This window comes from Ovis canadensis, chromosome 5, assembly GCF_042477335.2.
Source record: "Ovis canadensis isolate MfBH-ARS-UI-01 breed Bighorn chromosome 5, ARS-UI_OviCan_v2, whole genome shotgun sequence".
Lineage (NCBI taxonomy): Eukaryota > Metazoa > Chordata > Mammalia > Artiodactyla > Bovidae > Ovis > Ovis canadensis.
This window is the reverse complement of record NC_091249.1, coordinates 20,411,126-20,694,505: the sequence shown is the minus strand read 5'-3', so window position 1 is coordinate 20,694,505 and position 283,380 is coordinate 20,411,126. Positions and strand designations below refer to the sequence as shown.

Here is a 283,380-nt window from a genome sequence, read left to right as displayed (position 1 = left end):
GATCATATAAGTGGAATCATACAGGATTTGTACACATACCTTTTTAAAGATTTATTAGGGGGTGCATTTTAGAAGTCTTTATTGAATTTTACAGTATTGCTCCCATTCGAAGTTCTGGTTTCCTGTCTGCAAGGCATGTGGGACCTTAGGTCTCTGACCAGGGATTGAAGCCAAACCCCCTGCATTGGAAGGCAAAGTCTGTCCTAATCATTGGACTGCCAGGGAAGTCCTCATGCAGTGACTTTAAAAACTGTTTTTAATTTAAAATTTACTGAGATAATTATAGACTCATATGTGACTCTGCGTGTGTGCATGCTAAGCTGCTTCAGTCATGTCCGACTCTTTGCAACCTATGGACTGTAGCCCTCCAGGCTCCTCTGTTCGTGGAATTCTCCACGCAAAAATACTGGAGTGGGTTGCCATGCCCTCCTCCAGAGGATCTTCCAGACCCAGGGATCGAACCTTATGATTCCTGCATTGGCAGGCAGGTTCTTTACCCCTAGCACCACCGGAAAGCCCATATGTGACTCTAGGAAATAGCAAAGAGAAATCTTTGACCCAGTTTCCCCAAAGGTAGCATCTCGCAAAATTCTAGTATACTGTCATTACCAGGATACTGGTACTCTTAGAATCCCTTGATCGCATTCAGATTGCTCCAATTCTATTTGTGTGGGATCCCTCTTGTTGAACTTTTATCACCAGAGTCACACCCTTTCTCCCCACCCCAACAACCACTAATATGACCACCATCTCTAAAATCTTGTCATTTCGACAATATTATAAAAAGGATCATTTATGTATTCTTTTAGGACTGATTTTTTTTTTTTACTCAATCCCCTTCATTTCAGTTGCTGCATATTATCAATAGTGTCTTTCTCTTTATCTCTGGTTCATACTCTGACATATGGACAGACCACAGTTTGCTTAACCCTTTACCCGCGGAAGGACATCTAGGCTGTTTTCAGTTTGCGCTGTGCACAGTCAGACACGACTGAGCGACCCCATGGACTGTAGCCCACCAGGCTCCTCTGCCCGTGGCATTCTCTAGGCGAGAATCCTGGAGTGGGTCGCCATGCCCTCCTCCAGGGGATCTTCCCAACCCAGGGATCGAACCCAGGTCTCCTGCACTGCAGGCAGAATCGTTACCGTCTGAGCTCCCAGCTGATATGAACATTTGTATACAGGTTTTTGCATGAGTGTAAGTCTTCGTTTCTCTGAAGAAATGCCTAAGAGTATAATTGCCAGTGGGTATGCTGACAGCGTGTTGTTTTTTAAGTCATCAAACTGTTCTCAGAAACCACAGTGGCTGTACCAGTCTACGTTCCCACCAGCAATGTACGGTAGACCCAACTTGTCCACACCCTGGCCACCTTTTCACATTGTCACTACTTTTTATTTTACTCATTCGGATAACTTACCGCGTTTCAATTTGCGCTTCTCTAAGGGCTTCCCTGGGAGCTCGGTGGTGAAGAATCCACCTGCCAGTGCAGGGGACATGGGTTCGATCCCTGATCCAGGGAGATCCCACGTGCCACGGAGCAACTAAGCCTGTGCGTCAGAGAGGGGAACAGGCAGGAAGGCTAGGGGTACCCAGGAGGAGGAGTTAGGCTGCACGTGTCAGGCATGTCTTTTCTCTCTCTTCAGGGGCAGGAAGAAGCAAACTACAAGTGTCAGACTTTTTTTCCTTCTCTACACAAAATTAAAAGGAGGTTTCTTTTACAATTCTGTGTTGCCAGGATGATGCCTGGTTCCACCTGAACTTAACTTTTCTCAAACCTTGAGCTAACCAATGCATTTTTCTTACAGAAATGTTTTCCTTAAGTTGCATTAATGAACTATGTATCTACCTTAGACTCTGCCTTTCTTCAAGCTGGTTCTGCCTAAGACTCAGAACTGATAATGGTTCAACAAACCAGCATGTTTTACTCATGGAAATGTTCCCTTAAGCTATGTTAATGAAACTGTGTACTTGCTTGGAAACCTGCCTTTCTTCAAGATTTATGTCAATTGTTTTATGGCCCAGGATGATTCACCTTGTGCAATGTTATCTCAAAATTTATGTTGTGGGTGAGGGGTCTGGTGCAACTTAGTTTCGAGACATTTCCTTTCTTTAATTAGCAGCTTGCGAACAGCTATATAACTTCTTGCTATAAACTAGCAAGGGGGCACTCTTTCTGCCGTCTTCTGATGTCTGTGTCAGAAGCTCTCTCTCTCTCTTTTCTACTTTAATAAAATTTTATTACACAAAAGCTGTGAACAGCCTCACCGCTGGACCTGGATCAAATTCCTCTCCCCGGAAGGCCAAGGACCCCAGCGTCGTTCACGGCTCACAGCAGCAACCTTTCACCACAGCTACTGAGCCTGTGCCCTAGAGCCCGTGAGCCGCAGCTACTAAAGCTCCCAGAGCCTGTGCTCCGCAACAGGAGAGGCCACCACCATGAAAAGCCCGCACACCACAACTAGAGAGGAGCTGCTGCTCACCACAACTAGAGAGGAGCCCGCTCAGCAGTGGAGACTCAGCACAGCTAAAAATAAACTGCAAGTCGCCCAGTCGTGTCCGACTCTTGGAGACTCCATGGACTGTCCGTGGAATTCTCCAGGCCAGAATACTGAAGTGGGCAGCCTTTCCCTTCTCCAGGGGATCTTCCCAACCCAGGGACTGAACCCAGGTCTCCCGCATTGCAGGCGGATTCTCTACCAGCTGAGCCACAAGGAAGTCCCCCCAAATAAAGTCATATAATTATTTACAAAATCATTTGAGCATATATGTGATGTCTTGCTACCTACTGAAAAAAGGGGAGGGGGATGTCAAAAGGAAGCCTGGGTCCAGAGCGTGATGTGACTGCCTTGGCAATAGGGAGGTGGTGCACCTAGGGGTTGGCACCACCTGGGGATTCCATCCCAGATCCTCCGCTCTGCCCCTTGGCAAAACCTGCCAGAGGAGCGTCCAGTGCCAGGCCCAGCCCAAGCTCCAAAGTGGAGGGCTCTTTGAGGCGGGGTTGGACGGGGTAGGGTCAGACCCTCCCATAGGCAGCTCAGGCTCACGTTCCTCCCGGCACTGACATGGCCCCACCAAGGCAGAGGCGTGCAAGTGTCTTTCTGTGGCCACTCCACTCACCGGGCATTTCGTACCCATTTCCAGATCACGGGCAGGCCCAATGTCAATTTCAGGGCATCAGGGTGGACCCCAGATCTCACACATCCCGGATTTCCCACATCCTTCTCTGCTACCCCTGGGCTCTGGGTCACTCTCATTCTCCCAGCTTTCGCGTGTTGTGACTCTAAGACCTCCCTTCCCCAGACCATCAGTCCCTCCCTCGGGACTCCAAGTTCCACAGCCCCTTCCCCTGACGGCAATCTCTTTTCTCGTTGGCACCTGCAGTCAACCATCATGACGTGCTTACTTCCTGCCTGGCAGAAGCCCAGTCCTCACTCTGCCTTACATGTGTCCCTAGCTAGGACATTTCAGTAGCTTTGCCATGGTGTCCCCAGCCCCGAGGCAGGACTGGTGTCCACTTGGCAGCAACGGAGTTGCAACAGTGTAGGTGTAAGGGCCAAAGTCTTTGGCAGGGTGGGCGTGGGAGACTCACCGTTGGGACAGAAGAAAGCGCTGTAGGTGTATGATCGGGGGGCTCCTTCAGGCTGAAACAGAGAAATAGGGAGAACTGAGCACCAGTGGAGGCAGTCACTGCATGGGCCGCTGTCCCACGGCTGCAGACTCGGAGCTGCAGAGTCTGGACCCCGCAGAATGATGCCACGAGGGCACGGAGATGGACCCAGTCTCCTACCTCCTGTGTGCAGACGGGGAAACTGAGGCTCGCTTCCCTTTCCCCCGGCTCTAGTCAAACTCATCAACCACACCTAGAGTGATCAGGCTTCTCACATACCCGCCCCGACCTCCTGACCACTCTTTCCACCCAGATCCCAGCCCGGCTTCTCCCCTCTGGGTAAAGAACACAATGACTCAAAGGCTGCCAGGATCCGAGGCCCCGTCTGGCCTGTAAGAGCGCTGAGAACGGGGCTCCCAGGCCTGCCAAGGACGGGGGTCTCTGTCCCACCGTCCAGTGGCTCCTCTGTCTCCTGTCCCTCACGCTCCTGCCCCCACCCCTTCTACGACATCACCCAGTAGGCAGGTGGCTCGTTCTCTTCAAAGGGAGCACTCAAGAACCTCCCTCGTGGTCCAGTGGTTGAGAATCCGCCTGCCAATGCAGGAGACACAGGTTCCAGCTCTGATCTGGGAAGATTACGCAGGCCGCGGAGCAGCTAAACCCGTGCACCACAGCTCCCGAGCCGGTGCTCTGGAGCCCATGCACCGCGACAAGAGAAGCTGCCGAAGGAGAAGCCCGGCCACTGCAGCTAGAGAAAGCCCGTGCGCAGCAACACAGGCCCAGCACAGCCAAAAATGAACAATGTTTTTAAAAAGGGGGAGCACTCGAAACTTAATGGGATACACGTTGCGGGGCTTCACCTGACCCGTGGGATTCCAGCTTTTCCAGGTCTCCTTTCGCAGTGTCAGCAGACTGGTGAGCTGGGGCCACTTGAGGTCAGACCTTAAAGGGTTAATCTTTGACCACTGCAGCCAGACAGCCTCCTGGGGTCCCAATTTCTCCCACTGTGACGGTTCACTTTATTTGTCAACTCCAGACATCTGATCACACGTTACTTCTGGGCATGCCTGTGAGGGCATCTCTTAAAAGAGCCAGCATTTGAATGGATGGACTGTGATGCAAATGGCCCTCCCAGAGTGGGTAACCCCCAAACACTCCACTGAGGGCCCAAATACAACAAAAGGCGGAAGAGGGATGAATCCTCTCTCTGCCAGACAGTCTTTGAGCTGGAGCATCGATCTTCTCTGCCCTTGACGCTCCTGGTTCTGTGGATTTCTCAGCCTCCATGATCGATTTCTCAGCCTCCATGATCGATTTCTCAGCCTCCATGACCTTGTAAGCTTCGCAGGCGGTGCTAGTGGTAAAGAAACTGCCTGCCAGTGCACAAGATGTAAGAGACACGGGTTCGATCCCTGGGTCGGGAAGATCCCCTGGAGAAGGTCATGGCAACCCACTCCAGTATTCTTGCCTGGAGAATCCCATGGACAGAGAAGCCTGGTGGGCTACAGTCCATGGGGTCGCAAAGAGTCGGACACGACTGAAGCAACTTAGCATACGTGATCGTGTAAGCCAACTGCTTATAATAAATCTCTTTCTAGAGAGAGATTTATGTTCTACTGGTTCTGTTTCTCCAGAGAACCCTAATACACCCACTGCTGGCTGGGTGACCCAGGGCCACTCACTTAAATTCCCTGGGCCTCTATTTGTTATCATTGGAAGGACTGATGCTGAAGCTGAAACTCCAATACTTTGGCCATCTGATGCAAAGAACTGACTCACTGGAAAAGACCCTGATGCTAGGAAAGATTGAAGGTGGGAGGAGAAGGGGACGACAGAGGATGAGATGGTTGGATGGCATCACCGGCTCTATGAACATGAGTTTGAGCAGGCTCCAGGAGTTGGGGATGGACAGGGAGGCCTGGCGTGCTGCAGTCCATGGGGTCACAAAGAGTCGGACCTGACTGAGTGACTGAACTGAACTGAACTGAAGATGGAGGTGATGAAGGCATTGACCTTGATGTGAGGGTTAGGTGTACTTCAGACAGGGCTGACGTCTTCTCGGTGCTACTGAACAGCCAGTTCTTGTTAAATCTTCTCATTGCCCTCCCTCCACCCCCTGCCCCCAGCCCTCTGCAGATGCTGCGAAGATGGGCATCATCCACCCAGGGATGACGAGTCCAGGAGGCACCTGTCTGGATCACGTCCACTTCCCGCTATCAACCCGCCTCACGCACACAAGCCACAACCAGATGTCCCCCCTGAGCAACTAGTTGACAGATCTTCAGCAAAATGGCCCATGGCTGGCACCAAGAGGCCAAGCACACCCTTGTGGATGACACCAACTGGATTGTCATCTCATACCCAGCACATCTGACATGGAGTCTGCAGGCTATCTGCTCAGCCACAGGCTCCACGGTGAGCCCCCAAGGTTCTGCTTGGGCATCAGCAACCCCCTTACCAGGCTATCAGCTCAGTCTCTTTTTGGCAAAGAGGTTGTCACTGGACAGGGCCTGGCCATTGTAAACCCATGACAGCTATACAGTCATAAAAATGATTCAGAACTCAGATGTCTACCGATGGGTGAACAGATACAGTGGAACGTTACACGCCATGAAAAGGGATGAGGCACTGAACTGATACCTGCTACAATACAGGAGTTCTATGTGGGGAAAGAGAGTCGCCAGTAGGGCTAATACGAATATGAAAACCAGTAGATTGTAGATACGGCTTCCCTGGTGGCTCAGCAGTAAAGAATCTGCCTGCGATGCGGGAGACGTGCAAAGACCCCCTGAAGGAGGAAGTGGCAACCCACGCCAGGATTCTTGCCTGGGAAATCCCATGGAACAGAGGAGCCTGGCGGGCTACAGTCTGTGGGTTTGCAAGAGTCAGATACGACTGAGCGACTAAACTACCACACCATGTAAGCAGACCTCAAAAACACCCTGCTAAGTGAAAGAAGCCAGAGAGGAAAGCCCACAGAGTGTATGATTCCATTTACACTCAATGTTCACAACAAGCAGATCTAGAGACAGCCTCTGAACCCTTCCTTTGGCGCTGAGCGTGGCCCCTGACCATCCAGGGTCTCCCGGACACACCCCCACCCCAGCATAGCCTTTGAAATAGCCAGTGGGGCTGCTCCTGGCCACTTGGCCCTATCTCCTCTCCCAGCTTAACTCAGAGGGGACTCTGGTGCCAGCCTCTTGCCTTCACGCTGCCCTGGCTTTTAGCTGATCCTGGCTTCCAATCTCCTTTGCCTCTGTGCTTGAGCCAGCTCCCAGTCAGGTTCCAAAACCAGGTCCCTGAGAAATGTCACTTTTCTTATCTCGGGCAGGACTTTTCTGCAACCTTATAGCACATAACAGTGCTTCATTCTGGCCTGTTCTAGGGATTTATCTATTCTGCATATTTCATATACATGGGATGGTACGCTACGCAATCTTCGGTGTCTGGCTTCTTTCACTCAGCATAATGTTTTCAAGGTTCGTCTACACTGGAGCACAAATCGGTGCTTCATTGCTTTTCATGACCGAGTAATGTTCCATGATATTGCGAAACTGTATCCTCTTGCACCATGTTTACTGATTCATCAGCTGATGGACATTTCCTAAAACGGAAAAAGCATCCCTGGCTTATGTCCAGGATCCCCCAGTTGACCATTATAAATGCCTGGATGACAGCAGCTCCCATCTCTGTAGCACTCAGGCCAGGAACTCAAGAGATGCCTTCCACACATACTCTCATTTAACTGCCCAGCAGTTGCCATTTGAACTCAAGGCTGTCACTCCAGAGCCCAACTCTGGCCTAGAGGGCAGACCCCCTTTCACTCCTGTGATGCCTGTGAGGCTCTCCTCACGGCTCTGAATTATGTCGGCCTTCTTTTCGATTCTGTGAACTCCACTGAGACATGGTGGGGTGATCGAAGGCTCTCCAGCAAAAGTTTGAAAGGTCATAATCCCCTGAGCCAGCTGGGTTGCCGGGCGGGATGGCAGCGGCCCCTCTTCCGCTTGACCCAGCACTCATGACGGTACAGCCATCGCCTCCTCCCTACCACGTGCCTCTCAGGAATGGCCTTTCTGTTGTATTCGGCCTCCAACCCGGTAGGTGGCATGTGACGTCTGGTCAGGGTCCATCGTGTAATAGAGCGAGTGAACCGTGCACCCAGAGTTCCCTGGCGGGACAAGATGGGAGAATCCATGCACCCAGCACTCCCTGTCGCATCAGTCTATCTCTCTAATTCATGCTTCAGTCTTTGCATTGACATTTCAGGGCTTCTGAGGGCTACATCACACCTCCCGTCTCCCAGAGCTGAGTGTATATCGCTGGACCAGCGGATGCTGCAGACATTGGATACAGCTGAGCAGTGCGAGTGGGAGGAACAGGAGACTCCTCCTCTGTGCATCTTAGAAATTCTTCTTGCAGAGGAAAGAGACAAGAGCTCCAGGCCTCCAGGTCAAAAGGAGGGCAGACTGTGGCTCAGGAGTGTGCACAGGGCTTTGCAGCGGGTCACTGGGGATTTCTGCATTTCCTGTCGAGGCCATCCCATTCCTGTTGGCTCGTGGAGGTCGTATGCCTCATCCGATGACACACGGGTCCCTGAGGACTCCATCACGTCATGTCAACAAAGCTGCAGCAATGACCTGTCCGCCTCCGGGAGTTCCGCCCAGCTCGCACGTGACTCCTGGTGCTGATGGAAACCATTTGCGCTCAGCTCCACCAGGACCGCAGTGGAGGGAGGGCAGCTGTTTGCAGCTGGGCCACTGGGGAGGGACAACACTCCGGGCTTCAGCCCTTCAGTGGGGCTGCCGCGTGCTCTCTGAGCAGCAATAAACAGGAGTCTGACCAGAGCTCTGGGCTCTAATGCATCCGAGCAGCCCCAGAAAAGATGGGGCATCATTGTTCCCACAAGCCCAGCATTGTGAGATGAGATGCCACGTGCGTTCTCCAACCTCCCCCACGCTGTCGGGTGAGTATGAGCACCCAATCCTTCAGAGCAGACTGGGAATCACAAGACACTCGATGAGCCCCAAGGACAAGTGGCAGATCCCAGATTCACAGCTGAGAGGGGAGGCGAGGTGGGGGGTGGTGGTGGTCTGGGTGACCCGGCTGGAGGCTCTGCGTCCTTCCCGCGCAGGCATTCCAAGGACAGCCCTCCAAATGCCGGCTCACAGTCTCTGCAACTGTCTATGATGAACAGGCAGCCAGGGGAGAAAGGCACGCCACCCTCCACTGCGATCGACCCCGGGGGTCAGGAGGACACTTCCCTGCAGCCTTTGAGAGCCCCACATCACTGCACCAAAGCCTGTTCGGCCGCTTGAAGAGGGGATGACTGCCACGGTCCTTCAGCCCCAGGCCCCAGAGCAGGACTGGTGGGGGCTGAGTGCAAATGGTTTCCCCTGGCTCGGGGAAGGCCCACACACCCCAGCCCCTACCTCACTGGGGAGCCAATCAGGCCCTGGCCAAGTGCCTCGAGCAAGGACATGGGCTTACCTCGACCATCACACTGCGCCGGATGTGGTCCCTTCCGATGGGGACCCTTCTGTCAACGTAATTCTCCTCTGGGGGTCTGACGGACTTCCCATCCCGGCAGCAGCTCGTTTCTCTGTAAGCCAGAGCTTTGGCTGCGGAGATTTGAGTACTCGGTGCTGGTTCTCAAAACAGGACCCCATCCGGCGCTCTTCTGCCCCCGACTCTTGTCCCAGGCTTCCCAGGGATGCATGCACGCATACATGTGCATGATGCATGCTGCATGTATGTGAGGGCACAGATGTGCATGAGTGCGCACGTGTGCAAGTGTGAGGGCATGCTACATTGGGGGGGCACTTTAAGAGCCTGGCTTCCCCCAGAGGGGGCCCCCTACCCCCTGATCACTCTGGACTGGTCCAGACTCCCACAGTAGCTCTCTTGTCCCTCAACCTCATGTTCTGCCCTGCTGACCCTTCCCCCATGCCTGGATTCAGCGCCTGGACCCCTTGGTGTTCTGGAGAGGAGAGATGCCCCAATAAGCACGTGGACCTCACCTGTGATGTTGCTGAGACCCAGGTCGCCAAAGGACAGAACTACCCACGTGGGCTCCGTCTCCCCGGAGGCCACACACGTCTTCTTGGTCAGATGGCGTTTGCCAGGATGTCCGACAAACTGGATGCCCCTGGGAACTGAGATCTTCACATAGACCTGGAGAGGGGGGCAAGCGTCCATGGTACCCAAAATCTGCACACCCTCCCAGCACGCCTCGCTGCCCACTACACTCCATCCACCCTGGAAGCCTTCTCCCCAAACCACGCTCTCCATGAGAAACCCCCTTTGCATTTCTTATCAGAACCAACTACTCGGGCTTCCCTGGTGGTCCAGTGGTTAAGAATCCGCCTTGCAATGCAGGGGACACCAGCTCAATTCCTGGTCTGGGAAGATCCCACGTGAGGCGGAGCAATTAATCCCGCGTGCTGCAATTACTGGGCCCACCTGCAGCAACTGCTGAAGCCCTTGTGCTCTAGGGCCTGTAGTCTACGCTGAGAGGCCAGCATCCTGCAGCTAGAGAGCAGCCCCTGCTCTTCCCAACTAGAGAAAGTCCACAAGCAACAATGAAGACCCAGCACAACCAAACATAAGTAAATGTTAAGAAAAAAAAGAACCGACTCCTCAACGTTGTCCTGCTGGGAGCCCCCTGCTTCCCTCAATCCCCCACACCCTCACTGGTCCAGCTCCCCTTGGAGACCAAGGTCAATTCAAGGGCTGCTTATCCAGCTCCAATCCTCCCCAGCCAAGGGATAAGAGAGGCCACTCCACACACAGGCCTCACAAAGCACTTCCTCTGACCCTCTCTCCAACCATGGAGGTCCACTGCATCCTAACAGAGCTTGGTGTACACGCGTGCGTGCGTATGTGTGTGTGCCATGCATGCGTGCACCTCTGTGTGCACATCTACACGTGTAGCAGGCATGGCACTGCCAGACGCATGAGTGCACGCGTGTGAAGACAAGCGTCTCTGCATACGTGTGCAAGCATACCTATCTACACGCGTGTGCGCACACCACGTATCTATCTACGTGCATGTTGTGTGTCCAAGTGTTTATACCCCTCAACCTACAACATGCTCTTTGCTCCACATCGACTTGTCCAACCAGTAGACGCACAGCACCTAGCGGGTTCAGGCGCCCTCCCAGGAATTCAAGAGACAGATCTGAGCAAGACACACGAGTGACGCCTGAGCCTCAGTGCACCTAAGTCACACACACAGTCAAATGTGTACAAGGAAGCTTTACAGCGGCAAGTGTGACAGAGTGTTTGAATATGGCCTACGGGCAGGCCCAGCCAGACCCGAATGAGAACGGTTGGTCCATTTGGGGGTTCCTCCCTCCATCCCCCTCAAGACACCATTCTTCCAGAAAGTTCTTCCAGGGAGGAAAGAAGAAATCCAAGCATCAAGTATTGATGCAATCCATTTTCTGGGTTCTGGGAGGAACTAACTGTCCAGGCTGAAGGGTGGGATCGGCCTGTTTTCCTGGAACCTCCAGACCAGCACGAGGGAAGTGTGCGTGTTAGCTGCTCAGGCGTGTCTGACTCTTTGTGACCCCATGGACTGTAACCCACCAGGGTCCTGTCCATGGGGCTCTCCTGTTCCTAAAATTGAACACATGGACACACCTGTTGCCCAGCAAGGATGCCTTTTTCCAGCCAACAGGCCAGCCACCAGGGCGTGATCAGAGCTGGACTGGGTACCTGGGGGCCTGCCTGCAGTCCAGGAGAGAGCTTCCCTCGGGGGCCAGCCTGTGATTAGGAACCAGCCTACACTTACTCCAGCTTTTTGAGACTGGAATCCTATTCCTCCTAACCAGGTGTGGTCAGTCACTCAGTCGTGTCCACCTCTCCATCTCTGAGACCCCATGGACTGCAGCCCACCCAGATCCTCTGTCCACGGGATTCTCCAGGCAAGAATAGTGGAGTGGGTTGCCATGTCCTTCTTCCCAACCGAGGGATGGAACTGCACCTCCTGCACCTCATCTCCTGCATTAGCAGGCAGATTCTTTACCCCTGAGCAGTGGGAAGCCCCCTCCCAGTGATAAACCACATTAAAAGGGTGAATGAAGGCTTCCCTGGTGGTCCAGTGGTTAAGAATCTGCCTTGCAATGCAAAGGACACCAGGTCCATCCCTGGTCCAGGAAGACCCCACATGCTGCTGGGCATTTAGCCTCTGTACCACAGCTACTGAGCCCACACACCTAGAGCCTATGCTTTGCAACGGGAGTGGCCGCCACAGGGAGAAGCCTGCACATTGCAGTTAGAAAGTAGCTCCCACTGGCCATAACGAAAGTCTGCCCACAACAATGAAGGTGCAGCCCAGCCGAAAAAAAAGATGAATGATAAAGGTCTGGGTGTTGGGGCCCTGCTCCCAGCTTATCGCCCTGAGCCCTTCACCTGTCTTCCTCGACCCCCTCTGGGCCACCCACGGCCACCGCCCTGGTTGTTGCTGCAGCGGTTCTCACTCAGACTAATGCACAAACCTCCTTCTTCTTTCCCGCGTTCCCAACCAGAGCCTAAAATCCAGCCGGACTGTGTCACAGGCAGCTCTTGGGACAGGCCAACCTGCCTTCTGTCCCTGTCACTTGCGTATACTGTTCCCTCTTCCAGGAATGCCCTTCCAGGCCCAGTGCCCAGCTTAAACATCGCCCAGAGGCTTCTCTACATTCAGAGAAACCAACCCTTTTCAGGGTTTTCTTGGTTCCCTGTAGGCATATAATTTTTTTTTTTTTTAATCTCACAGCATAGGCTTGTGAGATCCTAGTTCCTGGACCAGGGATCAAACCTGTGCCCCCTTCAGTTGGAAGCATAGAGTCCTAACCATTGGACCACTGGGGAATTCCCGACGCCTAGTTCTAACACAGATCTGCCCCTCAGTCCCTGGGGGACCTTGAACATAATGCTTCTCTGAGCTTCCCGTATGGCATTGATACCAGCAGAGACAAAGTAAGTGATTAAATAGTTAATCCCACTAGGGGACTGTAAGCAGAAAAAATACAGGAGACCCCGTAAGTTAACAATTACTCAAGAAAGTAGGGTTGCTTAACCACAAAACCAAGCAGACTTGCTTAGCAACGAAACCAGGCAACAGAAGCACAAGGCATGCCCCCAGGCAATAAAACAATGGCGGCATGAAACCCACATCCTGCCCAGTGAGCTCACTAAGTCAGGACACGCTCTCTGCACACATAAAAAACAACAATTTGTGGACCCAGCTTGACCATGTACGGACAAGAAAACTCCCCTGGCCAACCTGAAGGGGGCGCTGATGATGGAAGCGTGCCATTTACTTCAAGGATGACAGACTTCGCCCCCTCCCGACTTTTCCTTTGATTATAAAACTGTAGGCCAGTAAGTCCTTGGGGCATGGCACTCTCTTGTCTGCCTGCCTGTAAGCCTCACAAGCGTCCTATTCCAATAAATCACTTCATCTCTATCACTTTGCCGCTCACTGAGTTCTTTCTGCACTGAGACATAATGGACCACGCTACTGGAGCTCCTCAGAGGCCCCCAAACCATTTCATCAAATGGACATCAAACCATTTCAGCACCGCCACAGCTCCTCCTCTCCCAGCCCTTCTGTGCACTGGATAATAGCACAAGGAAAACCATGCACCCAGCGCCGGACACAGAGATGTGCGCCCAAGAAAACCGAGTCAGCAGTGTCAGAAGTCCAGGTTGAGCTCAGGCAGACCTCACGTCCTGGGCACTCGGGTCTTCAGATTCCTGCACATAGCCCGGCAAACCTCGGGGACCTGGGTGACTGCTTTTGAGTGAATGAAGTTGAATCATTAACATCTTTTTACACCTGGGAATTCCTTTCTGGTAGCCTCTGGATGTTCCATTTCTATTCTAGAGCTGTGCTGACCATTTTTTTCCTACTTGGGATTTTCTTTCCATTAAAGACCCAAGAGAGGAGAAACTTCTATGTGAGGGTACATGATCTGTGGTTATTCCATAGAGTCAAATAAGCATCAGAAAGCCCAATGCAAATACCAGCCTCAAAACTGGGCCCAGGCCACAGCATGGGAGGGGTCCTTAACTGGCCTGGAGGCCATTATAAGGCATTCCATGCAGTATGTTCTTGGGTTGATTTAACTATTCAGTGGAGGTATAGCATTTACAAAGGAAAAAAGGAGTAAAGGATTTCATGTAAGTTCAAGGTCACCCTTTGAGCCAAGAGTCAGAGGCTCAGAACAATGCTGTCCCCACTCTGGACCAGGCTCAGAAACGGCTCTGACACAGCATCTATGCTCAGACTCACAAAGGAGCCTGAAACCTGCTCCCTGCCCCTGGGGTGAGGGGCGGGCAAGTAGATCTCTCACACCCAGATAAGGAAACAAAGCAGCCTAGTGAATGGAACACCGAGCTGCAGTCCAGAGGGTCTTCTGGAGAGTGAGGCGAGGACGTGCTGAAACTGTAGCTGAGGGATGGGCGTTCCGCCAGCCTCCCACTCAGGACTTCCATCCCCAGCAGCCTTGACACTTTTCAGGTGGCAAATTCCAATCACCCCAGAAAGCCCTGTTTTTCAGGAAAAGTGGGCAGTGGTTGGATAAAATCTCTTGCTTTCTGGTGACCTTGGCCTGGGGCTGCAACTCACATCTCTGCCCTTGGTGGGAAATGTGCCAGCAGCCTTGGGAGGCCCCATTCACATGGGCAGGGCCAGGATGAGGTCAGCTGCCTCCCTGGGCTGGCTAGGGCGAGCCTGAGACCTGCAGCCCCACCTCCATGCTGACCTGCAGACAGCAGGCTTCCACCTGGACCCCGGGCCCTGCCCCCAACTCACTCGGCCAGCTGTAGCCTCGGCTCCCAATCCCCATCCCTGAGGGCTGCCCCTAACCCTGGGAGCCCACCTCCCTTCTCTTCCTCTCACTCACCAGCCGATGTCCAGGCTGAGATGGTACACAAAGGATTACAGAGGTGGAGGAGGGCGGCCCTGCCCTCTTGCAGCCACACTGAGGCTCAGCCCCCAAACGCTCCTTCCCCATCCCGCCCCCACCTGATCCTGGTCCTCACGGCTCCCTCCACATTGTCTGCCATCCCTCCTCCTCATCAGGGTCTGAAATCACCAAGCTCACCTCCTTGGGGTAGTGGTTATGGGTTGGATTGTGTCCCTCCAGTAAGATATGTTGAAGTCCTGGCACTTCCCTGGTGGTCCAGTGGCTAAGACTCTGCTCCCAATGCGGGGGCCTGGGTTCGATCCCTGGTCAGGGAACTAGATTTTCACATGCCGCAACTGCACCGAGGGCTCACGCGCTGCACCAAGGGCTCACACGCTGCACCGAGAACTCACACGCTACACCGAGGGCTCACACGCTGCACCGAGAGACGCTGCACCGAGAGCTCACACGCCGCACCGAGGGCTCACACTCTGCTCTGAGAGACGCTGCACCGAGAGCTCACACGCTGCACCGAGGGCTCCACGCGCTGCACTGAGGGCTCACACGCTGTACTGAGAGCTCACACGCTGCACCAAGAGACGCTGCACGCCAAAACCGAAGAATCCACACGTGTGTGTGCGCTCAGTCATGTCTGACTCTTTGCAGACCCATGGACTACGGCCCTCCAGGCTCCCCTGTCCATGGGATTCTGCAGGCAAGAATTCTGGAGTGGGTTGACATTTCCTCCTCCAGGGGATCTTCCCAACCCAGGGAGAGAACCCAAGTCTCTGATGTCTCCTGCATTGGCAGGCAGATTCTTTATCACTGAGCCACCAGGGAAGCCCAAAGAAGCCACGTGCCACAACAGAAAGACCCCACCTGTTGCAACTAAGACCTGGCACAGCCAAATAAATAAATTTAAAAGTTTTTTTAAAAGTATGTTGAAGTACTAACCTTGGTACCTGTAAACGTGACCTCATTAGGAACTACGGTCTCAGCAGATGTCATCAAGTTCCAAGGAGGTCATTGCATCAAGCCTGCAATGCGGGAGACCGAGGTTCGATCCCTGGATTGGGAAGATCCGCTGGAGAAGGGAATGGCAACCCACTCCAGTATTGTTGTTTGAAGAATTCCATGGACAGAGGAGCCTGGCAGGCTACAGTCCAGGGGGGTCTGAAGTGAGTTGGATACAACTGGGCGACTAACACTTTTACTTTTTCTAATCCAACAAGACAGGGGCTCTTCTAAGAGGAAATTCAGACACAGAGTCTGTGCAGAGAAGGAGGATGATGTAAAGAAGATACACAGCGAGAAGAAGGCCATGGGAAGACTGAGGCAGAGACTGGAACAAGGCCGCCACAAGCTAAGAGAACGCCAAGGATCGTGGGCAGCTCCCAGAAGCCAGGAGAGAGGTCAAGGACAGGCCATCTCTCAGAGCCTCCTTCTGGAGGAAGCCAGCCCTGTCCATACTTTGACCTTGGACTCCAGCCTCCAGAACTGTGAGAGAATACATTTCCATTGTTTTAGGCCGCCCAGTTTCTGCTACTTTGTTACAACAGCCACAAGAAATTGATACAGTAGCCTTTCCACCTCCTCTGAGAAGGAGTCACCTCCCCCGCCACTGTACGCACCCTGCAGACCCTGGGACCCCAAGAGTTGGAATAGTACTGACAAGGTCCGTGGGACATCCACAATCACCATTCTTAGCAGCTATATGGACTGACCCATTTACCCCTTTATCCACCTGTAAGACTCCTGTCTGCTTGACGTTTGTAGAAACTGACACACCAACAGGTGGAATAACATGGACAAGTTCAATCAGTTTCTTTCAGTAGAAATTGAGATTGAGAGTGCCTGCTCTGGGGGCCACCAGGATTCCTCACTTCTGTGCTGGGGTCGGCACGTGTGTGCATGCTAAGTCGCTTCAATCAAGTCCGACTCTTTGTGACCCCATGGACTGCAGCCTACAGGCTCCTCTGTCCGTGGGGATTCTCCAGGCAAGAATACTGGAGCGGGTTGCCATGCCCTCCTCCAGGGATCTCCCCAACCCAGGGGTTGAACCCATGTCTGTTACGTCTCCTGCATTGGCAGCTGGGTTCGTTACCACCGGCCCCACCTGGGAAGCCCACAACCCAACCTAAATCCAATCCATCACCTGTTTCTGTAAGGCCAGGCAGCTAATGGTTTTTACTTTTTTTTTTTTTTTTTAATGATTGGGATGAAGAAGGGAAACTTAAAAAAAAAAATGGTGGTCCAGCGTTTAAGAATCCACCAGAGTTTCCAGGTGGCGCTAGTGGGAAAGAATCCTCCTGCCAATGCCCGAGATGCCAGAGACATTCGTTCAATCCCTGGAGGGGGAAGATTCCCCTGGAGGAGGAAACGGTAACCCACTCCAGTATTCTTGCCTGGGAAGTTCCATGAGCAGAGGAGCCTGGTGGGCTGCAGTGCACGGGGTCACAGAGTCAGCCACAGTGAGCACACACACACACATGCATGTTGCGATGCAGGGGACGCGGGTTCGACCCCTGGTCAGGGACCTAAGATCCCACATGCTGAGGAGCAGCCAAGCCCACAGCTAGAGAGTCCATCCGCTGCAATGAAAGATCCCGCAAAATGCAAGGAAGACCCTGCATGTGGAAACTAAGACCCAACGCAGCCAAATAAACAAACTAAAAGGAATCACATTCTTTGATGCATGAAAGTTAAATGAAACTCAAATTTCAAGTGTCCAGAAATAAAGATTTATGGGGAAATGGCCAGGCCCACTCATGGGCATGTTATCTGTGACTGCCTTCAAGCACAATGGCCAAGTTGAGCAACTGCAACAGGGACCCTCTGGCTGGCAAAGACTGAAATATTTACTATCTAGCCCTTTACAGAGAAGGTTTGCTGACCCCTGACTCCATGTCATTACATATGACACTCATCCCCCCCAAAGCCCTGAGGGTCCCGGAGTCAAGGACAGTGGCTCCATCTCATCTGTCAACCTCCAACCTCACCATACACTCCCACCCACAGCCTGCCCAGGCTTAGACGGCGGGTGAAGCAGGACCTGATCCATCCAGCCCCTGCTTCGCTAATATCACAGATGCTAACCCCAGAGCCCTCCTAGATGATTCCACCTCGCCCTGCCTACCCAACATCACAGGTACTGTGCCCCTCAAGCCCATCCCCCTCCAAAGGACCACAACTCTCCCTGCCTCCCGACATCAAGGATGCCGCCCCCTCCCCGCCTCCCCGCCTCCCCGCCTCCCCGCCAGCTGGCAACAGGAGAGGCTGTATATGGAGGGCGGTTCTGGTACCTCAGCACAGGTGTCCAGGTAGTTGTAAATGCTGAGTGGGGTCTTGGCCTGTTCCCCACGGACCACGTAGGGGGGCAGCATGAAGTCTACGAAGAAAGGCTTGAAGGTCTTCAGCAGAGTGGGCTCAGCAATGCCCAGGCCCCTCCTGGGGGACAGACCCACCGCCTCGCCCACCCAGCTGGTGATGGAGTCAGGGACCTGCATGCTGAGTGTCTCCTCGCCAGATGGATCACTGCAGAAAGAAGGGCAAGCAGGAGCTGTTATCTGGGGCTGTGCTGCAGCAGCCCAGTGGGAACTGAGGAATCCAGCGACATGGCCTTGGGTTTTAGGGAGATGCCTGGCTGTTCCTCTCTCCTCTACCTGCACTCTCCATCCCCTTCCCAGAAGCTTGGCCCAGGTGGCCTCACTGGGTAACGGGACACTGTCCTGCAGGATCTGGGCATCTATCCTTGCCTCTGTGAGGGTCACAGGTACCACCATGGCAACAATTCAAGCTCAGCATCTTCCATTTAGAAGAACTTTCATCAGCTCCAGATGGTCTTGGCCAATTGTTCTGTGCATGCCAAGTACCAGCCAGCCAGCCAGCCACCCACCCCGAGGAACATCCACACTTCCTGGCCTGGCTTCCTTGTCCCATACGTGCCTGTGGAGCCCTGCTCCCTGTTTGTGTGATTTTTCAAGCCTGCCGAGACCATTACAAAAGCTGCACCTGGGACTAAGGAGAGTGAATCAGTGATCAAAATCTCCCCCGAAAGGAAAGCACTGGATGTGATGGCTTCACTGGTAAATTCTCTTCAACGTTTAAAGAATTCTCGTGCACTGCTGGTGGGAATGCCAAATGGTGCAGCCACTTCAGAAAACCATATGGTGATTTCTCAAAATATTAAATACAGAATTACCATAAGAGCCAGCAACTCCACTTCTGGGTATATACCCCAAAGAACTGAAAACAGGGTCTCGAAGAAATATGTGCACACCAATATTCAAAGAAGGATTATTCATAATAACCAAAAGATGGAAGCAACCTAAGTGTCAACCAAATGCTGAATGGATACACAAAACGTGGTCCATCCAGCAACTTCCTTGATGGTCCAGCGGTCAAGATTCTGAGCTTCCACTGTGGAGAGCCCAGGTTCCATACCCAGTTGGGGAACTAAGATCCCACAAGGCGCACAGTGAGACCATAAAAAAAAATTTTTTAACGGGGTCCATCCATATAGTGGAACATTATTCAGCCTTAAGAAGAAAGGAAATTTTGATACATGCCACGATGTGGATGCACTTTGAGAACACCATGCTAAGCGAAATGCTGCTGCTGCTGCTGCTGCTGCTAAGTCGCTTCAGTCGTGTCCGACTCTGTGTGACCCCATAGACGGCAGCCCACCAGGCTCCCCCATAAGGACAAATGTATGATTCCACATATATGAGGTCCCTAGAGCAGTAAGAGTCACAGAGACAAAAAGAAGAGTGGACGCCAGGGCCTGGAAGGAGGGAGGGATGGGAATTAGTATTTAATGGGCACATGGTTTCAGGTTTGCGAGATGAGAAGTGTTTTGGGGACGGGCGGTGGTAATAGCAGCACAATGATTTAGATGCTCTTAACGCCACCGAGCTGCACACCTAAAAACGATTAAGACAGTACATTTTATGTGAATGTTACATTACAAATTTTTAAAATTAGGGGGGAAAAAAAAGAGCTAACCAATCCTTGCCTGGGCCCAGCAAGAACCTCCTCCTTAGTCTCAGATCCACACTCTCCGACTCACCCGTGCTCAAGCCAACAGAGGGAGAGAGAACACCTCCAATGCCAAATGCCTCCCAGCAACGCTCTGGGGCTCTCCACACCTATCACAGCACACTCAGCCTTCACACTCCCTGCGTCCTCCTCTCAGCCCCTTCTGCCTCTCCGATGCCCCAACTCTTGCCCACATGGGTCCCACCTCCTGGGCTCCTTTACTCCTTTCTTGTTTATCCTGTGGGATTCAGCTTGGGCTCCACCTGCCCTGCAAGTCTCTCCAGCTTCCCTGAAGGGTCCCTCCCCTTCCTCCCAAGCCCCGGCCCCAGCCCTCCATGAGAACACTGGCCCTACTGAAGCATGAAGGCTTTAAGGGCATAAAACATAAATTCTATGAGTGAGGAGACTCTACCTGCCTTGTTCAAGGTGCCATTCTTGGCACCAAAACACTACTCTGCTAAAACATCACCCTGCACACAGAAAGCAGTGACATGTCTACTTTCTGTACATCTCTGATGGTGGACAGACAGCACATCTTAAATACGGACTCCCATTACAAAATGCAACGCTCAGCAACCTGGGCTTCCCTGGTGGTCCAATGGGCAAGAATCTGCCTGCCAATTTCAGGGAACAGAGGTTCAAGCCCTACTTCAGGAGCATCCCTAGTTCGGGCCATGGGGCAGCTAAGCTCATGTACAACTACGGAGCCCGAGCACCTGGGCCCTGCACTGCGCAACAAGAGAAGCTGTCGCAATGAGAAGCTGGCACTGCAACGAGAGAGTAACCCTCTCGCGGCAGCAAAGGCCCAGCCAAAAATAAAAATAAATAATAAAAACTTAAAAAATAAAAATCAGCATCTGTTCTGACCAGCAGGGAAGACTGCCCATAACGGGGACACAATCAGAGAGGGCAGCCTGAGAAACCCCCGCGTGTGTGCTTGGTTCTGGGCTGAACATGTGCCATGGCGTTGCCTGCTGAGAAGGGGACCCCAGCTCAGCAGTAGGTCCTCCCACTGGCCCACCCACTGGCCCCCGGGGTCTGAACTTTCCTGCCTAACTGGTTTCCCAGGGTAGGTCACCACTACCTTCTGACACTAAGCACTGAAAGAAAATGCTTAATGCCGTTGGCGCTCTGACACTAAACACTGAGAGAAAAAAGCCAATTGCAACTGGCAAGAATTTGGCACAGCGCTGCTGCTTCAAGGCTAATGAAAAGAGAAAACAATGCACAAAGGAAATGTGCTGAGAAAAGCAGCCTGTTTGGCGGACAGGAGCCCAAGGCCCCTGAGGAGTGAGGAGGGGGGTGGGTGGGTGGAACTGAGTTCGTGTTTCAGGGAACTGTAATCATTTTAATGAGCTCGTTATATAAACACAGTGGATAGAGTTACCCCAAGAGGGAGCTGTAAGAGGCACGAAGCCCTCGCATTTCATATTTCACGGGCAGATGTCCGAGGCTGCACTGGGATTTCGGGCTGACTTCATAGCTTTGCGTTTTATGTGTTAGAAAAGGATGCCCAATGGCTTACTCAGATGTTGGTGTCCAATCTCCAGGCAAACCCACTGGGAACAATCTTTCATGAGTGCCTTTGAGTCAGCCCACAAAGGCAGTGAAGGAAAGAAATCTTACTGTACCTGATGTTGAGACAGTGCCAAACCCATGTTTCAGGGAAGAAGGTCCTTTTCCTCTTCTCTGCTCTACGAAAATTTTTTTAAAAAGAAATGATTAAAGTTCCATAACTTTAATTCTGTTACTTGGTAAGTTAACATTCTACTTGATTAGGCTATAATATGCTCATTCTCTCACCCAACATGTGAATATGTTACACGGTTTATTTAACTCTCTTACCTGGAAAGGTTAGCATTCTACTTTACAAGGACTTGACATGTTAATTCTTTCACCTGGCAGAATTTTAATCAACATTCTACTTGATTACAGCTAGAAAAGTGGGGCATGGAAGGCTTGGCAGAGAGTGGTGCCTCGCTTAGAAGGCACCTGAACTCAGAAGGTAAGAAGGGCCAAGGGACCACCCCGAGTTCTCACCTTTGTAAATTTCCTTCCCTGGGTTTACCATGTTTTTCGGCATCACTACATGGAATTCTTCCCTCTCCCTCACTTCCTCTGTGCTTTCATCGTTTTAGTTTCTTTTTTTTTTTTTATTAAAGGATAGTTGATTTACAATGCTGTGTACATTTAGACTCTGACGTACACCAAGTGATTCAGTTATATAGATATGTGCGTGGGGGTGTGTGTATTCTTTTCACATGCTTCCATTCTTGGTTTATCCTCAGAAGCCTCCGAGCCCACATTCCTCAGGGACTGTCCTACTCTTTAAAAAATAATATTAACAAGCCCGACTTGACATTTGGCAATCTTCTCAAGATTAAAAATGCTCATATCCCTTTCAACCTCTCTGAAGGGTGAACACTGAAATTAACCACAGACACATGTGCAAAGACAGTGTGCTTAACCGCAGCACTGTGAGAATTAACTAACAGCCAGAATCTTCACCAACGGGGCATTGGGTTTACCAAACGATAGTACATTCACACAATAGAATGTTACACGTCAGTGTAAAGGGGTGACGTAAGCGTACATGTACTGATACCGAATGGTCTCTAAGGTTTATTGTTGACTTAAAAAAGGAAGGTAGAGAACAGTACTATAGTATTCTCCCATTGTGTGTGTGTGTTTTTAAGTCCTGTGTATACACATTGGAAAAGACCCTGGTGCTAGGAAAGACTGAAAGCAAAAGAAGAAGAGGGCAGCAGAGGATGAGATGGTTAGACAGCATCACTTGACTCAAAGGACATGAACTTGAGCAAACTCCAGGAGACAGTGGAGGACAGGGAAGCCTGGTGTGCTGCAGTCCATGGGTTGCAGAGAGTCAGACACGACTGAGCAACGGAACAACAAATGTACACAGAAAATTTCTAGAAGGATAGTTAAGGAATTAGTAAGCATTTTTGCCTCTTAGAAGGGAAAGGAGGATACACCCTTTCATACTCTTTGAAAAAGGAATACACCCTTTGTATATATGAAAGGATACACCCTTTCATACTCTTTGAAAAAAGTTTAACCACATGCGTATGATTAAGAAAAATATCTCGTCTTCAGAATAAGCATGCACTGCGTGTGTTAGTCACTCAGTCATGTCCGACTCTTTGCGACCCCATGGACTGTACCCGGCCAGGCTCCTCTGTCCATGGGATTCTCCAGGCAAGAATACTGGAGTGGGTTGCCATTCCCTTCTCCAGGAAGGATGCATTATCCAGTTACAAAAAGGCACAGACACTTGCTTTTTAAGGCCTTTATTATGCCTTTCTGCACTGGAATTTACAATTGCCTTTGCGGTTTGGGGTTTAGAGACTGCTTGCAGACCCGCTACAGGCCAAGTTCTCAGGAGGCATGCACATGGGAGGCTCCAGGTCCCCAGAGAAGTGTCTGGCTGAGGGATGCCCAGGGGCCAATATTCCACCTCCCTCATTCAGCCACATCCTGGAAATGCCTTCGTGTGCCTCCAGCATACCATACGGGGAACCTGATCTGTCCATGCCATGATGCGGAGTTTGAAAACTAGGACTCTCCTGGGGTTATCACACTCCTGCTAAATGTTTGACTCAGGCAGGAAGAAGCTGGAGGGTTCAGGTACCCAGGAACCACCGCAGAGGAGGCTAGGGGATTGGGAAGGCTCAATCCTTCCCAAGCATTTGGGACTGGGGCAGAAAAGGTTTGAAAGAAGACTATCACGGATAGCCAACCCAGGGCAGGGCAGATCCTTTCGGTCACTTGTGGCTCAGAGCAAGGACTGAGGAGTCTGGGTGCCACCCTCAAGGTCTCCAAAGAGACCCAGTTACTGAGGCACTGATGACCACCAGACCCCATCCCTGGCCCACTTGGTTCTGTGCCTCTCATTGGATAAGCTGGCAAGAGAGGGTACATCCAAGGCCTGACTCCCCTCTCCCAGCTTATGCACCCTTACATCCAGAGGGAGAGAGAAGCAGCAAGGTCTTCAGAACACTCTCTCCCTTCCCTAGTTGGCTGGCTGTGACCTGGAGTTGAGGAGCTAGTGGGAGAGCCAGAGAGAACAAAGAAGGTGGGAAGGAAGACAGTGAGAGACGGAGGAACGTAAAGAGGGGTACAACAGGAGAGACAGGAGAAGACGAGACATCACCTCCCAGGAAACAATGCTTTCCATTCGAGACAAAGGCACAAATCCCAGGGGGAGATGGGAGCTCTTTTCTCTCAGTAAGTGATAAGTTAGCAAACAGACAAGGAAACGAACATGAGCAAGGACATGGAGGATTTGGGTACCACCATCAAAAGTACACATTAGAGACTCCTATGCCCAATGACAGGGGCTTGGATATTCTTTTCAAGTAGATGTGAGCATCTACAAAACTAACCATATAGACAGTCTCTAAAATAAAAGCCAGGCAATGGATATCATAGAGGTCATGTTTGTGGACCACAAGGGATATCACACAGACCATGTTTGTGGGCCACAAGGGATATCACACAGACCATGTTCACTGGCCACACTGCCCATCTGACCCACATTTATAAAACACATAAAGGTGGTAATTTTAAAAATTACTTGAAAACTGAAAACATATCTAGGCAAGTCACAGCTCAAAAAGGTAACTGTTCCGCAAGTTACAACCTATTTGGAACCCAGCAGTAATGGAAACACTTCCTAGCACAAGTTAGATGTAGCCAAGGCAATACTCTGAGGAAAATTCATAACCTTCAAAAGGCTTAAGTGCTTGAGTTAAAATTTAAAAAAAAGGCTGAAAAGTAATCACTTTGGTGTCTAACTCCACAAGATAAAGAGTCAGAGGGGAAAGGGAAAGAGAGAGGAAGTAAAGGAAAGAGGAAATGGTGGGAGGGAGAGACGGCTATAGAGAGAATTTTCTAAACAGAGTCTCCGAATGAGAGGCTCAAACTCCAGCTACCCATCCTGCCCCAGTTCTTCTGTCCCCAGGCAGATCTACTCCCCCGCGACACCTTCTCTCTTCTGCACCCCCAAACCTCCAACCTCAAGCACGTGGGTGGGGGCGAGAACTGGGGCGGGGAGACTCAAAGTGCCTAGTGCTGCCACCTGCTGGGCCAGTAGGGACTCTGGCCCCCTGGGGACACTGGACAATGTCTGAAGACGGTTTGGGTTGCCACACCCAGAAGAAGGGGGGTGTTATTGGCATCTGGTTGGTGGAGATCGAGGATGCTGCTAAGGTACGCAGGCTGGCCCCACCACAGAAAATGACCCAGCCTCAAATGCCACCATGAGTTTACACAACCCTGCTCAAGGCAATGGCAGTTACCTGGGGGGCTGTCTGGAGGACACGGCTGCCATCAGGCTCCCTGTGTGGGGCTGGAAGGCGGGGACAGCCTCGTCAGTGTACAAGCCGCCATCCTGCCGGTGGTTTAGGCTCACCAGGTCTGTCATCACCACCAGGCCCGTTTCCTAGGCAACAGACAACGCCCAGCCACAGTGGGGAAGTGGATACCTGGCTCCAGAAGCCACCGGCCCCACACCGCTGCTGCGTAGCCCTGGGGGAGTCAGTCCTCTGTCTAGGCTTGGCGACACGGACCAAGAGGGACGTGAGACCAAGTGACCACCCAGGGCACAACAGAGTTGGGGGCAGAATGTCTGTGGGCTAGGCTCAAAAGGCCACATCTCTTAGTTCCGTTATGAACTGTCTAAAACCGTGGGCAGATCCGTGGTTGCCAAGGGCTGGGGGAGGGTGGATAGGGTGTGACTGCTGATGGGGACAGGATCTCCTTTTGCGGTGTTCTGGAGCTAGACAGAGGTGCTGGCTTGCACAACACTGTGAATGTACTAAATGCCGCTGAATTGTTCACTTTAAAATGGGTTAATTGTGGCTTCCCTGGCAGTCCAGTGGTTAAGACTCTGTGCTTCCAGCTCAGTGGGGCACAGGTTCAAGCCCTGGTTAGGGAACTAAGATCCCACATGATGCCCAGCACAGCCAAAAAAATTAAGAAAGAATACATTTTTTAAAATGGGTCAAATGTCTGCTGTGTGAATTTCACCTCAATTAAAAAAAAAATCAATTGGTACAGTGCCTAATCCAGACCCAGAGCCAATGACTGTGAGTTTCAATTATTACTGCTGTAATATACATATATATTTAATGGGCTTCCTGTGTAGCTCAGCAGTAAAGAATCCACCAGCAATGCAGGAGATGCCATTTGATCTCTGGGTTGGGAAGACCCTCTGGAGGAGGGTATGGCAACCCACTCCAGTATTCTTTCCTGGAGAATCCCATAGACAGAGGAGCCTGGTGACCTACAGTCTACAGGGTTGCAAAGAGTCACACAGGGCTGCAGCGACTGAGCACACAGGCGCACACGCATTTGCTAGAGCAACACGCTAAGCGTGGCACCAGGGTGGTGGATCTGCAGGTGTTTACTAATTTATTCAACTTTCTGTAGCTTTGGAAATTTTCTATAGTGAAAATGGGAGGGAAGCGATGCCTTTTTTCCTTTTTGGCTGCACCATGCAGTTTGCAGGTTCTTAATTCAGTGGCGCCCATTCCGGTCCTCTTGCCTGGAAGATCCCATGGACGGGGGAGCCTGGTGGGCTGCAGTCCATGGGGTAGCTCAGAGTCGGACACGACTGAGCGACTTCACTTTTTCATCCATTGGAGAGGGAAATGGCAACCCACTCCAGTATTCTGGCCTGGAGAATCCCAGGGATGGGGGAGCCTGGTGGGCTGCTGTCTATGGGGTCGCACAGAGTTGGACACAACTGAAGCGACTTAGCAGCAGCAGTAGTTCCCCAACCAGGAATTAAACCTGGGCCCTCGCCAGTGAAAGTTTGGAGTACTAACCACTGGACCACCCTGGAATTCCCAAGGATGCCTTTTAAATGATTTAAAAATGGGGATGAAAAGTGCCCTCATGCATTCAAGTGGAGACCGCCAGAATGCTCATGTGGGCTGAAATGACGCTTGGGTCTACTGCACCCGCAGCAGCTTCCTGGTCCCTGGAGCCAGGAAGGAAGGGGCTGGATGAGAGCTATAAACGCCAGCAAGGGTAGGGCTGCCACCTGGCAACACAGCACCTGCACACGCCCTGAAGGTGTGCACACACGCTGTCTGCTTCTGTCGTGTCTGACTCTGCAGCCCTGTGGACTGTGCCTGCCAGGCTCCTCTGCCCATGGATCTTCCAGGGAAGAAAACGAGTTGGTTGCCATTTCCTCCTCCTGGAGACCTTCCCGATCCAGGGATCACACTCATATCTCTATGTGTCCTGGACTGGCAGGCGGGTTCTTTACCACTAGCGCCACCTCAGAAGACCCTGTGAAGGTTTTCCTTCCACCAAAGCACTTTCAAGGTCATCTCTCCAGAAGGATGTTCTAGTTTGCTCCAGAACAGAGTTGAGGTTATCAATGAATACTCATTCTGCTCTCATCTGTTTTGCAAATTGGGAAGGTTTGCATCCAAGCTTCCACTGGGGAGAATCAAAAAGATTCTGTAGCACTCAGAGTTTGGAAACGTCCACCCTGACCCAGCTCTGTACCCTGAGACCCTTTGTTTCAGAGGAAGAAGAGCTCAGAAGGGGATGATGGGGTTCAAGACCACCTCTCCTTACAGCGAAGGCAAACCCGGAATCCTTGGTGATGCCCCAGGGCCACAGGAAGACAGAGGAGCGCCGGCGTCGTCGGGCCGTGAGCCCAGTCCACCAGAAGGGTCCATCCTCCCTGGACACCCCAAAGATATCAGAAACATCATAATCTTCTAATTCCCGGAAAACCTACAGGCAGAAGGCAACAGGGACTGGTCAAATGAGGGTTTCTTTTCAACCCCAACTGGTCTGGCATGCTCCCATCTCAATCTTCTCTCACATGGATCACTGGGAACCAATCTTAGAGGAGACAAGAGTTGGGGCATTAACCCATTTTAAAGATGGGCAAACTGGGGCTGAAGAGGTGGGACCCAGACAATGTCACATCTGATTTGACTCCAAGATCTTTCAACTATACCCAAGCAACAACAGGGGTGGGGTTTGCTGAGAATGAACCCAGCGGAGAGAGAGAAGCTGGGTTTATATGGATTGTGTTCAGTTAATGAAAAGGAAGAGACCTCCTGCAAGTGCCAGAATGCAGCGTCCGAGGGCCCCAGTTCACCTGGGCGGGAGTCAGCCGAAACCCAGACCTGAGCAGGTAAACGCTCTTGTCAACTGCAGCAACACACACACAGCTGCCCCTCGCAGCCTTGAGCCGCAGGTCGACGACTTCCCCGGGTTGGGTCTCATTTGCTGAATATGTCAGTGAAACCTGGACCCGAACACAGCAGAAGAATCAGGAGCTTGGCCAAACTCTCCAGACCTACCCACCCTTTCCACCCTCCCAAGAGAGTCAGGAGCCTGGCTTTGCCACCCAGGTGAGGACAAGGGCAGAGGGTTGGGTGACAAGAACTAGGCTGGTACAACTGGTACATTCTGTGCAGAAGATGGGAGTGGGGAGGGGTGGGGAGACGGGAGGCAGCAGAGGACATGTTGCAGCCAGTTTTGGAGGGTGCATGGTGAGGGCAAAGGAGGCTGAACCAAGTTTGGGGGACATAAGTGGTGTTCCTTAAGTTTGGAGCCCAGCAGGGAAAGAGAACACTGCCCACTTTTCCTGTGTGTATGAATGCAATTCCATCTGGGTGACTTCTGGAGGACCTCCCAGTCAAGATGCAACCAAGATTTCCTTTATTCCCAAAGGCAGGACAGTCCTTACAAGTCCTGCCTGTCACATTGCCTGGAGTCTGACCGGTGACTGTCCACAGTCCACCCCAGCCTCAACATCCTGGAGCCTCCAGCCCGGATGACGCTTACCTATCCTCCCCTCCCTCCCCCAGTTTGGTTCCCAGTCCCCTACCTGGTTTTCAAAGAAGGTCTCAACAGTAAACTGGAGGCTGTCAGCCACCCCTTCTCCATTCTCTCTGACATAGAAGACTAGCAAGCGGCCCAGGGGGACCATGCTGGGGGTCACGGCGAGCTGGAGAGAGGTCATGCACACGCTGACCTCTGCTGCTGGGGCCGGAGGAGGCTCTAAGATAAGTGAGGAGAGACGTGAAAATGCAGCAGCTCACAGTAGGACCAGCGATGCCGCAGTTGCCCAGCTTTACCATGGGGGTTACCATGGGGTGTAGCATGAGGAGGTGCCAGCCCAGGCCAGGCCCAGGGCAAGTACTCCATGGATACTCACGTTCCCTGTTATTTCACCCAGAAAGGATGACAAACCCAAGAGGATGTGGGTGCACAATGTCAAATGCACTCATCAGGCCAGCGGCTCTCAACCAGGGCAATGCTGACTGCCAGGGGACATTTGGTAATTTTGGTCGTCGCAGCTTGGGGGTGTTACTGGCATCTAGTGGGTAGGAGCCAAGAATGCTATTCAACACCCTAAAATGCACAGAGCAGCTCCACAGAGAGTAAGCTGGCCGCAAACATAGTAGTTCTGAGGGTAAGAAAGTGGCTTAGAATCAGAGAGACTGTCTACCTGTCTCCCTATCTATCATCTGTCTATCCATCCAACCATCCATGGCTTTATCTATCCATCCATCTATCAATTTATCTATTGATGCTTCTATTTATCTATCCATGAAACTGTTCATCCATCCATGACTGTCTATCCACCTGTCAATTTATCTATTGAAGATTCTACACATGAATCTATTTATCCACTTATCCGTCCATGGGGTCACAGAGAGTGGGACACAGCAGAGCAACCTTCACTTTTACTTTCACTTTTTCATCCATCCGTGACTCTATTATCCACCTGTTTATCTATTGATGGTTCTATCTATGAATCTATCATCATCTATCTCTGTGATTCTTACCCAGGAGTCACTTTCCCCGCTAGATACATTGGCAATAGCAGGAGGCATTTTAGGCTGGCATTCTGTGTGTAGGTGGATTGCCACTGGTATCTAATGGGTGGAGACCACTGGATGTTGCTCAGCACCCTAGAGTGCACAGCACGGCCCCCATCACAAAGAATACCCTGAAAGTGTCCACGGTCCTTAGTCTGGGGATCCTGCTTTGGGCAGAGAGGCTGTGAAGAGGAGAGGGATGGGAAGACCCAGGGGAGAAGATGGGTCTTGTGAGGAGCATGTGGCATCAAGAAAAGTGGGGAGGAGGACTCCTTAATGGGGAATCAGTCTGGAAAAAAAGCAGAAGGGGGTTGGCAGAAGGCAGCATAGCATAGTGTGGACCTGCTCAGGGGCCCAGCCCATGGCAGCCTCAAGAGGAGGCTGGTCACTGCCCACCCTCCTGGTCCCGGTCCAGTCTTGCCTGGGGAATGTGCCCTTCACCCTGAAGCAGGCTCCCCTCCTGAGTGCATTCTGCTTACCAAGCCTTGCTGGGATGCCCATCCCAGTCTCAACGGTTCAGAAGGAAGAACAGGAACCTCCAGCCTGAGGATGAGCTCACCTGTCTCAGAAAGGTGCATTAAGCGAATGGGTTTCTCCAGGGCTGCCCGCTTGCTTCTCTGCTGGGTGACGTGGGCAGGCTGCTGGCCCGAGAGCACGATGTTGCCCCTCGCAGCCACCTCGTAGTACAAGGTGAAATTGCAGGGACACGTGGACTTCACAGGGAAATAGGCATCCTCCCCAACCTGTGGGAGACATGCAAGCATGGGGAGCTCTGCCTGGCACCCACAGAACAGCACCGATGCCACAGCTCACCCTAGGGAGAAGGCCACTCTAGGGCCACAAGGAGGCCAGGAGAGCTGCGGAGGAGCACTGGCCTCAGAGCAGAATGCTCAGTGTCTGTCCCTGGCTACGACTACATCATCACAGCAACCCCAGCTGATGCTCTGAAAATGGAGCTGTGGTGTGGGTGAAATGTCATAAAGGCATGGAAGCTCTCAGTGAGTGCCGTGTAGCAAGTAACTGAACCTAGCCTCCAAAGAGGACTGGCCTTTGGCCACGGCTCCTGGGGGTGATCTCGAAGGCCTTGAAACGTTCTGCCTGATTAGTCTTTGTTTATCTAGGGTCTGGGACCACACCAGATACTAACAATGTAATTTATGGTGGGGACCTTGGGCCACACTATATAAGTTTGGAAGGATTAATCCTTCCTATGGAAGGATTAAGACTGGGGCCAGCCAGGCAGGTAGTCAGCCATGTCTATGTGACTGACCCCCAACCAAAACCCTGGACACTGAGGCTCAGGTGAGCATCCCTGGTTGGCAGTACACCACACATGTGGTCACACATCATTACTGGCAAAGTAACACTATCCTTGACTCTGTGGGGAGAGGACAACTGGAAGTTCACATTCAGAACTCATCTGCCCCTGCCTTTATGATCCTTGCCTTGCCTGATTTTAATCTGTATCATTCACTGTATTAAACTGTAACTGTGAGTATGACAGCTTTCAGAGATTCTGTGAATCCCTCTAGAGACTAAAGAAACTGAAGGTGATTTGAGGACCCTCAAATTCAGCAATTGGTGTCAGGTGGGCGGATGGTCTTGGGGACTATTCCCTAACTTCACAGGTGCAAGTGCTGGTGGTGGGCTGAAACTTCTCACTGGATAGACACTAATGAGCCAGGTTCTATCATAATCCCCAAGTTTCCAGAGTGGGGAAACTGAAGCTTGGTCTACTCTCAACATTAGTGAGTTGTAGGAAGAGGATTCAAACCCCAAAGGGCAGAAGCCAGAGCCCCATGCTTAACCTCCAAGCTGCTCTCATTCCTTGTGTTACAGCCAAAGTCTCCCAGGTCCTGTGACCTCCCCAAGGGCTTAGAACATGACCATATCCCACACTGAGGCAACAAGCTGCATAAGAAGTCTTCCTCTGGGTCTTTACCCCAGAGGTTCCCTCCTATGCTCTATGATTTACAATTCATGACTCTCCCCAAACATCTGGGCCACCCTGAATGCTCAGAGGAGGGGTGGTGAGTGGTGAGTATCATTCTTGTTGTGGGTCCTTGCGTAAGTCATTTCACCTCTCTGATCCTCAGTTTCCCCATCTGTAACATAAGGTTAAATCTCCTGGAGAGAAGGTCCTGAGGATCCAATGAGATGATAAATGTAATAATGAATATATTATTCTCAACACTGAACCTGTTCACTGTGAGTGGCTAATAAATGTCATTCTACCTCCCACTGAAGAAGAGAACTTACTTGTTTAAGGAGCTGGCCCAAAGGTGCTCCCACAGCCAAATTTGGGGAATTGGAATAGCAGAAAGAAAAGTGAACCTTTAGAGAATGTCAGGGTCTTGAAAGACAAGGCAAGATCGAGAAACCATCAGACTGGAGGAGAGAAGCGCAATGCAAAATCCTGCATGGGATCCTGGACCAAAAAAAAAAAAAAGGAAACCCTGGAAAAACTAGGGAAATCAAAATAAAGTCCAGAGTTTAGTTAACAGTCATCTCCAGTGCTCATTTCTTAGTTTTCACAATTGTACCATGGTTTGTACATGAGATGATAACATTAGACGGAAGTGTGAGTGGCCTTTTTTGCCAAATGCAAAGGCCGATTTTAAAATTCATACGGAAACACAAAGGATCCAGCATTAACCAAAACAATCTTGGAAAAAGAACAAAGTTGAAAAACTCACACTTGCCAATTTCAAAAATCATCTTCAAGACACTGTGGTCCTGGCATAATGACAGACATACAGATCAGCAGGATAGAACTGAGAGTCCAGAAATAATCATCTGTGGCAAACTGATTCTCAACAAGGGTGCCAAGGTCATTTGATGAGGAAAGAGTAGTCTTTCCTACAGATGATTCTGGAACAACTAGATCTCCAAATGCAAAAAATGAAGTTGAACCCTACCCTCACACCATATAAAAAAATTAACTCAAATGGTTCAAAGACTTAAATGTAAGAGCTAAAACTATAAAACTCTTAGAAGAAAGCAGAGAGGTAAACTCTCATGACCTTGGATTTGGTAATGAATGATGTCTTTGAGATAGGCACCAAAAGCAAAGCAACAAAATAACAAATAAATTGAATTTCACCAGAAGTTAAAAATCTTTGTTGCATCAAAGGACACTATCGAGATAGTGAAAAGACAATACACAGAACGGGAGAAAATGCTCTCATGTCATACATCTGTTAAGGGTGGAGTGTCCAAAATATATAAATTACTTTCACAGAAACAAAAAGCAAACAACACTTAAAAAATTTAAAACACTAAGGGAAGCTAGAGGGAGGATACAGAGGGACTCTCTGCACTGTATGAGCAACTCTTCTGTAACTCTAAAATTATTTCAAAATTTAAAAAGAAAAAAAAGGAAGTATGATGGTAACCGATTATAACATAGTGGACACTTTTTTAGAAGTATATAGGACAATAGGCACTCTAAAAACAATCACACAACTAAAATACTGGTGGAGAAAGTTCCTTACAGAGGAACGCCACCTAGTAAGTGCAAAAGGGATGCAAGAATCGTAATGCATAAATGAGAATCTTCATCATGAAGCCCCAAAGTGATAACTGATTACAGCAAGAATCATCAAAGATGCTAAAGGCGAGACTTCCTTGGCAGTCCAATGGTTAAGACTGTGTGTGTCCACTGCAGGAGGCATGGATTTGATCCCTGGAAGGGGAACTAAGATCCTGCATGCCATAAGGCACACCCCACTCCAAAAAAGATGAAAAAAGCATTGGGCGAAAGGTTGCTGAGGGTCAGAACACTGTGGCAGGGGCCTCAGCATCACCCAGATTATTTATTAGCCTCGCCTGCAGAAGGAACGAGCTGGGAGGAGCTAGACTGGGACCAAGGATAAGATCAGCTTCAGCAAGGGTGGGGCTGCCCAAAACTCTGCCTTCTGACAGAACATGACAAAAGCAGCATGGGCATAGTAATATTACCAAAACAAGCCTTCAGCCTGAATCTCACTCGGAATGTGGGGTAATCTACAAGACCACAGGCTTGGATTCTTTACAAAAGTCACAGCGACGAAAAGGCTCCAGCTCAGGAGTGCTTACAGACACAGAAGAGCAAAAGCAGCATAGAAATGGATCCTGAATGAAATGCATGCGCGCGCGCACACACACACACAAGCACACTCACACACGGGTGCACACGACTATGCAGACAAGCATGGGTGTGAATCCGCACTAGAGACACACTGTATCTTGAGGACCCCTTTGAAAACCTGACGACTGCCGGTGAATTAAGCAACATGATTGAGTTAGTACAATTTTCTTAGAAAAGAATGACTGAAAATCAGGTTGAAGAATGTCTTTAAGACTCAAGAATTTAAGAGGGAAGTATCAAGATATCTGTAACTTACTTGCAAATGCTGCAGCCAAAAAAAGTGGAGAGAAATGGACGAATGGGTGAGTGAATGGATGGGTGGATGGATGGGTAAGTAGGAGATGGGTGGGTGGGTGGATGGGCGGGTGGATGGGTGGATGGGTGGGTGGATGGATGGGTAAGTAGAAGATGGGTGGGTGGATGGATGGGCGGGTGGATGGGTGGATGGGTGGGTGGATGGATGGCTGGGTGGGTGGATGGATGGATGGATGGATGGATGGATGGATGGATGGATGGGCGGGTGGATGGGTGGGTAGATGGATGGGTGGGTGGATGGTTGGGTGGATGGATGGATGGGTGGGTGGATGGTTGGGTGGATGGATGGATGGGTGGATGGATGGATGGGTGGATGGATGGGTGGGTGGATGGATGGGTGGATGGATGGATGGGTGGATGGATGGATGGATGGATGGGTGGGTGGATGGATGGATGGGTGGATGGATGGATGGGTGGATGGATGGATGGGTGGATGGATGGATGGGTGGATGGATGGATGGGTGAAAAGATGAGAGGATGGGTGGATGGGTGGACGGATGGATAGATGGGTGAGTAGATGGATGGATGGATAGGTGGGTGAGTGGATGGGTGGGTAGATGGATGGAGCAAAATATCAATTCATAAATCTAGGTGGAAGGCACATGGTTATTATACTGTTTTTTCTATTTCTCTCTAAATTTGTAAATATCTTGCTTATAATGACACCCAAACAAAAATCTGCTTTGGTTTGAGATGTTGGGAAAAACACAAGGAAAGAGCACAAGCTTTGTTCTTCTTCTCATGAACTAACCCTATGGCATCAGAGTCACCCTGAAAAACTGGGGTGACAGCCCCCATTTGCAGAGCAGCTCCTCACTGCACATCCCTTGGTGCTGGAGGAAAGGAAGAGGACCCCGACACAGAGCCTGGACTGGACTGAGCACAGCCACTCTTGCCTCAAATTCACACTCAGGGCCCCTCAATGACAGTCTGGGACAGGGAGAGTGGGTGCCTGCTGATCTGACTCAGGCAAGACAGAGGTGTCCCTCCCAGGGGGAATTCTGCAGCCCTGCCAAGTCCTTGCCTCCTGGGAACATGGGTCCTGGCAGCTGGGACACAGGACTCCTTCCCGTCCACACGGGAAGGCAGCCAACGCCAGCCTCCCCACGCTGCACCGCTGGTTGAACAGCATTAAAACCAGAACAGCATGTTCAGCCAAGTTGGGCACGATCTCAGTGGAATTTCTCATTCTCATAACCCCCACAGAGGGCCACTCGGCCCTGGCGCACAGACTGCATCCCAGGGACCCCTTGAAGACTTAGGTTTCAGCAGCACCCCTAGGGTAGGGAGTGTCAGAAGTTTACGGGGCTGGTAGGGTCCGGGAGCCCCATCATCAAGTGGCTTCCACAAGAGACAGTACTGGCGAGCCTGTCACCACCCACGGCAGCGGGGCTTAGCCCTCTGTGCTCTCAGTTAGGAGCAATAACAGTGTGCTTTATAAAACACGCGTGCAGGCTTGTGTGCATGCTAAGTCGTTTAAGTCATGTCCAACTCTTTGTGACCCCATGGACTGTAGCCCACCAGGCTCCTCAGTCCATGGGATTCTCCAGGCAAGAATACTGGAGTGGGTTGCCATTTCCTCCTCCAGGGGGATCTTCCCGCCCCAGAGACCTAAGCCAGGTCTCCAGCACTGCAGGCAGATTCTCTACTGTCTGAGCCACCAGGGAAACCCTATCACTTATATATGGACTCTAAAACCTAAAACAAATTAACGAACATGACAAAACAGAAACACACTCAATAAATAGAGAAAAAACCAGCGGTTATCAGTGTGGAGAGAGAAGGGAGGAGAAGCGCGCGCAGGGACCCTGCAGGCACGTGTGTGCTGCTTGCCTCCTGGGCCCCTCCTGCCTGGGGAAGGGCGCACCTGAAAGCCTTACCTGCAGGGGATGGGAGGGCGGCTGCAGCTGCAGGTAGCACTGGCTGGGGGAGTACCAGCTGCTGAGCGAGAGGTAGCTGGGCAGGTACTGGGCCCCCACGGGCTTTCCACTGAGTGCTGTCACCTTGGTCTGAAGAAGACAGGGTACTCGGTCAAGGCTTGGAGGCTTGGTGTAGGAAGAGGGGTCCTGGGGATGCTTCGACCTGCCCTGCTCTGCAGCAAGACCTCTCATGCTCCCATTTCCCTCTGGAGAAGCTCCCCTCCCCAATTCTCAGAGAACGGGGTCCTGTGTGGCGAGCTCGTTCTCTCCCATCTCCATAGGAAGCAAGCGTCAAAGACGGGCCACAGGGTGCTGGGGGCTGGCTCAGTCAGGGGTGGGTGGCCCACATGGCCGCTGAGAGGCAGTTCCATCACGGGCATATGAAGGACCCCCGTCCTGGGCTTGCCGGCAGCCCCAGGGGGCTTCTCAGAGGGTATAGCCTGCTTCGGAAGTGAGCATAGGGAAGATGGCGGTCAGGAGCGGGGGCAGCCAAGCTGGACTGCGTCCCTGGGGCTCTGGATGCAGCTCCGCCTGGAGCCCTCAGACCCCTCTCTGAACACCCCAGGGACTGGCAGTATACTACCTTTGCTCCTTTGGGAGTTTAAACCTGCTGCCTTCACTCGCCGCTAGAAGAATGCAGTTAACACAAGGAAGATGCCAGAAGCAGGGTATGGGGCAGGGGGTTGTCTAAGACCTCTGTGTGACACAGAATAAAGAAGCTGGCCTGCCTTCATCCCAGTTACTGGGAGATAGCCTCTAATCCCCTGGGATTCCCCGGTGAGTCTTTGTTACTCACCGAGGGTCCTGATAATGTGTGCTAAGGAGCAATTCAAGACGGGGACAGCCAAGCCAGAAAGCCCGATCATGGGGTTAGAGGGTAGGGGCTTTGAACCACGTGATGCGGTGTCAAGTTGACTTCAGGAGAGGGGAGATGGCCAGAGACTGAGCTCAGTGATGGGGCCAATGATAAATCAGTCAAGCCTGTGTAGTGAAATCCCAGTGAAAGCTGTGGGCCCTGAAGGTGAGTGGGCATCAGATTGGCAGAGCTTGCTGAATGTGTTGTCGGGAGGGCGAGGTGTCCCAGATCCACAGGGACAGCACACAAAGCGATCCATTTGGGACCCTCCAGCTCTCGTCCTATACGCGTGTGTATCTCTCTTTGGTTGGTCCTAATTTATAGAGAAAGTTGCTCAGAGAATAGATCTGGTGTGCCCAGTCCCTCAGTAGTGTCTGACTCTTTGTGGCCCCATGGACTGTAGCCTGCCAGACTCCTCTGTCCATGGAATTCTCCAGGCAAGAGTACTGGAGTGGGTTGCCATTTCCTCCTCCAGGGGACCTTCCCCCAGATGCAGGGACTGAACCTGTATCTCTTGTGTCTCCTGCACTGGAAGCCAGGTTCTTCACCACTAGCACGATCACAGATCTTATAGGTTCTCATCACAAGAAAAAAAAAGTGTAACTATGTATGGCAATTGGACACACTGTGGTGTCATTTCATGTACAGACAGATATTGAATCATTACACTGAATGCCTGCAATGACTATGTCACATGTCAATTGTATATAGAGAGAGACAGATATATGTCAACTAAAAGTAAAGTTTAAAATTCATCCTTCTTTTTAAGAAAGTAATTAATTAAAGACCTTTTCTTAGGCAGTATTTGGTCACAGAAATAGACTGTCTTTCTATTAAAGTGACATTTTTGGGAAATGCTGATTTTTGGTTATGTATCTACGAAAGACAAAATTATTCCGCTAATTCTAGTATTTGGAGTCACTTGGGGAGTTTTGCTGCCACCTAATTCTTAAAAAACTAATGGAAATTAAAGGGGTGTCTTTCAGTCATTCAAAAATCTGTACTTGTTAGGTCCTGGGGTAGTTGGAACCCCAAATTTGTAGCCAGTTGGTTAAAACTGTTGGTGGCTTGGAGACCTCTGGCTGTTAAAAATCTTTAAGGACGTGCTGCCCACAGGGGACACAGTGATCCCAAGTGTCCTTGGCTCCCCCCTACACACTGATTCTCAGTTGCCCCTGTCTCCACCACGCCAGTGTCCGTGGGGCCACCATGCCCACCGTCAGCCATAGAGACGAGGGCTGGGACGTCCTCTCTGTTACTCCTGCTCCTCCCGCCCCTGACAAGGGGGCACCAGGTCCTGCCACTTCTGCCTCCACAGCCTTGTCATTGCCTCCTACCTGCCCACCTGTGACCTCACCCAGACACCCCCCCCAACTATGGACACTGGAGTGGGGTGTGCGTGTGTGCGTGTTCGGTCACGTCCAATTCTGCAGGCCCAAGGACTGTAGCAAGCCACACACCTCTGTCCACAGGATTTCCCAGACAAGCATACTGGAATGAGTTGCCATTTCCTCCTCCAGGGGATCGTCCTGACCCAGGGATTGAAGCCTTGTGTCTCCTGCATTGGCAGGCAGATTCTTTACCACTGTGCCGTTTGGGAAGGCCTCCGGAGTGGGGAGAGGTTATAAAATCAGACCATTCAGCCCATCTGACTCTGACACTGCCTTCTGGGTGGACCCTAAGCAACATCCCTTGACATAAGGGGAAGCCCCACCGGCTCCCTCCTCCACATCTTCCTGCGATGGCTCGGCCAGCTGGGCACTGCAGAACCTAATTATACTACGGTTGCAGTTCTCTGGGCCTCTGCATCTGTTGTTCCACCTTCCAGGAAGCAGCCTGGCTGAACACCCCCCTGGTCAGGAGTCCACCTGGAAAGATCCTTTGTGGGGAGCCAGACACCCTGACCCCTTCTCAGCATCCTGCCTCACTCTGGGGTGTTTGGTTTATCTGACCCCCTGGCCGGCTCTCCCATCAGACTGTGAACTCACTCACGGCAGGGGCAGGACCCAGGACGACTGACCCAGTGCCTGAGCGTGGCCTGGAGGAGGGACCGAACCCATGTCTGCTGGCTGAATGACAAGGCTCTAGGTGACTCACTCACCTCCAGCCACACATGCTGGGCTGACATAGGGATGGAGGGGATTTCAAACTCCACCAGCCCACCCTGGGACACAGACTCCACGGTGTAGATGTTGTCCTTCGGCGTCAGTTCTGCCCTGATCTGGACGGTCACTCCCTCCGCCGGGCTGCCATCCGGGTACGACAGCTCCACCTGGAATGGGTCACCAAGGAATCAGTATGGTTAGGCTGGTGACACCCCCCCCCCCACACTGATCTACAGACTCAGCCCAATCCCCCAGCAGAATCCCAGCCAGCTTCCTTGCAGCAATTGACGATTCGATGCTAAAATTCACAGGAAACTGTAAGGGGGCCCCAAATAGCCAAAGCAATCCTGTTAAAGAATCAAGAACTCATACATCCAATTTCAAAACTTGCTACAAAGGTGCAATAGTGGAGACGCCGCACTTGACGGAACTCGTATGAGGACAGGTGTGAAAACTGATGAATCAGAATCGACGGTCCAGAAGTAAGTCCAGCCATCTACAGCCAATTGATTGTCAAAAAAGATGAAAATGTGGTGAAGGGGAATCCCCTGGCAGGTTCAGTGGTCAGGGCTCCTCCCTCTCACTGCAGGGGGCACGTGTTCAATCCCTGGTCAGGGAACTAAAATCCCGCATGGCACATGGCATCGCAAAAGAAAAGGATTACAGTCAATTGATTTTTGACAAGGGTGCCAAGACCATTCGATGGGAAAATAACAATTCCTTCAACAAATGGTTCTGGGACAACTGGGTCTCCAGATGCGAAACAATGAAGCTGAACCCCCACCTTACACCATATGCCAAAATTAACTCGAAATGAATCAGAGACCCAAATGTAATGGTTAGAGCTACAAAATACTTAGAAGATAACACAGGGGAAAGCTTTTTTGACCTTGGACTTGGCAGAGAAGTCACAAGGCAATCACCTTTTACCAGGCACCAGCCTGGTAAAGGCACCAGCCATTTACGTGGTGCCACAGCCAGGAAGGAACAGGGCAAGCAGTCCCATGTGACTCTTAGACCTCACTCATTCCGGCAGGTAGAAAAGGCAGTCAGAGAGAGGGGTTCAGAAGACATGGATGTCGTGAAGAAATATGATCAGTGGTTCCGGAAAGATCCTGGAGCACCTCTCAGCTGTGCAGGGATCTGGTGATGGGGTGACCAGTTCTGTTCTTCTTCTTCTTTTCTTTTTTTTAATGTGGACCATTTTCAGTCTTTATGGAATTTGTTACAGTATTGTTTCTGTTTTCTGTTTTGGTTTTGGCCACAAGGCATGTGGGACCTTAGCTCCCCAGCCAGGGACTGAACCCTCACCCCCTGCATTTGAAGGCAGAGTTCTAACCACTGGACTGCCAGGGTATTCCCAGCTCCATTCTTGAATGCAGATATGAAATGAGTGCTGAGTTGCCTCCGTCGTGTCCGACTCTTTGCGACCCTATGGACTGTAGCCTGCCAGGCTCCTCTGTCCATGAGGATTCTCCAGGTGAGAATATTGGAGGGGGTTGCCATGCCCTCCTTCAGGGGATCTTCCCGACGCAGGGATTGAATCCACGTCTCTTGGGTCTCCTGCGTTGGCAGGTGGGTTCTTTACCACTAGCGCCACCTGGGAAGCCCCTCATGCAGAGAGTGGATAATTTCCTGGGTGTAGGTGAAACACTCCCCTTTCACTGAATGGACAGCCCCAAGTCCATTCATACATATTCCGTATGGTGCCTTAGCTGGGACCCTCAAATCCAGGGGCACGCAAGCCATGCCTCTGCGTGTGGGACAGAGAGCTGAGGGTGGGGGCTGAGATCTCCTCATGGAGGAGGGAAGCGAGGTCCCAGAGCAGAGCAGGAGGAGCAGGAACAACATGAAGACAGGCCTCCAGGATCCTGTGGGTGACCCACGGGATGCAAAAGGGAAGAGGGGTGTGGATACCGGGCAGAGGCAAGGGTCACCCTGGGGTGACACAAGGCTCCACTGGTCTTGCCCTCCCTTCCGCCCAAGTTCCAATTGAAACCAGACACCCCAGTTCAGCATCTCGAATCTCTAGTCATCTCAAATTTTACTGTGTAGAAAAGCGGTGTAGTGGGTGGAAGGGAGGCAGGGGCTTGTTCTAAATGCCACTCCCTACAAGGGAGCTGAATCAGACTGTCTCAGAGATGGGGGTCTGCCTTTTATGGACTTAGTAGTTAAGTCATCTAGACATAAAGTCAACCCAATTAAGGAAGGCGATACCATCGTGGAACAGATTAAATAAGTGGATACATAGCATCGGGTTTAGCTCTCTAGGTTTGGAAATGTCTAACTATGCACAGCAAAGCAGCTCCTTAATCCCAAGAGGGCAAAAGTTCTTGGTTTTCAACCACATCACAGCTGCAGGGCCCATGGAATGCACTGCAGGGGTTACACAGTGGTCCTCGGGCAGGAGTTAGGGTGGGAGGCGGCACAGAGCCTGTGACCTTGACAGGCCCTGCTGGGCACCATGCCTGGGGCTTACCTTCCCCACATAGGACAGCCCCGGCTTAAACTGTTTCCTCGTGTCCTTGGAGTACCGGATGTCCACCAGCTGCCTCTGGACTGGAGTGGAGTCATCAAAGGCCACCTGATGGCTCCCATCCGCAGTAGTCACCATGGCCCAGATGCTGATGGTGCCCCGGAAGTGCTCGGGGACGTCGGCCGGAATCATGTCCTTCACACAGATGCTGAAGACCTGGGACCCATGGATCTGGAGGTAGGAGACACACAGGTCATGCTCAGCCGGAACTGAGCGGCTTTGAGAGATGACTCACAAACACACAGCTCAAGTAGGTGCCCCTCTGGCCGCCTGGACGACCCATCCATTCTATGCCATGCATCCCTGCATGGAGGCTGAGTCCCCAGCTGGATATGCATCGTCTTCTAGGAGGAGAGAGGTCGGCTCTTCGGGCAGAAGCTGAAACAACCCCTTGGGCCAGACTGCAAGGTGGGGACTTGAACCTGGTCAGCCACACGCTAGAGCGCTGGTTCCCCTCCCTTGCCCAGGGTGCAGAACCCCCACCCCCAATCAACTCCTATCTCAGGACTGCTCCCAGGGGCAAATAATCCATGTCCGTAAACAGCTGTGGAGCGAACTACTCAGTAAGGAGAACGTTAAGACAAGAGCTACTGGGGCAGCTTCTAGGAAGAATGGCTAGGATCACAAGGGCACGAGCACCAGGCACAGAGGAGGTGAGAGGCCACAGTGTCCACTCCACAGAAGAGAAGCCACAGGGACACAGAGAGAGGATGCATCCCGGGGGCAAAGGCACGAGGAAGTTGGTTTGGGTGGAGGCAGAGAGGAGGTGGGGATGATAGGACTCAGAGCCCCAGAATCTCCAGGACTGCTTGTATATGTTGCGTAGTGGCACGCACACCGTGGAGTTTTAAGTTGAAGAAGAAAAATAAAAACCAGATTATGAAATTTTACATGCAAGGGGATGTGAAATTATGTAGCCACTTTAGAAAAAAAAAAATCTGGGAGTGCCTCAAACAACTCAACGTAGTCACCACTCAGAGACTGAACATCCAGGTGGAGACTAATTGGAAAAGACCCTGATCCTGCGAAAGATTGAGGGCAGAAGGAGAAGGGAGCAACAGAGGATGAGATGGTTGGAAAGCATCACCAACTCAATGGACATGAGTTTGAACAAACTCTGGCAGACAGTGAAGGACAGAGAAAACCTGGAGTGCTACAGTCTATTGGGTTGCAAAGAGTTGGACATGACTTAGCAACTGAACAAGTATAGAAAAAAATAACTCTGACTCAAGAGCTGCAGGCACCAGTGTAGAAAGCCAACCCATTGTCAGCTCTCCATACCCACAAGTTCCACACCCACAGATTCAGCCAACTTCAAAGCGTTTCTGTGTGAGGCTGGTTGAATCCTGGGATGCAGAACCCGCAGACATGGGAGAGCCAGCTGTATCTACAAGTCAGACTTGTAAGAAGTCAGACCTCTATCTCTATAGCAACCCAACAATAACCCCTATAACAATCAGCCCCAAATGGCCAGGACTTAATAATTGACTATTTCCCTGATTTTTACCCCCACTTCCATCTTAGAAACAATTGCTGCTGTTCAGTCACTAAGTTGTGTCTGACTCTTTGCAACCCCATGGACTGCAGCACACCAGGCTTCCCTGTCCTTCACCATCTCCCAGAGTTTGCTCAAACTCATGTCCATTGAATCAGTGAGCCATCCAACCATCTTGTCCTCTGTCGTCTCCTTCTCCTCCTGCCTTCAATCTTTCCCAGCACCATGATCTTTTCTAATGAGTTGGCTCTTCACATCAAGTGGCCAAAGTACTGGAGCCTCAGCTTCAGCATCAGCCTTTCCAGTGAATATTCAGGGTTGATTTCCTTTAGGATTGCCTGGTTTGATCTCTCTGCAGTCCAAGAAACAATTGGAAAAAGTCAAAAATGCACCCCTCATGAATTACATTGGATGCCTGCTTCTAGTTACCCACCCATGACTTCCACATGCCAATAGCCTCCCATCATGGCACACCAGAAGCCTTTTCCCTTTTTCACTATGAATCTTTCCACTTCTCCACCTGCCTTTTGCGTCTCTGCCAAACACAAGTGATGGTGGCTGACTCCCTTGCTACAAGCTGTGAATAAAGATCCTTTGTTTGTTCTTATTCAGGTGATCATATTTAATTCAAACCATAGAACTCAGGAATTCCAAACCCAAGAGATACATCACAGAAAAATAAACATGTGTTCCTAGCATTATCCATCAAAAGTCAAGAAGCAGCAATAATTTGTGGGCCTGCCCTGGTGGTCCAGTGGTTAAGACTCAGTGCGTCCACTCCAGGGGCATAAATAGTACCTTCTGTATGAATATCTGAATTGCATGTTATGTGAATTATGTCTCAATAAAACTTTTCCTTTCCCTTTACCTACATTAACATCCTAAGAAGAAAGACATCAAAATAGCAATGCTGGCTATGTCCGCCTATCAGAGGACAAGTCAACGTTATTATTTCTTTTTGATATGTTCTTGCCTCTATGTTCAGCCTGTAAGAATTTTATCATCAGGAAAATTCCCACCATACAAACTGTTCTGGAAAGTAAAATAAAATGGGTGATCACAGAGCCTAAGCCAAGAGCAGGCGCTGTGGGAAGGGACCTACTGGGTGACAGCTCGAGGTTCCTGCTCCTCACCTTGGTGGTCCTAAGGATGGGGCGCCCCACCTCCTGGCTGTAGTACCCCACACCATTCACAGTCATGTTGATGGTTAAAGTCCCCGAGACAGGTTTCCCAAAGGTATACCTGGAACAAAACGACAAAGAGTAGTTAAGTTTCACAAGCAGGTGCCCAGAGGATAGTGGGGAGGGGTCAGTCTCAAAGGCCCAGAGATCCTCTACACCAAGCCTCATGTTGGACAGAAAAAGAGACCAAGGGTCAGAGAGGAACTCTGGACTCAAAGAAGCTGGGTATGTGAGACAACTGTCGAGGTGGGGCACACAGTGGAGTAAGGCAGAACAGAGGATCGAGCAATCGTAAGCAACAGGAAGGCCTGGCTAGGCTTAAGTGCCCAAGGAGTTCAACTTTGAACCAGGGATCTGATTTCTTTGAGCTTCTGTTTCCTCACGGAGAATGAGTAAGCCATCTTCTCAAGAATGTAGGTGAAAGACTTAAATGTATGTATGCCACGCCTGATGCAGTGGAGACAACTGCTTACTGGGACACAGAAGCAAGACAGGAGCAAAACTGGAAAGAAAAAAAAAAAACGCCCAGGATTTTTACAGTATTTTCTGGACTATAAAATGCGCGTGTATCCAGCGCGCCCTTGGATTTTTTTTCGGGGAAGAAGCGCAAAGGAGACGTCTCAGCCACACAACCTCTGGCAGGTGGCAGAGCTGGGGCGGGAACACGGGCCTCGTAGAGCCCCCCTAGGGGACAGAAAGGAATAGCGCCTCTTGACACCCTCTGGTTGACCCTCACGTCGAGCTCTGTCAACAGCCTGGTCATTAGAGTCGCAAAGAGTCGGACACAACTGAGCGACTGAACAACAAGCGCTCAAAAATATCCCTCTGGGGTCAACCCACCCGCCACGGATGCCGTATGCGGGGGGGAAAGCGGCATTGCTGAAGGGGTGTGCCCTGCGGAGGGGCGTGTCCTAGGGGCGGGGCGTGTCCTGGGGCGTGTCCTGGGCGGGGCTGCCCTGCGAGGGTGCTCTTCTACGGGAGGGGCAAGTACCGGGGGAAGAGCAAGTCCAAGGAGGAAAGGATGTGCCCGGAGGAGGTGTGAATCCTAGGGGAGGAGCATGCCTGGGAGGCGGGGCGGGGGTGTCCTGGGTGGGGCGGGCCCACGGTATGAAGGCTCGAATATAGTGGCCGCCTCCTCCTCACCTGGCTTGCACAGTGCCGGCTTCACATGTGTCCAGGTCCCGGATATACGCGGGTGGGTCAATAAGAAGCTCAAACTTCGGCAGCACTGAAGGGAGAGAGCAGAGAGGAAGGAGGCAGGGTGGCTTCCATCAGCAGAGTGGCTCCAGAAGGGTGCTGGAGGTGAAGACAGCAAACTGAACTGCCGGGCCTCACTGCGGACATCAAGGGAATCCACACTACGCCTTGCTGAGCACCGGCAGCTCTCTGGGGATTTTGTGGGCCACATTTATTTTCCATCTGACCAACACACTGTTTTTCTCAGGGGACCATATCTCATCAGTTTTAGGCCATCTGCATTGAGTGTAGCCAATTCCGGCCCATCCCAGGGGTGCAGCAGTATTGAGTGTAGCCAATTCCGGCCCATCCCAGGGGTGCAGCAGTAGCCAGGCTTCTGGACCAGTTATGGGCATCCTAAGGGTGCTTGTGGCTGGAGACAGTCCCTCTCTGCTGCCCTGGGCACACCCGCCCATCTCATCACCTTGCTCAGCCCACAGAGACATGGACACCAGGGAGCAGAACAGAGGGAACATGAAGACTCTGGTCCTTAGAGCTTGTTACCTGAGCCTGTAAAGCCCTTTTCTTGTGCTCACTGAGTCTGCACCAGGCTTCCGTTGCTTGCAACTTATAACCCTCTCCTGTATGGCTTTTCCTTTCAAGACCTTCTTCATGAAAGGAAGAGAAACCCTTGACCCCCCCTAAGGGAGAATTTAAGCAAGAATTTAATTTAAGAATTTAAGAAGCCACAGTAGGTGACTCTGGCCCAGGTGCACTCCCCGGCTCTTGTTCCTTAATGACTCTCTCAGCCTCAGTTACACCATCTGTAAAATGGAGATACCTCATAGGTTCAGGATGAGGATGAAAGAAGAAAAGGAAACAACAGGCTTAAAAAGGAAGGCCATTCTGACACATTTTGCAACATGGATGAACCCTGAGGCATTATGCTCCATAAGAAGTCATTCACAAAAGGACCAATATTATGATTCTACTTATATGAGGTCACATATTTTACCATGATTTATTTTGAAAGGACATGACAGGGTCCTTCTCTGGTGGTCCAGTGGTTAAGGCTGGAGGTGAGGTTTCAATCCCTGGTTGGTGATCAAAGATCCCACATGCCATGTGGTGTGGCCAAAAAAAAAAAAAAAAAGGATATGAGAGGGGCTTCCCTGGTGGCTCAGTGGTAAAGAATCCGCCTGCCAATGCAGGAGACACAGGTTCGATCTCTGATGCGGGAAGATCCCACATGCCGCAGAGCAACTAAGCTCACGTGCTACAACTACTGAGCCTGTGCTCTAGAGCCTGGGAGCCACAGCTACTGAGCCCACGTACTGCAGCTACTGAGCCCGCATGCCCTGGAGCCCGTGTTCGGCAACAAGCGAAGCCACAATGAGAAGCCCAGGCACCGCAGCTGGAGAGGAGCCCCTGCTCATCCCAACCAGAGAAGAGCCCGCGTGCAGCAAGGAAGACCCAGCACAGCCACAGATAAATAACACATAAAAAGACACGACAAAGGCCCGGCCTTCCCCTTCATGCCTGCCCCGACCGAGCCCCCAGTAAATGACGCTCCTGCCGTCTTCTCTTCCTTATTATCTGTGTCGTCACTGGGACTGTGGATCCCCCGGGTCTGAAATCTTAAGAGCCTAAGATTCTCCAACTTACCATACTTCTGAACTTCAAAGGACCTGTTGTACACGTGGCCTTGCATTTCGACAAAAACGAACCATTCTCCGAGTACCGGCTGGTCAGACAAGGGGAAGGTCATGTTGGTGATGCCTGTGTGAAGACAGACTCCCCCTCATCCTGGGGCAATTGCATGGGCAGAAAGCCCAGCATCCCGTGGTGAGGTGCCCTGGGAACCTGGCCTCTCCCGCTCCCCGCACGGCCCCTCAGGGAAGCTCAAGGCCACCCCGAGGCTGGCAAGGGTTTGTGCAGAGCCAGCACCTCCTCCATAGACTACGTTGGGGAAGCAGGGAGAGGCCGCACTTAGGGTTCCTGGGGGAGCCCTGAGACCAAAGCCAAGTGCAGGCCATGAGCCAAATGAACCAGGGAAACAGGCCACCCAGCTGCTCCACTCTGCTCCACCTGAGTCATTCCTTCGGGGACAGAGAGTCGCACAAGCCCTGTTCCTACTCGGCAGCCTTCCCCAGGCATCTCGGAATCAAGAAGAGGGACATGGAGAGGGGTCAAGGCCAGGCCAGGGGATCTGGAGGCGTGTGTGACGCTGCACCAACCACCAGGACGCACCATGTCGGCTGGAGGCCCGTACTCTGCGTTTGACTCACAGAGGGCTCAGGGCTCTGCCGTGTTTATGCATCTCCCGGGTGGAGGTGTACAACTGTTCACAGTCTCCCCAAATCCCTGCTACACTTCCGTTAGGGCCAAAGCACAAAAGGAGATGTCAGTTACACGGCCCTCGTGGTCACAGGCATGCGTGCCTGCTGAGTCGCTCAGTCGTGTCTGACTCTTTTACAGCCCCATGGACTATAGCCTGCCATGCTCCTCTGACCATGGGATTTCCCCAGCAAGGATACTGGAGAGGGTTGCCATTTCTCCAGGAGATCACTGTCATAGAGAAAGAAAAAAAAAAAAAAAAAGCCAGTTCCTCAGCCAAAGCAAAGCCTTCTGACTCCTGGCTGGAAAAGAAGCGTCTTGTGTGGGTGGAGGGTGATGACGAGGAAAGTCTGCAGCGGGAAGAAGGGAGGGGCGCCAACAAGCAAGGCCCCAATATTCCAGAATATTCCAGAAAGGTCCCAATTTGCGGGAGGAGCCTCGGTTGGGATCCCAGAGACAGAAAGGTGGGCAGAGGGTCCCATGCTCCAGGAAAGGCGTGGCAGGTGTCGAGCAGAGCACATCCTATTTTCCTGGAAGCTTTATCACATCTGCCACCCAAAGGTGCAGCCCCCAAACCACAGAAGGAATGAGAAGAGAGATGTACCGCAGCACAAGGGCTCCAAGTGTCTCCATTCCATCATCCGCGAGCCTCGGGGGTCCTGCAAGATGACACACGCAATAAGCTCAGGACAGGCCACGTGTGCCCGGCACGCACGAGGACCTTCCAAGCCCCTCTCTAGGACAGGACACGCGTCAAGGCAGGCCCCAAGATCAGCTCTTTATGACGAGCAAACGGAAGCTCGGGGCATAGAAGGGACATGTCTGAAGACAGGAGGCCAGAAGAGGTCATCCTGACTCCCCATCTAGGGAGGTGCTTGAAAATCGACAGAGATGGGCAGACGCGCACTCAGCTTATCCCAGGGTTGAGTCAGGGACAGGGCTGGACCCGGTCTCAGCCTGTGGGGCACCGGGGCAGGCAGGGATCAACCCGGAGGGGGAGTAGTGCACAAAGACAGACCAGGTCTTGCAGAGAGTAGGCTGTTCCCAAGCCAGAGCTGCAGAGGGGCAGGACACTCACCAGGATGTAAGCTTCCAGCTGCAAATGAGACAGACAGAGGCCATAAGCAAACCCTCCTTGAAGACCGAAGCCCCCTATACATGCTGAGTGTTCATCCCTTGGGACAGGCTCAGGTGCCGTAATGGGTTGAATGATGCCCCCTACTCCTCCCCAAATTCAAATGTGATGTCCTCAGCCTCAATTCTCAGAACGTGTCTATATTTGGAGATGGGTCTTTATGGTGGAGATTTCAAAGTCCCTAGCATAGGTCCTGGGCTCTCCTGGTGGCTCAGTGGTAAAGAATCCGCATGGCAATGCAGGAGACGTAGGTTCAACCCCTGGATGGGGAAGGAAATAGCAACCCACTCCAGGATTCTTGCCTGGAAAACCCCACGGAAGAGCCTGTCGGGCTACAGTCCATGGGGTCACAAAGGGGAAGACACAACTCAGTGACTAAACAGCGACAAAGCATAGGTCCCAATCCAACAGGACTTGTGTCATAAGAAAGGAAGACTTGGAAACAGATGGGAATGAAGGGAGGGCAAAACAAAGACGAAGAGAGAAGAGGTCCAGTCACAAGCCTAGGAGGGAGGCCTGGAAGAGATTCTTCACTCACGGTCCTTGCTGTTGTTGTTCAGACGCTCAGTCGTGTCTCTCTGCGGCCCCATGAACTGCAGCACGCCAGGCTGCCCTGTCCTTCACTATCTCCCAGAATTTGCTCAAATTCATGTCCATTGAGTCAATGATGCTACTATCTAACTATCTCATCCTCTGCTGCCCTCTTCTCTTGCCTTCAGTCTTTCCCAGCATCAGGGTCTTTTCCAATGAGTTGGCTCTTCCTGTCCGGAGACCAAAGTATTAGAGCTTTAGCTTCAGCATCAGTCCTTCCAATGAATATTCAGGGTTGATTTCCTTTAGGATTGACTGGTTTGATCTCCATGCAGTCCAAGGAACTCTCAAGAGTCTTCTCCAGCACCACACTTGGAAAGCGTCAGTTCTGCGCTCAGCCTTCTTTATGTCCAGTTCTTACATCACATGGTTCTTGGAAGGAATCGATTCTACTCACACCCTGATCTTAGACTTCTAGCCTCCAGAACTGGGAAAGAATGCATTTCTGCCCTGTAAGTCGCCCAGCAAGCTCACGCAGTTGCCAATGGCAATGAGGGTGGCTGAGCCCCATTTAGTGGTCTCTGTTCTTTGCTCCCGATCACAGCCCTGCCCTCCCTCGCAGACTCCTCCTCCACACCCCAACAAGGACAACTCCTCCAAGCAGCCCTCGCAGGTGGCAATTGGGTTGTTTCTAGGGATGCGATGTTCCTTTAAGGCCTGGGATGCACGCTTTTATCTCTGAACCTCCAGCACCAGCCTGGAGCCTGGATTCCAGCTGGTGCCCATCATTGCCAAACTGAACACGCCACACTGGCTCCAGGGAAGGACAACTGCTTGCACACCTGTGCCCCCTGAACCCAATGACACGTTCTGCTGGGTCCCATGCGTGGCTGACCCTGTACACGTGGATACAGCCCCATCAGCTCGGGGGTGTCCATATCAGAGGCACCGGGAACCTTTGCGCTTTGAATTCAATGTCCTGTGATTTATCCTTCTTGGACTTCACCCAGTTCAGGCCCTCAACCAACCTCCAGAGAAAAACAGGCAGCTGCCCGTATGGAGGACCACTGGCGACCGTGGGGAACTCTGAAGGAAGCACTTCCACTAATGCCCTTGCCCCTCTCTGTCACACAGACCTCCCTCCTGGCTCCCCTAGCGGATGTGGAACCCTGGGAAGAAACCAAGAATGCAGGTAGAAATTGGAAGAGGCAGGAGGAAGGCAAGTTGTAGATGATGGCCCTGGCCAGGCTGGACCCCGGTGGGTGAGTCTGGGCACATGGTTTTAGAAGCTGATCTCACCTTTTCGCTGGTGGGCCTCAGGTCTGGGGTGACGGTGAAGATGCTGATGAGCACTGGAAGAAAGGAGAGAGGGGTGTGGCAGCTCCCATCCACAGCCGGCCCTCCCCCGCAGCCCGCGCTGGCCGCCCACCTCGGTGCTTGGGTCTGTACACCGGCTTGTCAGTCTGAATGAAGACGGAGGCTCCCCGGCTGTCCACGGTCACCGAAGTTTGGTTGTGGAAGAGGGAGCCCTCCTCCACCCGCCAGTCACGGCCCCACACCTTCAGGAGGGCCTGGCCTCGGAGGCCCGTGGGTACCTGCAGGCAGAGCATGGAGCTTTGGGCAGGGAGTGTCGCCCTGGAAGGGATCCAGGTATTGAGAAAGCAGCGTGGAGGTCTAAGTCAGGGCAGCACACCCGGGGGTGACTGTTCCCCCCAGGGAACACGTGACAGTTTCTGGAGACATTTTTAGGTGTCATAGTTGCAGGGAGCGGGTGCTACTGGCGTCTGGTGGGTGAAGGTCAGGGATGCTGTTCAAGACCCTGAGACGCAGAGGACAGCCCCACAGCAAGGAATGATTTGGCCCCAAATGTCAGTGCTACCAAGACTGAGAAATGCTGGTCCACCTTGACATGACAGGCCTTCTCTCCTGGCACTGTAAGCTTGCAAAAACATTCTTAGCCCTGTAGAATTAGCCTTGGAGTTACCGTAAGGGCTGTGTAGAACATCTTACCCAAATTCGGTCCTCGCTGGTGAGTCGGGAAGAGGTGGCGATGGAGACCCCAGCCCCTTCGTATACACGTATGCTGACTCTTTGCGACCCCACGGACTGTGACCTGCCAGGCCCCTGGAAATGGGTTGCCATTTCCTTCTCCAGGGGATCTTCCCGACCTAGGGATCGAACCCATGTCACCCGCATTGGCGGGCAGATTCTTTACCACTGAGCCACCTGGGAAGCTTCATATGTATAAATACGTGGTACATCACATAGTTTTATATGTCATATATATAAATAATGTATGTGTCTCTGCTTTGTCTCACCACACACACATTATCCAATCCCATTTATATGAAATGTCCAGGGCAGGCTAATCCAGAGGCAGAAAGCAGGTCAGTGGGTACCAGAGGCTGCAGGGAGCTGGGAAGTGGTGACAGCTAATGGGGATGGGGTTTCCTTTTAGGGTGACAAAATAGTTCCCTACCCTGGAACTAGATGGGGGTGGGGATCGCACAACACTGTGATGTGCTAAATGCCACTGAACTGTCCACTTTACGACGGTTAAAGTAGGGGGGATTCCCTGATGGTCCAGTGGTTAGAACTTGGCGCTGTCACTGCCAAGGGCCCGGGTTCAATCTCTGGTCCAGAAACTAAGATCCCACAGGTCTCACAGCATGGCAAAAAAAAAAAAAAAAAAAAATTTTAATAATAAATTAAACAGTTAAAGTGGTTAAAAAAATTCTTTTTTGCCACCTTAGACAGATAAAACAATAATAACAAAGCTCCGCTGCAGTCTTAAGGATTTGCCCAGGAGTTCACATTTTTCTTGGGCAAAATTTCCAACGTTCTAGGGATGGAAGCCTCCCTATATAATGCCTTTTTTTTTTTTTTCCAAGTAATGAGCGGAACAGCCATGCATGTGAGTCGTAACCTATAGAAGCCCCTTTTGTGGTTAAAGCGAATGAAAGTCACGGCTCCCTGGGTGTGGCCAAGCACCGTGTATGTGATGCTATGAATCCCTGGGCGCCCGCCAGGTGGGCAGCCAGCGGCCAGCAGTCCACACTGTGAGCCACACGAACCACCAGTCCCTAAGACCATCCAAACGCGGGGTGTTCCTCTTGTGGTTGTCAGCAGGCCCATGTGGTCCCTCAAAGCGTGAAAAGACCCTTGTCACCATCACTAGGAACCCCTCTAAGTGGACTGCTGAATTATCGGACCATCCTCACGCCAGTGTGCCCACCTGGTGGATGAGGGCGAGGTGTGGCAGGGCCTTCTGCGTTCCTCCAGCGCCTTTCTCAGGCTGCCCCTCTTGTCTGCTGTGAACATCATCTGAGACACCTGCCCACCTGCCACCCTCAGGAGGGTGCACCTCAGGACTGTTGGGTCCCTCCTAACTGCAGTTGATCTTCAGGATCAACCTGAGGATAATCCTTTTGCTCTGACCCCAAAACCCTTACCTGCTGCTGTTTCTGGAAACCTCTCAGCATTGGCCAAAGACCTTCATGCAATGAGGGAAAATTCTCAGGCCACCCAGGGGAGTGGGCATGGACAGGTAGGAGGGAGCTGGTGGGGGGTGTCGGGGGGCTGTGTGCCGACAGGTGCAGGGACCAAGAAGCTGCCCCTGAGAACAGAAAGGATCAAATGTGACCCTTGGGGACATGCAGTGAACCTGCCCCAGGTCTCGAAAGCCACAGAGCCACCATTTTCAATTAAAATCTCAACTTTAAGAGGCAGGCTTCCCTGGTGGCTCAGACAATAATCTGCCTGCAATGCAGGAGACCCAGGTTCAATCTCTGGGTCGGGAAGATCCCCTGGAGAAGGGAATGGCAACCTACTCCAGTATTCTTGCCTGGAGAATTCCATGGACAGAGGAGGCTGGTGGGCTACAGTCCATGGGGTTGCAGAGTCAGACGTGACTGAGCGACTAACACTTTCCCTACCTGCCAACCACCAGAGGTCTTTCTAGAATGTTCTAAACTGAGTTGATCCCCTTCCCCACCCCTGACCTCCATCATTCACCTTCACTCCTTCAGCATCAGTGACAGCCAAGGACTTGGGGCTGAGATCCAAGGAGGGGAGATGGCCAGGCAAAGCTGGTGCTGTGCCTCCAGCTGAGGGTGAAGGTGGGGGGCCTGGGGTCTGGCTAAAGCACGAGGCTCCCTGAGACTGCCTACCCGCAGCCTGAGGAGGGCTGTGTGGAGGAGCCAGTTCTACCGCAGGCCTGTCCACCACCCAGATTAACGCCCAGCACCCCGCCCCTCCAGGCCAGGGAGGCCGCTGGGGCTCTGGGTGTGGGTCCCAGACTCCCGGACTCCGTGGGCATGCAAAACTCATCCTGGGAGAGAAGCCACCAGACTCACTGGACCCTGTGAGTTTCCAGCACATCATAGTACTGATGGGTGATCAGACTATAAAGACATGATACACAACAGACCCCATGGATGGTGGTGACAGGCACCAGGTTCCTCTCTGAAATGGAAACCACCCGATGCAGAGGAATTTGGGTCATGGCCGATTCCACAGACGGGGGATCTAACTCCCACTGTTTACTGGGGCTCTTAGCTGGCTCCACTCCAGGCCACTGGCTGCCTTACTTTGCCTCCTTCCTGTCCCAGGACCTTTGCACTGGCTATTCGCTCCACCTGGCATGCCCGCCCCCGCATGTAGCTTCCTGCCAGTTTCAGCTCAGAGGGGCCCTCCTGCCATACAAAGTGTGATTCTAGATTCTGCTCCGACTCCTCGGCATCCTCTTTCCCTGACATATTTTAAAATAAAACAGGACACTTGCTAGTCTCTGAAGTGATGATCACATTTATGTAATTGGGGGCTTCCTGTCTGACCCACCCCTTTACCCACCACCAATGAGGCTGGAGGCTGAGAGCAAGGAATGTGTCCAACTTCATGCTTGGGATTTAATGGGTCTTGGTTACACAGATGCATGGGTTAAGTCTGAAAAACTGGAATACAACATCACGAGGTTTTAGGCATGTTTGCCTGAAAGTCCCATTAAAGACCTCTTATTGCCATCCTCACTGCATAGGTGAGAAGACGAGGCACAGACTGGGCAGGTTACCCAGTGGTAACCCTGGGTCCCACAGCACTGGTTTCTAAAATGTGTCCCTGGAAGCACTCAGGTCCCCAAGGCAGGCAGGGCAGGGGGGTGGGCGGGGTAGCGGGTGGAAGGGGCAGGTCAAACACCCACAAGAGCAGCTTCTCTCATGTCTGCTGCCCAGACGGTGTTTCCACAGAGCAGACTTTCTCAACCTCAGAACTACTGATGTTTAGGACTGAGTCATCCTCTGCAGGGGTGGGGATGGGAGCGTCCTGTCTCTCTAAGGTGTTGAGCAGCATCTCTGGCCTCCACCCAGGATCTAGCCTGTGAAGAGTGCCTTCTTAAGTGCCGTTGGGCAGTCAGGGACAGCACATAATCTTAACCCTGTCGGGACAGCCTTGTTTTCTTTCTTTTTTTCTAATGAGTAGTATGCTTTACTAAGGGGCCTCCCAGGTGGCGCTAGTGGCAAAGAACCTGCCTGCAAATGCAGCAATTGTGACAGGCTCGGGTTCAGTCCCCGGGTTGGGAAGATCCGCTGGAGGAGGGCATGGCAACCCACTCCAGTATTCTTGCCTGGAGACTCCATGGGCGGAGGAGCCTGGTAGGATACGGTCCATAGCGTCACAAAGAGTTGGACACGACTGAAACAACTTAGCAAGCACACATGCTTTATTAAAAGTACTTCTCTAAATAAAATATACAAGGCTTCCTTTTTTTCCTAAGTAGTCCATCTATCAGTGGATATGACAGCTCCACTTGCTGATTCAAAAGAAGCAGATCTGCTCACAGGAAGCCAGCAAGGGTGGCTCTAGCCTATTTATCCTGAGCTTTCCAAATGCTGACATCTGGCTAGTTCACTCTCAGTGGAGGGGCCGTCCTGTGCATTTTAGGTTGACCAGCATCCCTGGTCTCTACTCATTAGAAGCCAGTAGCAACCCCCATTCCTGCTCCCCAAGTTGTGAAAACCAAAATTGTCTTGGGACATTGCAAGCATCAGCCTCCTCCACCTGGAGGGAACTCTAGAGAAAGAATTCTATTCTGACATTAACAATAGGGTAGGAAGACCACTGCCCCATGGCAACCAGACGCTAATGACGCATCCCATACCTTAGAAGAGGAATCACCTAGGACTTCGTTATAATAACTGGGGAAGGGCACAGAGGAGGGGACATTATAATTGAGAACAAGTCTCTGTTTAGCCCATCCTTTCAGGGACTCCTTGGAGCATCTGGTAAGCGTTAAGGATGAGCTAACCCAGAAAATGCCGACAATTTCAAGGCTTACAATCGCCTTGAAATCCAAGGACTCGAGTTAAAAAGTCCATGTCAGAGAATGACCTACATGCAGTTTGATATGTCAAATAATTTTAAAATAATAATATTCAGTGTCAACAAGGCTGCAGGAAATCTGATCTCTAATGTATAGCCGGTGATGCCGCGCACACGCACTGCTGAGTCTTCTAAGACAAAACAGGACCCAGCAAGAGCCTTGGATCCTGATCTGATAGTTCTTCTTTCGGGGTGTTCAGCCTAAGGCAGGCATCCAGAAAGTTAATATAGCTTCATGCACAAATATGCTCTCAACTTTTGGATTACATTATCAAAATCCTGAAAACAAGAAAAAAAATCTAAGCATGTACAACTGTGTGTGTGAGGGCGGGGGGTGTTAGTAAATTAGTATATAAAAGAGACACAGTGGGATGCTATTTACAATAGGAGGCAAATTATAATTATAGGGATGTGGAAACATGGAAGTATGTTTATGCAACATGTTGAGAGAAAATAGCAGGGAAGACAACAGACCCTTTAATTGCAACTATGAAAGAAAATGTCCTTATGTGAACAAAGATTTATGGGAAACATAAAAATGTAAAAAGTAGGAGGCATGAGATTATGGGTGGGTTTTCTCCTTTTCTAATCTTTCTTTCCCTTTGTTATTTATTTTTAACATCACCATTAATGATTTTTCTCACAACGCAAGCAACTTCTCTTGTTCCATTCCAACTCAATTCTTTATTCCCAAGGTAGGGCTTCTGATTTTAAAAATTCACAGGCTTACCTTGAGTCTGATGGTTCCTTTATCTAAAATATGAAAATAAAATGAAAACAGTTACATCAGGAGCTGTGTTTTTCTGCCTCCTTGAGACGCAGCCTTACAAACAAGGGTTTTCTCAACCCAGAGGGACTTTCTGTGGACAAACACACACCCTGGGTCATGCTGGTCTGGCCTGGGCTGGGTTGGGACTGGCAGAAATGAGAGGTTTCCTCCAAGCTGGCGAGTACTGAAGACCAGAGGAGATGGACAAAGCCGAGCTATTCAGGGGAAGGTTGGCCAGCCTGCACACTTAATTCACTTCACCCCGGCCCTTGCCCAAGGTAAGCTGTGAAGGGAGCAAAGAGAAAACTCCATGGGAGAGGACCAAAGAGAGGGTGGAGAGACAGGAGTCTGAGGTCCCCAGTGGACCTTACTCCAATGCATCTAACTAGTCTCCCATCAACCTCTCTCTTCTACCCAAATGACTCATTTGTTGTCTGACACTTGTCTGGGCTCTTTGGCCTCTAGGACTAGCCGGAATCTACTGGTTTTGCCTTCCAGTGTCCATTCTCTGCTTTCTTGGAGGAGCCAACTGCCCAGCTCCTAGTGGGGGACTGCTCATCTCTCCTGAGGCTCTATGCAAATCTATACAATATTTCCTCTTAGTTATAGCAATTTGTTTAGGGTTGAGCATATGGCCTAAAATGGGCCAATCAGCATGGTCCACCTCGTCACAGGGATTGGGTCTGAGTTGAGCACATGACCCAAAATGGGCCAATCAGCATAGACCTTCCCTCTGGTCACAGGGATTGGTTCAGGATTGAGCACATGACCCAACGTGGGCCAATTAGAGGGAATCCCAGAAGTTTCCCAGAGATTCTGGAACTGCTAGTCCCCCGGAGCTTTGGGGAGTAACAGGTACATCCAGAAGTAGAGCCAGGAGGCTGGCCCACTGATGCCAAAGGACTTTTCCAGTTACGAAGAGCCCATAAACTCTCTGTGCTGACAAAGTGTTAGTCACTCAGTTGTGTCCGACTCTTTGCAATCCCATAGACGGTAGCCCACCAGGCTCCTTGGTGGCGACCACAGTAAAGAATCTGTCTGCAATGCAGGAGACCCAGGTTGGATCCCTGGGTCAGGAAGATCCCCTGGAAAAGGGAATGGCAACCCACTCCAGTATTCTTGCCTGGAGACTTCCATAGACAGAAGAGCCTGGTGGGCTACAGTCCATGGGGTTGCAAAAAGCCAGATACGACTGAGCGACTGAAGCCAGCCGGATTTGGGTTTCAGGATTGGCCCCTGGAGTTAGGACAGCCTGCACTCCTTCCCCGCTCCCCTGGGAAGCAGGGGCTGCCTTATTGGCCTTGGAGACCTGACATCCTCTCTCGGTATCTCCTGTGGCCGCACCTCATTCTGTATGATGAGTTACCTGCTCAGCTAGACTTTAGGCCCTGTGGCTGGAACCTGCTCTCCACACCTCTGTCCAGGAGGCCAGCACCACTGTTATGTGCAGTTTACGGAGGAAAGTAGAGCAGCAACTGACCAAGGGGCCTAAACTCAACTCAGTGGCAGGCTGGCTGTGAGCCAGGTCTGAATCCAACATCTCAGGGGTGCTAGAAGCTCACAAAAAAGTCTGAAAAGGTCACAGGTTCCCTCTGGGCCCCCTCTCCACCTCCAGCCAAAGCTGACTTGAAAGGGTGCCCAACTCTGCCCCAATGGGCACCCACTGAACCTGAGCTGCTGAGGAACAAGCACCTTGATTTTCCAGACTGGACAGGGGACTGCCCCTCCTGGGCCTGACTCTCTCCATCTGTAAAGTGGGAAGAAGACAACCTGCTCTCCTTCCCCTGACGGTGTTCTGGGGCAGAGTGGGAAGAAGCCGACGCTGCCTGATCCCTTAAGGCCACTCTGCAGAGGGAGAAGAAGGCCCCATCAGGCACCCCAGGGACCTACCCTGGATGGCTCCCTGGCTCTGCGCCACTGCCTTGCCCAGGGCTACCAGCTGAGCCTGGACCATGACTTCCCTGGGGGAGTTAAAGATGGTCACACTGATGGCTTCCTCCACTCCGGAGCGGAAGACGGAGGGTGCGGCGATCAAATAGCCCCTGCAGAAGAGGAGAACATCAGTGAAGGCCGAAGGCTTCTGACCCATTCCTAGCCTCAGGGTCACCTGGCTGAATTAGGGTGCAACCTGGGTGGACTCCCGCCTAAGCCTGACCACACCCTGATGGCACTGTCACTTTATGGGTCTATGTCCCCTACCAACCTGTGAACTCCTTAAGGCTTGTTCACCTCTGAAGTCTCCTCTAGTAGGTAAGAATCCAGTTTCTCCGGATCTACCTAGCACCATACTCCCTCTTTGATCTCGACATCTTAGCCTCTGGACTTTTTTTCTCAGCTTCTTCTGCCACAGGACCTTTGTGCATGCCGCACCCACAAGCTAAAATATTCTCCCCCGGAGGCTCAGTAACAGGATCCCACAGGGTCAAAACCACCCCGTGAGAAGTGGTAACATCTCTCATTTACAGAGTCAGAAATTAAGCCCCAGAGAAGCCAAATCACGTGCTTAAGTCAGTGAGAGATTAGGATACAAAACCAGGCAGCTCTAGAACGTAGTGGAAAGAAGCAAGGAGCCACTTGCGACACAAAATTAGTGTTGAACTAGTATAAGAATAAGACCCTGAACACAAACTAAATGGCCTGGAACAGGAAAAGCACCGTGAACAGTGAAATCAAAACAGTTCTCTCTTTCTGAAAAGTCCTCAGTTTGACCGAGGACTTTTCTGGAAGAAAGGCATCCTTATCCTGATTTCCAGACGGGAAAGCTACTGTTACAGAAGGAGAAGGAACACCCACCAGATCGCACAGCCAGGCGGGCTCTCTTGGGGCACCTGACGTTTGCAGCATTTGCTGGAAAATCACAAAGGCTCATCCAAAACCACATGACCCGCTCCTGATGCAACGGCAAACGCTGAGAGCCTGGCAGCACAATCCCAACGGTGCAGAACTATAGACAGGAGGGACTCACCCGGTGATCCAGTGATTAACAATCTGCCTTCCAATTCAGGGAACATGGATTCGATCCCTGGCTGGGGAACTAAGACCCCACATGTCCTAGGGCAACTAATTAGAGACACCTGCCATTTGCCACAACTGGAAAACCCTGCGTGTTGCAATGAAGCTCCTGCCTGCTGCAAAGCAGCTATGCTCCAATATAAGCTAAAAAAACAAAAATAAAAAACCCTACAGGTACCAGAAGGAAACAAGAAAAAGGGGAAAACAGTGGGCCAAACATTGAGATCAGGAGATATTTTCTATTTCTCAAAATATTTTTTGGGAAAAAACCTCAGGTCCACACACAGAAAGAGGCATTTAGACTCTTACCACACACCACACGGGCTTCCCTGGTAGCTCAGACAGTAAGGAATCTGCCTGCAATGCAAGATACCTGGGTTCCATCCCTGGGTGGGGAAGATCCCCTGGAGGAGGGCATGGCAACTTGCTCCAGTATTCTTGTCTGAAGAATTCCATGAACAGAGGAGCCTGGCAGGCTACAGGCCATAGAGTCGCAAAGAGTCAGACACGACTGAGCAAACTCTTTCACATACCACATGCTAAGAGGTCCGTGGAGACATGTACTATATACATGTATATACTATAGTACATGTACTGTAGGACTCTGGCACCGAAAAGTGTGTGCAAAGACCCTACTTTCGTGGGTTCACTGCCCAGCAGTGAATGGACCTAGTAATGACTCTGGGGTCCCATGATCTGTTTGACCTCAGCACCAAGAAGTACCTGCAATGGCTGGGCTCCTGTGCGCAGTGTTCGGCCTCAGCCGTGGACAGAGCATGCCCTGATCCTGTGGATAGAGCTGTGCCAGCTGGAGCATGCAGTGCCCCTGGGTTTCATGGATGTTTTGTCCAGATCCAGCACTGATGGCCATGTGTACTGACCCCACATCCCATATGTCCTATCTGACTCCAGCACCGCACAGAGCATGCAGTGATACTGGGATGGACAGGGGCTGTCTCGCGCTTCATATGTGACGGGCAGCACCTGGTTCCAGCACTGACCAGCGGGTGCAGTGACCGTGGTCTGGCCTCAGCAGTGCACAAGGGCACGCGATGGTCCTGAGTTATGATCCTGAGTACGGTACAGTTATGTACCGTCTGGAGCACACAGTCACCCCAGGGACGTGGTGTGGACTATCTAACTCCAGTGTGATAACTGTCACCTGTGTGTCCTGTCCCACTGCCATCTGGGAATACGGCCACCTTCAGGACAGAGTGTGTCCAGCTCCCAGACGACTCCCAGGCCCTCTCACACGGCACCTGCTGAGTGTGGAAGAGCACTTGAGCAATTTGCCTGTTCATTTTCCTTGGGACTTCTTTTTTTTGGGGGGAGGGGACTTCTTTTTTTAATGTTTATTATCTATTTATTTGGCTGCATTGGGTCTTAATTGTGGCACTCAGGATCTAGTTCCATGACCAGGGATCAAACCCAGGCCCCCTGCATTGGGAGCATGGACTCGTAGCCACTGGACCACCAGGGAAGTCCCTCCTTGCACACTTCTAAAGCCCTTATCCAGATCTGAGTTAGCATCTTCACCCAAAGGTGCAAAGAACCTGATGGAACTAGATTAACTTTCCCTGTGCCTCAGGAGTTGCAACTGATGAAGCGTTTGCCCGTCGATCCCTATCTCCCTGATATGCCCTGACAGCTGGGCTGATCCTGGCTTCTCATCCGTTGTTCTTGGAAGGTCCCATCCTGAAAAAGGTGGTATTTGGCAAAGCGTAGACAGTACGGATCTTACAACAGTATGCAAACCCACGGAGCTTTCTGGCACCAGGCATTGCTGCTGCTGCTGCCGCCAAGTTGCTTTAGCCATGTCCGACTCTGTGCGACCCCACAGACAGCAGCCCACCAGGCTCCCCCGTCCCTGGGCTTCTCCAGGCAAGAACACTGGAGTGGGTTGCCATTTCCTTCTCCAATGCATGAAAGCGAAAAGTGAAAGGGAAGTTGCTCAGTCATGTCCGACTCTTAGTGACCCCATGGACTGCAGCCCACCAGGCTCCTCCGTCCAAGGGGTTTTCCAGGCAAGAGTTCTGGAGTGGGGTGCCATTGCCTTCTCCAGCACCAGGCATTCCTCACACAAAAATCGCATGGATCAGAGAAGCAGATATCTGGGGCCATTCCTAAAATGGGACCCTTTGGGCTGATGGGTCACAGCTCTGGCTTATAGCCAGAGCTAATCCGGAACCCCAGGTTGGTTGCCGCATGTCTCCCATGAGGTTCCATTCCTCTCACAGCAGGTAAGGTCCGCCCGCCCCCCACCCCCTGCCAAAGGGAAACTTAAGTCAGAGGCGAGCATTCCTGAGAATGGTTTAAAGCTCTGCAACTCGGGGACTCTGAGCTTGGTCTTTAGAAGGCGGGGTCTCTCATGGAGGGCAGGGTCATGCTTTGCAGTGGAGGGCTGTCCTGTGCATGGTAACATCCCTGCCTTCAACCCAGTAGATTCCAACAGCGTATCTCCCTGTAGATGGTGGTGGTGGTGGTTTAGTCACTAAATTGCATCCGACTCTTGCAACCCCATGGACTGAGGCCCACCAGGCTCCCCTGTCCATGTGACTTCCCAGGCAAGAATACTGGAGTGGGTAGCCATTTCCTTCTCCAGGGGATCTTCCTCACCCAGGGACTGAACCTGGGTCTCCCAGGTGGTGCTAGTGGTAAAGAACCTGCTTGCCTAATGCAGGAGACATAAGAGATGCGGGTTCCATGTCTGGGCTGGGAAGATTCCCTGGAGGAGGGCATGGCCATTCACTCCAGCATTCTCGCCTGGAGAATCCCCATGGACGGAGGAGGCTGGTGGGCAGCAGTCCATGGGGTCGCCAAGAGTCGAATATGACTGAAGCGACTTAGCATGCAGGCACACTCCTGCGTTTCAGGCTGATTCTTTACCGACTCAGGCAGGTACTAGGGAAGCCCTCCCTCTTGATGTGACAACCCAAAATACCCCTGGACATTGCTGAATGACCCCAGGGAGACAAAAATCGCCCCTCAGCTGGAAATGGCTATCCTAACAGAGCAAGCTTTGCAAGCATCAGGTCAAAAGTTTGCTGGGTTCCAATTTCACGGGGCCCAAGGGAGGTAATCCCAAGGCTCGAATTGCAATTTGGTGTCTTACTTTTCAAAGCCTTGAATCAGAGGAGGAGCACTGGAGGTGCCCCCGCCCACCTCGGCTCACTGTTGACCTGTTTTCTGGGAACTCCTATACAAGGGCTGTTTGAACAAGGCTCATAAAGGCAGGGCTGGACTAAAGGCTGAGCCTGGGCAGCTGGAGGCAGGCTCCCTGAGCCCACAACCCCCCGCAGGGCTCACCCAAACTTGGCAGGTCTGGGACTATTCCCTGTGAAGCCAACTCATGGGCAATTCTCCTTAGCAGCTAGTGAATTCCCCTCCTCACTGTGTCGGCTCACCAGAAGCTCTGTAAGTCAACTTCAAGAAAAATGTGGAAGCAAAACAAACACGTCCTCCCCCAGCGCCACGCCCTCCCAAGGAAAACGAACAGCAGGTCTCTCCTTCCATTTCTCAGCCAAGATACGCACCTCTCACCTTCAAGCAACGGATAACTTGAAATTGCCACCCAAGAAGCCAGCTCTGGTCACACCAAGGGGGCGAGGTGAGATAGGGGTGGCCTCTCCGCCTTAGCTCTGGGGAGTCCCAGGACCTTCCCGGGGGCGCTTCTGAAGTCTCAGGCTGCCCCTTTGCCAGTCCTACTCGTGGGGCTAGCGGGGGTCAAGACTCAGGTCCCGCCCAGCTTGGAGGCTGTGTGGCCTCGGACAGGTCGCCGAACCTCTCTGAGCCAGACCCCGCGTCCCCCACCCCGTGAAGGCAGCCAGCCTTCTCTCGCCCCGGGGCTACTCACGGGGCCTGGGGCTGCTCAGCGCGCACGCCGTCCCGCGGCGACAGCAGCAGCAGCAAGAGCCGGAGCAGCGGCCCGAGCTGGGCGCTCCACATTTTCCGGCTCCGCGGGGGCGCCGCGCCGGGGGAGGGGGCCTGGCCGGGGCCAGGCCAGGGCCGGGGTCCGAGCGCGGCGGTGCCCGCTTCGCCGCCGGGGGCCCTTTGTTCGCAGCCCCCGCGCCGTGCGCCTGGCGCCATGCGCCCCCACTCAGCGCCCGGCCAGGCTGGGGCAGCCGGCGACCAGCCCCCTCCCCGGACCCGCCTCGTCCCCAGGCCCGCCCCTGCCCGGACCCGCCCCGCGCACCCCCTCCCGGTCTCCGGCCCCGCCCCCTCTCCGGACCCATCCGCCCACCCACCGACTCTCCCCCAGTCTCTCCTGGGACCCTCCCCGCCCTCTACCCGGATGCACCCCAAGACCTAGCCCATTCTGTCCCCCTCATCGGACCTGACCTGTCCTCCTCGTCGCACCCCCCGACTCAGCCCCGTTCTCTCTCCGGACGCGCCCCCTCCCTGGATCTCTCCCTTTCTACTGCCTCCCCGCATCCCCCTACCCCAGGGACCAGCCCCGCCGCACCCCACGCGGGGGCCGCCGTGTCTCCGGGCCCCTGCAACCCACACCCTGCAGGGCCCCCCACCTGCCCCTGCCTTGACCGGGCAACCTGTTCAGTGTGCACACAGGAGGGGCTGAGCTCTGGGGAAACTGAGGCAGGCCAAGGGACGAAACTTCCAGACCTGCGGCTGCCTCCAGACATCAGCCTGTTGGTCCTTTCCCCACCTCCTCCATCCACAGATGCCCTAGGCCAGGCCCCTCCCTCTCTGGGCTTCACTTTCCCCTCTGGCAAACAGCAGGGGCTAGCCGGGACCCCCTCCTTCTCTGAGAGCAGGGTGCCCCCCCTGCCCCTCCCTCACTGTTGTAGTTCCTCTGCCTGGGGCACTTCCCTTTCATACCACACCCAAGGTTGGCAAACTTTTCCAGGCGTCTCTCTAAGGGGGACTCCTGCAGCTGTCACGACCTTACTTCTAGTACTCTAGAACTGGCCACGTGCCCCTCCTGCCCCAAATCCTCCAGGCTCTCGGTTTATCGAGGCCAAGAAGTCCAAACCGGGGGTTGCCCTGGTGGCTCCCACCTCACCCGAGTTCCTGGATGCCCTGGGCCACCCTGTGCAGACCCCCACTGCTTGCAGACCCCCACTGCTTGCAGACCGCCACTGGTCTTTCCCTTTGTCTCCGCTTTTGCCTGCCTGACTCCTGTGGCTTCCAGAAGCTTCCCTTGCACCCTCCCTGCCCCCCAGGCATAGTGGGTCCTCCAGGCAGTCTCTCCCACCAGTCCATTCCACAAGCCTTGGTCACCCGGTGAGCACCAAGAGGGCAGGCAGTGCGGGCTTCAGGAGAGGTAGGACCTGCTGCCGCGGATGGTGGAAGGGGCTGTGCAGGGGCCAGAATGGACCGGAGGGCAAAAGGGGCAGCAGCAATGCTGAGAGACCAGGAGGAATTGCCCGCCTTCTGTCCCAGCCACGCTGGCACCAAGCAGGGCCATCTAGTGAAATCCTTTTAATTCACATCTGCCCACCCCTCCACACCTCCCCTTGCGTGCGTGCTAAGTCACTTCAGTCCTGTCCGACTCTTTGCGACCCTATGGACTGTAGCCTGCAAGGCTCTTCTGTCCCTGGGATTTCCCAGGCAAGGATACTGGAGCAGGGTAGTCATGCCCTCCTCCATGAGATCTTCCTGACCCAGAGATTGAACCAGAGTATCCTGAGACTCCTGCATTGCAGGCGGATTCTCTAGCACTGCGCCAGCCATCCGGGGAAGCCCACGCCTTCCCGTTCTCCTCCATAAACCAGGCTCCACTCCCCAGTCTCGAGGCCAGCCTCCTGCCCCTCCATGTGCTCCCTCCTCCACTGGGCTCTGGTCACACACGCCTCTGGGGTTCCATGGACCCTAAACTCACTGCCACCACCACCCTACCCAGCCTAGGTGCCAGCTGCCCCTTCTTCCTGGGGTCTTCTTCCTCCTGGCATCCCATAGCCGCCTGTCCTCCTTCCACCTTCAGGGGGACCTCTACTGTCCCTCCTTCCCAGACTGCCTGTCCCGTAAGGCCTCAGATTTCAGGTACTGCCTATGCAGGTCCCCCAAAGCAGAGCTGAGTTCACTGCTCTCGCCGTATCTGGCCCCCACTTGGCAAGAGAGGCTATACCCCACCTGGCTGCTTTCCCTGGCAGCCAAACCAGCTGCCCCCCACCCAACCTTAGCTAGCAGACTTCTCTTTCTTGGTTTTCTCTCTCTTATTTTGGCCACACCACCTGACTTTTAGGATCTTAGTTTCCTGATCAGGGAATATGCCCACAGCAGTGAACGTGCAGAGTCCCAACCACTGGACAGCCAGGGAATCCCCTCGCTTTATTATCCAGATAAGCTGATCATGCCCTCCTGAGGGAAGCAGGGGCACCCCGCCCTCTTGTTACTGCGAAGCCTGCCTCCCACAGCCTCTGGCGGTCCACTCAGCTCCCAAGCGCAACCCCCACGTGGTCCTGCATGACTGGCTGTGTCTTCCCTCCACCCCGCCCAGAGCTGTGAATATGCGTAACTAACAGACTGCTCTCCATCTCACCTGTTCAGTGGCTGTCTTGTACTATTTAGCGTGAGGCATCCTCTGTCGGCAGAGACATCACTTTGCCAACAAAGGTCCATATAAGTCAAAGCTGCGGTTTTTCCAGTAGTCATATACAGTTGTGAGAGTTGGGACATAGAGAAGACTGAGCACCAAAGAATTGATGCTTTCGAACTGTGGTGTTGGAGAAGACTCTTGAGAGCCCCTTGGACAGCAAGGACATCAAACCAGCCAATCTTAAAGGAAATCAACCCTGAATATTCATTTAAAGGGCTGATGCCGAAGCTGAAGCTCCACTACTTTGGCCACCTGGTGAGAAGAACCAACTTATTAGGAAAGACCCTGATGCTGGGAAAGATTGAAGGTGGGAGGAGAAGAGGGGGACAGAGGATGAGATGGCTGGATGGCATCACCGACTCAATGGACATGAGTTTGAGCAAGCTCTGGGAGGTGGTGAAGGACAGGGAAGCCTGGTGTGCTGCAGTCCGTGAGTTGGACACGACTTAGCGACTGAACAGCAATCCTCCCTTCACTAACGGGGTGAATAGGAAGCGGGCAGCACACCACTGTGCCCTCGACGTCCAGCCCTCAGCATCGCTCTGTGGCGCCCAGTACGGAAGCCATGACCTTATTATCCCAGGGAACCTGCTTTCCTGTCTGACTCCTCTGGGGCCTGAGCACCACTCGCTGCTGGATGCTGGGCCCCTGGGTGGGAGTGGGCATCAGTTCACACATGTGACCGCCTCCCTGCCCCCGTGAGCGGCACTGGGGCACTGCGAAGAGTCCCACACTGACACATTTCCAGCATTTGAGTGAGCCACTGGGTAACAGACCCATGCGTGCTGCAGTCCATGGGTTTGCAAAGAGTTGGACACAACAGAGAGACTGAACGACAGCCACTACTAGAAATTAATTTATACCAACTTTCTATTAAAAATCCATATTAAAAATAAAAGCGATGTGTGCAAAAGTTATCAGTTCTTCACTATTTCACTACATCATACTATTCTCTGTGCTCTTGGGAGCATCCTTGACCTTTGAATCTGTTGGTGAAAAGACTCTCTAATGATGACACGTCTCTTCTCACGTAGTGACTTCCTCCTGGCAGCTTGAAGCTGGCCATGGGGGGGGAGTACAGCCAATTCTGCCCTGAAAGCTTGTTTTGAAAACAAAAATTTGTTCCAACACAATGGATGCATAAGGGAAAGATCTGAACATAATTTGATGGAATGTGGTACTGCTAATGCAGGATTTGGTCTGCAAGAAACCTGGAGTGAATGCAGGAAACAGCACCACGCTGACCACAGCCACGTGGGAATCTACAAACCACACACACACACACACACACACACAGACACACAAACCCTCCACATCGACACTGCCTGAGCTGTTAGGAGCTACCCTGCCCAGCCCCGTTTTCATTTCAGAAAACCTCTTCCTAGTACTGCACAGTGGCCCACAGTCTGCAGCCTTCCCACATCACAGCCACGTGCAAACCTCAGATCTTTCCCAAGTTCAAGTGCCATATGCGCTGCAGTTAAAGTATGTCATTTCGTCGCCATTTAATGAGTGTACAACGGTGATATCAGTAAATGCCTATCTTTTTTCAATGCGTCGCTGATACGGTTTTTGACGGTGGCGTCCTGCCTCCTTTTTCCCATGAGCCCTGTGGTTGGTGTGAAGAACGTGGTCATTTTCAAGCATGTATCAGGGCAGAACTGGCTGCGTTTACCGCACTGGAAGAGATCGTTAAATAGGTCCCAGTGCACCAGCGATGAGTGGCGTGGCGATCTGGGTCTGGGTGTGGGTGGGAGGACAAGACAGACAGTCCAATTGTAAGAAGTAGCCAGCAGGTCCTGGGCCTACCAAGCACCCAGCAGTCAGGACATGGCATCTGAGGAGCTCACCACTGGCAGAAGATAGGGGCTCAGCACCTAATGGCCAGTCCCTCCAAGCCAGAGGGGGAACAAGGCAGGAGCAGCTGTGGTGAGCGACATTTGCTGCCCAGGAGGACGCAGCCAGGTCATCACCTGTGGTGCGGCCAGCGATGTTAATGAAGCTGAAACTGCATGTGACCCTTGACCCTGGCCGGAAGGACACGGATGCTTCAAGGTGACCTGGCCAAGAACTTTCACAGTTGTATTATTCAGGGGCGGTGAAAAGTGAGAAGCAGCATGTGTGTCCATCCAGGGGATGAAGGACGAACCGATAAAGGAAGGAGGGGTCATGGGTGATTCCCACATATCAGGGAAGATCAGGAATGGGGTCAGGGGAGAAGAGTTACCAGGGAGAGGGATGCAGGAAGGCTATTTCAGCAAGACCCAAGGATGTTCACCTCCCGCTGCCTGGGGAGCAGGAGCCTGGAGGGGAGGGAAGGGTGACTGGGGGGATATTCCCACACCTGGGTGATGTCATTCACCCTGTGTCTGCTATGCCCCCAGCGTGTGAGGACTAGGGGTGCTGGCTCGACAGACAAGCAGAGGCCTCTCCATCTGGTTAGTGTGAGCTCCCTCCCAGGGCGGACTTTGAGGAAGGATCCTGAAAACGATATACAAATGGCAGACAAGTGCATGAAAAGATATTTTAAAACTGGGTTGTCATGATGTAAATTTATGTCATCTGTAAATTTATGAAGAATCATTGATCTGTATGCTGAACACAGGTAAATTTGATGGCATGTCAACGATATCTCAATAGAGCAATGATGGTGTATGGAAATACATGCAAATATACTTGTTTGCATATATATTTCCAAAAAGCAAACAATGTGCTTTGGGAATACCCACACTGGCAGGTCTTGGCTTTTTCTCCCTCCCTCTCTGACTCTGTATTTCCAGCATCTCACAGAAGCCCCAAACAGCTCAATTCCACTTTGCAGTTGAATTAGTAAAGATCAGTAATGAGAAGGTGGATTTCACACACCCGACCTTAAGATGCTCAGTCCAGGGCTCAGCAGAGGTCAAGGCAAACACTAAGGACAAGATCTCTGCCATGCAGATTCCCCAGAGCCAGCTCCCCCAATGTTGCTTATGTGCATGCCATCTTTTGCATCGTGAAAGTGTCCAAGCAATTTCACAGCAGTGTAGAGAGCAGATGCACGTTGGCAGAGGGCTTTCCAGTTGTTATTTGCAGTTCCAGTCCACGGCAGAAGTGAATGCTGTTTGCAGATGCAACAACCACTTCTGGGGTCTTTATTAGTGTCCTGTAGCTGCTGTAACATAAGACCACAGACCAGGTGGCTTAAACAGCAAGAACTTATTCCCTCACCGTTCTGGCAGTCTGAAATCTGAAAATAAAAGTGTTGGCACAGTTGGTTCCTTCTGAAGACTGGAGAATATATTCCTTGCCTCTCTCCCAGATTTTAGTGGCTGTTGGCAATCTTTGGTGCTCCTTGGCTTGTTGATATATTGCTCCAGTTGTTCCATACCAGGGTCCCTGGACTCTTTGGTGTGGGTGTTCAGTCACTTCAGTCGTGTTCAGCTCTTTGTGACCCTATGGACTGGAGCCCACCAGGCTCCTCTGTCAGTGGGATTCTCCAGGCAAGAATACTGAAATGGGTTGCCATACCCTCCTCATCCTAGGGATCAAACCCGCATCTCTCACATCTCCTACACTGGCAGATCGGTTCCTTCCCAGTGCCATCTGCAAATCCCTCTGGACTGTTCAATCAATAGAAATTGGTAAGAAGCCAGAAATTCAGGCAAGATTGCAGTACAAGGAAGTGAGAACAGGAAACAGGTGCTGAAATTCCCTTGATTGTCCAGCGGTTAAGAATCCACCTTGCAATGCAGGGCATGCAGGTTCAATCCCTGGTTGGGGAGCTAGGATCCCACGTGCATCAGGGCAACTAAGGCCATGTGCCTCAGCTACAGAGTCCATGTACCGCAAAGAAAGATCCTGACTGCAGCAACTAAGACCTGATGAAGACAAATAAAGAAATATTTTTTAAAAAAATGTTTAAGAAGAAAGAAACGGATGCCTTTGCTCACTCTCTGAGATGGGAGTTGAGATAGTTCCTTAGGTGGGGGTGGGGGCAGATCAGTAGGTTGGGCAGGAGGTGTAGCTCAGGTGGCTGCCCACCCCCTTCTTGGTGCTGGGCGCAGGGATCATGCGCAGTTCTCTGCTTTTGCCCTGCGCACCTCAGAAGAGGCAATTGGTTTGTAGCCTTTTTGTATCTTATTGTGCATGTGCTGTGCTGTGCTAAGTTGCTTTAGTGTCCGACTCTTTGCTGTAGCCTGCCAGATTCCTGTGGCCATGGAATTTTCCAGGCAAGAATGCTAGAGTGGATTGCCATTTTCTCCTCCAGGGGATCTTCCCAACCCAGCGACTGAACCTGAATCTCTTGCCTCTTGCACCGGCAGGCAGATTCTGTCTTTACCACTGTACCACCTGGGGAAGCCGAAAGGAAGTTCCCGACTTCCCTCCTCTCATGAGAGCACCAGTCCTATTGGATCGAGGGCCCACCCTAATCCAGGATGACCTCATCTTAACTAATTACATTTGCAAAGACCCAAATGCATTTGGATTTATGACTCAAATAAGATCGTATTCTGAGATTCTGGGTGGACATGAATTATAGGCAGATCCTATTCATCCTAATACAGGGGCCTGTCAGCAAATAATTTAAAGTGATTTCTTAGGCACTGCCTAGGAAGGGAATAATAGCTATATAAGTTGAAGTCTGTGCCTAAGTTCAGTTCGTCACTTCCTTGGCCTAAGTTAGGTTTGGCCCCACTGGGTCATTCTGATAGCCTCAGAGTCCAGATCACAGCAAGTGAAAGGCTGGGTCTGGGTGGGGGCTTGGAGTCAGACCTAGGGGTCCCAACCCAGCTCCACATCTGGGGCAGTGCTGATCAATCTGGACTTGGTTTTCCTTGTCCTTCACACAGGGATAGTCATAACCCCACCCTCCTACATGCTGCTGAAGACTAAGCAAGACTATGGTGTGTGCAGAAAGCTCAGCTCTGGGCCTTGTTCAGGGACCGCACCCAGGAAATCAGAGCTGTTTCTGGGCTCCTCTCCCCTGTGCACCCACTTCTAGGTCTCCTTCCAAAATCTGGAATCCGGAGAATGTGGGCCTCATGCCAGCAGCAGTATCTCATCCTGGCTACTGATGACGGCTGAAATATTGGGTCAGTCATGAATTGTGGGTCAGTCATGAGCTGCAGCCCAAGAGGGGTACTAGGATTCAGTGAGCATTCCTGCAGAGAAGAGGGTCCCATTGAACCTTGTGACCTGAGAAGCCTTCCCACTCACCCTCTCCCAGTTCCCTCTGCCACCCTATGTTCCCCTAGAAGGTTCTAGAGTCCATCCAAATTGGGAGTAGGTTTTGTCTGCACTGTGGATGCCTGTGGCACTACGACAAGTCTAGCTAGGCTTTCCTCTGTCCTCTTCCTGCCCGCACGCATTAACAAAACAAGGATTCCCTCCCCTTGAGGACTAAAGTCAAGACCAAGGTCATCTCCTGCTGCTCCAGCCTCCACCAGGCCAGGTCCACCGCCCAACCTCTGCTCAGGCTGTGTCCACAGACAGCAGGGCCCTCCTCCAGCTCTCTGCGTGGCCATCTCCTCCTGGCTAGTCTCTAAGTCTCAGCTTAAACATCATCTCTTCCAAGGGGACCTCCTAACCTGAAAGGGCCCTCTAGTCTTGTTCTGTCCTAAGGCCTTGTTACCAGGTGGATATCTGCAATATCCAGAGACATAAAGATCACTATTTTAACCATTTTTCAAGTGCCATTTAGTACATTCACAACACTGCATAAGCATCACCTCTATCTAGTTCCAGAACATCTTGTCACTCTGAAAAGAGACCCTGTGTGCATTAAGTAGTCATACCCCATCCCCGCCCCACCCCACGCCCCCGGCCCTTGGCAACCACTAATCTGCTTTTCTATTTCTGTAGATTTGTTTCTTAGTCCAAGCTCACTCTGCTTGCCACATAAGCCAGTAAGTCGGCAGACATGTTAAGGCGAGTAGTTCAGTTCAGTTCAGTCGTTCAGTCGTGTCTGACTCTTTGTGACCCCATGAATCACAGCACACCAGGCCTCCCTGTCCATCACCAACTCCCGGAGTTCACTCAGACTCACGTCCATCGAGTCAGTGATGCCATCCAGCCATCTCATCCTCGGTCGTCCCCTTCTCCTCCTGCCCCCAGTCCCTCCCAGCATCAGAGTCTTTTCCAACGAGTCAACTCTTCGCATGAGGTGGCCAAAGTACTGGAGTTTCAGCTTTAGCATCATTCCTTCCAAAGAAATCCCAGGGCTGATCTTCTTTAGAATGGACTGGTTGGATCTCCTTGCAGTCCAAGGGACTCTCAAGAGTCTTCTCCAACACCACAGGTCAAAAGCATCAATTCTTCAGCACTCAGCCTTCTTCACAGTCCAACTCTCACATCCATACATGACTATTGGAAAAACCATAGCCTTGACTAGACGGACCTTAGTTGGCAAAGTAATGTCTCTACTTTTGAATATGCTGTCTAGGTTGGTCATAACTTTTCTTCCAAGGAGAAAGTGTCTTTTAATTTCATGGCTGCAGTCACCATCTGCAGTGATTTTGGAGCCCCCCAAAATAAAGTCTGACACTGTTTCCACTGTTTCTCCATCTATTTCCCATGAAGTGATGAGACCAGATGCCATGATCTTTGTTTTCTGAATGTTGAGCTTTAAGCCAACTTTTTCACTCTCCACTTTTACCTTCATCAAGAGGCTTTTTAGTTCCTCTTCACTTTCTGCCATAAGGGTGGTGTCATCTGCATATCTGAGGTTATTGACTTTTCTCCCAGCAATCTTGATTCCTGCTTGTGTTTCTGAGGCGAGTAATAGCAACTTTATTCAGAAAAGCAGCACTGAGACGATGGCAGACTAATGTCTCAAAATAACCATCATACTGAGGTCTGGATGCCAGTTTCTTTCACAGAACACAGAGGGGGAAGCAGTGAGGAAGTAAAGTTTAACAAGGTGTTAATCTTGCAAATATCTCCTGGACTGGCCAGGCTTGGGGAGGGGATGTGTTCATTTCTTTCTTCCAGCCATTCACAGGTGAACAGAATCAGAATGTTTCCCTGAGCTAAGACACTTTAGTTTAACATTCAGGCAGAGAGGAAGGTTTCTCCAGGCAAGACATTATGTGTAGACAGTATCCTTTTACTGAGAAAAAGTAATGGGAAGCTAAAGGTTAAAGTAACAGATCCAACCTGAAGTCAGGTTTTGTTCTTCCCTATAGGAGAAGGAAATGGCACCCCACTCCAGTACTCTTGCCTGGAAAATCCCATGGACGGAGAAGCCTGGTAGGCTGCAGTCCATGGGGTTGCTAAGAGTCGGACACAACTGAGCGACTTCACTTTCAATTTTCACTTTCATGCATTGGAGAAGGAAATGGCAACCCACTCCAGTGTTCTTGCCTGGAGAATCCCAGGGACGGGGGAGCCTGGTGGGCTGCCGTCTATGGGGTCACACAGAGTCGGACAGGACTGAAGTGACTTAGCAGCATAGCAGATTTGCCTGTTCTGGACATTTCTTATAAATGGAATTACAGACTATGTGACCTTTGATGTGTAGCTTCTTTCACTTAGAATAATGTCTTTAAGATTCATCCATGCTGTAGCATGAATCAAGTCTTCATTCTTTTTTAATGGCTGAATAATATTCCACTTATATGGACATGCCGCAGTTTGTTTATCCATCCATTGGTTAGTGAACATTTGGGTTGTTTACACCTTTTGGCAATGGTGAATGTTCATAGTTTGGCTATGAACACTCACGTGCAAGGTTTTTTTTAACACTTGTTTTCAATCCTTTGAGCTTGTACCTAGTAGTGGAATAGCTGGATCATGGGGTAATTCTGTTTCACTTTTTGAGACCACCAAACTGTTTTCCAGAGCAGTCACACCAATTTACAGTCCCACCAACAGTATACAAGGATTGCAATTTCTCCACATCCCTGACAATACTTATTAATGTCAAACTTTTTGATTCTGGCCATCCTGGTAGGTGTGAGGAGGTATATCATTGTGGTTTTGATGTGCATTTCCCTGATAACTCAGATTTTGTCTAAAGAGTGGGGGGCGGGCAAAGGGAAAGTGCCAAGCATGGATATGAACATCTAGCTGTGGTTTTTAAGAAACTCCAATGGGGACTTCCTCAATGGCCCAGTGATTAAGACTCTGTGCTTCCACTGTAGGGGACACAATTTCAGTCCCTTGTCAGGGAACTGAGATCCTGCATGCTGCACGGTGTGACCAAAGAGAGAGAGAGAGAGAGAGAGAGAGAGACGGCTCTGATAAGAGGAAGGACCTTTGAGAATCAAGAGAAAGAGCAGAGAGACCAACATAGGGCTTTGCAACATTTTGCCTCTCACCAAATGTACCCAGGTTCTGGCCAGGATTTGGTGGGACATGCAGGAGGCAGAGAGAAGGACAAGCCTGTCTGGTCTGAACTTCTGCCACTCACCAGCCAGGTAATTTCGTGGGCCATCCTGGAGGGCAGATTCTGACCCCACAGGGTCTGTTGAAGAGACTGACCAGACAACACAACGTGACGGTGTCCAGCCCACAGTTGGTTGGACACTCACGTGCATCCCCCCTGTGCCCACTCGCAGCTCCTGTAGCCCCTCAGCCCAGAACAGGATGGGCATCCCATTGTCAGAAAATGGCTTCGGTTGCAAGCCACCTGCTTTTCCAAAGCCAGTGAAAGATCGGGAGCTGGTTCCTGAGAAGAACAGTGGTCCAGGTGCAGCATCTCAGCGCTGGGCAACAAACCTTTCAGAGCTCCCACTTAGACTCGCGAAAGAGAAGGTCTAACTGTAGAAAGCCAGTCAGGGCAACTCTAAGGCTTTATTCCAGGATTTCTCTGTCCCAGCACTGCTGACATTTGGGACCAGATTATTCTTTGCCATGGCCTGTCTATGATATTCTTGGGCTTCCGTGGTAGCTCAGACAGTAAAGAATCCACCTGCAAAGCAGGAAACCTGGGTTCGATCTCTGGGTTGAGAAGATCCCCTGGAGGAGGGCATGGTAACCCACTCCAGTATTCTCGCCTGGAGAATCCCCATGGACAGAGGAGCCTGGTGGGCTACAGTCCATAGGGTGACAGAGATTCGGACACAAATGAGTGACTAAGCGCAAGCAAACCCAGCAGATGCCAATAAAACCACCCCCAGTTGAGAATCACTGGTTTAGAAGATTCCCAGCTTTTCACTTTGCAAACCAAATTCTTGGTATTTGCACAAAATACCCATTTCCCAAGAAAACCATGTTTGGAAAGATGCCATCATACTACGAGTTCTATCAAGTAATGATTCATAGCCCATTTTTATCAGCTGTCACTCACCGAGAGAATCAGTGGTATAGATTATCTACTAATAAGCTGAGACAAGTAATGGGAACCCAGAAGTGCCCTTTGTCACCCACCATGGAGATAACTGGTTCAGGCAGGATCATAATAGATGCTAACGATGATGATAGGAGGGTGAAAGGAACAGGGGATTGGTGTAGACACAGAGGATTTGCCCACAAAATACCTGCCAGTGGCAAAAGGGAACACAGGGCCTTGTGGTGGAGACCCTTGGTGTCAAAGTGTGAAATTAGGAGGCACAAGACCACCCTCACTTCTGACACCAAGTGCAAATGGCATCACTAACTCAACAGGTGTGAGTCTGAGCAGGTTACAGGAGTTGGTAATGGACAGGGAAGCCTGGTGTGTTGCAGTCCATGGGGTCACAAAGAGATGGATACGACTGAGCAACTGAGCTGAACAGAAGACCTCCCTCAGGTTCAATAATTCTCTAGAAGGATTCACAGAACTCACTGAAAGTTGTTATATATGCCAGTGAAAGGATATAGGTTAAAATCAGCCAAGAGAAGAGAAGAGTCTAGAAGAAATCTAGGCATGGCCTTCCAGAAGTTCCCCCACCCAGTGCAATCAGCAAAGAGTTATGTTCCTGGCAATGTGAGACATCACACATGGTGTCCTGCCAACCAGAGATGCTCACTCAACGTCCAGAGTTTTCATTGGAGGTCCAAGGTCAACTGCCAATGTGCCTGACCTTTAGTCTCCAGGCCACCTGGGGGTCAACCTGAGACCACACAGCCCGAGGGCCCCATCGTAAAGTAGATTATTTGGTGTGGCCCAAGTTTCCAGGTAAACAAACACACTCTTCTCCAGCAGAATATCCCAGAGATTTAGAGGGCATGTCCCAAGAGCCAATAGCAAAGTCCAGACTCTCTTTGAATTGGGTTCAATTCTTTACTACACACAAGATAACACCCAGTGAAGCGACCAGATGACAGGGGAGCCTCCTGATGTAGTATCCTGAGAAGAATACATCATTGATTCTGTGGTTCTGCCAAGAATATGGGGGCCTGACTCTGGACATAGGGTCTACTGATAGCTCCAGGTTGAGAGTCATCTATAGACTGAAAGGTGTGTGTGTGTTTCTTTTTCCCAGCAACTTTATTGAGATATAATTAACACACCATACAATTTGACCATTTAAAGTGTCCAATTCAATGGTGTTTTTAGTATATATACTATAGTGTATACACATATACATGTGTGTACTTCCCCAGGGGCTCGGCAGTAAAAATGCTGCAGTGCAGGAGACGCAGATGTGGGTTCAGTCCCTGGGCTGGGAAGATCCCCTGGAGGTGGGCAAGGCAACCCACTCAAGTATTCTTGCCTGGAGAATCCCACGGACAGAGGAGCCTGTGGCTACTGTCCAGTGGGTTGCAAAGAGTTGGACGCAACTAAAGTGACTGAGCATGCAGGCACACTTTTGTGTAAGTATCGTCATAGGCATTTACAGAACATTTTTGTGATCTCAAAAAGAAATTCCATACCCTTTGGCTATCATACCACCCCTCCATCCTCTTCCCACCCTAAGCAACCACTCATCTGTCTTCTGTCTCTATTAAAACCCTATTCTTTAGGACCTCCTTGAAGGTCTAATGGTTAAGAATCCATCTGCCAAGGCAGACGACATGGGTTTGACCCCTGGTGGGGGAAGATCCCACATGCTGCAAAGCAACTAAGCCCTTGAGAAGCAGCTCCTGAGCCTGAAAGCTGTGATTACTGAAGCCTGCAAGCCCGGAGCTCATGCTTCGCAAGAGAAGCCACCGCAATGAGAAGCTCACACACCACAGTTAGAGAGTAGCCCGCCCTTGCCGTAACTGGAGAAAGCCCACGGGAAGCAACCAAGTCCCAGCGCACCAAAAATAAATAAATTAAAAAAAAAATTTTAACTCTATTCTTTTAAACCATCAGGACCATGAAGGAAAAGGAAAGACTGAGAAATGTTCGATGTTCTAACTAAAGGGTCAGCTGGAGTCCAAATGGCACCTGGAGACTGCCTAGCGGCACCACCCTAGTGTAACGGTGGACTCATGCAGCGGCAAGTGGGTTTTGTAGGAGAGTGTCCTTGTTTGTGGGATAGTGTCAGGTGAGAGGTAGCATATGTGTCAACTGCTCGGGGATGATCCAGAAAATAAATCACTATGATGAGTGGAGATCTAGAAAGCAAGGGACCAGGGGCAAACATGATCAAATGTCCACCTTCAGGGAATCCATCTGAAAGGAAGTTCTTTGGTTCTTTGCCATTTTTCTGTAATTCTGAAATTATTTCAAAAGAAATTATAAAAAGGATTTTAATTTTATTTAATTAAAGTTATTGAAAAATTTTTAAATCATTTAAATTTTTATTTTTCTTTAATTATTAAAAAATATTTTTTTAAAAATTTGACCACATCTTTACCAAATATATTAATATTACTTTTTCTCTCTTTCTTTTTTCACATACATTTACAATCATTGCAAATTGTATCACTACCATATAGCATTTCTTGTTTTCTTTTTTTTTTTAATTTATAGATTTTTTTTTTTTTTGGAACAGCTTTAAGTTTCCAGAACAGTACACTGGAAAGCTCACAGTTCCCCTTGCAACAATTTTCCCCATTATTAACATCTTGCACCGGGGTGGCACATTTGTTAACAACTGAGGAATATGAATATTGATGTATTACTACTTATGTCTGCAGTTTATAGTAGGGTGGTGTACATTCTATTTTCAGAAAGTGTGTGCTGAGTCGCTCAGTCATGTCCTACTCTTTGCCATCCCATGGACTGTAGCCTACCAGGCTCCTCTGTCCATAGAATTTTCCAGGCAAGATTACTGGAATGGGTTGCCATTCCCTCCTCTAGAGAATCCTCCCAACCCAGGGATCAAGCCCCAGTTTCTTGCATCTCCTGCATTGGCAGGTGGATTCTTTACCACTTCACCCCCTGGGAAATCCACTCTATGGGTTTTCACAAATGTATGATGTCATATATCCACAATTGCATGATCCGTTGGACTGTGAAGAAGGCTGAGCGCTGAAGAATTGATGCTTTTGAACTGTGGTCTTGGAGAAGACTCATGAGAGTCCCTTGGACTGCAAGGAGATCCAACCAGTCCATTCTGAAGGAGATCAGCCCTGGGATTTCTTTGGAAGGAATGATGCTAAAGCTGAAACTCCAGTACTTTGGTCACCTCATGCGAAGAGTTGACTCATTGGAAAAGACTCTGATGCTGGGAGGGACTAGGGGCAGGAGGAGAAGGGGACGACCAAGGATGAGATGGCTGGATGGCATCACTGACTCGATGGACATGAGTCTGAATGAACTCCGGGAGTTGGTGATGGACAGGGAGGCCTGGCGTGCTGTGATTCATGGGGTCGCAGAGTCGGACACGACTGAGCGACTGAACTGAACTGAAGATTAGAACATTCTTTTTCAATTATAAAAAGAAAGAGAAAGAGAGGGAAAGAGGGAAGGAAGAAGGGAAGGAGGAAAACCTAGGTCAGTCTCCTGGCCTTTCCCCTTCTTGCCTTCACCCCAGCCATCATCCCCTCCTGCCCACCGTCAAACGGTGAGCTCCACAACAGAGGGGAGAGGGAGGGGGTGTGACTTGGTCACTCTGCCCCTCGCAGAACACGATCTGGGACAGGAGCCCCTGCCCAAACCCCTCCTGAGTCCTCCATCCCCAGAGATCCCTCAGCCTAGCACCCCACTTGGCAGACTCACTATCCATTTTATTTTAGATATGATGCTAAAATCACAAGCAACCAAAGAAAATAGATTAAACTTTTGTGCATCAAAGACTATCAAGGAGGACTTCCCTGGCAGTCCAGTGGTTAAGACTCCACTTGCAAGGCAGGGGGCACATGTTTGATGCCTAGTCGGGGAACTAAGACCCCACATGCCATGCAATGCAGGGTGGGGAGTGACCTATCCAGAAAGTAAAAAGACAACACGAATAGGGATGAAATATTTGCAGACAGTATAGCTGATGAGGGATCAATGCCAGAATATATACATATTAAAAAAAAAAAACCTCATAACTCAGCAATAGCCAGAAAAGGACAAACAGCCTCACTGAAAAATAGGCAAAGGACTTGAATAGACATTCCTTCAAAGATGAAGCACAAATGACCAATTAGCACATGACAAGTTGCCCTAACTCTCTAGTCACCGAAGAAATGAAAATCAGAACCACAATGAGATACCTCCTCGAACCTGTCAGGACGGCTACTATCAAAGCGGCAGAAACTAACAAGTGTCGAGGAGGACATGGGGAAACTGGAATACCTGTGCACTGCTGGTGGGAATTTAAAATCGTGTGGTAGCTGTGGAAAACAGTCTGGCAATTCCTCAATAAGATAGACACAGAATGAGCATTAGAACTCAGCAATTCTACTTGTATATACGTGTGTGTGTGTGTGTGTGTGTGTGCGCTCCCCATGTAGCACTAGTGGTAAAGAACCCGCCTGCCAATGCAGGAGACAAGAGACAAGGGTTTGATCCCTGGATCAGGAAGATCCCGTGGAGGAGGGCATGGCAACCCACTCCACTATTCTTGCCTGGAGAATCATGGACAGAGGAGCCTGTGGGGCTATAGTTCATAGGGTCCCAGAGACTGAAGACACTTAACATGCATACATATATGTGTGTGCGTATATATATATATATATATATATATATATATATGTACGTATATAAATATATACCTGGGAAATTTGATGATATGGACTCAGATAATTGTACAAACACAACCACAACAGCACCAGTCACAATGGCCAAAAGGTGGAAACAGCCCAAATGTCCATCAGTGGATAATGAGATGATGAATGAATAAACAAAATGTGGTCCATTCATACAACGGAACAGTACTCAGCCATAAAAAAGGGACGGCACACTGACATGAACTTGATGAACTGGCTGAACTTGAAAAACACCATGCTGAGAGGAGGAAGCCAGACACAAAACAGACAGACGGTGTATGATTCTATTTATGCGAAATATCCAGAAAAGACAAATCCACCGAGACACCGTTTATATTATTAGTTATGGATAGTTAATCATAATATGGGGTCCTAGGTCCTATATTATTATACTAGGGTCCTCGTACCTGCTGCCACCCTTTAACTAAAGAGTCTTAGCTTGATGAGGGGAAAGACGTATTTTATGAAGAAACTTCTATAGCATGTTTTGTGGGGTGCTTTATTGGCATGACCAATAAAATCTAATATTTTCACGACTTTTGATAGCTATTTGTTGGATGTTAAAAGAGAACCTTGGGAAGGTTCGTTCTCTTTGCAGTCACATTAAAATAAAAACATTTTATGGAAAACAAATTCCACAGAGACGGCAGAAAGCAGCTTAGTGGCTTGGAGGGGGTGGGGGTGCGGCTGCTGGGGGAGGGGGTCTCTTTTTGGAATGAAGTGTGTGTTAGTTCCTCAGTCGTATCCGACTCTTGGCGACCCCAGGGTCTGTAGCCCACCAGGCTCCTCTGCCCTTGGGGATTCTCCAGGCAAGAATACTGGAGAGGGTTGCCAAGCCCTCCTCCAGGGAATCTTCCCGACCAAGGGATTGAACCCGGGTGTCCTGCATTGCAGGCAGTTTACCATCTGAGCCACCAGGGAAGCCCTTTACGGGGTGATAGAAACGTTCTAAAATGGGCTCTGGTGGAGATTGCCTAACTCTGGGGATATACTATAAACCATTACACTGGGTCCTTTAAAATGAGTGAATTGTGGACTTTCTCGGTGGTCCAGTGCCTGAGACTCTGTGCTCCTAAGGCAGGGACCCAGAGTTCCATTCCCGGTCAGGGAACTAGATCCCACAAGCCACAACTAAAGATCTGCCTGCCACAATTAAAAACAAAAAAACATGCCACAACAAAGATCAAAGATTCCCCATGCCATAGCTAAGACCTGGCACAGTCAAAATAAATAAATAAGTAAATAAATGAATATTTTTTTAAATTCCATTTTTTTAAAAAATGGGTGAAATCTCTCACTAAAGCAGTTACTCAAGAAAATGAAGCTCCATATATCCTTCTAATTCTCTGTATATTCATTCTATTAATGTTTGAGAGTTTGATATTGAAATTCCCACTGAAAATCATCAACTTAAAAAAATAATTGTAATATATGGAACCTAGTTCTGTACTTCCAAGTCTCCTGGAAATGTGTTATCATGCTTTCATAATTTAGAAAAATAAAAATAAGCCCCAGGCACGATCTTCGGCCGGAGTGTGGCAGGGTCTGGGGCTGGTGGCCGCCCTCTGGCCCTGCATGCCTCTTGGGCAGCAACCTGAAGCCCCAGACGGCGCTGCTGAATTTGCTTTGAAAATGTGGACCTAAAAGTCTATCCTGGCTCTGCATCCCTGTGCTGGGAATGGCTTCTGTCCACCCCCACCCTTGGCCCCCTCCACGGGAGGCCACAGTTTTTCTCCATCGTGCTGTTCCAAGAGTGACAGGCTGTGCTTGCTTTGGTGGGAAAATAGGCTGAGATTTCAGCATCACTGGAATCTGGACAGGCCGCAGGAGATGGTCTGTGCCGAGCAGGAGAGCTGGCTCTGGGCCAGCAGGGCTCTGCAGACACAGGAGACCCTTAGGGAGTGAAAGCCCCAAGGCAGGAGAAGGGATTTCCTCTCTAGCTCCGGTCGTGCATCGCGCAGGGGGTGGGAGCCCTCCACTCACAGAGCCTGGGCACCTTTTCCCACCCACATCCGCTGGGCACCCTGCCGGGGCGGGGGTGAGGGGAAGTGAGGTAGGCAGGCACACCTTGACCTTGGCAACAGGGACAGATGCCCTGGGGAGGAGGTCGTGCTGGAAATTTGATTGCTGGCTGCTTTCAGGACTCAAGGGAAGTTACAGTTAATGGGTACTGGGGCAGGGTAGTGAAAAAATGTTCTAGAACCAGACAGAGACGAGAGTTGTGCAACATCTTGAACATACTAAATGAAACTGAATTGTTCCCTCTAAAATGGTTACCTTTACGGTATGTGTGAATCTCACCTCCATAAAAGAAAAGAGAAGGGACTTCCCTGGTGGTCCAGTGGTTAAGAAGCCACCCCGCAGTATTCAGAGAAGGCCAGTTCAGAGATTTTATTTCCTGTGGGTATCTTTCAATAAAGAAGGACAAGCAGGAGCAGTGTATCTTTAGAGTACATGCAAAACAGAAGTGTCTGATTACAAATAATTTTGGAAAAAAAAGTGAAAGTCGCTCAGTCGTCCGACTCTTCGCAACCCCATGAACTAGTCCACGGAATTCTCCAGGCCAGAATACTGGAGTCAGGACCCTTTTCCTTCATCAGGGGATCGAACCCAGGCCTCCCACATTGCAGGTGGATTCTTTACCACCTGAGCCACCACGGAAGCCCAAGAGTACTGGAGTGGGTAGCCTGTCCCTTCTCCAGTGGATCTTCCTGACCCAGGAATCGAACCAGGGTCTCCTGCATTGCAGGCGGATTATTTACCAACTGAGCTATCAAAGAAAAAAAAATCTGCCCTGAAATGCGGGGGATGTGGGTTCAAACCTTGGTCGGGGAACTAAGAGCTCACATTGTGTGCAGCAACTAAGCCCGCTTGACACAACAGCTGAACCCCTGTGCTCTGGTCTCTGCACCACAGCGAAAAATCCCATATGATGCAAGGAAGATGCTGCAGGCTGCAAACAAGACCCGAGGCAGCCAAATAAGAGTTTTTTAGAAAACATAGAAGACAAAGAAAGAGAAAAGAGGGAAAAAAAAGAGAGAGGGAGAGAGAAAAGACGGGAAAGAAAAAAAAAAAGCATCTTGCTGCTAAGGAACCCAGAACACTCAGCATGGCCAGGATTCCAGAGGGTCTTAATTTTAAAAAATAAAAAATTCAAATTGAGATATAGTGGAGTCATTCTGCCTTATGCATAAGTTAACTTGAATTTTATGCTAATAAACTAGCCTGTTCATGGCCTATCATAGGTACACTGTGTGTGTGCTCAGTTGCTCAGTTGTGTCTGACTCTTTGCAACCCCATGGACTGTAGCCTGCCAGGCTCCTCTGTCTGTGGGATTCTCCAGGCAAGAGCACTGGAGTGGAGTGCCATTTCCTCCTCCAGAGGACCTTCCCCACCCAGGAACTGAACCCTCACCTCCTTCGTCTCCTGCATCAGTGTCACCTGGGAAGCTCACATACATTGTACATCTGCTTTATTTATTTAAGGAAAGGCCACGTTGACCAGAAGTAAAGAAGTCCACGATAGAAAATAAAGATTAAATGCCTCTTCTCCTGAAATGACAATGCTAGTCCTCCTTTGATAATAAGACTCCCTTCCCAGGTGCCAGGCCATGCCTACTCACTGTGTACGTGCCAGCCTGTTCTTTATTTTGAACCACTAAAGAAATGTAACCCTAACTTGTTTCATGTTTTTTGTTCTTTCAAGATATAAAAACTGTGCTGAAAATCCTGCTTCTCCCAAGCAGCTTCTCAGAGGAATCTGGAAAGATGACTTCTGAGCTGGTCCTTAGTCTGGCTCAAATAAAACTCTTTCCTATTCTTGTTATGCACAGAGCAGACGTCCAGGGGAGCAAGTGAATTTTGGAGCCAGACGGAAGTTCAAATTCTGACCCTTGCATTTACCAGCTGTGTAACCTGGGAGAAGCTGAGTCTTTTAATTACCTCAGCTGTCAAGTGGAGATCACAACACTTCCTTTCAGACCAATTTGGGGATTAAAACTCAATTTGCCGATTCAACTCACTGGGACCTTGTCTGGCATGTAGAAAGCACTTGATAGAAAGGAGTCATGTTCACCCAGTGGAACACAATCCCTGAGGCAATGAAAAGGAAAGATAGGCTGACATACGCAATGACGTGGACAAATCTCAGAAGAATAATGCTAATTGAAAGAAGACAGAGAGCGCATATTATAGAGTTCCACTTATAGAAAATGCAGGCTACAGTGACCCAAAGTGGCTGCTTGAGAAAGAAGGGGAGGAACAGGCAGGAGGCATTAGCAAGTGTTCTGTTGTTTTCTAGTTATTACACTTTTCACTTTCATGCATTGGAGAAGGAAATGGCAACCCACTCCAGTGTTCTTGCCTGGAGAATCCCGGGGACGGGGGAGCCTGGTGGGCTGCCGTCTATGAGGTTGCACAGAGTCGGACATGACTGAAGCGACTTAGCAGCAGCAGCAGCAGCAACAAGAAATAGATACCTGTTCTTCATCCCCAGTTTCGGGAACACAGCTCCTAAAACCACTGTTATAAAAAAATAATAATAATAATAAATAAAACCGCTGTTATTTCCTAAGTGATAAGAGCAACAGGAGCATATTTTGCTGAAAATATTTGGTTTCAGTCCCGTTTTTGAAATAGATAAGTGTCTTTTATTGTTTACACCCTTTTCTTTAAAAAAGAATGATGTCAGATTTTTAAAAATTCTGTGTATATTTACGGCTGTGCTGAGTCTTGGTTGCTGCACAGCAGGCTTCCTCTAGTTGTGGGGGTGGGGAGCTTTGCTTCTCTTTGCGACGGCTTCTCTAGCTGCGGAGCACAGGCTCTAGGCTTCAGTCGCTGCAGTACATGGGCTCAGCAGTTACGGCTCTTGGCTCTAGAGCACAGGGTCAGTAGTTGTGGTGCTAGGGCTTAGTTGTTCTGTGTGCAGGAGTTGTGGCGTGTGGGCCTAATTGCTCTGCAGCAAGTGGAATCTCCTCGGACCAGGAATTGAACCCATGTCCCCTGCACTGGCAGGTGGATCCTTATCCACTGGACCACTAGGGAAATCCTAAAATAATTCCTTTTCAATCCTGCCTGAATTTCAGGTGCTGAGATGACCTCTGCAAAGCAGCTGAGGATGAGGGCTGGCTGCCTGGGAAGTGAACCAAGTGATTAGAGAGTCGGATCTTTTGGTTCCACCGTCTTTGACCTCCAGGGAGACCGGAAGGACTGGACATGGACACTGAGTCGCTAAAAGCCAACAATGAGTCAGTCGTGCCTATGTCGTGGAGCCTCCATAGAAACCAGATGGGCAGGGTTCAGAGGGCTCCTGGGTTGGTGAACACGTGGAGGTGCTGGAACAGTGATGTGTCTGGAGGGAGCACGGAAGCGCCACGCTCCTTCCCACAAACCTTGCCCTGTGTGTCTCCTCTGTCTGGCTGTCCCTGAGTCCCATACTTTATTAAAAACAAACAAACAAAAACAGTAACAACAAGGAATGTTCTCTCCTGAGCTCTGTGAGCCATTCTAGCAAATGGTTGAAGCCAAGAAAGGGATCTTTGAAATCCGTGGTGTATTTCAGGTCTTCCAGAAGTCCTGGAGGCCCGGCCTTGGCCCTGGCATGGAAACTGGGGACGGTCTTGTGCGACTGAGTGCTCTACTATGGGGTTTACACTAACTCCAGGGAGTTAGCGTTGAATCATACTGCGGACGGACTGGTGGTGGCCAAGGGGCAGGGTGTTGGGGGTGGTGTGGAACAGGAGGTTGAGGTTAGCAGATGTAAGCTTTTTAAAAAAATATGTATTTATTTATTTGGCTGCGCCAGATCTCAGTTGTGGCATGTAGGGTCTTTTCTTTTCTTTTTTTTTCAGTTGCAGCATATGGGATTTAGTTCCCCGATTAGAGATCGAATCTGGGCCCCCTGAATTGAAAGCATGATATCTTAGCCACTGGACCACCAGGGAAATCTCAAATGTAAAGCTGAATTTATAAGATGGATAAAAAATAAAGTCCTACTCTACAGTACAGGGGACTATATTCAATATCCTATGATAGACCATAATGGAAAATAATGTTTTAAAATGTGCATATGTTCCCCGCTGGCTCAGAGAAGCCACCGCAGTGAGAAGCCCGCGTGCCATGACAAAGAGTAGCCCCCACTCACTGCAGCTAGAGAGCAGTCCTCGAGGCAGCAGAGATCCAGTGCAGCAGAAGAAGTAATTAATTAAAAGTTTAAATGGCTAACTAAAAAAACAACAGCTAAATACTTCACATATGGGCAATATGTCAGGTATACCTCAATCAATCTGCTTGTAAAACTAGAAACGTATTTTTGGGGATGTTTAGAACACACATAATTTTATTTGTTGCTGCCTCATCTTCTGCTTAAGTGTTTGAAATTATTTTAATTATTGGAAAATGTTAGCTATATTCCGTTATCTTTTTAAAACAGGGAGCACATCCCTGGGGGTCCTGTAGGTAAGACTCTACACTCGGCCACACTTCTCCGACAGGTGGCATGGATTTGGGTTTGGTTCCCGGTCAGGGACCTAATATCCCACATGTTGCACAGCCACAGCCAAAAGTAAAAATTGAAGATGCGTTAAAAATGGAGACACAGGAGAATGGGATGCAGGGCCAAGACTCTGCAAGGAAGCAGAAGCATCTCAGAGCTAGCAGGACAAAGGGGCCTGCAGTGTACATTGGACTCTGTCCACTTTGGGTTTGGGAGAATCCAGCTGTCCCAGGTGCTCCTGTGTGCCACAGAAATGGCACACAGTCCTGTCGACAGGAAGGAGCTCCTGTCCGCTCCAAGTAGCGTGAGGAAATGGTGAGGGGACGTGTCCAGTTGCCATCTTGGGGTGGAGGGACCCAGAGATCAAGCCAGGCTCCTCTCCTGGCCCAACAGGGTCCATCACATCTCCCCGGAGCTGGAGGGAAGGAACGGGCAGGCAGTCCCCAGGCAAGCCCCATCCGGCCCATCAGCTCTCAGGTCAGCTGTGGCAGAATCCACGCGGCCTTGAGGGCCTGCAGGGATGTCGCCTGCACTTCTGAGCACCTGTTGCAGCCTCACTGTTCCAGCCTCACGTTCCAGCAGAAATGTCTGATTGGATGTCCCCAGAATCATTTCCTGGAAACCCCAGTTTGCCGGGTTTTCATTTTCAGAGCAAAAGACACACCCTTCCTCATCATCAGACACTCGACTCTCTCCCTTGGGGCCTGAACACAGCCGCATTGTCACTGGGTAGACCCCTGGCATCCCCCTGCAGGCCGCCTGCGTTGAGCTGGGGGGGGCTCATATTGATGCACCGTCTGTACCCCTGCGGCTCCTTCTCATCTTCCAGGTACTGTCCGGGTGCTTTAGCATTGTTGTGGGTTCACTAACAAGACGGCAGCAGTCAGGCTCTCTCGCCCCACCCTCTCGCACACTCTCACCCCTGTGCTGTAAACAATGGCTTTGCACGGTAGTGCCGTGGCTGAGATCTCTTATGGCACCGCACACACGCGGCACAAGGTGCTCGCTTGGTCCCGAGCTGCTTTGTGTGGTGTGCCTGTATGGACTTCACCGTGAAAGTGCTGGCTGCTGCTGCACTGGGGCTGCACTGGAGCAACATCACGGTTCTGTTATATGAGATTACGTTACAGCTACATTATAGCTACATTACGGTTATGTTAGGGCTTCCCTTGTAGCTGAGTCCGTAAAGAATCTGCCTGCAATGCAGGAGACCCGGGCTCAGTTCCTAGGTTGGGAAGATCCCCTGGAGAAGGAAATGGCAACCCACTCCAGTATTCTCACCTGGAGAATCCCATGGGCAGAGGAGCTTGGGAGGCTACAGTCCATGGGATCGCAAGAGTCGGACAGGACTTAGCGACTATGGTTATGTTATGGCTGCTGCGTCAGCCAGGAGAGAGGCTGTGTTATGGCTGCCGTGCCGTGTCTGCAGTTTCCACAGCTCCTCAAGTCTCCTTCCAGCCTCTCAGCTTGTGTCTTGCCTACCCTGGGTTCAGCGAATAGTGTAACCATCAGGACAACTGGTGTCATGAACAGGATCAGCAATACAGTTGCCAAGCCCCTCCTGGGGGACTCCCCCAACCGGGTGACTATGCCTCCGAATGAGTCCCCGTAACGTGTGCTGTGTGCACCTGCCCACCACATCACCGAGGGCTACGCATCTTCAGGAAGATCGCCACGCAGGGGCACTGCGTCTGTCCTGGGAGGAGTGGAGGGCATCACCCGCAGCCCTTCTTACCAGCCCCAGAGCCCTCGGCATGGCCCAGGGTCAGACTCCTCTGGGCACTGGCATCTAGGTGGTCGGCACCGTTGTCTGTCCCCTGGACTTCGACCTGGGCTTAATCATTCATTCGTGGAAGATCCTGAGACGTGAGAGCAGGAGTCCGCCTCAGATGGCATCCCTGCTCTTAAGTTTGATGGAGGAGAAAACCGAGGGCCAGAACATCCAGCCCCATATGGGCATCCTGGCTGGTTCTCCCTTCTGGGCAAACAGGCTGGAAATAAAAAGTGCCACTGTGAATGCCCTGGCCCTGCCAGTCAGGCTGTTTCTGTCCTGGGGAAGATGCCAGCTCAGTGCCAGGAAAGTTCTGGACACACCCTGGGCCAGGAAGGAACTAAAGAGTCACCGGACCACCAGCAGTTCCAGGTACCCACTCCTCTGTGGGTGGGCTCACCTCGCTGTGCAGGAGACCGAGTCTGTAGGGGGCAGAGCCCTGGGCCAACAGCACCTCTGACGCAGTCCCCAGTTGGGGGGACAGAGACACGGCCCCTTGGGTGAAATGGGCAGGTGCAGACAGCTTCCAGATGAGGTAGGCGGGGTAGACAGTCCCCAGGTGAGATGGGCAGGGGTAGACAGTCCCTAAGTGAGGTAAGACAGTCCCAGGTGAGGTGAATATGTGCAGACACTCCCTAGGTAAGGTGACTGCTCCTTCCCATTCTTCCCTTCTCTCATCAAGTACTGCGGACCCCACTTACCAGGCCAGAGAGCCAAGTGTTTAAGACGCACCAGGTTAATCCAACCTTCAGCAGCTCACAGTATTTAGGAAGATCTGTTTTGACAGGTGAGTTCCATAACCTTGGAGAGCGGAGCTCACATCCCAGGTCACTAGCGGGGACCAAAACCCAGAGGTAAAGCCAGCCCAAGCCCAGCGCATAGTCCACAGTCTGAAGAGGACACCTCTTCCTGTGGTGCGGTGGGTGGCTTCCCAGGTTTGACATGGACAGCCTGGGAGCAGGACGGACCAGCTCCCAGGAGGGCTATTTTGCAGGAACAGTTCATTGCGCTTTCGTGGAAGCCTTCTGAGGCTCCCTCAGCACCCTGGCTCCCGAAGCCCATGGCCCACCTGACCCTGCACACTCAGCCTCCCACTGCCCTGTGAGCCAGATGCTTCATGCTGGCCTCCCGCGGCTGGTCCCCCCTCACCCGCCTCGTCTCCAGTGGGTCTCAGCTACAGGAGTAGGCCTTACCCTGCTGCTGCCTCTGTGTGCTTGCCTCCTAAGTCACTTCAGTTGTGTCTGACTCTTTGCGACCCCAAGGACGGTAGCCTGCCAGGCTTCTCTGTCCACAAGATTCTCCAGGCAAGAAAACTGGAGTGGGTTGCCATGACCTCCACCAGGGGATCTTCCCAATCCGGGGACTGAATGCACTTCTCTTTCGTCTCCAGCATCGGCAGGCGGGTTCTTTACCACTAGCGCCCCCTGGGAAGGCCCTGCTACCTCCATACAGAAATATAATCCACATCCTAGAAAGCTCACCCAACAGGAGAGCTACATTAAAAGAATGAAATTAGAGCATTCTCTAATATAAAAACAAACTCAAAATGGATTAAAGACCTAAATGTAAGACCAGATACCACAAAACTCTGGAGGAAAATATAGGCACAACACTGTTTGACATAGATTGCAGCAAGATCTTTTGGGGCCCGTCTCCTAGAGTAATGGAAATGAAAACAAACATAAACAAAGGGGCCTGAGTTAAACTTAAAAGCTTTTGCACAGCAAAGGAATCCATAAACAAAGTGAAAAGACAACTGACAGAATGAGAGAAAATATCTGCAAATGATGCACCCAACAAGGGATTGATCTTCAAAATGCAGAAACAGCTCATCAGCTCAGTTCAGCTGCTCAGTTATCTCTGACTCTTTGTGACTCCATGGACTGCAGCACACCAGGTCTCCCTGTCCATCAAAGGCTTTAGCGTAGTTGGTGAAGCAGAAGTAGATGTTTTTCTGGAACTCTCTTGCTTTTTCGGTGATTCGGTGGATGTTGGCGATTTGATCTCTGGCTCATCTGCCTTTTCTAAATCCAGCTTGAACATTTGCAAGTACTCAGTTCATATACTGTTAAAGCCTAGGTTGGAGAATTTTGAGCATTACTTTGCTAGCGTGTGAGATGAGTGCAATTGTGCGGTAGTTTGAGCATTCTCTGGCATTGCCTTTCTTTGGGATTGGAATGAAAACTGACATTTTCCATTCCTGCTGCCACTGCTGAGTTTTCCAAATTTGCTTGCATATTGGGTGCAGCACTTTCACAGCATCATCTTTTAGGATTTGAAATAGCTTAGCTGGAATTCCATCACATCTACTAGCTTTGTTCATAGTGATGCTTCCTAAGGCCCACTTGACTTCACACTCTAGGGTGTCTGGCTCTAGTTGAATGATCACACCATCATGATTATCTGGGTCGTGAAGATCTTTTTTGTATAGTTCTTCTGTGTATTCTTGCCACCTCTTAATATCTTCTGCTTCTGTTAGGTCCATACCATTTCTGTCCTTTATTGTGCCCATCTTTGTATGAAATATTCCCTTCTTATCTCTTAACTTTCTTGAAGAGATCTCTAGTCTTTCCCATTCTATTTTTTCCCCCTATTTCTTTGCATTGATCACTTAGGAAGGCTTTCTTTTCTATCCTTGCTCTTCTTTGAAACTCTGCATTCACATGGATACACCTTTCATTTTCTCCTTTGCCTTTCGCTTCTCTTCTTTTCTCAGCTATTTGTAAGGCCTCCTCAGACAACCATTTTGCCTTTTTGCATTTCTTTTTCTTGGGGATGATTTTGATCACTGCCTGCTGTACAATGTCACAAACCTCCATCCACTGTTCTTCAGGCACTCTATCAGATCTAATCCTTGAATCTATTTCTCACTTTCACTGTATATTCATAAGGGATTTAATTTAGGTCATACCTGAATGGTCTAGAGGCTTTCCCTACTTTCTTCAACTTAAGTCTGAATTTGGCAATAAGGAGTTCATGATCTGAGCCACAGTCAGCTCCTGGTCTTTTTTTTTTGCTGACATACAGTCAGCTTCTCCATCTTCAGCTGCAAAGAATATAATCAGTCTGATTTTGGTGTTGACCATCTGGTGATGTCCATGTGTAGTCTTCTCTTGTGTTGTTGGAAGAGGGTATTTGCTATGAGCAGTGCATTCTCTTGGCAAAGCTCTGTTAGCCTTTGCCTTGCTTCATTTTGCACTCCAAGGCCAAACTTCCTGTTACTCCAGGGATCTCTTGACTTCCTACTTTTGCATTCCAGTCCCCTATGATGAAAAGGACATCTTTTTTGGTGTTAGTTCTAGGTCTTGTAGGTCTTCATAGAACCGTTCAGCTTCTTCAACATTAGTGGTTGGGGCATAGACTTAGATTACTGTGAAATTGAATGGTTTGCCTTGGAAATGAACAGAGATCATTGTTATTTTTGAGATTGCACCCAAGTACTGCATTTCAGACTCCTTTGTTGACTATAAGGGCTATATCATTTCTTCTAAGGGATTCTTGCTCATAGTAGTAGATATAATGGTTATCTGAATTAAATTCGCCATTCCCGTCCATTTTAGTTCACCGATTCCTAAAATGCCAATGTTCACTCTTGCCATCTTCTGTGTGACCACTTCCAATTTACCTTGATTCATGGACCTAATATTCCAGGTTCCTATGAAATATTGCTCTTTACAACATTGGACTTTACTTCCATCACCCGTCACCTCCACAACTGGGTATTGTTTTCACTTTGGCTCAGCCTCTTCATTCTTTCTGGAGATACTTCTCTGCTCTTCTCCAGTAGCATATTGGGCATCGACTGACCTGGGGAGTTCATCTTTCAATGTCATATCTTTTTCCCTTTTCATACAAACCAATCAAAAAATGAACAGAAGATCTAAATAGACATTTCTCAAAAAAAAGACATACAGATGGCCAAAAGGCACATGGAAAGATGCTTGACATTGCTACTTATTATAGAAATACAAATCAAAACCACAGTGAGTTATCACCTCACACTGGTCAGCATGGACATCTTCACAAAATCTACAAATAATAAATGCTGGAGGTGCTGTAGAGGAAAAGGAATGGCACCCCACTCCAGTACTCTTGCCTGGAAAATCCCATGGATGGAGGAGCCTGGTAGGCTGCAGTCCACGGGGTCGCGGAGAGTAGGGCACGACTGAGTGACTTCACTTTCACTTTTCACTTCCATGCATTGGAGAAGGAAATGGCAACCCACTCCAGTGTTCTTGCCTGGAGAATCCCAGGGACAGGGGAGCCTGGTGGGCTGCTGTCTATGGGGTCGCACAGAGTCAGACACGACTGAAGCAACTTAGCAGCACACTGTTGGTAGGAATGTAAATTAGTGCACCCACTATGGAGAAAGATCAGTATGAGGTTCCTTAAAAAACTAAAAATAGAGCTACTGTACGATCTAGCAATCCCATTCCTTGGCAAATGTCTGTAGAAAACCATAGTCTGAAAAGATACATGCACTCCAATGTTCAGAGCAGCACTATTTCCAATAGCCAAGACATGGAAGCAACCGAAACGTCCATCAGCTGATGAATGGATAAAGAAGATATGGTATAGTTATGCAACGGGGTATTACTCAGCCATAGAAAAGAATGAAATAATGTCATTTGCCACAATATGGATGGATCTAGAGATTACCCTTCTAAATGACATCAGGCAGACAAGTAGCATACGATATTGCTTACGTGTGGAATCTTTTAACAATGATACAGGACTTCCCTGGTGGTCTGTTGATGTAGAACCCACCTGCCTATGCAGGGGAGATGGATTTGATCCCCAGTCCAGGAAGATTTCACAGGCCACAGGGCAACTAAGCCCTTGCGCCACAGCTTCTGAGCCTGTGCCCCAGAGCCCGGAAGCAAGAATAACGGAAGCCCGAGCGCCTGGAGCCCACGTTCCACAGCCAGAGCAGGCCCCGCAGTGAGAAGCCCGGGCAGCAGGGTGACGAGCAGGCAGCTCTCGCCATGAGCAGAGAGAGAGCGCCAGCAGCATGGAAGGCCCAAAATCAAGAAACAAAAGTTTAAAAATGATACAGATAAACTGGCGTACAAAACAGAAATACAGCAGATTCACAACCATAGAAAACAAGCCTATAGTTGCTAAAGGGGAAAGGGAAGAGGGAGCTTACACGCTGCTGCTGCCGCTAAGTCACTTCAGTCGCGTCCGACTCTGTGCGACCCCATAGACAGCAGCCCATCAGGCTCCCCCGTCCCTGGGATTCTCCAGGCAAGAACACTGGAGGGGGTTGCCATTTCCTTCCCCAGTGCATGAAAGTGAAAAGTGAAAGTGAAGTCGCTCAGTCGTGTCCGACCCTTAGCGACTCCTTGGACTGCAGCCCACCAGGCTCCTCCGTCCATGGGATTCTCCAGGCCAGAGTGCTGGAGTGGGGCGCCATTTCCTTCTCCGATATACACACTACTATTTATAAAATGGATAACCAACAAGTACATACTGTGTCGTACAGGGAAGTATGCTCAGTATTTTATAATAACCTATAAAAGGAAAGAATCTGAGAAAAAAGGAAAAGATACATGCGTGTCTGTAAAACTGAATCACTTGGCTGTACACCTAACACAACATTGTGAATCTACTAAGCTTCAACACAAACAAATATTTTTAATTAAACTTTTCATTTTGTATTAGAGTATATCCGATTAATGGGCTTCCCTTGTGGCTGAAATTGTGATAAAGAACATGCCGGCAATGCGGGAGACCTGGCTTCGATCCTTGGGTTGGGAAGATCCCCTGAAGAAGGGAACGGCTACCCATTCCAGTATTCTGGCCTGGAGAATTCCATGGACTGTATAGTCCATAGGGTCGCAAAGAGTCAGACACGACTGGGCACACACACAGCAGATTAACAGTGTTGTGATAGTTTCAGGTGGACAGCAAAGGGACTCAGCCATCCCTACACATGTATCCATTCTCCCCCAAATCTCCTTCCATCCAGGCTGCCACATAACATTGAGCAGAGTTCCTTGTGCTATACAGTAGGTCCTTGTCGGTTATCCACTTTATTTTTTAAACTTTTTATTTTGTATTGGGGTACAGCTGATTAACAATGTTGTGATAGTTTCAGGCGGATGGCAAAGGGCCTCAGCCATACGTATATATGCATCCATTCTCCCCCAAACTCCCCTCCCATCCAGGTTGCCACATGACATTGAGCAGAGTTCCATGTGCTATAGCGTAGGTCCTTGCAATAAAATTTTTTAAAAGAGGACGTTCACTCATTCCAAATGTACAATTCAATGGTTTTTTTGTGTGTTTTACAGAGTTATGCAATCATCACCTCAACCTGCTTTCAGGACATCTCCATCATCTCAGAAGGAGACCCTTGTCCTTGTCATTCACTCTCCAGTCCCGCTACAGCCCCTGGCAACCACTAATCTGTTGTCGCTATACACTTGCCTGCGCTGCATATTTCATGTAAATGGAATCATGCAACTCGTGGGCTCTGGGGCCTGGCTTCCCTCACTCAGCATCACGTAATCAAGATTCCTTTCTGAGGTACCCTTCCCAGCTTATCCGAGTTGGTAGAGTAAGCCAACCGTGGTTCTGCTCAGGACCCCAAGGGGCCCCACAAAGTCTCTGACATAAAGAGTACCACCATCAATAACAGCATTAATAACAATAACGGTTGGAGCTTCCCTGGAAGTCCAGTGGTTAAGACACCACCCTTCCTCTGTAGGGAGCACAGGGTTCAATCCCTGGTCAGGGAACTAAGACCCCATTTGCGGTATGGTGCAGCCAATAAATAAATGCTAAAACCTTCCTAAATAATAATAACAATGGTTGGCCTTTGTGACTGGGGTTGAACCTCACGTACTGGGTATAAATCACGTCATTTTTCTTTCTTCTCATAACTACTTTGAGCGAGGTCGACTGTTATCCCCAGTCCTCAGATGAGGAGGCCATATCCAGGGGACCCCAGCAGCCCAGTGTCAAAACCAGGATCCCACCACCCTCCTTCCCCCATACCCCTCAGCAACACGCCTCTCTTCAGCCCCCTGTTCGCATGTTCAGCTTGGAAGGCTGTTTGCAGCAGCCTTTCATGCCCAATCTCTTCCTGGGAGTGTGGAGGCGTGCAACCCCCTGTACTCACAAGCAAGGAGGAAATGGCACCCCACTCCAGTATTCTTGCCTGGGAACTCCCATGGACAGAGGAGCCAGGCAGGCTACAGTCCATGGGGTTGCAAAGAGTCGGACATGACTGAGCAACTAAGCGTGTCCATGCAAGGATTCCCCGGGGTGGCAACCTTGAGTCTGGGCACAAGGCAAAGAACTTGACTCTTTTGTTCTCATCAGAAAAAAGAAAGATAAATGAGGAGCTATTTTTCAGTTGGATGTACTAGCCCATGAGCCTCTTTAATAATCCTCGATTGGTATTAGTGCGTGGACTAAACTCTGCCTTTCGTATTGTAGCTTAAGTCAGCTGCTGACCTCTCACTATACCATGATAGCATAGCTCAGTTCCTAACTTAAATCTATACTGCTTCCATTGAGACACAAATCTCTAAGAGAAAAACCTCGTTTTTACTGTGAAACCATAAAGGATCTGTTTTCTAATATTGAGATTAATTTGCTGTTATGAAAAGTTCATCAGTTAAAAAAAAAAAGTAAGTGCTGGGACTTCTCAGGTGGTCCAGTGATTAAGAATATGCCTTACAATGCAGGGGACAGAGCTTCTGGTGGGGGAACTAAGACCCCACATGCCCACATGCTACAACTAAACCCCACATGATCCAGCAAAGATCCTGCATGCCTAAACTAAGACCTGATGCAGTCAAATAAATAAGTAGTAAGTGCTGTGAAACTCAGAGGGAAAAAGAGCTTGGCCACTGTAAGTGAGCTGAAGTATGCCCCTGGCCAAAAATTATATCCTAGTCCTAATTCTTGTCCTGGAACCCATGAACATGCTCTTCTTTGGAAATAGGGTGTTTGGTCTCAGGTGTCACCTGGATGCCTTGCTGTCAAAGGAGATGCAGGAAGACAGGAGATGCAGAGACATTGCTCAGGGCCGTGGGGGTTGGGAGGTGGAAAAGCGTCATAGGAAACAGCTCACGAACGAAGATCAGCATGTGCCCCAAGTCACTTTTCCCCTGTGTGACTTCCCTCTGGTGATCCGACCACTGGCAGTTAAAAAGGACAGCACATAAACGACCCTGACGCTGGGAAAGATTGAGGGCAGAAAGACAAGAGGGCAACAGAGGATGAGATGGTCGGATGGCATCACTGACTCAATGGACGTGAGTCTGAGCAAGCTCTGGGAGATAGTGAAGGACAGGGAAACCAGGTGTGCTACAGTTCGAGGGGTCGAAAAGAGTCAGACACGACTTAGCAACTGAACAACAACAAATTCGAAGGTCATCATGTAATTCGACAAGTCATTCTGCATAAACTATCTTCAGAATTCTTGAAGACATGTCCTGCTCTGCTTCGGAATTGCAGAATCATTGCAAATTGCTTTGGCTCAGTCACTGCGGGGGCCCCCCTGCACCTCCACCGATCTGCGCCCCCACCCTGTTCGTCCCTGACGCCAAATCTGTGCACGCTGATCCCCACGGCCTCGTGTTCCCGGGCCTCTCAAGGCAGCTCTGGGAGGCAGATGCAGAGGCGGCCGTGTGACTGCACAAATGGCTGGCGCGTGGCCAAGTCAGCTCCGGACCCAAAGGCCAGCAGCTTCCAGCTCTTCGGGGGCAAATGTGGTGCTGACAGGAAGATGTTTGTTTGGCTTGTAAGTTGAGCTGGCCCACTGTGGAAGGGACGGTAAAGATGGAAGCCCGTGTGGTCATGGTGTGGTCAAGGCTCTGAACTTGGCTTTGATGGGCAACGCCACAGGCGTGATCCTAAGGGGGCTCAGCAGAGAGTTGACGGACGTGACCTGCGACCCTTTCCCTTTCTGAAATCATCAGACATCTGCTGAGTGAGCTGTTTGGGAACTGGTCCCAGGCCAATGTCACGGAGGGAGCAGAGTGTGGGGTGGGGGTGGTGGGTGTGGGGGGGCAGATAATCTCCAGGGCCCTTTTCATCAGGAACACACGAGTCATTTTTAATCAATCAAAAAGAGGAAACGAGACCAAATGCAGTTAATGAAGGCTCGAGTACCACGCTGTGAAGAAACTTCCAGGAGGTGGGCAGGCAACAGTGAAACCTTGGAGACAGCTTAAAGGGCCATCAGCAGGGAGAGTGGTTAAGTAATTAAGGTCCCCTCCGCACAATGCGATATCAGCAAGTTGATAGAAAAGAGCAAAGGAAAGCTGTGTACGCTGATGGAAGGATACATGACATAGGGTTCAGTGCAAGAAAAACCTGCAGGATGGGCTGTATTTGTTTCCCATGCCCGCTGTAACAAATTACCACCAGTCGGGCAGCTTAAAATCACACATACTTATTCTCTTACAGTCTTGGAGGCTGGAAATCTGAAAATAGTGTCTTCAGGCTAAGTCAAGGGATGAGCAGGGCTGAGTCCTTAGAAAGACTCAAGGGGAGAACCTTTGTCCTTGATTTTCTGAGCCTCTAAGGCTGCCTGTGTTCCTGGCCATATGACCCCTTCCTGGATCGCTCCCAACTCTTGCTTCTCACATCTTCTGTTCCTGTGGGAGAGTACCCTCTGCTTCCCTCTGAGAAGGACACTTGCCTCTGATTACCTTTAGGACATACCCGCGAATCCAGAATTATCTCACCATCATCTCAAAATCTTTAACATAATCACACCTGGAAAGTCCATTTCATCATAAACCTGATATTTACAGGTTCTGAGGATTAGGACATGAACATCTTTGCAATGAGGGAGAATGTTATCCAGCCTTGAGGGTGGCGGAAATTGTGTTCTGGTTCTATGGATGTATCACAGTTTATTATGCATCATAACGTAATGTATCACTCAGGGATCAAGGCGGGAAACAGAAGTCACTTGAGGTCTTTTAACAGAAAGGGCTTTAATACAGAAAATTCACAACGCCTTGACTCTGCAATTGGAGCATGAAATTCAGCGGCCACAGACAATATAGAAATGAAAGACAGTGGTTGTGTGCCAATAAAACTTTATTTATAAAAACAGGCTGCAGGCTAGATTTGGCCCTGGGGGCTTTAGTTTGCCCCCAGGGTGATATCACACCAAACGGCCCAAGCAAATGGCATAGTCCTCACTCCTCTGCTCCAAACCCCCTGAAGGCTCCTGGTCTGGCCACAGCACTCTTACCCCGGGGTCTTTGCACTGGCTGTTCCCTCTTCCTGTAACACACTTCACCTGGATACTCCCATGCAAAACGCACCACCTACTCAGTAAGAGACACAGTTGCTGTTCTGGTTTCTTGATCTCTTCCTCACCCTTGTCGTCGTTATTGTTGTTTTCACTTTTTCCCAATATGATCGGCTCTTTGTATCTGAGGATGTGGAACCCACCAATAAGGAGGGCTTACTGTACCACACCATTTTATATGAGGGACTTGAGCATCTGCAGATTTTGGCACCCGTGGTGGTCCTAAAACCAATCCCCTTTGGGTACTGAGGGACAACTGTGCAGGAATACCTCATTTTATTGTACTTTGAAGACATTGCACAAGATTTTTCACAGATTGGAGGTTTGTGGCCACTTTGCATTGAGCAAGTCTATTGAAGCCATTTTTCCAACAGCAGTTGCTCGCTTCATGTTGTCGGCTTAGTCCCTCAGTTGTGTCTGAGGCTTTGTGACCCTGTGTGTGAGGCTTTGTAGCCCAACAGGATCCTCAGTCCATGGGATTCTCCAGGCAAAAGTACTAGTGTGAGTTGCCATGCTCTCCTCCAGGGGATCTTCCCAACCCAGGGATTGAACCCAGGTCTCCCATATTGCAAGTGGATTCTTTACTGTTTGAGCCACCAGAGAAGCCCCTAGAGGTCCCACCGAGGTATAACCACTTCATGTGATATTTTGGTAATTCTTGCAATATTTCACACTTTTTCATCATTGTTATATTTGCTTATGGGAATCTGTGATCAGTGATCTTTGATGTCACTATCAGAGCTCACTGGAGGCTCAGATGATGGTGAGCTTTTTTTTAGCAATCAGGTATTTTTAAGTTAAGGTACGTACATTGTTTTTTAGACATCATGCTATTGCACTCTTTATTTTTAAAATAAATGGTGTTCAGTGCTTTTATTCATATTTTTGAAGTTTGTCTGAAATTTACAACTTGAAGGTGATGTAAGGTTTGTTTTTGAAATTTACACAATCAAGGTTTAGCAACAAGTGTATGAGTAGAAATTTTTTTCCTTTCCAAATATAACTCAAAACAGCTTTTATCCCAGTTTATTTCTCCATTTACTGGATGCATTTATGGAAGGCACACAAGTATTTTGTTTTCTATTTTAACAACTTAAATGTAGATAAGACATATAAATCTACTTCTGTTAATTAAGGAAACTGGCAGATTTTCAAATATTGCTACAAATTACTACTAGGGTTTCCCTGGTGACTCAGATGATAAAGAATCTGCCTGCAATTCAGGAGACTGAGTTCAATCCCTGAGTCAGGAAGATCTCCTGGAGAAGTAATAGCTACCTATTCTAGTATTCTTGCCTGGAGGATTCCATGGACAGAGGAGCCTGGCGGGCTACAGTCCATCGGGTTGCAAAGAGTCACACACGACTGAGCAATTAACACTTGCACTTTTCACTTTCACTATTAGACCAGATACTATGCATACTTTGAGAAAGCCTCTTTTTAGGCCAAAAGAGTAATTTTTTTCTTTTTTGAGAAGAGGAAAAAGTTTTTTTTTTAATTGAAATAATATTTGATTTACAATATTGTTGTAATTTCTGCTGTACAGTAAAGTGACTCAGTTGACATATATATAGTTGTTTAGTCTGTAAGTCATGTCTGACTCTTTGGAACCTCATGGACTGGGGTCCGCTAGGCTCCTCTGTCCATGGGATTTCCCAGGTAAGGATACTGGAGTGGGCTGCCATTCTCTTCTCCAGGGTAATTATTTTGATGTCTTCTTATACTCAGTTAACTAAAGGCTGGCAACATGCAGAAAACTTGGGCTTAAAAAAATTGCTTTGCTGTTTTGAAATACACTATAATCATCTCCAGGCTATTATTTAAACCAGGGGCCTATTTCCTATAGGCTAAATCTGATCCGCCACTTGTTTTTGTAAATAGCTTCGTTTCCATAGTGCCTGAGCTACAACAGCAGAATTGAGTAATGACAATGGACACCGTATGACCCACACAGCCCAGTATATGAACAGACTACTGTACAGTGTATACATAACTTTCATGTGTACTGGGAAGCCAACACATTTCGTGCGACTTGCTTTATTGTGAGATTTGCTTTATTGCAGTGGTCTGGAACCAAACTCACAGTATCCCCAAGGTATGCCTGCACGTATTCTCCCTCTGATGTCCTATATAACTTATTTATTGTGTTTATCATGTCTTGGCGATGTCCCCTCACTAGAGGATAAACCCCACTAGAGCAGGAATCTTCGGATCAACTCTCTACGCGTTTGACTGAATGAATGATAGTTCTCTGTGTGTGTGTGTGTGTGTCTGTGTGTGTGTGTGTGAATGCATATGTGTATGAGTGTGCATAGAGATATAAACACATGTCAGGAAAGAGCCACACCAAACTGTTGGAGAGAAACTAGGGATTCTCACTTTTCATCTCACATACTTTTGCAACAAGCATATTTTCTGTTTTAAAACACAAGAAAAGGCACGAATGCTTCCCAAAGGCATAACAATGTTTTTTTATTAAGAGCTCGGAATGGACCAATAGAGCTCCCATGGACCAATAGAAGATGTACAAAGGCAGAGCACTGAATTTGGGGGTACATTTTAGTGAGGAAAAAACAGGATTTCTGAGGTGAAAATGGAAAAAATAACCAGGGTCTCTTTGTAATCTTTTTTATTTTTCCTTTGGAACATTTTGTTTTGTATTGGGGTATAGAATGTCCGGTCCATGAATCAAGGCAAATTGGAAGTGGTCAAACAAGAGATGGCAAAGGTGAACGTCAACATTCTAGGAATCAGCGAACTAAAATGGACTGGAATGGGTGAATTTAACTCAGATGACCATTATATCTACTATTGCGGGCAGGAATTCCTTAGAAGAAATGGAGTAGCCATCATGGTCAACAAAAGAGTCCAAAATGCAGTACTTGGATGCAATCTCAAAAACGACAGAATGATCTCTATTCGTCTCCAAGGCAAACCATTCAGTATCACAGTAATCCAAGTCTATGCCCCAACCAGTAACGCTGAAGAAGCTGAAGTTGAACGGTTCTATGAAGACCTACAAGACCTTTTAGAACTAACACTCAAAAAAGATGTCCTTTTCATTATAGGGGACTGGAATGCAAAAGTAGGAAGTCAAGAAACACCTGGAATAACAGGCAAATTTGGCCTTGGAATGCGGAATGAAGCAGGGCAAAGACTAATAGAGTTTTGCCAAGAAAATGCACTGGTCATAGTAAACACCCTCTTTCAACAACACAAGAGAAGACTCTACACATGGACATCACTAGATGGTCAACATTGAAATCAGATTGATTATATTCTTTGCAGCCAAAGATGGAGAAGCACTATATAGCCAACAAAAACAAGACCAGGAGCTGACTGTGGCTCAGATCATGAACTCCTTATTATCAAATTCAGACTCAAATTGAAGAAAGTAGGGAAAACCACTAGACCATTCAGGTATGACCTAAATCAAATCCCTTATGACTATACAGTGGAAGTGAGAAATAGATTTAAGGGACTAGAGCTGATAGATAGAGTGCCTGATGAACTATGGACGAAGGTTCATGACATTGTACAGGAGACAAGGATCAAGACCATCCCCATGGAAAAGAAATGCAAAAAAGCAAAATGGCTGTCTGAAGAGGCCTTACAAATAGCCGTGAAAAGACTAGAAGTGAAAAGCAAAGGAGAAAAGGAAAGACATAAGCATCTGAATGCAGAGTTCCAAAGAATAGCAAGAAGAAAGCCTTCCTCAGCGATCAGTGCAAAGAAATCGAGGAAAACAACAGAATGGGAAAGACTAGAGATCTCTTCAAGAAAATTAGAGATACCAAGGGAACATTTCATGCAAATATGGGCTCGATAAAGGACAGAAATGGTATGGACCTAACAGAAGCAGAAGATATTAAGAAGAGGTGGCAAGAATACACGGAAGAACTGTACAAAAAAGATCTTCATGACTAAGATAATCACGATGGTGTGATCACTCACCTAGAGCCAGACATCCTGGAATGTGAAGTCAAGTGCGCCTTAGAAAGCATCACTATGAACAAAGCTAGTGGAGGTGATAGAATTCCAGTTGAGCTATTTCAAATCCTGGAAGATGATGCTGTGAAAGTGCTGCACTCAATATGCCAGCAAATTTGGAAAACTCAGCAGTGGCCACAGGACTGGAAAAGGTCAATTTTCATTCCAATCCCAAAGAAAGGCAATGCCAAAGAATGCTCAAACTACCACACAATTGCACTCATCTCACACACTAGTAAAGTAATGCTTAAAATTCTCCAAGCCAGGCTTCAGCAACATGTGAACCGTGAAATTCCAGATGTTCAAGCTGGTTTTAGAAAAGGCAGAGGAACCAGAGATCAAATTGCCAACATCTGCTGGATCATGGAAAAAGCAAGAGAGTTCCAGAAAAACATCTATTTCTGCTTTATTGACGATGCCAAAGCCTTTGACTGTGTGGATCACAATAAACTGTGGAAAATTCTGAAAGAGATGGGAATACCAGATCACCTGACCTTCCTCTTGAGAAACCTATATGCAGGTCAGGAAGCAACAGTTAGAACTGGACATGGAACAACAGAGTGGTTCCAAATAGGAAAAGGAGTACGTCAAGGCTGTATATTGTCACTCTGCTTATTTAACTTATATGCAGAGTACATCATGAGAAATGCTGGGCTGGAAGAAGCACAGGCTGGAATCAAGATTGCCAGGAGAAATATCAATAACCTCAGATATGCAGATGACACCACCCTTATGGCAGAAAGTGAAGAGGAACTTTTTAGTTTCCTCTTGATGAAAGTGAAAATAGTGAAAAAGTTGGCTTAAAGCTCAACATTCAGAAAACGAAGATCATGGCATCTGGTCCCACCACTTCATGGGAAATAGATGGGGAAACAGTGGAAACAGTGTCAGACTTTATTTTTTGGGCTCCAAAATCACTGCAGATGGTGATTGCAGCCATGAAATTAAAAGATGCTTACTCTTTGGAGGGAAAGTTATGACCAACCTAGATAGCATATTGAAAAGCAGAGACATTACTTTGCCAACAAAGATCCATCTAGTCAAGGCTATGGTTTTTCCAGTGGTCATGTATGGATGTGAGAGTTGGACTATGAAGAAAGCTGAGTGCTGAAGAACTGATGCTTTTGAACTGAGGTGTTGGAGAACTCTTGATAGTCCCTTGGACTGCAAGGAGATCCAACCAGTCCATTCTGAAGGAGATCAGCCCTGGGATTTCTTTGGAGGGAATGATGCTGAAGCTGAAACTCCAGTACTTTGGCCACCTCATGTGAAGAGTTAACTCATCGGAAAAGACTCTGATGCTGGAAGGGATTTGGGGCAGGAGGAGAAGGGGACGACCGAGGATGAGATGGCTGGATGGCATCACTGACTTGATGGACGTGAGTTGAGTGAACTCTGGGAGTTGGTGATGGACAGGGAGGCCTGGTGTGCTACGATTCATGGGGTCACAAAGAGTCGGACACAACTGAGTGACTGAACTGAACTGATAGCTGTTTAACAATGTTGTGATGTTTTCTGAAGATGCTAGGGCAGTGTCTAGCTTCTGGGGGCTCCGGCTGGCCTGGGCTCGTGACTAACCCTGTCTCTGCCTCCATCTTCACACAGCTTCCTCCTTCTGCATCTTCATGCTGTCCTCCCTCTCTGCTTGTCTCTTGTGTCCAAACTTCCCCTTCTCGCATGGACACCCATCATTTTAGACTCAGATCTTCCCTAAGGATCTCAACCTGCTTAAACCTGCAAAGACTCTGTGTCCAACTAAGGCCACACGGTGCCGAACTGGGAGTTAGGATTCCAGCTTTTTTCTTTTTCATGGCTGTGCTGAGCCTGTCGCTGAATGCAGGCAGCTGTTGCAGCCAGCAGGGGCTACTCTCTAGCTGTGGTGTGTGGGTTTCTCATGCAGTGGCCTCTCGTTGCAGAGCACGGCTGTGGGGAAGCGGGCTTCAGTAGTTGCAGCACTCGGGCTTGGTAGCTACGGCTGGTGGACTCTAAAGCATGGGCCTCGTAGCTGTGGTACACGGGCTTAACTGCTCTGTGGTATGTGGGATCTTCCTGGACCAGGGATCAAACGAGTGTCTCCAGCATTGACAGGTGGATTCTTAACCACTGGACCACCAGGGAAGCCCCCAACATATCTCTTTTTAGGGTCCACAATTCAACTGGGAACAGAGGCCACATCTTCCTCACAAGGCAGCAAGAGATAATATGTCTGTCCGTCTCTGGGGGAAGGTTGAGGGCTGTGTGTGCCGGGCCTGCCATGTGGAATCTCTTCCTGCAGTCTCAGATGCTGGAGCTACACTAACCTCTCTTCTCTACCTCCTAGTGGCCTCTGATCATGTGAACTAACCCACTGCAGTCAGGAGACAGAACAGGCTCCCACTGTTAATAAATTGTTTGCCAAATTATCATGCCCCTCACATGCTTATCAGAAGGGAGCCTGTGATGGCTCTAAGGTGATTACTGGAGGGAGAAAACAGTCTCCAAGAGTCTTATTTTGCTAATATGTTAAAAGTGAGAGAAGGGAATTCCCTGGGGGGTCCAGTGGTTAGGACTTGGCGCTTTCACTGCCAGTGCCTGGGTTCAATCCCTGATTGGGGAACTAAGATCCCACAGCGTTTTTCAGCAGAGGAGGGCACCCTCTCCCCTCTCAAAAGGACAGGAAACTAAACCCCTCCCATGTATGAACCAGAACATTCTGACTCAGCACAGTTCAGTTCAGTCACTCAGTCGTGTCCGACTCTTTTTGACCCCATGTACGCCCGGCTTTCCTGTCCATCACCAACTCCTGGAGCTTGCTCAAACTCATGTCCATCAAGTTGGTGATGCCATCCAACCATCTCATCCTCTGTCATCCCCTTTGCCTTCTGCCTTCAATCTTTCCCAGCGTTAGGGTCTTTTCCAACGAGTCAGCTCTTCGCATCAGGTGGTCAAAGTATTGGAGTGTCAGCACCAGTCCTTCCAATGAACATTCAGGACTTATTTCCTTTAGTATAGAGTGGTTGGGTCTCCTTCAGGAGAAGGAAGGAGAACCATAAAGGAAGAGGAAAGATGAGAGCTATGGATCCCCTGTGATGGGGATTAGTGATATGTTAGTACTCTTGCCTGGAGAATCCCATGGACGGAGGAGCCTGGTGGGCTGCTGTCCATGGGGTCACGAAGAGTTGGACACGACTGAGCAACTTCACTTTGACTTTTCACTTTCATGCATTGGAGAAGGAAATGGCACTCCACTCCAGTGTTCTTGCCTGGAGAATCCTGGGGACGGGGGAGCCTGGTGGGCTGCCATCTATGGGGTCGCACAGAGTCGGATGCGACTGAAGCGATTCGGCAATAGCAGCACCAGTATCTGCCTCGGCTTCCCCAGTGGCTCAGCAGCAAAGAATTCGCCTGTAATTCAGGAGCCACAGAAGACACAGGTTTGATCCATGGGTTGGAAAGATCCCCTGGAGGAGGGCATGGCAACCCACTCCAGTATTCTTGCCTGGAGAATCCCATGGACAGAGGAGCCTGGCAGGCTACAGTCCATAGGGTCACAGAGATTTGGACACCACTGAAGTGACCTAGCAGGCACACACACAGGATTCACCTGAGCACCAGCCAAGCCCCACCTGGGTCTACAGTGAGGGCGTCCTGACCTGAGTTCTGCATCCACCATGGCGGTGCTCATTGTGCCAGGAAAACTCCTAATTGCTCAGGGTTGACGGTTCACTGAACTAATCCTCAGGACATCAGAGTTCTCCACGATCGCTGAGGGGGGCTTCCGGAACTCCCTGGAACCCAATCAGTTCCAATTAACCAGAAAAGGCAGGAATGTGGGCTGTGGATGGAGCAGGGTGAAAGGGCTTCTCGGCGGGAGAGCAGGCCTGGTCCACGGGCTGCCTCATGGAAACAGGCGTGGGTGCTGGCCACAACCAGAGGAGGAAGGGAAGGAAGCCAGGTCTCATGGTCAATGGGTCTCCCTGTTCGATGGGGCTGCCAGGCCACGGGATCAAGCAACACCACCCTTTATGGTTAATTCGATCGTTTAAAAACCACATTTCAGTAAGCTAGACAGAGAAGGACAGATACCGCATGATTCCACGTGTGTGACGTCCCCGGAATAGGCAAATCCATAGAGATGGAAAGTAGACTCGAGATTCCCAGGGTCCTGGGGCTTGCGGGGGAAGGTGTGGGGATGGGGAGTTAGTTTTTGGTGAGCAGAGTTTATATCGGGGTTGATGAAAAACTCTTGCATATAGACAGTGGTGATGATTACACCTTCTCCAGGGGATCTTCCCAACCCAGGGATCAAACCTGGGTCTCCCGTATTGCAGACAGAGTCTTTACCATCTGAGCCACCAGGGATGCCCTATATAATATGATGCATGCATTTAATGGCCCTTCCAAACGTCAACAATGATCAGTTTTGTTATGTGTAGTCTATCACACCGCGCTCATTCAAGGCAAACAAAACAAAAAAACTAACTGGGTGCTTTCTGCACAGAAGCCAGAGTCCTTGAAAGGGGCCGTCACAGCCCCTGTTAGCAGGGAACAGATGTGTGGCCCAGGGAAACCAAGCTGTCCATCTCTTGCCAAAACTTGGCCTCTGTTCACAGATGCCAAATAGAAACAGAGAGACAGAGTTTTGGGTGAAGTAGAAAGAGTCGCTTTTAAGGCTTTGCCAGGCAAAGGGGGCTACAGGGAGCTGATGCCCTCAGGACTGTGTGACCCACCGTGAGGGAGTAGTACACAGTTATATAGTGTTCATGGAGCAGGGCGTGAGCAGCCCCGGGACAATTCTGTGACTGGCTGGCATCAAGGTGAAGTTTCAGGCATCATCAACCTTCTGGTTTAAACCAGTATAGGGTCTACCTTGCGGAGAAGGCAATGGCACCCCACTCCAGTACTCTTGCCTGGAAAATCCCATGGATCGAGGAGCCTGGTAGGCTGCAGTTCATGGGGTCGCTAAGAGTCGGACACGACTGAGCGACTTCACTTTCACTTTTCACTTTCATGCATTGGAGAAGGAAATGGCAACCCACTCCAGTGTTCTTGCCTGGAGAATCCCAGGGATGGAGGAGCCTGGTGGGCTTCCGTCTATGGGGTCATACATAGCCGGACACGACTGAAGTGACTTAGCAGCAGCAGCAGCAGCAGCAGCAGCAGCAGCAGGGTCTACTTTGAGCTTCCTAGGTAGCCAATGCAGGAGACACAAGAGATGCGGGTTTGATCCCTGGGTCGGGAAGATCCCCTGGAGCAGGAAGTGGCAACCCACTCCAGTATTCTTGCCTGGGAAATCCCACGGACAGAGGAGTCCGGCAGGCTACAGCCCATGGGGCCGCAAAAGAGTGGGACACAACTTAGTGACTAAACAAAAATAACAACAGGGTCTACGTTTCTGTGGTCAGCAGTTTTGATCTGGTGGGGGTCTGCTTCCTGTAAAAACAAGTTAGGCGTGTTTATCAGGCCTTTACATCTTTCAGGGAACTGGGAGTTCCCTGATTCTGTTATGTGACAGAATTACACTCTAAACTGTTACCAGTTCTCCAGCCCAACGGCTATTCTTCGTTTTACGTCTTCCCATCTCCCAGTCATTCACTCTCCAGTCAGCATTTCACTTCAAAAGAAAAGGACACAGGGGTTTGTACTCAGTTTCACATCCCGTGGTTACCAGGCGTGCCGTGGGGCGAGATTCTAGTTCAGTCTCGCCTCCCTCACCCCCATCCGAGTTCACTGTCATTTCTTGGGGTCAAGCGGAGTCTGTGATTCACCTGTAGAAACCGTCCCAGCCCCTGGCCGTGGCAGGTCCTAGGAAAGGAGTGTCTGAACTTGAGTTACGGCAGGTGAGACAGTCCAGGTTCAGATTACCTGGCCTTGTTCTGATAATGGCCCATGTAGCTCTCACCAGTCACATCAAGTCATTCTCACATGCCTGGGTCTCTCTCTCCCCACCGCTCCCGGTTCACTCCAGCACCTACACTCGGCAGCCACAGCTCCTGCCCTGAATCGAGGTAGCCAAGGGAGAAGCTTGAAAGCTGCATCTTGTCCAGACTCACTAAACAACCTTAGGCCAGAGGACCCCCACCCCCAGTCTGAGCAGTGAGGGTGAGGCAGGAGATAGCTGGGGCCCCAGGCCGAACAAAGGTCCATATAGTCAAAGCTATGATTTTTCCAGTAGCCATGTATGGACATGAGAGTTGAACCGTAAAGAAGGCTGAGTGACGAAGAATTGCCACTGTCGAACTGTGGTGCTGGAGAAGACTCTTGAGAGTCCCTTGGACTGCAAGGAGATCCAACCAGCCGATACTAAAGGAAATCAACCTTTAGTACTCATGGAAGGACTGATGCTGAAGCTGATGCTCCAATACTTTGGCCACCTGATGCAAAGAGCCGACTCACTGGAAAAGACCCCGATGCTGAGAAAGACTGAAGGCAGGAGAAGGGGGTGACAGAGAATGAGATGGTTGGATGGCATCACCAACTTGATGGACATGAGTTTGAGCAAACTCAGGGAGTTAGTGGAGGACAGGGAAGCCTGGTGTGCTGCAGTCTATGGGGTTACAAAGTGTCAGACACAACTGAATAGCCACAACAGGCTGAACAGTCTCTCCCCTGTGGACAAAAACTCCATAATAGCAGGATGATGGAGGAGGCTGCACCCTGCCCAGATAACAGACCACATATTCCTCATTCTTGAAGCTAAGGAGACCTCCCCCATACACATGCACGGAAGACCTTGGAGGTCCAAAAGGGGTGGGACATCACCTCACACTAAGTGATGTCAACTACCATAAGCCTCTGCACTAGAATTCATCTTGGCTAAGAGATGCATGTTCATACATGGAAGGATCCTGAGATATATGAAATACAGACTCAGGGCCAGGCAAATCAAAATGATTGGCCAAAGGAAACCCCAAAGAAATGCCCCATAACAGTAAATCAAACTATCACGAGGGTGTTGACTCAATGCCTGTCTCTCTGAGCCCACCCGTGTGTCTGTCCACATGAACTGTACTCACTTTTTCCTCCTAAAAAACACTTTCGTTTCACTACTTTTCATCTTTGTGGAAATTCTTTTCTGCAAAACCCAGAAGCCAGGGCCCTTGTCACTGACCCCTGGTCCAGTGGCTAGGACTCAGTGGCCTCACTGGCACGACCTGACCTCAATCTCCGGCCGGGAACCGAAGCTTTTCTTCAAGCTGCTGCAGGCCACCTGAGATCAAGGGGTCAGCTCAGGGGGCAGAAATGGTCCCTGACACCCTCCTCTCCCCATGTGTCTGACTGGATCCTGTATTAGTTTCCTAGGGCTGTTACCACAAACAGCTACACGCCGGGTGGCTTCGAACAACAGAAACTTACTCTCTTGCAGTTGTGGAGGTCAGAAGTCTGAAATCAAGGTGTCAGTAACTTATGGTTACTGAAGGGGAAGGGGGTGGGGAGGGATAAATGAGGAGACTGGGTCTAGCAGATCAAGCCACTGCATATAAAATAGATGAAGACCAAGGACTTACTGTATAGCATAGGGAAATATATTCAGTACCTTGTAATAACCAATTAATGGGAAGTAATATGAAAAAGAATATATTATACATATATATATATAATATATATACATTTCTATCAGAATCACCTTGCCATACATTAGAAACTAACACAACACTGGAAATAAACCATACATATTTAAACTATGTATTTATTTTTGGCTACGCTGGGTCTTCGTTTTTGTGCATGGGCTTTCTCCAGTTGAGGTAAGTGGGGGCCGCTATTCATTTCCATCCTCCCATGGCGATGGCGTCTCTTGTTGCAGAGCACAGACTCGGGCTTCGCAGCATGCAGGCTTAGCTGCCCCACGGCAAGTGCGCTCTTCCCAGATCAGGGATCAAACCCATGTCCCCTGCTTTGGCAGGCAGATTCTTAACCACTGGGCCACCAGCGAAGTCCTATACATTTCTTTATTTAAAAAAAGAAAAAAGAAACAAATAAGATGTCAGCAGGGCCGTGTGCCCTCCAAAGTCTCTAGGAGAGGTGTCTTCTTGCTTCTTCAAACTTCTGGGAGCTCCCAGCACTCCTTGGCTTGTGGCCGTATCACTCCAATTTCTGCCTCCGTCTTCACAAATTTCTTTCTCTGTCTCAAATCTCCCTCTGTTTTTCTTTTGTAAGGACACTTTGTCATCGGCTTTAGGGCTCACCCAGATCTTGAGATTCTTCACTTTATTACATCTGCAAAGACCGTTTTCCAAATAAATTCACAGTCACAGGTTCCAGGGGTCAGGATTCAGAGGTAACTTGGGGCAGGGGCGCAAATTTCACCTTACTATGGCACCCAAGCACATTCTCTGTGAGGACCAGGTGTCTGCCTGAGCCTCATTGGTCCTTTGGGAAAATCTCATTCTTTTAATGTCTCTTCCAGGTAGTGGCCCAAACAGACTCAACCTTCTCAGGATGCAGAATTCTCTTTGAAGGCCAACAACCCCAGAATTGAAACCTCTATCATGGGACTTCGCTGGTGGTCCAGTGGTTAGGACTCTGTGCTTCTACCACAGCAGGCACAGGCTTCATCCCTGGTCAGGGAACTGGAATCCCTCATGCTGCTCAGTGGAGCCAAAAGACAAACAATCAAGCAAACAAAACCACCACAGTTCACCACCACTCGAATGTTCCACATGACATAGTCAGACCGACCACACAAGGCCTGGTGACCATCCAGGGTGCAGAGCTGAGAGGTTCCAGGAGAGAGCTGGGGCTCACAACCCACCCCTACAATTCCGGTGCAGCAGGAAAACGTGAAACAAAGCCATGAAGAGATGACGTTTGACACAAAAAGATGCCCATGCTATTGCAGATGGCGTATCGCCAGGGTGCATTTCCACTTCATTTTTCTCTGAAATTTGAATGGAATCATATGCTCCAGAATATGAGTTGTGCTTGTCTCTGCCGCTGGTGACAGTTTTTGATGATTTGCAACTCTACTTTCAATGATCTCAATTTTCTACAATAAAACTGTCAAAAGAAGTCTAAGATGTAAGAAATAGTAAAACACGAATACAATATGAGCATCAAGATTTTTTTTTTAAGTGTGAAAAGACATGAACAATTTCATGAATTGATAGGTGATGGCTGTAGCAGGACACAACTGGCCAGGGGACTGAAAAAGTGGACGCTTTCGAGCTGGGGACTTGCTGCCCCCTATAGTCCATCGGGAGAACTTCAGCACCAGGACCAGAAAAGGGAAGATGGAAGGGCATGAAAGTCAGGCGGAAAGGCTGTCAAGTATGTGCTCTGATTCCTGCAAGCCCCCTTCCTCATCTCCTCCTTGAATATCTGACCTGGCAGTGGTCCTTCAGGGTGCTTTTCTCCCTTACCTCAGTCACGGGCAGGGGCGCTGTCCACTTTCGGTCCCCTGCCTACTTCCCAACTGACCTGAGTGCCATCCCCTCAATAGAACTGCTGCCCAGCCGACACTGTAGAGAGAGGATGCTCCAGCTCACCTCCCAGGGAGGTGCCTGGTCCAGAGTGGGCACCTCAAAGATAACTGGAGGCACAGGTGACCTCAGGACTGCATCTCTGGGGCCTCTTCCTTCTGGTCTCACCTCCTCTGTCCACCTCAGCCCATTCTGTGCAGACTAGAGGTTACCACACATGGTTCAGCAATTCCACTTCTGAGTATTCATCTGAAGGAAACAAAATCACCAATTCCAAAAGATCTCTGCGGACTTCCCTGGTGGTCCAGTGGTTAAGAATCCGCCTGCCAATGCAGGGGACATGGGTTTGATCCCTGGTCTAGGAAGATCTCACACGCTGTGGAGCCACCAAGCCCATATGCCACAATTACTGAGCCCTCAAGCCACAACAAGAGAAACCACCGCAATGAGAAGCCTGAGCATTGCGACTACAGAAAGCCTGCATGTAGCAACTAAGACTCAGCACAGCCAAAAATAAAACAATAAAAAAAATTTTAAGACGATAGTTTTTTAAAAAGAGAGTTGCACCCTCATTTTCACAGCAGCATTACTTATAGTAGCCAGAAGCAACCTAAGTGTCCATGGATAAAGAAAATGGAAGGTATGTACATATGCAATGTTATGTGGCCATAAAAAGGAGGAAATCTTGCCATCTGTGACAATACGGGTGGACCTTGATGGCAATAATGAAATGAAATAAATCAGGGAAAGGCAAGTACCAAATGATCTCTTGTAAAGGTGGAATCTTTTTAAAAATGGACAAAGGATCTGAATAGATATTTGCCACAGACTGAATACTGTGTTCCCCCTAAATTCACAGTCGGAAATTAAGATATCCAAAGCGATGGTGTTAGGAGGTTGAGAAGTTGGGAAGTGATTAAGTCATGAGGATGGAATACCCATGAATGAGACTGTAAGAAAAGACACCAGAGAGTAGGTGATCTCTTCTCTTTCTCCTTTCTGCCACGTGAGGATACAGGTAAAAGATGTGTGTGTGTGTGTGTGTGTGTGTGTGTGTGCGCACGTACACACACATGCAGTCGGTTGTGTCCAGCTCTTTGCAACCTCACGGACTGCAACCTGCCAGGCTCCTCAGTCTACAGGATTTTCCATGCAAGAATACTGGAGTGGGTTGCCATTTCCTTCTCCAGGGGATCTGCCCAATCCAGGGACTGAACCTGAGTCTCCTACTTTGGGAAGTGGATTCTTTACCACTGTGCCATCTGGGAAAAGATGGCCATCTGTAAATCAGGAAGAAGGTCTTCACCAAGAACCTAACCATGATCTCAGATTCCCTCCGCCTCCAAAACTGTGAAAAATAAGTTTGCTGTTTAAGCACTCAGTTCAGTTCAGTTCAGTCACTCAGTTGTGTTTGACTCTTTGCAACCCCATGCTCTGCAGCATGCCAGCCTTGCCTGTCCATCACCAACTCTCAGAGCTTGCTCAAATTCATGTCCATTGAGTTAGTGATGCCATCCAACCATCTCATCCTCTGTCAACCCCTTCTCCTCCTGCCTTCAGACTTTCCCAGCACCGGGGTCTTTTCCCAATGAGTCAGTTCTTCGCATCAGGCAGCCAAAGTATTAGTTTCATCTTCAGCATCGGTCCTTCCAATGACTATTCAGGACTGATTTCCTTTAGGATTGACTGGTTTGGTCTCCTTGCAGTCCAAGGGACTTTCAAGTCTTCTCCATGAATATTCAGGACTGATTTCCTTTAGGATTGACTGGTTTGGTCTCCTTGCAGTCCAAGGGACTCTCAAGTCTTCTCCAAAACCACAGTTCAAAAGCATCAATTCTTTGGCACTCAGCTTTCTTTACGGTCCAACTCTCACATCCATATATGACTACTGGATAAGCTCTTGGTTTAAGCACTCAGTTTACAGTAGATTCATTAGAGTAGCACAAACTAAGACAACGTTTCTCCAAATAAGATATACAAATGGTCAGTATGCATTTGAAAAGATTCTCAACATCACAAATCATTAAGGAAATACAAATCAAGCCCACAGTGAGATACCATTTTAGTATATCCACAAACTGTGCAATCATCACCAAAATCAATTTTAAAGTTTTTTCATCACCTCACAAAGAATCATCATACTCTAGCATTCAGCCATATCCCCTTTTAATTATACACTTTATTTATTTTGGGGAGGGGCTGCTTTCCAGGGGGCTCAGTGGTACAGAATCTGCCCATTAATGTAGGAGACAGTTTCCATCCCTGGGTCAGGAAGATCCTCTAGAGAAGGAAATAGCAACCCATTCCAGTAGGCTTACCAGGAAAATTCCATGGACAGAGGAGCCTGGTGGGCTGCAGTCCATGGGGTTGCAAAGAGTTGGATGTGACTGAGCACACACACATTTATTTTTTTAATTTTTGAAAGTTTTTTATTGGAGGAAAATTGCTTTACAATGTTGTGTCAGTAGCTGCTGTACATCATGAATCCTGCCATGTATACATATATCCCCACCTTCTTGAGCCTCCCTCCTTTCCCCTAATTATACAATTTAAATGGATGAATTATGTGATGTGTGGATTACATCTCAATAAATGCGTTAAAACAAAAAAAACCTTCTAGGCAAAGGTCAAAGAAGTTAATAACAGACTCACTTATAAACTCACTCACCCCCAGGTTAAAGTGTTGCTACTCCCTGACCTTACCTTCCTTTTTGAAAGTAACTATCAATTTGTGTGTGGCAACTGTTGTCTTGCTTTTTGTCAGTTCCACCACCTGTATATGGAGCCCCCATGATATTTTTTCATTTTGAAAAACCTGAGTGTCACCCAGACAAGGTCTAGTTCCATCCCTTTCCAGCTGCCCATGTTGCTACTGAGAATTCAGACACCAGGACTTTCATTTCTGTTTCTTCCTTCTCTGCAGGTTTGAAAGTCTTTCCTTTAATCCTTCATGTTCTGAAACACATGCTGACTTTGTCCAGTTTGACAGATAGCTTCCAACATGGCCTCTGGGGTGATTCGGTCATGAGGGTGGAGCCCCCATGAATGGAACTAGTGGCCTCATAAAGGAGACCCCAGAGAGGTCCCTTGCCCCTTCCACCATGTGAGGACACGGGAAGATGATGCCGTCTATGAAACAAGCAGCAGCCCTCACCAGATAGTGAATCTGCTGGTGCCTTGATCTTGGAGTCCTAGAACTGCAAGAAATATACTTTCTGTTGTTTGTAAGTTGCCCAGTCTATGGTATTCAGTTACAGCAGCCCAGACGGTCTAAGACAACCGGTTTCCAATTCTTTGGTGTATATAACTAGGAAGGGAATTGCAAAGGTATTTAACAGAGAAGGCGGGCATGAAACAGCCCTGATTTTCAGGTAGTGAGGAGCACGGTTTCAGGTGTATGACGTTAAAAATCCCTCTCTCCTTCCTGGAAGAGTTTTGGTGTGATGGCAGCTTGCGGAGGTGTTAAGGGGTGAGGGAGGGTCTGGGGAAGGAGGTGGGAGGGGAGGCCAGCTGTAACCGCCCCCCACAGAGACGGTCACTCCTTCCCCGTGTGCTCCTGGAGAAGCAATGTCACCATCGTGCGTGTGTGTGTGTTCGTCACTCAGCCGTGTCTGACTCTCTGCCACTCCCCTGGACCGTGGCTGGCCAGGTTTCTCTGTCCATGGAAGTTTTTGAGGCAAGAATATGGACACTGCTTATTTGCATTATTTCTTTGTTTTGTGGGTGCTCTGATTGCAGGATTCTCAGAGAGAATTTGAGCACCACCTTGGGTTGTATCTTCTTGCCTCCAACTTGCTGTGACAATTTATCCTAACCCCTCCTTCTATAAGCTGTCAACAAACTGATATGAAACCAGTTTTTCTGGTTGTACACCCGACTTGTGCTCATTACAAAAGAAAAGGAAAATGTAGACCAAGAGGGCAGAAGCTTTCTCATGGCCTGTCACTCGGACCATCAGTGTTGGGATATTTGATGTTCAGTTCTAGTCAATATGCTCATTCTCTAAGGAATCTGGGAAGGCCCTCCCCAGCACAGCACTTTGTCCAACCTCTTGCATGCCTGCCTCTCCAGCGCTAGTGGGAAGCTCTTCTTTTGCATGGGAGCAATTCACAAAAAGCAACTCTATTTCTTGGCCCATAAACTTTCATTCAAAAATGGTGACAGCTTTGAGTCCCATAGGAAAAAAAAAAAAACTGACTACATTCTTTTATAACTTAGATTTCCTACTTTACTGTTTAGATCAGGGTCAGCAAACTTTTACTACATCAGATGGAAAGTACTTTAGGCTTTGCAGACCTAAAGGTCTTCATCACAAAGACAACTTTGCCATCAGAGAGTGAGAGCAAACACAGACCATTTGTACAAAAAGGGAGTGACTGCTTTTCAGTAAAACTTTACGTGCAGTCCTGGGAGAAGCTTCAGATTTGGCCTGAAGCCTAAGTTTGCCTGATGCCTCCGATGGTAAAGAATCTGCCTGCGAGGCAGAAGACCCAGGTTGGATCCCTGAGTCAGGAAGATCCCCTGGTGGAGGAAATGGCAACCCACTGCAGTATTCTTGCCTGGGGAATCCCATGGACAGAGGAGCCTGGTGGGCTCCAGTCCACCAGGCAGCAAAGAGTTGGACACCACGGAGCAATTAGCACTTTCACTTTCACTGTAGTTTGCCAACCCTGGTTTAGATTTTTTCCAGTATCTGTGCTCATTCTCAGCAGTCAAGGTAGAGGAGCAGTCACACAGATCCGCCTTCTAGTCTTTTCTTTCGCAATGAATGAATGACGTTAATGAATGAAGCAGAGAAAGACGGTGTGGCTGGTGGGGTGAGGGTGGGGGCGGGCACAAGGAATGGACCAGCATCCTCTCCCATCACAGGGCTTATCACACAGAGTGGTTCCAACCCTCGGGGTCACTGCGCAATGTCCAGACACATCTTTGGTTGGAGGAATGCTGCTGGATGTGGCGAATGAAGGGCAGGGATGCTGCTCAACATCCCTCCGTGAAGGGAGAATCCTGCAATCAGAGCACCCACAAAACAAAGAAATAATGTAAATAAGCAGTGTCCGTATTCTTGCCTCAAAAACTTCCATGGACAGAGGATGGCCTCTGCAAAAAATGATCTGGCTCCAAACATCAACAGTGCTGAGATTGAGACGCCGTAACTTAAACATAAGCATGACAATTTAGAAAGCCTGTTTGGGGACTTTCCTGGTGGTCCAGTGACTAAGACTCCATGTTCCCAGTGTAGGGAGCCCAAATTCAATTCCTGGTCAGGCAACTAGATCTCAACATGATGCAATGCAGGAGACCTGGATTCAATCCTTGGGTTGGGACGATCCCCTGGAGAAGCAACCCACTCCAGTATTCCTGCCTGGAGAATCCCATGGACAGCGGAGCCTGGTGGGCTACAGTCCAAGGAGTCACAAAGAATTGGACACAACTGAACAATTAACACTATGTTGTACCTAAAGGTTCCCACATTCTACAACAAAGATCAGAGATACCACGTGCTGCAACTGAGACCCAGCGCGGCCAAATAAATGAGTAAAAATAAACATTTTTTGAAAGAGCCTGTTTTCTTGAGTTCCATTGTATGACTTTCTTGTGGAAATGTGATACATGCAGACGAGAAAGTATTTGACAAAGGAACACAAAGATGCAGCAAGAGTCACAAGCAAGCATTCCTCCCACCTCAAGTGACTCCACCCTAGGGACGGCTTCTCTCAACACGTTTTTGTTTATCCTTTTAGAAATTTTAACAGGAATCATTCCACACCCTACACGTTATTTTGATTTATTTTCACTTAAAACTTCATGGGAACCAGTCCACGTGATTCCTTTCCACAATGAATAGCTGTTCTTTGAAGAGTTTTCAGTTTCGTTCTTAACACGACACAGAGTTTTACATCCCATCCGTTCATTCCGCAGCTCTCTGGGGTGCATGTGGGTTAAGTTGCTTCACAGCCCTTGCTAAATTGAGGCATGCGGAACACCACTGCCCACTGCAGACAGTGGGTGGCATAATTTCACAATTGTTTGATAGAGGCTAAAAGATGAAGGGAAGTACAGGGAAGATGAATAGTCTAAAAGCTGCCAGAGAAAGGACAAAGAACAGGGAAAAGGAAGCATGAGGCAGGATATCAGACACTTATATCCTGAACACAGGGCCACCGGAGGGCCTGGCCTAAGGGCTACAAGTTTGGGCTGGCGCTGGTGGAGGCGGGGAAGGCTGCAGGAGGGCTGTGTGCCTGTGCGTGCTTACTACCGTCAAGTATACCATTCGAGAGACTCCACTGGTGCTCCAGTGGCCAAGAACCCGCCTTCCAACGCAAGGGACGCAGCTTCCATCCCTGGTCGGGAAACGAAGTCCCCCACGTGCCACGGAGCAGCCAAACCTGAACTGTAATTTTTGAGCCCACACAAATGGTGGAAGAAAATGGGTCAGGATGTGGAGATGTTTCTGGGACTCTGATGTAGGAGCTTCACGGGAAACTCCAATGAGGGCTACAAATGGACTTGGAGATAAAAGAATGGAAGGGTTGGCAGTGTGGATGCAAATCGAGAGGTTTCAACCAGCTTGCTGGGAGGAGATCGTGGGTTTTGCGGGAACGGCTCCCACATCTGTGGGGACAGCCGGACCACTACCTGCAACTGTAAACCCACACGCCACTGATGGAGGCCCAGAGGCCCCAGCGAGGAGGGGAAGTGTTGACAGGGTTAGGGGAAAGGGGACAAAAGAGAGGCTGTTTACACAGGCCTTGGGCAAAAAGGCCACATTTCTTTAATCTAAAAGCATCGTGGGGGACTTCCCCGGCGGTCCAGTGGCTAAGACTTGGAGCTCCCAATGCAGGGGGCCCGGGTTAGATCTCTGGTCAGGGAACTAAGACCCCACGTGCCAAGGGGCACCTACGGCCACGTACTGCAACTACTGAACCTGCGTCCCACAACGAGAGCGCCCACACAGCCAAAAGCTAAATAGCAGATTTAGAAAATGATAAATATTTTTTCAAAGATCAAAACTTAAGAATAATATAAACAAAACTAAGTGCCATGGGGATCGCTCCCCCTCCCTGGTGTCCTACCACAGAAGGCTTGCAGACAGGAAGTGCCAGATGTCAACAGAGGCGCGGCCCACAGGGACCAGGAAGACTGCCCGGGCCCACGCGGCGTGGACGGGAGCCACTCCCTGCGCCCCAGTCCCGAGTGGAGTGTGGACAGCAGCCACAAACCCCTGCAGGTGTGCCCCCAGCACGGCCACTAGGGCTCTGGACTGCATGGAGAATTTCCACTTGAGGGCCAACTCCTAACCCGCTGTCGGTTATTCAACAGAACCGCCTGGTGACTGAAGGACATGAAGCCATCTTGAAAGTGAAATACAGTTGACTCTTGAACAGCACTGGGTTAGAGGCTCCACAATCAAAAATCTTCACAGAATTTATGCCTCCACACCTACAAGTCCTGAAATGTGGATTCTTCCAACCAAGGACTGCTTCACGCTACACAGCATTTGAGCCCCCCGGTGGCTCAGGGGTAAAGAACCCGTCTGCAATGCAGCAGACGTGGGTTCAGTCCTTGGGTTCAGAAGGTCCCCTGGAGGAGGAAATGGCACCCCACTCCAGGATTCTTGCCTGGGAAATCCCATGGACAGAGGAGCCTGGTGGGCTACAGTCCATGGGGTCACAAAACAGTCAGAAAAGACTTAGCAACTAAATCATCACGTAGTATTTACTACTGAAAAAGATCATGTATAAGTGACCTGCAGTTCAAACCCACACTGTTCAAGGGTCAACTGGTCACAATGTCTGGGAGGTTCTGAGGCTCAGGACCAGCTTTTCAGAAAAAGCTGGGACCACGCGCGCCTTCTTCGGCCCCTTACAGAAAAGCCAAGGCTCCATTACAAAACAGTTTTATTTGTTAAATTATCAAATGAGATTATCATACAAAAATAACTATATGGCTGGGCTAAGGGCATAAAGTGCTCAAGTTTTAAGAACCTGGGGGGGTCGCTGCAGGTTCCCTGCCCCCCGGAACAAGGGGCACAGGACATGCTTCCTTCCCCATGGGGTGCAGGATGTCCTTGTTTGGGGTGGGGATGCACTCTGCACGTGGACTCACAGCTCGGCGTGGCCCAAGGGGCTCCTGACCTCTTCCTGAGCTTCCCCGCCAGTGGCCTCCTTGGGATTAAAATACCACCGGCTGAGGGCCTCGGGGCCCTGGGCCTCTTCCCAGATCTCCTGGTTGATTAAGGCTGCCTCTTTACTTGCCTCGGCGGAAAGTTCCAGAACCTGGTCGACGCTCCTGCATCAATAAGAAGACGATGGAATCTTTTCACCACCCGTATCAGCTTGCCCAAGCGCCTATGAGGCTGCCACATGGGGAAGACAGGTTCAGAGTGACTTTCCTTGGGCTTGTGGGAAAGCATGGGTGAGTAAGATTTGTCTGCGCAGAACTCAAACAGCAAAGCCCCTAGAACAGGACTGGCCAGGTGTGAGGGAGAAGAGTCGTTTACTCGACAAATATATAAGGAGTACCAACACCATCCTAAGGGCAGGAGGCAGAGCAGTGAATGGGGCACCGTCCCAGGGATCACACGACGTAGACAGAGGTGTGGAAGCCGGCATAAAGCGTGCTTTCCCGTTCGTGTGTTCTCCATTTACTCCTGTGACCCTGGTGACCTAGAATCCTTTGGCCTGTCTCATTTCACCCCAGGCACACAGAGGGAGGTGATGCCACAGCAGGTGGTATTTGTCATGAGGACCTTTCAAACTTTTCAGGCACCTCGGGAAGTACATTTGACATCATAAAGGAGAAGAAAACTAGATTCTCTTTTGGAAGAGGTGGAGGAAAGCCCCATGATTAGGAAAGTCCCGTGGGTGGGGGCAGGCAGGCAGCTCTGTGGGACTGGCCATCGGCTGTATGGACCTGGGCCCTGGTTACACAAGGGTGCCTGTTCGCCAAAGCCATCGTTACCAACTGTGGCTTTTCTACATGTGTTTAGACATTAATAAGAGGTTCCAAGATCTCTCAAAGCCCCTATTCTGAAAAGCACATAAAGACCAATCCAAGGGTCCCTGATGTGCTATCTTACCCTGGGGAATGATTGCCCCTTTCTATTTTGGCTGCTCAAGAACACACCCAGGGGACTTCCCTGGTGGTCTAGTGGTTAAGACTTCACCCTCCAATGCAAGGGGTGTGGATTCAACCCCCGGTTGGGGCACTAAGATTCCACACGCCTCGCCTCCGTGCCAAAAACCGGGAAACATCAAACAGAAGCAATGTTGTAACAAATTCAATAGACCTTAAAACCACCCACATCCAACAACAAAACCAAAAAATTCCTTAGAAAAAGAACACACAGTGGGGTTTTCTTGGGTTGCAAGAATCTTGCTCTCTCCCTGCCTTGCTGGACCTCTGTACCCTTGGCCCCTGGAAATATCAGAGCTGCCCACCCTCCAGGGCACAGCACACCCTCCACAGGCAGCTGCCAACAGCCCCTCTCTGCCCAAAGGGGAGGTGGCAGGGAGGGGTGCTATCTTTTCCTTAAACTGTTTTCTGCAGTACCTTCGGAGCTCCAGGTCCTTCTTCTGGATCACATCCCTGAGTTCCCTCAGCACATCAAAGACCTTCACACTGTCTTCTGAGCTGCCAATGCCAAGTTCTCCCAGCAGATGGCGCGTGGTCATCAATTCCCGCTGCAACTCGTCTGGAGGGAAAAAGGGGTCGCCAATGGAAAATCCCATGCATGGAGGAGCCTGGTGGGCTGCAGTCCATGGGGTCACTAAGAGTAGGACACGACTGAGCGACTTCACTTTCACTTTTCACTTTCATGCATTGGAAAGAGAAATGGCAGTGTTCTTGCCTGGAGAAACCCAGGGACGGGGGAGCCTCGTGGGCTGCCGTCTATGGGGTCGCAGTCGGACACGACTGAAGCGACTTAGCAGCAGCAGCAGCAGCAACCATGGTTGCAAGGCGCCCCAAGCAATGGACACACGAGCTGGGCGGCCAACTAGACTTTCCTCCTTTTGCTGGAATGCTGCCGTGTGATGCCAGAATCGTGAAAGGCTCGAAGGAAGGGCAGTGAAAGAAGGCGCTTGTGCACTGGCACGCCTCTGGGCCCCTTTGCTGAGGTCACAGGGGTCTGAGACGGCGGGTCAGGTGTGTCTGCCGTCCAGGAAGTTGCGGAAACACACCTGAAAGGACATACTGGTGTCCTCACTACAGAAACGAATGGGTAAGACAGAGAAGAGCTGGGCGAGAAGTAACTTCAGGACACACCCACGGTTTCCAGTCCCCGGTCCCACCACTTCGGCACTCCTCCCCACCCAGCCCCATGTGGAAAGCCGCCTGCAACAGCACTGGGTCCCCACCTGCTCTAGCAAAAGCAGCATCTCTGAGTCTGGTACACATTCCAACACTACACATCACAACTGTACGTTGCGACATTTGGGGACCCGTGTAAGGGTTCTTATAAACACACGTCTTCTTTGCTGAGAGACTCAGCTGTGTCCTCCCCAAAAGCCACGTTCAGGTCTTAATCTCAGGTACCTGTGAACGTGACCTAACTGGAAATGAGGTCTCCAGAGATGTAAATGAGTTAGAACGAGGCCATTAGAGAGGGGCCTAATCTAGCCACTGGTGCTCTTGTAAGAAGGGGAGAGTTTAGACAAGGAGTCTCAGAAACAAGGCCATGTGAAGACAGACAGTGCCGCAACACTGTAATAAAACACAAAAAGCAAAGCCAAAATAAACCTAATAACAATAGGGATTTCCCTGGCAGTCCAGAGGTTAGGAAACCGCCTGCCAACGCAAGGGACACGGGTTCCATCCTGGACCTCCAGTTGCCTCAGGGCAATTAAGCCGTACGCCACAACTACTGAGGACCGTGTGCCTACAGCCCGTGGTCAGAGAGAAGCCTGCACACAGAAGCGAGAGAGCAGCCCCCGGCTCGCGACAACTAGAGAAAACCACAAAGACCCAGTGCAGCCAAAAAGAAAATAAATAATTAAATGCAAAATGAATAAAACAAAAGGAACAGCTGGGAAAAAGAGAGAGAGAGGCAGAGCTGGGAGAGATGCTCCACCAGCCAACACCTGCCGGAACACTGAAGCCAGGAGAGCGGCAGGGATACGCTCTCCACCCGAGATTCCAGAAGCATCCAGTCCCAATGTGGCCCCCTCAACTGGGAGGGCACACGATCTGTTGTTTTCAGCCACCCCGTTTGTGCTATTTCGTTACAGAAGCCCTAGGAAGCTCTAACCGTGCCCAAGCCCAACTCCTCCCAACTATCTAAGGAACTTATCAGGCATGGAGACTGATTAGAGTTACAGATTAGAAACCTAGACATGGATGATGGCTCGACAAGGCTCATTTTTCAAGGTCCTGTGTCATATATATACTATTTCACATTGGAAAAGGCTTGATTCTACATCAGCTTCAAACAAATCACATTCAAGTGGCTCACGAGAGCTCAGCTTAGAAACTACCAAACTCTATGCCGTGTGAACCAGCAATTTCACTCCTGGGCATTTATCTAGACAAAACATTAATTCAGAAAGATACACGCACTGCTATCTTCATAGCAGCACTAGTCACAACAGCCAAGACACAGAAGCAACCTAACCGTCCCCCAACAGATGAGTGGATAAAGATGGCGTGGTACATACATGCAATGGAATACTGCTCAGTCAAAAAACAGAATGAGGCATGCCCTGCAGCAACATGGACGGACCTAGAGGTCATCACACTCAGTGCAGCAGCCAGACGAAGACATGTATCATATGTTACCCATTATGTGTGGGAAGTAAAAAAAGAAATGGGTACAAATGAACTCATCTACAAAAGAGCAACAGATTCACAGACACAGAGAACAGACTGTGGTTACCAAGCAGCAGCGGGCTGGGAGAGAGATGGAGTTAAGTTTGGGATTCAGTTCAGTTTAGTTGCTCAGTTGTGTCCAGCTCTTTGCGAACCCATGGACTACAGCACGTCAGGCTTCCCTGTCGATCACCAACTCCCAGAACTTGCTCAAACTCACATCCATCGAGTTGCTGATGCCATCCAACCATCTCATCCTCCTTCTCCTCCCGCCTTCAGTCTTTCCCAGCATCAGCGTCTTTTCCATTGAGTCAGTTCTTCTCATTAGGTGGCCAAAGTATTGGAGTTTCAGCTTCAGCATCAGTCCTTCCAATGAATAATCAGGACTGATTTCCTTTAGGATCGACTGGTTTGACCTCCTTGCAGCCCAAGGGACTCTCAAGTCTTCTGCAACACCACAGTTCAAAAGCATCGATTCTTCAGTGCTCAACTTTCTTTACAGCCCAACTCTCACATCCATACATGACAACTGGAGAAACAACTTTAACTAGATGGGCCTTTGTCAGCAAAGTAATGTCTCTGGCTTTTTAACATGCTGTGTAGGTTGGTCATAGCTTTTCTTCCAAGGAGCAAGGGTCTTTTAATTTCATGGCTGCAGTAACCATTTGCAGTGTTTTGGAGCCCCCCCCAAATAAAGTCTCTCACTGTTTCTATTGTTTCCCCATCTACTTGCCATGAAGTGATGAGACTGGGTGCCGTAACGGTGGGAACGTTGACCTTCAAGCCAACTTCTTCACTCTCCTCTTTCAGCTCTTCTTCACTTTCTGCCATAAGGTGGCGTCACCTGTCTATCGGAGGCGACTGATCTCTCTCCTGGCAATCCTGATTACAGCGCGTGCTTCATCCAGCCTGGTATTTCGCATGATGTACTGTGCATATGAGGCTTCCCTGGTGGCTCAGAGGTTAAAGCGTCTGCCTCTAATGCGGGAGACCTGGGTTCAATCCCTGGGTCGGGAAGATCCCCTGGAGAAGGAAATGGCAACCCACTCCAGGATTCTTACCTGGAGAATCCCATGGACGGAGGAGCCTGCTGGGCTATAGTCCATGGGGTTGCAAAGAGTCGGACACGACTGAGCAACTTAACTTCTAACTTCACTGTGCATAGAAGTTAAATAAGCAGGGTAATAATATACAGCCTTGATGTACACTTTTTCCAACTTGGAATCAGTCTGTTGTTCCACGTCTGGTTCTAACTGTTGCTTCTTGACCTGCGTATAGATTTCTCAGGAGGCAGGTCAGGTGGTCTGGTATTCCCATCTCTTGAAGAATTTTCCAATTTGTTGTGATCCACACAGTCAAAGGGTCTGGCATAGTCAATAAAGCAGAAGTAGATGTTTTTCTGGAACTCTTTTGCTTTTTTGATGATCAGACAGATGTTGGCAATTTGATCTCTGGCTCCTCTGTTTTTTCTAAATCCCGCTTGAACATCTGCAAGTTCATGGTTTACATACTGTTGCAGCCTGGCTTGGAGAATTTTGAGTATTACTTTGCTAATGTGTGAGACGGGTGCAATTGTGCAATAGTTTGAACATTCTTTGGCACTGCCCTTCTTTGGGATTGGAATGAAAACTGACCGCTTCCAGTCCTGTGGCCACTGCTGAGTTTTCCAAATTTGCTGGCATTTGAGTGCAGCACTTTTACAATATCATCTTTCAGGATTTGAAATAACTCAACTAGAATTCCATCACTAGCTTTGTTCGTAGTGATGCTAAGGCCCACCTGACTTCGCATTCCAGGATGTCTGGTTCTAGGTAAGTGATCACACTATCATGGTTATGTCAGTCATGAAGACCTTTTCTGTATAGTTCTTCTGTGTATTTTTTCCACCTCTTCTTAATATCTTCTGTTAGGTCCATACCATTTCTGTCCTTTATTGAGCCCATCTTTGCATGAAACGTTCCCTTGGTATCTCTAATTTTCTTGAAGAGATCTCTAGTCTTTCCCATTCTGTTGTTTGCCTCTATTTCTTTGCACTGATCGCTGGGTGAGAAGTTTGGGATTAGTAGATGCAAAGCATACACAGAATGGTTAAACAGCATGGTCCTATTGCACAGCACGGGGAGGCATGTGCGGTAGCCTGTCATTAGCCATAATGGCTGCTAAGTCCTGTCAGTCAGGTCTGACTCTGTGCGACCCCATAGACGGCAGCCCACCAGGCCCCTCTGTCCCTGGGATTCTCCAGGCAAGAACACTGGAGTGGGGTGCCATTTTCTTCTCCATAGCCATAACGGAAGAGAACATAAAAGTGACAGTATATATACATATACGTAGAGTGACCTGGGCTCCCCTGGTGGCTCAGCAGTAAAGAACCTCTCTGCCAAAGCAGGAGACCTGGGTTTGGTCCCTGGGTGGGGAAGATCTCCTGAAGGAAGAAATGGCAGCCCACTCCAGTACTCTTGCCTGGAGAATCCCATGGACAGAGGAGCCTGGTGGGCCACAGTCCATGGGGTCACAAAGAGTCAGACAGGACTGAGCACACACGCATGGCTCAATCACTTTGCTGTAGAGCAGAAATTAATGCAACAGTGTAATTCAATTATACGTAACCGAGGAAGGAACGGAGGGAGACAGACGGAACGTGAGAGAAAGGAAGGAAGGAGGCCAACTCTAGGGCAGCTGAAACTTGCTTGAGAAGGAGACTTGCTCTAGAGAGAACCGTAGGGTCTTGGATGGTGCTCTTCACACCTGTCAACTTCTTCAAGTGAAGTATTAGATGGGAACGCCCTACGGGAAAGGTACCATCTCCGCTCTGCTTAGAAGACAGGACAAGGTAGGCGGTGGTGGCCCTGTGGTTTCCCAGCTGCCAAAGCACCTTACTAGATCTGCCCAAGGCTGAGAGACGGCAGGCTCCCAGCATGCCTTTCAGGACAGGAGATCACTGAAGGGTCATCCTACAAACCTGGGTTCAAATCCTAATGCAGCTCTGACTCAGGACCCGACCCTAAACAAATACCAGCCTCGCCGGCTTCCTGCAACCTCTGCCATTTGACGGGAGACATACAATCTACTTGCAAGGAGGCCTGTGACGTGACACAGAGGGATAAAGATACACAGGACACAGGAGATGCCAACATGCACCAGTGGCTTGTCCTGCCCCTTGCCCAGCAACCACCCCAGCTCTTACCTAAGAAGAGCTGCCTGTCTCCATCCAGGTGGACCGATTTCACAGGCAGCTCATGCCGTGTGGTGTCCAGGGCCATTGCGAATGTCTTGTACTGTTCCCGAAAGCGGCTGGCCACAGCCTCCAGGGGGCTCAGCATCTCAATCTGCAGGCAGGGAGGGAAGAGCCTGTGAGTCCAAGCCCCGCGCTCCCCTCCCTGCAAGCTCACCAGAAGGCACGTGTGCAGGAAAGACTCAGCACTGTTCTGGGACTCCCCTGGGGGGTCCAGAGGTGAAGACTCCACGCCTGGAGTGCTTCCGCTGCGGGGGATGCGGGTTCGATCCCTGGCTGGGGAGTGTCAGATCCCACGGGCTGCACAGCGTGGGCAAAAGTAAAAGAAAATAAAAATAAAGAAACCGATTGTTGCTGTTCAGTCGCTAAGCCGTGTCCAACTCTTTGCAACCCCGTGGACCACAGCATGCCAGGCTCCTCTGCCCTCCACTATCTCCCAGAGTTTGATCAGTTTCCTGTCCATTGAGTCAGTGATGTGGATACTGTCATTTAAGAAACTTGCAGCACCATTTAAAACATTTGACTGGACAAACCTTAATAAAAAGGACACAGCACCGGTCCTCCCAGGCCTCCCTGGGAAGCTTCCAAGGGTGTGGTGGGCTCCCCGAGCCCCAGCCGGCCAGCAGCAAGGTGGCCCAGGCCTCCTCACCAGGAACATGTGTTGGCCTTCCAGTACGTTCCAGGGCTGAGCCCTCGACTGGGATCATAGTAGACCAGGAAGGCTGGGCCCTCCTGCTTCAGAGCATGGAGTTGACAGGCCTCCACCCACCAAGGTCGTGCCTGCCAAGCCTTCTTTCCTCACACACGCTGTCTGGGGGTTGTAAGGATTCCTTTGCATGATTATTTTTTCTTTTTCTTCTACTGTGAGGTCCAGGAGGACAGGGACCCCGTTTTCAGCTTGGGGGGGGGCCACAGGGAACACTCACAAGCATGTGCTGGGTGTCAGGGCTGGACTTGTTCTCACAAACTCCTTGGTTGATACCCCAGCTCCCAGCGCCTCAGAAAGTGACCTGACTCGGAGACGTTACAGAGGCAATCCAGTTAAGGTGGGGTCATTAAGCTGGGCCCTGATCAGTATGACAGGTGTCCTCGGAAAAGGGGGCAATGTGGAGACTGACGCTCACGGGGAGAAGACCAGCTAACAGTGAGACACAGGGAGAAGCTGGCCGCCGACAAGCCAAGGACAGAGCCTGGGACGCTCCTTCCCTCGCGGCCCTTGGATGGAACCCACCCTGCTGACACCCTGACCTCGGATGCACATCCTCCAGAATGAAGGAGAATAAGTGTCAGTTGCTGAAGCTGCCACCCCTTCTGTGCTCCTTTGTTACGGTGGCCCCAGGACACACACTTACTGAGTGAGGAGCCCCATTTCCTGGTCGAGCCTTCCTAGGTTCCCAGGGTTCACTGTGACCTTCCTTGACATGGACATTCCTGTCCATTCGGCACCAAGCCTGGATCTCCCACCAGCACCCAGGCCCACCTGGGCTGGCCAGAACATGTCTCACTTTTTTTTTCGGCCACGCCCCATGGCATGTGGGACCCTAGTTTCCCAACCAGGGACGGAATGCGTGCCCTGTGCACTGGAAGGTGCAGTGTTAACCAGTGGACCGCTGGAGAAGCCTGCCAGGGCCCCGTGTGTGTTAAGAGATAGGCCCATTTGCAGGTTGGTTCTGACATTGCCGTCACATCCGCTGATAAACTGCCACACAGAAATACCCAGTGGTGTCAAAGGCCGAGCACAGAGTTGAAGCCAAGTGAGGAGGGACACTCACAATAAAGGCTCTCTCCAACCCCCCCAAAGGACTGACGCTGCTGGGACATGAGGCTTGGAGGCCGTGGTCGCCCCTGACCTGTGCATCCAGGAAATCCTCCAGCTCCTTCTTCTTCTGACAGAGGAGAAGCCTGCGCTTCAACTCATATGCCTTTTTCTGGAGTTTCTCCTTCTCTTTACACAATATTTCTAGGTTCTTTTCTGCCTGTTCTTCGAAGGCAGACAGGCCATTCTCCATCTGGGAAATGCAAAACAAAAGTTCAGGCCAGAGGCGACCTTGCCTCCGTGGCTGACAGCGGCCACCCTTCCATCTGGGACGCACATGAAAAGAGGCTCCATCCTTACCTTCACGGTCAGCAGGGTCAGAAGGAGAGTCTGGGACTCCATCATTTCCATTGCTTGTGACACATCCTTTAGGAGAAGAAAAAGATACTCCTGGTTCCCCAAGAACTGGTGTAAATCCAGTTCTCTCCCCCTGGGAGAGAAGGCGCAGAACTCTAACCCATATGCACTATCTTCAAACTAGTAACCTGCCGCTTCCTGACTGTATCACCAGGCAGCCTCTGTTTTCTCACTTAGTCTTTGGGGCCTCTGTGAAAGGATGAGGGTTCTCTTTGGTCCCTTTCTGGCAGTTGGGTGGGCTAGTGCCAGCTGGAGGGCACCCACCAACCTGGCGACTCACCAGAACCAGGACTTGGGGATCCCCCGTGGGCGAGACCACAGCCCAGCCACCCTCCCTGCCATGGTCGGGACCAGGCCTGTAGACCACCCTAGTGTGGCGCCAGAAAACCAGGCCCCAATCTCGTTTTTCACATGGCCCTGAATTTGTATCTGCTCCCAGAGGTGTGCACTTGGGAAGATGAAACTCTGTAAATCCTCTAAGAACGTCATGGGTTTTGTCCTGAAAGGCACAGCTGGCTTGTTCGCTCCTGGAGCACGGCATCGAGGGGCACCTGGCACACGCAGGAGCTGAATCAGGTTTAATCAACCTGCAGTGGCGGCTGCCCTCTCGTTCCAGACACTTACTGGGCTCTTTTCACTCGCGGCAGAAGAGGATGACAACTCGGCTTTCTGTGACTGTTTTTTTAATTGTGGAGTCTTTCGGATCACACTTTTATCTAAGATGAAGAAAAGTGTTATCCATAAAGGGAAAAGACACAGGCCACCCAATGTTCACTGCAGCACTATTTACAAGAGCCAAGACACGGAAGCAACTGAATGTCCATTGACAGATGAATGGATAAAGAAGACGTAGTATATATCTGGGGCTTTCCTAGCAGCTTAGATGGTAGAGAGTCTGCCTGCAATGCAGGAGACGTGGGTGCGATTCCTGGGTTGGAAAGATCGCCTGGAGAAGGACATGGCAACCCAACCAGATTTCTTGCCTGGAAAATCTCGTGGTGAGGAGCTTGGCGGGCTACAGTCCACGGGGTCACAAAGAGTCAGACGTGACTAAGCGACTAACATTTAGTATATATCTAGTATCTATACTATACTAGTATAACACATAGTATATATCTACAATGGGATATTATTAGGCCATAAAATGAATGAAATGATTCTATTTGCAGCAACATGGATGGACCTAGAGATTATCATACTACACGAAGTCAAGACAAAGACAAATATCATATGGTATCACTTAATGTGGAATCTAAAAAAAAAATGAACTTATACACAAAATGGAAACAGACCCACTGACACAGAAAACAAACTTACGGTTACCAAAGAGGAAAGGTGGGGGGATAAATTAGGAGGTTGGAATTAATATATAAAATAGATACCCAATAAGGACCTACTGTACAGTAAGGGAACTATACTCAGTATTTTATAATAACATATAAGGAAAAATAATCTAGAAAAGAATCTACATAATCTTTATATATATATATATATATATATATATATATGAATCACTGTGTTATATATCTGAAACTTACACAACACTGCAAATCAACTATATGTTTAAAAAAAAAAGTGTTTCTAAGGTGAGAAGAGCAGATTTTGGAAGCCCTCAGGGATGCACTGCAATCCCCAGCGGGAGAATGGACCAGGACAGTGAACGACTTACCATGAATGGCGGAGAGATCCAGGTCAGACAAGGCAGTGTCATGCCCTTCCAGCAAGGTAGACTGCAGGTTGCCTTTGTCAACTCCACTGCCATCTATGGGACCCAAGGAGAATTCCCAGGAGTCAGCAAGATGTGGAAGCCAGGAAGCAGGAAACTTTTCTCTACAATACCACCTGCTTCCAAAAACTCAGTTTCTTGCAAAGAAGCAGTAGAGAAGGCTGAAAAACCTTTGGAAATTCCCGCCCACCAACCTGAATATATTTTAAAGTAGAACTAGAAAAGAGAGGCATTCTTTACGACCAAAAGACACAAATAAGCCTTTCTGCTTAGTTTAAATAAAAGATGCTGTGTACATATGAACGTACAAAACAGAAACAGACCTAGGACCTACTCTACAGCACAGAGAACTACACTCAATAGTTTGTAAAGACCTATAAAGGAAAAGAATCGGAAAAAGAGTAGACACAAATGTATATGTACAACTAAATCACTGGGCTGTACAACTGAAACTCATACAACACTGTATATCAATTATCCTTCAATAAAAATATAAAAATAGGGAATTCCCTGGCAGTCCAGTGGTGAGGAATCCACGCTCTCACTGCTAGGGCCCTGGGCTTGACCCCTGGTTGTAGAACCAAGATCCTGAAAGCTGTCTGGTGCAGTCAAAAATGAAGAAAAAATAAACGTATAACTAAACAAACAAGGTGCTCTGCTCAGAGAATTCTCCAGACAACAACACTGGAGGGGGTAGCCATTCCCTTCGCCAGGGGATCTTCCCAACCCAGGGATCGAACCTCGGTCTCCCGCACTGCAGGCAGATTCCTCACTGTCCGAGTCACGAGAGAAGGCCGCGAGTCTAATAGCATGCAATACACATGTTCTGCCCTCTGCTCTTGTTCTCTCTTTCTCTTGTAGCTTCATTTTTTAGCCTCTATTTAAAAATGTGAAATTACATCTTGTACTGTCTAAAATGGGCACTTGGTGAACTGCAGGTTTCAATTAAACAAGGTTTCCAGAAGGCTGCAGAATGAGCAAATAGTATGTAAAACACAGTCATGTTAGCAAGTAAACAGAAAACTCTTCAATGAGGAACTATGCAGTTGAGGAAACAAGAGTAAAGTGACAAAAAGTATAGATGCTGGTACCTTTTGTGTTCCAATTTTTAGAAAATGCTCATTAGATAAACAAAAGTCTATCAGGAGCAGCTGGCTGCCTCCTAGGTGAGGAACGGGAACTACAGGCAGGAGATGGTGACTTTCTGTTTCCACTGGCTGAATGTTCTGTCATCTGCATGTATAGCATTTCCATTAAGGAAAGTACTTTCCTATCAAGCCATACAATGGAACTCAAGCAGTCCCTATAAATTGTCATGGCTATGTTTAAATTATAATTCTGTCTTGGCACTACTGACATGGGGGGCGCAGATCATTCTTTTTTGTGGGGCCATCCGGTGCTCTGAGGGTGTCAATCCCTGGCCTCCACCCGCCAGCATCTCATACCACCCCCTGCAATAACCCCAGCTGAGAACCCTGGGTTATAAATGTGGCAGGCCCAGTTTTGACCCCTCTGACCATGCCAGCTTTCCCAGCTTCACACATGGCCCTCAACCCATCTGCATGAGAAAAGACTAAAAGGCTGGCTCCAGCTCCGTGTGCCTGCTTCTCAGTCGTGCCTGGGTCAAGGAACAGAATAATTTCTGACAAACAGCTAGAATAGGATCAGCAAGTTGTAGCCTGCAGGCCAAATCCGGCCCACCTCTTGTGTTTGTTAATAAAGTTTTATTAGGACACAGACATGCCTATTTGTGTACACATGGTCTGTGGCTGTTTTCACGCTGCGAAAGGCAGAGTTAACTGTTCGGTAACAGAGGCTGTCTGGCCTGCAAAGTCTAAAATATTTACCACTGGCTCAGAAAAGTTTTGCTGATCCTTGATCTAAATAATAAAGCAAGAAATCTAAGTCGTAAAAGAACACATTTAGTTTTCTCCTATGGGACTCAAAGTTTATTGCCATTTTGAATGAGGGTTTGTGGGCCAAGAAAGTTTTGCTTTTTGCGAATTGCTCTTCTACAAGAGAAGAGCTGCCCACTACCACTGGTGAGGCAGGCACATGAGGAGTTGGGTGATGTGCTACTTTGGGGAGGAGCCTTCCCCAGCTTCTTATGGGCACACTGACTAAGACTGAACAGCAAATACACCAATATGACCCTCTGAATGGTAGGTCATGGATGAGCTTCTGCCCTCCTGGGCTACATTCCCTTTTCTCTGGTCACACGGCATGTGGGATCTTAGCTCCCGACCAGTGATAAACCTCGTGCCCCATCCCCCGACCCCTGCCCCTGCCCGGCGCTGGAGGCTCAGTCTTAACCACTGGACTGCTAAGGAAGTTCCCATTACCCGTTTTTTAAATAACCAACACATGACACGTTTACAATCAGAAAACGTGAAAGTTTTTCGTATCGCTCTGGAGAAAGCTTTTAGAAGACGATCCAACCCAAGACAGTGAGAGGCAGGAGGATGTGGCCTCATACCCTCTCTGAAAGTCCTGCTCTCAGAGCTCTGGTGGGAAACGGCCACGTGAGCAAGGGACTGGTGCCACAAGGGAGCACCATGGCGGCAATGTGGCTCTTCTCTGGGGCCACACAGGAAGGAAGGGACCGGCCCCCTCATTCCTCTGCCATCCCCTTCAGCTCCTCACACATCCCAGATCAGCCTTTATGCTAACCCAGCGTACTTAGAAACAAAATTCCCCACCGTGCTCATCACCCTCTGAGCCTCGGAGCTCTTTCACACCCTCCCTGCATCTTTACCCACCTTTACTCTTTTGGAGCTGGCTGGATTTTGTTCCACCTTCAGGCGTCGTCCCACCGGCCTTTAATGCATCTGCTGCAGGAGCCTGTCAGGGGAATATATGACCTTCAGGGGACAAGACACCTTCCTTCCTGCCGTCTGCAAAGCCTGCATCTGCTCTTGCTCGGAGGCAAGGGGATAGACTCAAGGAGTTCCGACACTTAACTGCACACATACAGGATGAGGGCTTCCCAGGCGGTGCCAGTGGTAAAGAACCCGCCTGCCGATGCAGGAGACGTGAGAGAAGTGGCTCACTGCCTGGGTGGGGAAGCTCCCCTGGAGGAGGGCATGGCAACCCTCTCCAGTACTCTTGCCCGGAGGATCCCAGGGGCAGAGCGGCCAGGCAGGCTACAGTCCACAGGGCCACAAAGAGTCGGACACGAGTGAAGCAACTTAGCATGCACACCCGCACACAGAGGATAAATGTTACTTTTTTCAAAAAGGATACCCTCATATCAGTTGAACATAGGAAACTATCAAAAATTTGCTGGCGGTGATATCTGACGTAGCAGATTACAGATGACTGATTTTCTGTATACTTTTTAGTATTGCCCAGTTTTACAGAGAGAACATATTAATTTGGTAGTCAAAATAAACAAAGCTTCTGTACAGGTCTTACTCTTCAAAAATTATAAAAAAGGAAGCAACACTTGCAGCTGGCAAGCCGTCACAGTAATATAAAAGCAAAAAGAAAACCTTGTAAAGGGTGAAAATATTTTTTTAAAAAAGTGAAAATATTTTGATGTACAGACACTACTCCTATTCAGCCTCCCAACAGAGGTCTGAGAAAAAGAAATAAAAGGCAAGCAAGTCGCAAAAGAAAAAAAGAAAACTCCCTTCTTGCAGATAGGATACTTCACACAGAAAATCCCAAAAGAGGTTTAGAAGCACTGCTAAAACTAGAAAGTAAGTTTAGCAAGTTCGCAGGATACAGGCCCAATATAAAAAGATAGTTCTATCAGTGACCAACTTCGCGACCCCATGGACTGTAGCCCACCAGGCTCCTCTGTCCACGGGATTATCCAGGCACGAATACTGAATGTGTTGCCATCTCCTCCTCCAGGGGATCTTCCTGAACCCAGGGATCAAGTCTGGGCTTCCTGCATTGCCGGTGGATTCTCGTACCCCTAAGCCACCTAGGAAGCCCCCCAGTATGCTGGACATCTAAAACCAATACAATGTTATACATGAATTATTTAATTAAAAAAATTAATAAAATCTCATCACAGAAAGAAACAAAAGAAAGAAAAGACAGTACCTTGTATAATAGCATTAAAAACCACCAGTATAAACCTTACCAAACATGGAGAAGATCTGTACGCTGAGAATTACAAAATACTGATGAAAAAAATCTAACAAAAACAAATAAATGGAGAGGAATACCATGTTCACGGATTGAAAGACTTGGGTGTTTTTAGGATGTTATTCTCCCTAAACTGAGGCACAGATTCAATACAATTAAAATTCCAGAAGTTTTGGTAGGAGATGGCAAGATAAGTCTGAAATTTGTACAGAAAGGCCAAGGAACTAGAAGTGCCAGTTGTGGAAAAGAACAGGGGGGGGAGAATTCACAGGACCCAACTTTAAGACTTACTACAAAACTATGTCATCTGCGCGGTGTATAAATGGCCAAAGGACAGACACAAAACAGTGGAAAAGAACAGTCTAGAAATGGTGTATACATGTAGAGTCAATTGCTTTGCAACAAAAGTGATGAGACAATACAATAAGGAAAGGATAGTCATTTCAACAAATGGCGCTGGAATATGAGGACATCTATACACTTAAAAATGAACTTGAATTCCATCATCAGTGCAGATACAAAAATTAATTCAAAATGGATCCCAGACCTAAACATAAAACCTAGAACTATAAAACTCACTGGAGAAAACACGGGAGAAAATGTTTGTGATCTTGGCTGAGGCAAAGGTTTCTTAGATAAGATACCAAAAGCACATTCCATTAAAGCAGAAATTGATAAACTTCATCGAAAGTGAGAACTTCTGCTGTTCACAAGACACTTAAGAGAACAGAAAGCCAAGTCACACACTGGAAAAAAAATATTTGCAAATCACCACAAAGGGTTGGTATAGAGGACATAGAAAGAGCTCTCACAACTCAAGGATGAGAAAAAAAAAAAACCTAATTTTTTTAAATGGGCAAAAGATTTGAATGGACATATCACCAAAGATATAGGAATGGTCAATAAGTACAAGATGCTCAGTATCTTGAGTTGTTATGAAACCACAGTGAGATACCCCTTCACACCCACTAGGATGGTGTCATCTTAAAAGTAATGACTCTCCTCTGTGGCTGCAGCCTCTCTGGATAAGTCGGGCAGTTTCTTACAAAGTCAAACATACAATCCCCTTATAATTCTCCTCTTGGGAGAAATGCAAACACATCCATGCAGAATCCTGAACAGCAACGTTTAAGGTGGCTTTATTCATAATTGTCAAAAACGGGAAACAAACCCAATGTCCTTTGCCAGGGAATGGCTGAGCACACTGTGGTCCATCCGTGCAGTGGAATGTCCATCACCCAGCACAGGAGCCCGCACTAACTGTCCAGTGGCAGCCAGTCTCCAAGAGGCTGCAACCTGGATGGTGCCTTTTAAAAGGTCTTCTCGAAAAGCCGAGCTACAGGGACAGAAAACAAATCGTGGTTGCCTGGGATGGGGAAGGGCCGGTTCCACCAGAGCACAAAGGGGCTCGGGGGTGACAGACTTCTCCATCTTGACTGTGGTGGGTTTGTGACTGGACGCACTGGTCAAAACTCACAGAACTGTGCGCTGAAAAGAGTGATGCTTCCTTTATGGAAACTACACCTTAATTTAAAAGATGAAGAAAAAGAAAATGGAGAAGCTCTTAAAAATAAAAAATACTACATGAGCATGTAGACACGTGGGGGTGCTGTAACCAAGCTGTCCAGGGAATTTTAAAATTCTGCAGTGTGGACTGTTAGCCTTTGTTGAAAATTACTTCTATAACGTAAACCACAGGCTCTGGGTCCAGACGAGTCATTTTAGGGTCCTCAGCTGTAAACACGCCACACCCCAGTGCGAGATGCTGACAGGGAGGACAGGCGTGTGAGGGGGTGGGGTGAGGGTGACGGATGGGCAAGCTCTGTACTTTCCACTCAGTTTTGCTTTGAAACTCAAACTGCTGTAAAAAAATTAAGTCCATAAAAAAGAAAAAATCAGTCGGCACAAAGGTATCCTCTTCCTTCAAGCCAGGTCTTAAATCACGTTAATTAAGAAAGAACCTGCCATTCACCCTACCAGAATAAAAGAAAGGCAGTAGAAATAAATATTTAGCTAAACTTTACCAAATCTTACGAGTGTGTTCCAAATCATAAACAAAGATTTGGAAAATGGGGTAACACAAACTTTACACACACTGGCTGTCCAGACACACTGAAACAAAGTGTCATTGGGTAATCTAAAGACTGGTTGCATTAAACATCACACAAGCAGCTTCTCAAACCATTAAATGTTTTCTGCTGTCATTTTCAATGGTTTCATCATTCGCGTGGTGTAAGTCACTAAGCCCTTCCTGTAACACTGGGCGATTCAGGCACGTCATTTTTCCCCACAGTCTTTCTCTCACGCCCTACAGGTATTTTTTATGACACCAGCCAAGGCCAGAGAACTGTGTGCCAGGCATTAGAAGGCACGGCTTCAGGACAGAATCCAGAAAGGAATTACTGTGTTGAGAGACAGGAACAACTTTATGATTCACTAGAGCTCATGGCTTTGCAAAAGGGATTCTCAAAGTGATCAGCCACCCACAAGAGATCCACGCGTTGGCACGAAGGGCGTGACAGTCCCAAAGCCAAACTGGGCCAAACCCCCAAAATGTTTCCTTTAGGACCAGGCTGTGTCGGGCTGGGGCAACTTGTCTGAGGACTTCAAGTTCAGAACTGTTTCAAATGTACATTATACATTACCTTTCTGGGGGCTTTCTTTTCATACTGCAAGTACCGCGACTCGACTATTCTTCCACCTGTAAGGGACACACAATTGGTTTATACTAAGACTACAGCATGGAATGTTAAGGATCCACCAGGTACCCAGGATGCCCACATCCCACCCCGAGAGCGGGGCACTATCAGCCCTCCCTGCTCAGCCTTGAGCATGTATGAGACATCTATTGTATGCAAGAACATGTATGAGATACCTCCTGCATATAAGGGCTTCCCAGGTGATTCAGCTGTAAAGAATCTGCCTGCCAATGCGGGAGGCGCAGGAGATGGGGATTTAATCCCTGGGTCAGGAAGATCCCCTGGAGAAGGGAACGGCTACCCACTCCAGTAATCTCGCCTAGGAAATCCCATGGACAAAGGAGCCTGGCAGGCTAGCCCAAAGGGCGACAAAGAGTACCCCCCCACATACACACACACACTGTACCCCCCACACACACACACACACACTGTACCCAACACACACACACACAGTACCCAACACACACACACCCAGTACCCAACATACACACACTGTACCCAACACACACACACACACAGTACCCAACACACACACACCCAGTACCCAACATACACACACTGTACCCAACACACACACACACACAGTACCCAACATACACACACTGTACCCAACACACACACACACACAGTACCCAACACACACACACTGTACCCAACACACACACACACACAGTACCCAACATACACACACTGTACCCAACACACACACACACACTGTACCCAACACACACACACTGTACCCAACAGACACACACTGTACCCAACACACACACACTGTACCCAACACACACACACACTGTACCCAACACACACACACCCAGTACCCAACACACACACACTGTACCCAACATACACACACTGTACCCAACACACACACACACAGTACCCAACACACACACACTGTACCCAACACACACACACACTGTACCCAACACACACACACACTGTACCCAACACACACACACTGTACCCACCACACACACACACACTGTACCCAACACACACACACTGTACCCAACACACACACACACTGTACCCAACACACACACACACACAGTACCCAACACACACACACACAGTACCCAACACACACACACTGTATCCAACATACACACACTGTACCCAACACACACACACACTGTACCCCACATACACACACTGTACCCAACATACACACACTGTACCCAACACACACACACACACTGTACCCAACATACACACACTGTACCCAACACACACACACTGTACCCAACACACACACACACACAGTACCCAACATACACACACTGTACCCAACACACACACACAGTACCCAACATACACACACTGTACCCAACAGACACACACTGTACCCAACACACACACACTGTACCCAACACACACACACACTGTACCCAACACACACACACACAGTACCCAACACACACACACTGTACCCAACATACACACACTGTACCCAACACACACACACACAGTACCCAACACACACACTGTACCCAACACACACACACACTGTACCCAACACACACACACACTGTACCCAACACACACACACTGTACCCACCACACACACACACACAGTACCCAACATACACACACTGTACCCAACACACACACACTGTACCCAACACACACACACACACAGTACCCAACACACACACACACAGTACCCAACACACACACACTGTACCCAACATACACACACTGTACCCAACACACACACACACAGTACCCAACACACACACACAGTACCCAACACACACACACACTGTACCCAACACACACACACACTGTACCCAACACACACACACTGTACCCACCACACACACACACACAGTACCCAACATACACACACTGTACCCAACACACACACACTGTACCCAACACACACACACACACAGTACCCAACACACACACACACAGTACCCAACACACACACACTGTATCCAACATACACACACTGTACCCAACACACACACACACTGTACCCCACATACACACACTGTACCCAACATACACACACTGTACCCAACACACACACACACACTGTACCCAACATACACACACTGTACCCAACACACACACACTGTACCCAACACACACACACACACAGTACCCAACATACACACACTGTACCCAACACACACACACACTGTACCCAACACACACACACTGTACCCAACACACACACACACTGTACCCAACACACACACACTGTACCCAACACACACACACACTGTACCCAACATACACACACAGTACCCAACACACACACAGTACCCAACATACACACACTGTACCCAACATACACACACTGTACCCAACACACACACTGTACCCAACACACACACACACAGTACCCAACATACACACACTGTACCCAACACACACACACACACACAGTACCCAACATACACACACAGTACCCAACCTACACACACTGTACCCAACATATACACACTGTACCCAACACACACACACACACAGTACCCAACATACACACACTGTACCCAACACACACACACACACAGTACCCAACACACACACACTGTACCCAACACACACACACACTGTACCCAACACACACATTCTGTACCCAACACACACACACACACAGTACCCAACATACACACACAGTACCCAACATACACACACTGTACCCAACATATACACACTGTACCCAACACACACACACACAGTACCCAACATACACACACTGTACCCAACACACACACACACACAGTACCCAACACACACACACTGTACCCAACACACACACACACTGTATCCAACATACACACACTGTACCCAACACACACACTGTACCCAACACACACACACACACTGTACCCAACACACACACACTGTATCCAACACACACACACACTGTACCCAACATACACACACAGTACCCAACACACACACACAAACAGTACCCAACATACACACACAGTACCCAACATACACACACTGTACCCAACATACACACACTGTATCCAACATACACACACTGTACCCAACACACACACACACAGTATCCAACATACACACACTGTACCCAACACACACACTGTATCCAACATGCACACACTGTACCCAACACACACACACACTGTATCCAACATACACACACAGTACCCAACACACACACACACTGTACCCAACACACACACACTGTACCCAACACACACACACACTGTATCCAACATACACACACTGTACCCAACATATACACACTGTACCCAACACACACACACACAGTACCCAACACACACACACTGTACCCAACACACACACACACTGTATCCAACACACACACACTATACCCAACACACACACACAGTACCCAACACACACACACACTGTATCCAACACACACACACACAGTACCCAACATACACACACAGTACCCAACATACACACACTGTACCCAACATACACACACTGTACCCAACACACACACACACTGTACCCAACACACACACACTGTACCCAACACACACACACACTGTACCCAACACACACACACAGTACCCAACACACACACACACACTGTACCCAACACACACACACTGTACCCAACACACACACACACTGTACCCAACACACACACACTGTACCCAACATACACACACTGTACCCAACACACACACACACAGTACCCAACACACACACACTGTACCCAACATACACACACTGTACCCAACACACACACACTGTACCCAACACACACACACACTGTATCCAACATACACACACTGTACCCAACACACAGACACACTGTACCCAACACACACACACACACAGTACCCAACATACACACACTGTACCCAACATACACACACACTGTATCCAACATACACACACTGTACCCAACACACAGACACACTGTACCCAACACACACACACACACAGTACCCAACAAACACACACTGTACCCAACATACACACACACTGTATCCAACATACACACACAGTACCCAACACACACACACTGTACCCAACACACACACACACTGTACCCAACACACACACACAGTACCCAACACACACACACACACTGTACCCAACACACACACACTGTACCCAACACACACACACTGTACCCAACACACACACACTGTACCCAACATACACACACTGTACCCAACACACACACACACAGTACCCAACACACACACACTGTACCCAACACACACACACACTGTACCCAACACACACACACTGTACCCAACACACACACACTGTACCCAACACACACACACTGTACCCAACACACACACACTGTACCCAACACACACACACTGTACCCAACATACACACACTGTACCCAACACACACACACACAGTACCCAACACACACACACTGTACCCAACATACACACACAGTACCCAACACACACACACTGTACCCAACACACACACACACTGTATCCAACATACACACACTGTACCCAACACACAGACACACTGTACCCAACACACACACACACACAGTACCCAACATACACACACTGTACCCAACATACACACACACTGTATCCAACATACACACACTGTACCCAACACACAGACACACTGTACCCAACACACACACACACACAGTACCCAACATACACACACTGTACCCAACACACACACACACACAGTACCCAACATACACACACTGTACCCAACATACACACACACTGTATCCAACATACACACACTGTACCCAACACACAGACACACTGTACCCAACACACACACACACAGTACCCAACATACACACACTGTACCCAACACACACACACACTGTACCCAACACACACACACTGTACCCAACACACACACACACTGTACCCAACACACACACACACACAGTACCCAACATACACACACTGTATCCAACACACACACACACAGTACCCAACATACACACACTGTATCCAACACACACACACACACAGTACCCAACATACACACACTGTATCCAACACACACACACACTGTACCCAACATACACACACTGTACCCAACACACACACACACAGTACCCAACATACACACACTGTACCCAACACACACACACACTGTACCCACCACACACACACACAGTACCCAACATACACACACTGTATCCAACACACACACACACTGTACCCAACATACACACACTGTACCCAACACACACACACACAGTACCCAACATACACACACTGTACCCAACACACACACACACACTGTACCCAACATACACACACTGTACCCAACACACACACACACAGTACCCAACATACACACACTGTACCCAACACACACACACACACTGTACCCAACACACACACACACACTGTACCCAACACACACACACTGTACCCAACACACACACACACACTGTACCCAACACACACACACACAGTACCCAACATACACACACTGTATCCAACACACACACACACAGTACCCAACATACACACACACACAGTACCCAACATACACACACTGTATCCAACACACACACACACTGTACCCAACATACACACACTGTACCCAACACACACACACACACTGTACCCAACATACACACACTGTACCCAACACACACACACACACTGTACCCAACATACACACACTGTACCCAACACACACACACACACAGTACCCAACATACACACACTGTACCCAACACACACACACACACTGTACCCAACATACACACACTGTACCCAACACACACACACTGTACCCAACAGACACACACTGTACCCAACAGACACACACACTGTACCCAACACACACACACACTGTACCCAACACACACACACCCAGTACCCAACACACACACACTGTACCCAACATACACACACTGTACCCACCACACACACACACAGTACCCAACACACACACACTGTACCCAACACACACACACTGTACCCAACATACACACACTGTACCCAACACACACACACACTGTATCCAACACACACACACTGTACCCAACATACACACACTGTACCCAACATACACACACTGTACCCAAGATACACACACACTGTACCCAACACACACACACTGTACCCAACACACACACACACTGTACCCAACACACACACACTGTACCCAACACACACACACACACACAGTACCCAACATACACACACTGTACCCAAGATACACACACACACACTGTACCCAACACACACACACTGTACCCAACACACACACACAGTACCCAACACACACACACACACTGTAGAGAAGAGCCCGTGCAGCAGCAAGGATCCAGCACAGCCAAAAATGAATAGGTAAATACGACTATTTTTTAAAAAATGAAGAGCATGAATACGTGCCAACAGTCAGAACAGAAAGTGGACTCGGGGTGGGCCACGGAATGGAAGAAAGAGCTTCCAAGCCGGCTACCTGGGAATTCCCTGGTGGTGCAGTAGTCAGGACTCCAGGTTCAATCCCTGCTTGGGGAAACTGAGATCCCACAAACCCTGCCGCTTGGCCAGAAAAAGAAAAAAGGCAAAGATGGCCACCTGTTCACCTTCTCCTCCCACCCCAACTTGCTCTGTGTGCTGTGGCGCCAACTGCCCTTCTCCCACCCAGGCCCGCCTATGACCCAACCACAGTACTGCCTTTCACAACCCCCAGACCCACTGCTAGCTCAGGACTGCTCCCCTGAGACTCGCTCAGCACCAATCCCCCTCTGGAACACAGCCATATCCCTTGGTGAAAGTCCAGCCCCAGGCCCCCTTCCACACCCGACCCCGGGATGCTGGAAGCAGAGGGAGGAAGCCCACGTGTCCCCTCCACCCTCCAGGGGCTCTCACTGCACACCCAGCGCTCACCCCTGTCCTCTGCTCTGACCCTCCACCTCCTACCCCAGGCCATCCCTCCAGCCAGTTGGTGATACCTTCCCTACTTCACTGGGAAAACAGCAGCAGTCCCAGGAGGTCCTCCCATCTGGGCCTCTAGCTGCCTCCCAACCTCAGGGCCATAACCTGGGCTCCCCCATGTGATGGGAATTCTGTGCTTGGGGGTAAAACGAACCCCCAGCTCTGGGGACTGGGGCGCAGCCCTTACCCAGTTAGGCAACTGTCCTGGCAAACCTAGTCCCCCAGCCCCACCCTATACTGCCCCATTTCCCCTCCCCAGGGGTCACACTGTTCATTCTCTCTCCACTCCAACCCCCGCCCCCTCCCACTTCTCTGCTCCCCTTTACTGTGGCGGCTCCTGCTCTCCTCCCCGCTTTCCTGGAATCCCCCGGCTCCCCAGTCTGGCCCTCACAATCACGAGGCCACTGAAGAAATTCCTTCCTGCCAGCCCCCTGAGATGCCCCAGCTCCGAGCCCAGCGCTCCTCCTGAGGCAGCAGCAGTGGGCAGCACACTGGCCGTACCCTTCCCTCTGACGCACTGTGTCCCCAGGCTCACCGCCCTGCGGCAGCTACAGCAGGCTGTCTTGTGGGTCCAAGAGCTGTTGAAGGCTGAGCGCCTCCAGGCCCCTTGCGGGTCCCGTGTCCCCTGTTCCTCAAGCTAGCAGGCGTGCCCCAGGCAGGGAAGAGCCGTGCCTGCAGGGAGAGTGGGCTCACTCAGACAGTCAGGCAGGAGGCACCGAGGGTCCAGGTCACAGCAGGCAGCGTCCAGGGTAGAGAATCAAGCCACACCTGGGATCTGCTGCCAGGGGTCCAGCAAGGGACTGGGGTGAAGCACACTCCACTTCCAGGTGGAGGAGACCATAACGTGCTGGGTCTAATACCATCAGCAAAGGAGTTGACTCATCTAGGAAGGAGATTCTGGGTTCCCTGCACAATTCAAACGCAGTTTCAAGTTGCTGGAAAACTAGAATGCACCTGCTTGTTCTCAACAGCAGTGGGTTTTCCAAAGAAGCAATGTTACAAGGAAGGATAAAATTTGTGTCCAAGAACTAGACTACGTGTAAATAAGACAGATATCACAGAGCAGATGATCTAATCCTCCAGTCACTGGGGAACTAGGATTCTGCTCCAAATTCTCTGAGATCCACACTGATGCAGGGCATAAAAATACTTCAGCGTAAAAGAGGCTTGAGCTGCAACATGGGAGAACCTTGGGTCTACCACCCAAACTGGGTACTGCCAAGAGTCAAGGAGGGCTGTTGACGCCGACCCCAGACACATAGGTGGACATCAGACAGGTGGGTACCCCCGAGAGACTGACACACTTATTCAGAAACAAACTTTGATGTTTTATAACAAATTCAGCTCAGACTCTCCTCACCCACTCTTACAAGTGGGTGTGTCCTGGGCACAACCAGAGACCCCCATGGCCAGACAGGCCCACGGCCCTAAACAAACCCCACCCCGGTCCTGCTACACCCTCGGCTGCAGGGCTGGGCGACCAAACTCAGGGTCCCCAAAGGTGTGACCAGAAACAAGGAAAGCCCCAGCTCTCCTGCTCTGACCCGTTTTTTCCTTTTTCCCCAGAAGCACTTACTAGCGGCGGGGAACGGGGTAATCACTTTTTCTTTTTTCTGGCCGAGCCAGCAACATGTAGGATCTTAGTTCCCCGATCAGCGCCCACTGCACTGGAAGTTCCACAGAAGTCCAAAAATCACTTAATTGCAGTGGATTCCGTTTCAAAAGATAGACTCTCCAGTGTTACTCACCTTGTGTTCTCCCTTTGCTCCTAGCACCCCTAGCAGTACTGGGGCCCACTGCAGGCGGCTTCCTAAAAGAGAGACACGGGGCGGGGAAGGGTCTTGTTAATGCAGGTGGGTTAAAAGCTCAGGAAGCCACCCAGGAGGCTGGGCTTCCTTGGGACAGCCTTGTCCCAGCACCCACCCCCCCTTGCCCATCTCTGCAAGGTGGGGCCACCTCCATGGGACAAGGGACACTGAGTCCCAGCCTTGTCACCTGGGGAAAACATCCGAGAAGAGCAAGCTTTCTGTTGGCTGTGCCCTGTGGCATGCGGGACCTTAGTCCCCCCACCAGGGATTAAAACCAAGCCCCCCGTGACGCAAGTGCAGAGTTTTAACTGCTGGACCACCAGGGAAGGCCCAAGATCGAGCATTTTTGTCGAGTCTGAACGAACTCAACTTCATTAATTCATCGGGCGTTTGTGTGCCAACTGTATACCACTGAGGATACATGGTGAACACTAGTCTAGATTTCTTCTCTGAGAGGGATAACCAGCAGTTTCCTATCAGGCAAGTGTGAAGAGGGAACGCCCAAGGCAGGGACAGGGGTGGGGGTTGGGGGTGAGTGACAAGCACCATTAACTCATATACGTGAGGAAGGACATTCCCAGACAGCAACCATCAGGGTCAAGGGCACAGAGAATGATGTGGAAACTGGAATCAATGAGCCCACGTCTCAGGAGTAAAGAATCCACCTGCCAATGGAGGAAACGTGGGATTGATCCCCGAGTCGGGAAGACCCTCTGGAGGAGGAAATGGCAACCCACTCCAGTATTCTTGCCTGGGAAAATCTCATGGACGGGAGGCCTGCAGTCGCAAAAGAGTCGGACACAGCTTAGCAACTAAACAGTAAGAGCCCTATGGCTTAGCTGGAGAAGGCAATTTGAGGAGTGGGTGAGGGATGGGAAAACACTGAGTCCCAGGAGCCGGGCGGGCAGGAGGCACTTGATAAAGAGTCAGACGAGTAACTCAGGAGTGCTCGCAGACTCCTAGGAGACACCTGGCAGTGTCTGAACCCCCGTGATGGGCACAACAGAGGGGACTGCTATCGGCCTAGTGGGGGAGACCAGTGCTCAGCACCCTGCAACACACAGGACGGCGCCCATCACAGAGATGACCCTGCTCCGGATGTCAACACTGCCAAGGTTGCGGGACCCCTGATGCGGTGAACGAGTGACCGGCAGCGTGGGAGGCAAGGCTGCTGCAAAACGCCCGTCAGAAAATGACAAACCCTGATGGGAGTTAGGGGAAGAACGAATACATGTTTGCGTATGGCTAGGCCCTTTGCTGTTCACCTGAAACCATCACAACACTGGTAATCGGCTATACCCCAAGACAAAATTTCAAATAAAAAATGAACCCTGAATGTTATTCAACCCTAAAAAGGAATGAAGTACTGGTACGTGTTCAAACAAATAAATCTCAAAAATGTTGTCCTGAGTCAAAGCAGCCAGGCACTTAATGTCATGTGCTGTGTGATTCCACTGATAGGAAATATCCAACAGGCTAATCCATAGAGACAGAAAGCAGAGCGCTCAGGAGAGGAGGACATACATATGTAATTATGACTGATTTGAGTTGACGTACGGCAGAGACCACTACAGCGGGATGCCAGGCAGGGCTCTGGCCGCTGTCAATCCCAACGTCACAAGACAGGCTCCACTGGCGACAGCGGTGCTGGGCCCCTTGCTCAGCTCAGTGTGGCCACCTTCCGTGTTATGGGTTCTGATCCAAGGCGAGACCCAAGCCAGGGCTGGGGGTGCCTCCAAGCCACAGCAGGGAGAGGCAACTTAAATTCTGGCTGGGCGCCAGGCGCTCTGCTCCTTCATGGAATGTTCCCAACCCCGCGGACACCTAACTGTTGGCCTGCTCTCTGTTTTCCAGACAAGGACCTGGGATTTATACAGGTCACCCCTAGGGAGTCTCAGAGCTAGAAAGGGACAGAGTAAAGACTCCCTCTGGGCTACTCAGGTGGTGTGCTAGTGGTAAAGAACCTGCCTGTTAATGCATGAGAATAGAAGAGACGAGGGCTCGATCCCTGGGTTGGGAAGATCCCCTGGAGGAGGGGATGGCAACCTACTCCAGTATTCTTGCCTGGAGAATCCCATGGACAGAAGAGCCTGGCGGGCTACAGTCCACAGAGCCTCAAAGAGTCAGGCATGACTGTAGAGACTTAGACAGACAGAGACACACACACACGGATTCCCTCTGGGGTCTGCGACAGGGCTCTGGAGACAAAGCAAAGGGACTTAGGCCAAACCTGCAGGGACCTGGAGGGTGGGGGAAAGGGTGGCATTACACCCGCGCCCAGCCTCAAGCACTTCCCCTGAACTTCAGAGAGGATAATGTCAATCTCACAGTTAGGACAAGGGGCTGTGGAATCAACACAAGTGACTTCAGGCGGCCCACTAAATTTTCATGTGCACAGGCAAAATAAACCTTGGTGGAATACACAAAGCCTTGTGAGACATGGAGTATTTCCTGTCATATCAATAAACAAAAACATCCCAGTCATCAATGATTCCAGCCCTCCAGGGCACACAGGACGGAGACAAACACCTAGGCAACCCAGCAGCCATTAGGCCACAGCCACTCCACATGGGGAGCCCTGAAGAACTCAGTGCAGGATGCTGGCCCTAGACAGTTGAGATGAATATGAAAGGAATGATGTCAGTGAGCCCAGAATCTCGCATCTTTCCCTACATATAAAAGCGCGAGATTCCTTAATTTGAGACACCTGGTTTTCTTTAATTCACAATAATCTCTTGACGTTCAGGCTATCTGCCCTTTGTTACCTACCAACTGTTGAGTCCTTCCCCCAGGCCACAGGTTGGAGGCTTTGCACCAAGGCCATAGACACGAAGCCTAGAACCAAGGTCACCTCTGAAATTGACTGACCCCTTTGTAACCATTGCTAAAAGCCCACCCGCCATGATCATCACCAGCAGGCTTCCAGACCCCAAATTAGGCAAAAACACCCAAAGCTGTACTCACCCTAAGGTGCCCTAACCAATCACCTAACGCCAACCTTCCAGCAGGAATTTTCTTGGTCTTAAGGCTATAAAACTTGGCTATTAATCCACGAAACCTGTCAACCCACTCGCTGCATTGGCAGCGCCCTCATTATCTGCTCTTTGCTCTTAATAAACTCACTGCCTTCTAAAATGCTGTCTGGAAATTCTTTTCCAACTGGAACTCAGACTGCCTCAACACAAATTTTCATCTAACTTGACTCCTCCCTGTCCTTTCAGAGCAGTTTTCTCACGGTTAGTTGAGATGCTGTCTCCCAGGCTTAAGTCCTAAAAATTTCCGCTGAATAAAACGTAACTCTCAACTTTCAGGTTGTGACTATTTTTTAATTTGACACCCGGAATCACACTTGGCAAGGGGTAAGTATTCCACACCTGTCTCTTGCTGTGTGAACCTGGGCAAATGATCCTTCCTCCCTATGCTTCCATCATCTCATTTGTAAATGAGGAACATAGGATTTTAAATAAAAATGTAGATGAAAGGAGATATTTCAGCGATTCAACAGCTGTCCACTACAAAAAAGATTAAATGGAATAAGTACGGGATCACCTTCAGTGGCGAGGCGCAGCTCTAAACGCTTTTAAACCTCACACTAGGCGGCGGCGTGATCAGCCAAGTTTCTCCCGGGAGGAAAGCGAGGCAGAGCGAGGTCAAGTCGCCCGCCGGAGAACACCCCGGAAGGAAACTTCTGACCAGGGCCTCGAACTCGTCCTCGGGGCCCGCGCCCACGCTCCCCAGCGTGCGCAAGGCCTCGTCCCACCTCCCAGAACCCGCGCATCTCGGTGGTTCTTGGGGAGGGGCTCAGATTCGAACTCACCCCGAGGACATTCACCTCCCCAGCTCTGCGGCCCCTCTGTCCCCGGCCCTCGACTACAGCCCTCCAGCTGACACCCACAAACCCAGGCCCGCAGCGCCACAACTTACCCAGCGCCCCGCCCCGACGAGTCCGCCATCTTCCCGCCTTCAACTCAAAGGCCTGCCTCTTAAGTCGAGCCCCCCGCCCCCTCCCGGGCCAGGCCATATCGCGACGCCGCAAGAGGGGTGACCGTGAGTAGAGCGGTCGCCTCCTGCGCGCGCGTCTCTCTGGCCTCCCCTCACACTTGGTTTCGCTCACCAGCGGCAGGGGGCGGGGGCACGGGCGAGAAGTCGGAAGCGAGGGGCGGAGACTCGCGGCCCTCCGCCCCCCGGCGCTTTGCGTCACGCCCCCCGGCGCTTTGCGTCACGCCCCCCCGGGCCCGCCTCTCCGGAACCCGGAAGCCCGAGCGCGCGGGGGAGCGGCGGGCGCGGCGGGGCGGAGCGGCCAGTCTAGCAGCGGGCTGGCGGCCGGGCGGGGACCTGGCCGGGGACCGGCGGCGCGCGGCGGCCGAGGCCCAGGTGAGTGCCTGGCGGCCGCGGGTTGAATGTTCTGTCTCGAAGCTCGCACCGGCGGGCTGCCTTGCAGAGAAAGACGGGACTAAGGGTTTGTGGGGAGGGGTCTCGCGAAGGCAGGGGTCGCGGGGGCGGGAACGAGCTTGAGGGTCTTGGAGAGTTTGCAGGAGGCGGAGTGGGAACCGGACGATAAAGGAGAAAGTTGATGTGATGGGCCTGGTGAGGGAGTTTTTGGGCGGGTGTGAGGGCAGATCTTGTGGCTTGATCAGCTTCTCTGAAGAGGACGTGGCTTAAGTGGTAGTTGGGGGGTCGCAGGAAACGGGGCTGGGAGAGAGAGCGGCAAGGAGGCGGGGTTGAGAGGCCCAGGCTGGGGGTTGAGAGGAGCGAGGCCGGTGGGGGAACAGCCGGGGTGCGTTGGGAGGAAGAGGTGTAGGACGGCCTGGGGGCGTCTGCTTACGGTGAAGAGGTAGACGGATGGTGCCTGCGGGAGGGCAGCGCCTGCGACTCACTGGGTGCTCAGTAAATGTGAGGGGCTCTGGACCCACTGGTGCGGTGGCCGCCGGCACGAGGGGAAATGGGGGATGGGAGAGGAGGCAAAAAAGGGGTAGAAGCCATGCCGAAAACTGAGGTCTGGTCCAGGGAGAAGCAGGGGAGGAGGGGAGGACGGGACTAGAGAGGCCCCGTTCAGATGTTGGCGGACACCCCATGGAGATTTGAGGGGGGGACGCGTCTTCCCCTCTTGATTCAGCCTGTTACTGATATCACCCGCCAACTGTTGGGTGACCCAGGCTAGTCCCAGCGCCTTCTGAGCGATATTCAGAGCTTGAAAACCCAGCACACTCCTTCTAAGACTGGACTGCCTGGGGATTCTAGGGAGCAAGGAAGGAGCTCTTGGGCCCCCGCGTTGGGGCCAGAACTGGGTTTCAGAGGCGAGGGGATGGGTGTGCACACACCCACATGTGCTAGGCTGTCACCACCTCCTCCCAGTTGCATCCTTGGACTTAAATGGGTAAAATGACATACAGGAAATCTGTTCTCCAGCAGCCCAGAGCTCAACCCAGGACAGGCACAGCCTCTGGCGGGCGCTCTGTAGACCAGCAATCTTTAAGGGAAAGCCTCTCCCACACCTCTGTCTGAGGTGGGAGCTGCTGGGGAACATTGTGCCTTACAGTTGAAGAGTACCAGCTCCTACCTTCCTGAGGTATGTCCTAGTCTTGGAGTCCCCAGACCCTCAAGGCATCCGGGAGCATGGAAGGTGACATGGCCAGCTGGAAAAGTTGTCTGATGGGCCTGGCTCTGGCAAGGGCCTTGCACTGAACAGTTTGCTTGTTTGTTTTTTCATTTGACTGCGTCACACAGCATGTGGCATCTTAGTTCCCCAACCAGAGATTGAACCCAGATCCTCTGCATCAGGAGCTCGGAGTCCCAAGCTCTGGACCACCAGGGAAGTCCCTGCACTAAGTGGTTTTGATCAGCATTCATTTCTTTTCTTTCCCAACCCTGGGGATCCTTGTCTGGAATCTGCTAGAAGGGCTAGAGAGCCTGGATTTATAGCATGTTCAGGACAGGAGTCTGGGTAGCTTGCATGTGAAGAAGGCCACGGAAAGATAACCACCCGTTCACTTCCAAAATGTTCTGGCCCTTAGGGAACCTTTGTAAGCCAGACTCTCAGCCTTGTTTCCCCAGAACACATGATTAGAGCCCACAGTCATGCCTCCTGCAGGTTTTGCGTTTGGACTTGCCCTGGCTGGGACTCCCCCGCCACCCCACTGCCCCATCCCCCCTGCCCTCTCCCTCTCCCTTCATGAACTGGACCCGAATCTTCTGGTTCCAAAGAACTGCTATTGTCTCCTTCCTGTACCAGGAGTGTGACCAGGCACACTCTCATGGAGGGTCCTGTGTTGGGGGTTCTAACCTTCAGTCAAATCTCTTTGTCTTTCTCCACTTGCAAGACGAATGGATTGGCCTAGTCAGTGTTTCTTAACTTTGAAACCCAAACCTTGGCTTCTCCAGCACGCAGCCTCCTCTAACTTTATGCAGCCCCTGACAGATGAACCCCCCCTGCAGTAATCCCATTTTTCCATCCTATAGGTTATATCTCAAAATAATTATTGTACTGCTCCCTTATCTTCCACGTAGAAAATTGCAGTGCCTAACATGCTTTCACATGTCGTACCTGTTCCCAGGGTTTCAGCTGCATCCTTCTGGCTGAAAATCCCTAGGTGAGACCCTCTGTTGAGTCCAGGCCTGTGACTCAGAGAAGCAGGTGGGGACTTGGGGATCTCCCTTTTCTATTTCGCTGTAGGATCTGTTCTCTATCCCTGGGGGAGGGGGGCTTGTTAACCTACTGCTTCCCATTCCTTGCCTTCCTGAAGTTGTGTGTCTTGGGTGGGTCCAGAGTTCAGTAAAGCAAGGGCTGACTGTGTCAGACGCTGTGGACTGAGTGCCAAGGATGAGCCCTCGTGCCCTAATGGAGGGACATTCTAGTGGGCTACCCTCCCCCACAGGCATGATGGAGTTCACAGTAACTGGTCAGTTCAGTAGCAGCGATGACACAAGAAGTTGTGGGGACAGAATCAGGAATGACCAGCTCAAGCTTCAGGGCATGGGGGATTCCAGCAGGTTTCCTCAGAAGAGATGGCTGGCCGCAAGCCAAGCCTTGAAGGATACGGAGGTGTTGAACCAAGCCGGAAGAGGGAACCACATAAGCACATCCCTGTGTGGCTCTTCACTGAACATCTTCTGTGATAGACACTTTCATACCCATCTCTCTTACTCTGTCAGGCGTCAGCAGGGAGACTGTGGCTCCCGTTTACTAGATACAGAAACTGAGGGTCAGGAGCATGCTGACTTCAGAGATGGCTCCCTGTGCTTTCCAGAAGTGTGGAGGGCCTTTAGAAAGCTCAGTGTGCTAAAGCCCCAATTGTTGGAACGGTGTCTCGACTGCAACCCCATTGACATCGGGCCAGGTCATCCTTTGCTGTGGGGGCATCACCCAGTGCGTTACAGGCTGTGGAGCCACAGCCCAGGCTTCACACAAGATGCCAGTAGCGCATCCCCACCTCAAGTCACGACAACCAAAGTGTCTCCAGACATGGTTTGTGTGCCCCCCCAGGACGGGAGCTCCCCAGTAAATGCTGGTTCCTGCCACCAGGCCTGCCATCACTTCAGTGACTCTTTGGTGTGTGTTGGGCTCCCAGCAAATTGCTGCCAAGAGCAGGCGTGGGGAAAAGAGGCCAGCAACTGATTTCTGCCGTCCACCCAGTTCTTAATCTGGAGTCCCGATAAAAAGGAGACACCAGTGGGAATGCACCAAGGCGGAGTTGGGGAACGTGCCCTGAGAATGTTGCACGGAGGAGGAAGAGGAGTTGAGCCGGAGCACTTGTCATCCGCTGGCACAGCAGATGCCATTGTCTTTGTCTCCTTTGTCTTCCCACTGACCTGGATTTCTGCAGGCACCGTCCTTGTCTCAGAACAAATGGTTGCTTTTCTTCTGAGATTAGAGGTATTTGATTCTCTTCTCAAAGAGCTACTTTGGAGGCAGCCCCAGATGACTGTGGTTCTCGAAGCCACGTTATCTTCTCCCGTTTGCCCTCCTGGCTCCAGACACGGGTCCGTTCTCAAGCACAGGCTAACTTTTGCTCTCCGTGCATCCTCCTCTGCTCGTTCCCCGACCTTGACACTGTTGCTTTAACTCCGGGGGCAGAAAGGGCACATTCTGGGGCCATCCAACCCCTTCTGAAGGCCGCCTTCCCCCAGCCCCCATCCACCGGCCCTTTGTGCCGCCAGCATCCCCAATCAACTGTGCCAGGCAGCCCCTGCTCGGCCTCCCTGCCGAGCAAGACAGGCCCTTCTCTCTGCCCTCGTCCCGGAGACGGAGAAACAGAACAAAGGGCTCTGTCTGAGCACGGCCGGGGCCCCCAACAAGCCAGCCCGCTGCCGGCTGCAGCTCAGAGACCCCCACTTCACCTCGTTGCCAGTTTCATTTTGGCCCCCAAAGGGCCCCAGAGATTAGGCATGTCTCAAAAACGCAGCCGATGGATGAGTTTGGGTTCTACTCATTTCCTCGTCAGGCTCTGAGCCTGAGTCCCGATGATAAATAAAGTAGTGATTCAAGGGTTCAGCCTGTGGCTTAGTCGGAGCAATGAATAAGCTGTCCTGGTCTGACTCATTGGTTTACATCCCAGCTCTGCCCTGTTTCTTGAGGTTGTGTGTGTAAGAGGGAAGCCAGCTCCGAGCATTTAATGACTGTCACTGCCGCCTGTGCGCGTTTCCTGGGGCCACCGTAGCAAAGTGCTGCAAGCTGGGTAGCGCACGCAATGGAAGCATATTGTGTTGTGGATCTGGGGGCCAGAAATCCAGATCAAGGTGTGAGCAAGGTTGGTTCCTTCCAGGGGCCATGAGTGAAGGATGCACGCAGGCCTCTCTCCTCGGCTTGTCGCTCGCCGTCTTCTCTGTGAGTCTTCACCGCATCTTGCTTCTGTGCGAGTCCATGTCCAGTTGCCCCTTTGGATCAGTGCCCATCCTAGTGACCTCATTTTAACTGAATCACCTCTTTAAAAGTCCTGTCTCCAAGTGCAGTCACGTTTTGAGGTCCTTGGAACAGTAGGACTTAGATATAATGAATTGTGGGGGGCAGGTGCATGCTCAGTGGTGTCTCAGAGACTCTTTGTGACCATATGGAGTGCAGCCATCCGGGCTCCTTTGTCCATGGGATTTTCCCGGCAGGAGTACTGGAGTGGGTTGCCATTTCCTCTTCCACGGATCTTCCCAACCCAGGATTCAAACCCAAGTCTCCCACATTACAGGCAGATTCTTTATCTCTGAGTCACCAGGGAAACCCTATGGGGGCCAGCAGAGGGTTGGCGGGGGACACAGTTCAGGACACTGAGTAGGAGACAGGTTTCACTTTTTATGAAATGAATTTAATAAGGGAAATTTCATTTAATAAGGGAATTTTTGATAGATAGTCATCCAGATAGAGAAAAGTTCTCTCAGTTTTGTCTCATTCACTGAAATAAACATTGTAGGGGAGATGGGCAGGTTGGCCACGTCACCTTTGGAAGTGCCCTCTTAGGGAATTTTCCAGGTCTTGCATGTGTCCTTATACTTGGAGTAACTAGAGAGAGGCAAGAACATGACTCGGGGGGAGCGGATCTTGTGGGACTTTATTAGGGATGTGTTTAGAGCCAGACCTGGAAGACCGTGTTTGCCCACCCAGGGGCTAGCCAAAGTTTATAGCTGAGGTATATGGGGGTCCCTGTCCTCAGTTTTGTCGGAATCAAGAGGGGGAGTCCAAAATCAACTCCATTCATGGAACAAAGTGACTTTGGGACCAGCTGCTTCCACAGGTGATGAGACGAAGTTTCTGGAAGACTTGAAAATCATTCCACAAGAAATGTTGACAAGCCTGGGACAGATTTGGCGATCTCAGGTGTGCTGAGCAACAGGAGTAGCCCTGGTCTCTCTGCCTGAGCACAGGTGTCTGGCCAGCAGTCATGCCCGCTAAAGTCAGATCCCCAGCCTGGTGAGGGCTGTGAAGTGCCTGGCACTGGGCGGACTTGGAACCTGGGCCTGGCCTGAAGTGGCTGATGAAGAGGAAGACTTGGAGCCCTGGCGTGATCATCTCCCTCCAAGGCCACTGCTGCTGCTGCCTCCTCGCAAATGGGGTGAAAACAGCATCAGCATCAGGACCAGGAGGGCTTTGCCAGGGTCTTCCCCGTCATCTCTCAGAGCATCTCCATCCCATTCAAGGGTAGACAGAACCTGGGGAGCCGAGCAGAGAAGACTTGGAGATCTTTGCATCTCAGGTCCCATGGGTGCACCAAGGGGCTTTCATTTCCTGGCGAGTGTGCCAGGGTCCAAGGCCACTGCTTGGGAAGATGGCCAGAGTCCCTGGCTGTCATGTGGAAATGCTGTTTATCAGAACGATGACACACAGGACTTCCCTGGTCAACCAGTGGTGACGACCCCCTGCTTCCAGTGCGAGGGGCGAGAGTTCAGTCCCTGGTTGGGGAGCCATTATCCGGCATGCCACGTGATGCGCACAAAAGCAGGCGGCGCCCAGTGTTAGGGCACAGCAGCCCGCCCCGAGACCCTCAGGGCGGGTCCCTCTCCTCCTTGGGGGTCCCTGGATTAGCAGGCGGCGCCCAGTGTTAGAGCACAGCAGCCTGCCCCAGACCCTCAGGGCGGGTCCCTCTCCTCCTGGGGGTCCCCGGGGAGTCTGCCCATGGGTTAGCAGGCGGCGCCCAGTGTTAGAGCACAGCAGCCCGCCCCGAGACCCTCAGGGCGGGTCCCTCTCCTCCTGGGGGTCCCTGGGGAGTCTGCCCCTGGATTAGCAGGAAGAGGAGAGGATGAAGATGGGGAGGCTAAGGAACACGTGTCTAAAAGTGGAAAGAGTGACCTGACCGGGACAGGTGACTCTAGGCCCCAGCGGCTCAGGCAGTTACCCCACCAGGCCGGCTCCCTCTCTCTCCCTCTCTTGCTCCCTCCTTCTGTATCTTGTGTAGTCAGATGAACATGGACCTGGCATCATGTGAGCATCTTGCATTCCTTTGAGGCCCTGGAGAGACCTTAAAGTGTGCAAGCTTTTGGTATTTTATTTATTAAAAGCATTTTTTCTCAGCCTTGGCACTGGTGCTGGCCGGGGCTGGATCATAGACTATGGAGGCACCTTCTTGCCCATCAGGGTGTTCAGCAGTGACGCCAGCCTCCACCCACCAGTTGTGAGTAGCAGCCCCCCGAGTTGTGAGAACCAAAAACGTCTCCACGTATGTCAGGCGTCCCCTAGGAGAAGAGTCACGCCCCTCCCCACCCCCACGATGACTGAGCTAGCACTGCAGCCCCCAGAGCCCTACCTGAGGCTCTGTGAAAGTGAAAAAAAAAAAGTGTTAGTTGCCCAGTCTTGGCCAACTCTTTGCGACCCCAGGGACCATAGCCCACCAGGCTCCTCTGTCTATGGGATTCTCCAGGCAAGAATACTGGAGTGGGTTGCCATGCCCTCCTCCAGGAGACATGCCCGAGCCAGGGATCGAACCTGGGTTTCCTGCACTGCAGGCGGATTCTTTACCATCTGAGCCGCCAGGGATGCCAGGTCTGAACTGCCTGTAAACACCAAGCGGGGTTCCCTTGTCCTCTGGGGGCTACTCAGCCTGCTCTCAGGCAGGGCCTTTGTGTTGTCGCCGCAGCTCCGCCCGTATTAGGCTCTGAAGGTGGCTTTCCACTTGGGCACAATGACAGAGGGACTGTGTGATCGGAGGGTGGGGGTCACCAAGGGCCCCCTCTGCCTGCCCAAACCTGCTTCCCAGAAGACTTTCTGAGTCTTCACCAGCCCGCTGGTCTATAGGGAAGGACCCAGATCCCAGCCCCCCACAGGGCCTCGCAGGTCTGCCTTCCCCTCGTAATCAGACCCCACCTGACCCAGGGACCTGACCCAAGCCACCATCAGTCCCCCTGACCTGTCACACCTGCAGGGGCTGCAATACCCCTCACCGCCCCACTGCCCCCCCGCCCCGCCCCCGCTCTGCCTGCCACACTAGGCCTGGCTGATCCTTCCCTGATGTCACTGTGTCTTGGTCCTCTCTGCCTCCAACCCCCCCAGGGCTCCCTATCAGCCTTGCAGGAAAATCTAGACTCCGTCCCACATTCACAAGGCCCTGTGGGATCTGACCTTCCTGACCCCGGCCCCTCCCCCTCCAGCCTCGGCCCTGCCAGCCACACTGGTCCCCTTGTTCCGAGGCCAGCCCCGGCTGCCCCTGCCCTTGGAGCTTACCGCCCTCGCCTAGGCTGCCATCGCCATGCTCAGCCCATCCATCCCCTTGCACTGCGCAGGCCTAGGCAGCTCCATCCACTGGCCACTCCCCTGTGCAGCCCCCCCGTCTGGTCCAAAGTGACCACCCTGCTCTGGTCAGTGTCCACCCCCGTGGCAGCACCACTGACACCTAGGACCAGATCACTGTCTGCTGTGGGGGACGTCCCGCATGTTGCAGGGTGTTGAGCAGCGTCCCAGGTCTCCTCCCACCAGATGCCAGAAGTCTCTCCCCTCCCCACAGGGGTGACAACCAAAAACGTCTCTAGCCTTTGCCAAGTGTCCCGTGGGGTGGGGCAGGATCACCCCCTCACCCACACCACAGCTGAGAACTGCTGCTTGAATACGCTGCGCTTTTTCTTTCCTAAAGCACTGTTGCTGTTGGAAATGCCTCTCCGCTAGTGGGTTGCTCTGTCAGGTTGCCTGAAGGTCAGACCTCATCGCCACATTCTCACTCCCTATTTTACCAGCTGCCTGGCCCGGCCCGGTGGGGTGGGCAGCAGAGAAACATTTGTTGACTGGATGGATTTTGAAAGAAGGCATCCTCTTCGGGGATATAGCAGCAGGCTCCAAGAAGGATCAGCCTCGGGGAGAGATGAATGGGCCACGTTGCCCCAGCATGGGCCTGGGAGAAAGAGCTTTTTCTAAGACTCACAGACTGGTTGGGCCAGACTAGAAGGCTAAGGGACGAGTTAAGAGAGAAAGGGACAGTCACAAGAGGGTGTTTGGGAGGGGCTTCTCCGGGGGTTTTTAAAAGAAGCGGAAGAAAGGCGGTGGCCCTTCCTGATCACAGCCTCTCTTGGGGAACTCAGCACCTTGTGAACATGATACCCTGGACCCGTGTCCTGGGGCTTCTGTAAATTGGCACTATAAGCCTGCATGGCTTAAATGATAGAAATTGATTCCCTTGAAGTTCTGGAGGCCAGAAGTCCCAAACTGGAGCATCAGCAGGTCCGTGACTGTCTTAAGAGACTCCGGGGGTGGGTGGAGGACCCTTCTTTGCCCCTTCCAGCTTCTGGGGGCTCCATAGCCTCTGGACACATTCCCCCCACCCCTAACTTAAGCCCTAAGCTGTCTTACAACTCTTGAGCCGCCAAGACTAAGAAACATGCTTCTTTTGTAGCTGTTTCTCAGCAGGTCTATCTCACCAGTAACTTCATGTCATCATTTCCTTAAAAAAAATCCCAGAAGGCTCAAGGAAACACGCCTGGAAAAGTGGAAACTCGCTGCCTCCAAAACAGCATCCTAACTGATGCTGCTGTAACCCTGGCCTCCTCCTTTTAGCTTGAGGATGATTTCATCCAGTAAACATGTGGCTTCAAATTATGGCCTTATATAAACGAAGCGGCTATGCTACACGTTCTAGAGGCCCCCATCTGCCTCATGTTCCAGTCAATTCCGAATCTTTCGCCAAGCCGATCGGCAGAATCTGGGCTTTTTCATGCCTTGGCCGGACTAGAGAGAGCGGCTCTTTCATGTTCGTCACTTGCCCCCAGGGCTGGACTGTGGGTCGCCTCCGCCTCTTCCCTGCACCTCCTTTCTCTGAGAAAGGCCCAGAACTGAGGTTCACATCTCCTCAGAGCCCAGAAGGGACACTGGTATGGCGTTTGCCCAAGGCCTTTTCACTTTTCACCATTCAGGTGTTTCGGCGGGAATCCTTGTTATTGTGCCCGACGACTGGCTGTTAGTTAAGAGGGAGTGAATTCCCAGTGTCTGCAGCCACTACCTCTGTCAAGTTCCAGAACATTTCCATCGCCCCTAAAGTGAACCTGATGCCCATCAGTGGTCAGTCCTGATCCCCTCTCCCCCAGCCTCTAGCAACCACTCATCTGCCCTCTGTCTCTATGGATTTGCCTGTTCTGGACATTTCATTGTCGATGGGATCATCCTTGGTATCTGGCTTCTTTCACTCGGCATGATGCGTTGGAGGTTCGTCCGCCTTGTAGTTTGCCTTAGAGTGCCGTTCATTTTTATGGCTGCATAATATTCCACTGGGTGGGTGGACTACATTTTGTTTATCCACTCGTCCTTTTTTTTTTTTTAAATACAATGTCTGTATTTTTGGCTTTACCAGGTCTTCATTGCTGCCCATAGGCTTTCTCCAGCTGCCGCGAGCAAGAGCTCTTCTTTGCTACAGTGCAAGGGCTTCTCCTTGTGGCGGCTTCTCTTGTCGCAGGGCACAGGCTCTAGGCACGTGCGCTTCCGTAACTGTGGCACACAGGCTCAGTAATTGTGGCTTGCAGGCGCTAGAGTGCAGGCTCAGTAATTGTGGCGCACGGCCTTAGTTGCCACACTGCATGTGGGATCTTCCTGAACCCGGGATCGAACCCTTGTCCCCAGCATAGTAGGAGGTTTCTTAACCCCTGGACCACCGGGAGAGTCCCTCCACTCGTCCTTCGATGGGCATTTCAAGTCCACCTTAGGCTCTTTAATCCAGGAATGTTAGAGTCTGCAGTTTGACTTCGATTTAGTGATGAGTGCATAATTGTCCGCCAAGTTCCAGGTAGACAGATCCTCTCAGTTCAGGGATGAGTTTTCCTTCCTGTTCACACTGCGTGTGCTTCCATGAGCATTGGTCAGAAGGCAGAACAGGCTTTTAACTTGGGGGCATTGGGAGCGGTGGTTTGAATCAAAGACAGGCATAGGTTTTCAGGACCTGCCATGCCCGACACACAGCCACAGTGGACAGTTGCTGCTTTGCTGAGCTATCCCTCCTGGGGACCCGGGGCCCCCAGTTCCTCAGCCCCAGACCTGCTTCTTTTCATTCCAGACACAGTCTGGGGCTTCCTGGGGTGCAGGTTTCACATGCACTTGGGACAAGACCTTAAGCTACAGTGTGACTGGCTTCCAGGTCTCAGGCTGTGTTTAGACTCTGTGCAGAGGGCATGCTTCAAAGCCAGAGAAATCAGCTGAGGGCCTCAGTGAGCTGACGTCCACTGCTCAAGGACATCCCCCGAAGCTGTGGTCATCACAGCACCGCGACAGGCAGGTATCAACAGCCCAGAGGCAGACCCACGCGTGTGTAACGTAACTTCACTAATCTCCTTTAACAAAGAAGCTCCCTGGTCAGGGGAGAGACAGATTCTTTAAGAAAAAGCAGGAAAACACTTGTTTCATTCTTTGAAGCTTGTCTGGATCCTCCTTTCAGCTCCCACACCGTACTGGGTTGATTGGTGTCCCCGTAAATTCATGTCCCACCCAGAACCTTAGACTATGACTTTGATTAGAAATCAGGTCCTAGGACTCCCCTGGTGGCCCATTGGTTAAGAACCCGCCTTCCAATGCAGAGAACGCAGGTTCGATCCCTGGTTGGGGAACTGAAATCCCACATGCCGCGGGGCAGCTGAGCCCAAGTGCCTGAACTACTGAGCCACTCTGTGCTCTGGAGCTCAAGCCACAACTAGGGAGAAGCCCACACACCACAAAGAAAGATCTCGCGTGCTGCAGGGAAGACCCTGCATGCCGCAGCTGAGGCCCGACGCAGCCAAAAGTGGATAGACAAATAAACGTTAAAAAATAATGATAGTAAGGTCTTGGCGGATGTAATTAAAGATCTCACAGAGTCTGCATCCTGAATCCAGTATCTGATGTCTTCATAAGAAGCAGGGAGGACACGGAGACAGAGAAGGCCTCCAAAGAAATCGGAGTGATGCACCTGGCAGCCAGGGAGGCGCGAGGGTCGCCAGGAGCCAGGAGAGACACAGGAAGGTCTCTCGCTCGCGATCTCCAGGAGGAACCAGCGCGGCCCACGCCTTGATTTTTGGGCTCATCCGGAAAGGCAAGACAATACGTCTTCTTATTTTAAGCCACCTGGTTTACAGTCCTTTGTTAGAGTAGCCGTAGGAAACTTATACCCTCCAGTATAACTTGCAGATGAATGAAGGCTTAAATGTGGCAAGCAAGTCCAGGCAGGGAGAAGAAGACAGAGTGTGGGTCCATGTCTGGGAGAAGAGCAAGCTGCCGACATCATGGGAGAAATGACCCACAGATGTATCTGCTCAGAAAATGTAGTATCTGGATCAAAAAACAGCATACACAGAAGTAAATTGGTATGGGCTTCCCTGGTGGGTCAGCGGTAAAGAATCCGCCTGCCAGTGCAGGAGACACAGGTTCGATCCCTGGTCCAGGAAGATGCCACGTGCCATGGGGCAGCTAACCCGTGCGTCACAACTGTTGAGCCTGCAGTCTAGAGCCCAGAAGCCACAACTACTGAGCCCTGCTCCACAGTCAGGGAAACCACCACAGTGAGAAGCCCGCACACGGCAACTAGAGAGAAGAGAACAGCCTGCAAAGCAGTGAAGACCCAGCACAGCTAAAATATAAATGTTTTCTTTTAAAAAAGTAAATTGGTATGAATTAAGTTCATCAGATATTGCGAAGACATCATACCCTTCCTATACAAAGAGCTGCTCCAAAACAGTAAGCTAGGTAGGCATGGTTCAATGGGGGGCAAATGGGCGACCGACATTAAACAGCTTCCATAAACAGAAAAATCATTACTGAATACACTTAATCCTCCAAAAACCAGCCTGACAGTCAGAGGATTAAATGTGACAAAGCACTCTTTTGTGCCCACGGATAGCCACAGGTTGAGAAAAATATTAATCCTCGATGCCAGTGAGGCTGCTCCGGGCCGACCTCTCTTTGGCAGTGGGGGGAGGCCTCTCCAGAAGTCAGTTGGGAAGAGGGAGTCAGGGGCCTTCAAAGTGAGGCTGTAGAGGGGATCAGATCAGCCAAGTGTTCAGGTTAAAATGGTACCACCTAGAGAATGGGGCGAGGCGGTTCTGGATCTACAAGGGTACACCGCATTGGGGGCAGAGCTTCCTAGAGTCTGCTGGAGGGGTCCGAGGGACATCCCAACCTGAGAATGAGGACAGGAGACACAGATGGCACTGGAAGGAGGCAGCGGGGTGGTGCCTGCCTCTGTCTGAGCGGGAGGGGAGGGCAGGGACCCAGCCCCTGGCAGTGGCCTGGTCAGTGATTCTCGGGCTTGTAGCCTGGGCTGCAGGAACCAGACTTCCCACTGTGCGCTGGGGGCTTTGGGCAGCTTTTCCATGACTAATGGGAACCTGCAAGGTCTGCCCTGTGAGCCTGGGCCCGGCTGAGTGAGAAGTAGCCAGAGCATGTCCAGGAACTGCTTCCTGGCGGCCACCAACCTACCCAAGAGGGGCTCTGCCACATCGGGGTTGACAGCCAGGAGCGGAGGGCTGGCCGGAGGGAGGTCCCAAGGGGCTATGTGCTGGGACACTCACACCTAGACCGATATTGCCAGGGGCTCCGCTGCAGCGGCCCAGGGGATGGAGGCAAGGGTCCCTCAGGGGTCCTCCCGTCCTCCTGGTGAAAAGAGAAGCTGTTCTGGGGACAGCAGACAGGATGTGGTCCGTGGGAGGAGCAGGGAGCAAACAACTTCCGGTGTTTAGGGCAAGAGGTGGGGTGGGCGTCCCTGGGCAGGAGCTTAGCCACTGAACGGGGAGCACAACAGAGTGGATGGGCCCCAGCGGTAGGTCCAGGTGCCACCTGGTCCCCAGGGCTGCCGAGCAAGTGGGCAGGACCAGGAAAGTGACTGGCAGGAGCTTGGTAGCATCTTTGGGAAGGGGAGCTGTGGTTTCAGCTGTGTAGGGGGATGGCAGATGGAGGTGTTGGTGGTGGGGGGGGGGGCGGCGGAGACAATAGTGGGTGATGGCTGACCAAGGCAGGGGCGGTGAGGGGTGATGGCTGACCGAGGCAGGGGAAGGAGCAGGAAGGGCTGGCTTCAGGCTGCATGGAAGTGAGGCAGGAACTCAGAACTGGATCCTGGGCTAGAGAATTTACTAGTGTCTCTTGTTTTTCAGACAAGTGAGTTATTTCAGTGGGAGGGCCCTCCCCCTGGGGAGGGGAAAGGGAGCCACTCTGAGAGGAGAGTGTGGGCTCAGGTGAGGCTGACTGGGTGCAGGAAGGGCCCCACAGGCAGGTGCAGGGGGAGTTTTCCCAGAATGCAGATGTGGGGCCTGGAGGGGCAGCTGCTTTGGGCTGGTCAGGCGGGCCCTGCGGGGACTCCTGCAAGGGGCCCCAGCTGGCGTCTGCCCTGCCCCACCCCTTCTCTTTGGCCCGCCTGTTCCCCTGCAGCTCCAGCGGTCAGCAGGCGCCTTGAGCAAGCCTTATCTACTTCCTCCTGGCCTGGGGGTGGGGTGCGCATCAGCCGGGCCTGTGACTGTCCCCACAACCTCCATTCTCTGAGCATGGGGTCTCCTGCGCCTCTCAGCAAGGGGCCCGGAGCAATAAAAGTCCCCCGTGGGGCTCCAAGGGTGCCTGATGACCAGGCAGCCCTGGCGGATGTGGGCCACGCAGCCCTCAGCCTATCCAAGCATCATCCAGACCCTGGTCAGCCCAGGTGGCTTCTCGCTCAGCCTGGTGTCTGCTGGGAGGAGAGGACAGATGCACCCACGTGACCTTTCTGTCACTTGCAGCCAAGCTGCTTGGGCTTGAGACCATCCAGAGCCCTCCCCGCCCTCGCCCCGTCCTTGAGCTGGATTGACGCCCTGGAAGTTGTGGGGCACGTGGGGCACATTTCCACAAGTGTGTGCCACAGCGGGGCAGGCTCTGCCTGAAGCCCTGGGCCATGTGTCTGCGCTCACATGAGCGTGGGTATATTCAGATGAAACTCTGTTCGTACTCATGAGTCTGCGTTTGTGCGTGCACAGGTGTGAGCATGGCTGTGTGCGAGTGCGTATTGATGCCTGTGTGTCCGCGTCCGCACACGTATGCTCACTTTCATGCTCGGTGTGTGTTCACGAGCACACACATGCATTCACGTGACCGTGATTAAGGTGCGGACCTGCAGTTTGCTCTCTGACCTGTCTCACCCGCTCAGAAGTGCACAGACGCCCAGCTCCCACAGCCTCGCGGTGCTCCGCAGGAGCGTCCAGGTTAGCTCTCGTTGTCACAGACACCCAGCTCCCACAGCCTCGAGGTGCTCCGCAGGAGCGTCCAGGTTAGCTCTCGTTGTTTCTGGGGGACAGTCACGTGGGCGACACCTCTGAACACAGACAAGTTCATAGATTCCGAGCCGTTTTCCTTGCGGTGGCATCCGAGGAGCGTGGTGACAGGGCTCAAGAATTGGGCATTTTGGAAAGAAAGCAGGAAGTTCCAGAAAGCTGCATTCCTAGGGAACTGAGTCCTTTCGCAGTTCCACATACTTGTTTGAAAACAGCGCTTTTTTTTCTTTAACTTTTTATATTGGCCTATGGCCGATTAACAAACAGTGTTACCATAGTTTCCCCTGAACAGCAAAGGGGCTCAGCCATACATAAACAGCTTTTTGTAATTTTTATTTTGTGTTTAATTATTTGGCTGGGCCAGGTCTTCGTTGTCATGTGGGATCTAGTTCCTCAACCAAGGATCAAACCCAGGCCCCCCGCATTGGGGTCGGGGGCAGGGACGGGGTAGAGAGCTCGGAGTCCCAGCTGCCAGACCACCACGATGCCCGTGAACAGCCTTATTGGCTATACAGTGGTACCCTACACACTATAAATGGCACTGATTTGAAGTGTGTAATTGGATGAGTTGTGACACGTGAAGCACCCAGGAGCCCACAACTACCATCAAGATAAAGAGCACATCCATCGCCCGAAAAGTCTCCCCGGCTCCTTTCTCCTCCCTCGCTGTCACCCTCCCTCAAGCAGCCAGCGGTCAGCTTTCTGTCTCTGTAGATTGGTTTGCATTTCCTAGCAATTTCTGTACAATGTGGGGTTTAAGGATGCAGACCTCCATACACACGCGCAGTCAGAGTCCATGTATCACTTTACAGGTGGACACAGCACTCCACCCTGGGATCCAGCCAACCGCAGGTCACGTCGTACTCGAGTCCATACAGTGTGGGCTTCCCAGGTGGCCCAGTGGTGAAGACTCTGCCTGCCAGTGCAGGAGACACAGGTGCTGCCCCTGAGTCAGGAAGGTCCCCTGGAGGAGGGCGTGGCAGCCCACTCCAGTGTTCTCGCCTGGGAAATCAACATGGACAGAGGAGCCTGGCGGGCAGCAGTCCATGGGGTCACAAAGCGTCGGACACGGCTGAGCGACTAAACACGCCAAGTACATATATAGTGAAAAAAATCTGCATATAAGTGGACCCCCGGAGTTCAAACCCATGTTGTTCAAGGGTCAGGAGTATGCGGGATCATGTGATATGTATATACTGCTTTGAAATTTTTATTGAAGTGAAATTCACATCACATTAAATTAATATACAGCACTCACAGAACATTAAAGTGAACGATTCATTGATACTTAGCATGTTCATACTGTGCAGCCATCACCTCTGTGTAGCTCCAGAGCTTTTCCATCACCCCAAAAGGAAACCCTGCGTCCATCAGCAGTCTCTCCCCACTCCCCAGCCCCTGGCAACCGCTAGCCTGTGGTTTTGCCCATTTCTGTGGATTTACCCATTCTGGACATTTCCTAATAGATGGAGTCCTGTAACACGTAGCCTTTTTTCATCCAGCGTGATGTTTTCAGGGTTCACCCACATTGTAGCAGGGACCATTCCACTCTTTGATCAGCTGATGGGAATTTGGGTGTTTTCCCGCCTTTTGGCTAATAGGGTTGCTGTGGACGCGTGTGTCCAAGTGTCTGTCTGGATACCTGTCTTTAAGTCCTTGGGGTTCACACTAGGAGTGGAACTTTTGGGTCTGTATATATTCCTTTCCATCTTCAGTCTTCCACTCAGCACTCAGATTCCAGGATTGGTCTGTGTTGTTCTGTGCTGTTGGGAGGGTCAGAGGTCGGTCCATTCTCACAGCTGAGTCATGTTCATTGTGTGGCCGGTTTATGCGTCCGTTCACCGGTTTGTGTGCATTGAGGGTGTATCTAGTCTGGGGCTTTTGGAAACAGTGTCAGTGAGACCACTTATGTGCAGTCTGTGTGTGAACATCTGCTTCATGTTTCTGGAGTAACTCCTAGGAGTGGTTCCATCGCTAGGAGTGGGTCACCCGCTAGGCATATAGAAACTTTCAAGGAAACTGCCAAAGTGTTCCTATCATTTCATCACTTTTCTGCAGGATACTGTGGCATTTTGAGGAAAGACGCTTAGCAATGTTCACCTCCGTTTATCTGCTGATTCTGCCTGAGTTAACTGATTCCAAGGAAATCCTCAAGAGTTCTACACAGCGTTGTGTGTCCAGGAACTCAGAAATCATGTTTCAGAGCATATTTCATGGCATGGAGACATGTTCATTTGTACTAACATATCCCATTAAGAGCAATTCAGGCTTTATTAAAACATGTAACATCTGTTGAATATTAAGCTGGAAGGAAATAGACCAAAGTTCCATAATAATCTGGGGGAAAGCTTAGGAAATCAAACGTCCCCGTCTACGCCAACCTACCTGCCGCAACCTACCTGCCTATTTGTGGCCGCTTCTTTACATCTAGTTTGTTGAGCCTCACCTGTCACCTGCCCTCCCAGCACTGCTGTGGGACTCCTTTTCCCAGAGTCCAAATCATCACAGCCTCTGGTGGCCCCTCTTGTCCGCAGGGCTGAGTCATGCAGACGTCGGCCTACTGTTTCCACAAAGGACTGGGGAAAAAGTAGGTTCAAATTCCCAGGCCTTCAGGTTACTAGTCTCTGTTGTAGCTGTGTTGTTGAAACACAGGCAGATGTAGACAGTATGTTCGTGAATGGGCAGAGCTTCATTCCAGTGAGACTTTTTTTTTTTTTTTTTACAAAAATAGACAGTGGGCCTAGCACACTCTCATCCCTCCTTTGCCTTCCTGTTGAACAAATTCCTCTTCATCCTGTAGAACCCCTCTTAGATGGTACCACTTCCCTAAAGCCTTCTGTGGCTCTCGGGGACAGTAGTTTCTCACGCTCATGGTTGATAACCTCTCACATCTATTTGCGTATCGGCATCTCCCGCTGGGCTCTAAGCCAAGGTCTGGTTCATCTTGGTATCTGCAGCCACACTTGGGTGGCACACAGTGAGCCCCACGTGGCCCGCTCTGCGTTCCTGCCTCTCGCCTCAGACACAGCGGTGAGCTGTTGCCAACATTGACTGCCTTTTCTCTTTTCTCAAAGTGTCTCCAGGAGCAAGACAATAGGCTGTTTCTGGTGGGGTCATCCTTTAAAATATGCATCTGACCGCATCAGGTGTTACTTGAAGCACACCTTTTGTTGGGGCGCGTGGGCTCCAGAGCCTGTGGGCTTAGCTGCATGTGGGATCTTAGTTCCTGGACTGGGGATCAAACCCACATCCCCTTCCTTGCAAGGTGGATTCTTGACCACTGGACGACCGAGGAAATCATTTTAGGTTTCCAGAAAAGTTGCAAACACCAAACTGGGAGTCCCCTGAACCCCTCACCCATGTTGCCTGAGTGTGAACACCTCACACCATAAGGGTACGATTGTATGGCTAAGGAACCGATGCCAACACACTGCTATTCACCAACCATCTGACCTTACTCAGACATCACCAGTTCTTCCCTCACGTCTTCTCTCCGGTCATGACCCTGTGCAGACAACCCTGGGACGTTCAGTCATCACAGCTCCCCGGTTTCCTCTGGCTGGGGCGGCTCCTCAGGCTCTCACAGCCTAGGGGAGAACTGACCAGGACGCCCGTAGGAGGCCTCCGATCTGGGCCTGCCAGATGTTCTCGGCATGATGGGAATGGAGTTGTGGGTTCTAGAAGTGAATGTCCACTGAAGAGTTCTCTGGAGCAAGTTTTTTTTTTCTGAAGGGGGCACTCCCTGACTTTATCCTCCTCAGTGGGGTTTCGAGGTCCCTGAGTTTCCGGGCAAGGTCAGTCTTGCTCTTCCCGCCCTTCCTCTCTCTGCCCCTCTTGTGTTTGGGGGACATGACCAAGGCACGTGGGGCCGAGTCTTCATCTGCTTGGGAACTTGCCAGGCGAGTTTTTGTCAGAGAGGAGAGGCCAGGAAGGATTGAGCTGAGAGATGGCTGTGGCCCCCGGACTTGAGGGTTGAGAGGCTGGTAGGGAGGGATGCGGCCTGAGATGTGGACAGACTCCAGTGGTGTCGCTCTGCGGGAGCCACGAACCTGAAATCAGGGTCACGTTGAGGACAGACGAGACTCCTCGGCCTTTCTGGCTTCAGCAGAGCCTGTGGATCCAGGCCGTGGGCCCGAGGCTCTGTCCAGAGGTGGGTGTCAGTGTTGCCCGCCCCCCTGCCCTCCACCCCCTCTGACGGTGCCACTCCTCCCTTCCAGCTCCAGGACGTGCGCCCCGAGCCCGGGAGGCATGCTGAGGCCAGGCTGCCGGCAGGATGAGTGTGAACGAGGCGGGCAGCGCCGGCCGCCGGGGGCAGGCGGCCTACCACCTGCACATCTACCCGCAGCTGGCCACCAGCGAGAGCCAGGCCCCACCCCTGGCCTCCTGCCGCGTGCCGGCCACCAAGGACAGCACCACGTCCGACGTCATCCAGGACGCCATCGCCCGCCTGCAGCTGGACGGCAGCAAGCGCTACGTGCTGGTGGAGGTCAAGGAGACGGGTGGGGAGGAGTGGGTGCTGGACGCCAGCGACTCGCCCGTGCACCGCGTGCTGCTGTGGCCGCGGCGGGCGCACGACGAGCACCCGCGGGAGGACGGCTACTACTTCCTGCTGCAGGAGCGCGACCCCGACGGCACCATCAAGTACTTGCACATGCAGCTCGCGTCCCAGGCCACGGCCACGCGGCGCCTGGTGGAGCGCGGCCTCCTGCCCCGGCCGCAGGCGGACTTTGACGACCTGTGCAACCTCCCCGAGCTGACGGAGGAGAACCTCCTGAAGAACCTCAGGCACCGCTTCCTGCAGCGGAAGATCTACACGTACGCCGGCAGCATCCTGGTAGCCGTCAACCCCTTCAAGTTCCTCCCCATCTACAACCCGAAGTACGTGAAGATGTACGAGAACCAGCAGCTGGGCAAGCTGGAGCCTCACGTGTTCGCGCTGGCCGACGTGGCCTACTACTCCATGCTCCGGAAGCACGTCAACCAGTGCATCGTCATCTCGGGCGAGAGCGGCTCGGGCAAGACGCAGAGCACCAACTTCCTGATCCACTGCCTCACCGCCCTGAGCCAGAAGGGCTACGCCAGTGGCGTCGAGAGGACCATCCTCGGCGCTGGCCCCGTGCTGGAGGTGAGTGGGGGCCGGTCGGCGGGAGGGGGCCTTCACGTGCAGACTCCGCGCTCGTTCAGATACGGCGCGGCAGCGGCCGTGGAGAAGGCAGTTACGGCCACGATTCCTCAGAAGTAGGAGGTTCAGCATGCCCCGGGCAGGGCCACACGGGGCGGCACCGGGGTCCGTCAGAAGCAGCGAGAGCCAGGGGAGGGTGTAGGCAGGGTTCTGTGTCATGGTTTTCATGGAAAAGGTCCGGCGAGTCAGGCCAAGCAGGCTTAGGAGAGGCTGGTGTGAATAGTTTCAGAGTTTGGGGGCGTAAGGACTGGCCTAGTTGAATGGTCTCTCCTGGGGTGATTCAGGGCCTGGGGAGAGCAGCCTTGAGGGTGAAAACATAAAAACAGAGGTAGCAGGGGGACGATGTGGGCTCTGAAATGGTTGGTTTGTGTTTGGAAGGCATGCTCGTAGGAGGGTCCTTTCTTCTCTCTAGGAATCCCCTCGGAGTCAGCCAGGCCCCAGGTGTCAAAGCCTCAGATATAGATAATAACAAGTCCTGATGGATGCCTCAGGGTCCTCAGTGTACTCCTGATGTCTGGAGGGGTGGCACTCTGCATGCTGGGTCCCAGAAGGAAAAGGGTGGCGTGTCCAAACTGAAAAGTTTGTGGCAGGGTGTTTCTGGTGGGGGTGGGGCTGTGGGGTAGAAAGAAGCCAGCGAGGCGAGGGCAGGCCTGGTGGCTGGGGACCAACTAGAGGAGGGGGCCACCTGGCACCCCCCCAGCCTCCTGCGCCTTTCCCAGCGTCCGCACAGGCCAGACGCCGCAGGGGTCGTGGCTGTGTCGCTGCGGATGAGCCTTCTGGACACAGGGCCCGTGAGAGTGGTCCCAGTGGCCCTCACCCTCGGGGTCTTCGGACAAGATGCTGCCATATCACAGAACGTAGCTTAACCGTCATCTCCTGGTGAGAGCCAGGGCCACATGGGGGCCCAGAGGTGTGCAAAACCTCTGGGTTTGGGGTCTAAGACCCTGCTTTCTTTCTTTCTAATAAGATTTTACAACGATTAAATAATTTCGAGTATGAAACTTAACCTTAAATAGTTAAATTTTACTAAATATAGCAACATTTTGGGTTGACCCAAAAGTTCATTCGGGTGTCTCCGACATTACAGAAAAAAAAAACAACAAATCTTGCTGTGTCTTTGAGCAGTTTTAGGTTTATAGAAATACTGAACAGGTGGTCCAGAGAGTTGCCATATTCTCCCGCCACCCCCCAACACACACACACTGCCCCCTGTCATTAGTGTGTTGTGTTGGCCTGGTGTATTTGTTTACTACTGGTGAGCCAATATTGACGCGGTATTATTAACTGCAGTCCACAGAGAGCATTAGGGTCCAGTCAGCACTGCATATGCTGCGAGTTTGGACGGACGCACAGGTCATGTGTCCACCATGAGGATCACACAGAGTAGCTACACTACCTTAGAAGTCCTCGTGTCCTGCCTGTTCGTCCCCCAGCCTCCCTTCAGCTCCTGGAAACCACTGAGCCTGTTACCGCCTCCGTGTGTGTGTGTGTGTGTGTGTGTGTGTGTGTCAACACCTAGTCATATCTGACTCTTTGTGACCCCAGGGACTGTAACCCACAGGCTCCTGGGTCCAGGGCATTCTCCAGGCAAGAGTACCGAATTGAGTTGCCATCTCCTACTCCAGGGGGTCTTCCCGAGCGAGGGATTGAGCCCGCGTCTTTTGCGTCTCCGGCATTGGCAGGGGGCTCCTTTACCACTGCACCACCTGGGAAGCCCCGCCGGCTGCACAGTTTCGATGGCTGGAAGCACACCGTTTGTCGTCTTTTCGGCCCAGCGCCGCTTGCCTAGGACAACATGCTGGTCCTCTGCATCTTTGCCCGGTTCGCGACCTCATGTCTCCATGTTGCCGAGTGACAACCCCTGGGTGTGCCACAGTCCATCCATAGAACCCTAGACCCCCGCCCACCCTGAAGCCTTGACCTCTGGCTTCTAAGTAGCCGGAATTCAGTGAAATCCCATCTAGACTGCGCCTGCGGAGTATGTTTCAGTTCCTCTTCCTCTCTGACGATCTCTGAGATCATCAACCAGAAACTAGCCGGGGCTGTCCAGCCGGGCCCCATGCCAGCACACATGGCCTATTTCTGTCTTCTCTTATGCACGTAACGTAAAGATTCCTTGGTTGTTGTTTTTTTTTTTTTTTTGCACAAGTGTGTTTTAAAAACTCTCAGAATAGACATTTTTCTCTTCAATACCGTGTTCCCTGCGTGCGTTCCCTCCTCTCATCCATTCCTTCCGCAAATACTTCTCGTGCAGGCGCTGCTCTCGGCACTGGGCTATGCAGTGGCCAAAACCGACACAAAGGCCTGCCCACAGGGAGCTGCGGGCTAGTGGCAAGGAGGCAGGCAGGGAGAGAAACAGTGGGTCTCGAGTGTGAGCTATGAGCCAGTAAGAACGAGCAGGCAATCCAATGGTTAGGATCTGTGCCTCCAGCGTAGGGGGCACGGGTTCAGCCCTTGGTTGGGAAGCTGAGATCCTGCCTGCTGCATGGCATAGCTAAAAGCAAGCAAACGAGAAAGAAGAGAGAGTGAAGTGAGTCGGAAAAGCGGATGTTGTGCATTAACACATGTCTGTGGGGTCTGGAAAGACGGTGCTGAGGAGCCTGTTTGCAGGGTAGCAGTGGAGACGCAGACCGAGAACAGACTTGTGGACACAGTGCGGATGGAGAGAGTGGGACGAATCGGGAGAGCAGCGCTGAAACATGTATTACCAAATGCAAAACAGGCTGTGGGAATTTGCTGCACGACCCAGGGAGCTCAGCGCAGTGCTCTGTGACCGCCTAGAGGGGTGGGAGGTGGGAGGGAGGTTCAAGAGGGAGAGGACATATATATAGCTGTAGCTGATTCGTGTTGATGGATGGCAGAAACCAGCACAATATCCTAAAGCAATTGTTCTCCAATTACAAAGAGACAAGTTTTTTTAAAAAAAGAACAGTGATGGGCTCAAGGAAGTGGGTAGGGAAACGAGGCGAGAAGGTGATGTGAGCCAGGCCTGGAAGGAGAACACAGCCAGAGCAGAGTCCGAGAGGCTTGGACCATGCCTGGCGTGTGGAAGGAAAGGCGAGTCCTGGAGGGCATGGGAAGGGGTCAGAGTGGAGTGAGAAGGGGCAGAGCAGAAGGCGGTGGGGACAGGGAGGTGACAGGTCATTCAAGGGCTTGCAGGATTGTGGGGTGGGTCCCGTGTCTTATGGGAGCTATGGAGGGTATCCTAGCTTCAAAAAAAAAATTTATTTACTTCATTGTGCCACTCATGACGTGGGCTTCTGGTTCCCCGACCATGGATCGAACCCCGCATTGCGGTGCAGAGTCTCAACCACTGGGCCCCACTGTCCTCCCAGCAGTGGCCGGATAAAATGGTGCAGACACTCCATGACTTTAGAACTGGGGACGGCAACAAGAGAGCAGACGCAGCATTTCCTGAGCGTGGCGATTTGCCAAGTGGACCATTCACCCCTCACAGAACCAGGCAGGCGGGCGAGGGCCGGGCCACACCAAGGTGTGATGAGGATGCCAAGCCCCAGGTTCAGTGCAGCATGGCCGGGGAGCAGGATGGCTCAGCCTCCTTTCTAGATGAGGAGCATCTCGGGCACCAGAATGAGGTTCCTAGCACCGCAAAACACAGGCTCGTTGGCATCCAAAAGAGGAATTCCCTCCCTCCAACAGTTCTGGAGGCCTGGAATCTGAAGCTAGGTGTGGGCGGAGCCTCGCTCCCTCCAGTGGCTCCAGGAAAGGACGCTTCCGGGGCTCCGGGCAGGCGCTGCTGGGCTCGTGGCCACATCGCTGTAATCCCGGTCTCTGTCATCACGCCGCCCTCTCTTCCTCTGAAGACACCAGTCACTGGATTTAGGACCGGCCCCTGTCCAGGGTGACCTCATCCTAACTAATGGCGTCAGCAGAGGCCCGTTTCCATATAAGGCCACGTCCACAGGTTCCGGTCTCAAGATGATGTAGACAAGCCTTCTGTGGGGGGACATAAGTCAGTCCACAGCAGCGCCCTGCCAAGTGACAGCTGACTGTGTCTCATGCCGTCCTCCCCAGGGGCCATCCTGAGGACCCCTCCTTCCTCTGCTGGCCTCCATGCTCCTCCCCTGCTGTTGCCCCAGAGGGTTCTGGCCCTTTCTTTGAGGGCTGTTAGTCACCTCCGTGGCGGGTGTCTGCACCTGGTGAGTCAGATGCCTCTGACCTCGCCCGGCTGCGTCCCTCGAGCCTTGAGAGTGTGAGCCAGTGAGGCTAAATTTCTCCAGGGGTTTTAGGAGGGAGGAGCCCATGCCAGCTTCCAAAACAGGCTTGAGCCAAAGGCACGTCATGGCCGTGAGTGTGCTTCCTGAGGCGACCATCTGGAAAGGGAGAAGGTGGTTTTAGTGTCGAGCCGAGCTGTGCAGCCAGAGGACCGCTGACATCTCAGGCCGGGTCACTCCAGGCTTGGGGCCATCCTGTGCGTTGCAGGGTGCTGAGCTGTACCCCTGGCCTCCAGCCAGCTGATGCCAATAGCACCCCATCCCCCCAGTGGCGACAACAGCAAAATGTCCCGACATCACCAAGTGTCTCCTCTGGGTGAGAATAGCTGCCTTAGTCACAGCTGGTGGTCCCACGAGACCCAGGCACTGTCCTTTTCAAGTGCTGATGGCTTAGAATTGTCCCTCAGTCCATCCCGACCATCCTGGGCTAACTTGAGAGTTACGTTTTCCCTACTGCGATATTCGACGTGTAGTTTTGCTCCTTTGTTCTTGGCCATGCCTGGTCTCTATTGCCGCTCAGGCTTTCCTCTAGTTGCAGCGAGCAGAGGCTGCTCTCTAGCTGTGGTGTGCAGGCTCCTCACTGCGGCAGCTTCTTTGCTTGTGGAGCCTGGGCTCCGGGGTGCAGCGGATTCAGTACCTGTGGTACCTGGGCTCAGCAGTTGCGGCTCCCAGCCTCCCGGCACAGTTTCAGTAGCTGTGGCACACAGGTGTAGTTGCTCCGAGGCACGTGAAATCCTCCCGGATCAGGGGTTGAACCCATGTTTCCTGCTTCGGGAGGCAGATTCTCTACCACTGAGCCAGCAGGGAAGCCTGAGAGTTACTTGCTAATAACAGGAATAATTAGCTGTCAAGCCTTCAGGCCCCCGGGGTGTCAGGCTTCAGGTGCCACCGTCGTCATCACCTCTCTGAGGACTCACAGCAGCTCTGCTCATTTTAAAGACCAGAACACAGCCCCAGAGAGGCGTGCTGCTGTGTAAACGTCCCGGGGCTGCCATCCCAGGGCACTGTACTCGGGACAGAGTTGGAGGTGGGGCCCTTAAAACAACAGGAACATCTTCTCTCGCATTTCTCGGGGCTAGAGGTCTGAAATCAAGGTCTGGACAGGATGGGCTGCTCCTGAAGGCCCCCATGGAGAGTCCTTCCCACATCTCTCTCCTGGTTTCTGGTGGCCGCCTCCCCATCTGTCTCTATCTTGAATCTCCTTTCTCTCTCTCTGTCTCTTTTTTTGTTGTTGTTAACAAGTATTAATTTTTTTATTTTAATTTTTAAAGTTTAACTGTGAGGTTTTTAGTGAGAGGGTAATTACTTTACAATATTGTGTTGGCTTCTGCCGTCTGTCAACATGAGTCAGCCATAGGCATGCAGGTCCCCTCCCTCCCTGTCCCACCCCTCTAGGCTGTCACGGAGCCCTGGCTCTGGGTTCCCTGAGCCATACAGCAAGCCCCCACTGGCTCTCTGGTTTGCGTATGGTAGTGTGTATGTTCCCACGCCACTCTCTCAAGTCGCCCCACCCTCTCCTTCCCCCGCTGTGTCCACAAGTCTGTTCTTTATGTCTGTGTGTCCTTTGCTGTGCTGCAGATAGGATCATCAGTACTCTCTCTCTAGATTCCATATATATGCATTAACATACGACATTTGTGATTCTCTTTCTGACTTACTTCATTCTGTATAATAGGCACTATTTTCATCCACCTCATTGGAACTGACTCAGATACATTCGCTTTTATGGCTAAGTGATACTCCATTGGATATATGTCCCACAGCTTCCCAAACTATGGAATGCTTCACGAATTTACATGTCATCCTCGCACAGGAGCCATGCTGACCTCTGCGTCGTCACAGCTGCAGTATATGTGATGCCGAGGCAGGCACTCTCCTTTCTCCTATAAGGGCACTGTCTCATTGGATTTAGGGCCTCCCCTAAATCCAAGACGACCTCACCTCCAGATCCTTCCCTTAATTCCATCTGCTGTTTAGTTGCTTGGTCTTTTGTCCATCTCTTGTGCCCACACGGACGGTAGCCCTCGAGGCTCCTCTGTCCATGGGATTCTCCAGGCACGAACTCTGGAGGCGGTTGCCTTGCCCTTCTCTAGGGGATCTTCCTGACCCAGGGATTGAACCTGTGTCTCCTGCATTGGCAGGTGGATTCTTTACCACTGGGCCACCAGGGAAGCCCATTAATTCCATCTGCAGAGACCCTATTTCCAAAGAAGGTCCCACTCCCAGGCTCCAGGGATAAGGAGTTGGGCATATCTTTCCGAGGAATACGAGTCCACCCAGTACAGTCTGGGTGCCCCAGGCCACACCACAGGCAGCCACAGTGGGACCACGCGTAACACCCAGCCTGAGCCTGGGTGCCCCTCTGCATCTTTGTGAAAAAGATTTCCTCTCTCAGCTTGTTTGGGGCCACAGAAAGCCGACCGGGACTTTTTGTCAGCTCCCTGAAAGGAGAAGTGGAGTTGTTTTGAGGTTTGGGTGTCGCCGGGCGCCCCCCCCCACCCCGGGCGCAGGCTGCAAACTTGCTCTGCGCTTCTGACCAGAAAACAGGAAGGGGGCCGCGTGGAAAGCCGGGTGCAATCAGCTGGTCTGCCTGCCCGCCACAGCTAGCTGTCACTGTCACCATTTCACACGGTGTCGCTCAGCTGCCCTGCGGCCGCCCCGCGAACCGCCCCCGGAAACACGGCATTCACGCAGGGCTGCTGTTCCAGCTCAGAAACGCTGAAGGTGCAGAAGACAGGCTAGCTGGGCCGTGCAGGCAGGGGGCCGTGACCCACGCCATATGCCCTCTAAGAACGTGGCGACTCAGTGACGCAGCCCTGGCACTGGCCGTGGGTCTGGCCGCACAGCCCACCCGGGATGTGCCCTCTGCCTTGGCATCGGGGCTGCAGTTGGGGGCGGTGCTCAGGCTCGAGTTCTCTCTGTCCCTACTGAACTGTAACACTCGCCACTAATATTCGCCAGCGTGCATGGGGTTTTAATTTCGAAAGCAGAAATGAAACGAGGATCCTTGCCGGCTAGACTCTTTTCCCAAACGGCCAGAAGCTGGGATTTCAGCGCCTCCATGTAGCCACCGTGGCCTGGCCCACACAGAAAGGGAAGGCTGGGAGATGGCCCCCCAAGCTGTTGGGTACACCTGCGGGAGGCCAGCGACAGGACAGTGGGGCTCTTGGAGCTTTCTCCTGCCCCTGACACCCCCCACCCCGGGGACCCTAAGAGCATGTCCTGGGACTGTGCCAGCCTGGGTCCTGAGCACCAGCCTCCGCTGAGGGCCCCACAGACCCAAAATCACCTGACCCCAGACTCCTCCAGCCTCCCTCCTACCCACCCATCAGCCACTGTTGGTCTGTCCCCTGGCAGCACCTGCCAGCTACCTGGGCATGTCATCCTAAATCAACATGCCGCCCATCATTCACCTTGACCTTTCCTCATACGGATACCTGCGCAAACCATGTCCTTCCCTCCCGCAGGGCAAGGATGGGCCAGTCCTTGCCCATCATTGGGGGCACATGGGCAGAGCCACTCAGCTGGAATGATAGAAGGTTCCAGAGCCAGGGGTGTGCCTCTGTGCTTAGGTTTTTCTGTTTGAGAGCTTTGTTAAGATATAATTCGCGCATTTCCAGTGAACAGCTCAGTGTTTGTTTATCATGTTCCCAGTGTTGTGCCCCTTCACCTCTAGTACCAGAACATTTCTGTCACCCCAGAGGAAACCCCATCAGCAATCACTCCCCATTCCCCCGCCTCCAGCCCCTGGCAACCACTGATCTGCTTTCTGGCCCCGCGAGTTTGCCTGTTCTGGGCGTTTCTGGACGTTTCGTGGGGCCATACAAGTTGTGGTTTCTGTGTCTGAGTCCTTGCACTCAGCTTGGTTCTTCCAGCTTTATCTGTGCTTCACTGGCGGCTCCGACGGTAAAGAATCCACCTGGGATGCAGGAGACGCGGGTTCAATCCCTGGGTCAGAACGATCCCCTGGAGGAGGGCACTCCAGTGCTCTTGCCTGGAGAGTCCCATGGACAGAGGAGCCTGGTGGCCTGCAGTCCATGGGGGTCCCGGGAAGGCAGACACGCCTGAGCAGCAAATGCGCGCACGTCCTTGCTGCGGCGTGTGTCGGTGCCTCATCCCTTTCTCTGGCTGAGCAATAGTCTGCTCTGCAGATAAGACCACATTTGTCTATCTTTCACCAGCTCTCTCAGCACTTCACTCCTTTGTCTGACTCTGCAGCTGAGTTTTCTCCTGGGCCCTGGGTCCCCTCCCTGCCCCAGCCAGGCCAGCATCCCCCTCCACCCATAACAGGAGGGCAGAGGGTACCGGGCAGACATGGAGGTGGTCCCACTGGAGACTCTCGGGGTTGACTGAGCCAAGCCCGGGAGGAGAGCGGAGCCCTGGCCAGCAGCCTGCTGCAGGTATGCAGGCCTCGGGGCCATGCTGAGGGCTGGATGGGCACCAGCAGACACACCTAGGATGGCACCCATCTGCATGGGCCTGCCACATCTGCTAAGAGCCTGGTGGCCAGAAGGCATCTGGCATTTGGGAGCAGTGGGGAGTGAATGCATGGGGCAGGCCACCAGGGGCCTCGGAAAGCAGGCCAGGTTCTTGAGCCGAGGCATCTGATCACAGTAGACAGTCCAAGGGGAGGAAGAGACGGGGTCGGAGATGGCTGCGCGTGCTGCTTGTGGCTTCTCCCAGGATGCTGGTGAGGACTGTGGTCTGGGGGGTGGGCTTCATCCAAGGGATGTGCCAGGAACACACAGCCCCCTGGACCCCAGCGCTTGTCGGGCCTTAGAGGTTGTCCAGTCACGTGGGGACCTGCAGCAAGCTGGGGCACCTCCTGGTCTTGCTTGTTAGCTACAGGAGGAGGTGAGTCTGCCAGGAAGACTGAATGTTGAGAAAGGGGCATGTGGCCACGGACAGGTCTCTGGGGACCATTCTGGGGGCATGGGCCACAGCATAGAGTTCACTCGGGATCGGGACAAAAGGAGGGAAATGACTGGTGTCGTGCGCTATGCACCCCCCTGCCAAACCCACAAAGGGGCCAGGGCATTCAAAGCAAAAGGAGTGTCAGGGCTGGGAGCCTTCCCCCGGTGTGTGTCTTTCTGTCTCCGGGATCATGGGAACCCAGAGGCCAGATCGCGTCTCCTGTATGTACACAGGCCTTTGGGGGTGTTTCCGGGATCTGCTGGTGGGGAGCGTCGGGTGTCAGCAGGCAGCTAACTGGGTGGGGAGATGGTGGAATTAGGCTTGGGAGAGTCTAGGGCAGCAATCTGGGGCACTCCAGGGCGAGATGTGCCAGCCAGACGTCCCCTGACCCCACCCAGTGGTCAAGGCTCGGCTGGCCTAAGGCTGGCCTTGAGGCTCGGTGGCTAGAATGTCAGTGATGTGAACATCAGGGTGGGAAGAAGGGGAGTGAGAGCCAGGCCAGGGTGGACACCCAGGAAGGTGGGCATGACAGGGAGACAGGCAGGGGCAGGGGGCAGGGGGGACTGTGAAGCCAGGAGGCTGAGCCACTCGAGAGCCTGTGAGGGAGGCCCCGGCAGGGTGGCCCCTGGGAGCAGGCAATAGAACGTCTGGCAGCTTCTGTCCCCCAGCGTGGCCTCCCCAGGATGTTGAAAGAAGTCACCAGGGGCTCCCTGGGTTGGCAGAGCAGGCTGAGGGAGGGCAGGAGCAGAAGCCACAACCCAGGGTCAGGGGGGACGGCAGCAGGGCCTGTCCCACAGAGGATGAGAGAGGGTGAAGGAGGCCTCGTGCGGAGTCAGCCTCACGCCTCACAGATGGAAACACCTGGGGACCTAGGCTCCACGTCTGAACCGTTGACGTCGGGGCTGGGGACCGTCCCTGTGCACTGTCAGCTGTTGAGCAGCATCCCTGGCCTGATGCCAGTGGCACTCCCTCCCCGGTCAGGCGGTCATAAACGTCCCCAGACATCACCAAGTGTCCCCTGAGGGGCAGAATCTCCCCAGTTGAGAAGTTCTAGGCCGACTGCGGGCAAAGATTGATTTCAGTGTTAACAGATGTCCGGTGCCCAGATGGGTTGAGATCTGGGGGGGCTCCGTGACATTGTGCCGTTATGGTTATACGTCACCCGAACTCTGTTCAGTTCTGTCTCGTCCGTCACCTCAGCACGGGGCGGGTGGCAGGCGGAGATGCTGTTTCCGGCTGGCGATCTGCTTCGTTCCTGGGAACGGGCGGCTGGTGCTGCTTCCCGCCCTGTGGCCAGCCACAACCAGGAGAACTGCCCACCCATCAGCAGAAACCTCGTTTCTTTCTTTTTTTTCTTTTGTGGCCACGTTGGGTCTTCACGGCTGCACGCGCACGGGCTTTCTCTAGCTGAGGCAGGCGGGGGCTACTCTGTAGCTGCAGTGCACAGGATTCTCATTGCAGTGGCTTCTCGTCGCAGAGCACGTGCTCAGTAGCTGTGGCGCACAGGCTTAGTTGCTTTGAGGCACGTGGGATCTTCCCGGACCAGGGATCGAACCCATGTCCCCTGCATTTGCAGGCTGATTCTTAACCACTGGGCCACCAGGGCAGTCCCTCCTCCCATCTTCCTCACCAACAGCAAAGCTCATTCAGATACAAGGGTTGGGTTTTCCATCCAAGTTTGTGCTTAGGGCAAAGTCTTCAAATGTTATTTGAAAAGCTGGTCGTCAATGCAGAAAAAGAAAAAATGCAGTCACCCATGTGGTGACCCCCCAGAGCTGAGAAGTCACACGCTCCCTGCAGGCTTTCTTGCAGGCAACTGTCATGAAAGGACTTGGGCAGATTTCTGGTGCATTTCACGCTGGTTTCTCTGCACTGGAATTTCATCACCCGCTCCCATCCCTGTCCTCCTGGGGGTAACTTTCTGAACCTCACACGAGGCGCTGACTGTGGTTCACCTCTTCTTTAAGCAACTCCCCAACAGGAAACAAACCAAGACCGCCATGGTGGTTTTCGCTGCTGGAGAGCACGCAAGGTTATCTGCACCGCCACGCCCCGCCACCGCTTGGCAGAATTGTGACGTATTTTATTGTAGCTTTTGGTTTCACCTCATGTACTTGGCTGTTTTCATATATTGCTTCAGTTTTTTAGTATCATTTTCCTATCTTTCATTTCATGGAGGGTTTCCAGCCACACCCTGGCCCCTGAGGCCACCTGCATCCTGCCTGCAGGGTAGCATAATCTGCCAGGCACAGTGGGATGAAGACAGCAAGCAAGACCCCAGTGCCTCCCAGCCCTGCCCTTCCCCGACACCAGCCCCTGGACCCTCCACAAGCTGCTGGGAGAGCCAGCGTGAACTCACTGAGGCTGGCAGGCCAGGCCAGCGGTGTACACTGAGGGCCACAGCGCCCCTGGAGGAAGCTAGCATCGGGGTGCCAGATGTGTGCCCAGAAGGAGGCCCTGGAGTTCACGGCACGCGGATAGTTCAGCCAGAGAGATGAGCCTGGGGACAAGCTTCTCGTAGCCCGGGCTTGGGGGTGGATGTGTTCCCAGCCCTGGTGCTTAGTACGTATCAGCAGGCGTGGGTGTTCCCAGCTCACCACAAGGATGTCACAAGATGCGGAAAATGGCGGGAGCCGCGTTGAGGAACCTCTTGATTGGAAGGAGGGATCCGAGGCAGCGTGACAGCCTGCAGATAGCCCAGCTGAGAAGTAAGGCCACACCAGAGCAGGAGGGGGTACAGAAAGATGAGGGGTTGTCTTTGGGGGTGTGGAGAGGATCAGGGTGCCCTACAGCTGTGATTGCCTATGCCTTTTTGTCAGGGGGCCCCTGGAAGTGTCAGGGAGGGGACAGCCACCTGGAAGACATAGTCCCCAGGCACTCTCTGCCCCTCCCATGCCTGGCAGACCTGCAAGGCTGCCTTTCTGGCTTGCTGCCTAAGAGTGCAGAGCCCTGACGCCTTGCAGTCATCTGAGGCTATTTTAGACCAAAGTGAAAGTTATATTTTGGGGAACGTTGCGTCTTAAGAGAAGAGTGAAATTATGGGTGTATTTTAAGCACCCAGAAAGGCCTCCTTGGAATTTGCAAAAAGAGTTGATTAAAAGGCAAAGCATAGCTCCGGGCCTGGGACACCCCTGCCACAGCCACAGCCCTTTCCGAACGTTCTGGACACTTTGCTATACCAGGGCTGGTGGAGTTGGGCGGTGGGGGTGGGGGTGGGGCGCGGTGAGAGTGTCTGCCCACCGTCCATCAGCCCATCAGCTACATCTGCCTTGCTCTTTGGGGCAGGGATGCGGCCAGGCATCAGGCAGCCACAGGGCCTGGCAGCCGACTTGTTTCCTGGTTATTATCCAGGATGGAGCATCTCCAGGGCTCTGTCCCCAGCATCGCTGGGTGGTTCCCTTCTGACAGTCTGCTTCTGTGTCATTCAGCCACTGCTGGCCGCAGCCAGCCCCCAAGGCCAGGCCCAGCAACACCTCAGTTACCTGAGGCCCATGGAAGTGACCTGTCTTTTGGAAAGGCCAGGAGGTCAAACTCAAGGCTCTCGGTCCACCACCCAGCCACTGATCAGTCCTCTGACCCCAGCTCCTCCTGGGTGGAGGGGGAAATGGCCACCCTCTGGCAATGCTCAGGTGCCTGGGCTCAAAGTCTTCCATGGTCTGAGCTGTCAGGAAATGTTCAATGTAATCCTCACCCGTTTACGAGAGAGTAAGTCACAGCCACCTATGAGAATTTACAAAGTTCTACTTAGCCCTTCCTGAGGGTACAGGGATCTCCAGGGCAGCCGATTTTTTTAAATTGAAGTTTGCCTGGTGGCTCAGATGGTGTAAAGATTCTGCCTGCAATGCAGGAGACCTGGGTTTAAACCCTGGGTCGAGAAGATCCCCTGGAGAGGGGAATGGCAACCCACTTTAGTATTCTCGCCTGGAGAATCCCGTGGACAGAGGAGCCTGGCAGGCCACAGTCCATGGGGTCACAAAGAGTCAGACATGACTGAGTGACTAACACTTTCACTTTCTTTCATAGTTAATTTAGTTAATCTCTGCTGGGACAGCAAAGTGACTCAGTTGTACACATATAGACATTTTTTTTTTAACTGAAGGATAATTACCTTACAGAATTTTGTTGTCTTCTGCCAAACATCAACAAGAATCAGCCATAGGTACACATATGTCCCCTCCCTCTTGAACCTCCCCCCATTCCCCTCCCCATCCCACCTCTCTAGGTTGATACAGAGCCCCTGTTTGATTTTCCCGAGTCATACAGCAAATTCCCATCAGCGCTCTGTTTTACATATGCTAACGTAAATTTCCATGTTACTCTCTCCAGACATCTTACCCTCTCCTTTTCTTTTTTAAAAAATTTATTTTCGGTTGCACTGGGTCTTCATCGCTGCACCTGCGCTTTTCTCTGGTTGTGGCGAGTGGGAGCTACTCTTCGTTCGGAGCGCAGGCTCTGGGAGCATGGGCTCAGTGGTGGCTGTGCACGGGCTTGGTTTTTAATATTCTGTTCTGTTCTGGTTCATCACAGGCTGTTGAATATGGTTCCCTGTGCTTTACAGTGGGACCTTGTTGTTTATCTGTTGTATGTATAATAGTTTATATCTGCTCATTCCAAACTCCCAGTCCTGCCCTCCCCCACCCCACACCCCCCTGGGCAAGCACAAGTCTGTTCCCTGTGTCTGTGAATCTGTCTGCATTCTGTAGATGGATTCATTGGTGCCATTATTTTAGATTCCACATATAAGTGATATCATATGGGCTTTCCCTTTTTGGCTTACTTCATTCAGCATGCTCATCTCTAGTCAAGTCCATGTTGCTGCAAATGGCATTAAGTCGTCTGTTTCTGCAGCTGCGTAGTGTTCCGTGGTGTGTCTGCACTGCATCTCCTTATCCAGTCATCTGTAGGTGGGCATGTAGGTTGTTTCCATGTCTTGGCTGTTGTGAATAGTGCTGCTGTGAACCTAGGGGTGCGTGTATCTTTTTGAGTTAGAGTTTTGTCCAGGGATATGCAGAGCAGCCAGTTTTTTAATTTCTTAGCAGAGTCGAAGGCTTATTTCTCAGCCAAGGCTGATTCTACCACCAGGGGACATTTGGAAACATCTGGAAGTTTTTTCTCTTTAATATTTATTTATTTGGCCGTATCAGGTCTTAGTTTTGGCACACAGGATCAGTTGCTCTTCTCATGTATGATCTTAGTTCCCTGACCAGGGATCAAACCTGAGTTTCCCACATTGCAAAGCAGAGTCTTAACCACTGGACCGCCAGGGAAGTCCCTGGAGATGTTCTTTAGTTGACCAAAGGTGCTGCTGAACATCCTACGATTCACAGAACAGCCCTTCTGTGAAGAATGATATGTCCCCAAAAGCATGTATCAGCTGAGGCCAAGACACCTGCTCTAGCTTAGGGGCCTTTAGGATGTGCAGTTGAAAATCAGGCCTGGGGTTCTGGACAGGGTCTTTCAGGGGGCCATGTGGATCCAGAAGCCACTGCCTGCACAGAGCTGCTTGATGGAGGTATCAGTGTTGGTGAGGGTGTGGGGGCGGAGGGGGAGTGGGGAGAGACGGTGACAAGGACGTGCAGCCCTGGAGGAGCGTCTCTACTTCTGCCATAGAGCCTGGACCAGTTCCCCCTCAGCACGTGACTGCACGCCTCCCCACAGAATTGGCCACCTCCAGGGCCTCTGGGAAAAAGCTGACTCTGCCCAGAAGCCCAGCTCGGCTGCATAGGTGCCATGTGGCGTACAGCTTGCTGCTCTCCCCTGCCCCAGGGCCTTTGCACATGCCATACCCTCCTGCACCATCATCTAGCTAGGTCTGCCCCCGAGGCTTCCTGGGAGAGGCAGAGGAGAGCTCCAGAAGGTCCCAAGGCCAGCAGGGTCTTTGGCCAGCACCAGCACAGTGCGACTCCCAGCCCCACACCCTGAGGCTCCGAGAGGCCCTCCAGTGCTCGGGGCCCATTCACTTCCTGCAGCAGCCCCAGATTTCAGCTGTGGCAGAGCAGGGAGGAAGCAAGCACGGTGATGCGGTCATGGCAGTGCTGAGGCTGAGGGGACACCTCGTGGGGATCCAAGCCCTCCTGTGCATGGGTGGCCTTCGACACCCATTCCACAGCTGCCCCTTAAAAAAGATGGGAGGGACTCCACTGGTGGTCCAGTGGTTAAGAACCTGCATTCGTAACCTGTGTTAAGTTTCAATCCCTGGTTGGGGAACTAAAATCCCATGTACCGCGGAGCAGCTGAGCCCGCACACCATAACTACAAGCCAGTGAAGCCAAATAAATATTTGAAAAAAATTTTAAAAGATGGGAGACACTGGGGAGAGGCCTCCATGAGAGAAGCGAAGGCTGGCGCAGGCCTGTGATGAAAGATCAGAGGGAGGATTGCACCAATCCACAAAAGAGGTGACTAGAAGCACTTTATCCCAGAGCACGGGGGACACTGGAGGGCCTTGGTTGCAGTGGTCCTCCTGGACTCAGGTTAGCGCCAGCCGTGGCCCCCCCAGACCCAGGGAAGACGGAGAGACCCACCAAGGCAGGCCTGGCTGTCACTCCTGCTGCCCCTTTCCAGAGCAGAGTGGACACGATGGAGATTGCTCAGCCGTGAAGAGGAATGCCAGCTCAATGCACGTGAGTTTGAGCAAGCTCCAGGAGATGGTGAAGAACAGGGAAGCCTGGCGTGCTGCAGTCCTCAGGGTCTCAAAGAGTCAGACACGGCTGAGTGACTGGACAACAACAACCGAAGAGGAGTGCAGCAGTGACCCACGCTACGGTGGACGACAGCATCATGCTGAGCGGGAGAAGCCAGACACACAGGGCCACGCGCTTCTGGCCCCATCGACATGAAGTGTCCGCGACAGGCAGATCCAAGGAGACAGCGAGCAGATGAGCGGTCGCCCGGGGCTGGGGCAGTGGGAGTGGGGAGTGGCTGCTTATGGGCACAAGGTTTCCTGTGGGGTAATGAAGCGTTCTGGGACGCGATAGAGGTGACAGCTGCCCGACGTAGCAAACCTGCCAGGTGCCACCAAGTCATACGTTAAAGCAGTACGTTAAAATTTACCACAGTTGAAACCCTGAATATTCATTGGAAGGACTGAAGCTTAAATATTTTGGCCCCTTTATGTGAAGAGCCGACTCACTGGAAAAGACCCTGCTGCTGGGAAAGATCGAGGGCAGAAGAGGGTGGCAGGATGAGGTGGTTGGATGGCATCACTGACTCAATGGACATGAGCTGGAACAGACTCTAGGAGATGGTAGGACAGGGAAGCCTGGTGGGCTGCAGTCCACGGGGTGGCAAAGAGTCAGACATGACTGGGCGACCAGAAACACGTCTGGAACGCTCCCCATCAGGTCCCACCACGGGCTTCTGGTGGCTCAGTGGAAAAGAAGCTGTCCGCCAGTGCAGGAGACGTGGGAGACACAGGTTCACTCCCTAGGTTGGGAAGACTCCCTGGAAAAGGAAATGGCAGCCCACTCCAGTATTCTCACCTGGGGAAGCCCATGGACAGAGGAGCCTGGCGGCTACAATCCATGGGGTCACGAGAATCGGACATGACTGGGCAACTAATCAACAACAGGTCCCGCCACATCAGCCTCTTGGAATCCTTCCCATCGATCTCGAAGTTAGCAGGCAGAAGTGCAGCCGTCTGCAGAAGTGCAGATCCGGTCATGTTGGCTCTGGCCTCTGAGTGGCCCCCAGTGCACCCGAGCTCCATCTTCCCGGGGCTCCACGCAAGCTGCCGATCCAGCAACAGGACACAGGACCAGCTTGAGGTTAGACCTGAGCCCCTTTAGGTAAAATTTATCCCACAAGTGTGGAAGTGCTCCAAAATGTTTCATCTAGCCACTTATCTTTAACATCACCATTTCCACCCAGAGAACGTTCCATTTCGATGTGAATTGGCGAAACCCTCCCCCAAGACTGAAAGATCATAAAATCGGCCAGAGCAGGTTCGCAGTGGCTCTTCCTATGGAATGTCTCCTGGATTCAGCAGTTTACACTTAAGCCCTGGTATAGTAGTTTACCCCAGGGGTGTGTAAACTGGTTCTGTAAAAGGCCACATTAATTAGCATTTCCAGATTTCACAGCAGCTCAGTCTGTTTCGCAACTACGTAGCTTGCAGCTACTCACCCTGCATCACAGAGCAAAAGCAGCCGCAGACAGGATAAAATGAACGGTGGGGCCGTCTGTCAGTAAAACGTCATTTACAGAAACAGGCAGTGGGAGAGAAGCATCGAAGATACCCATATTGGGGGCTTCCCCAGTGGCCCAGTGGCGAAGACTCCAGGCTCCCAGTGCAGGGGGCCTTTGTTCAATCCCTGGTTGGGGGACTAAAGATCCCACATACCGCAAGAAGATCTGGTGCAGCCAAATAAAAGAAATACTTTTTTAAAAAAAGAACAGATACCCAGATTGAAGGACATCCTAAAGTATACTCACCCCATCCTCCTTAAGACTGTTAAGGTCTGAAAAATAAGCCTGAGATACTTGATATGGGAAGGCTGAATGTAACGTGATGAAACGAAAATTGCTCAGTCACATCCAACTCTTTGTGACCCTATGGACTATACAGTCCATGGCATTCTCCAGGCCAGAATACTGGAGTAGGTAGCCATTTCCTTCTCCAAGGGAACTTCCCAAGCCAGGGATTGGACCCAGGGCTCCCGCTTTGTGGGCAGATTCTTTCCCAACTGAGCCGCCAGGGAAGCCCACGTAACACGTGATACGAGGATAGAAAACAGCGTTGCGGGGGAAATGAGGACATCTGAATGTATGCAAGCTTAGTTTCGTAATAATGCATCAGTCAGTATCGGCTTCCCAGGTGGCTGAGCTTTAAAGAACCTGCCTGCAACTCAGGAGATGCTGGAGACCTGACTTTAGTCCCTGACTCCAGTACTCTTGCCTGGAGAATCCCATGGACAGAGGAGCCTGGTGGGCTACAGTCCCTGGGGTCACGAAGAGTCAGACACAGCTGAGCTCCCACGCAGGGTCAGTCGGTATTGGTTTGTTCACTTTCTCTGGCAGCGGTGCCGTTGTTATGTTGACAGTACGAGACACTGAGCGTGGGGCCCTTGGGAACCCTCTGTGACATTCTTACAGCTTCCCAGTAAATCTAAAACCATTTTAAAATTAAAAGGTTTTTAGAAAAAAAAGAAGGATGTTGAGCCAGACGTGGCTTGTGTGTGTGGAGGGAAGGGGGTCCATAGACGATCCCCCACAGGCCAGATCTGTCGCTCAGACAGGCTCCCTCCCTGTCCGTGAGCTGCGCAGAGCAGGTGTCAGGCGGGACCCTTGCATAGTGAGCATCGCCCTGACGCGTCCCCAGCCTCCCGCGCTGCCCCATGCCGTCAGCTGAGCGTCGTCGGTGGTCTTCGGTGCTTTCCTCTGTGGCCTGCGTGCTCGCTGTCACCATGTCCTGCCGTCCCTTCCTCTGAAGCATTTCCTGCCAGTGCCCGGGCTCTGGCCAGCGGCCCCGCTGGTGTGCGCAGGTGACAGTGTCCCGCAGTCAGGGTGGCGTCCAGGGCACCTGCTTCCCGAAGGGCCCGCGCCACGACTGGGGCCCAGCCACTGAACTCGGTTCCCTAAACAGCCCCTTACCTTCCAGGGCTCTGAGGAGTCACAGCTGGAAGGCGGCTCTGGAAGGTGATGTTTTCTCCTCCTGCACCTGCTCCTGCACCATCCGGGGGCCTAGTTTCTGCTCACTTTCCCTCCACCCTACTGTGCTTGGCTGAGCCTAGTTTCTGCTCACTTTCCCTCCACTCTACTGTGCCTGGCTGAGCCTAGTTTCTGCTCACTTTCCCTCCACCTTACTGTGCCTGGCTGAACAAGGCTACCAAGTGGGGGCACGCTGGGAACTGGACCCGTCTGGGATTGGGGTGCAGGTGGGGAGAGGCTGCTGTCAGTGAAACCCTGGACTATGAAAGTTTCCCATCTCTTGGGGCTAAGTATTAGGAAAGCAATCTGATTAAGTATGCATGCTAAGTTGCTTCAGTCGTGTCTGACTCTTCCAACCCTGTAGACTGTAGCCTGTCAGGCTCCTCTGTCCATGGGATTCTCCAGGCAAGAACACTGGAGTGGGTCACCATTTCCTTCTTCAGGGGATCCTCCTGATACGGCGATCGAACCTGAGTCTGCTGTGTCTCCTGCATTGCAGGCAGATTCTTTACCACTGCGCCACCGGCGGAGCCCCCTGATTAAGCATACTGAGCAGGAAGCTGTTGGCTCTGCCCTGCTTTTAACTGTCAAGACCCTTACTCTAGATGTTCAGCAAAGAGGGAAGGGTGTACCTAAGTGTCCTCCTGCTTTATTTCTCCCTAGAGAGCCTTCACTCTCATAGTAAACCCTAGAGCAGTAGTTCTCACCCTTCCAGGGATCAGAACAGCCTCAGGCTCTGGTTTAAGAATTTAGATTCCCTAGCCTTTCTAGAAATCCCGCAGATCTGGAATGGGCCCAAGTCTGCATCTTTAACAAGTCCCTACAGCCCATACTTGGATTCTCAACTTTTCCTCTCCTTTATCGCAACCTACCAGAGCAGTGTGGTAGAGGTGACTCATGGGGAAAGGCAGAGGAATCTTGACAGTTCTCTTTTTCCTCCCTGTTGTAAGGGGGTGAGGAGCCTCAGGAAGACAGCTTTGCTCACCCCAGGTATGGAGGGTGGACCCAAGGATAGCCAGCGGGGGTGGGGGGTGGGGGGTGGAGGAGGGACCCTCCCATTCCCCCTCCCTGTCCCCGAGGGTTTGGAGAGAAGCTATAGGACCTGTAGGGAGAGTGGAGCGATGCTCTCAGACTCTAGTCTCTCCCTCCAGCCCACCCTTGGGAGCTCACCTTTCCTCGCAAGGGCAAAAGCTTAGTTTTACTGCATGGAACGTAGTAAGAGAGTCCTTACTGCTCTCAGCAGCAGCACCGTGCAGCTTGAGATTTGTGAAAATGTTAGTTGCTTGGTCATGTCCAACTCTTTGTGACCCCATGGATGCCCACCAGGCTCCTCTGTCCATAGAATTCTCCAGGGGAGAATACTGGAGTGAGTTGCCATCTTCTTCTCCAGGGTATCTTCCAGACCCAGGGATTGAACCCAGGTCTTCCTCATTGCAGGCAGATTCTTTACCATCTGAGCCACCAGGGAAGTCCTGATTTGTAGAGAAATTCATACAGGGAAGCAAAGGAAATTTGCCATTTCCTTTTCCCTAGACTAGGAAATGGCAACCCACTCCAGTATTCTCACCTGGGTAATCCCGTAGACAGAGGAGCCTGGCAGGCTACTGTCCGTGGGGTTGCAAAAGACTTGGACATGGCTGAGTGACTAGCATACACGCACAGGGAAGCAGACATCATCCTAAAAGGAAACGTTCCATAGTGAGCCACCACCCACTTACAAAACAAGCCCTCCACTCACACCTCCCCCGCTCAGCTCAGCCTAAGTGTGACTCCTTCCAGCCCACCAGGCCTGGTGGGTCCTCCTTCCCAGATCATCCCAGCACACAAATACAAAGTAAATCAGTTGCAAAATGAGGTTGAAAAATCTTGCAAAAGGTGCATGATTGCAGGAAGTCATCAGAAGTGACCCGGAGAATTGCTCTGACCTCCAGTTACTCAGCCACACCCATGAGCAGCAGATGGGAAAGAGAGCCACGGATGGAAGCCTGAGCTTCCAGAGGGAACGAGTCCATTGTGTTGCTAACTTTATATAGGTGCACTCTGCCTAAAGGGAGTGTTCAGCTGGTTTCTCCAGGCGGAGTTCCACTCCATGCTTTATGAACGAGACACACCCAGACCAAAGTAGTTCAGAAAGCTAAAAATGAAGGGACAGGCACAGATGTAGCAGACAGATAGAAACGGGATAGAACGCAGCTGCAATTTTGATGTGTAAAAGGGAGAGCTGCGGCCTCTGAACATTGTGTAATGAAGAAGATTCACCATCATGCCAAAATCCTCAGTTTACGCTCGAGATATAATCGTTGTCAGTATCTATGCATCACAACACAGCAGCTGCTTTTACAAAGCAGAAATTATAAAAGATACTGGGAGAAATAAATGAAAACATAAGATAAGGCTCCTTGCTGCTGCTGCTGCTGCTGCTGCTGCTGCTAAGTCACTTCAGTCGTGTCCAACTCTGTGTGACCCCATAGACAGCAGCCCACCAGGCTCCCCCGTCCCTGGGATTCTCCAGACAAGAACACTGGAGTGGGTTGCCATGTCCTTCTCCAACGCATGAAAGTGAAAAGTAGAAGACTCCTTGAGTAGACAGCAAATAGACAGGGCTGTAAGATGCCCAGACCTCACATTTAGGCAGATCTTTTGGCCATGCCACAAACCCTTCACTCCATTATGAGAATAAATCTTGAGTATTTGTGGAAGTAGTCATCCCTATGTCAAGTTGCAGAGAAAGGATCTGAGAGCTTCCAAAAGTAGAAGTACCATCATCAGTTAGTTCTCTTTATAATACCGTAAAACTGGAATTAATTTTTAAGGCCCTTTCATATGGAAATTTGTTATAAAGAAAAAGTGACCTGTGTTAACTCTTAGATGAAGGGGGAATCTCTAAACCAAAATTGGTGGTAGCTTAGTCACTCAGTTGTGTCTGACTCATTGCGACCCTATGCACTATAGCCCGCCAGGCTCCTCTGTCTATGGGATTCCCCAGTCAAGGAGACTGGAGTGGGTTGCCATTTCCTTCTCTAGGGGACCTTGCTGACTCAGGGATCGAACCTGCATCTCCTGTGTCTCCTGCATTGGCAGGCAGATTCTCTATTGCTGAGCCATCCGGGGAGCCCGTAAATCAAAACTATAGATATTCTAAAAACCGTTAATTGAAACCGTATAGTATCAGAATCCATGGGATGTATTTAAATCAGTAACAGCAGGACAGTTCGTAGCCATAAATACTTTATGTCCATAAATAGGAATAAATGAAAGTAAATGAATTAACATCCCAACTCAAAAACCTGAGAAAAAGAACCAAGTACATCGCAGAGAGTGAAGTATTAGTTGCTCAGTTGTGTCTGACTCTGTGACCCCATGGACTAGAGCCTGCAGGCTCCTGTGTCCATGGAATTCTCCAGGCACGCATACTGGAGTGGGTTGCTTTTCCCTTCTCCAGGGGATCTGCCCAACCCAGGGATCAAACCCAGGTCTCCTGCATTGCAGGCAGATTCTTTTACCGTCTGAGCCACTGGGGTAGCCCAAAGAGCGTCAGATGGATAAGACAAGCCCTCGGGAATCCATCAGCTCCACCAGTATTTTTGGTGCAGTAAGAACCAAGCAAGACCCTCCCCCATCAAAGCTTAATTTGTTCTTTGTTCTTTCGGTAACCTAGCACATGGTTTCATTTATAACCTAAACCAAAATTTAGTGAAATACGAAGTACAATAGCTTGTTTCATGATTGGTTTCTTTTTTTCCCCTAAGATTCCATAACCTCCCCCTCCCCCCCACCCACCCGCTGGCACAGCCGCCGTGAAACTTCAGCCCCTGGTAAGAATCTGTCCCTCTCAAAGGGCCTTGTGCTGGGCCCAGGAACCCTTGGTGTGTTTTTCAGTGTTTCTGTTCACGTCTGTGGCTGACAGCCAGTGCCCTTCCGGGTGAGAGTGACAGCGTCTGTTAGGAGCTGGGGTCACGGAGCGGGAGTCAGCGTCATGTCCCGTCAGCACTCGGCTCTCTTTACATACCTGCCATCTGCCTGTCTGTCCGTGCAGCCGGCAGCTGGCCAGAGGGAGCCTGCTGGGTATCCCAAGCCCTGTGGGCAACAGGGAAAGAACAGAACCCAAGCTAAAGCTGGGTGTCAGCCGGGCCCTAAAAACCCTCCACTTCCTCATCTGTGAGTCGAGGAGCATGAGGTTGGGGGTGATTGCTCTACTTCCTGCTCTGCACCCACAGGCCCAGTGAGTCTGCAGCTGTCACCTGCGTGGGCTGACCTGGTCACTGGGGCGTCCAGTCTTCTGCCCCACAGCCACCACCTCTCACCATCATTGCCACCCACTTCCCATTGTCATCCCTTTTCCCAGCCGTGCCACACAGCACGTGGGATCTAAGTTCCCAGACCAGGGATCAAACCCTCGACTTTTTGCACCGGGCGTAGAGACTGCCAGGGAAGTCTCCCGCTGTCCTCCCCTCCCCTGGCTCCGTCTCCCTCCAGCCATTCCCTGCACAGCAGCAGCGCTGTGGGAGTCACATTGGCCATGCTTCTCCTTCCCCACCTCCCACCCCATCCGCTCCCATCCTCAAGGAGCAGGCTTGTCTGTCCCCTCCCACGCAGCCCCTCTGAGCCTGTGACTCCGCTGGCCCCTCCTGCCCTCCGTACTTCCTGGTGCCACTTCTCTGTGTCCTTGCCACGTCTCTGCAAGGAAACCAGTCAGCTTAGGCGACTCGGGCCCTCTCATGAGCATCTTGCATGTCAGAGTGTTGACGTCCTCTCCCTGCCTCAGCACTGCCCTGGCCCCTTTTGGAAGAAGGAGGCATTTACCCAAGAGCCCCTAGTACAGAGGCTGACACACCTTTCCTGTAAAGGGTCCAGGTGTCAGTGCTTTCTCTGCCGGAGCAGTCCCCCACCACAGCTCAACCCTGCCACAGTCCAGAAGCAGACAGACTGCCTGTAAACGGACAGGACTGGGCGCCGGCAGAGCCTTACTCATGGCTGTTGAAAGTGGGATTTCCTGTCACTTTCATGTGTGGGGACGCACTGTTTTGATTTTTTCAAGTAACATCTGGGGCTTACCTGGCTATCCAGTGGTTAAGACTTGACACCTCCAGTGCTGCGGGCACAGGTTCACTCCCTGGTCGGGGAACTAAGATCCCACACGCCAAGCAGTGTGGCAAAAAAAAAAAAAAAAGACTGCCATTTTTAGCTCGCACACCACACAGAAACAGGTGGCTGGCCATAATTTGCTGACCCTGGTGGAGGTCCATGTCTCAGCCTGACCCCCCACCCATTCCTGGGCATTACATAGGCATCCTCCCCGTGGCCACGCGCATTTGTGTACAGGTCATCTGTGACTGCTTCACGCTCCACCGGCAACCCCAAATACTTACTAGCTGGCCCTTCACAGGACAGGTTGGCCCGCCCCTGGTTCACACAGAGGGTCACCTTTCGTCCTCGAACGATCTGAGAAGGCAGGGGTTTACCCCTTCGTTTTACAGAAGAGGAACTTGAAACTCATGAGCAGCAAACTAATTTGTCCCTCTTGGCGCAGCCCCCCAGCCCGGGACCACAAGGACCCGCTGGAATTCCCTGTCGACGTGGAACTGTTCTCCTGGGCTGCTCACCAGAGGTAGCCCTTCACCCTGGACACACCCGGGGGCGTTATTTTCCCAGCATTTCCACACAGGAAACCCCCAGGCTGACTGGTTGCCCCCCCCCGGGGGGGCTGTTTGCTCAGTAGACTCAGCCGAGCACATTTCCTGGGCCCCCGGGGCCAGGGGCCGTGGGACGCCTCCCAGGTCTCCTGCGGACGTGATGGTCGCTTGTGTCCCCAGACAGATAGGACCACGTAGAAAGTTACACCTGGAACTTGGAGAGCACTTGGGAAAACAACTGGAGTTCCAGGGCTAGGTCCCGGTCACTCTCGGGTGTTGCTCTCTGCAACCCCAGCCACGGCTATAACAAGAGGGCTAGTGGAAGCCAGGCTGTCTTCCAGCCCCGCCTCTGGGCTTCACGGTAGCCTAGTGTTTACTGGAGTTGTCTTACCGTTCACAGCCTCTCCTGGCGCCACCGGTCACTCCTCTGTCTTGGTGTGTGACCTGGACTAGACACAAGATTTGGAAATCCTGTGTGGAGTGGCTCGTGGTCTCAGGGTGGGGAACAGAGGCTCTGCCCTGACCTGGCATTGCAAGGGGCAGGGCAACGTCAAGGTCATGGGAGGCAGTGGGCAGCCTCCAGGAAGTCCAGAGGCGGTGATGTCCCAGCCACGGTCAAGGTTAACGTGCGGAATGTCCCTGTCGGAGCCCCACCAGGGAGGGGATCTCTGAGACTAGAATGGTGCCAGGCACACGGCCACCAACCAGTACATTGTTGTCAAATGAATAAATGAAACCACGTATATATAAGCACCACATACACTTGGGAAGGGGCCAAGGGAGGGGTCCCCATGGCTAGATCAGGAAACAGAAAGCCAGCCCCACACAAGATGAATTCACTACAGCGATTGAAGACAGTCATGGGTATACCTGGGGGGCAATGGAGTTACCATTTTCAGGCCACCTCTACTTAGCTGGAAGGACCACCACCCTGCAAGGGTGAGGCTGGAGAACTCTCCAGGAGAAATCCTTCCCCCACCCCGACCCCCCACCCCCGACTTGAGACTCACCTATCAACACAGGAGATAGCAAGCACGCTTGCCTTGGTGACCTCATTCCATGGGGCTTTTCACTTTTGAAATCTGAAAGCAAAACATTGTTTGCCTAATGCAATCCGTTGAAGCTTGTCTGGTTTTTGTGTGGGATGTACAGAGGCCAGGTGTGAGCTTGGGGCTGGGGCATCTGCCTGCCTGGTTGCCAGACTTTGGGTGAGGCGTCTTGAGCCAGGGCAGGCAGACACCCTAAAAAGCCCCGGGTCGATTTGCCTGGCTCCCAGCACCAAGAACCAGTCTGGACCAGGGTCTGAGGGGCAACAGCCAGGGGGTGGACTCACAGTAGAGGCCCTGGGTTCCAGCCCACAGCCACGTCACCCACCTGTTCTTGGACTTCAAGGAGGTCAGCTGACCTCTCTGCTCCTGCGTCCTCATCAGGAACGGGGAAGGCCAGGTCTGTCCCTTAGAGGAATTCAAGCAAAAGAAAAAGGCACAAGCCTGTAGCAAGCCTGACATGTGGCTGGCACATACCACAGGCAATTACTTAATGTTACATCGCCATTCTTCCTAAAATATTGACCATGCATTCCAACAGAGAGAAGACCCACCCTCTTGAGATAGCCAGCGCACTTTCTAGAAATTTCTGGCTACGTAGGCTGCTCAATCTTGAATATCTTTGGTTTAAAAATCCTCATTCAGGCATTTCCCTGACAGTCCAGTGGTTAAGACTCCATACTTCCAACTGCAGGGGTCATATGTTCAATCCCTGGTCGGGGAGCTGTTAATAAGATCCCACATGCTGAGCAGCACAGCCAAAAATTTAGAAGAAAAAAAAATTAATAAAACCTTTTTGAGTCTCACAGAAGAACCTCACAGACAAGAGCAGTTAGAAGACAGCCAGACTTCCCCCAGCTGACAGCATCCCTGGCCGGGGTGGAGGTGGCTGCCTGGGGAGCAGAAGGTCAGAGAAGGTCAGAGAAGGCCAGGGCACTCCTGCTTCGTTCATTTAAACCTAGAAACCGTGGCTGGAGGTGGGGTTGGATTAATGGATCCTCTCTTTATGGTTTTTTTCCCTTTTATTGGATAAACTTTTAGCATGGTTCCATATGTTTTTTTCAAAGCATATACTTTATATTAGAAACACGTCCAGCGGTTAAGACTCCACACCCCCAACACAGGGGGGCATGGGTTCAATCCCTGGTCAGGGAACTAAGATCCCACATGCAGCACGGCATGGCCAAAAGAAAAGACATAAGGGAGGAAAACAAGGAAAGAGAAACATGTCTTTTATTTTATAAAGGGAAGGGAAACAGCATTTCTGAGAAAGTAGAGTCCTCTCCCAAGTAGCGTTTTGCCAGGGCTGTGGATCGTCTGGCATGCCGGGAAGATAGCACGAGCTTGTGGCCTCCCCCGCCCCAGAGCCAGCTCACATCGCATCACTGCTGGCACCCGGGTCCCACTTCCTCCCTCCCCTTTATCTCCAGCCCCACATGATCCACCGGGCACACCAACCACCCTTGTGCTTGGAGGCCTTGCATACCCCTGGCCGGCCCGGGAACAGCTACACAATAGCTCCCCTCGCTTCGGGTGCCAGGCCAGCATTTCCTCCTCCTCCTCCAACGGACGTATAATAGCACCAACCGGATATTTTTAGATCAGCTTTGAAAAGTCGCAGTGTGTTGAGACCGCATACCAGACGCATGAGGTCACCGCGCTGGTAATCGCAGAACCAGAGAGCCGGTCCCAAAGACATCCCCTCTGGTCCCCAGGATGCTGGGCCTGGATGTTTCCTTAAAACTCACCAGAGACGTGTCCGACATTCATAAGGGACCACCGTGGCTCCTCTGGGTGGAAATGTGCATTTCTGGGGTGTCTCTGTGGCAGGCCTTGAACCCAGCCACCGCAGCGATACAGGACTTGCCCCTGGAGGGGTGTCACTTGGGGTCAGGCACCCCCCTCGCCATCTGTTTGTAGTTAGGACAGGCAGCACTTTGCATGCTCGCTCGTGGGAGCTCATTTTATCACAAAGCAGGCCTGTCCTCAGCTCAGACACCACCCTGCAGGGTCTGGAGGGAAAGGAGGAGATAGATCTGCCGTCTGCTTTTCCCAGAGCCGTGGCTCAAGAGCCCGTGGGGTTTACCCCAAAGGCTGAACATAAGGGAAACAGGAGATTAAAACCTGGATAGACAGTTTTCTTCACCAGGGGGCCCATCAGGGCCTGCAGCACACATGGGGGCCTTTATTACAGGAAGGAGCCCCAGACAACCTGCTCCTACAAACACCTTTTACCTTCGTCTGTGCTTCTCAATCCCCAGCAATGCAGCTGTCGCTGGGGACTTCTCTTATTTATTTGACTGCATCACGGCAGAGGATGAGATGATTAGATAGCATCACCGTCTCGATGGACTTGAATCTGAGCAAGTTCCAGGAGATAGTGAAGGACAGGGAGGTCTGGTGTGCTGCAGTCCATGGGGTCGCAAAGAGTCAGACACGACTTAGCAACTGAGCAACAAATCAGGTCTCAGCTGCACCATGTGGAACCTTTCATTGTGGCACACGGACTCCGTAGTTGTGCACTTGGGCTGCCGTAGTTGTGGCACGGAGGCTCCAGAGCCCTCAGGCTCCGTAGTCGCAGGGTACAGGCTTAGTTGCTCTGAGGCATGTGGGGTCTCAGATCCCCAGCTGGGGATTAACCCCGCGCCCCTTGCAGTGCAAGGCAGATGCTTAACTCCTGGACCAGCAGGCAAGTCCCTGCGGGGACTTCTCGGGTTGTCCCACATGCTGCCGGCCTCTGGCAGGTAGAGACCAGGGATGGGCTCGATACCCTGCAGTGCACAGGACAGCCCTACCCCGGAGAGTGATCGCTCCCCGAGTGTCAGCAGCGCTGAGGCCGGGAACCCTGCACTGGGTTCCACAGACACTCGGGAGGGCAGAGTAGATGGAGGCCCGGGCCCCAGCAACTGGCCTAGAGCTCAGTCACGCACATCCAGACCCTGTGAAGAAGAGAAGGGGGCTCTGTGGCCGCTGTGTGACTCGGAAAGCACCTCGTCAGGCTAGATTCCACCACCACATGGCTAGGTGAAGACCCCTCCCCTCCCCTGCAAGTTAGTCTCAGTCGTGTCCGACTCTTGGGGACCCCGTGGTGTGTAGGCCGCCAGGCTCCTCTGACCATGGAATTTTCCAGGCAAGAAGACTGGAGTGGGTTGCCATTCCCTCAGCTAGGGGATCTTCCCGACCCAGGGACTGAACCCTGGTCTCCTGAATTGCAGGCAGATTCTTTACTGTCTGAGCCCTGAAGGTACCCCCTTTACAACTGGGCCTGGTTTCCTCCCTGGGACCTCCTCTCCCTCAGTCACTTGTCCCCTGCTTGGCAGTCTGGCGGTTGGTTCAGGTTCTACAGCGAGGCCCGGTTCTGGGGTCTGGAGCCCCAGGGGCAGCAGGGGCAGGAAGTCACGCATCCCGTGACCTCGTCATCCGGGAGCATGACCGGTGCATGAGCCCAGCGGGGGCTGCTGCCTGGATCGCAAGCTCCACTGAATGGAGCTGTTTTCTGAGGAAGTGTCCCTGGCCTTCCAGCAGATGCTTTTTGATGGGGCTTCTGCCTCCAGGCATCGAGTCGGAAGCTCCTCAGAGATTGACCTGCATCCATGCTGCCTGCCAGTTGAGCGCTTGGAGAAAATCCGAACTCCTCTCGGTGTCTCCCTGAGAGCCTGGCCACCTCTCTCCACCCTGCCCTTGTCCCCCACCCGACAGCAGACCTTGGCAGTGGCCTTCCCACCTCCTCCCAGCTGTGGCCTTCCTGCTGGGCTCAGCCTCCTCAAAAGGGAACAGCGTGAGCCTGATAACCTTTTTCGCTATTGCCAAGCTTCCCTTTCCTCGTGCGACACCCCTGCCCCTATCCCATCTCTGCCTCTCTTCCCTCCTCTGCCCAGCCTCACCACCCTCACTTCTTTCGGCCTGTCACTCCCTGAAACAGGGACCACCACTGCCCAGGTACTTCTCCTGCCCCAAGTTCCCCCAAGATTCCACCGAGCCCTCCCCTTATCTGGGTACCATGTGGGAAAGAGGTAACACCAGGAACCTGAGTAAGGGACAGAGGGTGTTCTCTTATTTTCATCTGGATGGTGGTCACGTGGGAGACCCCGGGGGGCACTGCCAAGCCATGGGCTCTGAGCACTGCGCACACTTCCTCTCTGTCTTGGGAATGAAGCCCTAATTCACACCATGATGAGGTTGGACCCCAGAAGCATCATGCTGAGTGAAAGAAGCCAGACATGAAAGGCCACCTAGTGTGTGCCCCCACTTAATGTGAAATGTCCAGACCAGGCAAATAAATCCCGAGAGACAGAAAGCAGATTGGTGGTTACCAGGGGCTGGGGAGTAACTGCTGAGGAGGATGGGTCTCCTTTTGGGAAGATAGAAGTGTTCTGGAACTAAACAGAGGTGATGGTTGGACAGCGTTGTGAATGTACTGCGTGCCACTGAAGTGTTCACTTTTGGAACTTAGTTTTATGTTATGTCATTCTGACCCTAATTTTTTTTTTTAAAAAATTGCTGTCAACCAGCTTGTCATGCCATGGTATTGCAAGACCCTCCAGGAGAGGATGAGTCCCCATGTCTGCTTCCTCACAAGCAGGCTGGCGGCTGGCCTGGAGCTGGTATCAACCCAGGGCCCAGCAAACTCCTTCTGGAAAATAAATATTCTGGATAGTAAATATTTTCTGGCTTTGCAGGCCAGATGGTCTCTGTCATAGCTCCCCACCATCACAGCACAAAGACAGTGGTAGGTGGTCGATAAATGAACAGGCCTGGCTGTGTGCCAGGACACTTCATTTGTGGATGCTGAAACTTGAATAGGATTTTTACATGGCAGGAAATATTACTTTTCTTGGGTTTTTTGGGTTTTTTTTTAAACCATTTACAAATGTAAAAACCACTCTTGGCTTACAGGCAGTACAAAAACATACAGTAGACTGGATTTGACCACAGGCCAGAGTTTGCTACGTGAACAGTTATTACTGAAAAAAAAATTCCTACGACTGGTGTTTCCAGTGTCCAGGACTTAGAACTTGAGCCCCTCCTACGCCTCAACACAGAGGTGAAGAGCAAGCCCCTAAGATGTGTCGGAAGCCCCTGTGGCTCAGTGGTAAAGAATCTGCCTGCCAGTGTGGGAGCCGCAGGAGACGTGGGTTCGATCCCTGTGTCGGGCAGGTCCCTCGGAGGAGGAAATGACAACCCGCTCCAGTACTCTTGCCTGAAGAATCCCATGGACAGAGGAGTCTGGTGGGTACAGTCCATGGGGACTCAAAGAAGTCAGGCGCGACTGAGCGTGCGCACACACACTTGGGACGCGCTGGGCTGCCTACCTGTGTGTTTTCCAGGCGTCACCTGGAGTCTGTGAGTGGCTTCCAGTGAACCATGGTCCACAACACCCTGAGGGAGCCTCCAGGCTGAGGCCTGTAGAAATTTCATCCTCACAGTCTGAAAACCTGCTTTTGTTTTCCTCGCAGGCTTTTGGAAATGCTAAAACAGCTCACAACAACAATTCCAGCCGATTTGGGAAATTCATCCAGGTCAACTACCTGGAGAGCGGCATCGTGAGAGGGTAAGTCAGCTGGTGCCCACGCTCTGCACTCCACCGTTGGTCTGGGGTCCTGGGCTTCCCTGCAGCGGGGACCCAGGACTGGGTCAGCAGGGAACTGAATGCTGAAGTCATGATCTTGCAGGCATTTGTGAATCATGAAGGGAAACGAGTATGATTTTTAGTCATTGATATGAAAGTCTGAGAGGTGGCAGGAAGCGTGGGTGGGGGAGGAGGGCGGCACCTTCATAACCAAACCTACCTGCCACGGGGCATCGCCTAGGGCATTGAGGCACCCACGAAGTTAAGTACCATGAGCTAGAGTTCCTAGCATGATGGGATTTGTCAAGAGCAGGCGAGGGCCCACCAACCTATTTCCTGATCTTGATGTTTCTGATTCCACGGGTCTAGGAAGAGTTGATGTGGACTCTGGCATTTGCCAAATGTGCCCCTTTAGCTGGAAGGAGACATGATGCTAGGTAGCGAAGTAAGGCAGTTGTCCAGTTGTGCTGAAAGTAGGTGGGTGAGTGGGATGGAGGGAGGGATGGGCGGGACCTAGACCGATGGATGGATTCCAGGGTGGGTGGGTGGATGGAAGGATGGGTAGATTCATAGATGGGTGGGTGATGGTTGGGTAGGTTCATGGATGATGGATGGGTAGCAGGTTCATGGATGGGTGGGTGATGGATGGATGATGGATGGGTAGCAGGTTCATGGATGGATGGCCAGAAAAATGGATGGGTAGCTTTTTAGATGGATGGATGATGGATGTGTAGATTCACGGGTGGATGGATGGATGGATGATGGATGGGTAGATTCACGGATGGATGGATAGAAGGGTGGGTGCGTAGATTCATGGATGGATGGATGGATGATGGATGATGGATGGGCGTGTAGATTCACGGGTGGATGGATGGACTCACTGGTGGAGAATAAATGAGAGGATGGATATGTGGACTGATGGATTTGGATGGGTAGGTTCATGGATGGATGGATAGATTGATCGATGGATAGTAGGCTCATGGATGGGTGGGTAGATGCATGGATGGATGATGAGTGGGTAGGTTCATGGATGAACAGATAGAAGGATGGAGGGGTGGTTTGATTCGTGGATGGATGGATGGGATCATTGGTAGATGGATGGATTCATAAATGAGTATATAGACTGATGGGTGGTTTGGATGGCTAGGCGGATGAGGAGACAAATGAGTTCATAGGTGGTAGCTGGATTGTGAAGTTGACTGCCAGGCGGAAGTTAAAACAGATTTACATTTTGTGCCAGAAATGTGAGTTCCTTACGTGAAGGTACAGTTACTTCAACTAAATGTGCAACTTTGAAATTGTGTTCCCAAAAAACGAAAAAGAAATTGTGTTTATTTGTAGTCTGTACAGTGTTATGCTAATAAAAATACCTGGCAGCCTTATGCAATGAGTTAATGTTACAAGGAATTATCTATTTGGTCATACTGTGATTTCCGCGGTTGATACTGTAGGATTTTTTTCCTCTTAAGATGTATGTTCTGGGTAGTTTCAAGTAGTTAAAAAAATATAATTGCGACTTAATACTGCATAGTGTTTTGGATTTTTGTTTAACATGCAAAGGTCTTATGAGCCATAAACTATTTCACAGTGGGGGAAAAAAAAAGACATTTCGGCACAGTCCATTGGCTGGTGACTTAAAGGAACCCTTCCCGCTCCACATTCTGGTGTGAGGGTCCACAGTGGCGGTGGGATTTGCAAAGGCTCCAGGTGATGCTCTAAGCAGTAGAATAAGAATCCTTAAATGTTAGATGCGGGGAGATCCAAGCAACAGGCCCATAGAGGCTGCGCGAAGGCTCATGTGTTTCAGGAAGGCAGAGGTCCTCCAGGAGGATTGATTTCAAAATACCCGGGTTCTTCTGTCCATCTAAATCTGACTGGGACTTCCCCACTGGTCCAGTGGTTTTACGACTCTGTGCTTCCACTGCAGGGGGACAGGTCCAGTCCCCAGTCAGGGAACTAAGATCCTACTTGCCTCATGGCGTGGCAAAAAAAATAAACCTAAACCTGACTGATGATCATCTCAGTTGATGGTGCAGGTTCAAGACAAGGACAGAAATGTTTCCTTCCCAAATCCTTCAGCCTCTGGCTTCTTTCCTTTTTCCGTCTGCCCAGGCTCTTAAGTGATGTAGGGAGAGAGACCCTCGCTGAAGGCAACATCTCCTCTGGCCCCTCAGCCCCTCAGGGACACTCAAGAGTGGGCAGGTCTCCCCATGGCCCCCGCCTTCCATGGGCCGTCCAGTAGTCCCTTCCCAACTGCCGCTGGGCCCAGCGTGGTCTCTGCATGCGCAGAACCACTCTCCTGCCCCCACTTGCCCCGCAGGTTTCAGCCCTTTCTCCAGAAAGACCCTCACTCTATTTTATTCTATTCTGTCCCGCTCTTCTGTGCTTTGAGGCTTATGGGATCTTCATTCCCCACCCAGGGGTCGAACCTGGGCCACAGCAGTGAAATCACAGAGTCCTAACCGGTGGACTTCCAGGGAATTCCCCCTCACTCCTTATTTTAAATCTGGTTTTCTCCCATGGGTCCATATTGTATCTGCCACATTGCAGAGCCTCTGACTAGCAGGGGAAGCCCATGGTATCTTACTAAGTAGAAGACGCAGAAACCAACTGTTTCTCGTTCCAGCGGTTCCCTTGGGAGCAGAGACACCCAGAGGCTGCCTCACGTTTTCCTGGGTCCCGGACTGGCTCTGCAGGCCAGAAGCCGGAGCCTTTGCTGCCAGTGGGGTCCTCGATGCCCCTCTTCTCCCCCCAGATCAGTCCTTCCCGTGCTCTCCATTTCATGTCCCGTGGCTGCTGAAACAGAGTATCACAGACCGGTCAGCACACAGCAATAAGAGCACAAAACAATTATTCTCTCGTGGTTCTGGAGGCCAGAAGTCCAAGATCAAGGTGTGGGAAGGGCCATGCTCCCTCCAGGGGCTCTAGGCGAGGATCCCTCCTGGCCCCTTCCAGCTTCCGGGGGCCCCAGGTACCCTTGGCTCATAGCCCCATCACCCCAGTATTTGCTCCAGTCTCCATGCGGTCTTCTCCCCTGAATTTCTCTATGATCTCCTCCTCTGTCTTCTGGGATACTTGTCTCTGGATTTAGGGCCCCTCTGGACCATGGAGGAGGATCTCATCTATAGAAAAATAAGGTGAGAGTGTTAGCTGCTCAGTTGTGTCCAACTCTTGCGACCCTGTGGACGGTAGCATGCCTGGCTCTTCTGTCCCTGGGGTTTCCCAGGCAAGAATACTGCAGTGGGTTGCCATTCCCTTCTCCAGAAGATCTTTCCCATCCAAGGATCGAACCCGGGTCTCCCCCACTGCAGGCAGATTCTTTACCGGCTGAGCCCCCAAGGAAACCCCATCTCCAGGTCCTTCACTTAATTTCATCTGCAAAAGTGTTTTTTCAGAGTCACAGTCACACGTTCCAGGTGGACGTGTCTTCTGGGAGCCACCGTTTGGCCCAGCACATAGCAGGGCTGGCCCTCGGCGAAGCAGCCAGCCTGCCCCGCACATCTCGGCTCTTGGCAGGCTCAGGGCAGCTGTAGTCCTGGGCCACTGGATCTCACACATCAGCTGCAGCATCCTGTCTGTGGCCTCGGATTCAGGAAAGGAGGTCCTGCCTCAGCCCTTGACGGTGGCCTGCCCACGCTGGGTGGAAGGACGTGCACTTCCCGTCCAGGGAGTGGCTGCCACCAGCTTGCAGGGAGCAGGCCCAGACCTGGTTCTGCTTTTGGGCAGGTGACACTTTTCGATGCCGCTTCCCGACAAGGCCAAGGTTCAAGGGCAGTCCACCCCTCCCCCCAGTTCCCCAATTTGCAAGGCCTCGTGTTCCTGTGGGCTCAAGGGCTCAGTACGGAGGGGATCCCTGGCTGTGTGCAAGATCACCCCTGTAGGGGCCCAGGCTTCACGAGCAATCACCGAAGGCTGTGGCCTGTCAGATGACAGCTGGGTGCCCTTGCGGGGTCACTGTCCTTGCCCATGTGGCGAGACAGCATGGAGAATTGGCCGCAGACTGAGGTGGAAACGTGAGTCTAGGACCAGAGGCAGCCTTCCTGCCCAGGAAAACAAAACTGCTGAGAACTACAAGTTACTGGTCAGAGGAGGGAGTGGAAGAAAATAGGAGTTTGAAAGAAGAGAGGACACGCGCGTGCTGAGCCTTTGGAAACCCACCCCGTGCGGGGGGGTGTGCGCAGGCATCCATTCAGCTTGTGTGTGCGCTTGCGCAAGGCTGCAGCCGGAAGACTGCCGTCCTGGAGACAGTCTGGAAGCATTCAGCAGGCCTGGGACCAGGGCCCTAACCCCCAGCTCCCTCTTCTGTATCACAGGATGAGGGTGACCTGCAGAGCCGTGCAGCTCACATACCTGGTGATAGAGGATCCCATGAGAGTCAGGTCCCCACCAGGCCACCCCCCTCCTGTGAGGTCCTGGACAGCACGTTAGCGCCTTCTCCATCAGTGGGAGCCACAGTGCCCCTCCCGGAGGGCATTCAAATCCAGTGTATTTAATCTCAACTTAATCTCAGTACTCTGAGCAATACTCAGAAATCCCAGTGCCTAGAACCTCGCAGTAGAGCTCCAAGAAATGTCTGAAGTCTCTATTAGCATTGAGGGTGTGGCTGTGTGAGTACCTCATTCCTACCCCAGGACCGACACAGCCTCAGGGACCCGGGCCCAGCACACGTCCATCAAGTGATAAACAGATAAACAAAATGTGTATCTAGACATGTAGACACGGAGAAGGCAGTGGCACCCCACTCCAGTACTCTCGCCTGGAAAATCCCAGGGACGGAGGAGCCTGGTGGGCTGCAGTCCATGGGGTCGCTAAGAGTCAGACACGACTGAGCGACTTCCTTTCACTTTTCACTTTCATGCACTGGAGAAGGAAATGGCAACCCACTCCAGTGTTCTCGCCTGGAGAATCCCAGGGACGGGGGAGCCTGGTGGGCTGCTGTCTCTGGGGTCGCACAGAGTCAGACAGGACTGAAGTGACTCAGCAGCAGCAGACATGTAGACTATTGTGCCAATGTGCTCAGTCATGTCTGAGTCTTTTCCACCCCATGGATAATCTACCAGCCTTCTCTGTCCATGGGATTCTTCAGGCAAGAATACTGGAGTGGGTTGCCATTTCCTCCTCCAGGGGATCTTCCTCACCCAGGGATTGAACCCACGCCTCCTGCATTGACAGGCAGATTCTCTACTACTGAGCCACCTGGGAAGCCCTTACTTAGCCATGAAGAAGAATGAAGTTCTGATGCATGCTCCCAAGTGGCTGAATCTCAGAACCATTGAGTTGAGTGAAAGAAGGCAGATTCAGTATCCAGCTGACCCTTGTACAACGCAGGGGTTAGTCAGAAATCTGCAGATGGCTTCGAGTCAGCCCTGTATATCCGAGGTTCCTCCAGTTCCCCAGTTCCTTCATATCTGTGGTTCGGCATCCGTGGATTCACCCAACCGCAGATCATGTAGGACTTCAGCATTTGCTATTGAAAAAAATATCTACCTATCAGTGGATCCACAGTTCAAACTTGTGTTATTCGAGAGATAACTATACATACTAAATGAGTGTTTTGGTTTTTTGAGTTTTTTGTAATTCTAGAAAATCCAAAGTAATCTTCAGCGGGGTTGGTCCGTGGCTGCTCGGGGGTGGATGGCAGGGAGGAGTGACAGAGGCCCCAAGAGTCTGCTCGGGATTAAGGACGTGTTCGTTGTCTCGGTCACGGTGGTGGGCTGTCAGGGATTCGCGTGTGTCACAGCTCATGCAGTCGTACACGTTATATCTGTTGTGCATCAGCTATACTTGCTAAAGCTGGTTTCGAAAATTGCAAAGAGATTATGGAAGGACCCAGTGAAAAACTCATCTGGGTGCATGCTTTTGAGTATGTATAGTTGATCATATGTCAATCATCAGTAAAGCTGTTTTAAGAAGAATAGAAAAGTGAATCCATTACCTTGTGTATCGATTTTCAACTGGAGAAACACTTCATGGCTGGGGAGATGATGGAAGCAGGGTTCGCCTTTCCGGTGTTATTCGGGAGGAATGGGTCTAATCATTTCAGTTCCTGCAGCCTGGGGGGCCATCCCGAGTGATGCCAGGTTGGGCTTCCATACAACTGTCAGCCCACATCCGGTGTGGAGGGCAGAAGTGGCCAGCCCAGGACCCTTATTTTTATAGATTGTAGTAGTAGGGTGAGGTGGATTTACGACAATAGCATTTACCTTAAGAATGAAATCGTATTTACGACATTTAGGTTGCTTGTTTACGACACTCGAGCTATCACCCTTTTGTCCCTGTGTTTACCTTGGGTCCAAGGTTGTTAATTTGCAGCTGGCTTTACCACAGTCATGAATCATTCTTGTTCTTCAGGGAAACAACATTAGCGTGTAACACTTGGTTCTTCTTTTTCTGCTTGATGACAGAGCGGTTGTCGAAAAGTACCTGCTTGAAAAGTCTCGCCTGGTCTCTCAGGAGAAGGATGAGAGGTAGGGGGATATTTCCTTGATGATCCCTGATGTCGCCTTCTTCCCTGTGAAAGAGAAAAGCAGATGTCCTGAGATGGGGAGTATCTACAGGAAGCCCTGATGGATCTCCTAGGAGCGTGAGCTTTGCCACCTCCTCCTGCTTATTTTTGTGCCTCCCTGGGGCTTTTTCCTGGAGTAGGCGCTTGGGTGTCTGCTGAAATGTGGTCAGATTAGCATCATCTCTGGTCCGCCAGTGAGTGAGAGATGCCCACCCTCTGAGGAATCTATTCACTGGAGAAGCTCGTGGTTTGATTTTTGGAGTTTGGTTTTTTTGTTTTTGTTTTTTTAAAAAAAGATCATAAGAATCGACTTATTGTCTCCAATTTGTACATAATCGAGGTGCTTTTTCCTCCCTGGCCTGGTCTCCAAAGCAATATTAGTAGTGGTTTGAAGAGTAGCTATCGCTCGGCCTCCAAAAACAACTTTTTTCTCCTAATTTTGACCTACAGGAACTACCACGTGTTTTATTATTTGTTACTTGGCGTCAGCGAGGAAGAGCGTCGGGAATTTCAGCTCAAGCAGCCTGAAGATTATTTCTACCTCAACCAGGTAAACAGCCTCGAGCCCCAACCACAAACGCGGCCTGTGTTCCCCACGGGCTGTTTACGCTCTGCCAGGGGGTCAGAGGCCGTCCGCCTTGGCCCTCTCCAGCCCCCAAACCAGCTCCAAGGAGGCCCAGAGCGGGGCGGCATAAAGGAGTCCATTCATTCCCTGCCTCCCCCCGGCCCTGCCCCAGCGGTTCCAGCCAAAATCATCCTCACACACCACCCTCCCCAGCCCAGAAGTACCCAGAGCACTGCTGACTTTGTTTTTCAGCATAACTTGAAGATCGAGGACGGAGAGGACCTGAAGCACGACTTTGAAAGACTCAAGCAGGCCATGGAGATGGTGGGCTTCCTTCCTGCCACCAAGAAGCAGTAAGTGGGTGGGCCCAGCCAGGCACCTCCCCCTAGCTGGAGGTACCAGTCGCTCGGAGACCTGACCTCCCCCGGTAGGAACCCCGCTAAGGAGAGTAGCCCGAGGAGTGACGGAGGACTGTCCCCATTAGCCACTGGGAGATGCCAGTTAGAACCACAGGGCAGGACTTCCCTGGGGGTCCAGGGGCTAAGACTGTGCACGCTCCCAGGGCAGGGGCCCCAGTTTGGGGCACTGGATCCCACGTGCTGCTACTAACACCAAGTGCAGCCAAGCAAATAAATGAATATTAAAACAAACAAACAAGCAGGGCTTTTCAAAGGTCATTCATCATTTAAAAATCCTTTTCTTTTTTTTTCGACCACACCCTCGCAGCTCATGAGATCTTAGTTCCCGGACCAGAAATCGAACCTGGGCTCTCAGCAATCAAAGCATGGAGTTTTAACCACTGGACTAGCAGGGAATTCCTCTGTCATTTAAAAATCTTAATTTCTTCATTAACAGACTAGAGATTTTGTTAAGTAGCAGAAAAGCTACACTATCTCAATAGAGGCAGAAAAAAAAAATCTAAGAAAAGAAAATTTACTCAGGTATATTTACCCAAAACAAAAAAAAACCGCAAGGCTTTTGCCCAACAACATGGTATACTTCACATTACAGAGCCATACGGCTAAAAACGGCCAAGAAAGTGAATTTTATATGATGTGTCTTCGACCACAGTTAAAAATTATTTTAATTCTTCAAAACCACTCAGAGCATTCTCCACACCTTCCTGGGTGACCGCAACACCCAGAGGGGACGCCTCTGCCCAATATGCTGCCAGGAGGACACCACGGGGCCAACTCCTGTGGACAACCACTGGGCAGCTTTTACTGCCGAGGCATGTACACAACCAGACGTATACACATGCTTGGCCAGCAGCACGCACAGGAACGCACACAGCAGCCTCGTCTATAACCGTCCCCAACCCCAGGAAACCCTCCCAAACGCCCACCAACCAGAGATTAAATAAATCAACACAGTGCAGTATATCCCTGCAGGAGTCGGCACACTCTCTGGGGACAGAGAGCAAATGTTTTTCAGCTTCATGGGCCACACAATCTCTGTGGCGTGTTCTTTGCATTCTGTTTTCTTAACGACCCTTTAAAAGCTTAAGAACCATCCTCAGCTCAGGTGCTGTGCAGAAAAAGGCCCCCGTTGGCCAGATACCAACCCTGCACAGCAGTGGTTCCCACTGGGGTCCTGCTTGTGCTCCCAGGGGACACTTGGCCTTGCCTGATGACGCTTTTGAGTGTCACACTGCAGGTGTAGCCGGAGGGGCCAGGTGGGTAGAAGCCAGGTACCAGCAGTGCCAAGGCTGAGAAGTGGCAGCGTTAAGAATAAAGAACGTGGAAACTTGCCTCGGGAGCCCATTGGTTAGGACTCCACTGCAAGGGACCCAGTCTCTGTCCCTGATCAGGGAACTGGCATCCCACGCGCCAGGCAGCTTGGCCAGAACAAAAGAAAAGTACATGAGTAAATCTTTTCAAAAAAAAAAGGGAATGAACAGTGCTACATGCAGTAACACACATGACTCCCCCACCTTACACCTTTTCAACGGCAGGCCCGATGTAAGTACACGTGATTTCACCAAAGCCACGTTCACAGATGGCATTAGATGTCAGGACAGCGGTTCCTCTTTGGAAGCTAGGGAGGGTCCAGGGCCTGAAATGTTGTTCTATTTTTTGGTCTGAGTGTTAGTCACAAGCATCTCTACATTTGGTGACGCTTCATCAAACTTAACACCTGGGGACGGAATTCCCTGGTGGTCCAGTGGTTAAGACTGCACACTTCAAATGCAGGAAGTGCAGGTTCGATCCCTGGTCGGGTGACTAAAATCCCATATGCCTCACAGTGTGGCTGAAAAAGAAAACAGCATCTACACTTGGGAAACTGTGTGCATTTTGGAGGGGGGGGGGTGGCGTATGCATGTGATGCCTCCATAAGAAAATTTTTAAGCTCTCCCAAACCACCAAAAAAAACAATAGAGCTATGTGCCTCCAAAGTCCTGTTTCACAGAGAGTTGCCAACAGAGGAGTGCTCGTCTTTCGCATTTCGCGTGTTCTTGACTAGAATGGCTGCTTTTACGAATACAGCCCAGGTCGCTGGAAACTTGAGCACAGTTCACTGGAAGCTTCTGCTGTCTCGAGACTGGGGACGTGCCCCAACCTTGGCTCCTTCTCTCCCCAGGATTTTTTCCATCCTCTCGGCCATCTTGTACCTAGGCAACATCACTTACAGGAAGAGAGCCACGGGCCGAGACGAAGGCCTGGAGGTTGGGCCCCCCGAGGCGCTGGACACGCTGTCGCAGCTCCTGAAGGTACTGTCCCTGGGCCTCAGCCACAGTGGCCGCCCACTGAGGCCCAAGCTTCCTGCACTGGCCGAGCCTCTGTCCGCTGCTTCCTCCCCCGCCGTCCCTGCCGTGTCCCTTCCTCGTTTCTTTTCTTTTTTTTAATCGAGCTATGATTGATTTTACCTTCAGACGGACAGCATACATGATTCAGTATCTGTATCATCTGTTGCCAGATGGCCACCACAAGAAGGCTAGTTAATGCTTGTCAGCTCAGTGACCATGGGATTCGTTTCCTCTTGTGATGAGAACGTCCAAGATCTACTCTCTGGGCAGCTTTCATTTACGCAGTACGGTCATATTAGCCACAGTCGCCACGCTGCATTCTGTCACTACATTCTCGTGACAGTTGACGACGAAAAGTTTGTGCCTTTGAGCCCCCTTCCCACGTTCACCCACCCCCCATTCCTGGCAGCCACCAGTCTGCTCTCTGTATCTGTGAGTTTGGGAGGTTTGAGGGGTGTTTTCTTCTTGGCTTTTTTTTTTAATTCCACATATGAGGGAGATCATACACTATTCTTTGTCTGACATATCTGTGAACGTAATACCCTCAGGGTCCATCCGCTCCTCATTTCCTTTTTTTTTTTTGTAATTGAGATATAGGTGATTTACAATGTTGTGTTACTTTCAAGTGTACAGCAAAATGATTCAGTTCTACATCTATTCTTTTCTAGATCCTTTTCCGTTATAGGATGTGGAGCATAGTTCCCTGTGCTGTGTGCTATGCAGTTGATTATTTTATTTATAATAATGTATATGCTTTGAAGCTCAGTCAGTAAAGACTCTGCCTGCAATTCGGGAGACCTGGGCTCGATCCCTGGGTTGGGAGGATCCTCTGGAGAAGGAAATGGCAACCCACTCCAGTGTCCTTGCCTGAAAAATCTCATAGACAGAGGAGCCTGGTGGGCTGCAGTCCATGGGGTCGCAAAGAGTCGGGCACGACTGAGCGACTAACACTAACTTACGTACACTTACATTTGTATCATTTTTTAAAGATTCTGCATATAAGTGATATCATATGATATTTGTCTTTTTCTGGCTTATTGCACTTCACATAATACCCTCAAGGACCATCCCTTCTTCATCTCCTTTTATTTTTTTTTTAATTGAAATATAGTTGCTTTACAATGCTGTGTTGCTTTCAGGTGTAGAACAAAATGACTCAGTTCTGTATCTATTCTTTTATAAGTTACTACGAGATACTGGGTGTAGTTCCCTGCGCTGTACACTACAGAGTTGATTGTCTGTTTTATATACGTGTGTATACTTTAATCCCAAGCTCCTAATGGATCCTTCTCTCTGCCCCTTCCCCTTTGATAACCATAAGTTTGTTTTCTATGTCTGTGATGCTATTTCTGTTTTGTAGATATGTTCATTTGCATCGTTTTTTAAAGAATCCGCGCATAAGCGATGTCACGTCATATTTGTCTTTCTCTGTCTGACTTACTTCACTTGGTAGAAAAATCTCTTGGTCTCGCCTTACTGCTGCAAATGGCATTATTTCTTTTTCTGGCAGAGTAGCGTTCCATGAACATTCACACCACATTTCCTTTTCCCGTTTTCGCCTGTTGATGGACATTTAGGTTGCTCCGTGTCTTGCCTGTTGTTATTAGTGCTGCTGTGAACATTGGGGTGCAGGTATCTTTCTGACCCATCTTCCTCCTGGGAAGGACCATCTCCCATCTCAGCCCCTCACTGGAACGGCCCATCAAAGCTTTCTATATATTTGTATAACTGAATCAGTTTGCTGTATATCTGAAACTAACTTAACATTGTACACGAACTATGATTTTTTTTTTAAAACCATCATTTGATCACCAAGGTCGTTTTGTGGTTAGACCATCCCCTTGTCCCCTTGGCCTCAACCCCGGGAGCACTGGACAATGTCTGGCGTCGTTTGGGGGGTACTAGTGTCATCTGGTGGAGAAGGCGATGGCACCCCACTCCAGTACTCTTGCCTGGAAAATCCCATGGACGGAGGAGTCTGGTGGGCTGCAGTCCATGGGGTTGCAAAGAGTCAGATACAACTGAGCGACTTCACTTTCACTTTTCACTTTCATGCACTGGAGAAGGAAATGGCAACCTACTCCAATGTTCTTGCCTGGAGAATCCCAGGGACAGGGGAGCCTGGTGGGCTGCCGTCTACGGGGTCACACAGAGTTGGACACGACTGAAGTGACTTAGCAGCAGCAGCAGCAGTGTCATCTGGTGGGCAGGGGATGCCATTTAACAGAATGCGCAGGACAGCCCCCACAGCAAAGAAGTAGCATTATTCACTCAGTCATTCCAGCTCTTTGTGACTCCATGGACCATAGCCCGCCAGCCTCTTCTGTCCATGGAGTTCTCCAGGCACGAATACTGGAGTGGGCTGCCGTTCCCTTCTCCAGGGGATCTTCCCAACCCAGGAATCGAACCTGGGTCTCCCATGTTGCAGGCAGATTCTTTACCACCTGAGCCCCTGGGGAAGCTCAAAGAAGGACCCAGCCCCAAATGCCTGTGATGCTGAGGCTGTTTTCTGAGTGTGTGCCATTTGTGGCTCTTTAAAGTGTGCCTGCGTGCAGGAGCCCCAGCTCCCATTGTGCTCATGGGAATGAGTGAGTGCGTCTGTCAGGAGATGGAGACAGCTCCCCTGGCCCAACTCTTGGCTGCCCATGGACAGCGCTTGGCAGTCAGGGAGGAGCAGTCTCCTCGCTTCGCCCTCGCACCCAGACCAGGAACCCACTCCAGCAGCGACAGCTATAAACACAGGCAGCCCCTGGGCCAGAGGGCTGCAGTGACACCCAGGCCTGTGTGACCACAGTCTAGGCCATCGAGCAAGCCTGTGGGTGTGAACATTCTGAGGTGCACCGGTGTCCCACACACTGAGGGTTGGCAGCCCCGAGGGTGGGCTCTGGGCCCACTTCCTGGCCCAGCTGCCAGGGGGTCCTTCTTCCGCCCTCCTCAGGCCTTGCCTCGTGACACACGGATCTAGTCAATAAGCTCTCCAGCTTTTCTCTCCTCTTTTTTTTTTTTTAAGTTTTTATTTATTTAATTTTAATTGAAGCATACAGTTGGCTTGCAGTGTTGTGTTTCTAGTATAAAGTGATTCGTGTGTGTGTGTGTGAATGTATATCTGCATATGGGCTTCCCTGGTGGCTCAGCTGGTAAAGAGTCCGCCTGCAATGCAGGAGACCCTGGTTCGATTCCTGGGTCAGGAAGATCCCCTGGAGAAGGAATAGGTTACCCACTCCAGTATTTTGGGGGGTTACCCTGGTGGCTCAGTAGGTAAAGAATCTGCCTGCAATGTGAGAGACCCAGGTTCGATCCCTGGGTTGGGAAGATCCCCTGGAGGAGGGCATGGCAACCCACTCCAGTATTCTTGCCTGGAGAATCCCCATGGACAGAGGAGCCTGGTGGGCTACAGTCCATGGGGTCACAAAAGAGTCAGACACAACTTAGACTAAACAACAGCAGCAACAACATACGTGCATATGTTCCTTTAAAAATTATTTTCCATTATAGGTTATTAACAGGATATTAAAAATAGTTCCCTGTGCTATACAGTAGGACCTTGTTGTTTATATATTTTATATAGATTAAATGTATCTGTTAATCCTGAACTCCTAATTTGTCCCTCCCCACCCCTCTTCCTCCTTGACCTTGAAACAGGTGAAGCGAGAAATCTTAGTGGAAGTTCTGACCAAAAGAAAAACAGTGACCTCCAATGACAAGCTCATCCTTCCCTATAGTCTCAGCGAGGTGAGTGCTGCCCTGGGTTCTCATGGGTTGCCCAGGCCCAAAAACATAGGTGCGCAGGGTGGGGCTAGGGAGACCCTTCAGAAATAGCTGGCATGGGTGGTCATTTTCCTGCCCCTCATTTGACCTCCTCATGGTTCAAATGGTAAAGAATCCACTTGCCAATGCAGGAGACACAGGGGGCACTGGTTCCATCCCTGAGTCAGAAAGATCCCCTGGAGAAGGCTGTGGTAGCCCACTCCCATATTCTTGCCTGGGAAATTCCATGGACAGAGGAGCCTGGCAGGCTACAGTCCTTGAGGTCACAAAAGAGTCGGATACAACTGAGCATTTAACAGCACAGTTTGACAGAGGAGAACCTTGGAAGCTCAAACCAGCTTATACAGCTCAAGGGGCAGAGCTGGAGCCACGTGTGATGGTCTCAGTATCGAGCTGTTTAGTGGGCACGCTGGTTCTCACCAGCAGAGGACAGCCACCTGCAGCTTGCAAGCCAAACCTGGCCTGCTTCCTGCTTCTGTCAATAAAACTTTATCGGCACTTGACCATGACCATTCATGCACATGTTGGTCTGCCGCAGTGGCAGAGCTGTCCCGCAAAGCTGACCACGCTGACTCAACAGGCCCTTGCCTGAAAAAGCTTGCTGACCCCTGGGTTAGAGCATGACCTTTACAACCGTTGTGTGGGTCCCTACGTGTTGATAAGACGCCTCTCTCTAGCCTTTGCCCCAGTCTCAATGTTTTCTCTGTGGCATGTTCTTCTTGCGTTTTTACACCTCTAGACTTGCAGATTGGGGAGCATCAGGAAAGTACCTAGCCCCGGGGGCAGGGGGGTATTTTTAGCTCATGGGAGAAGCTGCTCAAGCATCTAAAATGGACACCTAGGTACTTGGAGCCCCTGTGGGCAAAAGGTGCTCAGCCGTGGTATGTGACAGGTGCCACAGGTCACTGGAGCCCACAGCACAGCTGCTCCCTGGGGGCACTGAGCTGAGCGAGGGAGATGAAGGCCAGGTACAGGGCACCATCCTACACAGCTCCATTTCCACAACGCCAGAGGACCTCGTTATCTAGATCTTGATAGCAGGCTGAGTAAGTCCCGTCACAACGTAGGTCTGAGAACATACAAAGAAGGGATTTCTTGTAGGTAAATTAGACCCCAATGAGCCTGTTTTAAAAATTGTAAACATCAATCACTGCTTTTCGGCACACTGTGGCCTGGCCCATGGTGCTCCCAGAACCGCAGGGGTTGAACCCAGCCCAAGCTCCTGGTTTATTCTCCCACAGCGCCCTCCCTGAGCCCATGTGCCCACCCCAGCAGTCCCCAGGGTCCTCTGAGGAGCAGGCCGTCCCATAAGAAAGACTTGGCCAGACCCCAGGCTGCCAGGTCAGAGCTTCATGCTCTGGTGTGCAAGGGCGTCCGAGTGGACAGGACAGCAAGCAGAGTGAGGAGGGGAGGTATCAGAGGAGCTGAGTGTTTCAAGTCACCACCTTGACCTCCCCGTGCACAGACCTCGGAGTCACACCTCGGCAAGGTGTGACCCCCCAAAACTCTGTGCCCACAGGCCATCACCGCCCGTGACTCCATGGCCAAGTCACTGTACAGCGCGCTGTTCGATTGGATCGTGCTGCGGATCAACCACGCTCTCCTCAACAAGAAGGACATGGAAGAGTCTGTCTCGGTAAGGGCCACACCTCCTCGGCTGGCAACCTATGACCCTGGCTGCAGTCCGTCAGGCGTGAGGCCGGTTTCTCCCCTCAGCAGCCCCAGGGAACCAACAGGATGCGGTTCTCGGGGCCCAGTGCAGAGAAAACAGGGAACTCTGGGACTTTCCTATTGGCCCAGTGGTTAAGACTCTCTGCTTGCACTGCAGGGGGCATGGGTTCCATCCCTGGCTGGGGAACTAAGATCCTGCAGGCCACACAGTGCAGCCCCAAACAGAAGTCAGAAACACAGGGCTCTGTTTAGTATTACAGGTTGTATCTACTCAGTGTTATGTGCCAGCCTGGATGGGAGGGGGGTTGGGGAGAGAAGAGTAGAGGTGTATGTGAGGCTGAGTCCCTTCACTGTTCACTTGAAACTATCACATTGTTAATTGGCTGTACCCCAATACAAAATAAAAACTTTAAGGTTTGAAAAAAAAATATTACAGGTTCTAAGACCCTTAGCATCAGACAGGTCGCTCCCAAGGGAGTACTCACCAGTGATAACCATTCTCGCGATCTCCCCCAGTGCCTGTCTATCGGAGTCCTCGACATCTTTGGGTTTGAAGACTTTGAGAGGAACAGTTTTGAGCAGTTCTGCATCAACTACGCCAACGAGCAGCTCCAGTATTACTTCAACCAGCACATTTTCAAGCTAGAGCAGGTAAGGAAATACCGGCTTATTCACCCATCCAGTCCTAGGAGGAAGGGAATGAGCCAGAACCGGGATCCCCCTGGGGACCTGATTTGTCATCAAACCCGCCCCAGAATTTTTCTCTGCAAAAAAGGGAGAGTCCGGGAACATTCCCACCCAGCCCCAGATGAGGCAAAAGGCAGGGATATTTGACGCCACAGGTCGGTGTTGTACTTTCTGTCTGCTCAGACGTGAAAGTTGATTCAATGGGAGACAAGCTGAGTTGCCTTGTAAGGATTTGCTTCAGTCAACAATGAAGATATCCCATGTTATAGGTGTTTTCACTTCAAAATAACCAGCCTTCTTTACCCAAGTATTGTCCTTCCTTTGATGGATTCTGACGAAAGAAAGCTGATGGGTTTATACACATGTATATGTGAGAGTGTGAGTGTTAGTCCTTCAGTCACGTCTGACTCCTCGGGACCCCATGGACTGTAGCCCACCAGGCTCTTCTGTCCATAGAATTCTCCAGGCAAGAATACTAGAGTGGGTTGCCATTCCCTTTTCCAGGGGATCTTCCCAACCCAGAGATCGAACCCAGGTCTCCTGCATTGCAGGCGGATTCTTTACTGTCTGAGCCACCAAAGAAACCCCTATATTTAGCTAATACTTAGCTAATTTTATTATTATGTCTCTTAGCTGAAACTCACATTTCTCACTTGAAATGTGGCTGGTCCAAATTGAGTTGAGTAGGAAGAGATAGCGGATTGCAAGGACCTAGCGCAGGGGGAGAAAGGCATTTGGGGGACTTCCCTGGCAGTCCAGTGGTTAAGACTCCACGCTTCCTGGGCAGCCCGGGGGAGCGGGGCGTTGGGGGAAGAATGGATACATGCGTATGTATGGCTGAGTCCCTCTGCTGTGCACCTGAAATTATCACATTGTTAATCCGCTGTATTCCAATAAGATAAAAAGTTGTGTTTTTTGTTTAATAAATAAAGATAATTTCCATAATCATTAAAAAAACAATCCACCTTCCTCTGCACGGAGTTCAGTCGCTCAGTCGTGTCCAACTCTTTGTGACCCCCACGGACTGCAGCACGCCAGGCTTCCCTGTCCGTCACCAACTCCTGAAGCTTGCTCAAACTGATGTCCGTTGAATCAGTGATACCATCCAACCATCTCATCCTCTGTCATCCCCTTCTCCTCCTGCCTTCAATCTTTCCCAGCATCAGGGTCTTTTCTAGTGAGTCAATTCTTCACATCAGGTGGCCAAAGTATTGGAGTTTCAGCTTCAGCATCAGTCCTTCCAATGAATATTCAGGACTGATTTCCTTTAGGATTGACTGGTTTGATCTCCTTGCAGTCCAAGGGACTCTCAAGAGTCTTCTCCAACACCACAGTTCAGAAGCATTAATTCTTTGGTGCTCAGCTTTTTTTATGATCCAACTCTCACGTCCATACGTGGCTACTGGACAAGCCATAGCTTTGACTAGATAGAACTTTGTTGGCAAGGCAGTGTCTCTGCTTTTTAAAATGCTGTCTAGGTTGGTCATAGCTTCTCTTCCAAGAAGCAAGCATCTTTTAATTTCATGGCTGCAGTCACCATTTGTAGTGAATTGGGAGCCCCCCAAAAATAAAAGTCTGTCACTGTTTTCATTGTTTCCCCATCTATTTGCCTTGAAGTGATGGGAATGGTTCCCGTGATCTTAGTCTTCTGAATGTTGAGTTTTAAGCCAACTTTTTCACTCTCCTCTTTCACTTTTCATCAAGAGGCTCTTTAGTTCTTCTTCAATTTCTGCCATAAGGGTGGTTTCATCTGTGTATCTGAGATTATTGGTATTTCTCCCAGCAATCTTGATTCCAGCTTGTGCTTCATCCATCCTGGCTTTTCACATGATATACTCTGTATATAAGTTAAATAAGCAGGGTGACACTATACAACCTTGACATACTCCTTTCCCTGTTTGGAACCAGGCTGTTGTTCCATGTCCAGTTCTTGACCTGCATACAGATTTCTTGGGAGGCAGGTAAGGTGGTCTGGTATTCCCATCTCTTTAAGAATTTTCCACAGTTTATTGTGGTCCACACAGTCAAAGGCTTTGTCGTAATCAAAAAAGCAAAGCTAGATGTTTTTTCTGGAACTCTTGCTTTTTTGATGATCCAACAGATGTTGGCAATTTGATCTCTGGCTCCTCTGCCTTTTCTTAATCTAGCCTGAGTATCTGGAAGTTCACAATTCATATACTGTTGAAGGCTGGCTTAGAGAATTTTGAGCATTACTTTGCTAGTGTGTGAGATGTGTGCAATTGTGTGGTAGTTTGAACATTCTCTGACATTGCCTTTCTTTGGAATTGAAATGAAAACACTTTTTCCAGCCCTGTGGCCACTGCTGAGTTTTCCAAATTTGTTGGCATATTGAGTGCATCACTTTAACAGCATCATCATTTAGGATTTGAAATAGCTCAACTAGAATTACATCACCTCCACTAGCTTTGTTTGTAGTGATGCTTCCCAAGGCCCACTTGACTTCTCATTCCAGGATGCCTGGCTGTAGGTGAGTGATCACACCATCGTGATTCTCTGGGTCATGAAGATCTTTTTGTATAGTTCTTCTGTGTATTCTTGCCATGTCTTCTTAATATCTTCTGCTTCTGTTAGGTCCATACCATTTCTGTCCTTTATTGTGCCCATCTTTGCATGAAATGTTTCCTTGGTATCACTAATTTTCTTGAAGAGATCTCTCGTCTTTCCCATTCTGTTGTTTTCCTCTTATTTCTTTGCACTGATCACTGAGGAAGGCTTTCTTATCTCTCTGTGCTATTCTTTGGAATTCTGCATTCATATGGGTGTATCTTTCCTTTCCTCCTTTGCCTTTCACTTCTCTTCTTTTCTCAGCTATTTGTAAGGCCTCCTCAGACAACCATTTTGCCTTTTTGAATTTCTTTTTCTCAGGGATGGTCTTGATCCCTGCCTCCTGTACAATGTCATGAACCTCTGTCCATAGTTCTTCAGGCACTCTCAGATCTCATCCCTTGAATCTATTTGTCACTTCCACTGTAAGGGATTTGATTTAGGTCATACCTGAATGGTCTCGTGGTTCTCCCTACTTTCTTCAATTTAAGTGTTCGTCTTGCAATAAGGAGTTCATGGTCTGAGCCACAGTCAGCTCCCCTGTAATGAGCACGAGTTCTAGCCCCAGTCCAGGACCTGAGATCCTGCATGCCATGCTGCAAGGCCAGAAAATAAAATTTTTTTTAAGGCATTTTTGTCTCGTTTGTAAAGGGCCGTGTTTGTAATTTTTTATGTCAGTTAAATCACATGTCATGATGTTGACATACATCAGACACCTTGGGTGTTTTGGGTTAAATTAACTGTATTGTTTAAGTTAACTTTGCCTGCTCTCTTTTCACATTTTTAAACATGGCTGTTAGAAAGTTCAAAGTGACATGGGTCTCTCACACTATATGATTGTTGGGACATTCATATAAGAGCAGGGGCTGCCCAAAATTACTGGCACATGGCCACACCTGTTTGTCAACACAGCATCTGTCTCCTTTCATGCTACAAGAGCCAAGCTGAGTCATGCAGACCCCATCTAACTCATAAAGCCTAATATATTTACCATCTGGCTCTTTACAAAGAAAGTTTGCTGACCCCTGGGTGATTTTAAGCATGATTTTTAAGCACTCTGGTGTGATACAGTAAGTCCCCTACATCATGAGCGAGTTCTGTTCTGATAGTACGTTCGTAAGTCAACCAGAGTTAGCCTAGGCACCTAGGTGGGTTTTCCAGGTGGTGCTGTGGTAATCTTCCTGCCAGTGCAGGAGAGATGCAAGTTCTATCCCTGGGTTGGGATGATCCCCTGGAGGAGGAAATGGCAACCCACGCCAGTTTTCTTGCCTAGAAAATCCCATAGACAAAGGAGCCTGGTGGGGGCTATAGTCCATCGGGTCACCAAGAGTCAGATACAACTGAGCGACTGAGCGTGCACACACACACACAGTTAAAGCATAAACCTGTGCTGTTACAGGTTTAGAATAATTTTCACACAGATAATACATTAAAAAAATGCAAAAAAGGAAGAAAATATCTTTACTCTTCTAGTACTTTGAAAAGTACAGTAGTAGTACAGTACAACAGCTGGCATACAGGGCCTGGCGTGGAGTGAACTGGCAAGAAGCGCTACTGACTGGAGGAGGGAGAGGAGGTGGGAGAGGATAGAACTGAAGATTGTCAGCAATAGAAGGCAGAGGGCAAGCTGCACAACCACTTAGAGAGGATGCGTGCAGGTGGCAGTGTACACCAGACACGTGAACTCACTCACACGATCGGACATGGGAACGCAGAGTCACATCTTTGAAAGTTCACCACCTGAAGGTTCGTATGCAGAGGACTTACGGAAGATCTTTGAGAATATGCATTCCTGTTCCCTGTTGCTAATGGCTTATTTCTCAAATAATGTTATGTATTTATTGATATACTTCTATTGCTACATTAATACGCATTCTATGTTATTTGCACGTTTATATATAAATATGTACATGCATACATAAAGTATTTTTACGTAGGACGTGTGCTGCGTAGGTGTTACTGTGTCCATGAAACGATAAGCGTAACAGATACCCTTGAACCCCGCAGGAGGAGTACCAGAGCGAAGGGATCTCTTGGCACACCATCGACTACACAGACAACGTGGGCTGCATCCACCTGATCAGCAAGAAGCCCACCGGCCTCTTCTATCTGCTGGACGAAGAGAGCAAGTGAGTCTCCCTGCATCCGGTTCTGCAGCCCCAGGGCCTTACTCGAATCCATTTCATCCCAGGAACTTCCAGGTTGCTCAGATTCATGTGGCTGCAAATCCTGACCCCACATTTGCCATTCACCAGAGAAATATTAACACTCACAAGAGCTGTGAACTCAGGGACACACCCTCACCCTCCCAGGAGTCTTTGGGAAAGACTTGTGGGACCTGAATCTAGAAGCCGGTCACAGGCTTGGTGCAGCCTTGCAAAAGGCAAGGAGTGGAATCAGGGCCCCAGATACGAGATTCTCCACCAAGCCGGCCGGCCCTCATCCACAAGACATGATGAAGGCTGGAGAGGGTCACTCTCGAGCTGCTTTGTGCTCAGTCACTCAGCCAGAGTTCCTGAAATCGCAGGACAGCCTAAAACAGCAGAAATTTATTCTCTCACAGTTCTGGAGACCAAAAGAGCAAAATCAGCCTTGATGGGCCAAAACCAAGGTGTGGGAGGGCCACCCTCCCTCCGAGGAGGAGACTTCTTTGTGTCTTCCACCTTCCGGGGCTTCAGGTGTTCCTGGCTTCTGGCTGCGTGACTCCAGTCCCTGCCTCTGTAGTCACATCATCTTTGTCCTTCAGCTTCACCTCCTCTTCCTATAAAGACTCCAGCCTATCAGATTAGTACCCCCTCTGATGACCTCATCTTTTTAGGGGAGAGTGGGGACCACGTCATACAGTTCGTGAGATCTTAGTGCCCCAACCGTGGATTGAACGTGAGCCCTCGGTTGTGAAAGTACCGAGTCTTAACCACTGGAGTGCCAGTAAAGCCCCCCTAAAGAGCTCATCTTGACTTGACTGCGTCCAAGGCCACATTCGCAGGTTCAGTGTGCCAGGGCGTAGACATGTTTTGGGTTTCTTTTAACTGTCGGGTCCTAGCTGCTGCATGTGAGGTCTTTGTTGCATCCTGTGGGGTCTTTTGTTGAGGTGCACAGACTCTCGAGTTGTGGCTCCAGGGCTCAGTAGTCACGGCACGTAGACTTGGTTGTTCCTTGGCACATGGGATCTTAGTTCCCAGTCCAGGGATGGAACCTGCATCTCCTGCATTGCATGGTGGATCCTTATCCACTGGAAAGTCTTTTTATCAACAACTTTTATCAGGCCCCTCATTTGCTGCCAACGTCCCCTCAGGCCTGGGGTAAATAGGGCTCACCAACTGCCTCAAGCTGAGTCCCATCCAGGACAGACACATCCATTCTAGGCCAGAATCCAGGGAGAAAATGTTCAGATAAGGGAAGGAGCAGGGCACTTGGAAGGGTTAATTGTCCCTCCCAGCAAACTCCTCAGAGCCAAATCTGGGAAAGGCATGCAAGGCAGGGCCAGGCTGAGCCTGGTCGGATTTGTCTTTGTTTAAAATCTTGCTATTTTAGGGGACCTCTCTGGCAGTCCAGTGATTAAGACTCTGTGCTTCCAATGCAGGGGGCACAGGTTCAATCCCTGGTTGGGGAGCTAAGATCCCACGTGCTTTGGGACATGGCCAAAAAATAAATAAAAATGGATGTCAAAAAAAAGAAAGTCCATGGTGAGCAAAAAAAAAAAAAAATCAAGATTTAAAAAAATAAAATCTTATTGTTTTAGTTCATCATGATTTTAGAGGGGCTTGGGGGGCATCAAATTGGATTTTCTGAAATAGCGTGCGAAGATGTTGCTTATTTCCACAGCTGAGTGAGTGGGCCTCTTGCTCTCCACACCCTGCCCCTGGCAGTGATGTGCCCCTGGCAATGTGTGCCTCATAGCGACAGGGTCTCCCCATCTATGCCCTGTTAAGCCATGAAACCCAGGCATCAGGGGTTCAGAGGCATACCTTGCTGCCCGAGTTTGCAGTGAGGCAGGGCGCAGGCTGGATGCCAAAGCTGGCTGCGGCATTTCCTTCCTGGGAGGCCAAAATAGCCAGATATAGCGGCTCCCTTAGTCAGGCCCCGCTCACCTCCCTGTTTCATCCAAATCCCAGCCCCTGCCTCTAACAGGGAGCATGGGCAAGACCCACTGCAAGAACAGCACCCAGCTACAGATGCACCTGAGACCAGAAGTCACCCCTGCCCTGGGATTATTCCAGGAACTGCCCGTGATGGGCCCCGGTCACGATCTTGCCTGGACCAGACTTTTACATGGGCCGGGGCCACTGGGGTGCCCTGCCTGTTTCCAGTGTGCTCCCCAGCCCTGAGGGCATCACTTTGCCCTCAGCCTCGTGCCCAGGCCACCGCAGCCCGAGCACCCGCCCGCCTCCTCCACAGAAGGCCTGTGACCTGCCAATACAGAGCAGGTGACCGGCTGCAGTTCCTGCCGTTAAAGGTCTCCCGTGCTCTTCCCAGCTTTCCGCACGCCACGAGCCAGACTCTGCTGGCCAAGTTCAAACAGCAACACGAGGACAACAGGTACTTCCTCGGCACCCCCGTCATGGAGCCGGCCTTCATCATCCAGCACTTTGCAGGGAAGGTGAAATATCAGATCAAGGTACGTAGCCATCTGTCACCACTGTCAATCAAGTTGCGCTCCACTCAGGGGATGGGAATGGGACCCCTGGGTACCGTGGAGGTCCTTTCCTTCGGGCGCTTGCTCTGTGCCCCCTCTTTATTGCTTTTGCTTGGCAAGGCTCCAGGGCGCTCAGACCCAGTGTCAAACCCCTGGCCCTGCTTTCGAGGCCCCCGTGGGCAGGAACCCCCTCTCTGTCGTGGAGATGGGTCCCACTCCCCACCCAGCCTTTCCCGAGCTGACCCCAGGGCCTCAGCCAACACTAGCAAGGGACCACCCACCACCCTTCTTACCCATCGTCCCCACGCCAGGACTTCCGAGAGAAGAACATGGACTACATGAGGCCGGACATCGTGGCCCTCCTGCGGGGCAGTGACAGCTCGTACGTGCGGGAACTCATCGGCATGGACCCCGTGGCCGTGTTCCGCTGGGCGGTGCTCCGGGCTGCCATCCAGGCCATGGCTGTGCTCCGGGAGGCTGGGCGCCTGCGGGCCGAGAGAGCTGAAAAGGCTGCAGGTAGGAGGCTCCCTGTGTCACTGTCGAGGACGAGGTGCTCAAAGTCCATTGCAGAGTGTAAAATTTCATCACATTTAGCACATCCCTGAGGTTGTGCAACCAGCACTTCTGTCTTGTTCCCCAAACTTTTTTTTTTCTTTCGCACTAGTGATAAAGAACCTGCCTGCCAGTACAGGCAGATATGGGTTCAGTCCCTGGGTTGGGTAGGTCCCCCGGAGGAGGGCGTGGCAACCCACTCCAGTATTCTTGCCTGGAGAATCCCATGGACAGAGGAGCCTGGCAGCCTTCAGTCCATGTGGTCACACAGAGTCATCCACACTGAGGCAACTTAGCAGACAATAGTTCATTACAAGATACTGACTGTAGTTCCCAGTGCTATATAGGAGGGCTTTGTGGTTTATCTCATATAGAATAGTTTGTATCTGCTAATCCCAAGCTCCTAATTTATCCCTCTCCCCATCCTTTCCCTTCAATAACCATAGGTTTGTTTTCTCTGTCTGTGAGTCTGTTTAGTATATCAGTTCATTTGTGTTATTTTTTCTGATGCCACATGTAGGTGATACCATATAAAATTTGTCTTTATTTGACATAACTGCGTTTGGTATGATCACCTTTAGGCCCACCCATGTAGCTGCAAACAGCATTGTTGCCTTCTTTTTTATGGCTGAGTCATATTTCATTGTATAGTTATACCCTGTCTTCCCTATCCATTCATCTGCTGATAGATATTTAGGTTGCTTTCATGTCTTGGGTATCGTAAATTAGCTCCCAAGCCTTTTGATCTTGCAAAACAGAAGATTTGTAGCAGGATATATAATTTAACCTGCTCATCCTTACAAGGCAAGAAGGTGTGTTCCTGTTTTTCTGTGAGAACAGCCTGACACCCAGAAGGGCTGAGTGACTCTCCCAGGATCGCTCAGCTCCACATACCAGCCCCAGGGTTCCATTTTAGGAAGGGTGGCATGTCGGTTAAAGGAGGATTGAAAGGTCAAAGCCACTACGTTGAGACAGTACCGTTTGGGCCAGACAGGGTGGGCAGGGTGGGCTGGCCATGGGGGCGGGCAGCATGTGCAAAGGTCCTGGGGCATCTGTTTTAGGAAATAGATGGTGCTGTTTGGGGAGGAAATGGAACATTTCATGGTTCCCTGTTGTGCCCAAGTTTGAGTGTCAGCACCTCCCCCCCCCGCCCCCTCCCTTTTTTTTTTAAATTGGGTTGAAGTTAAGAAGCCCTTCAGCTCCAAGCAGCACTCACCTCAAAACGTCATGTGCTCTGTCTCCCCAGCAGGTCTGGACAGCTCTGGTGCCCAAGGTCACCTGGGAGAACTACAGCGAGGAGCCGGCACCCCATCAGAAAAACTGTACCGGTGAGCGAGAACTTGATTTGTCCCAGCCGGAGCCTGTAGGCAGCAGCCTTGTTTAAAACGGTGCCAGAAACCCGACACCCTGAACCCAGGTCAGGGTTGACCTGAATAAGGAACCCGGCAACCGCTTGAATCAGAAACACCCAGACGCAGCGGCATCTGGTGGCCGCATTTCTGCACACAGAGAGGCCAACCTTGTGCATCATCTGTTTGGGGGGATGTGGGCGGCTTAGTTTACAAAGATCCTTTTCAGAGCCGGTTGCGACCGTTGGCGGGCGGGGCCGAAAGGCTGCTGGTCTCGCAGAGCAGCAAGCTTGATGTAAGAGCGCTTCCTCCCTTAGCCTGACCAGGATGTCCCAAACCCCGGTCTGCTAAGTTACTTTACTCTCAGTCAGAAACACAGATGCGTTGTTGCCTCTAAGATGACATGGGGGTGTTCTGTGGCTGCCTAGTGATGGTCAGGGTTCCTCCAGATACCCCAGTTAGTACTGAGTGTAAAAGTGAGCAGGCTTGTGCTTCTAGGAAGGCAGGGTATAAAAGGTCATGCTCGATAGCCATCTGAGGCCATGGCAAAGCCAGGGCAGGGACCCTTCAGGCAGCTTGCGAGAGCCAAGCCAGGCAGACTACACTGAGAGGGGACTAGTTGGACCAGACAAGGCAAGCAGTGTGTGCTGACCTGGGGGACAGCTGGTACGAAGGCCCCGGGGCAGCAGAGTCCCCAAGCTCTTTCTTAAGACTCAGCAAAATTCCCAAGGAGCCAGCCCCTAGATTTTGAAACATGAAAAAGTCATTTTGTTTTTTGAGCACTTTGTAAGAAAACCCCCCTCAAGAGGTTCATGAAAGCTTATGTGTGGAGTTAGAGATAGCTCCTAGATAAGTGATCCTGTGCCATTTGTCTGAAGGCAGTGTGTCATTTTCCTCCTTTTAAAAAGATACATTTTGATTTTTTTTCTTCTAATTGAAGGATAATTGCTTTACAGTATTGTATTGGTTTCTGCCAAACATCAACACGAATCAGCCATAGGTATCCTTGTGTCCCCTCCCTCTTGATAAAAAGATGTGGTTGTTTTTCTTTTTTTTTTAAAGATGCATTTTTAAATCAGCTTTTTCACCCCAAAGAAGGCAAAAAAGAAAAACACTGCCCCGTATTTCAGAGTGGCCCCTGACCCACTCGGTCTCCCCAAGGCCTGGCCCTGGGGCTACAGGTCTCACCCGCAAAAGCACATTTAGTTTATACAGATTCTCCCTTTCAGCTGCTCAATGCTAGATTTCTCATTTGACGGCTCTGAGGAGTTCGATATTAACGCTTTTGAAGACATCATTGCTTTCTATGAAAGCAAGAAGTAAGTAGAAGCAGGGGCCTTGGAACCCGAGACCAGGGAGGCACGCCCTGAGAAGCCATCATCCCAAGGCGCTCAGCACAGCATTCAGAGCCAGAAGAGAGGGGGTCAGCAAGCCAGGGGGCGCTCTTGCCAGATTTGGCCTAATCGGGGGTGTGGGCTAAAGCCAGGGGCTTCATCGTCATCGTAGGGAGCAGGCGCTGCAGTGGCCGCTCAGGGTGCAGAGGTGACATGTGGCGCCTCTGTTTTCTTTGCTTGGTGCCTCCCTGGAGGGTGAGGGAGCAGAGGTGAGTGCGGTCATCCGGCCCTGGGCATGGTGCATGGAGCACAGGCAAGGGGCTGCCGCTCGGGGTCTTCCCAGGCCAGCTGCTCAGGGCTTAAACATGTATTCGGGTAACTGCAATGAAGAAGTGTTTTTTTAATCTTTTTATTTACTTAACTGTACCAGTTCTTAGTTGCAACATGTGGGAGCTAGTTCCTTGACCAGGGATCAAACCTGGACCCCTTGCATTGGGAGCTTGGAGTCTTAGTCCCTGGACCACCAGGGAAGTCCCTTGGAATGAGGAAATTTTTTTAAAAAGAGAGACAGACTCCCAGATCATCCTGCAGTCATCACGCCCTCGTTTCTAGACATTCTCCCCTAGACATTTGTTATCAAGACATTGTTCGCAAATGCCCCGTTTTCAGCGCATTCGATTTTTGTCCCTCAGCCATTGTCATTCTCACCTAAAATGTACACTCAGCCCTAAACCCACGGTGACCAAACAGAACGCAGTTAGTAAGATTGAATTCTGGGGGTAAATATCTTCAGCTAGAGCTTCACCCTTGGGCCTCTGCCGGGCCACGCTGTGGTGGGGCCGTCCTGGGTGCTGCAAGGAGTGGGGCAGCCTCCCTGGCCCCCACCTCCAGAAGCCAGTCAAGCCCCCACCCCAGTCGGAACAGCCAAGCACCACCCCCGTTGTAACCCCTGTGTGAGTTCCATTTCATTCCTCCCAAGGCGTTTCTCAAAGCCGACAGGAGGCAGACAGGGAGCCACAGAAGCATCACGAGAAGCCCACCCGCTGTTCCCCACAGAGCCCTCCCGGGCCTCCTGTTCTCAGTGACCCCTGGGTGCTTCTTATAGACTCCCACAGGCTCAAACACGAGGCCTTTCCCAGTGATCTGAGAGGCCAGGTTGCAAATTCCGTTCAGCCCCACGTGTCCCCAGCCCCTCCCTAACCACCGGAGGAGGGCGGCGCCTCCTTGGGGTGGCCGAACCCTGACTTCTCCATGCAGGAGGGAGTGGCAGCAGCCTTCAGACCTTCCCCAGGTTGCATGTTTTGGCTCCAGTGGCCTGGAGACGGTCCCGACCGTGCCAGGGACCCTGAGGTGGCGGGCCCACTGCTCTAACTCCGTCTTCTCTCTGTCACTGCACCCCCTCCCCTCCCCCAGCGATTTGCATGACCAAATCATCCGGAGTATCAAAGGATTGCCCTGGCAGGGTGACGACCCCCGTAAGCTTCTCCAGTCCCTCAATCGGCTCCAGAAACCCCGCACCTTCATCCCGTGAGTCCCCCCCAAGGTTGTGGGCACCCCCTCTCCCCCACAAGTGCAACGAGCGCCTCCCCGCCCCAGACACCCCCGCCCCCCACCTACAGGGGCTTCCCATGACATTGAATGAGCCGCTGCCCGTGCCGCGCTGTCTTGTGGTCCTGTCCTCACGCCGCCATCGCTAAGTGGCCCTTGGCATACTCCCACCCTAGTGTCTGCACCCCGACCCGAATCCTCGTCAGCCCCCCAGTGTCCAGCACAGCTTCCCAGCAATGCTCCTGCCACGAAGCAGCTGATTTTCTTCCCCCAAACCTGCCGAGCAAGGCTCGCTTCCCCCCAGCCCGGCCTTTGTCACTATGAGCTTATAAAGAAGCCTCAGAGGCAGGGTGTGCAATCTTGAGGACCTCTGCGCATCCCATGACCCTGCTTTCTGGGTGTGATGTGGTAGAAAGGGCCGGAAGCCACACAGATGAGATTTGGACCCCCCCCCCCCATCACTGTTTGACCTGAGTGCGGTGAGCATTCACCCTCTGTCTGCAAAGCAGGGGTGACAGTTTCCATACCCTCCTACCCAGCAGGCAGCCACCTCAACCAGTGGGCACCAGCAGCTGCTTAGGGCTCAGGCCACCGAGAACAAAGCTTGTGCCTGCAGTGATGCCTGTTTGCAAAGTCATTTTTATGATGCCTCGTTCCACCCCACGGGGACAAACGTGAAACGACGCAAAGAGCCTTGGAGCCAAGCCTCTGGCAGATCTGCAGGGAACCATTTCCTCAGTGGGTCTTAGAAACTGCCCAGGCTGCAATTTTTAAAAAAATCTTTTCTTGTCTGCAAGATTCCATAAAGTGTCTACGAATGTGTGGGTGCTCCCCACTCCCTTGGCCAAAAAGATCAGCTTTCGTTTTTTAACCTTCTGCCAGTTCAAGTCCATAAGGCACCCATACACCCAGGCCCTATCTCAGTTCTTTGAGAGACAGACCCCTGACCTGGCCACAAGGGCAGGGGCTCCAGAAGGGTCTTCAGACCGCTTTAATGGTTCCCAACACCTAGCAAGTAGAGCTGGGACACCTGGTAGGCTCAGAGCTGCATGGGGCCCCTCGAAGCCCCCTTTGGGACGTCTCACTGTCATTCTGTGAGATCCACCAGATCCCCCCAGACACCCAGGGGCCCCTGCCACCTCAGGGGCAGCCGCTGGCCCGGTGAGGCAGGTGTGCACAGTCCTGGCGAGGCGGCGGCCTCGTTGCACTTGTGCCTCCAGACTCTGTCGCTCTCTCTGTTCTCGCTCCATCTAACCTGCAAGGCGTGGCTTGCTGAACTAACCCAGAGCCAGACACTGTGTTCCTTCTGTTCACAAAACCATTTTTAATATTTTGACAGGAAAAGTAAAGGTATCAAACAAAAGCAGATCATTCCAAAGGTAAACACACACAATACCGCCCAACACCGCCTCACGAGCAGCTGGCTCGCATCCCATTTCCAGAAAGTGGGTTGGGGCGGGGGCTTTTACCTTCTCGAGCTTCTCTGATTCCTTCTCTTTCCTTCCCTCTCCCCTTTCCCCTCTGAAAAACTATCTCCTGTTGAAATGACACAGAGGGGTCTTTGTTTGGGTTTTCTAGAAGCAGGGCCTGTGATGTGGTCTTGGCACAAGTGGTGTACAGCGGGGAACTCCCAGGGGAAACCTGAGGTCGGGGAGGGCAGGAAGTGGGCTCAGCCGGATCCCAGGGAACCCAGGAGTGGCAGCCGTACCACAGAGCTTATCTCACCAAGAGGCGATGGGACCCTCCTGTCATGTCCCCACGTTGGGTGTCTTTAGCTGCAAGCCAACCCCAAGAGGGTGGGATGGGCCTCGTCACCTCCTGGGCATCCAGGGAGACGAGGCCTGTCAGCCAGGGTGGTCCTGTTGGGAAGGGGGCAGCTGTGCATTGCTGGCAGCCTAGACCCCAGCAGCCAGCCTTGGGTCAGGTACACCCAAGCGCCCTGTCTAGTCTGCGCGTACAGCGTGCTGAGGAATTCTGAAATTAGAGAGAGCGACTGCTCAGTCCACTTGGTCTAGCCAACAGGTGGGACAGCACTAAGGCCCCCCACCTTGTATTGACAGTGAGGGCTGGCCCACAGGAAGCCTGGCCGGATGAGCACTCACAGCAATGTGGGGTGCTTGGCGTGCCTCGAGCTGCACAGAGGGAAGCCAGCACTCCTCAGCTCTTGGTTTCTGGGCACTCAGGCCACAGGCGGACGTAATCAGCCCTCTAGGAGGCGGCACCCTCCTAGGTCGCAGCTCAGGCTCAGCCCCCAGTCAGGTCACCAGCGCTGCCTACCAGGCCCTCCTGTCCCAACCCCGTCTCTGACAGCACAGCCCCCAGACTGAGCCTAAGAGCTACCACCCCAGGGGGGCATTATCCTGGCTCTGGGGCAGCACAAGATGCTTCCCAGTGCCCCCTGGGGCTTTGGGAGGGCAGGCCAGACCCTGCGATTCTGTCCTAGAACCTGCTGGACTCCAAATCCCTGAAGCTGATTATCAGTATGACCCTGCACGACCGCACCACCAAGTCCCTGCTACACCTGCACAAGAAGAAGAAGCCGCCCAGCATCAGTGCCCAGTTCCAGGTGGGCAGCCCCGCAGGGTTGGGGGGGCGCTGAGCTCTACCTGGCACTCACATGGCTGGGCCAAAACTCGCCCAGCACAGGGCGCTTCTCACTGTCCCCAGCGTTCTGACTGCAGCACCGTTTGCCATTTGGGGTGGGGTCATTCTCCGCGGTGAGGGCCATGCAGTGTGTTGTGGGCCGTTGAGCAACATTGCTGGCCTCCACCCACCCAATGCCGGTAGCGTTGTCCAGACATGACTACCGAAACGCCTCCAGATAGTGCCAAGGCTCCCTGGGGGAACACAGTCACCCTTGTGGAGAACCACCATCTTAAAAGAGTCATGAGTCAGCGTGTGAGTTAATGTGAACACTGCACTGTGGCCTGAGATCACATTTCCCTGTTTGCCCTGGTTGCCAGGAAGCTCAGGGACACGTTTTTCTTTCTTTCCGTGGGGTCCAGTGGCCAATGAGGGCTTCCCTGGTGGCTCAGTGGTAAAGAATCCGCCTGCCAATGCAGGAGATGCAGGTTCAATCCCTCGGTCAAGAAGGTCCCCTGGAGGAGGAAATGGCCACCCACTCCAGTATTCTTGCCTGGAAAATCCCATGGACAGAGGAGCCCAGTGGGCTACAGTCATTGGGGTTGCAGGAGTCGGACATGCGTTAGCAACTAAACAACAGATGGCCGCAGGCTCTCACCATTAACTTTTCCGTTCCTTCCCGTTCTCCACAATCTAAGTCTTTTGTTTCCACTTCAGCTTTTATGTGTGTATGTATATATATATATATATAATACATCATTTAGAAACTCCCACAATGCCCTTTTGGAAATAGCAGGCCAGAGACCAAAATCACTGCAGCCATGATCCCTTCTGAGGCTGACTTTTTTTTTTTCAATCAGAGAATTTAACATATGGAACTGGTTAAACAGGTACTAGAGGACTGAAAAGGCAGAAGGGGGACAGAGAGAGACCATTGAGACAGTAACCATGGGCAGGAGCTTGTACTTCTGAGGCTGAAGGAGCAAAAGGAACAGTTTGGGATTCTTAGAATTTAGGCACTTGGAAGCGAGGCCCTGCAGAGCTCAACCTCTGATAAGAGGGTGGCCACCAGCTGGTGCTGACATTTCTGTGGGGGCAGGAAGAAACGGGTTCTGTTACTAACCAGGGTTCTTGGCCTCCTTTGACATGTGATTTAAATCCCTAGAAAGAGTCAATCTGATCCCACCACCTTCCCCGCCCTTTTCACCTGAGACACAGACATGGCAGCCCTCGGCCATGGGGACCCACAGCTCCCTTGGGGGCCCTCTGGGTTAGCATAGCCTCCTGCTGCAACCTCCCCTGTTCCCTGCCAGCACAAATACACCCCCGCTGATGCAGGAAGGTGACCTGGATCCCCTTCCCTTGAAGGACGTGCCCCTGAGGGGGTCCCAGCCCAACACCTTCCCCCGTCTCTCTCCTCAGACTTCCCTGAATAAGCTCCTGGAGGCACTGGGGAAGGCAGAACCCTTCTTCATCCGCTGCATTCGCTCCAACGCTGAGAAGGTAAGGGGCTCCCGCAGCTCCAGGGAGGCGAAAGCCAAGCCCAGGTCTGGAGACTGGCAGGCAGTGTTACTGTGTGTCTAGGGGTGGGGGAGTGCTGGGAGTCAGGTGGGTTGGTCAGGAGAGTGTCCACCTGGAGGAAGCAAGTGTCCACACAGGTTCCGAGGACTGGAAGAAGCTGGTTCTGCTATCAGCCATGGTTCCTGGCCTCGTTGGGCACGTATTTCAAAAGTGTGCTCTAGCTAGCCGGGGGTGGCAAGGATCAGCAGGAGACAGCCGGGGCCGTGTAGTGACCAGCCAGGAAAAGAGACATCCTCTGGAACATGGGGGATTCCCCAGTGGCGCAGCGGTAGAGAATCCACCTGCGATGCAAGAAACCCAGGTTCAATCCCTGGATCGGGAAGATCCCCTGGAGGAGGGCACGGCAACCCTCTCCAGTATTCTAGCTTGGAGAATCCCATGGACAGAGGAGCCTGGCGGGCTACAGTCCATGGGGTCGCAAAGAGTCAGACATGACTGAAGCGACTGAGTACGCATACGCTGGAACATGGAGGGGCCCCAGAGAAAGCTGGCTCGAGGACAGACAGGCCAGGGTGCTCTTCAGATATATCCCCAAAGCAGTCAGCGCAGAAAATGTGTCAGATGGGAGAGGTTGAGGTCAGAAAACAGGAGCTCAGAGCCTGATGCTTATCCTGAACTTCCTGGGAGGACAGAGCACCAGGCAGCTGGAGGACCTGCTGCCAGGCTTTCTTCACCCCAGAGGTCCACTGGCGATTCTGTGCCCTCAAGAACTTTGCAGGAGCCATTCAGGACCTGGGCTTTCTCTCGTGCATGAGCGGATCTCTGAGCAAGGACATCCTGGTGACTGTTCACCCACACTCTCTGTCTCTGCTCTTCCTGTTTCTGTTCCTCTTCCCTGCTCCTGGGATGTTCCGCTAACCTCCAGAGCCCAGCTTGGCCCTGCCAGGTGCCAAGGCTTCCGTCACCAGGCGAGGACCTGGACTCAGGCTGTCTCCTCCTCCCCCACCCATTCCTGGTCCCCCAGCGACGGCATCTCGGAGGTTTCTGTCCCCACCCCCACCTTCCGCCAGCTGCAGAATCAGGCCCACCTGCCCCACCTGTTTGGATTTTGCCTCGACATTGGACAGCTCGGAAGACACTCCACCAGCACCTGCTCTGGGCAGGAGCCATGCTCGCGGCCTGTTCTTTGCTGTTGCGCATCTGTCCTGTGCTCCTTAGGGTTCTGAGGAGCATTCTCTCCAGTCTTGGAGAGCCCACCAGATACCAGCAGCCCCTCCTACCCTGTCATGACATCCCTCGCCTCATGCACTTCCCTTCCCTCCCTCCACTTAAAATAACACGCACCAGCATGGTGTCCAGGCCCCCGAGCTCTGGGCTGAACGCTCACTGAACCCACCTCGTTTCAGCCTCTCCTCCCCCTCCCCCCCAACCCTCCAGCAGCAAGCACCTCCCTGCTGCCCATGGCTTGGGCCCCCCTTTCTCCTCTGGGTCTTCACCTGGCTGCTTCCTGCCCTCCTCCCCTACCTGTCCTCTTCTCAGCTCTCAAGGTGTGGTCCAGGGTCCCCCCTCCTGTATCACCTCCCACGGCCCAGCCATGTGTTCTTTCTGCTAGATCCCCAGTACTCGTCCTGATCCCTGGCACGGGGTACGAGTTCAACATAGGTTTGGGAAGGGGCCTTTAGGAAATAAATCTTTGCACCAGGTTATCTTCAGTTAGGCAGTGAGAAGCAGTATCTGTCTCCCAGACAGCAGGGAATAGAGCAGATCAGATGCCATGTTTCCTAGAAGAGATGAATGCCTCAGGTATCACTGCTGAGCAGCCCCACCTCTTTATTTCAAAAAGCATGACTGAGGCAAAGGAAAAAACCAGGTGCCCGCAGCTGCCAGGCTGGGGACAATTCCCAGACCAGCCCCAGCCCATGGGTGTGTGCTGACTGCATCCGTATCTATAGTCCAGAGGGATGGCAGTCACATGGGAATCAGCACCTCCTCCCAGGGCTGCCTGTCCCTAGCCACCTGCATACGTCTTCCCTGACCGCTCAATCGCATTTCAGAAAGAGCTGTGTTTCGATGATGAGCTGGTGCTGCAGCAGCTGCGCTACACAGGCATGTTGGAGACTGTGCGGATTCGGAGGTCAGGCTACAGCGCCAAGTACACGTTTCAGGTAGGATACACTCATGCACGCATATGGCTATCTGGGACACTGGCCACTTCCAGAGAGAACACTTCTCTGGAGCCTTGAGCCTGGCAGGTTACTGTCCATCAGGGTTTCTCCACCCTGATACTAATCCCCGAGTAGGGAAAATCCCCTGGAGAAGGAAATGGCAATCGACTCCAGTATTCTTGCCTGGGAAATCTCATGGACAGATGAGCCTGGCGGGCTGAAGTCCATGGGGGTCTACAAAAGAGTTGGACACGACTAAGTGACTAACAACAGTAACTGTTGGTATTTATACCAGATCATTCTCTCTCATAGTTGGGGGGTGGGGACCTAGTTCCTCACAGGAGGCTTGTTAAACCAGATAGGGAAGAGGGAATCACACAAGCAGATCCCTGTGTAACTTGGCCCTTTATTGAGCATTTTCTGTAATAGGCACTTTTTTTTCTTTCTCCAATCTTTACTTTTTTCTTAATATATATATATTTTATTGAAATATAGTTGACTTACAGTGTTTCAGGTGCACAGCAAGGTGATTCAGTTATACGTATGCTGCTGCTAAGTCACTTTGGTCGTGTCTGACTCTGTGCAACCCCATAGACGGCAGCCCACCAGGCTCCCCCGTCCCTGGGAGTCTCCAGGCAAGAACACTGGAGTGGGTTGCCATTTCCTTCTCCAGTGCATGAAAGTGAAAAGTGAAAGTGAAGTCACTCAGTCGTGTCTGACTCTTAGCGACCCCATGGACTGCAGCCTACCAGGCTCTTCCGCCCAGGCAAGAGTACTAAGAGTGAGTTGCCATTGCCTTCTCCAAGTTATATGTATACACATATATTATTTTTCAGATTATTTTCCATTACAGGTTATTACAAGATATTGACTTGTCTCTGTGCTTGTAATAGACACTTTTATACCCAGCTCTTTTATTCTGCCAGCCAGCTGCAAGGGGGCCCTGGTTCCAGTTTTCCCAATATGGAAACTGAGACCAAAGGAAATGACTTCAGGGTCCCTGGGCTTTCTAGAAACCAGAGAATCACTAGTAACACCAAACTGGTGAAGACGAAATTTCAACAGATTTTCAACTATATCATCATTGACGGTTGGGGCTGGGTCATGCTCTGTGGGGAGAAGGCAATGGCACCCCACTTCAGTAGTCTTGCCTGGAAAATCCCATGGACAGAGGAGCCTGGTAGGCTGCAGTCCATGGGGTCACACAGAGTCGGACACGACTGAGCAACTTCACTTTCACTTTTCACTTTCATGCATTGGAGAAGGAAATGGCAACCTACTCCAGTGTTCTTGCCTGGAGAATCCCAGGGACGGGGGAACCTGGTGGGCTGCCGTCTATGGGGTTGCACAGAGTCGGACACGACTGAAGTGACTTAGCAGCAGCAGCAGTACGCTCTGTGATGAGGGCCACCCTGTGCACCATTGCGTATTGAATAGCATCCCTGACCTCCACCCATAAGATGCCAGGAACACTATTCCCCTGAGTTCTAACAACCCAAGATGTCTCCATTTAACACCAAACATCCCCCGGGGTTAGCATAGCCCAGGTGGAGAACCCTTGGCTTATGCGGGGAGCTGGCAGCAGCTGTGTAGTGCTTGAGTGAGCACTGAGCCTGAACCTAGAGGTAGAAGCCCCTGGTCCCCATTCCAGCTTTACCTGCGTGGCCTCAGGTACATGGCTTCATTGTGGCATGCCTCCCTCTTCTCATCCTCAGAAACGGGAATATCATCTTTCTGATCTGCATAAACAGGAAAGGCAAATTGCCGAAAAGGGAGAAAATGCTGATGTGTTTCACTCATGATTGGCTATTAAAAATTCAGCATAACTGTTTACTTAAAAGGGCATACCAGGACTTCTCTGATGGTTCAGTGGTTAAGACTCCATGCTCCCAATGCCCGGGGCACAGGTTTGTTCCCTGATTGGGGACACAGCATCTCCCATGCTGCACAGCATGGCCAAAAAAAGGTCAGAGGGCATACCTTGGGAATTTTCCTTGTGGTCCAGTAGTTAGGATGCTGCTTTTCTACTGCAGGGAATGCAGATTCAATCCCTGGTCGGGAAACTTAGATCCCACATGCCATGCAGTGGAAAAAAAAAAAAGCATACTTCCAGCTATGGTTCAGCCCTCTAATGAATCACAGACTGTGAGCCCCCCACAGTCAACTTCATCTTCTGGTTCCCCCCCGACAACGCCAGCAGCCAGCAGGCCCTCGTGATGATGGTCACTCTCCCACTGACTGAAAGATCCAGTGCTGCATGTCTGCGACAGTCTTTCTTAAGCTTCAGACTATTTCGGAAAGTCCCAGATCTTAGTTTTGTCAACACTATTCATATCAATCCAGGTTGTGGCTTCAGAAGCGCCTTGACCGGGGAGTTGCTAGAGCCCTGTTCTTTGTGGTGGCAGAAACGCTCATGTAGATTCTCCTTTCTTACCCAAAATCACCCAGGATTTCACGGAGCAGTTCCAGGTGCTTCTCCCGAAGAATGCCCAGCCCTGCAGGGAGGTCATCTCTGCCCTGCTGGAGAAGATGGACATAGACAAGAGGTGCTACCAGATCGGCAAGACCAAGGTCCGCAATCGCAGCCCTCGGAGGGCCCTGGCACCCATACCTTCCACTCCACACGGGGTCCTCACACAGCCCACACCACTCCCTGGAAAATAAGGGGTCTGCTGAGGAAGTACATTTCTTGGGGTGCAGCACGTTATTTCTTCCTGGAAGGCAGAGGGACAGACCTAAGGTGTGGGGCCCAGGCATCAGTTCCTCAGTTTCTCGTTTGTAGGCGGGAACTATCCTAGCATAGCACAGAGCGTTCAAGGGACTGGTCAGTAACCTTTGTGATGTCTCACAGCTCCCCAGCAAGGTAACCACGTGGAGTTACCAGGTGACCCAGCAGTTCCTCTGCTAGATATAAACCCAAAAGAACTGAAAACATGCAAACAAATCCTAGTACGTGTGCATGCATAGCGGCACAGTTCTAGTCACAGTTGCCAAAGGGTAGAAATAGCCCGTGTGTCCATGAGCAGATGATGAATAAATAAACCGTGGCCCATTCACATGGTGGAATCTTATTCAGCTCTGATACACACTTACGTGGATGAACCTTGAAAATGTTATGCTGAGTGGAAGAAGCCAGGCACGAAAGGTCCTCTGGTGTATGATCTAGTTTATATGAAATGTCCAGAACAGGTAAATCGATAAAAACGGAAAGCTGGGGCTTCCCTGCTGGTCCAGTGGTTAAGACTCTGCACTTCCAGTGGAAGGGATGCAGGTTCAGTCCTGGTTCGGGGACTGAGATCCAACATGCTGTGTGATGTGACCCCAAAAAAATTTTTTTTTTAAATAAGACAGAGCAGATTAGGGGTTGCCAGGGGCTGAGGGAGGGGGATTAGGAAGTCGCTACTAATGGATATGGAGTTTCCCCTGGGAGTGATGACATGTTTCATAGCTGGATAGAGGTGACCGCTGCACAATAGCATGAAAGTACTAAATGCCACCAAATTATTCACTTTAAATGGTTCATTTTATGTTCTGGGAATTCCATCTCAACATGTATTTTTTTTTTAAAAAAACTTCCTCTTCGTCAGGTGAGTAGTCAGTACACCAGCTCGGTCTTGCTCACTGCCGAGTGGGCTGAGCAGACCTGAGTACAGCGGTGCTGGAGGCTCGCCGACCCTTCCTGTGCCCGCCCCCAGGTCTTTCTGAAGGAGACGGAGCGGCAGGCCCTGCAGGAGACCCTGCACCGGGAGGTCGTGCGGAAGATCCTGCTGCTGCAGAGCTGGTTCCGGATGGTGCTGGAGCGCAGGCACTTCCTGCAGACGCGGCGGGCGGCCATCACGATCCAGGTGCCAAGGGGACCCGCAGGGCGGGTGGCGAGGCTGGCCAGGGCCACGCGCACCCAGCCCCTGAACGCCCCCTCCACTCTCAGGCCTGCTGGCGGTCCTACCGCGTCCGCCGGGCACTGGAGAGGACGCAGGCGGCCGTGTTCCTCCAGGCTGCGTGGAGGGGCTACCGGCAGCGGGCAGCCTACCGGCGCCAGAGACAAAGCATCATCCGCCTCCAGAGTCTCTGCCGGGGGCACCTGCAGCGCAAGAGGTGAGCAGAATGGGACCAAGCACCCCCCCACCCAACCCCCCAGAACATTCCACCCACTCAGCACTCAAGCGCTACCTGAGATACCACCTGGCCGGTAGAGCTGTCAGGATGTCCCTGTCTGGATGCAAGGAGGCTGAGGAGGGGCTGGCAGGTGGCACCTGTGGCAACCCCAGATCACCATTGGTGGCCCTCAGTCTCTGCTAGAGGACCCCCCCTCCTCCCACTGCACCTGCCCACCCCAGCCGCTGAGCAGAACACCTGGGCTCAGAGGGTCCAGGCCACCGGGACTAACCCTCAGGGGCCCCCCCTGTCCCCACTCACAGGGAGTCCACCAGGCCAGGGGCCCCAGAGGAGTTCAGGGAGCTCCGAACAGATCCCTCCTGCAGCAAACCTAACAAAGGCCCCCCAACCCTGATGGCTCAGATAGTAAAGAATTTGCCTGCAATGCAGGAGACCCAGGTTCAATCCCTGGGTCAGGAAGGTCCCCTGGAGAAAGAGATGGCTACCCACTCCAGTATTCTTGCCTGGAGAATCCCATGGACAGAGGAGCCTGGCGGGCTACAGTCCATGGGGTACAGTCCACAGAGTCAGACCCGACTGAGCAACCAGCACTTTTCACTTTTTTCACTGAACCCATTAGGCAGCAGTGCCCATGACAAGACGAGGCTATTCCCTGTCTCCCCCTTTTCCTGGCTGAGGATGGGGCCACCTTTCAAGAAGCATCTCTGGGGGCCAGGGTCTCACCCCTTGGCAGAGGGGGGAGCCTGGCCCCCCAGCCCTGTACCTGCAGGTGGAACAGGGTTCCCCAACGCCCTGGGTGGATTTGCTCCTGAACCCACGTCCTTTCCTCCCCCGCCCCACCAGGTTCAGCCAGATGGTGGAGGAGAAGCAGAAAGCTGAAGAGAAGGAGAGGGAAGCCGAGCAAGCTGCGAAGGAGGAAACCGCCGAGGCCGGGCTGGCCCAGGCAGCTGGCCCAGAACCTGAGCAGGGCCTAGAACCCTCCACGGAGGGCGAGCCTTTGGACCTGGAGCCCGAGGTATGGCCCAACGACGGGGCTCCCCCAGCCGAGAGCTGCCAACCTGAGAAGGAGGTCCCGAGCGTGGAGAAGGCGCCCCCAGCCCAGAAACACGCGGGTGAAGGTCGCGAGAAAGTGCCCCGCAGCCGAGAGAAGCGTGAGTCACGGCGACAGCGGGGGCTGGAGCACGTGAAGCTCCAGAACAAGCACATCCAGTCCTGCAAGGACGAGCACACCCTCAGAGAACTTTCTGGAAAGGCTGTCCCAGAGTCAGAGGAGAGCCTCCCGGAAGACACAAAGGAGGGCAGGGAAGATGAAAGCCCTTCGGGTGCCAGGACTGAGATGGAGATGGCGGCCCCCAAGAAGCAGCCTCAGGTGCCCCCACAGGCCCCGCCGAGCAGCCCGGACTCGGGAGAAGCCCAGGCCGGGAGCCCCAGGCCCAGCCACGAGGAACGACCCACCAGCCTGGCCCTGGACACCAGGGTCACCGTGCTGGGTCCCAGTGCCACCCCGGAGACCCCCAAGGACAAGAGCAAGCCAGGGGTCAGCCCCAGGGCCCAGGACAGGCCCGACAGTCCTGGAGGCTCCACACAGATTCAGCGGTACCGGGACCCTGACACTGAGCGGCTGGCCAACGCTGTGGAGCTGTGGCGGGGCAAAAAGCTGATGACCACGGGCAGCAACACCATGCTGAGTCAGTCCCTGGACCTCAGCGAGCGGCACCGGGCCGTGGGGGCCACCCTCACACCCACAGAGTAAGCCTGCACCCTCCTTTGTCCGAGCGAGGGCTGGGGTGCTGGGGAAGTGGGCGTGGCTGTACAGCCATGCACAGCCTCGTACATCTCAGAAGCACGTGCGGTTCAGTGCCCGAGAGCCGACACCAGGTGGGCAGCAGCCCCACGGAAGCAGGGTGCCAGAGGGAGGGTTGGGAAAGATGAAGCCTCTGCCCAAATGACCGCTGTTCACACAGAAAGCCTGCAGCCTGGTGGGGCGTGGACCCTCAGGTTGAGGTTCCCCCAGCTCCAGCCTTGTGGGCGTGGCCCCTCGGGTTGAGGCTCCCCCAGCTCCAGCCTGGTGGGGGGTGGCCCCTCGGGTTGAGGTTCCCCCAGCTCCAGCCTGGTGGGGGGTGGCCCCTCGGGTTGAGGCTCCCCCAGCTCCAGCCTTGTGGGGCGTGGCCCCTCGGGTTGAGGCTCCCCCAGCTCCAGCCTTGTGGGGATGGCCCCTCGGGTTGAGGTTCCCCCAGCTCCAGCCTGGTGGGGGGTGGCCCCTCGGGTTGAGGTTCCCCCCTCTGCAGCCTGCCTGGGCCTCAGCTTCCTCATCAGCGGGTGGGGGTGATTGCGCACATGCACCTAGAGGTTGCAGGAGCGGCTCTCGACACACTTGGACCCCTTCGTCTCCTTGTTCATTTGCTAAGTTGTGGCCAGTTCTTCACGACCCCATGGACTGCACCTCGTCGGGCTCCCCTGTCCTTCACCATCTCCCAGAGTTTGCGCGAACTCATGTCCATTGAGTCGGTGATGCCGTCCAACCATCTCATCCTCCGTCGCCCCCTTCTCCTCCTGCCCTTAGTCTTTCCCAGCTTCAGGGTCTTTTCCAATGCTTTGGCTCTTCACGTCACGTGGCTCCAAAGTATTGGAGCTTCAGTATCAGTCCTTCCAGTGAATATCCAAGGTTGATTTCCTTTAAGATTGACTGGTTCAATCTCCTTGCAGTCCAAGGGACCCTCAGGAGTCTTTTTGAACACCACAGTTCAAAAGCATCCATGCTTCAGTCCTCAGCCTTCTTTATGGTCCAACTGTCACATCCATATGTGACTACTGGAAAAACTGTAGCCCCTGGACCCCTAGTAAGCTAAATATCATGAATGTCAGTGACTCCAAGACCCAGCCCCTTGTCGCAGAGGCTGGCTTCTCCAAAGGAAAGAAGAGGTGGAGGAAGACACAGACCTTCTGCCAGTACAGGCTTTCTTGGCCCCGGGATGACAGGCCTCTGGGGCCGGCTCCATCTCTGTGGTGGGGGCCGTTCTGAACCCCGTGAGGTACAGAGCAGCATCCCCGGTTTCCACCCACCAGATGCAGGAGCACCACCCCTCCCCCAGGCCCGACAGCCCCAAACGTCTCCTGCTCCCCCTTGTCAGTAAAAGCCGCATTTCTGTGATCTCACAGGGAGAGGCGCGTCTCCTTTTCCACGAGTGACGTCTCCAAGCTCCTCCTGTCCCCATCCCAGACCAAGACTCAGGTAAAGCTTCAGGCGGCGGTTCCCACCCCTGAGGGTCCAAGCCCACTTCCATCTCCGCTGCCCTGGCACCATCAGAAGCAAACGGTGGAGAGAAGGCACGGCGGCACCGGGGGAATCCCTGCTTTCCCTCTAGCGAGGCCGCCTGCCTCTGCTCACCCAGCCCCGCTCCCCTACAGCCTTCTGCAGAAACAGATGGGGAGCCCAGCACGAAGAAGCTGACCATCCAGAAAAAGAAGTCGGCTGACGCAGCCTCAGGGACGGACACCAGCCTGTCCCCAGGCTCTGCCGAGTCTAAGTAGGTGTAGGGTTTTGGGGGGAGGGGGACTTGGGTACACCCAGCGTGTCTGGGGCCTTCAGGCCCACAGCGGTCTCATCTCCTAAGCCAGTCCTGCTCTGACCACTGCTGCCTTTTTTGGCCACTTGGTTTGCAGGCTCTTAGTGGACTGACCGGGGATTGACTCTGACCCCTCAGCAGCGAAGGTGCCGAGTCCTCACCACTGGACTGCCAGGGAATTCCCATAAGCCAGTTACACTTAGGAAGCTCAGTTGGGGGGCATTTACTTGGCAGTTCCGTGAAGAGAAACCCACATGGAGCACAGACTGTTGCCACATTGGGGTGAAATGATTCCCACTGAAGCCTGGAGACAGTGTGGGCCACCCCCCCTGAGGCCACAGCCAGTGTCCTTTGGCCATTTATGGAGTAATTCCTGGGCTTCCCAGGTTGCACCAGTGGTAAAGAACCCACCTGTTAATGGAGGAGACATAAGAGACTCAGGCTCAATCCCTGGGTCGGGAAGATCCCGTGGAGGAGGGCATGGCAACCCACTCCAATATTCTTGCCCCGAGAATCCCATGCACAGAGGAACCTGATGGGCTCCAGTCCATAGGGTTGCAGAGTCAGACACGACCAAAGCGAGTCAGCACGCACGAACGGAATCATTACTAGCTCCCAGCACCCCCATCCCCATGTCAGGGAACCCTCCAGGTCTTTGAATTGCAAAATCTGGGTTACAGCTTTATCCCCCAAAAGCCCCTTCCACAGAGATGTAGGTGGTTCACAGAGCAGAGAGGTTGGGCCCTGGGACTGGGGAGCTTTGATCCAAACACTGAACGCGAGCCTGAGGATAGTGAGGAGTGGACTGCAGTGGAAAGAGAGAGCCCCCGACTCTGGGGAGACACCTACTGCCAAAACAAAGTACAGGAAACAGGGACACTTCAAACAACAGGAACTTACTCTCGTTTTTCTGGAGGCCAGAAGTGTGAAATCAGGGCGTGGGCAGGGCCGTGTGTTCCTCCAAAGAATCTCAAGGAGGGACCCCTCCTTGCCTCTTCCCGCTTCTGGGGGCGGCAGGCGCTCCTCGGCTTGTGGCTGCACCCCCTACCCCAGTCTCAGCCTCCATCTTCACATGACACTCTTCTCTCCCATTTCTTCTTTTTTTTTCTGGCTGTGCTGGGTCTCGGTTGCTGTGCGCAGGCTCAGTAGTTGCGGTGCATGGGCTTAGTTGCCATGAGGCATGTGAGATCTTAGTTCCCCAACCAGGGATCGAACCTGTGTCCCTCGCATTGGAAGGCAGATTCTTTACCACTGAGCCACCAGGGAAGTCCCTTTCTGTCTCTTATGAAGACAACTTGTCACTGGCTTTAGAGCCCATATGGGGAATCCAGGATGACTCAGGATCTTAAGATCCGTTGTTCAGTGTCTTAGTCCATGTAGGCCGCTGTAACAAAACACTACAGACTGAGCTGGAGGCTGGAAGTCTAAGATCAAGGTGCCAGCAGATTTGGTATATGGCTCATAGAGGCCTTTTCACAGCGTCCTCACACAGAGGAAGTGGCAAGGGAGCTCTCTGGGGTCTCTTAAAAGGGAACTAATCCCATTAATGAGGGCGCCACCCTCGTCACCTAATTACCTCCCAAACTATCACAGCATCCCTATCACCATCACACTGGGAGTTAAGCTTCAGTATACAGATTTAGGAGGACACATTCAGTCCATAGCACGTGGTCATATCTATAAAGACCCTTTTCCCAGATAAGGTCATGCTCATAAGCCCTGAGGGCTAGCGCATGAACAAATCTTTGGCGAGTGGTCATCATTCACCCCATCACACATCTCCACAGTATATGATTTTGGGTTTATTCTTTGAGTCCCCCCACAGAAACCTTGTGCTTATAAAAATATCTTGGGGGAGGGAGGAGAGGGAGATTTCTCTTTTTCTCTTTGGCTGTGCAGGCTCTTTGCTGTGGCACATGACCTTCCCTAGTTGTGACTCAAGAGCTGCCTAGCATGAGGGCTCTGTAGCTGCAGCGAGTGGGCTCAGCTGCCCTGAGGCATGCAGGATCTTGGTTCCCCAACCAGGGACAGAACCCACATCCCCTGCACTTAAAGGCAGATTCGTAACCACTGGCCCACCAGGGAAGTCCCCAGTTTTCTTTACGCGTGAAAATGGGGTCACACTGTGACATCTGCTCGGTATCTCTTCACCCGACTCCCCTGTCAGTTCACGCAAACCAGCCTTATTTGTAATGGGATCCCCTGCCAGTGGTAACCAGTGAAAGGGCTATTTCTCATTAACAGCAGGTTGACCCTTCCTTTGGCCTCAAATCTGCCTTCATTTCCTGAGACTTAAGCAGAGCCCCCTATTTTCTCCTATAGATCCGCGTTTAAGAGACTTTTCCTTCACAAGAACAAGGATAAGAAATTCAGCCCAGAGGGTGGAGAAGAGACAGAGGGCGCCATCCCTGGGCAAGCCATCCTGGAAGCCACCACCACAAAGAAGAACCTAGAAGGTTGGTGACTCCCAGATTCAGAGACGGAGAGCAGAGCTCCTGGGTCCACTGAGGGTCGTCCCAGGCGAGGACCTGAGTCAGCTGTGGGCCAGCCCTGGTCACACGGTTTCAGGCTGGTCCCCATCCCCAGAGGCACTTTCTGGCTACAGAACTCAGTGTGCGGGGCGTGGGGGCCCTAGTTCCCCATGCTGGTGACCGCGTCCTCCCCAGAAACCCACCACGCCTACTAGCCTCTCCTGCCCCCTTCCCCCCCGCCTCCAGTCCCCTCCGGCCACCAGCACCCTTATGCCACAGGTGAGAAGCACCCCAAGGAGCCAGGAGGCAAAGGGAAGAAGAACCGAAACCTCAAGATTGGCAAAATCACGGTGTCAGAGAAGTGGCGAGAGTCCGTGTTCCGCCAGATCACCAACGCCAATGAGCTCAAGTACCTGGATGAATTCCTGCTCAACAAGGTGGGCGGTGGGGGCCCTGGGCTGGGAACACTGGGGGCGGGGGCCCTACGCAGAGCGGCCCCAGACCAAAGCCCTTATCGTGTGGGGACAGAAAGGCCAGGTCCGTGGTTCCAACACATAGAAGGTACTGGAGATCACATGCTTCTGTCTGTGTTTGGCATCTGCTGGTTTTCTACAAAACCCAGCTAGGATTCCCATGAGATCACCTGCAGTCATCCTGTTCTGTACACATACTGACACACCGGCAAATGTGTGCCTTACTACAAGGCCTGCACAGAGTGTGAGGAGCCGGTCATACCCGAAGCGTCTGATTCCGGGACCTAGCACCACCCTTCACCCGCTGAAGTCGTCCAGAGTACACGGGCGTGTCACGTGGGCTGGGTGCCCGGCAGATGCATCTATTTCTGTAGTCCCTGCCCAGAGTGCTTGAGCTCTGCCGATTGCAGACACTCGGTTTGCTGTCTCACGGCGCCCCTTGGGGGCCGTTTCCTGCCTTCTCCGCGTGAGGAAGCAGCTGGCCTCCAGAATAACCTTCTAAGTGGAACAGCAGACACACAAGTGCCACCAGGCTGTTCCTAGGTCCTGTGGCCTTTCCTCGCCCTACCACGCAACTGCAGTTGATTGTGCACAAATTACTTTATCTAGAACACTTTTGGGGACCTCCCTGGTGGTCCAGCAATTAAGACACTGAGCTCCCGCTGCAGGGGGCCCAGGTGCAATCCCTGGTCAGGGAGCTAGATCCCACACGCCACAACTAAAACCCAGCTTGCGTGCATGCTCGGTTGTGTGCGATACTCTGCAACCCCGTGGACTGTTGCCCACCAGTCTCTGTCCAGGGAATTTTCCAGGCAAGAGTGGGTAGCCATTTCCTTTTCCCAGGGATCTTCCCGACTCAGGGATCCAAGCCAATTCTCTTACAGCTCCTAAATTGCAGGTGGATTCTTTACCACTGAGCCACCTAGGAAGCCCCCAAGACCCAGCACAGGCAAATTAATTTAAAAAAAAAATTTTTTTTTTTTACAAAATGCATTCAGTGCAAGGCAATGATTGAGCACTTACTGTGTACTAGAGGGGCTTCCCAGGTGGCACCAGTGGTAAAGAACCCACCTGCCAGTGCAGGAGGTGTAAGAGATGAGGGCTGCATACTTGAGTCAGGAAGATCCCCTGGAGGAGGGCGTGGCAACCCACTCCAGTATTCTTGCTTGGAGAATCCCATGGGCAGAGGAGCCTGGCGGGCTGCAGTCCATGGGGTCGCAATTGACTTGACTTAGTCACCTGTGCAGTAAAGGTGAGATCAGGTGTGTTCACACCTCAGTTTCAGGCAGCCCCACAGCCAACAGAGCAGCATTTGAGGGCTTCAGAGGGAGCCATCAGGCTGATAGGAACAATAAAGGGTTAAGACACCCATCAAAGGGGGAGGCATCTTGAAATGATCAGGCTATGTGAGGCAGCCCCAGTCCTGGGCTGTGGCCAGGAGTAAGCACCTGTGCCGGGCAGCAGGAAGGGCCCCGTTAAACCAGGGTTTCTCAGCCAGGGCTGAGTCTGCCCCTAGGGGACACTTGGCAACATCTGCAGATGGTTTTGGTTCTCACAACTGGGAAGTGTTCCCAGCACCGAGCTGGGGAAGCCAAGATTGCTGCTCAACACCCACAGTAAGTGATCCCAGAGAGACCAGGGTTGACAGGAGGGCCCGAATAGCTCCCAGGGGAGCCAGGGAAGGACCTGGGACAGGGCAGAGCGGTGACCACCCAGACGCCCAGCTCCAGGCAACACGGGGTCAGCACGTCTCTCCCTCCCTCTCCAGGTGAATGACCTGCGTTCCCAGAAGACTGCCATTGAAAGCTTATTCATCGAAGCCACCGAGAAGTTCCGGAGCCACCTCAAGACCATGTACTCCTTGCCCGTACGTGCAGCCCAGCCCCGGGGAGGGGCCCCGAGGCTGCCCCCACCCCTCCCCAGCCCGGACGCCGCCATCCGTCCGTCCTACGGGAGGGTCACAGCCTGCATTCCCACAGAACGTGGAGATCCACGTGGGCTACAAGGACCTCACGGAGAACTACCAGATCGTCGTGAACAACCTGGCAGCCGAGCGCGGCGAGAAGGACACCAACCTGGTCCTCAACCTCTTCCAGTCACTGCTGGACGAGTTCACCCGTGGGTACACCAAGAACGACTTCGAGCCTCCCAAGGTGGGTGCAGCCGCTCTGGGTGCGGGAGGGTCCCTGTGCCCACGTCACTGGGGAGGGGCAGTATCCCCAGGGGGCCCCACGCAGACCTGGCCTCTGTGCTCTCTCACAGCAGAGCAAAGCTCAGAAGAAAAAGCGGAAGCAAGAACGCGCTGTGAGTATGTGTGTGCTCGCGTGCATGGGGGCGTGTGTGTGTGCACGCGCGCACGCACCCAGGGAAGCGTGCGTTTTCCCACCCAGCCCTAAGGGATCCCCATCCTGAGATGCCATGGGAGATGGGAGGCATCCCCACCAGGTGGCGCCCCGGTGCCTCCGGGGGTCCACCTGCCCACGCAGCCCCCCCCCCCCCGCCCCCACAGGTCCTGCAGCACAATGGGCACGTGTTTGTCAGCTACCAAGTGAGCATCCCCCAGTCCTGTGAGCAGTGCCTCTCCTACATCTGGCTCATGGACAAGGCCCTGCTCTGCAGCGGTGAGTGCCCCTCCCCTGCCCCCTGCCCCGCCGCACCCCCGGCCTACCCCCGGCCTACCCCCAGACACCCGCCCCACACCCTCTGACCCCCGACTGCATCCCCAGCCCCTCGCTGTGGGGCTTCACCCCAGCTACAGGGCCAGCCTTTTCAGAACACCACCCCCAGACTTCCCCGGTGGTCCATTGTTTAAGACTCCGCCTTTCCAATGCAGGGGGCACAGGTTTGATCCCTGGTCAGGGAAGTTCCACAAACCACAGGATGTGGCCAAAAATAAATACACAGAAAAAAAGAACAGTGCCCCTCACCACAGGGCAGTGAGGCTGCACCTCACCCACTCATACCCCACCGCTACTGTCGTGCTGGGCCAGAGGCCAGTCCTCAGCTGACCCCAAGGCCTCCCCCAGCTCTGTAGCCAGGTCCCCTTGAGCCATATTTGTTCTTGCTGCCCTCACTGCCTGAACTGCCAGCCCCTCCTCATGTGCCAGGCAAAGCCAGTCAGTCCCCACAGGCCCTGAGAGACAAGTGCCGCCCAGAATGACCCAGTGGCCCCCACCCGGGCAGCCAGGAGCTGACCAAGCCTGGGTGGGAACCCAGCCATCCCCTGGAAGCCCAGGCCGGGTCAGACAGGCCTCTAGCACATCTGTCTTCCTGCCGGAACCAGTCAGGGCTGGCTTTCCTTCCAGGCCAGGGTAATTTTCTCTCCCCTCAGCCCGTGTGAGGAGCAGCCTGCCACCTCACGTCCATAATAAATGCCCAGGTGGTTGTCATTGTCCCGAGACCCCGGGACAGGCAGCCGCGGGACCCCGAGTCCCTGAGGCACTGTTGGTGACCACCCTCTCCCGCCACCCCCGCCATGACCTCCTAGTGTGCAAAACCACCTGCCACAAGAAGTGTGTGCACAAGATTCAGACCTGCTCCATCATGTGCTGGAAGAAGGTGAGCCTGCCGAGGCTGGGAACTTTCCAGAACACCCGAGGGAGGCCGTCCTGAGAGATGTGGGGGAAAGGCTGGGCATCAGGCTGGAGCGCAGAGCTGGCGGCAGGGGCAGGTCCTGTCAGCCCCTGGGGCCCCCCCAAAGCTGGGGGCGGGCTTGTGTGTGCATCTCAGACCCCGGCCCCATTCCCGCACCACCAGGGGCAGGGAGACCCCTCCCCTGCACACAGGGGAGGTGGGGTCCTCAGTGCTGCGCTGCAGCACTTCACTTAGAGACCCCTTGCCAGCGACCATCAAGGGACCTCCACAGCTCAGCACCTCTGGCAGGTCTGCAGGGGAGAAGGAGGGGCAGGGAGGGCCAGAGGCCACAGAGGAGGCCCAGGGGATGACAGGGAAGGCAGCCAGCCCAGGCCTGACCCGTCCCCACTGCCCATCACAGACCGAACCAGGCGCTGAGTCGGGCCACTTTGGCGTGTGCGTGGACAGCCTGACCAGCGACAAGGTCTCAGTGCCCATCGTGCTGGAGAAGCTTTTGGAACACGTGGAGATGCACGGCTTGTACACCGAGGGCCTCTACCGCAAGTCGGGTGCCGCCAACCGCACGAGGGAGCTCCGGCAGGCGCTGCAGACAGGTAGGTGCTGGGGGAGGTGGGTGGGCTTCCCCGGTGGCTCAGACAGTAAAGAATCTGCCTCCAGTGCAGGAGACCCGGGTTCCATCCCTGGGTCAGGAAGATGCCCTGGAGAAGGAAATGACAACCCACTCCAGTATGCTTGCCTGGGAAATCCCATGGACAGAGGAGCCTGGCGGGCTACAGTCCATGGTGTCACAGTCAGACACGACTGAACAACTGAGCACGCATGTGGGAGGTGGGTGCTGGGGGAGGAAGGGGCCGGAGACGGGTGAGTGTCAAGGGCAGGAGGGCGCCACCTGGGGCTCCAGGCTCAGCCCGCCTGCCTTCCTCATGCTCACTGGCCGTGCGCCCACCCTGCAGACCCCATGGCAGTCAAACTGGAGAACTTCCCCATCCACGCCATCACCGGGGTGCTCAAGCAGTGGCTGCGGGAGCTGCCCGAGCCCCTCATGACCTTCGCCCAGTATGGTGATTTCCTCCATGCCGTCGGTGAGTCCCCGCCACTGTGGTGAGGGTGGGCAGTTGGTTGAGGGCAGGGGCCAGAGGCTTGAGCCTCTGCTACGGCCAGTCAGGGAGGAGGGACCCCCATCTCCCCAGGTGAGAAAACAAGGCGTTGACTGGGCCCAGGACTGCTCTATGGCCCTGCCTCCTTGCCACACACACTGCCCCGGGCCCTACACAGTGGGAGGCTGCAAGCACCCTGGGGCCCATCGAGTGGGGGCCGCAGGTCTCTGACACCCGGGACCCTCCTAGAGCTCCCAGAGAAGCAGGAGCAGCTGGCTGCCATCTATGCTGTCCTGGAGCACCTGCCAGAAGCCAACCACAACTCCCTGGAGCGGCTCATCTTCCACTTGGTCAAGCAAGTGCCCGTGCCCTAATTGCCGGCTGTCTGGAGGGTGGGGTCCCAGCGAGAGCCCCGCCGTAGCATTCTCTGGGCTGGCGTGCCCTGGTGGCTCCCTGCCAAGGCATGAGCCTGTGTTGGGGGGTCCAGCTTTTTTGTGGACCTTTCTCTCTGCCCTGCAGAAGCCAGCGTTTCTTACCTCCCACCTGTGGCAGCACTTTCCCCACAGTGACTCCCCAGCCTCTGGACTCTGGTTTGGGATCTCCCTGCAGCCACCCCCTAACTGCCGCTTGCCACACAGGGTGGCCCTGCTCGAGGATGTGAACCGCATGTCACCCAGCGCGCTGGCCATCATCTTCGCGCCCTGCCTCCTGCGATGCCCTGACAACTCAGACCCCCTGGTCAGCATGAAGGATGTCCTCAAAATCACCACGTGAGTGCCAGGACCGAGAGCCCCTACCCCCAACACACACCCAGAGCAACCCAGCCAGGGACCCCACAACTGAACAGGACAGCCCGCTCCAGAATCCTAGGATGGCCTAGCCTCGGTAGCATGTAAATGTGCCCGCAGAGAAAAACCCAGAAGCACATACCCCAGGGGACTTCGTACTCCCAATTCAGGGGGCCCGGGTTCGATCCCTGGTCAGAGAACTAGATTCCATGTACTGCAACTAAGACATAGTGCAGCCAAACACACACACACACGCACACGCACGCACACACACACCCAGGAGGACTTCCCTGATTCCTCAGTGGATACAGAATCCACCTGTAATGCACGAGACACAGGTTCGGTCCCTGGGTGGAGAGGGTCCCCTGGAGAAGGAAATGGCAACCCCCTCCAGTATTCTTGCCTGGGAAATGCCATGGACAGAGGAACCAGGCGGGCTACAGTCCATGGGGTTGCAAAGAGTCAGACACGACTTAGCAGCTAAACCACCACCACCACCCCAGGAGGTGTCCTGAGCACTGGGGTCCTCCATGGACTTCATTTGCTCTCCCTACCCTTCCTTTTCTTCTGAAGTCATGTAGAAAGTCATGACTTTCTACAGTCACACTAAACCCAAACTCCTGACAAAGTCTAAAAGTGTTCTGGCTGCTGTGATGGGCAAACAGGGCTCCTGTGACAGACGAGGCCAAGAAGCAACCGGGCCTTGTGGGGGCATCCTGAGGCTGACACACGTCCAGACTCAGGAGGAGGCCTGGCAGCACCTCCCCTCCAGTGGCAAGAGCATCACTCCTGAGCTTTTTTTTGAGGGTGAAAACCCAAAAACCAGGGAGAAATCCCTCATCCCCAGTCCAGAGTGAGGGACAGATGGTGAACCCCACATTCCCAGCCTCTGGGAACAGTGGGAACTGGCAGCAAAAAGGAGCAATTGTCTCAAGGTTCCTTCTTCCCACCAAATGATCTTCAAAATTCTCAGAAAGTTCTTCAGGAGGATGGACTTCCCTGACAGTCCAGTGGTTAAGACTCCAAGCTTCCAATACAAGGGGCTCAGGTTCGATCCCTGGTCAGGGAACTAGGATCTCACATGCTGCACAGTATGGCCAGAAAAAATTAAAATGAATGAAAGAGAAAGGACTCAGAAGGGCGTCAGCAGACATCCATCACTAAGAAGATACTGTTTAGGTGGTAAGTTGTAAAAGTAAGAACTTGTCACCCAGGGTGGTGTCACAGGCGAACACAGGCAGGCCTGAGGGCTATGCCTGACCATGTGTTCCCCCACGCGTAAACAGCAGCTGGCAGGCAGAGGGGAGCGCCCGCTGAGGCCTGACACTACGCGGCAGCCATGTGTGTTGACAGATTGTCTTCCAGCCTGTTCCAGCACGTAACTTGCTACTGTTTTTATCTGTGATCGTGGCAATAGGAGACCTGAGTCATGACTGCCTCTCCATCCAAACTGACCCCATCCCATCCCGCCCCACCCTCCCTGCCCTGGTGTTGACCATTGCCCCGACCCGCAACCATTCCAGGCTGGCCCTGACCACTGAGCAGAGGTGTCTTGGGTCACAACTGACTTCTAGAGCCCTTGGGGCCAGCTGCCTACAGCCCATGGGGTAAATGGCTCACATGGTACTCTACTTCCTCCTTCAAAGGAGGAGGCTTATTAAGACGGATTCAGGCTCAGAGAGGTGGGGTGAGGTGCACGAGATCACACAGCGAGTGAAGCAGGGCCACGATGGGAGCCACAGCCTTGCCTGTGGCCCTGCCTGCTCTCTGGGTCTCTCCCTCAGCCACCATGCCCGTATTGGGCCAGCATCTCCCTAGATGTGGGGCCCTCACGTTGGCCATCCCGGGCCGGTAGCTGAGCAGCCTTCTCCACAGGTGCGTGGAGATGCTGATCAAAGAACAGATGAGGAAGTACAAAGTGAAGATGGAGGAGATCAACCAGCTGGAGGCTGCTGAGAGCATGGCCGTTCGAAGGCTTTCTCTGCTGCGCCAGAATGCTGTGAGCTGTACTGGGCGGGGCTTTGGTGGGGCGGAGCTGGGCAGGGGCGGGGCAGGGGCGGAGTCTCACTTGTCTGCCCAGCGCACACTTGCAGCACACATCCTTGGCCACAGTCAGCCTGACCTGGGGCCTCGTGGCAGCATGGTTAGGGGCCGATTCCTCACCTCGGCCAAAAGACCACCATCCTAGACCAGCCTCAAGGTCGGCTGTTCCTCTCAGCAGTGGGGGAGAAACCTGTCACCTACTTGGTAGGGCTCTTGGTCATTCTCCAGCCACAACCCTAGGCCCCACCCATAGGGAAACACCCACAGCAGAAGAGGCTTGGGGTGGGGGGGCGGATAGGAGGATAAAGGGCCAGTCTCAGGCTCCTGTGGGAGGACCCTGTCCTTGTCCCCACAGTCAGACATGCCTTATGCCCATGACTAACACTTAAGCCCTGGTCGTGGCCCTGTGTGGTCACCTCTCTTATCTCTCTCCCAGCCATGGCCTCTCAAACTGGGGTTTTCGTCTCCCTATGAGGGGGTCCTGGTATGTACACCTACGGTCCGCCCTCCTCACGTCTCCCGGCGCGGTGCATGCTGGGGTTCCTCTCGGCCCCTAGGGTCCTCGTAGAATAGGTCAAGCGTGTCCTAACCTCTGAAAGTGCATGCTGGGGGAACTTCATTGCCTGCTGATCGCCTGTGCTGAAGACAACTAATCAGCCAAGTACTGGCCATTGGGTCCCCGCATGATCCCCAGAGAAGCCTCACTAAACCTAGACTTCCCTGTCAGAACTAACCTCCCCCAGAGCTGCTCGTACCACCCTCTCCCCATCTGCAAGCACTGATTTCCCACCCACCCAGAGCGGCTGGCCAGACACGCTGCATCTTTCCGCAGATTAAGAACCCCAAGGCCCGGGGGAGCAGCAGCAGTGGCCCGGAGGAGCTGGGGGTGCTGCAGGAGGAGGAAGCAGCTGGTGGCGATGAGGATCGGGAGAAGGAGATCCTAATCGAGCGGATCCAGTCCATCAAAGAGGAGAAGCAAGTGTCTCTCTGATCCCTCACCACCCTTAGCTGCCCTGTCTGGTCTCCGGCCACTGGCCCCTGCACTAGAGGGGCTCTGGCTGTTAGGAGGTTGACGGGCTAGGCTCAGCCCTGTGGTCCAAGGTCCATCTCTTGGGGCTCTGCTGTCCTGTAACACAGCCTAGGACTGTTTAAACCCCCCACTTGGCCATCATGGTGGTCCACGGGGAGAGGAGAGGCCACAGGGACGATGCCTGAACCTAAAGTTGGCCTCAGCTAGGGTGATCCAGCAGTTTATTATCCAGTCAGGGTGGACGTATGAACAGAGATGCAGTTGACAAATTATGCCAGGAGATCGGGTGTAATCCGGGCCACCTGGGCATCCTGTTCTTAGGAATAGGCTGGGGCACTCCAGACAGATGGGACAGCATGTGCTAAGGTCCTGAGACAGAGACTCCTCACTAGCTGAGTCACAGATGCCTGGTTTCCCTCCAATCTGACCCTTTGCTCACATGAACTTCACTGAGCCGGGGCATCTGGGGTGAGGTGTGGTTTGGGATGCTAGGGGGCAGAGAGTCCCATCGAGGAGCAGAATAACCTACTCTGTCCCCTATTGGCCTGGCACTTTTCCACGGGGCAGTCCTTCACCATGGAGCAGTCTTGGACACTGTGACCCCTTCATCCCCAGGGAGGACATCACGTATCGGCTGCCAGAGCTGGACCCTCGGGGCTCCGACGAGGAGAACTTGGACTCAGAGACATCGGCCAGCACCGAGAGCCTGTTGGAAGAGCGGGCTGGGAGGGGGGCCTCGGAAGGTCAGTATTAAGGTAGCGTCTGCTTTTTTCCTTCCCATGTCCACACCCAGCAGGCCCCCGGGCGAGGGTCCATCTTCCGGTCCTGAAGCTGCAGTAACCCTGCCATCTGTCTCTCAAAAGGGCCCCCCGCGCCTGCTCTCCCCTGCCCTGGCGCGCCCACCCCGAGCCCCCTCCCTGAGGCGGCCGCCCCTCCTCGACGAAGGCCGTCGTCCTTCATGACGGTCAGAGTGAAGACCCCCCGGCGGACCCCGATCATGCCCACGGCCAACATCAAGCTTCCGCCTGGCCTGCCCTCCTATCTCCCTGGCCGAGTGCCTGGTACCCAGGAAGCTGCCACCACAGTGAGGCGCCGAGAGCCACCGGCCCGCCGCCCAGACCAGGTACACTCCGTGTATATCACGCCAGGCACTCACCTGCCCACTCAGGGCCCTCAGGAGCCCCTGGACAAGGATGACAGGCCGCCTGGGGCCAAGCGGAGGTATTCGGATCCCCCAACCTACTGCCTGCCCTCTTCCTCGGGCCAGGCCAATGGCTGAGGGCCCTCAGTTGCCAGCATCCACACGTCCGAGGATGGCCCAGTCCCGGAGCTGGGCACCAGAGCTCCAGAGCCAGCATTCAGCGATCTGAGAAGGATCCAGAATGGAAAGCTCCAAGAGTGATGTGAGGTGGGCACTGGCTCCAAGTGAGTTTAGGCGGGGAGAGGCCGGCTGAGGCCTAGCCACCCTTGCTGAGCCCCCACGTCACACGGAGGCGCCCGATCAGAGCACCGAATCATGGCAGGCAGCCCGGCATCTCCCAACTCCCCTTTTGTACGTTTTCAAGGTCACTGTTTCTTTGTGCATGGTTTACATAAGTTTAAACTGTAACAGCCTTAACAGAAGACCAAATTGTTTTTATATGTGTATATACAAACTTTTATATTAATGCCCTGCATCTCCCTTATAACCTGGATGTGAGTCTTCAGAGCAAGCCCACACAGCCGCCAAGCTTCGGAGGCTCAGACCCACGCTGAGGGGGCCAAGGGCTAGGACTCTGCATGAGGGGTTTGGACACTTGTGGCCCCTGACTGCCCTGTACTGTGTCCCCGCCAGTGGCTATCTGGCCCATTCAAGGGAACAGTGGAGCCTTCCGTGGTGATCAAGACTGTTGGCTAGAGCCAGGACACAGGGTGGTAGGCAGCCTCCACCCCAGGCGCCACAGACCTCACATTATTCCAGGGATACTCGAATGTGGCCATCACTCCTCGGTCTGTTGTGCCCCGGACAGAGAAGACCACCTTGGCACTGCCCACCGCATGTGGCAGAACAGGAGCCCGCAGCTCAGGACCGTTCACGGGCAGGGAGGGCAAGGCCTGGGCTTGTTATGTCTCTGCAAACCTACAGTGAGAGTCTGGGCATCTGCACAGAGGGGGATTCCCCTCTTAGGCTCAGCCCACTCTCCCAACACCTGGACCCACGGCGCCAGGTCTGGGACAAGAGACACCCACAGGCCATGTGAAATAAAAAGTGCCTAAGATGCGTCTGCGTGCAGTTCCTACTCAGACAGGCTCCAGGTTGGCGGGTGGGGGTCAAACATGCAGCCTCAGCCAAAAACGGCGATGTTGCAGGGCAAGGATTGAGCCCCTTTGTCTGGGAGGACTTCCATTGTTCCTCCAGCCAACTCCTGTTGTAATTTCACATAAGCGAGGTGGGCTTATTTTTTTGGCTGTGCCATGCAGCTTATAGGAGCCTAGTTCCCTGACTAGGGATCAAACCCACACCCCCTGCAGTGGAAGCTTGACTGGACCACCAGCGGAATCCCTGGAAGTGCTCTTTATTGATCCAGAAAGCTGAGGAGGCAGGCAGCTCATGGCAGAGTCACATGAAGTGAGGAGAACCTGCTGTCCTGGGAGCTGCCTCCTGTCACAGCTAGCCCCTCCCCAGCTGGGGCTTAAATGTCAGCTGAAGGGGCCATCTGCCTTGGGGGAGGGGGAGTCGGTCCTGGGGGACCCACTGGAGCCTGAAGCAACAGCACCACCACCATCACCACCAATAGAGAAGCTCCCAGGTTGCAACCACATCGGCAGTTGTAACTGGTTGGCAGATAGGGTTTGTAGGTGTGGGGGAGTTAGGAGACCATGACAAACCTGAGTTTAAGGGACGCATGCTGAAGAGTTGGTGGTCTAGGCCAAGGCCACACAGCTGGGATGGGGCGGCCGGGGATTCAGACCCTGCCCTGTCTGGCTCATGCATGTGTGGATGTGTGCTCAGTCGTGTCCGACTCTGCCACCCCATGGACTGTAGCCCACCAGGCTCCTCTGTCCATGGAATTTCCCAGGCAAGCATACTGGAGTGGGTTGCTATTTCCTTCCCCAGGGGATCTTCCTGACCCGGGGGTCGAACTCCCGTCTCCTGCACTGACAGGTGGATTCTTTATCACTGAGCCACTTGGGAAGCCCTGTCTGGCTCTAGAACCGCTCCCCGGCACCGCCCTCCGGCCCACCACCCCATCAACAACCTGAGTTTGAGTTTAGACTCATCCACAGTACTTACAGGGCACCAAGACCACTGATGTGATCTGAACACAGGTAACCTGAAGGATGAGATAGTTGAGGGATGTATGCCAGGCTTCATCCCCTGTGATGTCCCCATCCTCACTCGGAGGGCCCACAGAGGGAGACTCGAACAAGGGGCCTTGACTTCTTGAGGACGCGGGTGGGGTTCTGTCCACGGGGGTCTGGGCATTGAGGGTGACCCAGCCACACCTCACGCTCCCAGGTTTAGCTCATGTCACTGCCAGACTAACCGTTTCCCAATAGCGGAAACAGGTCCAGAAAAAGTTAAGAAACTCGCAAAAGGCTACGACGGGAGGTGGAGTCAGGGTCAGGGCTGGAACCGGAAATAATAGCCCCTAAGTCTTGGATTCCGAAGTCCCAGGTCAGGGCCTCTCCTCGTGAATTCAGAGAAGACTCCCTGGATGCAGAAGGGCTCAGAGTGGAAAACTCTGGAAGGAGCGGAGAGAGGGGTAGGAATTTTGAGGGGGGTAGTAATGAGCACTTCACGCTTTGCATGTGGGTCTTCTGGCACCGAAGGACTTGATCCTTTCAACCTTTCCGGAAGGGTCAAGACACTGGCAAGAATAAGCAAGCGATTCATCCCGGAGTAAATGCAGACGGGATGGTGTCCCGCATTGAAACAAGACATTACTTCCGCCACCCTAAACAAGAACAAGAATGGGACAGCAAACAGGGCACTTCCGACCGGAAGGAGGCCACGGAAGGCACTTCCGCCATCTCTTAAGATGGCGCCGGCGGAAGGGGCGGAGTACCACTGGGTGGTGATGGCAGCGTCGAGGCTGGAGCTGAACCTGGTGCGGCTGCTGTGCCGCTGCGAGGCGATGGCAGCGGAGAAACGGGACCCGGACGAGTGGCGTCTAGAAAAGGTAGGGAATTCCGTGTTTCCTCGTAAACCCCGAGTCCAGGAGAGTGGCCCCCGCAGCTAGAGGCCACCGGGCCCGACTCCCCCGCCCCGCCAGCCAGCGTGGCCACGCCCCTTCCGGTTGGTTCCGGCCACGTCCACCTGCTGCTCTCCCGCCTTCTCCCTGAGGCTCAGCTGGTCCCTCCTCCTGATACTTGGCTCCTCCTGTTTCAATCCCGCCCCCATCCTGGCCTCGCCCCTTGCTGGCTCTGATCTCTCTGAGCAGGATGTAGGGATAGGGGGAGGACTGGGCTGACACCCCACTTTTTGTCCCCAGTACGTGGGAGCTCTCGAGGACATGCTGCAGGCCCTGAAAGCACAGGCGAGGTGAGTGCAGGCGGCCACAAGTGGCTCAAACTTGAGTCTCCTACTGGAGACCAAGAACCCTGGTCTCCAGTTCCCGCTAAGAACCTCCCCTCAACTGGGCACAGTAGGCTTTCCTTTTCCTCTTCTCCCCTTCCAGCAAACCGGCTTCGGAGGTGCTCAATGAATATTCTCGGAAGGTAGATTTTCTGAAGGGAATGCTGCAGGCAGAGAAACTGGTAAGCAGGGGCCCCTCTGCCTGGTCAACCTTCATGGTCACCTGGGGCCTGCCCCTTTGGTGACTGCTGCCTTCCCGCTTCTGCAGACCTCCTCCTCAGAGAAGGCACTAGCCAACCAGTTCCTGGCCCCTGGCCGAGTGCCCACTACAGCCAGGGAAAGGGTCCCCGCTACGAAGACAGTACACCTGCAGTCACGGGCTCGGTACACCAGTGAGATGCGGAGTGAGCTGCTAGGCACGGTAGGGCTCCCTCCCTCGTCCTCGGAAAACTTCAGGTGGGGACAGCAATTTGTGCGTGGAGGTGGCCAGAACAACACTGTCCGGTGCAGGGACTAGGATACCCAACAGACAGGACCTGGACCATCAGACAAGGCTTCCCAACAGACGGGCATCGTGGCCAGGGCTTTACTAGATGAATAAGAGTTTCCATACAAGGCAAAAATGGAGAGTTGGCCCGAAGCAAGGTTTGGCCCCGCCTCACCACACATCAGTGAGTTTTTTTCAGCTGTGAAATAGGGTGACAGGTACCTCTGTGAGCACTTCCTGTGGATCTGAAAAATACCCTTCAAAATATGAACCCTTGTTTTCAGTTTATAGATGAGGAAACTGAGCCTCAGAGGTCACAGGACTTGTCCAGGGTCCTGATTGAGGGTGGGGAGTTTCTGAAAGCAGAAAGGACAGGTCTGGGGGCATGGCATGGTTGGTGATTCTGTGCCTCTCCTTTTTTCCCACAGGACTCTAGTGAAGGTGAGACAGCATAAGCAGAACAGGACTCAAGGCCTGGGACAGATACATATCCTTAGTGCCCCACATCCCTCGTGCCTAACCTGGCTCCCATAGGGTGTTTGCAGCCCAGGGAAACGGTGCCCAGGGGCCTTTCCACACTTGAAGGTGGAAGGCTGGAAGGGTGTCAGGAAGGGGCCCTAGAGGAAACAGAGTTGGACACTCCCAGCCCAAGTGACTACGGCTGGCTAGAGAGAGGACCCGGGGCCGGGGTGGGGGTGCCCGATGAGGAAGACTTCCTGCACCTGCTGTGCAACAGACAGAAGGGGAAATGGCATTGTGAGTAGCAGACACATCCTGGGCAATGGTCAGGAAGCTGGAAAACAGCAAACCAGTTCTTCCTTTTTGCCTGCTTGGCTTGTTTTGCTTTCAGAGCCCGAAATGGATGTGAGGAAGAGAACGTGAGTATCTTCAGCCCTTGGGGAGCATTGCAGGGAGAGGGGAGTTGGACAAAGGTTGGACCACTAAAGCACAACGATGAGCATTTAAACCACCAATCGGGATTCCCCAGTGGTCCAGTACTTAGGACTGTGTGCTTTCATTGCCAAGGGCCTAATTCAATCCCTGGTTGGAGAAAAAGACCCTACAAGCTGAGCAGTAAAGCCAATAATAATAATAAAATTAAAAAAAAAAAAAAACACTAACGAACAGCCACTTCTGAGGATGCTTTTCCCAGAAGCCAAAGCGAAAAAGGAGAAACAGCCCCAAGCAGCACAGTAGCTGGAACTATAACCTCTAGGTCCCTTGAAAACATGTTGGTCTCTTCCCTCTTTCCCCCACCCCAATCTCATACCCACTGGTCTACCCATCTGTGGGGTCAGTGGGGCGTCAGGGCCCACACCAAGGGATGAGAAGCAGTCAGCAGCTGAGCTAGACCTCGTCCTGCAGCGACACCAGAACCTCCAGGAGAAGCTGGCAGAGGAGATGCTCGGCCTGGCCCGGAGCCTCAAGACCAACACACTGGCTGCCCAGAGTGTCATCAAGAAGGACAACCAGGTATGAGGACTCTGGGAACCCTAGAGCCTCTGGTTTGGGGCATCAAAGAAGGCTTCCCAGAAGAAGGTCCCTATGGCTGGGACTGAGCTGGATGAATAGGAGTTTGGCAGAAGTAAAAAATGGCATTCCCAGAGGAGGAAACAGCACTAGGAAGGGCCAAGAGATACAGATTCGCCCCAGTGCAGTAGGAAGCGGTGACACTTGGACGCAGTCCTGTTGACACTCACCCTGCCTCACCCGCAGACGCTGTCACACTCCCTCAAGATGGCCGACCAGAACCTGGAAAAGCTGAAGACGGAATCCGAGCGGCTGGAGCAGCACACACAGAAGTCAGTCAACTGGCTGCTCTGGGCCATGCTCATCGTCGTCTGCTTCATCTTCATCAGCATGATCCTCTTCATCCGCATCATGCCCAAACTCAAATAAAGACTTGGCCTGGCCTGTGTCACCTGTGCCCTCTCTGCCCTCCACCCTGTCCAGGGGTGATACCTTTTGGGGTTGGCAGCGTGATGGGAAGGCCCTTGGAGCCCCATGAGAGCTACAGAGAGTACATGACCAGGAGTGGAAGGAGGGCAGGCAGCTGGGGGAGGTGAGTCAACAAGCCTGCCTCCCATTTCTGCCCCCCCGCCCCCCCCCCCCCAGGTACCTACTTCACACTGGACAAGGCAGGGCCCATAGAGGCCCCAGAACTCCCAATCTGATGGAGTCAGAGCCAAACACATTCCTGTGGAGTCAAGGTAAGGTCTGGAGGGTTGAGGAGGAGTGGGCCCACGCCTGGAGGTCAGCCTGTAGGAAGGGTTGAAAAGTTGTCTCTTGGACCTATGAATGACGCCGAGATTCTTGGCCTCCGGAGGAGATGAATTCAATCCAGAGCCACTGACAAGGCTTGATCACTCAGAACTTTTGTGTAGTAAAGTTGTATAAATATAAAAGAGAGAAAGTTTCTGACATAGACATCAGAAGGGGGCAGAAAGAGTGCCCCCTTGCTAGTTTTTAGCAAGAAGTTATATACCTATTAGCAAGCTGCTAATTAGCGAAAAGGAAATGTCTGAAAACTCACTCAAAACCAGGCCCCTCACCCACAACATGCATTTTGAGATAACACTGGCACAAGGTGAGTCATCCCGGGCCATACAGCAATGGACATGGGGACTTCCTTGGTGGCCCAGTGGTTAAGATTCTATGTTTCCAATGCAGGGGGCCCAGGTCCAGTCCCTGGTCAGAGAACTAGATTCCACATGCCTCAACTAAGACCTCATGCGATCAAATAAATTCTTTAAAAAAAAAAAATTGACATGAATCTTGAAGCAAGGTAGATTTCCAAGCAAATACATAGTTGCATTAACATAGCTTAAGAGAACATTTCCATGAGTAAAACATGCTGGTTTGTTGAGCCATTACCGGTTCTGAGTCTTAGGCAGAACCTACTTGATGAAAGACAGAGTCTAAGGTAAGTACATAGTTCATTAACATAGCTTAAGAAAAACATTTCCATAAGAAAAACACATTGGTTAGCTCAAGGTTTGAGAAAAGTTAATTTCAGATGGAACTGGGTGTCCTCATGGCAACACAAAAATTTTAAAGAAACCTTTTAATTTTGCATAGAGAAGGGAAAATGTCTGACACTTGCAACCTCCTTCCTCCATTTGGGGATCCCTAGCCCTCCTGCCTATTACCTTCTCAGGTGTCAGTGCTGGGCTTTCCTTGGGATTGAAAGTGATAATTCAGAGACAAGGCTTAGCCCAGCCACAGCCAAAAATCTCAGGACATTGCAGATGCTTCACACAGTCACTCAGCAAACACAAGAAAATCAGTGGCAACCCTACCCTGCCCAGGTCATAGTCTGGATGGGCATTGGAGTTGGGACCCTGGAAGGGATCATGGAGTATGAGTCCAGAGGAATTATGGTCCTGGGTTCTGCTTATCCCCACTCCAGATGTGAAGAGCAAAGTCTGTGAGAGGGGTGACTGAAGAAGCTTGATAAGGAAGGGTGGACAGAAGGTGCCTGTCCCAGACCATCGAGGCATGAGCACTGTGGAACATGCATGGAGTTGTCCACGTGGGCCCCACCCCCACTCCATCAGCATAGGTGTAAAACCACCATTAATAGCTTTTAAAATTCTGGTGGCAGTTTTTAAAAGCTTTATGAAAGCTCTAGTGGCAACTTTTTAAAAATAGACCCTAACGAGGAGGCTCATGCTTGTGACTCAGAGATGGTTCAGTATTAGGAAGCATGTTAATAGCCATATTAATGCATCAGGAAGCAAAATCATAGAGTGAAATGATACCTTGTACTGTTCACAGCATCCATTACGCAAAGTCTCAATTAAAAATAATGAGCATTTCCTCACTGAATGGAAAAATCTCAAGCCAAAGGCAGTGTTGAGTTTAATGGGCAATTCTAGAAGCTTTACCATCAACGTGAAGAAACTAAACTGAGGTGGAGTGGAGGGATACTCACAGTCCACCCATCTCCTCCAGTGATTTGATATTGTCTGGAGGCGCTAGTCAATGCAACTAGACAACAAAAAGAAATTGAAGTAAAATTACTCACAGATGATAAAATTACTTGTCTATATAAAAAGATCCAAGCAAACTAACTAAAACAGTCTATTTCAGTAAGAGAATTTAGTAAACCAACAAGAGGATTAATGAATATTTAATTTCCTATATGCAAAAAACAAAGTTGCAAAATATATTGGAAGATCCCATTTATAATAGTAACAGCAAAGATACACTATCTGGTTAAATTAACACCCTTAATATATAAAAAGCTCCTAAAAGCCAAAAAGAAAAAAGATTTGTAGGAAATAAGCAGGAAAACAAATACAAATGGTTTCTGAATTTTTTCACTCACCAGATTAGGCAAGATTTAAAACTATTAGGCAAGATTTAAAAGTACAAGTACAGGAAACTGTGATGCCATTGAGGTTGCAAGGGTTGTGGGAAAACCAGCTGATCAGAGCATTATTGGCACAAGCTCCTCGACAGTTGATGTTGTTCAGTCGCTAAGTTGTGTTAGGCTCTTTGAGACCCTATGGACTTCAGCACACCAGGCTCCTCTGTCCTCCACTATCTACCAGAGTTTGTTCAAAGTTATGTCCATTGAATCGGTGATGCTATGTAACCATCTCATCCTCTGCCACCCTCTTTTGCCTTCAAACTTTCCCAGCTTCAGAGTCTTTTCCAAGTCAGTTCAATCTTTTTGACAGTATCTTTCCAAATTAAAATACACAGGTCTCTCCCCGGTGGATTCTGGGAAGTTTCACTTCTAGGAATTTATCCTACATAATCCTGCATAATTGGCCAAAGAAATGTGCCCTTGACTATTTTTTCTATAGTATTGTCCGTAGTGAGGAAGATTTGTCATTGACTTAGAATCTCTCCAAAAGGAGATATAATTAACTGTGGCCTCTGGGAATAAGGGTGGGTAAGAAATTCACTCTGCGCTACGCTTCTTTTCTATGTGAATTCTCTAAACATGCCTCCAGTGCTTATTTAAAGAACCATTTTAAAAATATAACCGATGAGTAAATAGATAAGTCGGTGGGGTTGTTCAGTCGCTAAGTAGGGTCGGTCTCTTTGCGACCCCATGGATTGCATCACGCCAGGCTCCCCTGTCCTCCACTGTCTCCCGGAGTTTGCTCAGACTTCTGTCCATTGAGTCGGTGATGCTGTCTAACCATCTCATCCTCTACCGAAAGTTCTCCAAATAAACTGAGGGTCAGAAAGGGTGAGTTATCGGCCCCAAACGCAGCAGCTAGCTGTCCCCCGTCAGTCTCACCGCCAGGGTGTGGGTCCACTTCCGGGTTCCCCCGGCCCGCCTCCTCACCGCCAGCCCCGCCCTATATATACCGAGGCCCCTCCCCTGGCCCGCGGAGCGACCCAGCCAGTGGACTCCAGCCTGTAGTTAATGCACCACACGGACTTCGGGAGCGGACCTAGAGTCGGAGCCCCAAACGCTGGGACAGGTGACCCCAGGCAGAAGTGGTTCGTGCGGCCCGTCACCGGACCGGAGATCCCAAGGGTCTTCTCGGGGGCGCTGTCCATGGGCTCCGCCTAGCCCTGCGGGAGAGATTGCGGGCCGCGCCGGGGTTAACGCGAGCCAATCCTGGGCTGCGCGGTACGTAACGGATTATTTGCATAGCGCTCTTCCGGGTACGCACCCGGCGGCGGGGTCTGGGGCTCTCTGAGGCCAATGGCGTGCGTCTATGCAAATGAGGGCGGAGACAGAGAAAGCGTAGCGGGTAAAGGACTTGGCCGCTCCGGGAGCCGCCTCCCAGTGAGTCCTCCCGCCGTCCCACCTCCAATCATGTCCCCATGCTGTGTCCACAGTCCGCCCGCCGACCATCCCCGCCACGCGCGGGTCACGACTCTCCCCGCAGGACCCGCACACCGGCCCGGGGACGCCGCAGCGGCGCCGCCCCCAAGCCGATGCCGACCCGAGAGCACCCCCAGACCCATGGCTCCCGGGGGAACCTGCAGACCCGTCCGCCTGGCCCTGGTCCTCCGGTGAGTCTAAAAGGGAGGAGGGTTCCCAGGCCGAGCCCAGGCATAGGATTCATTTCCCCCTGTTTAAGGGATGCCGGCTAACCTTCGTTAACTCCAAATCATGATTCCTGCGCCTTCTGCAGCGGTTGGTGTCTAGAGGCCTCAAACCCAGCGCTCCCCCAACTGTGTACCAGCCCCATCCCGGAGCCCACAGGACAAAGCCCAAGAAGATTGTATTTGAGGATGAACTCCCCTCCCGGGCCCTCCTGGGCACCAAGAAGTCTACTAGAGCCGTCTGCGAGAAACATATGCCTAGGCCCCACCCCGTGCCTGACTATGAGCTGTGAGTGGTTCCTAATTTCTTGGAACAGGGAAGGGGCACTGAGGCTGGGGCTTTGACAAGTGAATAAGAGTTTGGTGGTTTAGTCGCCAAGTCGTGTCTAACTCTTAGGACCCCATGGACTGTAGCCTGCCAGGCTCCTCTGTCCATGGGATTCTCCAGGCAAGAATATTGGAGTGGGTTGCCATTTCCTTCTCCAGGGGATTTTCCTGACCCAGAAATCAAACCTGGGTCTCCTGCAGATTCTTTACCAACTGAGCTACAAGGGAAAAGTAAGAGTTTACCAAATAGTAAAAAGAGAAGAAGGGCATTTGGGGCAAGGTACCCAACAGAGACCAAAAAAAAAAAAGCAAATTACACTGATTGTGGAAAAGAGTTCTTTCCCCTCACTCTGACCCCCTTTCAACCTGGTAGTAAGTACCCACCAGTGAGCACTGCGAAGGATCGGAGCCGCTATGCTGCAGTGTTTCAGGACCAGTACCCAGAGTTCTTGGAGCTCCAGCAGGAGGTGGGCTCTGCACAGGCAAAGCTCCAGCAGCTGGAGGCCCTGCTGAACTCACTGCCCAGACCCCGAAGCCAGGTCAGCACCAGGTGGAAACCCTCATCCCACATCCCTTGCAAGTGGCCTAAGCCTGGCCTCTGGAAGCCCAGTGGGTTCAGATCTCTGGGCCTCTTCCTCCTCTAGGCTGGGTGGGCACCACATCACATGGGCCAAGGTCAGCCCTTGACAAGGTCCCCCTTGTCTGAACCTCAGTTTCCCCATCCCTCCTTGGGTCCTGTGCCCCCTGAGCACCCTCTTCCTTCTCCCCTGGCAGAAGGAGGCCCATGTCACTGCCCGTGTCTGGAGGGAATTTGAGAAGAAGCAGATGGTGAGTCATGCCTCTTGAGTCCTACAGCCTGGCCTTTGCACCCACCCTCCACATACTCACACTCCCATGAGGCTGGGCACTTGTGCCCAGGTTCATGGAAAGAAAACTAAGGTTCAGAGAGGAAAAGATGAAAGCTCAAGCAGCTTGAGAGGCATAGGCCAGACTGCCACAAAGACGTCCCTCGATCTCTCCCTGCTCAGGACCCCAGCTTCCTGGACAAGCAGGCTCGCTGCCATTACCTGAAGGGCAAACTAAGGCACCTCAAGACACAGATCCAGAAATTCGACGACCAAGGAGACAGCGAGGGCTCTGTGTACTTCTGAGTGTCCTGGCAAATAGAGGGAACCATCAAAGTGGGGGGCCCTACCCTGCCCTTCCTTCTCTTCCCTCCTGATCTTTGCTGTTACTGTTGCCCTGCCTGGGGTAGCCATGCCTGATTTTAAATGCCTTCGCCTTTGAGGCCTAGATCTGATGGCCCCTTCCAGCAAGGCTTCCCAGAACCTCCTGCAGGACCTCCATGGAGACCCCACATCCGAGTCCATCCCCTGGAAGTGGGTCCTGCTCTCCATTCCAGTGGAATAAACATTTATTAAATACCTACTGCCGCTTAAAACTCCTGATTTCACTCATCACCAAAAAACTGTTCTTCCATTCTCCCAAGGGAAAAAAAATTAAGGATCTGAGAAAGGGACTTGGCCAGGATCTCTGGGTGGACTGTGAACCCCAGTCTGTCCAGGGGGCTCCCTGTCCTCCAAGAGTCTCAAATGGCCTCCAAGAGTCTCCAAGAGGAAGAAGCTGAGGGGTCAACCACTAGTGCCACCTCCTCAGCCAGGAGGGCCCCCTAATGTCCACCCCGTGCCAGGCTCAGGGTAGCATGGAGTACAGGTAGGTCCAGGCTCCATGTGAAGCCCAATGATGGTAGCCCAGGAGCTTTCTTTGAGCCTTGGCCTCCCAGAGGACAGGGGCAGTTAGGCAGGCTGCACGCAAGGAAGGCAGTGCCAGCCACTGGGTCACAGAGAGGCCTCAGCCCCAGGATCAGTCCTCAAGGAACACATGGCCTCAGGAATTCCTGAGAGCCCAGCGTGATAGAGCAAGGAGACGGGGCTGGACCCCGATGGGTGTCCTGACAACCAGGGAGGCTCAAATGTCTTCTTCCTGCAGAAGAGGGTTGGGTGTTGTAGAAGCTCAGCAATCTGGCCTGGACAAGCATCCACGTCTCTGACCGACTGGAAGCAGGACGGACACCATGGTCTTGGTCAGTCCACAGATGTCCTGTGAATCTGAGAAACAGCACATTGCTGTCCAGCCCAGCTGGAGTGGACATTCGCTTATGCGCAGGACCTCTCAGAAAACACCTACCCAGGGCAGAAACCAGCCCAGCTGCCAGTGGGAGAGCTTCATCCCATTCCAACTTCAGTCCCCTTCTGGGACAGGGCACACCCGAGACCTTCGTTCATTCGTTTCTATCTTCCCAGATGTCCTCTGAGATGGACATGGGGGAGACTAGGGTTCCAATGGGGAACATTTTGAAGGCCTGAGGCTGCTTTATGGCTAAGCCCTAGCCCAACCTACAAGGTGAGACCCAGGTTCTTCCCTGTTTTCAAAGGAGCATGTTTGATAAGTCTGTCTTCACTTGACAAGCCTTCAGTCAGGGCCAAGAGGTGCCACCCACCACCACCATCTGGGCCCTTTCTACCCACCCCCTAGAGCCACAGTCCTGGCGTAAATTCCACAGATGCCTTTCCCACTACAGAACTGGGCCACAACCTTCTGAGGCCAGGATGGCAAGCCCCCTGGTGCCCTGCATCAACCCATATCACCTCAATTAAGTCCACATTTCAAGGTCTGACCTTAGAGGTCTCCATCTTCTAAATGCCAATTTCTAACAGTTTTTTAAAGTACATGTAACAAAAAAAAAATTTAAACTGGCTCAGGCACAAAAGGGGAAGTCTGGGCTCATGGAATGGAAACACCCAAGGGTTTCAGATCTATGGCTTGATCCAGGGGCTCCAAAGGTATCCTGCGAAATTGGTCTCCTCCTTGGCTCTGCTTTATCCTAATTTCCAGTCCTGCCATTGAATCTCACTGGCCAGCTCTGGGCCACATTCCCTCCCTAAACCAGTCGCTGTGGCCAGCTAAATGGATGGCTCTATCTGGGCTGAGATCAAGTGACAGAACTCGCCCCAAACATTTCTCCCAAGGACACTGGGGCCCAGACACCATGATTAAGGGTTGACCAAAGAAAATAAAGGGACTTCCCTGCCAGTCCAGTGGTTAGGCCTCGGCATGGTTGGGGAACTAACAGCTCATAAGCCATGTGGTGCAGCTAAAAAAGGGAAAACAATAAGGTACTTAGTCCAGGGTTTGTGTGAATGTTGTGAGGCTCAATTTCATAGACCAGAATCTAAATTCAAATCTGAGCCATCTGCTCAGCCCAACTCCTACAAACCCATTGGCTGACCTCTGGCCTCCCCCTCCAGCGCATTTCCACACAAAACTATCCCACACAAACAAATACTTAAAAACCAGCAAGTAGGGCTGCTGTTAGGTTGTAGGTGTTCCAGCTGGGCTGGGAGTGGGTCCCCATGGTAGGGTGCCTTCTGTGTCACCCCTCCCCCCACTAAGATGATGGAGACTGTGCAGGTAGGAAACTTCTTTATTATTGGCCTTGATTCATCCATCATGTAGTGTCCAACGTGGATTACGTGTCCAGAGGATCAGTCTGGCACTCATCACCCCTGCCTGGCTGCAGCTGCCCCTCCAGTCCAGACGGCAGGACTTTGTCCATCACACCAGAGAAGCCACACCCGGACTAGTTCATTCTTGGGATACCAAGGGACAAGGCTGTCCTGGGATTGGACCCTCTGTCTCGCCCCTCATCTTCATCAGGGTTTCTGGGGAAGATTTGACTGGAGTCTAGACAAATCAGTCTCTTTTTGGTTTCATGATCATTTAGAAAACAGAAAAGACAAACATTTCACAGTCTTTAAAAAATAGGAGTCTGAGGAGGGAAGCCAGGGTCCTCTGTCCAGGGGAGGCCACCCCCCGGCCCACCACCAGAGGCCTGAGCATCCGTGTCCCTTGAGGTCTGCAGACCTGGCCCTGTCTGGTCACTGGCCTGAGCCGTAGGGCCAGTTGAAGGTACTTCCTGACAGCAGCATGTCTCGGATCAGCGTCTCGATGGGCGTCTTGCCCACCAGGCGCATGAAGAACAGCTGGGAGATGAGGGAGGCCGGGACGGCACGCAAGGCAGGGAGCCGCAGCAGCAGGCGCCCAAAGCGCTGGGGCTGCGATGGGTACTGGGCCCGCACGTACTCGGTGAGGGCCACCTGCGCCTTCTCCTGCAGGCTCTCCACATGCGCTGGGTCTGAGAGGCCACAGGCATCTGAGGGACAAGGGCAAGGTCAGAAGAAGTGGCAGGAGGACACAGGACCCCAGGGCTGACCGGGGCTGGGGGATACCACTAAGGGCTGTTGGTATAGAGGAGGGCACTCAAAGGATGGGAGATGGAGCCTAGGGCACAAATGGGGGTGTCTAATATCTAAGGCAGTGTTGGTCCCCAAGAGACATTAAGGTGGCCTCATCTGATGATGACACGGAGTGCAGGTAGTGATGTCTCAAGGGTAGAAGGGCCCTGACTAAGGCATTTAACAGGGAGACAAGTCCTAATCAAGCTTAAGAAGGAAGGAATTCCCTGGTGGTCTAGTGGTTAAGACTGCACTTCCACTGCAGGGGCTGTGGGTTCAGTCTCTGGTTGGGGAAGTTCTGCATGCCAGGAGGTGAGGCTGAAAACACCCCTTAAACAAGAAGCTCAAGGGGAAGAGGGGGCTGGCAAGGGGACTTGGGAAGAAAAGCAAAGCCTAGAGAGGGTATTCAGACACACTAAATAGACCCGCATTGTGAGTGAAGGTGACAGGTAAGAGCCCTATGAATGTCAGGGCAGAGAAAATGTCCTGGGTAAGTAAAGAGGGGCAAAGCCATATTATTGGATAAAAGCCACCTCCCAGAGTAGCCTGGGTCTGGCTCCCGCATCCTTGGTCCCAGGAGACACGTAGTGAGACCTCCTTGCAAAGTGCAGAGTCGGCTATGCCACCACTCCCACCACAAGAAAGCAGGGCTATGGAGGCAGGAGGGTTACTGAAGACTAGGAAGGAACTAAGCTGCCTCCGCCCCTAGGTGGGAGGGGCTTCAAGCCACACCCCCTACCCGATCCAGCTCCGCTGCGGGTGGCCCCTGGAGGCCCTGGGGGGGGGGGGCGGGGGGTGGGGCAGGTTGGGAGCCCTGGGTCAGTGGTCTAGGGTCCTAGGAATTAGGGAGCGAAGGGCCCAGGAGAGCCCAGAACCAGGTGTCAGAGCAACCCTGCCTTTCATAAGTGGAAGGCAGTCCTCCTTAAGTGGTCAGTAACAAGAGCAGCATCCTGATTTGGCAGATGAGGGTCACAGCGTTTAGGGAGAACAGAAATCATTAAGTGACGGACAGGGCCAAGAGGGCAGGCCTCCCCTCCCGCGGGCCCCCACCTGTCATTCTGCCCACTGAGCACGATGAACACCTGGATGAGGGCGTGAAGGGTTGGGGAGGGGTGTCAGGGAGCCTGAGAATCAAGGCGGGAGGCTGTGGGGCCTTAAGACATGGAGCCGTGGGGGATCAAAGTTCTTAGGAAGGCCTGGGATCCGGGAGAGGGGCCATCACGGTGTCAGACCGCCTGCATCGCCTCCTCCACTGTCCCCCAACAGCGCTAAAGGCGCATGCAGGGACGCAAGTCTGGCTAGCTGTAGATCAGCAAGTGGAGGACTACAGGGGTCAGGGTCAGGAGCTAGGTCTCTCCCCTCCCCCACCCAGCCCCTCCCAAGGCCAGAGCCCCACCAGGGCGTCTCACCAGGTGTGAAGAGCGCGATGGCCTTGAGGCAGCCATACTCCGCGGAGTCGACCTGCAAACGGCCCAGTTTGTCCACCTGTTCCTGGAAGGCGCGCACCTGGTCCATGAAGGCCACGGCCCGCTCGGCGGCCATGGGCGCGGCATGCAGGCCGGCGGCGGCCAGCAGCGGCGCCGTGTGCAGGGGCAGCGCTGCCTGCGCCGCGTTCAGCACGAAGAGCTCGCTCCAGCTGAGGCGCAGCAGCGCCACCTGGTCGGCCACCGGCAGCTCGGGGAAGAAGGGCGCGTGGCGCGCCCACTCCACTGTGCTGAAGAGCAGCCGCGCCGCCAGCTCGCACACATTGTCGATGCCCAGCACCGCGCCCGCCGCGCCGCTCCCGGCTCCGAAAGCGCCCGCGGCTCCTGCACCGAAGCGCCCGGCCGCCGCGGGGTAGGGCTCGGCACGCAGCAGCTGCGCGATCAGCTCCGACACCGGCTGCCCCGGGAAGAGGTCTCCGCCGGCCACGGCCAGCGCAGAGCCAGGAGGGCTGCCTGAGGAGGCTGCCACGGTGCCGGGGAGCGAGTGCGGAATTCGGCCGCGCTGCACCGCTGTGAAGGGGAGATAGAGATGAGGGGGTGGGGAGGGGGAGAAGGGGGAGGGAGATTGCCAGCCCGAAAGAAATGCGGAAGGTACAGGAGAGGGAGGAGGGGAGAGGGGACGGGGGAGGTGGGCAAGAGTCAGGAGATGGGGAGTGAGGACACGGGAAAACCAGAGAGGGGAGAGTGGGGTGTGAGGAAGGGGGGGAGGAATTAGGGGGAAAGTGGGTACCCCGAGTCATGGGGTAGGGCAAGTAGGGAGGAAGAAAGGTTGGAGATAAAATTATTAGAGGGTTACTCATTCCCTCTGTTCCAAGCCCCCCAACTCAGCCTTTCGCTGAACCCCCAATCCCTACCTCATGGGCACAATGCTTGTTGGGAGGACAGAGGCCAAGGTCTTGCAGGCCCCACCTTGCTCCACCCTGTGCCCTCACCCTGAGGTCGTGTCCAGCCACCATCAGACTACTTCTTTCAGAGAAGGAAGTTGGGGGGGGGGGAAACCATCTCAGGTGGAAATGGGACCACTGGGTGAGGGCTAATTTAATTCACACATACCCACCTCCCCCTCTTCTGGACTCTGCAGCTCCCCTCTGCAGCCAGCGAAGTCAGACCTGTCAATCATGTCCTCATCTGTCAATCACAGGTGTCTAAGAGCTGATAATGGGTCTGGGGGGGCAAGTACCTTCCTAGGACATGGGCAAGTAGCCAGCCTACCCCTCAAACAAGTGATCAGTAAGGGCTGGCACTGATCTCTCCTATGGAAGCAGGATATTTCTCTACCTCCCAGCCCCACCCTCCAGGTCATGGCCCCCTAGAACAGGTCTCATCTGCCTGGGCCTCTGCAGTGACCTCAGTGTTAAGAATGAAATCCTGATCAGTAGCAAAAAGTCGCTGTTAGCAAAAAGTAGTGTTAGTCACTCAGTCGTGTCCGACTCCTCGCAATCCCACAGAGTATAGGCCGTAAGTCTCCTCTGTCCATGGGATTCTCCATACAAGAATCCTGGAGTGAGTAGCCATTCCCTTCTTCAGGGGATCCTGACCCAGAGATTGAACCCGGTCAGCAGCAGGTGCTCAGTAAACATGAGATTCCATCAGTAGCTTTGCCTGTGATGGGGAAGGACCAACTGCTGGCCTTGGCCAGTGCCCCCAGGGATCAGGTAGGTGGCAAGAGGAAAGCTGAGGTGCAAGGAGGAAGGTGGCTGCATGCCAGCCTGGCCTATGCCACAGTAGGCAGGGTAGAGGGGCTGACTGGGCTGGGTGCCTGGCAGAGACTAATTAATGAGCTTTAACGAGGTGACATGCCCAGTCTCATCACCTCCATGAACTTCTGGTCAACCCACCATGGAGCAGAGCGGGAGAGGGATGCAAGTGGGAGCTGAGGGCTAGCACAGTTGATCAGGGAAGCAGGGTTCAAGCCTTATCCCATGTGATTTGAAGTCTCAGGAGCCTCTGTCTGTCAAATGGGTGTAGCTGGGTTGAGGGCCGACAATGAATCCCAATTAACTTCAGGCTCACTTGGTTCTAAAGCCCACTGCCATCATTCATCCATCACCACGCCACCTCAGAGTCTTTGCATTTGCTGTTCCTGCTTCCTGAGAACCCCTTCCCCAGCTCTTCCTCCCAGTGAAGCCCAGACTGTGGGCTTAATCACCAACCACAAGTAGAGTGCTCTCTGTACTCTTTCCCCACCCATAAAAGTATGCAGTTGATAATACTCATGATGATGATAACACCAATCACTGAATTAAATGAGAATGTATCTAACTGGCTTGGAATAGCTTTTGGCACATGAAAGTGAAAGTGAAAGTCGCTCAGTCGTGTGCGACTCTTTGGGACCCCATGGACTACACAGTCCATGGACTTCCCCAGGCCAGAATAACTGGAGTGGGTAGCCTTTCCCTTCTCCAGGGGATCTTCCCAACTCAGGGATCGAACCCAGGTCTCCCACATTACAGGCGGATTCTCTACCCGCTAAGCCACAAGGGAAGCCCAAGAATACTAGAATGTGTAGCCTACTCCCTTCTCCAGCAGATAGTCCCAACCCAGGAATCGAACCAGGGTCTCATAGTAAGAGCTAAATGGATAGTAACTCAAGCCAAGAAACATTAAGCACCTTCTATGTTTTAGAACCTGGTGTAGGCAGGCCCTGGGGATGTATCAGAAAACAAGACAGACAAAAGTATCTGACCTTGAGGAGCAGACATTCTTTTGGAGGAGCAAGCAAATTATAAAGCAAGACAGATGGCCCGAATAAAGGGGCTGCAAAGGGTAATCAGGAGGGCTTCTCAGAGGAGGTGGTGTTTCAGCAAATCTTAAAAGAAGGTGAGGGAGGAAGCCATGTAGGTGTCTGGGGGATGTGTTCCAGACAGAGGGAACCACCTGTGCAAAGGCCAAGAGATAGGGCTGTGTTCGGGTCATGATCTGAGATTTATTGAGTCACCTTGAGACTTTGAAGATCTGAAGCCTGGATTTGATGTGGATTTTAGGTCAAATTCACACACAAGTGGAGACAAAATCCAGGTTGCAGGGGTTGGGGTATGGGCAGTCACCCCCAACTTCACATGACCAAAGAGAGTGATCAGATGATCTTAAGAGAAAGACTCTGGGCAGCTGTTCCCAGCTTCTTTCACAGATGCTCAGCAGAGAAAAAACCAACAGTAGAGCAGGAGAGACTCAGCTTTTAGACACGAGGGAAGAACTGCCAGCCTGGCTCATAAGAGTCTAGGCAGAGATATGAATTCCAGCCTTGGGGCTGACATTAAAATGGGCCGGATCCTGCTCCCTAGCCCAGTGCTTCATGTAGAAGTCTACAGGTTCCACCTGAACTCTAAGAGTGATCGGTGGAGTTCTAGACCTAGCTGCCCTGTACAGATCCACCCAAGTCCCCAGGGCAAGGACAAGAGGCTGGGCCTCCCTCTGGCTCCCAGCATCCCCGGTCAGGCAGAAGGGTGAGCTGCCCTTTGCCTTAGTCGGGTGAGTTCCTGCCTTGGGCAAACACAAGGCAGAGGGTGGAGGGAAAGCAAATCAAAAAAAAAAAAAGTACATCATTGTTCAGAAAGTGGTGGCCAGGATAGAGGGCAGAGGGTTACTGGGGTTAACTTCAGGTTCCCTGCCCCTGAGGCCGGGTTGGGAGAGGTGGTGGGGAGAAAGGTTCTAACATGGGCCAGAGTGGGGGAGCCTCTTACAGCCCAGTTCTGCCTCAGCCACCAGGAAGCCACGGATAATTGGATTCCTCCAGCCCAGGGCCAGATCCAGGCCCACGGGATCTCAGGATCGGTGGTAACGAGGTTAGCAGGCGCCAGACCCCGCCCTCCATGGCTCCCAGACCCCAAGAGAGGGAGCAAAGGGCAGGCCGCTTGTTCACCCCTTGCCCGCCCCACCCCAGCGGCTACTCACCTTCCTTCCTCATGCCCACCCGGAAGCACTTCTTGAGGCGGCAGTATTGGCATTGGTTCCGGTGATGCTGGTCGATCTGGCAGTCACGGTTGGACCTGTGGGCATGCAGAGGTCACCAAGGGGGTCACCATGACACCTACATTCTGGCCTGGGAGCCACCTTGTGAGACGCCTTAGAAAGTTACACCTAGAAACCACCAGGACCACCCCCCATCCCTACCAACAACCTGGGCTGGGCAGACGACCCCAAAGTGGCACAGAGGTTAAGCTTGCAGGTGTGCAAAGAGGAGAGGACAATTTGGGGGAGTGGAGACCGATGAAGAGCAGTCTGTGTCAAAGTGGATTAGCATGCCAGGGAGGGTTATGTTGGAACTGGGTTTTGAAGGACGAATACAAGCTCCCCAGGTGACCAGAGGCAGTTCCTGGCAGAATACCAATGACGGCCAAAAGTTTTCCAGTTACATTTTACTTGGTCCTTGTCAGGCCAGGGGACAGGGTCTTTGTCCCAGGGCACTATGAGAGCAGAGAAGGAACATGGTCACCGAGCAAGACTTTGTGAGTTGACTAAGAGATGAGAACCCAGGCCAATCCTCTATGGGGTCACAGCACCATGGGGCCCCAACATTACTGCCTGACACAAGGCCACCATCAATGTATGAAGAAACAAATGAATGAACTCCTGTACCCCTCTAAGATGTCAAACCCCTTCTCTAGAAAGACCATACCACACCTAATTGAGCCCAAGAAGCTTCTTCCACGTGGTCCTCGGGGATTGTTGGTGCCTCTTCCAGGGGTGGGACATGTGGCCCTGCCCTCTGAAGCAACGAGTTCCGTCCAAGGTCAGTCACAGTTGGAAGGTTCAGGCCTTTGTTCTTCCAATGCCCCCAGCACCCTTTTTCCCCTCGGCCCCTGCCCTATGTTCCCTCCATATCTCTCTCCTCTGAGCCTTTTGAGGCCCACACCAAGGGCTGGAGTCCCAGCTGGGCACCAATCGGGTACTCAGAGCTAGTCACAAAGTAAGACAAACACTTCTTGAAGTAAAAAGGTCAAACACATCTTAGCTGCGGACACCCAAGGCCTGACCCTTGGGCAGCCACTTCTCCACTGAGCCTTGGTTTCCTCATCTGGAATTGGGAGGCCAGAGGGCAATTCTACATGGGATGCACTCATTCTGGAGAAAACTGGAAGTGTGGGTGGGTGTGGGGGGGTGTCAAGACGGGCCCCACCTGGGAGTCTCAGTGGCCAATTTTGGAGAGGCGAGGCTCCAGAGGGCCTCTGCGTCCTGCAGCACCAGCCTCCGAGCCCCCAGGAAGAGGCCCTACTAGGGCAAAGGGAGCTCAGGCAGAACCAGAACAAAGCCCAGCAGGCAGGCAGTGGGAGGGTCCTGGGCAGCCGGGTGGAAACAGCCAGGCCTGGGGCAGGCAGGCAGGGGCCTGGCTCGGGTCCCTGAGACTTCAGGGGAGGCCCTGAACCTTCTGCCTCAACTTCCCCAGTTGTAGAGTCAGGAGAGATCTTCCATCCCTCCAGATGGGGAAACAGTAAGTTCTACCTGTTATCCCATCTAAACAGCACATGCTTTGCCAGACCCCACAGTCCAACTCTGCCTTCTCCCTGGGCTTCTGGCTTTCAGTCCAATTTGATCATTGCCCTCTTTTGCTCACACACTTTCTTCCATGGTTCCACATTACTTTCACTCCAGAATTTCTGACCCGCTTGGCTCTAACTTCTCCCACGCCTGGGTGGTCTCACATTACATCACTGATCCCCAATCCTGCCACTGAGTATTTGCTGGAGCCACACTCTCTGCAGGAGTGCCCTTCACTTCTACCTGCTAAACCCCTCATGTTTCAAGGTCCACCTCCTGCGGCCTTCCTCTCTGACCCTCAGGCAGAGCTCCTTGTTCCTCCTGGGACCCCAGACCATCCCTCCCTCTGGCCCAACCCAGACCCCACAGACTGGGACACCTGTGTCTCACTATCTCCCTCAAACTGGGAGAAGGCTGGGCTTGGAACTGGGGTCTTTTCTAGGGTGCTGGCATCAAACCACCCACGTCAGGCCCCGAGGGATCTTTGTTGATTCAACCTGAGGCTCAGAGGGAAGCAGTGACTTCTGGTCACACAACACAGACCTTCTGAAGAACCTGCCAGTGCCAAACCAGGCCCCTCTCCCTGGCCTTGGTGCTCCCACTCTAAGGGAGCCTCTGGGACCCCCAAGCCACCTGAGCCCCTCCCCTGCCCTCCCTAAAGACCTGGCCAGAGAGCACACAGTTATTCCAGCAGCAAGAATGAGGCCAAAGTCTGGTGGCCCAGTTAGCATTGGAGGAGGGAGTAAGCCAGCTCCGCGCCATACAGAGCCGCCCCCAACAGGCCAGATCTGGGGCCAAATTCCTGCTTCAGGTACCCAGGACCCCACCCAGTGGCCCTGCCAACAAACCTTCCATCAGCAGCTGCCCCGGGGAGGTCCTGACCCAGACTTGCCTGCGGCCCTCCTCAACCTTCCCAACCCCACAGTTCCCTTGCTAAGCCCCAAGTGGGCAAGGTCTCTCCCTAGGTGACCCAGGGCAGGTGCCAAGAGCTTTCTGGACCTTAGTTTTGCCCTTGTGGAAAATGGGACCCTCCAAACGGGCTCTACAGAGCCCAAGCATGTTCCTGGAGGGTGCAAAGTAGGGGTTTGTCAACGGAGGAAACGGGGACTCAGCAAAAAATGATGGGAAAGGCGGGGTCCTGGACTGGACACCCAGTGCCAGCAGCTCCTCCCCTAGACCTAATGCCCCGTCGGGAACCAGAAAAGCTAGCCAGGTCACGGCTGGCCAGTGGGGACTCCAACCTAGGACAGCCTCGGGCTGCTTCTTGGAAACATTCATCCCCACCCAGTCTCAGAACCGACAAAAGTTTCAGGGATTTTCCAGGATCCCAGTCTGCACCTACTCCTAGCTAAGGGGGCGTAGAGGCGGGGTGAGGGGCTGGAGCAGCCAAGATGCGGTCAAATCCAGCCGCCACCTCGGACATCTCACAGCAGTTTCCGGTGACCCAGGGCACAGAGAGTGCCCGGGGGGTTCCCCCTGACGGGCAGCCCAACCCCCACAGCAGAAGCGCCCCCACGCCCCCGCCCCATGCGAAGGAAGCCGCCCTGTGCCACCTAGTTTCGCTCCAGCCGCCGCCTCAGTAGTCAGGGCGACTTTGGAAGTGATATTTGACCCCAAGGGCGCGCCGTATCGATCCGCGCGGCCGCAGACAATGGCCCCCGGACGCTGTGAGCTCCACAGTCCAAGTTCCACGTTCGATCCCCACCCGGTCCCCGGCGCGCCGAGATTCCCAAGGGAAGGGATGCCCTGGGATTAGGCACCCACCCCTGACAGCACCCCAACCCCTCGCCGCGCAGAGCTGACCCCTCTCCGGAGAAAAGGAAGGGAGGGAGGAGGAGCGAGTTACTGGGGCGGAAGCCACCAGGGACCACCTGATGGGGGGGACCTGCACCAATACAGCGCCGACTGTATACACAATCCCAGGAATGTGATGGAGAGGGGGCGAGGGACATGTGCCCCAATCTCTGACGGGAAGTAGAGACCCAGGGAAGGTCAGCGCTAGGCCCAAGGTGACCGAGCAGGTCAGAGGCCCGGCCCGGGTGCCGGCGGCGGTGCGCTGAGAGGGGGCTCACCGGCAGGTGTAGCTGAGGTTGCGGCGGATGCTCCGCTTGAAGAAGCTCTTGCAGCCCTCGCAGGTGAAGACGCCGTAGTGCTTGCCGCTCGACTTGTCCCCGCACACCACGCAGTCCACCTGCAGCCCCGGCCGCTCCTCGTCGCCCGGCTCAGCGTCGCTGGCGGCACCGGGGGGTGAGGCCGAGTCTTCCTCCGCCGCGCGCGGATAGCCGCCCGCCTTGTCCACGCCATTCGTGTCGCCGCCGCCCCCGGGGCCGCCCCAGCCGCGGGTCACCATGGCCATAGCCCCCGGGCAGCGGGGCCGGGGCGCCCCCTCCGCGATTCTCCCTCGGGGCACCCCTCTCGGCCCGGGGGACCCTAACTGGCGCGCATCCGGTCCCGGTGCGCGGGGGTCACCCGGTTGCACCCAAAAAAAAAGTTTTGCAGCAACTTCCTGCGGCCGGTCCGCGCGCCCGGGCGGAACTGGTCGGGCCGGTTCCAGGTCAACTTTCCCACGCGTGCGCGGGGCCGGGCCCCGGACCGGGGGGGCGCGCTAGAGGTGCTGGCCGGGGGCCCCGGGGACTCGCGCCCCGCCGCCCTGGGGCCCCGGCGGGGGAGCTCGGGCCATGGCCCGGCCCAGGCAGCGCAGGGGGTGCCCTCCGGCCTGGCCGCCGCTCGGCCAAGGGCTATGGCCAACTTAGCGGGCTGCCATCCGAGCGCGGGAGGCCGGGGGGAAAGTTTGGCCGCAAGTTGCGCGGCCGCCCGCGGCGGGGGGGAGGGGCGGCGGGCGTGCGCCGGGGCCGGTCACCGCACCCCCTGAGTCTCCCAGGGCCCCCGGCGGCCGCACGGGGCCTGCAGGACCGCGGGCCGGCGCTTCCCGAGCTGCCGCCCCCGCTGCGGCCGCGCCCGCCCGGCCTGGGCCTGTGCCTGAGCCGGAGCCTCGCTCTCGCCGCCGACCCCGCGCGCCGGCCTCGCGCTGCGGCCGGTTTGACACACAACGTTCCATTCGCGGGGCGGGCGGGGGGCGGGGGCGGGGGCAGGGGCGCGCGCCGCGGGCTGGGGGCGGGCGCTCGTTGCCTCGGCGACGGCCGCCCTTATAAGGACATGGGTGGCCGTGCGCGGCGCCCGGCGCCCCGGCCGGCGGGAGGGACTAGGGCGGAGCGCGGGGCCGCAAGGCCTGACCCTCCTCCCTCCCCCTCCCTCGCTCACCCCACTCCCACCCCCGTCCTCGCCCGGCTCCAGCCTTAACCCCTGCCGGGCCGCGGCGGGAGCCTGGGCCACTGCTGCCCTCTGCCCTTCCGCAGCCTCGCCAAGATGTCTCTCTAAGGCCCTCCCCTCCACCTCCGGCCTTGGAAGTTGTGTAGCTCAACCGCCCTCGAGGCGCCCCTCGGCACCACCCCCTTGCATTCCCGGCAGAAGCAATAATGGGGGGCCGGTTGCACCGGGGGGCACGCCCCTGCGCAGTATACACACACACACACACACACACACCACACACACCCCTCCTGGGGCATTTCTTTGCACAGTTACATGATGGATTGTGTTTGCTTCCTCTTCCAGAAAGTCGCGGCGTCCGACCCCCACCCCACCCTTTCTCTGCTTGGGCTAACACCTGGTGTTCGGAATCTCCGGGGGGGAAGGGATGTTGTGGTCTGCGGCCGGCAGGGGCGCGAGGTCAGGAGGCCCCTCTCCAGAATTTCAGGCTTCTGGGGGCAGGGCGCCCACCCGCCCAGCGAGGCTGGAGGCGACGGGAATGCCCACCACCCCTGCCCCCTTTCCCCTTTAATTTCCTTTTCTTTCTATGCTTCACAGAAAGAGCTTGACCAGGGGCCGACTGGACTACAGATGTCTCTTGCAGGCTCCCCAGAGTCTCCCAGCTGCTGCTCTGCCTCCATGTCACTGCCTCCAAGCCCCCGGGTGCGGCAGCCAGCACATATTAAACACCCTTTGTATGCTCTCCCGGCCGCCCTGGGCAAAGAAACCTGAGCCTTGCTTCTGAGCCTGTTAACCTTTAACCGGCTGGAAAAGCCCTTCCTGCAGTGACCTTTCACCTTGGAGTCCTGAAGGTCCAGGCCTTATCTCCCGCCCTGCCCTGGGCTAAACTGGACACTCGGACACGTGGCTGGGCCTCTGAGGGCTGCAGGCAGGAGAGAAAGGTCCTCTGCCCCCACTGGCTCCTACACCCTCCTCTCTCAGGAAGGGTCCTTGAGAAAAGCCATCCTCCTCTCCAGTTGACATCTGAGGGGCATCCTCCCTGGCAAGGGCTGGAGATGTTTGGAGATCTTGCAGCAGTTAAGAGGATACCAAGGTTCTGGAGAAGCCAGGCAATGGATGCCCAGCCCTGGGCCTCTGGGCCTCCTGGGGAGAGTGTGTCTGTGTATGAGGTGGGGGGAAGGTTTTAGCAAGTACAGAAAACAAGAAGCACTAGGGTTAGACACAAGGAAGGACTTTCAAAGGGTCTGACTGGAGTGGAATTCTCTGCCCCATAACCTGCATTGGGCTTGAATGGTTAAAGAGGACCCTTTAGGTCCTGGCAGACCAGTGATTAGGGCTCCGTGCTTCCACTGCAGGGGACGTAAGATCTCAGGTGTCCCAAGTAAAGATCGCGCATGCAGCAACCATGACCCGGAGCAGCCAAATATATAAGAGAGGACCCTTTGGTTCTGCGGCCCAGGAATGGGAGGCGCTAGCTGGGTATTTGGGGTGACGATGGGTGTCCTAGGTCCCTGGTCTGAACTTTCTAGGGTCCTTGATGGGGGAGACGTGGAGGTGGGTGTCTCAGATATGAGCGCCAGAGACTTGTAAGGAAGAGAAGGCTCAAGGAGTCAGAGGGGGGCCCGGAGAAGGGAGGGGACAGGGAACTGGAGTTTGAGGGACACAAGCCTAGGGGAGGGGTCCGGTGGGAGACTGGAAGGTCTGCCACAGATTCCAGAACCTCGAGGTGATCCAACCTTTCGGGGGGTGGGGGGGCCTGCCCCGCCTCTGCCCAAGAGCTCTATAGCCCCTGCAGCCCCTGGAGGCCCAGGTCGGGGGGTAGTGCTGAGGTCCGGCCCCGCCCACCTGACCCCTGCCCGCGGCCCCGCGGTGACATTTGACCTTGCAGAGGCCGCGACCAGGGACAAAGAGGCCTGGGCCCATCTGCTGCGGGGCACCCGTGGGAACAGCAAGACCCGGCTACCGGTGGCCTGGGAACCTGCCCCCGCCCCCCAACGGCGACCTCAGCTCCCGCCCCCACTGCCGGGGCGAACTCCTTCCCCACCTTCCAACAGGTGACCTTGTTTTCTCTCGGCCCCATCCCCCTCGCCACGGGCAACCTAGTGAGACTCGGCGCTAAGGTCACTCTTAGACTCTTAGGGAGGGAGACGGACAAGAGGGTCGTACAGTCGGGTCCTCTGCCGGGCTACGGGCGACCTTGCCCGCCTGTTTCCCTGCTTTCTGCAAACCCTGCCACGGTCCGGAGATTGTGCTTATGGTTCGAAGGTCACCAGCCCCCAGCGCTGGCCCGAGGCTCCTGTGGATCCGGAGGACCAGGTTGGGTCTCGGCGGCTGCCTCGCGCCGACTTCAGGTCAGCCTTGCCCCGCCGGCGAGAGGCAGCCGCGCCGCGCACACACCTGCACAGGTGCTGCCTGGAATCCCCCTCGAACCTCACCCCCACCAGGCTGGGAATGAAAATCTATCTAATCCGCTTCTTGAATTTCAGCTACCACCCAGGAGGGGACAGCTGGCCACTAATCCGGGGCGTCTGTGTCGA

The 283,380-nt window shown here is 52.1% G+C and overlaps 6 protein-coding genes, 4 long non-coding RNA genes and 1 other non-coding gene across 35 annotated transcripts in view; 3 read left to right on the top strand and 8 right to left on the bottom strand.

The window, feature by feature from the left end:
* Window positions 1-63,436, bottom strand: part of CPAMD8 (C3 and PZP like alpha-2-macroglobulin domain containing 8) — a 99,952-nt gene extending 36,516 nt beyond the window's left edge. For both annotated transcript variants that reach the window (XR_011256928.1, XM_069589146.1), the window contains exons 1-23: window positions 63,143-63,436; window positions 58,168-58,319; window positions 56,239-56,261; window positions 50,563-50,728; window positions 50,433-50,485; window positions 48,546-48,563; window positions 48,072-48,126; window positions 46,796-46,909; window positions 45,098-45,182; window positions 43,907-44,015; window positions 41,222-41,449; window positions 38,739-38,909; window positions 35,743-35,871; window positions 29,978-30,161; window positions 28,422-28,594; window positions 27,687-27,836; window positions 27,152-27,313; window positions 24,859-25,001; window positions 21,172-21,234; window positions 17,806-18,037; window positions 9,626-9,779; window positions 9,096-9,226; window positions 3,591-3,642 (exon numbers count right to left, since the gene is read on the bottom strand). Coding sequence is in view for 1 of the 2 variants with exons in the window: in XM_069589146.1 (XP_069445247.1) it covers window positions 3,591-3,642; window positions 9,096-9,226; window positions 9,626-9,779; window positions 17,806-18,037; window positions 21,172-21,234; window positions 24,859-25,001; window positions 27,152-27,313; window positions 27,687-27,836; window positions 28,422-28,594; window positions 29,978-30,161; window positions 35,743-35,871; window positions 38,739-38,909; window positions 41,222-41,449; window positions 43,907-44,015; window positions 45,098-45,182; window positions 46,796-46,909; window positions 48,072-48,126; window positions 48,546-48,563; window positions 50,433-50,485; window positions 50,563-50,728; window positions 56,239-56,261; window positions 58,168-58,319; window positions 63,143-63,375 (2,980 nt within the window). In the remaining variant the exon portion in view is untranslated. The remainder of the gene's footprint in view (window positions 1-3,590; window positions 3,643-9,095; window positions 9,227-9,625; window positions 9,780-17,805; window positions 18,038-21,171; window positions 21,235-24,858; window positions 25,002-27,151; window positions 27,314-27,686; window positions 27,837-28,421; window positions 28,595-29,977; window positions 30,162-35,742; window positions 35,872-38,738; window positions 38,910-41,221; window positions 41,450-43,906; window positions 44,016-45,097; window positions 45,183-46,795; window positions 46,910-48,071; window positions 48,127-48,545; window positions 48,564-50,432; window positions 50,486-50,562; window positions 50,729-56,238; window positions 56,262-58,167; window positions 58,320-63,142) is intronic.
* Window positions 63,437-119,639: 56,203 nt separating this feature from the next.
* Window positions 119,640-150,339, bottom strand: HAUS8 (HAUS augmin like complex subunit 8). The gene is made up of 11 exons (XM_069589145.1): window positions 150,105-150,339; window positions 146,121-146,182; window positions 137,438-137,493; window positions 133,454-133,535; window positions 130,638-130,730; window positions 129,593-129,684; window positions 128,912-128,977; window positions 128,646-128,804; window positions 126,748-126,889; window positions 121,311-121,452; window positions 119,640-120,047 (listed from the first exon to the last, which is right to left on the bottom strand). The coding sequence occupies exons 1-11, from the start codon at window positions 150,131-150,133 to the stop codon at window positions 119,861-119,863; spliced, it is 1,110 nt and encodes a 369-aa protein (XP_069445246.1). The 5' UTR covers window positions 150,134-150,339; the 3' UTR covers window positions 119,640-119,860.
* Window positions 150,340-150,420: 81 nt separating this feature from the next.
* MYO9B (myosin IXB) lies at window positions 150,421-257,189 on the top strand. 16 transcript variants are annotated; one of them, XM_069589116.1, is made up of 41 exons: window positions 150,421-150,554; window positions 169,547-170,454; window positions 201,444-201,538; window positions 207,961-208,023; window positions 208,512-208,611; window positions 208,879-208,979; window positions 211,207-211,336; window positions 215,015-215,104; window positions 216,660-216,776; window positions 217,328-217,462; window positions 222,071-222,192; window positions 224,540-224,681; window positions 225,011-225,215; window positions 226,501-226,579; window positions 229,348-229,461; window positions 230,822-230,861; window positions 231,926-232,048; window positions 233,488-233,568; window positions 235,641-235,751; window positions 238,200-238,322; window positions 239,447-239,596; window positions 239,680-239,846; window positions 240,711-241,616; window positions 243,027-243,099; window positions 243,276-243,394; window positions 245,756-245,889; window positions 246,184-246,341; window positions 248,146-248,244; window positions 248,357-248,530; window positions 248,640-248,681; window positions 248,887-248,998; window positions 249,865-249,935; window positions 250,372-250,564; window positions 250,925-251,053; window positions 251,318-251,423; window positions 251,707-251,838; window positions 253,732-253,855; window positions 254,336-254,383; window positions 254,732-254,874; window positions 255,545-255,672; window positions 255,793-257,189. In XM_069589116.1, exons 2-41 carry the CDS (start codon window positions 169,603-169,605, stop codon window positions 256,206-256,208), a joined length of 6,447 nt encoding a protein of 2,148 aa, XP_069445217.1. In that variant the 5' UTR covers window positions 150,421-150,554; window positions 169,547-169,602; the 3' UTR covers window positions 256,209-257,189. The 16 variants fall into 16 exon arrangements, with proteins under 16 accessions (XP_069445217.1, XP_069445218.1, XP_069445228.1 ...); XM_069589117.1 differs by having other exon boundaries at window positions 226,498-226,579; window positions 248,643-248,681; XM_069589127.1 differs by having other exon boundaries at window positions 226,498-226,579; window positions 248,643-248,681; window positions 255,545-255,684.
* On the bottom strand, window positions 176,515-176,618 carry LOC138441899 (U6 spliceosomal RNA). The gene has a single exon (XR_011257469.1). It is a non-coding gene; the product is annotated as a U6 spliceosomal RNA (small nuclear RNA).
* On the bottom strand, window positions 203,078-209,191 carry LOC138440142 (uncharacterized). Its single transcript, XR_011256925.1, has 2 exons — window positions 206,768-209,191; window positions 203,078-204,678 (listed from the first exon to the last, which is right to left on the bottom strand). It is a non-coding gene; the product is annotated as an uncharacterized lncRNA (long non-coding RNA).
* LOC138440141 (uncharacterized) lies at window positions 214,367-225,246 on the bottom strand. The gene is made up of 3 exons (XR_011256924.1): window positions 224,993-225,246; window positions 217,297-217,453; window positions 214,367-216,209 (listed from the first exon to the last, which is right to left on the bottom strand). It is a non-coding gene; the product is annotated as an uncharacterized lncRNA (long non-coding RNA).
* LOC138440143 (uncharacterized) lies at window positions 232,891-237,490 on the bottom strand. The gene is made up of 2 exons (XR_011256926.1): window positions 237,409-237,490; window positions 232,891-233,927 (listed from the first exon to the last, which is right to left on the bottom strand). It is a non-coding gene; the product is annotated as an uncharacterized lncRNA (long non-coding RNA).
* On the bottom strand, window positions 249,904-259,198 carry LOC138440144 (uncharacterized). The gene is made up of 2 exons (XR_011256927.1): window positions 258,204-259,198; window positions 249,904-250,669 (listed from the first exon to the last, which is right to left on the bottom strand). It is a non-coding gene; the product is annotated as an uncharacterized lncRNA (long non-coding RNA).
* Window positions 258,538-261,892, top strand: USE1 (unconventional SNARE in the ER 1). 4 transcript variants are annotated; one of them, XM_069589133.1, is made up of 9 exons: window positions 258,538-258,675; window positions 258,771-259,092; window positions 259,405-259,454; window positions 259,591-259,669; window positions 259,756-259,908; window positions 260,403-260,415; window positions 260,825-260,852; window positions 261,273-261,447; window positions 261,691-261,892. In XM_069589133.1, exons 2-9 carry the CDS (start codon window positions 258,817-258,819, stop codon window positions 261,871-261,873), a joined length of 957 nt encoding a protein of 318 aa, XP_069445234.1. In that variant the 5' UTR covers window positions 258,538-258,675; window positions 258,771-258,816; the 3' UTR covers window positions 261,874-261,892. The 4 variants fall into 4 exon arrangements, with proteins under 4 accessions (XP_069445234.1, XP_069445236.1, XP_069445235.1 ...); XM_069589132.1 differs by having other exon boundaries at window positions 258,560-259,092; XM_069589135.1 differs by lacking the exons at window positions 260,403-260,415; window positions 261,273-261,447; window positions 261,691-261,892 and having other exon boundaries at window positions 258,548-258,675; window positions 259,756-259,913; window positions 260,825-261,187.
* A 3,239-nt stretch (window positions 261,893-265,131) lies between these two features.
* Window positions 265,132-267,747, top strand: OCEL1 (occludin/ELL domain containing 1). 6 transcript variants are annotated; one of them, XM_069589141.1, is made up of 6 exons: window positions 265,132-265,729; window positions 265,833-265,959; window positions 266,082-266,281; window positions 266,693-266,858; window positions 267,094-267,147; window positions 267,348-267,747. In XM_069589141.1, exons 2-6 carry the CDS (start codon window positions 265,882-265,884, stop codon window positions 267,468-267,470), a joined length of 621 nt encoding a protein of 206 aa, XP_069445242.1. In that variant the 5' UTR covers window positions 265,132-265,729; window positions 265,833-265,881; the 3' UTR covers window positions 267,471-267,747. The 6 variants fall into 6 exon arrangements, with proteins under 6 accessions (XP_069445242.1, XP_069445239.1, XP_069445241.1 ...); XM_069589138.1 differs by having other exon boundaries at window positions 265,295-265,570; window positions 265,783-265,959; XM_069589140.1 differs by having other exon boundaries at window positions 265,297-265,570.
* Window positions 267,748-269,785: 2,038 nt separating this feature from the next.
* On the bottom strand, window positions 269,786-280,773 carry NR2F6 (nuclear receptor subfamily 2 group F member 6). Its single transcript, XM_069589114.1, has 4 exons — window positions 279,649-280,773; window positions 275,993-276,087; window positions 272,024-272,608; window positions 269,786-270,532 (listed from the first exon to the last, which is right to left on the bottom strand). The coding sequence occupies exons 1-4, from the start codon at window positions 279,930-279,932 to the stop codon at window positions 270,258-270,260; spliced, it is 1,239 nt and encodes a 412-aa protein (XP_069445215.1). The 5' UTR covers window positions 279,933-280,773; the 3' UTR covers window positions 269,786-270,257.
* Between the last annotated feature and the right edge of the window lie 2,607 nt (window positions 280,774-283,380).

What these genes read in the sequence shown, in the direction of transcription:
- OCEL1 (XM_069589136.1), top strand. Translation starts at nt 265,768, where the DNA reads ATGCTGTGTCCACAGTCCGCCCGCCGACCATCCCCGCCACGCGCGGGT. An exon ending in CGCCTGGCCCTGGTCCTCCG is followed by an intron (nt 265,960 to 266,081) that starts GTGAGTCTAAAA and finishes CGCCTTCTGCAG; the next exon opens with CGGTTGGTGTCTAGAGGCCT. An exon ending in CCCGTGCCTGACTATGAGCT is followed by an intron (nt 266,282 to 266,692) that starts GTGAGTGGTTCC and finishes TCAACCTGGTAG; the next exon opens with TAAGTACCCACCAGTGAGCA.
- USE1 (XM_069589133.1), top strand. Translation starts at nt 258,817, where the DNA reads ATGCAGACGGGATGGTGTCCCGCATTGAAACAAGACATTACTTCCGCC. An exon ending in GCCCTGAAAGCACAGGCGAG is followed by an intron (nt 259,455 to 259,590) that starts GTGAGTGCAGGC and finishes CTCCCCTTCCAG; the next exon opens with CAAACCGGCTTCGGAGGTGC. An exon ending in TGCTGCAGGCAGAGAAACTG is followed by an intron (nt 259,670 to 259,755) that starts GTAAGCAGGGGC and finishes CCGCTTCTGCAG; the next exon opens with ACCTCCTCCTCAGAGAAGGC.
- MYO9B (XM_069589115.1), top strand. Translation starts at nt 169,603, where the DNA reads ATGAGTGTGAACGAGGCGGGCAGCGCCGGCCGCCGGGGGCAGGCGGCC. An exon ending in AGACCATGTACTCCTTGCCC is followed by an intron (nt 248,245 to 248,356) that starts GTACGTGCAGCC and finishes GCATTCCCACAG; the next exon opens with AACGTGGAGATCCACGTGGG. An exon ending in CTCCCTATGAGGGGGTCCTG is followed by an intron (nt 254,384 to 254,731) that starts GTATGTACACCT and finishes ATCTTTCCGCAG; the next exon opens with ATTAAGAACCCCAAGGCCCG.
- NR2F6 (XM_069589114.1), bottom strand. Translation starts at nt 279,932, where the DNA reads ATGGCCATGGTGACCCGCGGCTGGGGCGGCCCCGGGGGCGGCGGCGAC. An exon ending in GGTGGGCATGAGGAAGGAAG is followed by an intron (nt 272,609 to 275,992) that starts GTGAGTAGCCGC and finishes TCCCCTTCACAG; the next exon opens with CGGTGCAGCGCGGCCGAATT. An exon ending in CATCGCGCTCTTCACACCTG is followed by an intron (nt 270,533 to 272,023) that starts GTGAGACGCCCT and finishes CTTGTCCCTCAG; the next exon opens with ATGCCTGTGGCCTCTCAGAC.
- HAUS8 (XM_069589145.1), bottom strand. Translation starts at nt 150,133, where the DNA reads ATGGCGGACTCGTCGGGGCGGGGCGCTGG. An exon ending in CCGCGAGTGAAAAGAGCCCA is followed by an intron (nt 128,978 to 129,592) that starts GTAAGTGTCTGG and finishes CTTCTCCTAAAG; the next exon opens with GATGTGTCACAAGCAATGGA. An exon ending in AAGGACCTGGAGCTCCGAAG is followed by an intron (nt 120,048 to 121,310) that starts GTACTGCAGAAA and finishes TTATTGATGCAG; the next exon opens with GAGCGTCGACCAGGTTCTGG.